Here is a 271,085-nt window from a genome sequence, read left to right as displayed (position 1 = left end):
TCTTGAGATCCAAATTATGTTTCCAAATGTAAAATTACGAGAAAAGAAACTTCTCACTTAATACAGCAATAAATTATCGTCAAAGTCATGAATCCAATAATTTTATGTAGATTGGTTGCATAAATTCATAGCAGCAAGTCAGACAATCAAATGACATTTCCTTGAATTTCGTTATGGCTTTACTTCGAATCCGACAACAACGGCAGGTTTTTGAGATACGTAGGATTTATTAACAAAAATAATGAATTGCATTCAAGGTTCTTCAAAACTTTAAATGATCCAAATGAAGACCCATCATAGGTCCATAACTAAACTAAATAAAATAATTCAAACAGCCAAACGCTTATTCCACCTTTAATTCACGAGTTGACTAAACAAAGGAATAAGAGTTAAACTGTGGGTTTAAATGTTCCATGAATAAACCCAAAATGTTCGTGGAATAGTAAAGTGACGTTTACCAAACATCTTTTAAGAAAATCTACTTCAATATATAAGATTCCTGTTTTGTAACTCGAAATTTCCACCAAGTTCCGCAGACTGGATTTTTTTCGTATTGGTTTTGACAAAAAAATTTCATAATTTGTTAACACGCCTAGGAATTCTCTTGTTTATAGGTGTACCAAAGTTATTATTATTTTTCAATTGATTGTAGTGTCTGTTCTTGCCCCCCCTCTTGTGTTCCCATTTAGGTCACATTTGTAAACATGGAAAAATTTGGTCATCCTTATGTGCTACAATACTTTCATTTGAAAGGTCTCAGTCCAACAAAAAGCTGACCTAGATTCAACTCTGGGGGAGTCCGCTCCTTCGTTTACAAAAGTTCAATATTGGGTGGCAGAGTTTAAAATAAAAGTGCTCGAGTTGGAAGACATAGTAGTGGAATAAAAACAGCGTCATGAGGATGTTTCAATCGAGTATTTGGGGAAGTTTCACAGCAATAAAGCAGAGTTTGTTGGTCGGTTCATAACCATGGGTTAAACATGGGTCCATCACTTAACACCTTAGACGAAGGCAACCAACCAACCATTTTATTTCGACATTGTTTTTGTTTTATATCGATAGCTAAATTCTAATCCAATTATATTTCACATAGAAAAGTGTTGACACCACTGTTCAATGGCTTCGAGAATGTAGACTGCACCAATACATTGGTCTACGAGAAATTACATTATTGGTTTATTTTATATCCTTGAAGATAAATGTCTAGAGCGTACACATCACCATAAACATATCGTTCGAAGAGTATATAATTGTCATTTAAGCCAAATGAATTGAGTCAAATGTACATGATGCTGATGGTGAAATTGACTTGTGTGTGGAAACTGAAAATTAAATTAATCATTGTGGTAGCACCTGCCAGCTTATAATGAGAGGCCATATATTTGATTGCATTTATTATAATTGCAGATTTGTGCAGTTGAGTATCGGAATATTGAAGATAAATCTTACTTGGCATAAAAACTAACATAAAACTAATGCTTGTTGATGTGTAGTTTAAATTATAACCTACAATAAATGAAAAGATTCAAAAGCTCTTTTTTAAAGATTTGAATGCCTCCTTTGCTTTCGATTTTCCTAAAGGTTTTAGATGGATCACCTTTCGAACAGAAAATTCGGTTAGTAATCAAAAAACTTCTTCGAGAAGAGTAATGATACTTTTGTTGATAAATCAAATTTAGTTTGTAAGGTACTGACTTTTTCTAGAAAAATTTGCATCTATGTAGCTATCTTGTATTTTATCTCCCTTTAAAACAGAATTAACATCATAAAAATGCTTTCTTAAATTTAAATTCCCTCAAAACTAGAAAAAGAATAAAATAAAGAAACACATTGAACCAAAAGTTGTAACAATTATGTCAACGAGTATGTAGGTTTTACAACTAAATTATGGAATGCACCTAATGTGAAATATTTTCTATGTGGTATGCAAACCCTTGGGGATAGAAGAAGTTAGATTATTATTATGACAAAAAGGATCTAGTAAATAATCACATCATTTTTCCTTTTGTCCAGCATAGGGGTCCATAAAGGCTTTCACTTAAGGCAAACTTTTTCTGGAAGTAAATATGGAGGAAATGTACTAATAATGCATTGCATAAGAGTAACCAATGTTTTATTTGACAAAATTGAAATTTGTATGCAATGTTCACGAGATACAGTCGGTGCCGAACCTGGGACTTTTGCCACCCCAGGAAAATTGAATTTTGGCAGCGCAAACTTAAAAAAAAAAAAGAGGCTGGGATGCGACCCACACTGATAACTTCCCAACCCGTCTGTCGATTTGTCTTGCTTAAAAGTTTGTCTATATGTACTCGTATCAATTTTTACCAGATTTGCGTACTATTTTTTGTAGATTTTATTTTTTATGAAAAAACGGACCGTTGGATTTTTATATAAAAACTAGCTGCTCGGTACGTGCTTCGCTACGTATAAGGCATAGTATATAAAAAAAAATTGATTATTAAGTTCATTTATTTTATCAAAAAAATATTTTAAATTGCTAGCTATTTAAAAGTCCAAATGACCCAAATGATATATTGTTTACATTATATTTATCAGCAAAGAGTAAAAACTAAAAAATAAAAAAGAATTGGGTATTATATGGGTTAATCTAAAACAGTTGGATAAACAATATTTTTAGTTTTTCCATTTTGAGCATAAATAAATATACAGTTGGGGGCACCGACTCTGGAACAGGCCACATAAATTTGGGCAATGGGCATGTGAAAAACATGATTCCTTCAAATTGACACCACAAACGTGAAGTGTTAGCCCTTGGGCCTTATTTATGAACATCGCAAATGATATAACACAGGATAATCTATTGAATTCAAATGGCATATCAGTTGGAATCATAAGGATACTCTACTCAGTATCAAACACACTTCTCCTTTTGATTTAAAATTTAAGATTTTAACTTCAATCAAATTTGGGAATAACTTTTTCACTGCCAATCTGGTGCCATTACACAGTTTTGGTGGATTAATTTTTCGCAATAATATAATCAAAGCAGCAATTTTCAGATTCAATCAATGTGGTTGTATACCAGCCGGTTCCAATGAATTTAAAAATTCAATTGGATAAATCATTGCCTCATCTTGATTCATAACACAGTCAATTGATCAATATGTCATGACTACACGTGGCGGTTTCGCTTCAATTTGAAAATTGGTGGCATTGATATGAAAGTTGTCGGTGCTTAAATGATGCGTTCTTTCAACCAATTATTATTTCTATAATTTTGAAGAATATTCGGAAAAATACATTCAATCAACTCATTTGCCGGTTGGTATTTTGCCATCACCAATTTCTAACAATTGTTTTGATAACTCATGAGCAGATGCATCATTATGTAGCTGAATACGCATATTAATATTCAGTGTCAATTCTCGTACATATCTACAAAGAACTGAAGACTTCAAACAGGCGTTTTAATTTCATCAATAGGAGTTAATGACAGGCAAAGTTTGCCGAAAGTCCCCTGAGCACCACCAAAACAGCTGTTGATTACCGCGTATATCTTGCATTGTTCGATTAAATGCTTCTATTGATTTTGTATTCGCTATTGTGCACTCATCCCATAAAATAATTGCCATTAATCGCAGAACTTTTTCCATAGCAGAATTTCTCGAAATATTGCAAGTTAGAGTTTCAATCAACCGTTCATTCAATGGCAATTTTAATGTACAGTGTGCGGTCCGACCACCTTCTAATAATGTAGCAGCAATTCCCGAAGATGCAAGTGCCAATTCAATTTTCTGTTCCGTTCGAACAATCGCTAAAATCAATGATACAACGAAAGTTTTGCCTGTACCACCAGGTGCATCCAAGAAATATAATCCACCTGCATTATTGGAAACGGCTTGCATGATTGTGTCATATACATGTTTTTGTTGAATATTCAATTTGGTAATATTCGATTGTACAAATAAACGTAAATCATTAGAATTGAATTCCTGCTTACGTTGCAATTCACGATCAAAAAAAGCATGTATCTCACGATTTGGTGCGGTCATACCCAACAATTGTGCTAATGCTTTATTTACAATTGTTAGACACATATCTTCAATTATTAATACAGTTTCATTGTACATTTCCAAGGTTATCAACAAATCGGGATTTTCTTAAGCATTAGTACAAATTGTTTGTATATGGGAGTATAGAAAGATGTTGATTTAACTCCTTTTCAAGATTTTTTTTAAAATTTTCTCTACGTACCGACCTTCTCTGGACTTCAAAGAATAATTCAACACCAAAATTAGCCAAATCGGTAGAGGCTTTGTTGAGTTATAAAATTACAACGAAAAGTGGCATTGATTTTTATATATATAGATTACTGAATATCGAAAACAATATTTTCTGTGAAATAAAATAAGTTTCAAGATAATATTTTCAAGTTTTGAAAAGCTATTTGAGTCGAAAGTAAATTTTTACGAAGTTATAGAGTTTTATTTTTTGTAAAAAAAACCGTCAATTCGATTTTTTTAAAACTTTACCAAATGTTGAAAACAATATTTCTTATGAGATAAAATTACTTTGAAGCCAATATTTAAAATTTTTAAAGAGATATTTGAGTCGAAAATCAATTTTTACCAACTTTTATACATTTTTTTGTAGGTTTCTATTTTTTGTAAAAAACTGTCAATTCGATTTTTCTCAACATTTTTCAAAATGTTGAACACAATATTTCTTATAAGATAAAATGAGCTTGAAGCCTAAATTTCAAGTTTTTGAAAAGATATTTGAATCGATGTTCAATTTTTACGAACTATGAGTAATGTTTTTTTTAGATTTTTATTTTTTATAAAAAAAACTGTCAATTAGATTTTTCTCAAAATTTTATCAGATGTCAAAAACATTTTTCTTCGTTGCACAAAATTGTTTTAGAGATGAAATCATATTTCAGTCACATTACAATATATTATATAAAATTTAATTCAAGTCTCTAGCGTTTTTGGTTAGTAAGATATTTAGGGTTAACCAAAATGTTCACCTTTTTTTCAAACTGCTATGGTAAAAAAAACCACCCACGCAATTTTCTTGAGAGCCCTTTCTTCATCTTTCTGCCTTATTATCTGTATAACAAAATTTATTTAAAGTCGATATCTCTTCTGGTTCTTGAGCTATGGACGACGAAAAAACGTTGCGACCGTACGGACGTACAAACGTACGTACACACGCACGCACAAACATCTTTCTAAAAATCTTTTATTTCGACTTCAAGGTCCCTCAAACGTCGAGAAATGTCAAAATTTTCAATTTGAGAAATCGTACAAATTAACACTTAAAAGCTTTAACATTATTTTCGATAAAATAATTTTATGAAATATTGATATTGATATTGTGGCAAACACTGATAATCGCTCTTCAGTGATAGTTAGGCGTAAATAATAAAACCATTTTAAGTTCTGAAAAACTAGCTTCCCCTGTACCAACACTTACAGGAAACGTTTAAAGAATTTTACTTTAACACTGTTAATAAATTTGATTACAATTCAAGCATATAGTTTTAAAATTGATAGTGATTTAAGATCAGTAACATTTGTCGTTTGATTCAATATATATCTATTAATTTTGCTCAAGAAATCCCTTGCTACTACATCCTTTTAAACTTCATCGTCAATTCTTCAAGAAATCAACTTTAAATTGAAATTTCGGATCAATTGATATGGATTGTTCAGACTGCTGACAGCGACTACATAAGCCCATCCAATCCGACACAATGAAATCTACATGCATGTTCATCTTGTATGTTAAAAAGTCCATGGATTTTAGCTAAAACATTTTTGAAAGGACGTTTATATTTCCTAAAAACTCATTCAAAATAATCGTTAACAAAACAAATTTAAATTTGTGCATGTACCTACATACATAGTTAAACTGCTTTGAAACTTGAATTTTCATCAAATTCTGAACTTTCTGCGTTTTCGATTTAAGAATCATAATTTTCTAACACATTTCTTAAAACACATAAAATGATGGTTTTTTTGACATATGTTAATACTTACGTTTTTAATATTTCAATAAAATTTGTATATTGAATTTATCTCATTAAATATCTATTATTATTATACAAAATATAATAACTAGCTGAAACGGCCACGCGTTTCTGTGGCTAACGTCTTCTGTCATGTTACATTGTTGTACACTATTTAAGGGGAATGGTAGGAGAGCATCAGACATGGGCAATAATATGTTTTTTTAAAGAGATGCCATTTATAAAAAAATGGATACCTTCACTACCTTCCACTACCTACCCTTAATACAAGGAAATTATTATTTACACCCGGAAACGCTAAAGCTTTTATAACAATTTACTGTTTTGGGATTTGAGGAGGAAGGACTTTGAAACTGATCAAAATGTTCGTACAGTTTATATAAAACAAAAATCAATACAAAAGAATTAAATATGTAAAATGTATTATTATTTTTATCAAGGGCGGATCCAGACTTTTCATCAGGGGGGGGGGGGTGGTCACACACTTACGAGTAGATGAGTTTTTACTCACCGCTTAAAAATGTTTTTTAATGTTTTGTAAAGGAGGCTAACAAAATTTAAATAACATAATGTTTACAAGTATATTAACCTTACCTTTACACATTTCAATTGCTAAAATGACAATTTTAGTTATCAAATTATTTTAGAACACTTTTGTCAATCAAGGTTTGGTCTAACTATTTAATTTGGATGACTCCCTACATATGAAAGCATTCCTAGACTCCAAAAGTTTTCTTAATATGCCATATTTAAGAGCTAAAACACAATAGTTTAGGGGTGTTTTGCTGCAATTCACGCCACGCAGAAATGTAAGAAATTGCTTTGAAACGTAGTTTTTTTTCAAAAATAAAATATACGTTTCTTGTTTCCATTTCTATTTATGCTAAGAACGCTAAAAAATTCAAAAATCCAGAAAGTGAGAGAGGATGTGATATGAAGAAATGTCGGGCTTTTTTGACGAAGTTTTTTCGAACTCTATTTTCGGGTGTCTATTATTACTATCGCTACTAAAGGAGTCAAAAAAACTTAAAAATGTAAGAGAGAAAAATGTTTGGTTCTTGAATTTAAGTAAATAGGTGCTTTTGGGTGCCTACATAGTTTTTATAAAAAATTTAATTAAAACAAATTAAGGTAAACAAATAAGTTGGGAAGAAACGTTTGTGTGGCACTCACGCTTCAGAATGTCTTTCCACTTCAAATCTCAAGGGATTCAAAGCTTGTATATCAATAGATATGACCCGTTTATTATGTTTTTCAATTAGCCATTAGTTTAACAAAAGTGTCACTTTTGATGTTTTTGGGACATTTATGTTATTGAAATTCGTCTTTAAATATTAGTTGTAGAGCATCCAAAGCAAAATAATTTCATAGTACATTCATTAAATTTTTAAGATCTTTCGTATTCAACAGAAACCCAATTTTGAAATAAATAAAATGCACGACTGAGTCGTTAGAACTTGATATTTTTTTTACAAAAAGTCTGTTTGAAAATTTCCTATATTTCAAGATTTAAAAATGTACCTGCAAATAAGTTTTCTCAAAAATTTAAATACCATTTTAGTTGTCAAAAAATCTTAATTAACTTATTTTTTTCGAAAATCATTTTAAATTTGAAATTTTGTCATAAAAATATTTTTGGTAAGCACGAAATAAAGATCTTTTAAATATATGTTCATTTAACATTTAAATTTCGTCAGCAAAATGTTGAGCATTTTCTGAGATATCGAGTTTTGTTAACAAAATTAATATCTTTTAAAAAATCAAAAAAAAAATACATTTTTGAACATAAAAAATCATAATCGATTTGATCATGTAATAGAGCTTGCACAGAAAGAGAAGATTATTGAAATCGGTCCATTAGCTCTTGAGAAAACTAAGAAACAAAATAAAGGTTTTTCAGGGGTACCCTTCTGAAGCAATACCGAAATATGTTTTTCTTGTAGAAAAAAACAAATGAAATTTAGAGAAAGTTTAAGAAAAATCACATGTTTTAACCAACAAATTTGTATGAGGTCCGCTGTTATTTTTCGTATTAATGAAATGAAAAAACCACCTTACGCTAATCGACTGAAAACCTTAATTTCAATCAACCTAATTGTTTGGACTGTAGGAGCCAGGAAAGACAAACAGATGGATGGAATCAAAGTACCCACTTTTTTCGACTTCTCTACCATCGTAAAATCATATTTGATTAATAGCTCGAAATTGTTCATAAAGCAAAACTTGCCATATAGTTCCTATATGTCGCCAAAATCACTTCAATGCTCACTATTAATTATGTGTGTCAAAAAAATTTAATAATTAAATTGAAGGCTAGTTTAAGGAATTTAAAGGCAACTTAATATAAAATTGATGATCTCTCATTCTTCTTAAAAACCTGAATATTTGCTCTTTTTCTTAGAAAAAATTTGTATGAAAATTATTAAAAGCATTACTAACGTTTTTTTTCAAATTCTGAATTGAGTGAAAGCAAAAATTTTAGTTGCAAACCACTTTTTGGTGAATGTCGTTAAATTACTAATAAATCTATAGATGATATCTTTACTCATACAACTTAACTGTATAAGCTTTATGGCTCGTATGACACCCCCCCCCCCCCCTGGATCGTCAGTTGGTCAAAAGTTGATGAATTATGCTGAATTTCCGATTCATATTATGTTCTTGGTAGTCCTCAGTTAAAAGTAGTACTTTTAGCAACAAAGTTTAAAAAAGTAAAATTCAAATATTTGTATATATATAAAAAAAATAAATAATTCAAAATATAAGGGGGTCGTATCCACTAATGCAATACAATTAGTTTTGAATTGAAAGGAATTTCTACGAAAAAGCAAACAAATTATCTTCCAGGGGGGGTCATGACCCCTACGAATCACCCCCCCCCCCCTTGCATCCGCCATTGATTTTTATTCACGTTTGATACAAACAAAATGAAAGTATATTACACAGATTCAATTAAATTACATGTGACAATTAAACGTATAAATCAAGTACGTAAGGCGGATAGTTTAAATGTTCTAACAACTAAATTTAATATTTTGAATTATAAATAATTTTATTTTCAATTTAACTAAGCACTAATCAGTCCACATTATTAACTTCCCATAGGAAGTTATTGTAATGGGTCCGATTTGTCAAATTGAAAATTTTGACATTTCTCCACGTTTCAAGGTCCCTAGAGTCGAAATAAAAGATTTTTAGAAAGATGTCTGTGCGTGCGTGTGTACGTACGTTAGTACGTCCGTACGTTGGCGACGTTTTTACGTCTTCCATAGCTCAAGAACCAGAAGAGATATCGATTTCAAATAAATTTTGTTATACAGATAATAAGGCAGAAAGATGAATAAAGAGCTTTCAAGAAGTTTGCGTGGGTGGTTTTTTTACCATAGCAGTTTGAAAAAAAGGTGAAAATTTTGGTTAACCCTAAATATCTTACGAACCAAAAACGCTAGAGACTTGAATTAAATTTAATATAATATATTGTAACGTGATACCAAACAAGTATATTTTTTGAAAAAAACCAATATAACGGTTTTTTTTATAAATCAATAAAACTGAAAAAAAAAATTTTGTCACCTCTAAAATTTTACGACTGAAATATGATTTCATCTCTAAAACAATTTTGTGCAACGAAGAATAATGTTTTTGATATCCGATAAAATTTTGAGAAAAATCGATTTGACAGTTTTTTTTACAAAAAATAAAAAACCTAAAAAAAAATGTATAAAAGTCGGTAAAAATCGATTTTCAAAACTTTTAAATATTGGCTTTAATTTACTCCTATCTTTCAAAAAGTTTGAAAAAAATCGAACTGACAGTTTTTTTTATAAAAAAATAAAAACCGACAAAAAAAATTAACAAAAGTAGGTAAAAAATGATTTTCGATATAAATATCTTTCAAAAACTTTGAGATAATAGCTTCTAACTAATTTTTTCTTATAAGAAATATTGTTTTCAACATTAGGACAAATTTTGAGAAAAATCGAATTGACAGTTTTTTTACAAAAAATAAAAACCTAAAAAAAATTTATAAAAGTTGGTAAAAATTGATTTTCGACTCAAATATCTCTTCAAAAATTTTAAATATTGGCTTCAAACTAATTTTATATTATAAGAAATATTGTTTTCAACATTTGGTAAAATTTTTAAAAAATTCGAATTGACAGTTTTTTTACAAAATATAAAAATCTAAAAAAAAAAAACAATACTAAAACTTGGTAAAAATTTACTTACGACTCAAATAGCTTTTCAAAAATTAAAATATTGGCTTCAAACTTATTTTATTTTTTTTTTAATTTTTATATAAAAATCCAACAGTCAGTTTTTTCATAAAATATATATATATAAAATCTACAAAAAATATTATGCAAATTTGGGAAAAATTGATACGAGTACATATAGACAAACTTTTAAGCAAGACAAATCGACTGACGGGATGGGAAGTTATCAGTGTGGGTCGTATCCCAGCCTCTTTTTTATTATTATTTTTTTAACCTGTTTTTCGCTAACACAAATGGTCTTGACGGTTTTCTTTAATACAAGGGAACATGCAAAATATAGCTGACCATGAGGCAAAACATATATTTTCCAAATCTAAAACACAAATAGTATCATAAGGAGACTGTGCAACAGGGTAACCTTTCCCTTAAACTTTCTAATTGTTGGTTATTTCAAGAATATTTCTGATGATCTTTTTGATGATCACACGTGGACCGTGGCATAATTGATGTGGTTTGAAATTACGCAGGAAAAACATTCCAGGTATATCTAGTGAATTTAAAAATTCAATTTCAGAATTTCCACTATCATTTTCATTAACACCAGTATCGATTGACTAAAAAAAAAAGATTAACATCAACAATTTTGGCTGCCCGTTAGGATTCACGTTATTACTCTGAAACAATTCATTTTTTTTCCTGAAAAGTAGTGTAGAAATTGTCTAGTAGTTTAATGCGTATTTAGTTGTATTATTATGTACTATAACATGAAATTAATTTATACTTCAATCGGAATAACACTTGGCTATGCTAACACCAAAAATTGAAAAACTTAAATTCACTTTATTTTGTTTACTATTTACTAACTATACTTTAGGCTCAGCAACATGTGGTGGTTATGCTAGTAGTTTATAAAAATTTGGAAGTTTTGCATAGCCACCTCTATTAAACACATATTCAATCCAATCAACAGATGTCGCCATCTCTTAGAATAGTTTGGAGCAAAGAGGAAATTGTGACTATGAAATAATAGACAAATAATTTGCAATAAAATAATATTGCGATAAAAAATTGAGATGTAAGCTATCCTATCTTTCAAGTTGGATCAAACTGCATACGGTGTACAAATTTGAAGAAAATCGATTTAGGATTCCATCGCGGACAAACATCGTGACACGTATTATATATGAAAAAGATAATAAATTAAATCTGAGATTGATGAAATTAACTAAAATCTATTCTTTGAATGTTAACAGACATGGAAGATGCATCATGGTAAGTGTAATTACCAGAAGCTCATCGGAACCCCTTTTTTAAAAAATCTTCTAAAATACCGATTTTTAAAATAACGTCTTTTAAAATCCCTCTTATTCAAAATCCCGATAATTAGAATAGCGCTATTTAAATTCCCTATACAAAACTAAATAACAATAAGAGTCAAAGGTTTGAATGTTAAATTAAGAAGTTAATCGGAATCCCGCTTATTAAAATACCAGTAAAACTGAATTTTGCTTCGTATAGCCTACAGTAAACAGTTGAACTAAAATAATTATGAAAACAGTATACTTTGTTAATTTTTTTAGTTTTGTTTTTGTTTTATTTTAAAAGAATACCACTTTACTTTATATTATTACTAGCGGCTCGGTACGTGCTTCGCTACGTATAAGGCATGGTAATAAAAAAATGATTATTAAGTTCATTTAATCATCATCAAAAAAATATTTTAAATTGCTAGATATTTGAAAGTCTAAATGACCCAAATGATATATTGTTTATATTTTATTTATCAGCAAAGAGTAAAAACTAAAAAATAAAAAAGAATGTGGTACTCTTACTATGGGTCCAAAACAGTTGGATAAACAATATTTTTTGTTTTTCCATTTTGAGAATGTACAAATAAACTCTTGGGGGTACCGACTCTGGAACAGGCAACATAAAGTTAGCCATGTGAAATACATGATTCCTCCTATTTGACACTTGAGACTTGAAGTGTTTGCCCTTGGGCCTTATTTATGGACATCGCAAATGATAGACGCACAGGATATTGTAATCTTGTTAATTCAATTGGCATATCAGTTGGAATCATAGGGATACGCGGTAACAAAAGCCCTTCTCCTTTTGATTTAGCAGTTAAGATTGTAGCTTCAATCAAATTTGGCAACAACTTTTTTACTGCCAATCTGGTGTCATTACACATTTTTGGTGGATTATTTGCTCGCAATAATATAATCAATGAACCAATTTTCAGATTCAAGCAATGCGGTGGTTTACCAGCCGGTTCCAATAAATTTAAAAATTCAATTGGATAATTCATTGCGTCATCTTCATTCATAACACTGTCAATTCATTTATATGTCGTGACCACACCTGACATTTTCGCTTACATTTGAAAATTAATAGCATTGGTATGAAATGTTCTTAGGTGCTAAAATAGCGCGTTCTCTCAACCAATCATGATTTCTGTAGTTCTGTAGAATATTCGGAAAAACTCATTAAATCAACTCTTATATATGTAGATTGCTCAATTTGACAAAAATTGTTCTGTAAAGTGATCAATCCTTTGGTACTGTCGATTGGTATCTTGCCATCACCAATTTCTAACAATTGTTTTGAAAACTCATGGGCAGTTGCATCATTATGTAGGTGAATATGCATATTAATGTGAAGTGTCAATTTTCGTACATGTCTCCAAGGAACTGATGACATCAAACAGGCGTTTATTTCATCACCAGGAGTTGATCGAGGAACGACAGGCAATGTTTGACAAAAGTCCCTGACAGAAATTTCAGAGCACCACCAAAAAGCTGCTGATTACCACCTAAATCTTGCATTGTTCGATTAAATGCTTCTATTGATTTTTATTCGCCATTGTACACTAATCGCATAAAATAATTGGTGTTAAAAGCAAAACCTTTGCATAGCAGATGTGCTCGAAATATCGCAAGTTGGAGTTTTAATCACCTTTACATTCAATGACAATTTTAATGCAGAGTGTGCGGTCCGATCAATGTAGCAGTAATTCCCGAAGATGCAAGTGTAAATGCAATTTTCTGTACAACGCAAGTTTTGCCTAAACACGTTGCAATTGATCATTTCTGCGATGAAGTACAATATCACGGGATTGAAACTGATCATCAAGAATATCAATTGCAATCTAATGAATTGTCGTTGTCTTGAATGTTCTCCAAAATGTGTTCTATCAGCCCTTATTAAAATTTTGTGATTATCAGATGGCATACGATCAAGAGCAATTTTGAACAGTTTAACTAATGCATTATGCTGATGGAAAAACCTTTGTAGCTCACGAATTATTTCTCGTCTTGAAAGAATTGCACAACGTTGATCCAATTCACGATTTTCATCACCAATAAAATAAATTTGCAGGAATTGATGATCAGCGTCGGGGTATGGAAATAACGAATCAGCTTGATGATAAATCTGGCCCTGAATCTGTAACATGTTTGCAATTATAGGTATATGTTGAATCAGAATTGTTAAGACTTTATGATTCAGATTGATATAAACATGGGACAATCCTATTTATCTCTAATAATTTTAGTAGCACCAAAAGAAGTCATTTGAAATGCCGAATTGTATTGTTAAATATTAAACTGCTTCGCCGTTTGAGATGCCCCAAAAATAAATGAATACAATGGTTCGGGTGGAGTTTTAATGTTGGAAATCTCACTTTACCATTAGCACAACACATGCCGGGCGTTTCAATTGAAAAGTTACCCGCATCACAAAGTGGACATATTGCGTCCATCATTTCAATGTATACGTATGTACTGTAATCAATATGACTATTGTAATTAAAAGCAGCACGCAGCATTTCATCTAAAACAGCACGACGTATTCGTGATCGCACTGCAAGATTAAGTACATGTACAGGATCAACAGATCTATTCTGTGCAGTTAGTTCACGCTGCGATGCATTAGATTGTGCGTGTTCATCTGTAGTCTGAGATCGTCTTAATAATGCCACTTGATTTGCATTACGCGTTCGCCTTCACTCAACAATATTTTGGAAAATATATACACAACAAAGCAATAATTATCGTTAATAAAATGGAATGACATATGATCACATTAATTTTTTTTGACAGAACTAACGTTACTTTCTTCGATTGTTTTGCCAAACATTCAAATCGGCTTTTAAGTATTAGTACAAATTGTTTGCAATGTGATTATAGAGAGATGTTAATTTTACACTTTTTCAAGTATTTTTTTTTAATTTTCTCTACGTACAAACCTTCTCTGGACTTCCGCGAATAATTTAAGACCAAATTTAGCCAAATCGGTAAAGACATTCTTAAGTCATAACATTACAACGAAAAGTGGCATTGATTTTTATATATATAGATTTTTGATATCTTACATTAGTTAAAGGTTACAATCAGAAGGTTTTTCAATCAAAACTAGTTGCTTAGTTTTAATACATCGCGCCATAAAAAACGTTATTACAAAAAGCGGGATTATAAAAAATCGGTATTATAAAATGCATGATTTTAAAAGCGGGATTTTAATAAAAGGTAATATAAAAACCGGGATATCGAACCCAACCCGTGATTACCAGCTGCAAATTGTTCAAATAGCCTGAGGGAGCGTTTCCATCTTCATTTTCTTTGTTGTAATACATCGCTTTCACCAATAGGCGAAAAAGGAATTAAATGTAATCGGTCCGGTTTGTCGAATTGAAAATTTTTACATTTCTTGACGTTTCATTGTTTCTAGAATCTAAATAAAAGATTTTAGAGAGATGTCTATGCGTGTGTACTTGCGGAAGCTTTTTTCGTCGTCCACCATCTCAAGAACAAGTAGAGATATCGACTTAAAATAAATTTTGCTATAGGTACAGATAATAGTACAAAAAGATTGCGGAGAGGAATCGTGTGTGGTTTTTTTACCATAGCAATAAAAAAATGTCACGAACTAATAATGCTAGTGGTTTGAATTAAATGTTATATTATATATTGTGACGTAATACGAACCCCATATAATACTGAAAAAAAATCAAATAACGTTTTTTTTTAAATCAAACAAACTGAAAGAAGTCTTTTGAAAAATCTAAAATATTTTATTGTATCTCATAGAATATAGTTTCCGACATTCAATACTATTTTTATAAAGCAACACCAGTCAACTTTTTCATACAAAAAAATAGTACGAAAAATTGACAGAAATTGATATTCAATTATTGATATATCTATACTAATATTATAAATACGAATGTAAGTTTGTTTGTTACGCTTTCACGCAAAAACTACTTAACCGATCATCATGAAACTTTGCACACACACTCTTGAAGGTATTAGAAGTAACATAGGATACTTTTTATTAAAAAAAAATTTAAAAAAGTTAACGAAAAATAAGAAAATTGTTTGTCAAAATATCGTCAAATTTAGCCACTTCAACACCATCTAGCATTATCTAGCATCATAGTAATGAAGTTTCAACCCTGAATACTGTAATACCAAGACACTGTATTACCGACGGTGACGACAATATGTAAATCAATATCTAATTCAATTGAATATAGTTTCAACTGTTTCTATTTTTTCTATATTTATTGTTATTTTCTTCTGTCGTTACATGCAGTATAATACTATTTACATTTTTGAGGTTATCCGTAATTTTTGTGGTTAGCTGTTACTTTATTATTTTAGATCTTACTCGCTGATGTTAATTTTACTCTAACAAACAAACTTACATTCGCATTTATAATATTAGTATAGATGTCCGTCAGAAAAGACCAAAAAATAGCAGTTGGTGTAGCTTCGTCAGGTATTGCCGAAACGCTATTAAAGGGCGGTCGTACGGCACATTCCGTTTTAAAATTACAATTGAATTTGGCACGGGAAGATTCGCCCATCTATAATTTTATTAAAAATAGTTCACGAGATAGGATGCTGCGAAAATGCAAGCTTTTAGTGTGGGATGAAAGTACAATGTCTCACAAGAAGGCTATAGAAACTTTAAACCGGACCCTCCAGGACTTGCGAGATAGTACTGATATAATGGGAGGCATGGTAGTTATATTGGCTGGTGATTTCCGTGAAACCCTCCCAGTGATTCAAAGGGGGACAGCAGCAGATGAAATTCAAGCGTGCATTAAATCATCAAGCTTATGGCCGACAGTTGAAAAACTCCGCCTGAAAACAAGTATGAGAGTGCATCTTCATAATAACGTAGATTCAGGACTTTACGCAGAAATGTTGTTGAAAATTTGTGATGGTTGTTAAGACGTTGACGCTGAAGGCTACATATCACTGTCAAGAGAATTTCGTAGTTTAGTAGAAAGTGATGTGGATCTCATTGCTAATGTTTTTCCGGAATTACAACAAAATTTGTGTAGTGATCAGTGGTTGTGTGCAAGAGCAATATTAGTACCAAGAAATGAAATTGTAAATAGGATCAACACTGACATTTTAAACGAGGTTCAAGGAGAAATGAAGGAATATTTGTCAATGGATACAATTATGGATACGAAACTAAGTACTTGTGGAGTTTTTAAATTCACCTCTACTATCAGGTGTACCGTCACATAAACTTCAATTGAAACTAAATGTACCAGTAATGCTTATGCGAAATCTAGATGCTCCTCGGTTATGTAATGGAACAAAGCTTCGGATAACAAAATTGGGACAGAACATACTTGGTGCTACTATTTTAACAGGTGTCGGTAAGGGAAATAGTGTTATAATACCACGGATACCAATTATTCCCACTGACCTTCCATTCCAATTTAAAAGGGTTCAGTTTCCCGTCAAGCTTAGCTTTGCTGTTACTATAAACAAGGCACAAGGACAAACATTACAGGTAGCAGGAGTGCATTTAGAAAACCCATGCTTCTCTCATGGTCAACTTTATGTAGCCTGTTCATGTGTATCTAATGCCCGGAATTTACACATATTTGCACCCGACGGGAAAACTTATAACATTGTCTATAAAAATATCTTAAATTAATACTTTGTATTTTATTTTTTTAAATTGTTAGAATTCAGAATTATTTATTTATGTTACGGTGAAATATATTTTAACATTTGTTGTTGCATTTCGATAAGCATATATTAAGGTGTTGAAACCTCATTGTCTGTAGCAATTTTTAAAAATTTTTTATCTTAGCCAAGCAATAAAATTTAGTTATTATATTGACTCATTTTTATTATTATACCTTTACCCTTTATCTTTCATACTTATTTAATTTCTCCACTGCGGGCGAAGCCGCGGGTAAAAAGCTAGTCGTAAATAAATGAAGATACTGGACTTCAAAATGATTCTATTCTAATAGGAATTTGTTTATATAAGAAATAAAAACTTTAAATAAATGCTACTAAAATTGGTACAAATTGGGTTTTGACTTAAAATCTCGCTAAAAAAATTGATTTTAAAATCAAACTTTTTCATCATATGCAAAAGTTGTTACTAATTTTTATCTAATTCTAATTAATTCAAGTAAAAACTTATTTTTACAAACCACGAAAACCTACAAAAACAACACAAAACTGACAAGAAGTGGTTTTCTATTTGTTAAAGATTCAAGGAAGACAGCCTGTTTTTTTTTTGTTTAATGTTTGTCGATCTATATTTAAAACTAAGTAATAATTGCTAGTTTTCAATTAAGAGAATTTAAGAGTACATTTTTCAAATTTAATAATTAATATTTTCAATGAAAACTGTTATTTATAAATAGAATCTTACTTCATTCAACATATAAAGAATTATTTAATTATAGCACAAACACTCAATGCAATATGAATAAACTGTTTCATTTTTTCAGAGGACATTGACTTCAAATCTTCAACTCATTAAGAGGCCAGGAAGCAAAATATAACGACCCCAAAACTCTTAGAAGACAATTAAGTGATTTCCCCAGTAATTAAGATAACGTCGTAAAATTAGTACATTGACATTGATATTTTTTCAGTCTTCTGAAGTTTCATTATAGTGGTTCTTAAAAACCTCTCAGTGTCCCCATTTTCCAACTCAAGAGGACTCTTGGTTTTCATTTCTCTTCACCCTCATCAAAGTGCATCGCAACTAAGGAAAATATTCTTTTTTTTTTAATATTTCACATGGAAATTAAATTTTCATTCCATAGTAGGCTCAGAGCAAATCGTTTTAAAGGATTTCCCTTGAGCGATGGAAATGCTTTCCCGGTTCCAAGTAGTATGCAACGTGTTCGTACGAAAGTTTTTCATTATTTATGGATATCCAAGTGCATGCACTGGGCTGTTTAAATAGTGGTGGGAAGTGTGTGTGGAGGTGCCGCGTACATCTTTTCTCGCAATGAGCCCCACGCTAAGTGCAATTTGAAAATGCTTTTAGCAGGGCTTTTCACTGGCAGCATACATTTGTACTGGTACTGGCAATAGATGCAGCCACAGCTCCACGCAGCACCGCGCCCGCCTCACCAAACAGCCCGCTGAGTTTTGCAAATGTGTGAAGGGGATTGTTTTTAAAGCAAATGAAATGAGAAGTGATGCGCTTTTTATGTAAATGAGTAAACTTACGCATTTTGATATATGGTGGAATGAGGATTATGCTTTACCGCATATGGTTAGTTGGTCGTGACTTTGCATTTTATAATTATTATCATTCCTTATTCGAAATTTGTTCATTCCAAAAGTGCAAATAAGATTTTCATACTTGTCATGAGTTAATTTTTGTACCTAATTGAAAAAATTTAGATAACATATGGGAAGATTTATGAAAGCCAAAAGTTCTTAACACGTAGTTCCTTGCAACTTGAAGAAAATAAGAAATATTCGGTATGAAATGATGGTGCAGGTATAATTAAGCTCTTGAGAAGTAGGCTCTTGAAGTAACCCAACAAATGAAGGTATTCTTCGTTCTATTTTCAAAAATAATTTTAAAAAAAAGTAATTTTGATGCGACCCACACTGATATCTTCCCTTCCTGTCTGTAAATTTGTCTTACTTAAAACTTTAAGTAAAATGTTCATAACAATATTTTGTGTGAGATAGATAATTTGAAGTCTCTTAATAATTTCATCGAAAACCATTTCTTTTAATTTTTTGTTGTTTTTGTAGGTTTTCGTGTTTTTTTTGAAGAAGTTGCCAGTTTAATTTTTAATTTTCAAGAAATTAACTATTTTTGTTAACGAGATTTTCAGTCAAAAACTAATTTATACCAATTTTAGTAGCATAAATTTAAAGCTTTTATTTCTTATGTTAACAAAAACAGATTGGATTTTTCTAAGAAAATATATCACGGAATGAAATCAGTGTTGGATTTACGCCTAGGCCCGGGCCTCCCGGCATAATTGAGGGGCGGCAAAATTTTTGAAAAGCCAAAATTTTAGAGGCGAAAAATAGTAGAGACAATCAATTTTAAAAATTGGTTCAGATTAGTTTTTATAAGAAATTGTTAATAGAATATACATATTATAATTCAATTCATTAATTTACTTCTTAACCTGCATGGGCAAGATGTCAATTTTTTAATAGATCAATTATATAGGCTTTATTGAGTAATGTTCTTTACTTTCTGTTCATTTAGTGAGATTAATCTCACGGATATGAAGCATTTTGAAATTACTAAAGCTGAATAACTTCTCAATTTGTGTGTGAAATAAAAATACCGTAGATTTGCATGCATTGAATATCATTTTGATATTTATTCAAAGTGTCAGAACATTTTTTGTTCATAAAAATAATTTTTTATAAAAAATAAATCCCGTCCCTTTTTCATATCGAATTCTTTTAATCATAAAAAAAATTGTTAAAAAAATTAAATTTTTATCTGAAATAGCAAAAATCATTCGATATTCCACATATTTACAAAAACCTTGAATTACATCTACAAATGTCAATAATTTCTGAAAATGCAAGTGCGAGAATTTCGATTTTTTTTTTTAAATATAGTATGTGAACTGATATATGTATATTAAAATCGTCGACTTATGATACAATTACATTTATGTGCTTATTATCGCCGTGAGTGGTTAATTCATTCAGAAACTAAAGGGTCTGTGTTTTGTGTTCCATGCTTATTATTTGGTAGAAGTGGTAAAATGAATGCTTTTACTGGTGAAGGATTTCGTGACTGGAAATTGAAATTGAAATTGATTGAGCACGCATCGAAGGTCATGAAAATTCTGATTTTCACAAAACTAATAATAGTCATTTTAAAGCAAGAGCAGTAGTTCACGGGCGTGTTGATCAAAGTCTAATAAAACAATTTGATGAAGAAATAGCGTATTGAAAAAAAATTTTATACTGAGCAATTGCAATTATTAAATCAATAGGGTTGCCATTTCGAGGAAATTCAGAACGAATAGGAGATCCCCATAATGGGAATTTCTTAGGAACGGTAGAGCTTCTTGCTGAGTTTGATACATTTTTATCTGAACATTTAAAATTGTATGCGCACCCTGGAAGTGAAAATACGTCGTATTTGTCTAAAACAATTTATGAAGAAATTATATTGTTAATTCAGTATAAAGTACTACAACAAATTTCCAGTGAAGTGCAATCTGCTAAGTATTTTGGTATAATTGTAGACTCTACGCCTGATATTGCACGTGTTGATAAGCTTACTATAATTATCAGATATGTACATGATAACGGTGAGATTGTTGAAAGGTTTCTAGGATTTCTACCAAATATCGGTCATAAAGCTAAAGATATTGAGAATGCTCTGTTAAAATCTCTCAAAAATAATGGTTTGGACATAATGAACTGTCGTGGTCAATCTTATGATAATGCAAGCAATATGTCAGGTATATATTCAGGCCTTCAGACAAAAATCAAAACAATTAATCCTTTAGCAGAATACGTTCCTTGTGCCGCTCATTCATTTGGTAGGATCATGTGCAGTTGAATCGGTAACAGAAGCAGTCGACTTCTTTTCTACTTTGCAAGAACTATACAATTTCTTTACTATATCTACACATCGTTGGGAGATTTTAGTGCAGCGCACAAATTTGAGAGTTAAGAGTCTTTCTCAAACTCGTTGGTCTGCTCGACATGATGCGTGTTATGCATTAGAAAAAGAGTGGTCTGCAATAATTGATGCACTGGAATTTATTGCCGAAAGCAGGGATGAGAAATCGACTACGCGAGCTGGAGCTACAGGATTGCAGCGGAAATTACAGAATTTAGAAACAGCAATCCTAGTCATTGTTTGGAATGTAATTTTAGATCGTTTTAATGCTGCTAGTAAGTAGTACCCGTGGCATGATGGTTAGTGCGTTGGACTGTCATGCAACGGGTCTTGGGTTCAATCCCTGCCTGTGCCACCTTAATTTAAAAAAAGAATTTTCGCGGGTACTGCCTCTTGCGAGGAATTGACAAATCCTTCAAGAGTAATTCTTGTCATGAAAAAGTGCTTTCTCAAATTAGCCGTTCGGATTCGGCCTTAAACTGTAGGTTCCTTCCATTCCTGACAACAGTACTCGCACACAGGAATGGTTGAGAGTTGTAAGTCACTATTCCCTGGTTCACAACGGACTGTTGCGCCACCCCATTTGATTTGAGTAAGAAGCTTCAAGAATCTCAAGCTGATTTATCAACCGTTGTTAAGATCTATAATTCTCTGGGTCTATTTCTTCAAGAAATGAGAGACAGACAATTTTCTGATTATGAAGAAAAAGCCAAAACACTATCTGGAGTTCACGATAATTATCGTTATGATACAAATCGCGAAAAAACCAGAAGAATTCAGCCAGATGAGTCACGGGTAAATGAAAGAACACCTTTTTCTGGACAAAAAAAATTCGCACAAATGTTTATTACCCTATTCTAGACACTCTCTAGACATGGACCGGGCGTAAAAGTGCATATGAAAAGCTTTACGAAAATTTTAATTTTTTTGATGATTTATCCGAAATAGATACAAACGAATTGAAAAATCTTGCCAATAAACTAGTCAGTAAGTATCCTGACGATTTGAAAGATGTGCTAAGCAATGAATGTATACATTAACATTTTCAATGAAAGATTCCTTAGCAAATACGAAAGATGTACGCTCTGCACAAAAAATATGCAATGTAATGCATTCACATAGTCTTCGAGATGTTTATCCTAATGTGGACATTGCTCTCCGTATTTTTTTGAGTATTCCGGCTACAAATTGTTTTGGAGAAGGATCTTTTTCCACTCTAAAACACGCAAGCACGGGCCAAGATAGACTTAATGCTCTTGCATTACTGTCAATTGAAGCTCAACTAGTCCAAGAAATTAATTATGACGATATAATCGACGTTTTTGCGCGGAACAAAGCCAGGAAAAAGAATTTTTAAAATTATTATTATATTATATTGAAAAAAAATATTTATGATTTCTTTGTTTAAAGTTTATAACTTATTTATCTGTCATGTTTATTATTTATATTTAAAAAATATATTTCAATAAATAAAGTTATTTTAAAATAAAAATATTGGATCAAAATTAATGAAAATCAATTTGTCAAAAAGGGCGGCGCATCGAACGGGGCCTAGGGCGGCAGCAAGCCTAAATCCGTCACTGAATGACATCATAATGCAAAAAATGTATACAAAAAAAACGTTAGTTGAATTTTTTCCAAAATTTTATTAGTTTGGTATCACGTCACAATATATATTATACAATTTAATTCAAGCTGCTAGCGTTACTGGTTTGTGAGATATTTTGAGCTAACAAAAATTTTCACTTGGACTCTATATGGTAAAAAAAAACAAACCGCCCAAATTTTTCACTGTCTTATTTAATATCTGTATAAAGAAATTTGTTTGAAGTCGATATCTCTACTGGTTTTTGAGATATGGACGACGAAGAAAGCCTCCCGAACGTACGTACACACGCACGCACAAACATCTCCTTAAAATGTTTTATTTAGACCCTAGTGACCTTGAAACGTCGAGAGATGTCAACATTTTCAAAAAGGACCGATTGCAATAACTTCCTATGGAAAGTTTAAAATAACCAAAAAATGTTCGATTGAATATTTCTTGCATATATTAAATTTTGAGACTAAGTTTAATAAAAAATAAAAAAATATGTAGGATGCAGATTTCTCGTCCCATAGTAGAAATAATCGATTTAATTTCGATATAAGTCGATGTACATTGTTTTTTTTTTATATTTATTCGAATGAATGCACATCTTTTTGTTCAGTTTTCATTCTACATAAAAATGATAGTAAATATGTTGCCATACCCATTGTATCACTAAGTGAAAAACTTACATTGTTCACATGTCAATAAAACAATATAACATTCCCAAAAGCAAGTAATGCCTTCATGCTTTAAAGCTCGCAGCTGGCACATCTATAAGCTTTTACCTCTTAACAGAGACTGGTGACTCTAAAATGTGAACCAGCTTTTATATAACAGCCCTAACCATCACTCCACGGATGAAATTTTTTGTAAATTATAACAGACAGAATCTATGACTATATATAATACAAAATATTGTTCATTTTTTAAAATAAATGCAAATAACCAAAACTACTATTCTGGCGGATTGACATAACAAACTTTGTTAAATGATTAGGATTAAAATTGGGCTAAAAATTGCTTCTTGTTTTTGAAAACAAGTGTGCTGTTCGGGAGCCTTTAAAATATTTATCGTTATAAAGATTTTGACATTAATATCCTACACATATTTTCACTCAAAAAGGATGTTCGGTTCAATACCATTCAGCCGCAATCAATATTCCAGTCACTTCTTACCCTTTCCCTTGAATGTCTATCTAAAGAGATAAATATCATCCAACTTACACGCGTCTATTTGAGTTTTGAAAATTCACTGTGAATCGGAAAAAAAAGTTCAAAAAATACTTAGACCACCATGACGGGAAACATAGAGATCTGCGGGCTATGGTTGGATGGACGCATCTGTTTAGGCTTTTAAAAACTTTCTCTTCCCACTCATTTACCTAAAGTTCAGGCAAAACAACTTATTTTTTGTTGCCCTATATAGAATATGGAATAAATCTTCCTACAAATCAATAAGCAGCTGTTTTGGCAGAAATACACAAAAGCATTGAGAGACCTGGAGTTCATTTAACAATAGCAGAATCAGAATAAGCTCAGTCAACTCAAACGAAGACACGAACAAAAATAAAGTTTTCGTAGATCCTTCGCCCCGGAACCCGTATTTTATGTTAATCTGATGAACTAATTACATTGAGTTGCTGAACGTAGGAACGACTATACAGGGAAATGGTGCTATTTTTTGAAAATCCATTTAAGGTTCATAGTGGAAAAGTTTCCGATTAAAAGTTGTGTGCTTGGTTCCGCTACCTATGGGCTGCCACCCTTACAATTCATTCTCTTTTATGTCACCTGTTTGCCAAGAATAGTAGAGTCGGAGTTGAAGTGGCACTCAAGAACCACTATGCCTAACTGATTCCGGAATCCGGAAGAGCAATCTGTCACCGTTTAGTGCCATGGCTTAGAAGTTTTCCTGTTTTTCACCTTTTTTCCCTTTTGTGGGTATTTTAAATTCTCACTTTGAGTGTCGTTCTTGCATATACCCTAATTCATACCACTTATGTACATATGTCAAGTGGTATTCTTTGCCAGAATCAAAAGAAAAATTACCTATATAAACGAAAATGCAATCATTTAATGCGTAAATCTGTATAGTACCCTATATAATTTTTTATTTGCAGTTTTAATTGTTCTCTTACGCCTAACGCTTAATGTTTGTGTTCTTTTTTTAGGTAAAAGGCTTGGGCTACGTAATGAGGTATGCTCAAATAATATTACTACGAGATGCTATTACATTTCCAATCCACAAGAAAGGATCATTATTCGATGCAGAAGGTTTTTCTTTATAAAAGCATCTTGCAAGCTATTTATAACGATGATGCATAAGCGTCTTGTTAGTTGGTTAGAGACCATAAACTTGCTGAGGGAGTTCCATGCTGGATTTAGACCAGGATATTTAGCGATAATATTTTTATATTCTTGGCAGAGAATTTCTTGAAAATAGGTTTTTCATTGATTTTAAAGCAGCTTTTGATACAATGGATGGAGATGCACTATTATATAAGCTGTTTATTCTTGGGTTATCATTGATGTTTGGCCGTTTTCTTGAGCACCTATATAGAGAAACCAGGATTCCCAGTATTCAAAACGTACATTGTCATTCTCAACTTCTCAACTTCTCAACATTCTTAATGGCTACTGCTACTCAAACTTATAATACATTTTAAAAGCGTTAATTAAATATCGCAATCTTATTATAAATTAATTTTCATGACATATGTTTGTAACTTAATCTACTTGCTAAGCTTATATATTTTTTAAGTTTCCTTTTTAACTTGACTTTTTATCGGTAGAACAAGTTATAAGCTTATTGAATGAAATGAATGTTGTCAAACTTTACGAATTTTGAAAAACAGACGGCAACCGTTATGCTATAGTAATTTTTGTAAATATTTTTGTTGAATAATGTAAATCCAAACTTCATTACTAATATTATAAATGTGAAAGTAACTCCGTCTGTCTGTCTGTTACTCAATCACGCCTAAGCTACTGAACTAATTTGCAAGAAATTTGGTATAGAGATATTGTGATACCCTACTTTTTACCCCGGGAAAATATCCCATGGGAAAATTCAAGTGGGCCAATCGCTTTTACACCTAAGCTACTGAACAGATTTAAATGAAATTGGGTAAGGAGATTGTTTGAGACTTAAGAAAAGACATGAGTTAATTTTAACCTCGGGGGAATCTGATCGCTTTTACTCGTAAATTACCAAAGATTTGAATAATATTTGGATACAATTGGTATTACGGAAAAACAACGCATTCCTAACCCTTATGAAATAAGTTGTCGAACATACACGTACATTAACTCGGGTTTCGCGCCCACGCGCCTCAAGCCCTCAACGTTAGACTCAAACTGTGGCTCCCAACAATTTCCACAAATAATAATTGTAAGCCTAAACTTTGCTATGCTCAACTTTTCATCGCCAAACACGAGCCATGTAGGTACAACAAATAATTCACTGGAACTGTCTTCTACTTCCCATAATTCTGTTTCGGCTGTGGCGCTGGGCAAGTGCACGGGCGGGGGTCGCAGACGACGCAGGTGGCGGTGGCATTAGTGCGGCTCGGAGGAAAACAACTGGGTCTACCTAAACGGGCACATGCCGTTGTCCGGCAAATGCAAATTACAGAGAAATCCAAATATTTTATTTGTTGTGTAAATTTACTGGTTTCTTTAATACTTAATGATTTACTCGTATTCTTTGATCATTTAATTTACCAGAAGTAGGTAAGTAGTTTTAAGTTAATTTCTTTAGATCACCTGCGTACATATTTATTTTAATATTAATACTTGTTTACTTTGGTAGTTTTAAAATAATAAACGGTATACAATAACTTCTTTTAGTCTGTAAGTAAAACTAAAATGCAAATAGTTACGACAGTCGTTATAATACTTATACTTAATTTAAATAATCCCCGTTCCGTTTACGTTTCTAATTAATCTTGGTTTCGTTTACACTAATAAACCTGGAAAACGTAAAAATAATCTAGGGCGTGGTTCTAGCAGAGCTCTAACTGCAAAAATAGCTTGAAGCCAAGAGTCCGAAGAACAGACCCAAACCCATTTCGCTTTACATGCTGAGAGCCATAGGGTTCATAAAGGTACTGAGGCTGAAGAGTAGGGACAATGACGAAATCTTTTAGCTGCCGAGCGTCATAGGGCTCAAAGAGCTTCTCAGCCTGTAGATCATCATGCCACTGGTACTACGCGATTTTAGCTTTAGCAAATTGTTAAGAATTAGTTAGATGTTTAAAACGTAAATTATCTTTTAAATTTAGCTATTTGTTAAAAATGGCTTTAACGTTTTACTAAATTGTTTTAAATTTTGAGCCAATACCTCATTTATTCACGAGAAATTGAGAATTGAATATTAATTTTTCACAATTTTGCGTTCTATTTTTTGTAGATTTTATTTTTATGAAAGAGGTGACTGTTGAATTTTTATTAAAAAATTACTGAATCTTGAAAACAATTACAATTATTACAGTTAGGCTATGCACGTCGGGTTTTTTGCAGTTTGGTTACTGTTTTCGGTGTCGTGTTGCGTTATTAGTTCTAAATTTATAATCAAAATTTTATTTTACAACAAGCACAGAACCGTAAGCAAATCGTTGTCTTTTTGTTTTTCTTTTTCTTGTCTAATAAATAAAAAAAGCGTCAAAACCCCGAAGGGGGTTATTTGCACTCCCGGACTTTGAGAGTTTTATTCCCGTTCCCATTTTAACCACAAAGATATTGGAAAAGGTCTTTTTTATCTGACATGTAAAAACATTTAACATTTAAAAAAAATCCTTGATGCGGAAAGAGAGGTATCTGGCGTATTCCTGCAGGCTGTTTGTCCTACAAAAATGTCTTTATTTGCTCCGTAAAGTTTTTTGTATGTCGATTCCGACACAGTAATCTTAGAAAACAAATTTTATGACAAGAACTACTTATAGAAGGGGCTTAAAGTAAAAAAAGTTCATTTTTCCTAGACTGTTGGTATTCTCAAAAACAAACCAATAGAATTTGTTTTTAATTTTTGCTAAAATTGTTTTACTCAACATAGTTTAAGTTTTTTCAAGAACTAGTGAGCCGATTTTAATATTTTTTTTGCTCAAGCTCTTATAATGTCTCCATAATATTTGATGAAATGCAAGTTCGTGCATTTTATTTAATTAAAGCTGCGTTTCACTATCGAAAATGATCCATACGGATTGTTTTTCAACACTTCATACAATTACAATTTTCTTTCTTTGTGTTAGGTTGTTTTTGGTGTTTATTTGCGATTTTCTTGCACTTTTTGAAAAAGAAATTAAAAATGTCACTTAAATTTTTGGTGACAAATCGAAAAAAATCTGTATTAAATTGTCCGTCACGCACTGACTTTTTGTTGCCAAAAATGTGGGAAAAACTTAAAAAGTGGCACCATTTCCATATTCTTTATCATTATTCTTTGACAGTGTGAAAAACCTGTGAAAAATCATTATTCAAGTGTTGGAGTTTGCTGTTATGTGTACTGCCAAAATAGTGTTGCCTTTTGAATTTTGTTTGTATATATAAACTGTGATTTCCAAAGTAAAACAATATTTTGAACAAAATGACCTTGTGTAACATATCTGAAACAATCTAGAACCATTGTTTAAGACCAATGTTTTGAATATAACCACAAAGCTTCTAAAATAGATACATTTCGTTTCTCTAAAAGCTGCAAAAGAACTTTAAAGTCTCTGTATATATGTATATGTATATGTATATTGTATATTAAACACGAACCAAATACGTCCGACACAATGGTGTTTATACCGTCTTTGGATTTGCACATTACATATATAGTTTTCTATTATCATTGAAAAAAATTGTTTCTTTCTATTTGGTCTATCATACGTTCTTTTGTTTATCTAAGTTTGTATGCGTAAGGATTTCTCCTATCCTCCTTGAAAGAAATATAGCAAGGGAAATAAGAAATGATTGAGAAAAATGAATTTAGAGCGACAATCCAAAACGAACCCAGGCAATTTTCCATTTCATCCACTAACATCCTTTTTTAGTGAAATAGCTCTGGCAATCAATCTTAAATAACAAATATAGAAATAGTTTTTTGGTTTGCCTTTCTTTGAATATATATTTTTTTTTATAAATGATTTGTATATTATATAATATTGTGGCCTTATAATTCATAAAAGTTTACTCATTTAACAAAACTACGAAATTCATTTATATTTTATATAAAAAAAATCATAGGGTAGTTTCAATTCAAATTTCTTTATTTTATTTTACGTCATCAATAAATTTAATTTTGTGTTGAAGGTGCCTTTAACAACGTGGACACATCTGCAATCACATCTGCACTGACATCTCTAAATGTAGACAGTTCGCTTCGGGAGTTAATTCATTTAATGCTTACTAGCAGAATAATTAACTCAAAACTGGGCAACTCTTTTAGCAGACGATTCGTTAGTAGAGGGACACCGCAAAGTGGTGTTCTATTCCCTCTCCTCTGGAACCTAGTGGCGAATGAAATCCTAACTAGTCTGGATGCGGAGGGTTTCAGAGTGATAGCCTATGCGGTAGAGGTTATTATAGCAGTTTCAGGAAAGCATCTTAATATTTTTCAAGTGTCACACATTTAATACTTGAAACTGTACTTCACTAACCTCTACCTTCAGTTCATCGCACAAAAACTATCCCTAACTGGAAGCCAATTTTTTGGTAGCTGGCTAATCAGTTTTAAAAAATTTGACATATTTTAAAGTCCTTTATGTCTTCTAAACCTGTCCAATGTTTTTTCATTCAACTGAAAGCTATAAACTTCTTAACTCCAAAGGTTTTGTGTAAAAGTGTTTATTGCCATCTTGGAAAAGGAATAAGGACGTAAATAATAACGTTGTTGGTATAGTCAAGTTAAGTTGCAAGTTTGAACTTAATAACACCTGAAGAATTAACTAGCTGCCTTGGTTTTATTTTCTGGTCAAAGATTGGAGTCGATTGTAAATGAAGTCCCTTTTGTTTTCTGAACCTGTCCATTTTTTACTGCGTTTATTGCGACCATAAACAAAATTTCTCGATAACAAAATACAAAAAATAAGGAACGATTCCCCAAGTTTAAGGTATGGTCCTTACAGTGCTATTTTTCTTTTTCTTAGAAGACCGTTTGTTTGGGTTATCTGCATTTAAAAAAAAAGGAATTTTAAACGTTTAAAATCTAATTAAAAAATATAATATTTAGTATAAAATTTCAGTAAAATAACGGACATCAGCTCTTTAAAAACTGTGCAAAACATGGAGTTTAAAATTTGTATTATCATTGATTTTTTCGAGGTCTGCAGATGAATGAAATTATTGCTTAGTGTGAGTTTCTTGTTACCTTAGCTGTTAACTCAGAAAATACTAGTTGTCTTTCTAGTATTGCTGTTTGCAGAAATGTATTAACAAAACTCTGAGATATGCTCGAGGAAGCATATCCATAGAAACCTGAGTTTGTTTCTAATAGAAACATTTTAGGTACTAAGAAAAATACTTATTTCACACTACAAATTTCAACGGACATATGGTAGTAATTTTATTATATAAGAAAAATTAATAGCTGAACTCCAAACCAAATTTAAAATCTTTGTTCATTACTGCTGTTTAATAAAATTCATATGGCTGAAAATCGTTACTAATAAGTTTTTCTAAGCGCTATACATAAGTATTGTGTTATTCAAATATTACACTATAATACATTTAAAATTGAAACAGATCTGAATAATAGTAAAATCGTTCAAAATTTTAAACTCCAAATAAGTAACATTAAATAAGCACCTCCTAACGACTAAGAAAAAGTGAATCCATAAGACAAATATCTCGACACTATGATAATAAGGAAAAAGAAGGTTCTCAGCTAAAGAAGGAATTAACGCTATACAAAAAGAAAGAAGGTTGTGCTCCGGGTGGTTTAAGTCACTGACCAGTAACACTAGAAAGGCACCAAGAACCACTCAGAAGTCTGTGGTTAAATTGCTGCTATGAATATTCTAATGGAAATGAAAGCATTGAGCATGACGGTGTCGACTGATAGAAATGTAACTTCGAAACAAATTGACCACTCTACGATCAGTCGGCAGACAAAGGAATGGCTTGGGACCAACATCTTATGACTATGGCAAGATTCGTCTTTAAATCTTCCTGTGTTGATCGAACCGTGTTTTGAATATTTATGACTACTTTACCTGTTGTTAGTCAATTCGTTCAAGGTGCTGTTTTCTCTACTCTGTATATTTATGTGCTGAGTAGTGTGAAATGTAATGTGATGTAATGATTTGAAAAGACATTTGACCCTCAATAGTTAATTTATTTGGCTTACTTTGAGCAGAGACGAATTGCTATTATCAAGGCTACATACCATTAATGCAGATTTGACTTTTTTCATAAAAGAAAGTTGTCAGATTAATTTGAAATTCAAAGTATTTTTATTAAATTTTATCCAGTTGATAATAAGTGTTGTGCTGCAAGTAACTTAGTCGATTGGAAATGGACTGCAATCTCAACTCAAACATCTGGACTAAGCGGGACGATTTATGCTTACTCTGTCATAGGATCGTGAATCTCCATCAAGATCAACTCAACAAAAACTAAAGGGATCACGAGAACTGATCAGAAAACCAAAGAATCTATTAAACAAAGACGAAAGTTGCAGTGGAAAAAGCGATGACGCACGGGTGCAATGCGGCCTAAGCGAATAGCGATACTGTGGAAACCGCTCACACATTAGGGCAAGTAATTGAGAAGGTCTATATGAAATCTATATATCGCGTAATATCGCCCAGGAGGACCTGGGCCTCAACCAACATGCGTCTCCAGCCAGCTCGGTCCCTAGAAAGCTGTCTCCTATTTCGCACGCCAAGTTGGTTGAGGTCCTCTCGTACCTGGTTGCGCCACCTGAGTTGCAGTCTTCCTCTACTCCGCCGTCCCTTGGGATTGGATTTGAAGACCTTCCGATCTAGAGCGTTGTTGTCCATTCGCTCTACATGACCAAGCCATCTAAGCCGTTGGACTTTAATTCTGCTAACTAGGCCAGTGTCGTGGTACAACCCGTACAGTTTGTCGTTATATCTTCTCCTCTAGTCTCCATCTAGGCGTACGGTACCGAAAATCACCCGAAGAATTTTTCTTTCAAAGCATCCTAAGACGCTCTCATCTTTCTTTGACATGGTCCAGGCCTCAGCGCCATAAATGAGAACCGGGATAATGAGTGACTTATTGATGGTGATTTTAGATGCTCGAGAGAGGACTTTACTTCTCAATTGCCTTCTAAGTCCAAAGAAGCAGCGATTTGCAAGAGTTATTCTTCGCTTGATTTCAGCGCTGGTGTCGTTGTCTGTGTTAATAACGGTGCCTAGTTAGACAAAGTCCTTAACTACCTCAAAGTTATAGCTGTCCATGGTGACGTTTTGTCCAAGACGTCATTGTTCAGTGTCCTTTTATGATGACGGCACATACTTGGTCTTGTCCTCATTCACCACTAAACCCGGGTAGGCGGAATTATTGATCTGCTTCGCCAATGTTGAGTGGCTCGCCGTTATATAATTTGGAAAAGTCTTTCCATATTCTTAACATAGACTGCGGTTCAACTACAATGTTCCCCTGATCGTCCCTTATAAAATTGTCCCTATCGCCTAAAGGAGAGGAAATAGGTAAACCCTCCCACCATACAAAAATATTCTTGTATTGGTGCCGTCTACCGAAAACCGTCTTTTTTTCTTGACGGCTCGTACTCGTGCCGATCAAGCAAACGAAATTGCAAAAGAAAGTGTATTTATCTCACACAATGTGTAGGTAGGTTTTGGAAATGTAACTGTAAATGTCTAATCTCCATACCTAAGTTGTGAAAATGTGAGATTTGAGATGATTTGGCGCCAAAAGTATTAACCTTAGCTTAATTTGTTAAGTGCTATGATTGCCACAGAATTTAATTTATTGACAAATTCGACCTCCATGCATGTTTTCATAATTCACTGTTGCCCCCGTGTCGTCATTACAACCTATATTGGGCTTCCTCATTTTGATTATGTATTTGAAAATTTACACATACACATCCGTTCTGATGCCAGCGTACCTGCATACGTTGTTGTCAATTTATTTTCTATTTCATTGGTCAATAGGTATGAAGGTATTAAAATAATACGTTTTAGTCTCACTGCCTCAATCGAAGCAACTGCTAATTATTCCTGTAATACGAGTACGTTACATAGGAGGTCGCCACAAGCCTTTCGCCTTTTTTTAATATTTAACGAATTTTCTGGTTTTTCGTTTACAAACATTTTAGGAAATTGAATGGCAATAACAAAAATACTAAACTGACCCATATTTGCAGGCAACACTACCGCATCGAAAAACCACGATACATCCCTCATATTAAAAGACCTACCTTACACCAAATATTCTGTTTGTGGTGCTGATGATTTATGAAAATGAAATTAGAAATTGACAGTTGACAAGTTTCCTGGCCAAAGTCAATTGGAATTTCATTTTATAACTTATGTACATAAATAAAAAATTGCTCAATAGAAAGGGTTTTATTCCAACAAAATTACTTTGGGAATGATGCGAGGGTTTATAGATATTTTGGATTTGTTTTAGCCTTGTCATTGCTAAAAAAGTGTATTGGATATATTTGATTGGTATGAATAAACCCGATCATCGTTTAATGCAAAAAAATACGTCAAAGCCAATGAATTTCAATAACTCAACCGAAAAATTATAGGATATCCTGTTCTCAATACCATTAAACTTTGACTAGTTCAACTATGAAAATAAACTAGCTCTGAAAAAGGTGTTTTAAATTTGTTTCTTCAGAGAATTGAGATGGTGAAAAATGCTTAGCTCAAAAATATAAAAATTTACACTTCTATGATAAAGTTATTATTTGTTAAATGTATAAATCTTAATAGGTACGTTTACATATATCAATTACATGTCACGGCGTTTGTCCGCGATGGATTGCTAAACTACTTTACCGATTTTGTACACAGTGTGCAGTTAAATCCAACTTAAAAGATAAGATAGCTTACATCTCAATGTATGATCGAAGTATTATTTTATTGGAGATTATTTGTCTATTATTTTACAGTGACAGTTCACGAAGGTCGCAAAGGTTTTTTACAAATCACATCTACAAACTAATCCATGTTTACGGTAAGCATTAAAGAAACAAGGTCCTTGGAAGCGTGATGCTAAAATCGAGCTAACAAAAAAAAAAGAGTTGTGTGTTACTTATGGTGATACCACGGTTGCCAGTTTGGTCGTTAACGATCAAATTTGGTCATATGTTTCTTACTGGCTCGCATAGTCATTTCTATTCCATTTGGTCCTTGTTTTAAGAAATTGAAAAAAAAAATTAATTCTATTCTTAAAAATAAAATACAAGCCTAAAGTACTTTTCATTTGTAAACGGTACATAAAGTATTTAATTGAACGCTTCCCATAACAAATGCACACGTTGAATGCATTCATTTTGATACCATTAATAATATAATGCTGGCCAAAGAGCTTCAAGATGAGAAAAATAACCATTAACATTTTTTTTTTCTCCTGGCATAATGTTATCATATTGTGAGGCTGGGATGCGACCCACACTGATAACTGCCCATTCCGTCTGTCGATTTGCCTTGCTTAAATGGTTTGCAGGCTTTCGTGTTTTCTTAAAAAGTTGTCATTTAAATTTTTTAGTCGAAAACCAATTTTAGTATGGTAGGGTGACAAATAAGGCCTAGCTAACAGATTTTTCTAATTTTCTGCCACATTTTTAAAAATATCGGAGTGATCTAAAAAGATTATGAATCTGTATCATTTTATCTACAAGAAAACATTTTTTTTTTTATTTTCTAATTATGTAAAGCCTATGTTTCCGACATTTAAAAAAACCTTAGGCCGGGCCTTATTAAGAACAAGGGTTCTTAATAAGGCCCATTAATTTTTCATAAAATGTTTGCAAAATTCCATCTGAAATAAATCGTGTTTAACTTAAAACACAAAAAAAGACAATATTTTTTCATAAACAATTTAAAAAAAATTAATTTCATTAAAAAATACATAAAAACAGCCTCTTCGACATAGTCTCGTTTCAAGCGGAAAAACATAAAAATATCCTTCTTGTTAAAAAAAAAATTAAGTGTCCTTCTTGGTTAAAATATCACATAATAACTTACAAAAATTAATTAAAGAAAAAAACAGCTACTTAGTTAAGCGTTAATTCAAGTTTAAGTCTTTAAAAGGTGCTCATTCGCATCCACCAGGGCATTCGAATCCTTCATCTGCTGATATCTACCCAACACAGAGTTCAAGGAACTAGGCTTCACAATTCTGGCATTTCCTCATATCCTCCATGCGGTCCTTTGCAGCCATGACAATACCAAGCACTATTTTGCTTTCGCGCGGACTTTGATGTTGAAGGCTGCGGTAATTTATTCTTGTCAATAAACAAACTTTTTGTCACTTGCTGACCCTTAAAATTCAGAGCTTTTTTAACTTCCCATAGGAAGTTATTGTAATGGGTCCGATTTGTCAAATTGAAAATTTTGACATTTCTCGACGTTTCAAGGTCCCTAGAGTCGAAATAAAAGATTTTTAGAAAGATGTCTGTGCGTGCGTGTGTACGTACGTTTGTACGTCCGTACGTCCGTACGTCCGTACGTTCGCGACGTTTTTTTCGTTGTCCATAGCTCAAGAACCAGAAGAGATATCGACTTCAAATAAATTTTGTACAGATAATAAGGCAGAAAGATGCAGAAAGGGCTCTCAAGAAAATTGCGTGGGTGGTTTTTTTACTATAGCAGTTTGAAAAAATGGTGAAAATTTGGGTTAACCCTAAATATCTTACGAACCAAAAACGCTAGAGACTTGAATTAAATTTTATATAATAGATTGTAACGTGATACCAAATAGGTATATTTTTTGAATAAAATCAATATAACGGTTTTTTTTTTAAATCAATAAAACTGAAAAAAAAATTTGTCGTCTCCAAAATTTTACGACTGAAATATGATTTTATCTCTAAAACAATTTTGTGCAACGAAGAATAATGTTTTTGACATCTGATAAAATTTTGAGAAAAATCTAATTGACAGTTTTTTTATAAAAAATAAAAATCTAAAAAAAAACATTACTCAAAGTTCGTAAAAATTGAATATCGATTCAAATATCTTTTCAAAAACTTGAAATTAAGGCTTCAATTTTATTTTATCTTATAAGAAATATTGTTTTCAACATTTTAAAAAATTTTGAGAAAAATTTAATTGACAGTTTTTTTTACAAAAAATAAAAACCTAAAAAAAAAATTTATAAAAGTTGGTAAAAATTGATTTTCGACTCGAATATCTTTTCAAAACTTCGAAATATTGGCTTTAATTTACTTTTATCTTTCAAAAAATTTTGTTGTCAACATACAGTTAAAGTTTGAAAAAAATCGAATTGACAGTTTTTTTACAAAAAATAAAAACCTAAACAAAAAATTTATAAAAGTTTGTAAAAATTGATTTTCGACTCAAATATCTTTTCAAAACTTTGAGATATTGGCTTTTATTTACTTTTATCTTTCAAAAAATCTTGTTGTCAATATTCAGTTAAAGTTTGAAAAAAATCGAATTGACATTTTTTTTACATAAAATAAAAACCTAAAAAAAAAATTTATAAAAGTTGGTAAAAATTGATTTTCGACTCAAATATCTTTTCAAAACTTTGAGATATTGGCTTTTATTTACTTTTATCTTTTAAAAAATCTTGTTGTCAACATTCAGTTAAAGTTTGAAAAAAATCGAATTGACAGTTTTTTTACAAAAAATAAAAACCTAAAAAAAAAATTATAAAAGTTGTTAAAAATTGATTTTCGACTCAAATATCTTTTCAAAACTTTGAGATATTGGCTTTAATTATCTTTTATCTTTCAAAAAATCTTGTTGTCAACATACAATTAAAGTTTGAAAAAAATCGAATTGATAGTTTTTTTACAAAAAATAAAAACCTAAAAAAATAATTTATAAAAGTTGGTAAAAATTGATTTTCGACTCAAATATCTCTTCAAAACTTTGAGATATTGGCTTTAATTTACTTTTATCTTTCAAAAAATCTTGCTGTCAACATTCAATTAAAGTTTGAAAAAAATCGAATTGACAGTTTTTTTACAAAAAATAAAAACCTAAAAAAAATGTATAAAAGTTGGTAAAAATTGATTTTCGACTCAAATATTTCTTTAAAAATTTTAAGCATTGGCTTTAAAGTAATTTTATCTCATAAGAAATATTGTTGGTAAAATTTTTAAAAAATCGAATTGACAGTTTTTTTTACAAAAAATAAAACTCTTAAATAAAAACAATACTAAAACTTGGTAAAAATTTACTTTCGGCTCAAATAGCTTTTCAAAACTTAAAAATATTGGCTTGAAACTTATTTTATTTCACAGAAAATATTGTTTTCGATATTCAGTAATTTTTATATAAAAATCCAACAGTCCGTTTTTTCATATAAAAAATAAAATCTACAAAAAGAGTACGCAAATTTGGTAAAAATTGATACGAGTACATAAAGACAAACTTTTAAGCAAGACAAATCGACAGACGGGATGGGAAGTTATCAGTGTGGGTCGCATCCCAGCCTCTTTTTTCGTAGGGTTTTATTAGCTTTTATTTTAGAAGTTGGTAATAGTTTTTGAAATGGAGATTTTTGTGCTTGGCTACTTTCCTCACTTTTAATTCTCTCCATAGCTTGTAGCATTGCAGCAAGGCCAAATTCTGGTTCTGGATCTGTTACAATAACGGCATTCGCATTTTCAACTAAAGTTGAAAGGGGCATGTCGTCTGATTCACCATCCGAGGCTGGTGTGACCGTAGAGCCGTTTATATTTTCGTTGTCTTCTCAATCTGGACATGGTTTTTCCGAAAGGGCTGATGGAGCAAACGCTAGTTCCGACATTACTTCTGGGTGGAAGGAATACAAACCGGTTGCACGAAATCCTGAAGTGATATTATCTTTCGTCATGCATTTGGACCAAACGTTCGACAAAATGACATTAAAACTTGTTTTGTTCAATTTCCTTTCAGGATACTTTGCAGTGAACCTTAAAAATTCCTGGTCCCAATGGTGCTCAAAAGATCGATATACGGCTTTGTCCAGAGGCTGGAGTTCGTGTGTCGTATTTGATGGAAGCCAATTCAGTGTTATTTGGTGGCGTTTTGAATCTTCTACGATGGAATAGTCTAAGTGACAGGCTGCACCATCAAAAAATAAGCAGACATGGTAATGGAGTCTTAAACTTACCCAAATGGGATATGTACTCTACAAAAGTAGCGTGGTTTATGTATCCTTTAGGAGTCATTTTCACTAAGGAACCAGTTGGAAGATTGTCCATGAATTCAGGCTTTTGTCTCTTTTATTTGAAAAGAATAACTGGTGGAATGGCCGTCCCTATAGCGCTAACACATCCTACAATCGTCACACTTTCGGCATGTTTATTGGAAATTTGATGAACCCGCTTCGATCCTTTTTGAGCCAAGACATTCTGCTGGTTATGGAGGGAAAACCTTTCTCGTCCATATTATATATGCATTCTGGTCTGTTTCGGATATTTTACCTTTCCATAAGGGTCCTTACCTTTTCAAAATGTCGTTTCATAAATAGTCGCAACCACTTTCTTCCAGTGCCATTTTCTGAATTACTAAGGCTGTTAGGGATGTTGTTCGAACTACAAAAAACTGCAGCTTGGTATCGGAGCATCTTTGGAGTAATTGGCATTCCAACCTGAGACAGCCTAACTATTCTTTGGCATAAATCTGTCTCTTGTTCTGCAGCAAACGTAGATAAACGCCCTAGTTTCTTTTTACTTGAACGGCTCTTTTTCTGTAAAATAAATAAGTTTGAAGCCAATATCTAAAATTTTTGAAAAGATATTTGAATCGAAAATCAATTTTTACCAACTTTTGTTAATTTTTTTTAGGTTTTAAATTTTTTGTACAAAAACTATCAATTCGATTTTTTTCAAAATTTTACTGAATGTTAACAACAATATTTTTTGAGAGATAAAAGTAGATAAAAGACAATATCTACAATTTTTAAAAAGATATTTGAGTCGAAAATCAATTATTACCAACATTTATACATTTTTTTAGGTTTTTATTTTTTGTAAAAAACTGTCAATTCGATTTTTCTCAAAATTTTACCGAATGTTGAAAACAATATTTCTTATAAGATAAAATTAGTTTGAAGCCAATATTTCAAAGTTTTGAAAAGATATTTGAGTCGAAAATCAATTTTTACCAACTTTTATTAATTTTTTTTCGGTTTTTAATTTTTTTGTAAAAAAACTGTCAATTCGATTTTATACAAAATTTTACTGAATGTTGACAACAATATTTTTTGAAAGATAAAAGTAAATTAAAGCCAATATCTCAAAGTTTTGAAAAGATATTTGCGTCGAAAATGAATTTTTACCAACTTTTATATATTTTTTTTTAGGTTTTTTATTTTTTGTAAAAAAATAATTTTTTGAAAGATGAAAGTAGACAAAAGACAATATCTACAATTTTTAAAAGATATTTGAGTAGAAAATCAATTTTTACCAACATTTATACATTTTTTTAGGTTTTTATTTTTTGTAAAAAACTGTCAATTCGATTTTTCTCAAAATTTTACCGAATGTTGAAAACAATATTTCTTATAAGATAAATTTAGTTTGAAGCCAATATCTCAAAGTTTTGAAAAGATATTTGCGTCGAAAATCAATTTTTACCAACTTTTATATATTTTTTTTAAGGTTTTTTATTTTTTGTAAAAAAATGTTAACAACAATATTTTTTGAAAGATGAAAGTAGACAAAAGACAATATCTACAATTTTTAAAAAGATATTTGAGTCGAAAATCAATTTTTACCAACATTTATACATTTTTTTAGGTTTTTATTTTTTGTAAAAAACTGTCAATTCGATTTTTCTCAAAATTTTACCGAATGTTGAAAACAATATTTCTTATAAGATAAATTTAGTTTGAAGCCAATATTTCAAAGTTTTGAAAAGATATTTGAGTCGAAAATCAATTTTTACCAACTTTTATTATTTTTTTTTTTTAGGTTTTTATTTTTTGTAAGAAAACTGTCAATTAGATTTTTTTCAAAATTTTATCGAATGTTGAAAACAATATTTGTTATAAGATAAATTAAGTTTAAGGCCTAAATTTCAAGTTTTTGAAAAGATATTTGAATCGATATTCAATTTTTACCAACTTTGAGTAATGTTTTTTTAGATTTTTATTTTTTATAAAAAAAACTGTCCATTCGATTTTTCTCAAAATTTTATCAGATTTCAAAAACATTGTTCTCCGTTGCTCAAAATTATTTTGGAGATGTAATTATATTCTAGTCGTTAAATTTTGGAGGTGACAAATTTTTTTTTTTCATTTTTTTTGATTTATAAAAAAAACCGTTAGATAGATTTTTTTCAAAAAATATACTTCTTTGAGATCACGTTACAATTTATTATATAAAATTTAATTCAAGTCTCTAGCGTTTTTGGTTCGTAAGATATTTAGGGTTAACCAAAATTTTCACCTTTTTTTAAACTGCTATGGTAAAAAAACCACCCACGCAATTTTGTTGAGAGTCCTTTCTGTATCTTTCTGTATTATTATCTGTATAACAAAATTTATTTGAAGTTGATATCTCTTCTGGTTCTTGAGCTATGGACGACGAAAAAACATAGCGAATGTACGGACGTATAAAAGTACTCACACACGCACGCACAGATATTTCATTAAAAATCGTTTATTTAGACTCTAGAAACCTTGAAACGTCGAAACATGTCAAAATTTTCAATTCTACAAATCGGATCGATTACAATAACTTCCTATGGGAAGTTTAAAACCGTTGTGGACAAAAATTAGTTTGGTCCTTTTTTGGTACGATTGGTCATTTTAATTTCAGCTTAGGTCATGCAAATTTGTTTCAAGTGGCAACCGTGGTGAAACATTTGAGGTAAAACGAAGTCCATTAACTGATGTATTGCTATGGGCAAAGCATAGTGCTCTATCAATATGTTTGATTTCACTTGCTAAAAGTTATTAGTAGTTCAAAAAGGTAACACGGTCTAGATCAAGAAATATTGGTGTTCAAAAATTGTCCTCTAGGTGCCGACTTTTATGCTGTGCCACTCGATATTGTACTCTTCTATCCTGGCTTTCCAACGTTTCAGCTTTGAGTTGTAATTTCTATTGCTAATAGTTAATGGTGATAAGTGAATATCCTAATCTTCTTAGCTCTGTACAGATAATAACTCAAATTATCAAGTGCCCAAAAATCGCTCACCGTTCCTCATCATTGGTTGCATAGCCGATTCCTGTTTTATTTAGCGAACGGGACAGTACAGCTCTGAACGCATAGTAGTCGGAGCATTTCCTTAGAAGATAAGGCAAAAGCGTATAAATTACTTTTTAGTTATATGTATGTATTTTTATTTCGTCCTTTCAGATAATTGCCTTCTCTGTGAGATGTTCATTCTCTCCCGTTTGGTATCAAAGGACAATAATGATGATAATAAAATTATCCTTGAGTTTTGCTCTTGCAAGAACCTCACCATCATTGACATTTTCGGAGGCTATGTTCCATAGTGATAAATTTTCAAATTCAATACTCTGTTGTCATCGTAGTCTATCTACTCACGAGCTATTGAATTTATTTTATCTCTTCTGGAAAATCCTTAAAATCACCAAAATGTCTTGAACTCAAATAAAAGCGGATAGGGATAGGGTATGCCCAAGTAATTTTCCAAAGTATTTCCCAGATTTATACAGAACGAAATTGAGTCTGAATGAAGAAGTACAGAGATTGTCTTTTATTCACTGATTCTTATTTATCGTGAAGCTTGATCTCATAGAAATATTTAGGCATATACAAACATATATATGTTAAGAATAAGGACAGAGCTGACAAAAAAGATATCATTGGAATATGAGGCTACAGCTTATTTGCAGTGGATTAAATCAATCAGGAATAAATTGAAATTAGAATTTTATTATTTTAGAATGTGTAATTAAGATTACGATAATAAAATATGCAATGTCATTCGAATGAAGATAAGTCGTTAAAATTGAAATATTGGCATCCTTATAGTTTTGAAACTAAATTATAGAAGAAGTAATATTAAATGGTTTGGTTAGAGTTGTAAGGACTCATTTTCGTCGAAGATAATCCTTGGAAAAGTATTGATTTGGAATATTTTTTGTGTTAGGTTTTTAGTATTGAAATTTTCTAACATTTCCCATTTTTTAAATAAATGGTAAATCTTGATGGTAGATATTTGTTTTTAAATTAAAAAAAAAAGGTAGATAAAATAGTTAGACAGTATGAAACTCGTTCTAGAGGTTACATAAAAATCCTAAGACAGTTATTATGTCCACATTTTTTTAATTGAAAGTTTGGTTTGGAGGTTTAACGGGGCACCGGTATTATATGTCGATGGGGGAGGGGGGGCTTTACAAGGTAGGATATAATATACAATATGTAAATACTTTTGTACTTATTTTTTAAAATCAATTACTCAATTTTTAATATGTTATAGCTCGTATTTTTTTCTATTTAAAACTAAAATGATGGTTGTATTGTGTTTCTGTCACTGAGCTTTAGATTTAGATTTTTATGTACTCCTATTTCAAAAGATTAACAAAATTAGTCGTGTTACCTACGAAGCTTCTGGTTACCTGTAGGTGGATGAAGTTTCATGGTATTTGATATAATGCCATGAAGCTTTAAATAATAAGCTTTAATCCAAAGAAAAAAAAAAAGAGGCTAAGATGCGACCCACACTGATAACTTCCCATCCCGTCTGTCGATTTGTCTTGTTTAAAATTTTTTCTATATGTACTCTCATATCAATTTTTACCAAATTTGCGTATTATTTCTTGTAGACTTTATTTTTTATGAAAGAACGTGCCGTTGGATTTTTATATTAAAATTACTGAATATCGGAAACAATATTTTCTGTGATATAAAATAAGTTTGAAGCCATTTTTTTCAATTTTTGAAAAGATATTTGAGTCGAAAATCAATTTTTACCAACTTTGTTAATTTTTGTTTAGGTTTTTAATTTTTTGTACAAAAACTGTCAATTCGATTTTTTCCAAATTTTACTGAATGTTGACAACAATATTTTTTTGAAAGATTAAAGTAAATTAAAGCCAATATCTCAAAGTTTTGAAAAGATATTTGTGTCGAAAATCAATTTTTACCAAATTTTATTAATTTGTTTTTAGGTTTTTATTTTTTGTAAAAAAACTGTCAATTCGATTTTTCTCAACATTTTTCAGAATGTAAAAAACATTTTTTCTTATAAGATAAACTATGTTTGAATTCAAATTTCAAGTTTTTGAAAAGATATTTGAATCGATATTCAATTTTTACCAACTTTGACTAATGTTTTTTTAGATTTTCATTTTTTATAAAAAAAAAACTGTCAATTCGATTTTTCTCAAAATTGTATGGCATATTCTTCGTTGCACAAAATTGTTTTGGAGATGAAATCATATTTAAGTCGTAAAATTTTGGAGGTAACAAATTATTGTTTTAGTTTTTTTCTCTAGCGTTTTTGCTTCGTAAGTTATTTAGGGTTAACCAATATCTTCACCTTTTTTTCTGATAAGTTGACTTGTCGGACTTGTGTTTCTTGTTGTTAATTTTCTTTTAAAGTTCGAACGAATTTGTCGATGCCGTGGTGAACTTCTGCTATTTTTCCCATCATTCATGTTGTTGGTGATAGCCGGTCTTCTTTGATGAGCACAATGTTATCAATTTTGATGTTTTCTTCTTTTTGTTTCCATTTGTGAAGTTGTTGCAGCTGCGAAAGGTATTCGGATGACCAGATCTTTCAAAAATCTTGAGTAAGTTTTTGTATCAACTGCCATCGAGATCGGAATGTCTATATTATATATTTTCGTCTATAATCGTTTCGGGCACTGCCTTATGAGCAGTTCATATCAAAAAATGTCCAGGGGTTAGAATTGTAGTGTCATCAACATCGTTTTCGGTTGCCGTAAGTGGTCGAGAGTTTAAACAACTTTCTATATGTGTCAGTTCTTTAAATGTAAGCATGTTTTCGCCAATTACTCTTTTAAGATGATAATTGGTCGACTTGACACTTGATTCCCACAGTCCTCCAAAGTGAGGTGATGCGGGTGGTATAAAGTGCCATTTAATTTCGTCTTTCACTCTTGATGATGCATCTTCTTCATGACGCTTGATGACTGTTTGCATTTGTTTTTGGGTTTCCGTGTTGACCTGACCCCAACAAATGTGGTACCATTGTCACTATAGAAATGCGAGCAAAGACCTCTTCTTGAAGTAAATAGTTTTAATGCAGCCATGAATGCTGCTGTGGTAAGGTCACTCACAAGTTCTATGTGGATAGCTTTGGTAGCGAAGCAAACAAATATGGCGATATAACCCTTGATCGATCGGTTTCCTCGCCCCTTGGAGATTAATATTTGAATTGGTACAGCATAATCAACACATGTGTGTGTCTTGATCGTGTTACTCCAGCTGCTGCAAGTAGTCCTATTTGTTGAGTTGTTGGCTGTGCTGTAAAACGGAAGCATTTCATACACTTATGTATGACTTGTCAAATACATCTCTTACCTTGAATGACCCAATGGCACTGCCTTAGTTTTGGAAGTGTAATTCTGATACCATCGTGCAACGTTCGTTAATGGGCATCTTCAACTAGCAGTTTTGTAAACCACTCTTCGTGAGGCAGGATGATTGGATGTTTTTCTGTGCTATTAAGCTCCACGTTTTGTAAGCGGCCGTCAACAACAAGGATATTGTTTTCGTTTAAAAGTGGGTTCAAGGATAGTACTTTACACTTTTTGATGTCTTCAACTGTTATTAAATTCCTTTTTAGCTTATTCCATTGTTTTTAAGTTCTATTGGAAGTGGGTCATCCCAGTTGATTTCAGATTTCCAAATACGCTACATTAGGATATTTTGCGTTTACAGTCACAGGGGCCAACCATCCAAGGGCCAAGGGTGTCAAACAGTTTGGCTATAAAGAATAAGGGTTTTCGTTTTGTGCGCATGGTATCCACGCTTGTGTCCAAGCTGACCTTAAACTGGAAAGTGTCACTTAAACGATTCCAGTGGATTCCCAAAGTTTTTATTGTCTCTTCCTTCATGACGTCTATTTTCTGTTGATTTTGTAATTCGATTGGTATATGCTTAAGCAGTTTTTTGTTGTTAGCAGCCCATTTCGGAGATGAAAATCTGCATCACTTAACCATTTCGTTGCTCTTGAGCTTTGCACTCTGCCATCGTATCCCCTCGGGACATTACATCATCGACATGAAAGTCATGATTGACTATTTCTGCAGCGATAAGGTACTTCTGTTGTTCGTCTTCAGCTAGTTGTTGAAGAGTCTTAATGGCCAGGTATGGAGCAGATGCCGTTCCATAAGTCACAGTAGTGAGCTTATACTCTTTAATAGGTCGATCATTAGAACTCCACCACAAAATTCTCTGATAGTCTTGGTGGTCTTCGTGTAGTTCGATTTGGCGGTACATGATCGAGATATACGACTTCTTTTCGTAGGAATTCGCATTTATCTGGCTGTAACTTAAGATTATTATTTTGAAGTCGAGTAAATACTTCCGTTAGTTTTTCTTCGTGATCTCTGAGAGATGAAGCATAAATTACAATATCATTCAAATATACAAAGCATTTTGCACCTTGTAAGCCACTTAAAACTGAGTTCATAAGCCTCTGAAATGTGGCTGGCGCATTTTTTAGTCCGAATGGCATTGTATTCCATTCGTAATGACTGCTATACCCACGCAAATTTATTTGAAATCGATATCTCTTCTGGTTCTTGAGCTATGGACGACGAAAAAACGTCGGGAACGTACGTACACACGCACGCACAGTCTTTTATTTGGACTCTAGGGACCTTGAAACGTCCAGAAATGTCAAAATTTTCAATCTGACAAATCGGACCCATTACAATAACTTCAAATGGGAAGTTAAAAAGGTACGTTAAACATCTTTAATTTAGTTTTATCAGTGCATGGTGCATAGAATTAAATTTGAATAAAATATTTTTAATTTAGGAATATTTGTAAGGTTAGTAGGAAATTGTTTTGTAATTGATGGTATCTTATAGTTAAGATGTCGTTTTTCATAGTTGTTGTACATCATCAAAATTTCCAGTAGCATTTGTGCTCGTCTTCTAGGATGCCATCTTAAATGGTCTTAGTATTCAAGAACTGCTGTCATCCTAAATATATTTTCCACATCCAAGAACAGATTAAGAAGTTTATCTGTAGGCGTTTTCAAAGCATATCCTCAAACTTATACTAATCTATGACTAATCCAAAATTGTGACACCATCGAATGACTTCATTAAACTCGAGTTGCAAGGCACATGTGTCTTACAACAATTGCTTTTGTTGTCTGCATATATGAAAAAGATGTGCTTTTTTTAACACCCGTAGAAGCGCATCCGTTGAAAATATAAAAAAGACCGGATCCAATTTTGGCCCTTGTGGTACACCATGTGTGCAGCTTCTTTCCTTACTCCATGAGCTTCCAAATTCAACTTTAAATGTTCTTCCTATGGGATAGCTTTTCATCAATTTCGAAAGAGTTTCCCTGATACCAATTCTGTAAAGGACATCCAAAAGTTTATCGTGAATCAACATATTAAATAGCTGCTTATATTATGCAGTTTGTCAAAAATGAAACAAAATTAAAGTACAGGTACCAGAAGGGAAAAAATAATAAATATTTGCATTATAGGATTTATGTATATTATTTTATTATAGGCATTCTGTAGTGGTAGCAAGCTCTGAAAAATTTGACAAGGTTCACCCAATCTGATCCATTTAAAATTTCAATTGTTTCCTGTACTGATAGGGATGGTGTACCAAAGCATACTCTTCTCTGCTGGTTAAAAATTGGACACCCATTGATGAAATGAAAACAATCTTCTTTAGCTCTCAAGTTAAATAAATTGCTAAATTGGTCAAAGCTTCCTTTGTATGGTTTTCGATTTAAAAGTAGAAATTTCTTTATAGGAGAAAGAATCTTAGAAGTAGTTCTTGACACAAGTTATAATTAAGCTGGCTACAGAGTAATCTGCTCTTCATTTGACCAGTACTTTCAATTATCTGATTTCGATTAGATTCTTCAAGTTTTTGGATAATTTCGTAGAACCTCGTTTTCATCTGAACAATATTGTTGAGGTTGATCTGCACAAGTTCTCCACATGAAGCAGCAATGTTTTCCCATGTCCTCATCCACCAGTCCTTATGCCGAATTTCGTTGAGCATCATTTGTTACATAATCGAGTTTCAAAGCACTTTAATTAAATAGCCAGCCTATAACTTTAGACTTAAAGTAAAAAGTTTTGGCAGGCATGTTTCTAAATAAATTGAATAGTTTGGTGCTGTTAAGGGAATATTGAATATTTTCTGTAAGAAATTTCTTTCAAATTTTGTAATTTCTTCGTATTCTTGTATACCCCATATTTGTGCCGAATAACAAAACGAAGATTTCACGACTGCATTGAAAATATTATATTTTGTTGAAAGTTGTATGTGATTGTTAGAGGAAATCTTATTCCAAGTAACATTAATTAAGCTTTGCGAAGTTTTTGCTTTTTATACAAGGTGCTTTCTATAATCCAGGGTTGGATTTAGTAAAACACCCAAATACTTGTATTCTTTCGATATTTCTAAACGATTTCCATTAAGTAGCCAGGTGTCCCGAAATTGTCTCTGATTGGAAATCGAAAAGACCATTTCTTTTGTTTCGTCTGTTTTGATGACTAAACCCCACTTGACACAATAGTCCGTAAGACGATTATCCATTTGCAGCGTTTCTGCTGATTCGGATAACAAAAGAAAGCCATCAGCGTAGAGTAATACATTTATTACGATACCCGCAATTCGGACACCTCCTGGAATGTGCGGAGCTATATTATTAATAAAAAGAGCAAATAGAAGAGCACTGAGAAGACATCCCTGCCTTACTCCAGTAAGTGATTTAAAGGGTTTTGAATATTATGTTTTGTCATCCCAGATTGCAACTTCAGTATCTGTGTAGAAACAACGGATTATATTGCATATATGTTTTTACTTCCCCATATATCTACCATTTATATATGTAGGCTGTCATAGTTTTCGAAGAGAAAGCAAACCACATAAAAACGGTCCAGCTGGTATTATAGGTTATTAAACAATATCAACGCTTTAAAGGCCTCAAGTTGCTATCAACGTAAGAAATTGTTGATTGGATTAAATCTGAAGTCCCGATTATTTTGAATGAAATAAATGTTGGTATATGAATGATATTTCATCAGAAAAATTAATTTTGCAATCGAAATAAGTATGGATCATTTAACTTATGAACTAAAACTTATGCTGTTTTCTTCTAGCTCACGATAATTGTTACTTACATTTTTCTGGATTTATTTAAGAAATATGAATTTATCAAGGTCGTTAACATATTCCAATACCGTCCTATGTTTTTACGTAGATTTTTCTAAGGATGGGATTTTGGATAAACTTTAAAAGTAAATGCAGAAAAGGAGAAAATGATTTAACATAAGTATAAATAGGTAAGGTACCTAGTTTATTTACAAAACTAAACTTAATTACTTTGCTCTAAGCGCAAAACGGATAGTTTGGAGTGTTCTAGGAACACTACCTATTGACAATCATATGGCAATAATCTATTCCATTAACATCATAGTTTTGTTGAGTTGTTATCTAAACTCCACTTGAACAACACTTTATTCTTACATTCCAGGAAAAAGTATCGATAGAAACGAAGGAGTATATAGCTAAGGGAAAATCTCCATAGCTGTGTTGTTATTTGCCGGAAAAGGACGCAGGATATTCTTAAGTTTATTTTGATGGAATCAACTCTAAATCTCCTCAAGAGTGCCTCCTCTGAGCGGATATTGCTGAAATTGATAAAACACGTAGAACATTTCAAACAGCATTACCTGTTGCTCAAATAAGCTTCATATTGCAGAGACCACTTACAATTTCACTAGAATAGATAAATTACACGAAATACATACATTTTTCCTAGAACAATCCTTCTATAACATTGTTCATGGACAAATGCAGGTACACCGCACAGCAATAAGAGTATTCGAAATACTGCAACCCAGTAAGGTATACAGTAGCGGAGTTCAATTTATTTTAATGCATTCATATTTTTTTTAATTTAATAATTTGCACAATAGCTTACAAGTTAAAACATTAATAATGTAATAAGAACTCATGTTATGAACTTGATTTTTGTGCATCACCAACCAATTTATGTGGAACGACCACGTATTTGAACGAGTTCAAATGAAGATTTCGAATACAAAATTTGCAACCATTACGCACCAACGGAAAAGCTTTAATAGACAAATTCTACAAGGATATGGACCAAGCTTTAAGATGATTTTAAATTAGAATTTATGTGTATGATGGGAGTCTTTAACGATAAAGTTAGTTTCAAAAAAACAACGAAGACGCAATACTATGAAATTTTAAATTGGGAAAAAGAAACAAAAGAGGAAAGAGACTTACCTCATGGTTAAAAGAAAGTGATCATAGACTTGTAAGAGGAAAATTCCAAATGAATAATAAAACGGAAAAATGAATGATTAGATGAAGATAGTACCTCGAAGAATTAGATAGTAGATGCCGATGGGATAATTTGCGTCGAATATAGCAACATTTGGCGGCTAAAAAAATGTTGTTCTGAATACTTCTATACTGTTTTAAACAATCCAGCTGTCACTAAGTAAAACCAAGGTTGGCGAAAACACCGACCATACGAAGTAAACCTTCGTGGTTATAGCTTAGCGCCATTATTTTTTTTCTCAGTACGGTCTAGCCGTTTACGAGCAGAATTCTTCTTGGCTGCGATATTCTAGTCAGACAACAGAACAAACACCCGAAGAAAGACATATCGGGATTTTTGATGAGTTAAACTACTGGACCCAGGTAGTTGATTTGCCAACTCGGATTCCTGGATTGCACGTCAATCCGCTAACACTCTAGACTTGTTTCTTACCTTTGGTTCTAATAAATACGCACGGTCAGTGTATTATCGCCTCTGGGCTCATCAGACCATTGTGTCATGTCATTGGCAATATGAAAAAGTTAACTGGGCGCAGATATAGTTACAAATTTAGTTCTTTGGGGAATAAGAAGTTTTATCTCGAATAGGGTAAAATCTATCAAACCCTAAGAAAACTCATGGTTTGATTCGAGCTGTAAAGAGGTTATTAAGATCAAAAATGTAAGTTTCAGGAATTACAAAGCCAACCCGTAAGGTTTCATATTTGTTATTGTTTTATCGCTATTTCAATAAACAATTCTCTATGGCGAAATAACCAGTTACATTTCTCCCCTCAAACAATTTAACCGTAATACCCGTTCTTTTAGGAATGCCCATCAGTTTACCCTTGAGCCTAATTTCGGACGTATTGTAAGGTATAGAGATTTTTTTTTTAGTCGCTTTACACGAATGTGGAATGCTTTACCAGGCTCAATATTTTCCACTCATTACCAATGTGCATCGGTTTCTCCTTTTTAATCCTATCCTCACTTCTTAATTACTCGCATTGTGTTTAATCATTGTAAGGGTATTTGTATCCCCTGGAGTTCCCGCACAATGTAAAACAGTTTACATTATACATGCAACCAACTTCAAGATGAAATTATAAGTTGAGTTATCGTTAAAAGAATTACCAAATGAAAAACCTTGTGGACAAGATGGAATCAGAAGTAAAATGCTGAAAATTAGAAAAGTTAACTCATTTGCAGCCTTACAAACCTGTTTAACTGGATTCTTTAAAGTGAACAGATCCCTAGGCAATGGAAGTAATCAACTATTGTTCTGATACATACACGTCAAATATACACATGATCCAAAAAGTCTCCATACAGAGTCTATCGTTGGTGTTTTTGTAAACAAAAAAGTAAAATGTAAGTCTCGTTCTTATTTTGTATATGATTGTTATGTTACTGTTATGGGCACCTCTTTGAAACAGAATCCTAAACAATTTAAACTCAAAGAAAAATCAAATGGCTTTCGAGTTAACGTCACTTACAAGATTCATTAGATAAAACTGTTGATATCTGTAACGCTTTCGCAACAAATTTCAGTGAATCATTTGTTAATAGCCCTGAAGAAGTACGCTCCTTGATCTTTTATCCGTGTTGAATGACTGTTTCAGAGGGCCCAATGGTATTCCCCCCATAGTATTACAAAAAAGGATAGTAATGCCTTAGTTGAAACCCTTTCGTTCTAATTCAAACTTTCTCTAAAAACAGGCAAATTTCCCAGTATATGGAAGAAGTCATTTCTAACACCAATTTTCAAGAAAGGTAACAAGTCGGATATAAGCAACTACAGGCGCATTGCTAATCTTTCTTGCATTCCTAAAGTGTTTGAACAAGTTGTTTGTGAAAGTGTAGCATTTTTTAGTAAAAAATCTCATTTGCGAATAGCAACATAGTTTTGTGAAAAAAAGATCAACCTTTTCAAAACTCCTCACATCTCAAACATATGTTCAAACGCTTGAGAACAAGGTTATGCAGTTGACTGTGTATACACTGACTTTTCTGAAACTTTTGACCAACGCTCTTGATTTTCCACCATTTTTCTAAGCTTGGATCAAATTATACAGATACTATGAGGTAAAATTTAGAAATTGTCATTCAGAACCTTTTGTTGCTCAATCTGGTGTTCCCCAAAGAAGCCATATTAGCCGTTTTCTGTTCATCATGTCTATTAATGAGCGTGTTGTCTTCGCTCATTTTTGCTGATGACTTTAAGACTTTTAGAATAATAAAGTCAACCCATGATCGAATCCTCTTACAAGCCAACATTGATAGTTTCACATTTTGGTGTGCCCTCAACCCTTTAAAATGAAGACCATAACTTTTAATTAATAACTAATCGGTAGTGTATTTGATTATTGTATGTCACGTCGCGTCTCCACATTTAAAGATTTATGTTTTAATTTCAGTTCCAACTTAAAATTTACACATCAAATTAATTTTATTGTTAATAAAGCAAGTTCTATGCTTATAAATACATTAGAAGATGAGTAACTAGATATGTATGTATATACAATAAATCCTTTAATTCAGTGAAGAGGATTTGATATGCATAGGTGATATCATAAAGTATCCAAATTTTACTACACAGTTTGTCTTCCTACTTTTGCTTCTCCTGATAGAATTCCAAACAAATTTTAATTTTGATATCGACATTTAGGAGTTTAACTTGGTGACTAATTAAATAAGCAACCGAGTTTGCGCAAACTAAATAATTAATCGAATATATAACCGAATAATATCAATTAAATGAACGCTTGTTTAAACAATTTTAATAACAACAAAGAAAAAACAATAAAAGGAAGAATAATATCAATCATCCAGCTATACAGTGAAATCGAATTCAGAGGGAGTGTATTAGTTTCTAGGTTCCCACATTTCTCGTGATTTAAAAAATTCACCAAACCGTTCAAGTCAAACTAATCACCAATGAATTTTTAATCAGTCTTACATGATAATAATTAAATCACACCGATTTAAGTTTGTTCACAAGTTTTCGAGTGAAAGTGCAATGCAAAACCTTTTAAAGTTTTTAGTTACTTTTTTCACTCATTCGGTTCCAAAACCTTTTCCAGTTATCTTTAGCCGTGTTTTATTTTCCTTGTAATCAATGAACAAATCATGCGAAATCTGACTTGGATCTATTTTTGTGTTCCAAAAACTAGTTTTTCATTTCACACCAGGTGACATTTTGCCATGTAAGGTTTGGTTTCACTTCAATAAAAAATAAGTAGTATTTTCATATTGACATTACCATTTTCATTTGTCTGGAAATTAAATATGTTTTAATTACATAACGAGCAGCATAACAGTTATTGTAATTGGTCCGATTTGTCGAATCGACAATTATGAAATTTCTCGACCAAACAGTTGTGGTATTGATAATTTCAGGAACCCTATGCTACTCTCGCTCTATATAACACTTTGATCCGCCCCCATCTTCAGTACACATCCCCTCCTCTCCTTTTTACGAGATCCACAAGAATAATGTTAGAATCTTATCAACGCAACTTCATAAGTTTCGCCTTAAGTAGCGGAAGCTAACCGTGCAATGTGTAACGTGTTTAGAAGCTGTTTTTTGAGGAGTGACGTTTTACATATTGCTAAATACGATGTTTTTCGAGCAACCGCAAATGCAATTCTTTTTTATGCAGTGCAAGTGGATGGGATACCTGTCGTTTGGTGCAGTGAAAGAATTTCTCCGTTTTTTCATCGAAAGCGCCTAAAGGCTCGTTTCACACTATTACACGATTTTGATCGTATGGAAAAAAAACCGGACGGCGACAGTTTGCTAGAGGCACGAAGAAGAGCATATACGCTTTCATATTATACGCTCACTGCAAAATGCCGGCGGCGCACCGTGTAGCAACCGTCTACTACCACTACAGTATACGGCAGCCGGACGGCGAACGCGATAAGCTTAGTGGCGTACGTGACGAAATGCATGTTTTCACATCATACAGCACAGGAACCCTGCATATATCGTGTTTTACCGTACGGTTAAAACCGTATAATGGGTAATTAGCCATTGATCCGGTTTATGCCTTCCAGTTTTTATTCCGTACGGTCAAAACCGTGTAGTGTGAAACGAGCCTTAGGCTGCCGAGTACGACACCCAACTGTATGCCACACCTAGAAACAGGAACAGGCCTCCTTTCCTTGGATACTCGCAAATTACAAATATGTGGCAAGAATTTTGGAGATAATAGAAAAAAGGATTTCGATGCTTGTACTAAGTCACATTATTAGTTCTAGAGGTGCATGTTTAATTGAATGGCATAAAATGGTGAACGATTGCTTAACAACTTTTTTAATATGAACTGAAGATATACTTCCTTCACTTAATTAAAAATTTGAGGAATTATTGATGGAAATCGTAAATTGGATGTACGATCAGTTAACTGAACAAGCGGAAACATCATTATACGTATACAGCTTACTACAATAATTATAACCACTTTTTGGCAAAAAACACCTATTCTTGGCCGGCCAAACCATACGCAAAACCAGTACAATCTTTAAAGTCAGAGGTGAACTCCTCAGACTCACCGTCCAGATCTTCCCTATGGTGTGATCTATGCAATCGAAGAGAACGTAAAGACTATGAAATTGATGTATTCAGTGTAGAGGAAACCTTACAATTGATGAGAGTAGAACGAGGTCTTATACCAACATTATACCAACATTGTTTGAGCGATTTACGATAAAGAACATACATAATCAACGAAAATTTTTAAAGTATACAAAATTATATGCAAAACTGTTAAATTTTATTTTTGAAAATGTTATATTTTTTTAGTATTATTGCTATAAAAATTAAAATGTAAATGTCAGTCTGGTAGACGGTCATCGGCGAAACATTTAAAGATTAATATTTTAATCTTCTAAGAAAATTGTAAGCAGTATTAAAATTTTGAAATCAATAAAACTAAGACTTAAAACTGGAGAGATTAATCAGCTGACTAACCACGTTAGCTATAGAACTGTAAATGCACAAGACTCAGGGGATTTTTTTGATTTTTTTTGTATGTACGCTATGTACATTGCAATTTCTTTCTAAAAAAAAGTCCAAATTAATTCAATTGATCCAATACCAAAACTCTAAAAGGTAGAAAATAAATGTAATATTAACGAAATCAAAATTTGCTTCAAGGTATTCTTTTATTTGATTAATACAGTGTGGCAAAACCAGCATCTTTAAGCTATTAGTTTTTAATTAATAACTAGCCACGTTCCTTCCAATCCTACCATTAGAAAAATAAAATAGTTGGCAAAATCAAAGTAAAACAAAATTTCAACTACAACGCACTTTTAGTTAAAACTTTCTGACAAGCCATAATCATTAATCTTCCCATTTTCCTTAGAACAAAATACCGAAATCCACGTACAAATAAGCAATCAATTATCCGCGCAATACCTCTCATCCCGTTTTCTGCCTCTGTTGAGTTTCAACCATAATATAATGAGAATCACGTTGCTTTATCTGACACGCTTTAATAGAAAAACAATAGATTTCCAAGGTGAAATCCACAAACCAAGAGAACCACATCATGAGAACACAATGACATTACGATATGTCTTGTAACACATCCTTGTTTTTATGGATGAAAGTCTTCCTTTGAGAGAGTAATTCCTTCATGGAATTGTACACAATCTGAGTCGAGTGATTGTTTCCAAATACTATTTACTTTTTGAAACATGGAATTTGCTATGTAGGAGTAGTTAGTATTTATATATGTATATAGTTTATTTAAAATCAACATAATTTTTTAAAATAAGACATTTAATTTCATAACTGTTAAAAATTATACCAAGACATTCCAGCTATCTCTCTTTGCTTTCTCTTACTATCATGATTGCTATTTTAACTTTAGGTTATAAACTTCTATAAATTCAGTCACAATTCAACCCTTGTTTAAAGAAGTATATCCTAATAAATATAGTTATATTATACTCGTGTTTTGGTCTTTCTTTTAATTGTTTCGCCGGGTTCATCAAAATATATACACATTTTTGTACAATAACTTCTTGAACTTCTCCATCTAGCTTGGTCCCTAGCGATTCAAGTTGGATAAGGTAACTTTGCCTGTGGGTCTGGGTTCGAAGACTTTCCGGTCCGGAGCATTGGTTTCCATGCGCTCTACGTGACCCAGTCATTTCAATCGTTGGACTATTATCCTTATGGCTCCATCCATCCACAGCCCCAAATGAGTCATACGACGTGGAGGTTAAAACTATAGTCGACAGTAACTCCGACATGGAGACTGAAGACGCCACCTTAGGCATCACCCGGAGTGAGAAAGACCTGCTCAGACGAGGAAAACGCCGACAAAACAGTGGTGGAGGTTGATCTGACTAATAGTAGCAATGCTGCGATTAGTACAGATTAATCTCCATCACGCCATCATGGCCACAAACAACCTGATACTCTGACTGCATATGAACAAGGAAGACATCGTCTTAATACAAACTCCATCATCAGAGGTCTCAGGACTCCTGGCTATAAAATATTGTATGCATCGGAGAAAGGTGAACCAAGGTCATGCATGTTAGTAAAAAATGACTTAAACATATTTTTACTCCCCAATTACAGCGACAAGGACACCACCACCGCTGTCCTAACAACGGATAAAGCCACCTACTGGCTCATATCCTCCTACTTTGGCCACGACAGCTTAATTCCAAGAAACACCTTGAGGAAGGCAATTGCGGACGCGCAATCGAAAAAAGTTGGTCTCCTAATTGGTTCAGACGCTATCGCCCATCACACGGTATGGGGTAGCTCTGATATAAATGAGAGAGGTGAGTACTTATTTGATTATTTACTAAGAACTAACCTAATCATAAGTAATATTGGTAATGAACCCACTTTTGTAACCAAGAATAGGAAAGAGGTACTTGATATTACACTTACCTATGACTCGATCCACAATATGATTTCAAACTGGCATGTCTCAAAAGAGAATTCCTTCTCTGACCACAAATACATTCAGTTTGAGCTCCCGTAGATGTATTTGATGTAGCAAATACATCTACGGGATTTCGAAATCACTGGAATACTAACTGGGAGCGTTATAGGGAAGTACTAGCACAACTGCTTAATCACAACCTTCTTAAAAGTTCCTCCAGTAAAGATGAACTAGACCTTTCTGTATACCATCTCACCGAAGCCTTAAATGAATCAATGAGATCTTCATGCCCTGTAACCATTGTAAAGGGTAAAAAGAAACCTTATTGGTGGCTTAAAGAACTAGAACCATTCAGAAAGAGCTGTCGCAAACTCTTCAACAAATCTAAGTACACTAGATCTCCATCTGACTGGGACTTATACAAACAAGCTCTAAAGCAATATAAAAAAGAATTAAGAAAGAGTAAGAGGTCTTCTTGGAGAAATTTTTGTGGTAAAATAGAAAATACTTCAGAAGGCTCAAGACTCATTAAAATTCTCTCAAAAAGACCAACAATACCCAGTGCTTTAAAGACAGAAGCAGGCACGTGGACTATCACAGATGAAGAATCTCTTAATCTGTTATTAGACATCCACTTTCCAGGTAGCTCTAGCATAATCAATGACTTAACATCAGAGTCTTTAGCTTATACAAACTATTTAGTTGATCTAATAACGCGGGAAAAACTGCAATGGGCCATAGACAGCTTTGCTCCATATAAATCTCCAGGACCAGACGGAATCATTCCGGCCGAACTACAAAAATTCTCAGACATGATTATTCCACCATGTTGTGTGTAAGGTTGAGATACATATATTCCCAAAGCCTGGAGAATGGCAAAAGTAGTCTTTATTCCCAAAGCAGGGAAACCCTCATACGTTAACTCTAAAGATCTACGACCAATCAGCCTATCATCCTTCCTTCTTAAAACCTTGGAAAGATTGATTGAAATTTATATCAGACATAATTTAAAACCATGACTCATTTCCACAGCTCAACATGCTTACTCTAAGGGAAAATCAGTAGAATCAGCACTTCACTCATTGGTACGTACTATTGAACATTCCCTCGAATACAAAGAATATAACCTGGTAGCGTTCCTAGATATTGAAGGAGCTTTCAACAACGTCAGTTACCAGGCGATCACAACAGCAATTGATAAGCTGAAATTAGAGAAGTCACTCAAAGATCTTATAAGTCTCATGCTCAAAAGCAGGACAATAATTTCTAACATGAGAAGTTTTACTACCACCAGATCGGTGAGTCGAGGCACTCCCCAAGGTGGAGTCCTTTCGCCTCTTTTATGGAACATGGTAGTAAACGACTTACTTACAGCATTGGAAACAGAGGGTTTCAAGGTGATTGACTACGCTGACGACGTTGCGATATCCGTAACTGGGAAGCACCCCCAAGTTCTCTCGGAACTCCTACAAAATGCCCTAAACAGGCTAACTAAATGGGCTAAGCAATGCGGATTGGACGTCAACCCACACAAAACAGAATTAATACTCTTTTCGAGAAGATATAAAATTCCTCAGATTAGCCCACCCAAGATTAGAGGAATACCATTAAGCTTTTCCGATCAAGCTAAATATTTGGGCCTCATTTTAGACAAAAAACTAAATTGGAAGGCAAATATTGATGAAAGAGTCAAAAAGGCTACTGTAGCGCTTTTTACTTGTAAAAAGGCCATAGGATCAAAATGGGGCTTCTCCCCAAAAATAACCCACTGGCTATACACTTCGGTAATCAGGCCGATACTCATTTATGGAGCCGTCGTATGGTGGACCGCACTGGACAAGATGGTAAATCTTAATAAGCTCATCAAAGTCCAGCGGTCAGGAGGTATGTGCATCACAGGAGCACTTCGCACAACACCAACCGCAGCACTGGAAGTGCTTTTAAACCTAACACCACTTGACATCTTCTCTAAAAAGGTGGCTGCCAACTCATGTGTAAGGCTTAGAGCCACCTCTCAATGGACCAGTAACAATACTGGACATACAACTATTCTAGACAATTTCAGATCTAACCCAGATCGCTTAGACTATACCACCCCAAAAATGGTATTTGGTAAAAGATTCCATGTGTACATCCCTTCAAGATCCTCCTGGGAAGAAGAGGGACCCCTGGAAGACGATGCGGTACACTTCTATGCTGACGGTTCAAAGACCGATCACGGAGTTGGAAGTGGTATCTTTTCAGAACAACTGATTCTCAGTCTATCCTATAGACTTCCCAATCAATGTAGTGTATTCCAGGCAGAAGTAATGGCGATTAAAGAAGCACTATCCTGGCTCAAAGAAAACGTTATATCTTGTAAGGATATACGAATCTTCTCAGACAGCCAAGCCGCTCTTAAATCTCTCGCGTCTGTCTCCACAAACTCTCAAACAGTCCACGATTGTCAATCATCTCTGAATGAGATGACGGAACAGTTTAACATACACCTCATTTGGGTGCCGGGCCACAGAGACATTCCGGGACACTGCCTCATAGGAAGACATGCTCTGAGGCTAGGGGTCTACACAAATGACTTCTGTAGAAGCTGCATGGACGAGGAGGAAGAGGAAACAGTCCAACACCTTCTATGTACATGTCCAGCACTCTCCATTAGAAGGAATTACTTTCTCGGTAATCCCTTCTTCGATAACACCAGTGAACTGGCAACGATTGACACAAAACGTCTCTCTAACTTTATTAAAAGTACAAAATGGTTTGTTTAAAATCATTACTCCCATGAGTAACCTCATTAGTGGTATCACAATGGACCCTTGAGGTCTACGTGTGTCAATGACATCTGGACAGCCACTCCAACCTAACCTAACCATCCTTATGGCTAGTCTACATTGCTGTACAGCCCGCACAGCTCGTCGTTCCATCTTCTGCTTCATTCACCTTCTATGCATGCGGGAACGTAAATCACTCAAAGAACTTTTCTCTCGAAACGACATAAGATGCTTTCATCCGCTCAGAAAGAGCTTAATTGTGACTCGGTCGGAGAAGGATTTGGTAATCTCTTATTGTAGCCGTTTGACGTTGTATCTTCTAACAGCATCTCCCTGGTTTGCAGCAAAATCGATAACCCTTAATCCGTTATTGGAAATGTTGTCGTGCAGGCTGTTTTCCCAATTATTCCACCAAAGATGTCTTACCTTCTTAGCTCATATGTATTGTCCAATAGCTCGAAGAATATAACCTTGGTGTTGTCATCCTCCTCTTTTGCGGTTGCCGAATGTAGCCTAGATGCGGATGGTCATGAGGCGCTCGAAGACGCGCCTGCAGCTCAAGACTTGTTGCATAAGTCAAGCTCCAATGACAAAGACACATCCGAATAAGCGTAATTGGTTTTCTTGGTAGCTGTCACTATATCTATCCTGTTTTTAAAGCCCAACCCATTTCTTTAGACGTATAAAATACCAATGATTAAAAGGACCCGTAGTGTAGATACGAAAATATTTGTTCAGGTAAAACAAAATTTAAAAAAAAAAAAAACGATAATTAATGACTTTTTCGTCACCGCATTTCAATATCTTCAAGGAAAACGAAACAAGAAACAACTAAAGAATTTCAATTAAATCAATCCCATCGCCTGGTTGTCTGCACAAGAGAGGTTCCCCATCTTGAGCTGAAATCTTTGCTTGCTGCCTGCCATTTTCCATTAGATTTATACCATTCTTCAGCCTTGATTTTCTTTAAATAACGCGCGGAATAAAAAAAACACTGTTTTTGTGGTTTTCATTTTAATTGCTTCGGCTCTTCGGTGAGGTTATATTGTGGCGTTGGTCAGCTCAGCTCAGCTTTCTTTCCATTTTGCAATTACTTTGATTAATCTCGGTTTTGGTCTAGGAAAAACACCCCTCTTCAGTTTTCTAGTTTGGTTAGCTTGAAAACCGCGAATTGAAATGAAAGTTTTCTTGTTTGAGTATGATAGGCAAGATTTGGTTAGTTTAATTGAATTATAGATGAAGGATACCCCACTATCCAGTTCACCAAACAAAAAACTTTCGGAGAGAGTGAAGAAAGAAACGAAACAAACTTAAGGATCTACGCGCAGGAAAACGAGGTCACTTTATTGTGAAATCCAGATGACTGAAAAAAATCTTCCATCGCATCGTTGTCGTCGTCGTTAATATCGTCCTTGTGGTTCGCCTTTTATTAAATTTCAAGAGAGATAACAAAATCGCTAAGCGAAAACATTGCAGAAGGACTTTCGTTATGGAAAGGAATTTCTCTATTATTCGCGCTGTTCAAAATAGGATTTGAGAGGATTTTTTTTTGTATAAGTTGGAAGTTGGACCTTCACTTTACTAAGGAGATGAATGGGTGTTCAATGGAGATTTTGACAGAAATGCGTTCTACAAAAAGAAACTCAACTAATTCAATGTTTCACTATACTTATGACATTGGGTATTAGGAATAAGTCCTACGAGTTAAGATTTATTCGAATTTATTTCAACACAGGCTTCCTTCGGGAATCGGTACTGCCAGATAAAAACAATATTGGGCAGGTTCAGAGGGACAAAAGGTATAAAAGAAAAGAATAAAATTGTCTACCATGTTTTGGCCAGCTGAATTCATTATTGTGAAATTTTACCTGTCATTTGAGACTTAAAGTAATTTCAATACATTTTTGTATCTTTATTTTTGTTTTGTAAAAAATATGTCCATATCTTTCAGTTTTCAATCCATAGAAAAGTTTTTTTTTATGTATAATGGTTATACAGAAAATAGAAGCTTCAAATATGCTTGTTACCCTGCTCCCTCACATGTTGATGCGATATCATATCTGTCGGTATACTCGGTACACATTCGGTACCGAAATCGAACTGAAAACATACATACATATGTAGATACATAATGTAATTTGATGAATTCCTCAAAAATGTATACGACGTTATTCCGGATTGTAGCACTGTATTTGTGTAAACAACCCCTGCATAAAAACATTTTTTTTTTCATTTGGTTTTGAATTTTGAGTTTGCATGCAAATTAAAAAAAAAAAGAGGCTGGGATGGGATCCGTCAGTCGATTTTTCTGGCTTAAAAGATTTGTAGGTTTTCGTGTTCGTGTTCGTGATAAAAAAGTTATCAGTTAAATTATTCTTCAAAATTTAAAAATAACCAACAAAATTTTGCATATTATAATGAAATAGTTTGATTTCAAAACCTATTTTTGGTAACGAGATTTTCATTTTCGTACGAAGACCAATTTTTACCAATTTTAGTAGCATTTCTTAAAAGTTTTTGTTTTTTACATAAACAAATACAAATTGGATAAATGAATTTAATTTTAAGTCAATGTTTTTATTATTCACGAGATATCGTAACGAACATTAATTTTTAACAATTTTGCGTACTATTTTTTGTAGATTTTAATTTTTTATGCAAAAACAGATGCAAACGGAATGTTAAAAACAATATTTCTCATAAGACAAAATTATTTTAAACCCAACATCTCAAAGTTTTGAAAACGTATTTGAGTCGGAAATCAATTTTTACCAACTTTTGTTATTTTTTGTTAGGATTTTATTTCTTGGAAGAAAACTGTCAATTCGATTCTTCTCAAAATATTACTGAGTGTTAAAAACAATATTTTTTAAAAGATAAAATTAGTTTCAAACCAATGTCTCAAAGTCTTGAAAAGTTATTTGAGTCGCTACTTTTACCAACTCTTATTAATTTTGTTTAAGGTGTTTGTTTTTTGTAAAAAAAATGTCAATTCGATTTTTCTCAAAATATTACTGAATGTTGAAAAAAAAATATTTTTTTAAAGATAAAATTAGTTTCAAACCAATGTCTCAAAGTTTAGAAAAGATATTTAAGTCAAAATTAAATTTTTACCAACTTTGAGTTATGTTTTTTTATGTTTTTATTTTTTATAGAAAAAATGTCAATTCGTTTTTTTTTTAACTTTTTTTTGAAAACGTTAGTTTGCGTTGCACAAAATTGCCTTAGAGGTAAAATAATCTTTTAATCGTAAAACTTTCGAGCTGACAAAAATTTTTTTTTAGTTTAGTAGATTTATATAAAAAAACGGTAGTTGGAATTTTTTTACAAAAATATATTTGTTTGAATATAACGATAGAATATATTATATAAAATTTAATTCAAGTCTCTAGCGTTATTGGTTCGTGAGATATATTTGGTTACATAAGATATTGTTCTTAAACAAATCTAATTTGTAATTGTTTATATAATAAATAAAAAAAATCCAAGGAATGGTACTAAAATTAGTAAGAATTGGTTTTCGACTAAGAATTCTTTAACAAGAATAGATTTTGAAATCAAACTATTTTATCATATGTAAAATATTGTTGGTGATTTTAAGATAATTTCTTAGAAAAATATAAATGAAAACTTTTTTAACAAAATACGAAATCCTACAAAAACAACAAAAAATTTATGAGAAATGGTTTTCGACTCAAGCATTAGGAGAACAAAGAGAGATATCGACTTCAAATTATTTATCTAAAACAAAATATCTGTATGTTTTTTTTTAAAGTACTAAGCAAGACCAATAGACAGTCGGGATGTGAAGTTATTAGTGTGGGTCCCATCCCAGCATCTTTTTCTCAATTTAAGTAAACTTTTCTAGAACTGCCACCCCTAACCTGAGGGAGATAGGCCCCCCCTTTTAGAATAAATTAAAATTAAAAATTTACAAAAAATACTACACAAAATCGGTAAACACTGATGTTAAATTTTCTTAGAAAAATCCAAGTGTCATTTTTTTTATGAGAAATAAAAACTTTCAAAAAATGCTAATAAATTAATTTTCAATAAAAAAAACAGGAAGAGTTGAATTCAAACTTATTTTATCATATGCAAAGTATTGTTGTTAGCTTTTAGTTATTTAAAAAAAAAAAAAAAAAACCCATCGACAATTTTTGTATGCAGAAATGGAAAACTCAAAACAGTGGCACGAATAAAGATTAATTCTTGTGATTTGTATTCCAACTTCTTTGTTTATTTATATGTTGTAAGAAAAATTACGAGAAAATTGACATTTTCATTCAAATTTAGTAATAGTAGTCAGAAATCAGTTTCGTTTGATGACTTCGTGCTTTACAATACAAATACAACTTTGAATAATTCTGTGAAAACCGTTTACCGATGAGTTAAACTTTAGATTGGTTATCATTCTGTAAGGGGGGTAACTACCAATTGCAGGTAATGAAATGACAAATGAAGGAGTGTCCTTAAAATGGCAAATACGTATTTTTTACCTTATTTCCCCCGCTATCAGATTATTATTCTCATTTTTTCCAAATTTACAGAAAAAATTTGAGACAAATAATTTTTGAATTTAATTTATTTTTCTCAAAAGTAGAAAGTTGTAACATTTTTTAATTGAACAACAACATTGATATAATACGTGTTTTAAGAGTGATATGCTTATTTTTATGTAGAACACCTTAGTTTTGAACGTACATGAGACGGAGTAGAGTAAAAAACTTGTATGAAAGTTGTCCGATCTGTAATAAAAACAAAAAATAAATTTGAATTATTTGGGTTCAAGTTATTTTTCTAATAAAATAAATGTGTCCTTAGTAAAATAAATACACCACATTAGAAAAGCCTATTATTATGAGTAACATCGATGTGTTGATATTGACTAATCATTGACAAAAACTTGAACCTTATACTGCAAAATAAAATTACTTACATTCACAAATAAACTTTAAGGCAGTTTTAGCGATAGCTAAAATTCAAGCTATATAACCATTATTTTATATGAATTATAAATTTAGACACTGTTTTTATTCGTATTTAAAAACATAAAACGAGTCAAAATACGTATGTTTTTCAACAGAATGTGCAAGATTACCAAACAATATTACTATCAAAAGGTGAACGTTTAACCCACCCATTCGAACATGGTGCACCTTGATCGGTGAAATAGAAAATAAAAACAGGAGTTGAAATCCAAAGAATTGTCTCCATATATCATCACACTGAAATCGTTATTACTGAAATCCAAACCATGTATCTTAAAAATGAAACCGTAATAACGGGCAATTTCAATGTTCACAACTCTTCGTGGCTTCTCTATTCGGGCCGGACTCAAGGAATGTGAGCTGAGTTTACTCACCTTACTTAGCTCGTCAACGAGTATACTCGTTGTCTTGATGCCGTTAGGCACAACGTCACTCATAGATCTTATAAGTCTCAAGCTCAAAAGCAGGATTTCTAACATGAGAAGTTTTACTACCACCAGATCGGTGAATCGAGGCACTCCCCAAGGTGGAGTCCTTTCGCCTCTTTTATGGAACATGGTAGTAAACGACTTACTTACAGCATTGGAAGCAGAGGGTTTTAAGGTGATTGCCTATGCTGACGACGTTGCGATATCCGTATCTGGGAAGCACCCCCAAGTTCTCTCGGAACTCCTACAAAATGCCCTAAACAGGCTAAGCAATGTGGATTGGACGTCAACCCACGCAAAACAGAATTAATACTCTTTTCGAGAAGATATAAAATTCGTCAGATTAGCCCACCCAAGATTAGAGGAATACCATTAAGCTTTTCCGATCAAGCTAAATATTTGGGCCTCATTTTAGACAAAAACTAAATTTGAAGGCAAATATTGATGAAAGAGTCAAAAAGGCTACTGTAGCGCTTTTAACTTGTAAAAAGGCCATAGGATCAAAATGGGGCTTCTCCCAAAAATAACCCACTGGCTAATGGCTATACACTTCGGTAATCAGGCCGATACTCATTTATGGAGCCGTCGTATGGTGGACCGCACTAGACAAGATGATAAATCTAAATAAGCTCATCAAAGTCCAGTGGTCAGGAGGTATGTGCATCACAGGAGCACTTCGCACAACACCAACCGCAGCACTGGAAGTGCTTTTAAACCTAACACCACTTGACATCTTCTCTAAAAAGTTGGCTGCCAACTCATGTGTAAGGCTTAGAGCCACCTCTCAATGGACCAGTAACAATACTGGACATACTACTATTCTAGACTATTTCAGATCTATCCCAGATCACTTAGACTATACCACCCCAAAAATGGTATTTGGGAAGAAGAGGGACCCCTGGAAGACGATGCGGTATACACTTCTATACAGACGGTTGAAAGACCGATCACGGAGTTGGAAGTGGTATCTTTTCAGAACAACTGAATCTCAGTCTATCCTATAGACTTCCCAATAAATATAGTGTATTCCAGGCAGAAGTAATGGTGATTAAAGAAGCACTATCCTGGCTCAAAGAAAACGTTATATCTTGTAAGGATATACGAATCTTCTCAGACAGCCAAGCAGCTCTTAAATCTCTCGCGTCTGTCTCCACAAACTCTCAAACAGTCCACGATTGTCAATCATCTCTGAATGAGATGACGGAACAGTTTCACATTCACCTCATTTGGGTGCCGGGACACAGAGACATTCCGGGAAATTGCAAAGCCGATGAGCTCGCCAAAAACGGAACACTTCTGCCTTATGTTAGACAAGAACATAACATAGGAACACCACTTGCTACATGCAAATATCTTCTCAAGCAATATGCTCTAGAAACAACAAATGCTAGGTGGTCACAAAGTACCCCCTGCCTGGCAACCAAGCAAATATGGCCAAGTATTGACTAAAAACGGTCAAAAAGCTTGATATCACTGAGCAGTCAAAGTATAAGCTCTACAATTGGAGTAATAACGGGACACTGCCTCATAGGAAGGCATGCTCTGAGGCTAGGGGTCTACACAAATGACTTCTGTAGAAGCTGCATGGACGAGGAGGAAGAGGAAACAGTCCAACACCTTCTATGTACAAGTCCAGCACTCTCCATTAGAAGGAATTACTTTCTCGGTAATCCCTTCTTCGATAATACCAGTGAACTGGCAACGATTGACACAAAACGTCTCTCTAACTTTATTAAAAGTACAAAATGGTTTGTTTAAATTCATTACTCTCCCATGAGTAACCTCATTAGTGGTATCACAATGGACCCTTGAGGTCTACGTGTGTCAATGACATCTGGACAGCTACTCCAACCTAACCTAACCTAGGCACATCGGACAATAATGTCAAATCTTCAAATTTCTCATGTAAAACAAATCCAGTTAGAGAAAAAGTTCCTATCAGGACCGTTTGGCAGTACGATAAACCCAACTAGAACGATCTCAATAATTTTTTCAAGATTTTCAACTTAACTGTAGAAAACCAGAAAAAGTTTAAGCAAGGATCAAATTACGAGAAAACATACTGCAATAGGCAGACAGAATTGTCACTTATTCTTAAAAGACATGAGGAATTCTTTTTCTTCTTTTGTTCCTGTATTTTTTGTATTGAGAAAGCATGGCAGTTCTCTGGAAAAAAAACGATACCAGAAGGGTAAAATAGTTTTAAAAACACTTCTTTAGAAGATTTTCTAAAAGATCTCAACATACCTCCGCTTTTATTCTTAATAATTAGTTTTAAAGCTATCTTACCCTTATTCAGGTCTCGTTCCGAGTAGTTTAAAAAATGCACTTGTTCAGCCAATCCCTAAAAAAAAGACTCTTCTTCCTCAAATTATCGATCAATATCTCTAACGTTCCTTCTTTTCAATGTCATGGAAACGCTGATTAATCATCAGCTCAAGAAATATCTTAAGGAACAAAAGCTTTTTAAAACCTAATCTCACTTAACTCTGGAACAAATCTTTACATATTTGTTGATAGAGTAAGATTATTGCATTTTTAGGGCATTTGATAAAGAATGGTACCTTGGTCTCTTATCAAAAAGGTGTGTTTTCGCAATTTTCTTTCGAACCGTCATTTCAAGTTGTTTTGTGACGAATTCAAATTTGAAACCCACAATAAAAATTGTGGTGTGCCCTAGAGCTTGGTTTTGTCTTGGACTCCTAGCCTTATTTTTATCATTAATCCAATTAATTGTTTGGCTAACGATGCCTCTCTTTGCTTCATTTCCAGACACAAATTCCACTACTTCGAAATATGATAAGCTCATTAAATTCCTACCAACACAACATTGTACAATTAGGAATAAGAAACCGAGTTGAATTTAATTCTTCGAAAACCCAATGCTGTCTTGTAAGGAGATATTTTTCTTGTCCATTGCCACTGTCTTGAGTATAACTCGCATTTCCAAGCAAATGCTCCACAAACTTATTTAAGCTTCTTGGACAGTTTTCAAAGAAAAACTTTGAAATGATTGGTGACAGTAACACCATTAACTCAATCAAGCCGCTCAAACATCGTCGTAAAGTTTCTTGCCTCACCCATTTTATCCGTCACTATAACTGGCTATGCTTTAATGGAATAGCAGTTCCATTTATGCTTTTAAACAGTTTATTCGTTCTTTAGCCCTACAACTCGTATATGGAATCCCTTACCACGCTTTATCTTTTCCTGTCAACTCATTGTTCAAGAATTCAAACCAATATACATTGTACACCGACCCTCCTTTGCAAACCACTCGCTTTTTTCCTTGTTTGAATACATATTAAGCGTATACATAAAACCCTTTCGTTTCAGTGAGCGCTAATTATATAAAAAATGTAAACTTGATTTTAAAATTATAAACAAATTATACTTAACATATTTTTTTTTAATTCAGACAGTCGATTTAATTAATAATATAGCTGACATAAATATTCTACATGCGAAGTTTGAGGACACAAAATTTGAAAACTCTAGATTTTTAAATGTATTTTTTGAAAACAAGAAACTAAAAAATAAGAAAACTTACCTCTGTAAAAGTTCGCAGTGAAATAGGCAAAGCTACAGTTGCCTTTAGCTGTACAGGTTTCTGCGCCCTACTCATCATGAAAATCATCGTCTTCTTATAGGAAGTACTCGCATTTTCGTACCATATCTGATTGTACAACCCCACAGCAATATTTTCACTCTAAAAAATGGAAATTGTTCCTAATGCTCATCATCAGCATCAACAACACTTACCGATAAAGTTATCTTTTGACCATAATAGCAAATAAGGTAAACTTGAAACAACGAGGATATTAGAAAAATCGTGAATTTTAATGACACTAAATTGAAGACTCCTGATGTTATTTGAACTCCAACAAAACAAATAATGAACGACGATGTAGCAAAATTAAAAAGCAACGACACGCCAAAAGCTGAATTCACTCCATTGGTAAGATGAAGGACTTTTTGGTGATATTCCACCATTCGATTAAGATATAATAAATCATCTTTTCCCCCCTTCGGTGAGTATTCAGCAACCTTTCTATTTATATAATCGAAATGCATACAAATTTGTGAAACAATTGCACAAAGCAATAGATCAGAAGCAATAAATCCAGAGGCTGCTGTATAGCCGGCCAATATTTCGGTAGCATTAAGAACATAGTACCAAGGAGTATTATGCCATTCCCAAGGTAAGTAAACGTGATATGGTAAGAATTGCTCGATTGGCCTACCCACCGCCATTGCAATAGCATATTGAAGTACAGCGAAAAGATTAAAACTCCATATGAGAAGCATATACATAAACACGAAAAGATGCATAACAAATTTAACCTTGCTCAAATAGTTGGCCAATTGATAATCCCTTTGGTGTTCTTTTGTAGTTGGATAGATTTCTTTGAGGGCTTCAATAAGATTTGTAAGAGTTTTCTTTTTGTACCAAACCGATACCAATTTACAATCGGTTGTTATAATGAAACCGGAATAAGATGCTGTTTGGATGGCCTCTGTTAAATTGGTTCCAGTGGAAAGAGCAACATAAATAAATACCAATTCAAATACAAAATAGAAATTCAAATTAATTGACGTGAGATAGAATACAAGTGCAAGAATATAAGACTTTGTGGTTGTTTGACTTGAGTTTTTGTAGGGCTGAATGCCAACACAAATATAAAAAAAATTGGCCATTTTAATAAATTCTTCGAACGGTTTAGGCATTTCAAAGACAAAGAAAATGTTGTTTACAAGTAAGATTAATTCTTTAAACTGAATTGAGAATGTGTACCTATTTCGGATATCATGTTACTGATGTTTAATTTTTGTTTGCATTGATTACATGTTTACGTCGAATTTGATTTATTATTTAAGAGACCTAAGCTCATAATTATAGCCAATGTGATGAATGTATTGACATGAATAAGCTTTAAACAACTTTGAATACTTATTTGAACTGATTTAATTTTAAAGTATGGTTTTGAAGCATTCAATTACTCGATTGCTTTGATAATATACATATGTCCTTATAGATATGCTATATACAATTATTTTACATCTATCGGTAGAGACGTATCGTATTAAAATTACACAATGTTAAATACGAAATTCCATGTAAGTAAAAGTTCATAACTAAAACAAATTGTCCCAGGAAACACGTTTTCATAACTGTTTCAGATGCCTTAAGTTAGGTACCCATGGCGTGATGGTTAGTGCGTAGGACTGTGGTGCCAAGGTCTTGGGTTCAATCCCTGCCTGTGCCATCTAAAGCTTTTTCACGGGTACTGCTTCTTGCGAGGAATTGCCAAATTCTCTAAGAGTAAATTGTTGTTATAAAAAGTGCAAGTCTACATTTTCTAAGGTTCAAATGTGTTTTTAAGAACGACTTTCCATTATCTCAATACGCAAATACTTTAATTTGCAGCTTCGTGTCTCAATAGAACTTGATTGAAATATTAAGATGGGAAAACACAGCTAAATCCCATAGGAATTTATTGTAATCGGTCTGAATTCTCGAATTGAAAATGTTTGTATTTTTCGACGTTCCAAGGTCTTTAGAGTCTAAATTTTTAGAGAGATGTCGCACGATTCCTGAAAGTACGTACACAAGCACGCACAGACATATCTCTAAAAACCAGGTATTTAACTGGATTGTCCAGTACAATACCGAGTATATGCTCGACCTGTTCGCTACTGATAGACCATCATTCCTAAGGAGTGGAGCCTATCTGGATCTTTTGCTAATGGACTCAAGACTGACAATAACTGACACTGTGGGTCAAAGACCAAGAAACTGTTTACGCACGATCGAGTACGATAAGGCTTCCAAACGAGCTTGTGGAGTTGGAGGAGTACATGCCGGTGCACTCATACAATTATGGTAAGACTCACTGGCCGCGCTTCACAAACGCTTTAAAGAGAAAACTTCGGTCTAGACACATATCCCCACCAATCGACAGAAATTTGACACATACAGAGATTGACGGATATTTACAACAAATGGACGAGACAGTCCAACGAACCATGGAAAGAGAAAGAGCCATACCGAAATTCAAGCAACGAGACACTACGAACTTGTACCGTAACGCGGCCACAGATACACTGCACGTTAAACGTTTGTACCGGAGATTTATTGACCCAAACAATCTGGAGGTTAGGACATTGAAGTCCAGTGACGGTGCGTCAATAAGACGTTTTAGACAGTGTCTACCCTTCAGATTTGAAACAATACTTTACTCTCTACAGTACCTAAATACATAACTTTAAAAATGATATGCATGGAAAAAAAACAAAAATTTGTACCTAATTATACTAATTCCTATTTTGATTTCATTAAGAATAATATTTCCTATCCCATAGTACCTACTTCTTGTCATTTTTTGTCTAACCCATTTATATGTGTATCTACAATCTACATTCACACCTATTTCTACTATTTTATTTATATCACTACCTCACATATACCAACATCATGCTATGCTATGATTGGCTCTACATATATGACTGACTTCTATTAACGAACCTCCCGAACGAACACCGAATACCGAAAGTACGAATGGCACGACACGAGTAAAGACGAAGACAGTGTCTTTGTTTCCCTTTAAGGTTATATGAAGGGAAAAAGGTTAGCTTATCATTCCCAAAAACTAATTTTGTATGGAAGCTAGTAGACATAATTGAATCTGTCTAATCGCTTGTTTGTTTTGAAAGTAAATTCTTAATTCGAATTTTTCATGAAGAGAACGAGTGTCAGTCAGGAGGAGCAGCACAGTGAATGTGATCAACGCAGCACGCAGCGGCAGCAGGCAAGTGTTACCACTTCTCAAAAAAAAAGTGGAAGTAGATTTTAGGAAAAAAGTGAAGTAGATTGAGAAAAATGGAAGTAGATTTCAAAAATTAACTTTTTCTTAATTATTCTACATATTTTTAAATTATATTATTTCAATAAAAAATAGAAAAAAAAATTAATTATTTAAGGCTTCATATCATATACTTCAAGATGTTAATGTAACATTTCTTAAATTAAATCTTGCTTGTTAGCAACGAAAAAGCAAAGATTGGGATAGTGTTGGTAATATCAAATGACTTTAGGATGTTTTTATTGCAAAGGACGAGTTCTTCAAGAAATAGTTATTGGAATCGTAATACAATAAATAAATCTATCGGTTTGTTTTTGAAAAAAAATCGAATTATCGATATTGAGCTCTGTCGGAAGACGTTGCGTCTTACATGTGAATTAAATTATTTTCATTTCATTCTGATATTGAACTCTGACAGGACAAGTTAAGGTTGTAAATTTTTGAGATTGCCAACCTGTATTGCGTAAATCAATACATATTTGTAAAATGGATTTTTCAGGAAATGATGATATTTTTGAGTATTTCTTAAATGATACAAATGTAAAGTTTTCAATGCTACCTATAGAAGATAAGATAACTATTAATTCATTATTACAATGCGAAATAAAAAAAAATCAAATCGAGCCTAGTGACTTACAACTCTCAACCATTCCTGTGTGCGAGTACTGTTGTCAGGAATGGAAGGGACCTACAATTTAAGGCCGAATCCGAACGGCTAGTTTGAGAAAGCACTTTTTCATGACAAGAATTACTCTTGGAGAATTTGTCAATTCCTCGCAAGAGGCAGTACCCGTGAAAAGACTTTGGATGGCACAGGCAGGGATCGAACCCAAGACCTCTGGCATGACAGTCCAACGCACTAACCATCATGCCACTGGTACTACACAATGCGAAATAATGAATCAAAATTTGTGTCTACCCAGTCAAATGGACTGCCGCACGTCACTGTTGAAGTCGTCAAAAAAACGTAAACAAATTGAGCAAAGAAACCTATCGATTAAACATTAATTTGTACTGGATCAAGAAAATTCGAGCAGTTAATTCTAGTGACCCGAGTATGTTTCCGCAAATTAACAAGATCTTTAAGAGGAATGATCAGAACGACCTTCCTTGTATTAAGCTTCAGAGGACTACAGATAACAGAGAATTACTTCTGACAGCAGGAATAGATCCAGTAGACGCCGTCTTGGACGATGACTTCTTTGTTGTCGAAGATCCGCAGGAAAAAGAAGAGGCCGTAGGGGCTGCTTTCCAGCAAGTGTAAAAGGTGAATCCTAGCATTAGCCCTAATCAGGTCCTGAAGAATAGAGCCCTGCAGCACCACTTCCACCTGCGTAACGACATAACGCAGTGGCGATCCGAGAACCTCGATTTTATTAAGTTCAATGACGAAAACTTGGCAAATGCCATCATCGCCGAGCAAAACGGGACTAATACCTTATTAGTCACGTAGATAGAGCTCCAGCTCATCTTCGATTCATTAAAAAAAAAGAAGTCAGCCAGCAGGGATCGATGGTATATCCAACATTGTACAACGACATTTACCTCAGGAAGCTGTGGACATTTATACCACTCTGTTCAGCAACGTTCTGAATAATGCATATTATCCGTCCCGTTGGAAAACAGCTGTGCTACATCCTCTCCCGAAAAAGGGAAAGGACAACTCCAATCCGGCGAATCTCCGGTTGATAAGTCTTCTGCCAAATATCAGTAAGATATTCGAGAAGGTCATAAATAGAGCTCTGTCCAAGTGGGCTGAGAACAACAAAATAATTCCGGATAATCAGGTCAGCTTTAGGGCGGGACACGATACTATTCATGCTGCGTCTAAGCTTGTTCTGATATCCAGAGAACAAAATCTAAAAGGCAATGTATGGGTGCTAGTCTGGTTGACTTGGAGAAGGCCTTCGACACCGTATGGTTAGAGGGTCAGTATGTAAAGTTAAACAGACTCGGCATAAGTAAACCACTGTTATATATGCTTTATTCATGCTTAATGGCAGACGGTTTACTGTCAAAATTAGCAATATAACATCTATCAAAATCTTTGATATTAAAAATGGTCTTCAACAGGGAGCGGTTAACTAGCCGATCTTATTCAGCATTTACACCAGTGATCTAATAGCAAGTCTTACTCAGTCAATAGCATACGCCGACAACCTAATTGCTTACAAAACGGCCCCAAAAATTAAGGTTATCAGGGCATTTTTTCAGGATTTCGACAAGATTCAACAATATTGCGATGACTGGAAGTTAAAATCAACTTTCAGAAATGCGAAATTATTCTGTTCAGAGCTAGGGGAGCCTTTGCTTGACAAAACGGTTGTTCTTTAGCAGGCGTTTTGACAGCAGGGCGAAGGTGATTTGCTACATGGCCCTTATCCGGCCGATGATTGATGGTTCAACGTTGCCCCATCTCAAATGGAAAAGATTCGGGTGTTTGAGAAACAATGTCTCGACGTTGCCTTGGACTACGCAGAACACCAGAGTCGGAGTACAAACATTACTATTCCAACCAGGTTCTATAAAACAAAGCCAACATAAAAAGAGTATATAGTTTCTTGCTGAAGCTTGGTAGGGGTCACATTGCGGGAGCCATTTCGTCGACTAACAGCTTAATTTTTGGGGCTTACTACCCCAACAATGAGTACTAGGAAAGTGCACGTTTAAGTGGCAACATTCCACCCGAAGCTTTTCTCTATTTAGAGAATCGACGGCTGATACAGGATAGGGAGGCGGGTCCGCTAATCTACCACGTCAGCCGTAAAACTGTAAATAGGTGACTCCGTTACAATCGAGACGTCTTCGCACTGGACGGAGCCGAGTGCCTTCGGTTAGGGTGGCGCCAAAAAAAAAATCTAAAAAAAAACACAAACACAAAAAAAGTCTTACTGTGGTTGTTCTAGTTTTTAAGTAGTTTTAAGTAATTTTAAGTAGTATTATTGGTTTTGGTTAGCTTTACGTATCTTAAGTATTTTAATTCAATTTAATTTATTATAATTTATGTATAATGGGTTGCGGTTTTCTTTTTTTATTTAGTTTAAAAAAATAAAAAACAATGATGCAGATACCAAGTTTTTTAACTTCCCATAGGAAGTTATTGTAATGGGTCCGATTTGTCAAATTGAAAATTTTGACATTTCTCGACGTTTCAAGGTCCCTAGAGTCGAAATAAAAGATTTTTAGAAAGATGTCTGTGCGTGTGTGTGTACGTACGTTCGTACGTCCGTACGTTCGCGAAGTTTTTTTCGTCCTCCATAGCTCAAAAACCAGAAGAGATATTGACTTCAAATAAATTTTGTTATACAGATAATAAGGCAGAAAGATGCACAAAGGGCTCTCAAGAAAATTGCGTGGGTGGTTATTTTACCATTGCAGTTTGAAAAAAAGGTGAAAATTTTGGTTAACCCTAAATATCTTACGAACCAAAAATGCTAGAGACTTGAATTAAATTTTATATAATATATTGTAACGTGATACCAAACAGGTATATTTTTTGAAAAAAATCAATATAACGGTTTTTTTTTATAAATCAATATAACTGAAAAAAAAATTGTCACCTCCAAAATTTTACGACTGAAATATGATTTCATCTCTAAAACAATTTTGTGCAACGAAAAATAATGTTTCTGACATCTGATAAAATTATGAGAATAATCGAATTGACAGTTTTTTTTATAAAAAATAAAAATCTAAAAAAAAACATTATTCAAAGTTGGTAAAAATTGAATATCGATTCAAATATCTTTTCAAAAACTTGAAATTTATGCTTCAATCTTATTTTATCTTATAAGGAATATTGTTTTCAACATTTGGTAAAATTTTTAAAAAATTCGAATTGACAGTTTTTTTACAAAATATAAAACTCTAAAAAAGAACAATACTAAAACTTGGTAAAAATTTACTTACGACTCAAATAGCTTTTCAAAAATTAAAAATATTGTCTTTAAACTTTTTTTATTTCACAGAAAATATTGTTTTCGATATTCAGTAATTTTGATATAAAAATCCAACAGTCCGGTTTTTCATAAAAAATAAAATCTACAAAAAATAGTAGGCAAATTTGGTAAAAATTGATACGAGTACATATAGACAAACTTTTAAGCAAGACAAATCGACAGACGGGAAGATAATTTATCAGTGTGGGTCGCATCCCAGCCTAAATTTATAAATTTTCTTGGTTTTAAATTAAGTTCTCATTATTTAGCAATAAAATTGTTCTTAGGCCGAAAGGCAGTAGTTATAAGATAATTGATTAACTTAGAGCAACTGCATAGGACCAGTAAGATATTTTTTAAGTTTTTTGAAATGCACTCTAGTTTTTTAACAATTTTCGTCTACCTTTAAGATTTTGATAAAATAAAATTTAAAAACAAATTAAAAACAAAAATCTTTCTAAAAATCTTTTTTTTAAACTCATGGGACATTTAAAAGTCGAGAAATGTTGACATTTTCAATTTGACAAATCGGACCGATTACAAAAACGTCCTATGGGAAGTTAACAATGGTCACCTCGAATATTTTACGCACAAAAAGCGATTTTGACTCCAAAATGTATGTATTCAACAAATAATAACGTTACCCATTGTACTTGTATTGTCTTCGTACTGATTTCATTTCATAAAAAAGAGGCTGGGATGCGAACCACACTAATAACTTCCCATCCCGTCTGTCGATTTGTCTTGCTTAAAAGTTTGTCTATATGTACTCGTATCAATTTTTACTAAATTTGCGTACTTTATTTTGTAGATTTTATTTTTTATGAAAAAACGGACTGTTAGACTTTTATATAAAAATTACTGAATATCGAAAACAATATTTTCTGTGAAATAAAATAAGTTTCAAGCCAATATGATTAAGTTTTGAAAAGCTATTTGAGTCGAAAGTAAATTTTTACGAAGTTTTAGTATTGTTTTTTTTTAGAGTTTTATTTTCTGTAAAAAAAACTGTCAATTCGATTTTTTAAAAATTTTACAAAATGTTGAAAACAATATTTCTTACGAGATAAAAATTACTTTGAAGCCAATATTTAAAATTTTTGAAAAGATATTTGAGTCGAAAATCAATTTTTACCAACTTTTATACATTTATTTAGGTTTTTATTTTTTGTAAAAAAAACTGTCAACGATTTTTCTTCAAACTTTAACTGAATGTTGACAACAAGATTTTTTGAAAGATAAAAGTTAATTTAAGCCAGTATCTCAAAGTTTTGAAAAGATATTTGAGTCGAAAATCAATTTTTACCAACTTTTATAAATTTTTTTTTAGGTTTTTATTTTTTGTAAAAAAACTGTCAATTCGATTTTTCTCAACATTTTTCAAAATGTTGAAAACAATATTTCTTATAAGATAAAATAAGCTTGAAGCCTAAATTTCAAGTTGTTGAAAAGATATTTGAATCGATATTCAATTTTTACGAATTTACGATTTTTATTTTTTATAAAAAAACTGTCAATTAGATTTTTCTCAAAATTTTATCAGATGTCAAAAACATTATTCTTCGTTGCACAAAATTGTTTTAGAGATGAAATCATATTTCAGTCGTAAAATTTTGGAGGTGACAAATTTTTTTTTTCAGTTTTATTGATTTAAAAAAAAAAACCTTTTCATTGATTTTTTCAAAAAATATACTTGTTTGGTATCACGTTACAATATATTATATACAATTTAATTCAAGTCTCTAGCGTTTTTGGTTCGTAAGATATTTAGGGTTAACCAAAATGTTTAACTTTTTTTCAAACTGCTATGGTAAAAAAACCACCCACGCAATTTTCTTGAGAGCCCTTTCTGCATCTTTCTGCCTTATTATCGGTATAACAAAATTTATTTGAAGTCGATACCTCTTCTGGTTCTTGAGCTACGGACGACGATCGCGAACGTACGGACGTGCAAACGTACGTACACACGCACGCACAGACATCTTTCCAAAAATCTTATATTTCGACTCTAGGGACCTTGAAACGTCGAGAAATGTCAAAATTTTCAATTTGACAAATCGGACCCATTACAATAACTTCCTATGGGAAGTTAAAAATATTGTTTTCAACATTCAGATAAATTTTGAAAAAAATATAATTAAAAGTTTTCTTAGAAAAAATAACAACCTAAACATAAAACCATTACTAAAAGTTGGTAAAAATTGATTTTCGATTCAAATTTCTTATCAAAAATTAAAAATGTTGGCTTCAAACTAATTTAACTAATACTAACTATGGGAAGAATGAAGCTTTAAGTCGAATGAGCACTTTATATAACCTAAACTGTTTATCGATAGATTTAAATTTAAATAAGGTGGGGTTAAAATCATTGTTAAGAACCAGTGCTCCACTATCGTAAACGTCTTTATAAGCTTGCTATAAGCTACCTACTTTCTGAAATTCTGAAGTGTAAAATGCTCTTTAATCTATTGAATGTAAGCTTTGAATAAGGCATAGCTAGAAAACTGTTGGATTCTTGGGACACCATGCTTTGCTGGACAACAGTGTTTAAAGACAATCAAGCGCCTGAAACATGTTAATGTAATGACATATACAGTACACATTATTTTATTTTAAATTTTGTCAACCTCCTTTACAGAACAAAAAGTCGTCTTTTTGATAAGTTTACCATACCACCCCACCTTATTTAAAGGGCAGATCCACCGTTGGAAATAGGTAAGAAGTGGTCTCACTAGAATGAAGGCACATACATTATGTACTTTTCGTACATGAAATAAAATCTCCGGTTCTGTACACTTACCTTTCTTTCTTCTTGAACAAAAATACAGTCCTAGTAAAAAAAAGGACAGACCAAGCTTGAATTATCAGCAACTGTGGTATCAAACACCCATAGAGAGTTTTCGACATGCATTAGAAAACTGCATGTTAACAAAGAATGGCTGCACAAGAACAGTGAGCACAAACGAAATGGGTGCTCCTTTTGCTCCTGGATTCTCTCCACCTCATTCTCATTTGAAAAACTAATGTATAGTGTCACGTATTTAGCATTATTTTTGGAAAACGTGACAACTATTCCGGTTTCGCTCGACTTACAATATACCTGTAGGCGACAATAATGAGGAACATTATGTGTGATGGTGGTAGTGTTACAAAATACCCTAGATAAAAGGATGTGCTTCCATTCTCCGGAAGCAAACACTGTCTGCAACTTCGTTTTTGTGCTACTTCCTCCATTTGCACATAAAATTGTTGTTTGAAATTGCCCTCGCGATCTTAAACTAGGTATTCTTCTACGTGCAGGTAAAATGAACATTACATTCCTACAAATTAATTCCTTTTTTTTCAGTATCTGAATACTGCAAATATTTGCTACGTTAAATTTGTTTACCCTAATTGTTATTGTTTTTTTTTTATAGCAGGCTTAATGGACAAAATATATCAACCATATAACCGTGGGTAGTAAAAAATAACTGCTTCGGTTGTAATAATGCCATTATTTATTTTTAATTTCATCAACCAATGTTTAAGGACAATTTGCATTGTTCTATTTTGGGTATTTATCTAGCTTAACTTTGCTTAATCTTGCACTATATTTCCTTTTTATTAAAGAGTTATAGACAATTTTATTTTTACAAATTAATATTTTGAGGTAGTCCTAAACGTGCCGTCAGCCAGATAATAACGTTTGTTCGGCTTACAAGTTTCTTTAAATATAAACATGCAAAGATACTATATAAGTGCATTCTCTGCATTTAAAAATATTCTTTTATTATATTTTTTCTTTTGTTTGTTAATAAAACTGCCAAATTTGTCTACGAGCTTCGACTGATTCGAGGCATTGAACAATAAAGTTTCGAACATTCACTCTTTCACTAATGTAACACAAAGCAATTTAGTTCAAGGGTGCTTTCTCAACATTAAAGTTATCTCTGATATCATTTACTTTTCAAGATTGACCTCATAGCCTGCTCGATGTTGTCATGTCTAAGTTTTATATTAAGTTTTTCTAAAGGATCTTCTAGGTATAGCTTCGAGGATGGTACACAACTGAGGCAGTGATTCTTCGAGCGATTTTTCCGGTGTAATTATTTTTTTTATAACTATCGTAATGCTAGTCAAAAATAAACCTATCTCTCCGGTCCCTATCGGACACAGTCCTACTGAAGGCGCTCACCTCCTTCCAGAGCGAGGACGTCTAGACTTCAAAGGAGTCACCTACATGCACTTTCACGGCTGACGTGGTAGATTAGCGGAACCGCCTCTCTATCCTGTATCGATTGTCTAAATAGAAAAAAGCATCGGGCGGGATAAAACCGCGCATTTTCTTAGTATTCAAAAATTAAGCTGTTGGTCGAGGACATTGCTTTTCCAAAGTGCCCCATTCATGCTTCACTAAAAAATCATCTATTCTGTTTATGTTGGCTCTATTGCATAAAATCTGGTTGAAATAGCAATGTTTGTCTTCCGATTCTGGTGTAGTTGAGCAACGTTGAACCATACCGAGCACCCATAGGCAATTATCGGCCGGATGAGGGCCATGTAGCAAATCAGCTTCACCCTGCTGTCACGACGCGACCGCTACTAAAAAACAACCGTTTTGTCAGGGTGAAAACTCCCCAAGCTCTGGCCAGAGCAGCACTTAATCTTTAGGGCCGTTCTGTACGCAACTAGGACGTTCGGCGTACCCAATTTCCTGAGTTAAGCAGCCTACCAGATCGCTAGTGTAAATACTGAACAAGATCGGTGAGTTAACTGCTCCCTGATAAAGACCATTTTTAATATCAAACATTTTGGTAGAAGTTACATTGCCACTATTGACAACAAACTGCCTGCATTGCCATTAAACATGTCATAAAGCATATATGACATGGCTTACGCCAAGCCTATTCCAAGTCTACCAAACAAGCAGTCGTAAATTATAGATATCAGAAACAAGCTAAGACGGCATGAATAGTGTCATGCCCCGCTCTTAAGCCAAACTAAGAAGGGAGAAGACTTATCGACCGGAGATTCGCCGGATTGGAGTTGTCCTTTCACTTTTTTCGGGAAGGGATGTATTACTGACGTCCTCCAACTCACCAGATATATGCATTAATCAGCGCGTTGTTAAACATAAATGGTCACAGCGTTCTAAGGTAAATGTCTATATGGCGTGACTATATAATGCAATCTCTGACAAAAGAACCGTTTAATGTGATTCCTTTGAAGATCTTCAATATATACAGCAAAAGCTGATGGCCTTAAGTTACATCCTTGTTTTAATCCTACTTTATAAGGAAACTAGTCCGATAAACTTTCCCCATACCATACTGCGTTCAGAGATTGGCTGTAAATGCCTTCAATATTTTACCAAACCAAACCTCTATACAGTTTATACATTAGGGCTCTTCTGTGAATTGAATCAAATTCTGTTCGGAAATCCCACAATCTTAAATCAAAACTTAACATTCGATCCAGGAAATGATGTATTACTTATCTCATCAGTTTTTGTTAAAATTCGTTCGTTATTTATTTTGCAGTGTCCGGTTATGACCAGTGTTGGCCAGATGTTTTTTGTGACTTGACACGTGGTGATGTTGTTCCACCTGGTAGGATGGGCTGTACTATACCGTTCCTGGCGAGTTCATCTGCCTTACAGTTACCTGGAATGTCTCTATGGCCCGGCACCCAGCAAAGGTGAATATTAAACTGTTGCGCCATCTCCATTCGAGATGATCGACAGTTATGGACTGTTATAGAGTTTGTAGAGACTGAGTCCAGAGATTTGATAGCGGCCTGGCTGTCGGAGAAAATACGGATATCAGATGTTGATATCACGTTTTCTTTGAGCCAAGACAAGACTTCCTTAATCGCCAAAAGTTCCGCCTGGAACACGCTACAATGATTGGGAAGGCGGAATGAGAGACTTAATTTCAGTCGTTCAGAGTACACACCACCACCAACCCCTTCCTTGGTCTTTGAGCCATCTGTGTAAAAGTGGATTGACTCATCCTCTAAGAATGTCCTATCCTCCCAAAAAGATCTGATAGGTATAGAAATCTGGAAATTCCTATCGAATTGTAGTTGGGGGATGGTGTAGTCTGTGCTTTGGAATTGATTCTAAGTACCTTAGAATTACGGAGTGGCCAATGTTGTTGTTAGTCCACTGCGACGAAGCATTAGGCGGATAGCAGAGCTTGCAGCTATTTGTTTGCTAAATATGTCAAAAGGGTGTAAGGTAGAGCAAGGTGTCAAGTGCCGCAGACGGGGTCGTGCGAAGCGATCCGCTTATACATAGGCAGGCTGAACGTTGAACTTTATTCAACTTATCCCTGTTTATACCTTTCTCTAAAGCAGTCCACCATACTGCCACACCGTACGTTAAAATCGGTCTGATTACCGATGTGTATAGCCAATGCGTGATTCTGGGTTGTAAACCCCATTTATTACTATCACTCTGAAAGGTCTTGAAAGGCCAAGTGTCTTGAAAGGTCAAGGGTCAAAAGGTCTTGAAATGTCAAGCTCTAGAAAGGTCACGGTCTTGAAAGGTCAAAGTTCAAGAGGTCTTAAAAGGTCAAGGCTCAAGAGGTCTTGAAAGGACAAGGCCTTATAAGGTTAAGGTCTTGAAGGTCAAGAGGTCTTGAAAGGTCAAAAGTCTTGAAAGGTCACGGTCTTGAAATGTCAAGGTCTAGAAAGGTCAAGGGTTAAGAGGTCGTCAAAGGTCACGGTCTTGAATGGTCAAAGGTCAAGAGGTCTTAAAAAATCAAGGGTCAAGAGGTCTTGAAAGGTCAATCTCTTGAAAGGTTAAGGTCTTGAAAGGTCAAAGGTCAAGAAGTCTTGAAAGAAAAAGGGTCTTGAAAGGGTCAAAAGGTCTTGTTAGGTCACGATCTTGAAAGGTCACGGTCTTGAAAGGTCAAGGTTCTGAAAGGTCAAGGGTCAAGGTGTTGAAAGGTCAAAGGTGAAGAGGTCTTGAAAGGTCACGGTCTTGAAAGTTCAAGAGTCAAGCAGTCTTAAAAGCTCAAGGGTCAAGAGGTCTTAAAAGGTCACGGTCTTGAAAGGTAAAGAGTCAAGAGTCAAGCAGTCTTAAAAGTTCAATTGTCAAGAGGTCTTAAAACGTCAAGGTGTTGAAAGGTCAAAGGTGAAGAGGTCTTGAAAGGTCAAGGTCTTGAAAGGTCACGGCCTTGAAAGGTCAAGGGTTAAGAGGTCTTATAAGGTCAAGGTCTTGAAAGGTCAAGAGGTCTTGAAAGATCAAGGGTCAAAAGGTCTTGAAAGGTCACTGTCTTGAAATGTCAAGGTCTTGAAAGGTCAAGGTCTAGAAAGGTCACGATCTTGAAAGGTCAAAGGTCAAGAGGTCTTGAAAGGTCAAGGGTGAAGAGGTCGTAAAAGGTCACGGTCTTGAATGGTCAAAGGTCAAGAGGTCTAAAAAGGTCAATGGTCAAGGGGTCTTGAAAGGTCAATGTCTTGAAAGGTTAAGGTCTTGAAAGGTCAAAGGTCAAGAGGTCTTGAAATAACAAGGGTCAAGGTCTTGAAAGGTGAAGGGTTGACAGGTCTTGAAAGGGTCAAAAGGTCTTGTAAGGTCACGGTCTTGAAAGGTCACGGTTTTGAAAGGTCAAGGTCCTTAAACGTCAAGGGTCAAGAGATCTTGAAAGGTCACGGTCTTGAAAGGTCAAGAGTCAAGCAGTCTTAAAAGTTTAATTGTCAAGAGGTCTTAAAAGGTCAAGGTGTTGAAAGGTCAAAGGTGAAGAGGTCTTGAAAGGTCAATGTCCTGAAAGGTCACTGTCTTAAAAGGTCAAGGGTCAAGAGGTCTTGAAAGGTCACGGTCTTGAAAGGTCAAGGGTCAAGAGGTCTTGAAAGGTCACGGTCTTGAAAGGTCACGGTCTTGAAAGGTCAAGGGTCAAGAGGTCTTGAAAGGTCAAGGATCAAGAGGTTTTAAAAGGTCAGAGTCTTGAAAGGTCAAGGGTCAAGAGGTCTAGAAAGGTCAAGGTCTAGAAAGGTCACAGTCTTGAAACACCACGAACTTGAAGGGTCAAGAGGGTCATGGTCTTGAAAGGTCAAGGTCTAGAAAGGTCAAGGGTCAAGAGGTTTTGAAAGGTCAAGGTTTTGAAAGGTCACGGTCTTGAAAGGTCAAGGGTCAATAGGTCTTGACAGGTCAAGGTCTTGAAAGATCAAGGTCTTTTAAGGTCAAGGGTCAAAAGGTCTTGAAAGGTCAAGGGTCACGAGGTCTTGATAGGTCAAGGGTCAAAATGTCTTGAAAGGTCAAAGTCTTGAAAGGTCAAGGGTCAAAAGGTCTTGAAAAGTCTTGAAAGGTGTAGGGTCTTGAAGGTTCAAGGGTCAAAAGGTCTTGAAAGGTCAAGGGTCAAGAGGTCTTGAAAGGTCAAGGTCTTGAAAGGTCAAGGGTCAAGAGGTCTCGAAAAGTCAATGGTCTAGGTTCAAGAGGTTTTGAAAGGTCAATTTATTGAAAGGTTAAGGGTCATGAAGTCTTTGAAGGTCAAGGTCTTGAAAGGTCAAGGTCTTGAAGGGTCAAGGTCTTGAAAGGTCAAGGGTAAAGAGGTCTTAAAAGGTCACGGTCTTGAAAGGTCAGGGGTTTTGAAAGTTCAAGGTCTTGAAAGATCAAGTGTCAAGAGGTCTTGAAAGGTCACGGTCTTGAAAGGTCAAGGATCAAGCAGTCTTAAAGGGTCAAGTGTCAAGAGGTCTTAAAAGGTCAAGGTCTTGAAAGGTCAAAGGTCAAGAGGTCTTGAAAGGTCAATGTCCTGAAAGGTCACGGTCTTGAAAGGTCAAGGGTCAAGAGGTCTTGAAAGATCGAGGTCTTGAAAGGTCACGATCTTGAAAGGTCAAGGGTCAAGATGTCTTGAAAGGTCAAGAGTCAAGAGTACCTGAAAGGTCAATTTCTTGAAAGGTCACGGTCTTGAAAGGTCAAGGGTCAAGGGTCTTGAAAGGTCAAGGGTCAAAAGGTCTTGAAAGGTCACCGTCTTGAAATGTTAAGAGGTCTTGCAAGGTCAAGGTCTGTAAAGGTCAAGGGTCAAGACGTCTTGAAAGGTCAAGGGTCAAAATGTCTTAAATGGTCACGGTCTTGAAGGGTCAAAGGTCAAGAGTGTTAAAAGGTCAAGGTCTTGAAAGGTCAAGGGTCAACATTTCTTGAAAAGTCAAGGTCTTGAAAGGTCAAGGGTCAAGACGTCTTGAAAGGTCAAGGGTCAAAATGTCTTAAATGGTCACGGTCTTGAAAGGTCAAGGTCTTGCAAGATCAATGGTCAAAAGGTCTTGAAAGGTCTTGAAAGGTCAAGATCAAGGGTCAAGAGGTCTTGAAAGGTCACGGTTTTGAAAGGTCAAGGGTCAAGAGGTCTCGAAAGGTCAAGGTCTTGAAAGGTCACTGTTTTGAAAGGTCAAGGGTCAAGAGGTCTTGAATTTTCAAGATCAAAAGGTCTTAAAAGGTCAATTTCTTGAAATGTCATGGTTTTGAAATGTCAATGTCTTGAAAGGTCAAGGGTCAAGAGGTCTTGAAAGGTCAAGGTCTTATAAGGTCATGGTTTTGAAATGTCAAGGTCTTGAAAGGTCAAGGTCTTGAAAGGTCACGTTCTTGAAAGGTCAAGTTTCAAATGGTCGTAAAAGGTCACGTTCTTGAAAGCTCAAAGGTCACGGTATTGAAAGGTCAAGGGTCTAGAGGTCGTAAAAGGTCACGGTCTTGAAAGGTCAAAGGTAAGGAGGTATTGAAAGATCAATGTCTTAAAAGGTCAAGGTCTTGAAAGGTAACGGCCTTGAAAGGTCAAGGGTCAAGAGGTCGTGAAAGGTCAAGGGTCAAGAGGTCGTGAAAGGTCAAGGTCTTGAAAGGTCACGGTCTTGAAATATCATGGTTTTGAAATGTCAAGGTCTTGAAAGGTCAAGGGTCAAGAGGTCTTGAAAGGTCAAGGTCTTGAAAGGTCATGGTTTTGAAATGTCAAGGTGTTGAAAGGTCAAGGGTCAAGAGGTCTTGAAAGGTCAAGGTCTTGAAAGGTCACGGTCTTGAAAGGTCAAGGGTCAAATGGTTGTAAAAGGTCACGTTCTTGAAAGGTCAAAGGTCACGGTCTTGAAAGGTCAAGGGTCAAGAGGTCGTAAAAGGTCACGGTCTTGAAAGGTCAAAGGTCATGAGGTATTGAAAGATCAATGTCTTGAAAGGTCAAGGTCTTGAAAGTTCAAGGTCTTGAAAGATCAAGGTCTTGAAAGGTCAAGGGTCAAGAGTTCTTGAAAGGTCAGGGGTCAAGAGGTCTTGAAAGGTCAAGGTCTTGAAAGGTCAAGGTCTTGAAAGGTTAAAGGTCACGGTCCTGAAAGGTCAAGGGTCAAGAGGTCTTGAAAGGTCACGGTCTTGAAAGGTCAAAGGTCATGAGGTATTGAAAGATCAATGTCTTGAAAGGTCAAGGTCTTGAAAGGTCAAGGTCTTGAAAGGTCAATTTCTTGAAAGGTCGAGGTCTGGAAAGGTCAAGGTCTTTAAAGGTCAAGGGTCAAGAGTTCTTGAAAGGTCAAGGGTCAAGAGGTCTTGAAAGGTCAAGGTCTTGAAAGGTCAAAGGTCATGAGGTATTGAAAGATCAATGTCTTGAAAGGTCAAGGTCTAAAAAGGTCATGGTCTTGAAAGGTCACGGTCTTCAAAAGTCAAGGTCTTGAAAGGTCAAGTGTCAAAATTTCTTAAAAGGTCAATTTATTGAAAGGTCAAGGGTCAAGAAATCTTGAAAGATCAAGGGTCAAGAGGTCTTGAAAGGTCAAGGGTCACGAGGTCTTGATAGGTCAAGAGTCAAAATGTCCTGAAAGGTCACGTCTTGAAAGGTCAAGGGTCAAAAGGTCTTTAAAAGTCTTGAAAGGTGAAGGGTCTTGAAGGTTCAAGGATCAAAAGTTCTTGAAAGGTCAAGTTCTTGAAAGGTCAAGGTTTTGAAAGGTCAAGGGTCAAGAGGTCTTGAAAGATCAAGTTCTTGAAAGGTCAAGGGTCAAGAGGTCTCGAAAAGTCAATGGTCAAGGGTCAAGAGGTTTTGAAAGGTCAATTTATTGAAAGGTCAAGGGTCATGAGGTCTTTAAAGGTCAAGGTCTTGAAAGGTCAAGGTCTTGAAAGTTCAATGTCTTGAAAGGTCAAGGTCTTGAAAGGTCAAGGTCTTGAAAGGTCAAAGGTGTTGAAAGGGATTGGAGGTCCTGAAAGGTCAATTGTGTGGAGGTCTTGAAAGGTCAAGGTCTTGAAAGGTCAAGGGTAAAGAGGTCTTAAAAGGTCACGGTCTGGAAAGGTCAGGGGTTTTGAAAGTTCAAGGTCTTGAAAGATCAAGTGTCAAGAGGTCTTGAAAGTCAAGGTCTCTGAAGGTTACGGTCTTGAAAGGTCAAGGGTCAAGAGGTCTTGAAAGGTCAAGGGTCAAGAGGTCTTGAGAGGTCAAGAGGTATTTAAAGGTCAAGGTTTTGAAAGGTCACGGTCTTGAAAGATCAAGGTCTTGAAAGTGCAAGGGTCTAGAGGTCTTAAAAGGGCAAGGTCTTGAAAGGTCAAGGATCTAGAGGTCTTTTAAAGTCAAGGTCTTGAAAGGTCAAGGGTCAAGAGGTCTTGAAAGGTCAAGGCTTGAAAGGTCAAGGTTCTTGAAAGGTCACGGTCTTGAAAGGTCAAGGTCTTGAAAGGTCAAGGGTCTAGAGGTCTTGAAAGGGCAAGGTCTTGAAAGGTCAAGGGTCTAGAGGTCTTGAAAAGTCAAGGTCTTGAAAGGTCAAATGTCAAGAATTCTTGAAAGGTCAAGGTCTTGAAAGGTCAAGGTCTTTAAAGGTTACGGTCTTGAAAACTCAAGGTTCAAGAGGTCTTGAAAGGTCACGGTCTTGAAAGGTCAAGGCTTGAAAGGTCAAGGTTCTTGAAAGGTCACGGTCTTGAAAGGTCAAGGTCTTGAAAGGTCAAGGGTCTAGAGGTCTTGAAAGGGCAAGGTCTTGAAAGGTCAAGGGTCTAGAGGTCTTGAAAAGTCAAGGTCTTGAAAGGTCAAATGTCAAGAGGTCTTGAAAGGTCAAGGTCTTGAAAGGTCAAGGTCTTTAAAGGTTACGGTCTTGAAAACTCAAGGTTCAAGAGGTCTTGAAAGGTCACGGTCTTGAAAGGTCAAGGTCTTGAAAGGTCAAGGGTCTTGAAAGTTGAAAGGTCACGGTCTTGAAAGGTCAAGGGTCAAGGGGTTTTGAAATGTCACGGTCTTGAAAGGTCACGGTCAAGGGTCAAGAGGTCTTTAATGGTCAAGGTCTTGAAAGGTCACGGTCTTGAAAGGTCAAGGTCTTGAAAGGTCAAGAATCTAGAGGTCTTGAAAGGGCAAGGTCTTGAAAGGTCAAGGGTGTAGAGGTCTTGAAAAGTCAAGGTCTTGAAAGGTCAAATGTCAAGAGGTCCTTAAAGGTCAAGGTCTTGAAAGTTCGCGGTCTTAAAAGGTCAAGGTGTTGAAAGGTCAAGGGCCTTCTTAATATTGTTTTCAGCTGTTAAATCGGTATTTGCTGTATTTCTGGGTTTGTCTCTAGCAGATGTATTTTTGGCACCTGGGCAGCCTCTATAGCTTGCCGGGTGATTACCTTGGCAGTTCACACATTTTGCTTTCTGATCTTTGCTTATAGGACAATTTTTAGTTGCATGTTTTACTTCGCACTTCACACAAGCAAACTTTCGGTTGCAGTATTTTTGCGTATGACTAAAAGCTTGGCAACGTTTGCACTGCGAAACAACTTTACAGTTTCGGAGTGGTTCAATGTTAACAGCTATGCCCAAGATTGATCTGACTTTATAAATCTTCTCGAGACTTTGTTTGTTGTCAAAAGTAAGCATGAATAAAGGTAGTAACCTCTTACTTGTCATCGATTATCCAGGGGAGTTTTTAATTGTATCATTCTTAAATAGATTGACTGCATCAAGGGCTTGGAAGCCTTTTTGTACAAGATCTTTTACTACTTCCTCGGGAGAGCACGAGGAATGAAGACCTCTGGCTACTACTTTTATTGACCTTGTGGCTTTGTTCTCATATGAGTGCCATTGTATTTGGTGTTTGCTCAGTTCTTCAGTGACAGATCTATACTCGTCAGCTTCTTCGACTGTGACTTTCCAGTTGTCTTTGTTGTACGATGTGTATTTACAAGCTTTTTTATTGCATTTTTCTATTATTTTCTTAAGATCTCCAGAAATGGCAAATCATGAGATCATAATTGGTGGTGGTGTAATTTTGTTGCTACCTTTAGCGTGAGGTATTGATTTAGCAACAGCTACCACATTATTCGCTTCTTCCTGTAATCAACTCTTTGTTATTTTCGGTTTTAGAGCTTTTCTGATTTCTTGAACGAGTCTCGGGACTACGTTTACGTTTCTTTGTGGTATGCTTATTTTTCTTTTTCTCAGTTTCAAACAAGAGCTCTTCTTCATCAGTTTGATATTCAGGTTCAATATATTTTGGACTTAACTGAAGCGTGGACTCTGAATTTTTCTTGTCAAGCAAGTAAACTTTCTCTTCAAGTTTTTTCACTTGAAGCTGAAGACTTTGAACTAGAACTTCAAGTTGTTTTATTACCGCTATTTCAATTTGCCATTCTTCAAAGTAGTTCTTTGATTTTTATTGGTCTCTCTCATTGACTTTGTTGGAACTCTTTTGATCTGTGATGTCGATCTCTTCATTATTCTTGGTTCCTTTTTCGCTGATGTTTTTAACATCTATAGTATTGTTTGAGGTTGTCGATGATGTAACCTATGAAGTAAATTTGTTTGGGGGAGTTCTTTGCATATTTGAAGCAATAATTGGTCCTCCCGAGAATCCATAGGACCGACCTAGAAAGAGAGTGGATTTACCTGTTTCACTGGAGTGCCACCTGGGGTATTTAATCTAGTCGTTTTGTTCATTGCCATATTTTTTTTAACTTAGTGTTCGTACCATAAATAGGTCAGTTACTTCTATCCATAGTTTATATTCAGCCGCCCCAGACGGTACAGACGCTGACCAGTGTGCCGCACAATATGTGTCAGACGCTCTTGGATTTAATCGTGAGCTTGTGCATTCAGAGCGATATTTCTGTTCTTTTGCTATTAGTTCCGGAAAAGATAACTCAGGTGACTCAGCTCATCGATCCAATGGATCCAACGCTCGTCCATTGTACAGTTTGTTGTTGTTAGTTTTCCATCCAAATAAAATTAACAAAAATATTCCGTTATCTTCCTCGCCCATAACAAAATGTAAGTAAATTTCCCATAAAATTTAAATCTGTAAAATTGGGTGTTGTTTTTGATAGACCGATAAAAATTTTCAATAACTCGCCGTGCGATACTAGACTTAAGAGCATTTAGTGTCGCCATCTAGAGCAGGATTTGCCCGGTGTCCCTTCTATTTGTATTTATTCAATGATAGAACGTACAATTGGTGTGCTGAAAAATAGATTCAGATGTTTGCTGAGGGCAAGACAGTTGCATTATTCTCCAAAGAAAGCAACACAGATTACGAACGTGTTTGCAGCTTTGCATAATATTTGTATTTTCCATAATACTCCCATATTGGAAGAATTCATAGATGAACCTCAAGGTGACGATTCGGCAAACTTGGAAAATATGATTGAAAACGTTCGAAACGAAGAAGCTGTTTCAATACGAAACCAAATTACAATGTCAATGTTTGAAACTTAAATTAAAAAAAAAACACAAGCTTTTTTGTTTTTAAACAGGCACAAAAATAACACAGAAAGAAACATAAATACTTCAAAGTTCAACAAAAAACAAAATACTTAATTCAACAAAATACAAAAATACTTCAGTTCAACAGAGAAGGAACACTTACAAACCAAAAACCATAATAAAAAAAAAGAGGATTTAGATCTTTGAAAACTTCAAATCGATTTTAGATCTTTTTAGTTCCAATTTTTGTTGCAACAGTTTTAGCTTCGCTGCCCTATTTTTTTGTTTGCAATTCAATTCATCTTTATAAAGTTGGAGTTTTTCCCTCTTGATGGCCAGTAATCCTTATGTTTATCTTTTTGTTGATAATAAATCTTCTTGGAATACTCTTTGAAGCTTCATGCTGTCTGGAATTCTTAGTCCAATCTCCAGGCCAGGTGGATCAATGGAGAAAATAATCCCATTACACTTTCCTCCAAATTACTGAACTGGTGCAAATGGTTGGGCCCACCACCAGTCGCCTGGATCTGGGTTTTATTTTCAGTCTTTTTTTATTTTAAATTTTAGATCTGCCCAAACCTATCGAAAAAAGCTTTAATATTTGTTTGGTTTTCAAATGATGCAAAAACTACCTTAATCCATTTATTACAGGTGAACATAGGAGGCCCCAGACTGTTTAGCACAATAAACTTTTCCCACCTTTTTTTGCTAGGGCTTTTCCGGAAATTCCTTTCACGACGTCCGGATTCGCTTCCATTAATGAAACCAGCTTGTCTAATTGTTTTTACTGCTCAAAACTTTTGCCCTGTGATTAAAACAATATTATTTTGGAAATAAAGTCAACAAATTAAAAAAAAACATTAAATTTGTGTCCAAAAAATGATGTGCGTTGTACGCAGTCGAACAGAAATGTTCATTCACAATAGAGTTGCGCAATACCAAAATGTATTTTCGATGTTCGACTATCGATAAAAGTCGTTTATCGATAGAAAAACGACACTCGCAATAAAGTAGTATTCACATGAGCGCGACCAACGAACGACGAATGAATTACAAAATGTGAGTTTATATACGTTTTAAGACATATTTCCACACAAATTCTTAACAAAACGATAGCTATATAGTTTCTATTTGATATATGATACATAATTTTACTTTTCAATATAATATATTAATAAATTTAAGAAAACAAATTTATTCGTCGCGAAAAAAATTATAGTTGATACGAACTTTCAAACTTTATTCGCGTTCCACATAATCCACACTCGCAACGAATAAAATAATCGCGCGTACTTAACCTAAAAAATCATTCTTATTTTGGTTTCGGTGGTGAATGGTGTTCGGCTGTGGCTTCATTCGCGACGAATTAAAAACTCTCATGTGAAAGAAACGTCAAAATCGACGAATATTCGTTCATTCGTTGGTCGTTGGTCGTGCTCATGTGAATAGTACTTAAGGGCCAATAATCAATACATATAAATGTCAAGAACACAGAAACTTAAATAAAATTTAAATGAAGTAAAATAGATCTTAGGGCCGAAAGGCATTAGTTTAAAGTGTTATAGTTTAACTTAGAGTGTCCGTATGGGACCATTAACTTAGTTGTAAGTTATGGATAATTAGGCTAGTTTTATGAATTTTTGTCTAGCTTTAAGAATGAATTAATAAAAATGAATAAAAAAAAAAAAAAAACAGAAACTATTTGAATAATCTTTTATCGAAGGAAAAAAAAAAGTTAATGGCAACACTAAATACGTCAAGTTTTTGTTTTCTCACTTTGGCTAGCTTGTGTCATCACATCCATCAATCCATGTGTGTTTTTAACAAATAACAAAATGTTCTGTTAAATTTGCAAGATTGCTGTAAACATTGGTTCGATTTTGGTTAAAAACAAATTGAAATTGATGCAGAATACACATATTCATAAGGAAAATGTCTCTTGAGATTTCTTCAGAAAATAGTATTTTTGTTGAAAAAACATGCAGGGCATGTTGTCGGTTTGATCCAGATAATTCTATGACTTTTCATCCGATTTTTGATTATGGCGAAAACGGGGAGCCAGAAGCTAATTGTGAATTTATAGATATTTTTAATGATTTTTTTCTTTGGAATCTTGAGGTACGATGTATGTCTCTTAAGACTCATATTACTCCTAACATTGTTTTGAATTTTACATGAAACACATAGATCAAACCCAACGATGGACTGCCCCAACAAATGTGCACTGAGTGCTTGGACAAGTTTTGCAAGGTTAATACCTTTCGCAAACAAGTGTTTGATTCACAAAATATTCTCTTGTCGTATATTAGTCGTGACATTAGTGAAATTGAAAATACCTATACACAAAATATTACCGAAGAAGATCAACTTAGTAATATTGATAAAATAGGATACATCTCTCCTAGTAAATTAATCGAATATGTTGGCTACGAAGAGGAAGAAGAGTTCTTCAACACTGAATCTCAAAACCATTGTGTACAAGCAGACAATTGCGAAGAAAATGAAAGTGACTATTTGTTCAATCATCCAAACCAAATTGACGCCCGCAAAAATATTCATAATACTATTGTTGTTGTCAATACGAATGAAATCAATAATAAAACTAATTCCGAAGGTTTTGAAGATAAAAGTGCTATCCCTTTAGTTACCAAAGACCTTCCGAACCGCAATGAATTAGAAACTGAAAACAACGCTACATTCCAGTGTGATGTGTGTATGAAATTTATACCATCACTTTCGAAGCTAAAACTTCATACACGTCAGTTTCATGTGCGAAAAGATTATGTTTGTTCGATTTGTAATACAAAACTTGAACAAATCACTCAGAGAAAGTATTATAATCACATGAATACTCATCGGTCAAAAGAACACAAGTGTTCATATTGCGATAAAGCTTTTATCCAGAAGATTCACTTAATAAATCATGAAAGAATCCACACTAAAGAGCAGCCATTCGAATGTGATGAATGTGGAAAAAGTAAGTTTAAAATTTGTGTCAACTACTTGCAACTGCTAAGCGAATTTGTGAAGCTCGCGTCTTACACACAAGCAGTCATAATGATTTGTTTCTTTTTTTTTAATTTGTACACCAAAATTTATGAAACTGAAGATAGGTATTAGCCAAACAAAATGTTAACGTAGGACAAACAAGACCATCATTTTAGACAATTTGCTGTTAATGCCTCCGATAACTACAAATCCCAATGCATGAAATTTGTTTCAAACACTGATATCTGTATTGTTATCAATCAGTGTTTTTTTTTTTATTTTTGGCCCTGTCGTACTCTCAAGCTTCGTCTAATATATTGCGCATAAAATTATATCTTTTCTATTGATATCTATGTGTATATGACAGTGTGTTATTATTAATGGTTTCTTTTTTAGAGTATCGTCAAGAGATAACCCTTCAAGAACACAAGCTAACACATAAAGATCCCTTCCCTTGGAAATGCGAAATTTGTGGAAAAGGTGAGTTAGTTTCTCATTATCAGTTTCATATAACTTCTTGCATGCCTCGCTTTGACAGTATTGCATTTAAGTATTCAGCCAATAATATTATTTAAAAACTTCTATTTATTAGGTCTGAAGGGCCGATCCTGTCTAATGGCCCATATGCGTGGCCACAGTGATGGTTATCAATGTGAAGTTTGCGGAGTTAAATACACCAACAAGCAATGCTTAAAAAACCACATGTTGAAACATACCGAGCACGGTGAAAAAATCTACCAATGTAAATTCTGCTTCAAATCTTTCCGTAGACCTTTCCAGCTAGGAAATCATTTTCATACACACCACTTGGATAATTCAATTGTTCAAGGCTTCTATAGATGTACGGAATGTAATTTACAATTTGAAACTGCATCGAATCTTATTGAACATCGTAGATCACACGAACCAGTGGATCGTATATTTACTTGTGAAAGTTGCGGAAAATGCTTTACAAAAAAGACTGACTTAAAGGTTCACGTTGAGAAAGTGCATCTAAAAAATAACTCCTTCTCATGTATACATTGCCATAAAAGTTTCTTTGACTTATCCGATATGAACGCTCATTTAAAGGTTCATAACAATCAAGGTTAGTTTTCTAACAAATATTTTTATATTTGAAATACGTGTGAATATTTGTTAATTTTTTTGTTCTTATAACCCTTAGACTGTGCCCAATACAAATGCAATGAATGTGAAAAAGTTTTTCCTTCGATGAAAAGTCTGCACTCGCATCAGATTTCTCACTCCAATGATAACCGGTTTAAGTGCACTTTTTGCGAGGAATCGTTTAGATACAGGAACGATCTCGGAGGTGAGTAGTTAATTTTGAATTAAGTTACGTCTAATATTTAAAAAAAAATATTTTTATTTTGATATATATAGAACATGTCCTAAGTCATTTCCTTGATGAAAAAGAGGATTCTATTGTTAAGGAAGTTCAGAAATATAAACATTTTGAAACTTATAATGAGGAAGAGATGGAACTTGAAAGTGATTACCAACTGCTGGATTCAATTCTAGAAGAATATTAATTTGATCTCGTTGAATATAATAATAATTATCTTTAATAATTGATTTAATGGATTACATAAATATAAAGTGATACAAACAATCTACTTGTCAATATTTAATTGTAGACTCGAAGAAGTATTTGTTGAATTTTTTCCAACCGGATCGTCTTTTAGGGTCCTTGGTACTCCAAGCTGGCGTTAGGTTTGGCATAAGACCAGCTTTTTGTGCCATTGTTACGAGTATTCCCATTTTCTTCTGTTGACGGCGGCACAGACCAGTTATACGACGCGGAAGCATGCAGCCATCAGAACGAACGTACTGGCTGAGAATAAGAACATCCGTGTGTTTAACATTAAGCCCTAGTGTGCATTCCGGACAGAACTTTGGTTGGCATGCTGCGTTGAGCATTTTATCAGCTCGTGGAGAGACAACATCGACCCCTTGCAAAACCAGGATGTCATTTTCTTGCTTTGGTTGGACTTAATAAAAAGAAAACATAGGTTAAGACTGGGATTCTAATTTAATTTGGTGAACTTACTCTCTTTTAGCAATAATGATGGTGTGGAAGAAACATTTCTGATAATTATATTAGAGTTAAAATATAATTGTCGTCCTGTGCGAAGAAAGGATATCATTTTTACAAGTCTTATTTTCCAAAAAATTCTTGATATTCAACCTTTCAGTTTCGGTTTTTTAATATGGTTCAAGTAATCATCTGTCACCTCAGAAAGATCTTATATGTCTGTTTGAATACCGATTATAAAATTGACCAGTTTATATTTCTGAGAAATTTCTCGGACGGATTGACAAGCAGGAAAATGATAAATAAACAATATTCACATCTTTTAATCAAATTAGCTTTGCACACTTTTTCATCCTTTTTGAATTTAGCTATAGATCGTTCTTGAGACATCGAATCATAAAAATTCTTTTCTGAAAATACAACACCGAGCCTTTAAATACTTTCTGTTACTTTTAAATGACAATAGAGTCTTTTCATTTAGCAATGAATTAAATGTAGTCAATATATTAGATCCAAATACAAAAAGGACACCAAAAATGTTTGAAACCCGATATATCCCCATGAATAATCTACTTCAAAATGTAATAGAATTTTGTACTAGATTTGAAGGCTCTTTAACGTAAAGTGACGTAAAGTGAGTCGAGCTCGTTCATTGTTGAACATTCAAACGGGTCTACAACTTCTTTTGTTCTGTCGTGTATGGCTAGCTTTAACAGATAAGTTTTTAGCCGAATGCAAACTAAATTGAGAAACAGGAATTTCATGACACGAATTACTCTTGGAGGATTTGTAATTCCTCGAAAGAGTCAGTAATCGTAAAAAAAGCTTTAGATGTTGCAGGCAGATATTAAACCCAAGACCTCCGGCGTGACAGTCCAACGCACTAACCATCACATGAGGTACTACAAAACCTCATTATTTGATTGAATTATTAATAGAACATGAAAGGAAATGGTCCATATTCATAATTCTTCGATAAGTTCTAACTTTGTTTTTGCTAAACTAAACTCTTGTTTATTTTATTGATAGATAATTTAAACCCATTTTGAAATGATAGCATGGAGTCTTAAAAACACGATGTACAGAACCTATGTTAAAGCTGTTAAACTATAAAATATCAAAAACAAACAAACTAATTGACAAAATTGCGCTGCGAGATAGTTTATTGGAAAATATAAAAACAAAAATTAAAATGTCAATGGACTTAAGCATCGATTAAGATTTTGGTATTTTGCTGGATATTTAAGACGAAAATTCTACTTAGCCAGAATCGACCCTATAATTAGCATACCTTTGATAAAAAAAACTGCCAAGTTTATGATTTATCTTCTAAATATTTATTTAAAATCGAAATTCAATCAGAGGTTTGCCAATTTCTATGTGTTTCTAAAGCATTATTCACATGAGCACGACCAACGAATGAACGAATATTCGTCGATTTTGGCATTTCTTTCACATGAGAGTTTTTAATTCGTCGCGAATAAAGTTTGACTTTGACCACCGAAACCAAAACAAGATTGATTTTTGTAGGTTAAGTACGCGTGATTATTTTATTCGTTGGAAGTGTGGATAATGTAGAACGCGAATAAGGTTTGACAGTTCGTATCAACTTCAATTTTTTCAGCGACGAATAAATTTGTTTTCTTAAATTTATTAATATATCATATTGAAAAGTAAAAGTATGCATCATAAATCAAATTGAAACTATATTGCTATCGTTTTGTTAAGGATTTGTGTGAAAATATGTCTTCAAACGTATATAAACTCACATTGTGTAAGTCATTCGTCGTTCGTTGGTCGTGCTCATGTGAATGCTGCTTAAGTCTTAATAGCGCCAATGATTAGATTTTTTACATAATAAATGTGATATTTGCTTAAATAAGCAAATATTTTGACTTATGTATATGAAATTTCTCAACAAACAGTAGGTGTAGACTAAAGTTCGAATTCACTCGTGTTTAAAATACGACTATGAATATAAAACAATCAATTTAACTAGTGAACTCGTTTTATAAATAATAAATAAATGAACGCCTAGTGTGCGGTTGCCTTAAGACAAAACAAATCACCCGGGAACTATTTACCGAACGCGGAGAAACAGTTCTCTCCATCTGCGTAAATACTCTCCAATTTTCTCCACGTGTGTGTTTACGTTTTGTATATTCAGAAAATAGAAAAATCATTTGTAGTAAAGTAATACATTTTAATTAAAAAAAGAATGATAAATCGAGCCCATCTCTTTTCCCTGTTCAAGGCAGGTGAATTTTTTTATTAATTAAAAACAAGAATATCCTAAATGTGTACTTAGCCTTAAGTAATTAACCAAACCATACAAGCTTACCTGCCTCTAGTGGGTTGTTTCACCTTAATTGTGCAAAATCTTTGAATTTGTGTGAAAGCAACTATCTTGCAATTGCCAATGTTAAACATTTTTAAACTATATAAAATATAACAGGGATATACTGCTATTCGCCTCAACCTCTATAAATTACGTTTTTATCAAACATACATGCCAGGTTCTACTTACACCTAATAAACGTTTACACCTTCAATCTACAATAAAGAAAGGAATTTTTTTTTCTTTTAATCCGACTGACTAAAAACATTAGAAGCCTTGTTCAAGGATTAGTGGCATCCTTACATAAAGGGCAGACCATTAAGTAGTGCAGACTGTGAGACTCAAGTTTATGGGAACGTATTAGATACCTGTATCAGAAAACTAAAGGTCTAAAAGCCTTAACAAAATAACTTACCTTACAATACATGCCATCATTTTAGAATAATTTCTTTTAATAAAGTGTTCACCTAATTTCTGATTTCCACTTAAGTTTTATAATACGCGGGAAAGTGATGCTAAGACTACATAACTATCTCATAGTAGCAGAAAATTAGACTATAATCTTCCTTAAAAAAATAATAATCATAATGTTACTAATTTGTGAAGCGAAATAAAGTAAGTACCTATACCAAAAATTGTTGCAATGTATGCTATAAATAATTTGCATAGGTAAGGTGTATTCGAAATCTATCAGCAAGGTTCTACATTTCACATTCACTCAAAATGAAATTGAATAGTTTGAAAATATAAATTCGCACTCATAACAATGTCTACTTCCCTGTTCTACATTTTGATTTTTGCAATATTCAAGTGATTTGAATTCCACTTGTTTGATTTGGTATGATTAAAATTCGAATCATCTAACACCAGTAGTACTGTCACTTAAAAGAAATAAACCTTAACTACTTCGTGTATGAGTTAACCCACTTCACTTCTTTCCGATCTCGAATAATACGTCTTCATGTTTGAAGTTCCTTTCAGAAAGCGCAACACTCTTTGTACGGCCTAAGTAATTAACCGCATAGCTGATGTCCGAACGTGAAACTTGTCTAGTGAATAAAGACTGCTTATTAATTTTTAATATGTTATGTTGTACATTTCCTTTCGTTCGGATTCAATGTCTTTTTCTCATTTGTTTAATTTAGTTAATCCAAATTTATCGATCACTTTAAAAATATATTATCTTAACCGTTTTCCTTATCTCTTGGTTCAAAAACAAATGAACGGGTTGGTGGAGGTGTGTAATCTGAACGACTGAAATTAAGTCTCTCATTCCGCCTTCCCAATCATTGTAGCGTGTTTCAGGCGGAACTATTGGCGATAAAAGAAGTCTTGTCCTGGCTTAAAGAAAATGTGATATCAACATCTGATACTCGTATCTTTTCTATTAGTCAGGCCGCTATCAAATCTCGGGTCTCTGTCTCTACAAACTCTATAACATTCCATAACTGTCGATCATTTCTAATGGAAATGGCACAGCAGTTTAATATTCACCTTTGCTGGGTGCCGGGACATAGAGACATTCCAGGTAACTGTAGGGCAAATGAACTCGCCAGGAACGGTACAGTGCAGCCCATCCTTCCACGTTTGGAAAGTCTCAAATGAATTCTGCACAAGCTGTATGGACGAGGAAGAGGAGAAAACAATTCTTCACCTTCTCTGTACATGCCCTCATGCCTCATGGACAGCCACTTTAACCAACTTAGGGTTCCATATTCGAAAAGATTCCTTCAGTCCATGAATTGATTTTTTTAATCGAAGCACCTTCTCGAAACCTTCTGGCTGTTTTATATGTATTTCGTCCGTTAAGTTGCACTGTAAGAATGCAGTTTTCGCAACCATCTGTTCTATTATTCCAATTCTTTACGCGCCGCTAAAGCCAGTAAGAATTGAATGGACTCATATCTTACAACAGGAGAAAATGTTTCTTCATAATCTACGCCGTACCGTTGATTACAACCTCTTGTCAAAAGTCGAGCTTTGTACCGAATGACTTTTTCATTGACATGTGATTTCTTTTTGAAGATACAATTGGGAATCAGTATCTTTTTGGCCGCAAGTAAATTAGCTAACTCCTATGTTTCGTTAGCCAGTAAAGAACCATATTTACTATTGACTGCTTCTTTCCAAGTTTCATCTTCTTTGCTTGAAGTAGGATCTTTGTAGGTTAAAGAATCGGTTTTGTTTTCATCATAATCATGTTCAAGGTTGCATTCCAAATATTCCTCTTCATTTTGGTCAAGTCTAGTTTGATAATCTTGATTTTTGTTGTTTTCTTTAAAATTTGGATTTTGATTTTCTTCAATTGCTCCCACAAAACAATTTTCGATTTGTTTTTACAAATTACTTGTTCAAATGATTAGTCCTCCCAAAAAATTACATCACAACATTTAAAGAGCTTCTTCTTTGGATCATAAACTTGATAAGCTTTCCAATTTACACAGTAACCAGTCAAAAAACTTTTCATCGATTAACCTGTTTATCCAAATACTTGCAAATGAGATACATCTCGTATTTTGCCCAAGGTGTTTTGAAATCTCAGGTGTTTGGAAATCTTCAAGCACTCTACTTGGTACTAAAAAATCGCCTCTCCTCAAACATTTTTTGCAACACCAGCATCAGACATCAAGCAGGGTTTTTTTTTCAATTACAGCACGATTCATTCTTTCGGCTTTGCTTTTTTGCTGAAGCGTAAAAGCAACTGTTGTTTGATTTCTTACCCCATATTTGATTAAAAAACTTTTAAACGTGTTATTAAAAAATTCACCGCCATTGTCAGTTCGAAATATTTTGATGTTGTTAGTTTGGTTTTAACCAAACTCTTGAATGAAAAAACGTTTTTATTACATCAGACTTGGATCCCAAAATATACCCAAAACATTATGCGAAACAACATTCAAAAATGTCAGAAGGTAATAAGTTCCACCAAGTGATTTCTGTTCATTGGTCCTAATAGACTAACATACCATAACTCATACAGAGTTTTCTTCTCCGCAAGCATGTTTACTGCATTTTCCACCTGTTTTGGAATATCGAGTTTGAATAGTTAATTCTATTACCAGTTGCAGCCATGATTCTTTGGTTAAAGATTCTATATTTATCTCCTTGAAATTCAACGATTATACCAACTTGTGTCATTTGGCTCATGGATAAAAGATTTGCACATAATGTTGGTATGTATAGAACGCCTTTAACGGCAACAGCCTTCAACTTGCCTTTGACCACAATTTCCAATCGATGTGTCCTTTTGGTTCTGCGTCCAAGTTATAAGCATCCGCAACCGTCACTTCTTCGTCTTTCTTGACTATGGTAACATTTTTTAACCAATCTGTTCAGAGCTTGCCTTTCGTGGATGTCTTTTGTGTAACCTTTACTTGGACAATATTTTGCTTAATATCCTTTTTGTTTACATTTGAAACATTTAAAGCTAGTCAGCTCGACGTTGATTATTCTAATGAAACGGTTTTCTTCTTAATTCAATCCCAAAGAAATTGTCACAACCAAGTTCACAAGCATCATCTTTTATATCTTGTAGAACTTTTTTGTTTTAATTTAATCTCCAGTAATTTGGACTCCAAAGCCTTCCAAGCCAAGCTTTCCAATTATCGATGAAATCATTTCTGAATTGAATGTATGTACTGTAGTAATGACTTTATTTACATACGAATCTTCGGAACCACAAGATTACAACTTCGTACTTAATAAAGCGTACAACAATCCAATTCTTCGTGTAAGACCTTTATAAGCAAAAGTAGCTTCTAACCGATACCACAACTTTTTCGCATTTGTTGCGGCCTTGACATGAACGAAAAAGAACTATTTTCGTTTTCGCTTTTATAATCATGTAGTGTAAGAAAGAGTACCATTTTACTGTTAAGCCTTATTAAAATTCCGTGTTATATTTTACCAATATAAAACATACCTTAACATAATGTATGGATACAGGAACAAATACTTATTAAAATGATAAACACTACCTATACCCTTTAATTTGTAATTATGTCTACCAATTTTTACGTTCTAGAACGCATAACACGATACACAAGCAATTTTTCAGCTGCAATGTCTGAAGCAATCGATGCTTTCAATCAGAAAAAAGAGGAGCTAAAACAACAGAAACTTGAACACAAGACACGTTGTATAAAAAAAAGGCAATGGGTTGAAACTAAGCTCACTGATGAAGAAATTGCTGCTAAGCGCGCCAATTTCGATCCAGCGGATAGAATCAAGAGAAAGAAATGTGCCCTTTTGATGGGTTACTCTGGTGCAGAGTACTATGGCATGCAGAGAAATCCGGGAATGCTTACCATCGAAGAGGACCTGTTTGCTGCCATGTTAAAGCATAAATGGATCACAGAAGAAGGATTTAATCAAGCTCAGCAAGCACAGTTTCAGCGAGCTGCTCGAACTGATAAGGGCGTATCGGCAGCTCGACAAATATGTTCTATAAAACTGCGTAAGTAATAAGGATTTTTAAAGTTATTTATAAAATACTATGTACAATAAAAAAAATATATATGTATATAAATAGCCGATGATATTGACGTGGCAGCCTTGAACGCAGATCTTCCTGAAGTAATTCGTGTTTTTGCAGTAAAACGTGTTACGAAAGGCTTTAATGCAAAAGACAAGTGCAACGCAAGGACCTATACCTACACGCTTCCTTCGGTAGCCTTTGAACATCATTCCAAGGAACTTAACATGGAAACATATCGAATATCGAATGAAGTTTTGGAGAAGATTAATTCAGTTCTTAAACTCTATGAAGGAACCAAAAACTACCACAATTTTACAAGTAAAAAGTAAGTTTTAAATATGGATTTATGAATAAATGGTTGATTATCTTTTTTTTCCAGAAATTTTCTAGACCCTTCTTCCAAACGTTTTATGATTTCATTCACATGCAGCGATCCATTTATCAGCCCTCAGGGTGTTGAATTCCTCACATTAAAGGTAAAAGGCCAGAGTTTTATGTTGCACCAAATTAGAAAAATGGTTGGAGTCGCTATATCTGTGGTAAGAGGAAATACCACCCAATCAACAATCATTCGAGCATTTACAGAGGAAAGATTGGATCTTCCAATGGCTCCTGGTCTAGGCTTAGTACTTGACCAGGTGCATTATGACCGGTACAATGATCGTTATGGTGAAGATGGAATACACCAGCCTTTAAAGTGGGACGAACTGGAACCGGAAATAGAGAAATTTGTTGAGAAATATATTTACGCAAATATTTACGAAACTGAATACAAAGAAAAGTCCATGCTTGAGTGGTTGGAGACTCTGAAACTACATTCATATGATGTTAGAGACAATAAACATGATGTGAATGGGTCCGTGGAGAAGAATGACGCTGCAGAGCTGGTGGCACAATAATAAACATGTATCTCTTTAAGGATGGAAATTGTGTTTTTTATCAACTGATTTATTAATATAAATTTCAAGGTCTTAATTGAAAGCGATAGAAACAGCTTCTTTTTTTGTAGGATAGAGTAAGTCATAACATCGGCATAAAACCCTCTTCATTGCAGATATATGAATGTGAAAATTAATATTCTGTTTTATACAATTTTCGTTCCTCTTTGAGGTGGGTGGCAGATATGTGGCCAATTTGGAAGTGAAGTTGTTGTTGTTTGTGGGGTATAGGTCTTGATTTTGTTGGATTAAGTCTTATATAGTGGTGACTGTGTATTCTTCATTCGTTTTCTTGGGAGCTGATCAGTTTTTTTGTGAGGTTCTTCACAAGATCGTTCTTGGTATAAGTATTATAAAGGTAGATTGGTGACTTGCTTGCAAAGCTGGCAGCTTTATCCGCGAGCTCATTGCCACTGATACGAACGTGTACAGGGCTCTACATCAGTTTTATGTGCTGGTTTGATTTTACCAATAAGGAGCGGATGTTGTTGATGAGATTGGTGATGTTGTTCTTGGTATTTATAACAGCTTAAATCGTAGATAGACTTTCTGTTCAGATAACTTGCTTGTTTCCTTCTTTTATAGCGTCTTAAATGGTAGTATAAATGGCAAAGATGGATACTGTTGGTGGAAGTAATCCAAAAAGTACCGTGCTACCATCTTCTTTTGTGATTGCAAAAAGAATGCAGATTAAATCCTTAGGAAAATCTTGCGATATATATCAATGTTTGAATGGGTTTTTCGTTGAGATGCGTGGTCCATTACAAAGGAATTGGAGTCAAAGAAGATTCCAGAAGAGTAGCATTTTTTGTTTTTAACAACTCTTCTCTTATTTAGGAAATTCACAGTTACCAGATTTAGGGATGGTGAAGATGGCTGATTGTGTCTTATAATTCCGATTCAGCGTTAGGTTGACTTCTTTGCTGATTATAAAGTTCGACCAAAATATCAGTTAAGCATGTAGTTTATATGTGATTTGTTCTCTGTCATCTTGCCGATTGGTTGTACATTGGTTTTATGATCCCGAGTGTGGCTTTTGGAGCGTTGAAATAAATAAAAATAGCACAATCTATTTTACTTAATATAAGTTGTTTGGTTTATTACAAAAAGTGTTTACGTGTACGCTACTTTTTCTACTTGATAAATACTTAATAATATAAGACCTTGCAACCAGAGATTTCTTGAGATCTAAACAATGATAGCGTCAATTGTATTCAATATTGAATATGAGTCCTTAAATTTGTAAATTCGTTACATTTTCAATCTACAATATCTACATTATTTATATTAATTGACAGAGGTGTACAAAAAGGTTTTTGTTATATATTCAAGACTGCATTTTGGTAACGAAAGTTTAGAGAGAATATATAAATGTCGCTTATACATATATTGAAATGCAATAGAGAACAGAACAACAGATAAAAGGATTCCGTTGTGTAGTGTGTACGCAGCAGAATTAGAATTATTAGTTTATAAAGCCTTCATTTATAACAGAACATTTTAAATTGCTCAAAACCTACGCAATTTGTCATGCCGCAGCACTCGCTCTTCCAGGGATGCTCATCAGCTTGCCACTGAGTTTAAATTCAATCGTATTCTCGAGTGCCTATAGAGATTTTTTTGAACCACACATTAAGAATGTGAAATAATTTACAAAACTCTATTTTTTTCCTTCCATTTTGGTATTCAAAACTTTGAGACCAATGTTCAGCGGTATCCCCTGTCAAAAAAAAAACACTATGATTGCGTTTTACGTACATATATAGAAGTATGGTTAATCTAGCAACATACATTGCTAATAGGTCTTGTTTTGTTTTTTAATGTTGAGCGCGCACTCGAGGGGATATGAAAACCCTTACAATGATTAAACACAGTGCGAGCAATTAGGAAGGGAGGATGTGATTAGAAAGGAGATGCACATTTGTTTTTATTGCCAGAAGATTGTAATGAATGGGAAATATTGAGTCTCATAAAATTGGGCTCGAGGATAAACTGATGAGCATTCTTAAGAGATCGAGTATAATGGTTGAATGCAAATGGCTATTTCACTAGACAATTGTTTTTGAAAGTATCGATAAAATAATGACAGACATGAAACCTTTCAACGGTGCTCAAAAAATACAAAAGTTTCAGTTAGACAACGCTCACCTATCATTTTTAGAGCACTCTTTTGAATTTTGTCTACGAGACTCAAGTGGGTTATTGAAGCATCTGCTCAGATATGGGTATTGTATTAGACGAATATAGACTTTATAAATTATAGCCAGATCGTATGGGCCAAACAACGTTTTGCATAGTCGGAGAAAACCTAAACACTTAGCAGCATTTTTGGCTATTTCGAATATGTGATCAATCTACTACAAGCTGTTTGTAATGCAAATACCTAGAACTAAAAGCTTTTTGCGAGTACCACCCATTGATAGTGGCATTGTGGGAGGTTGACGTTTTTGATACAGTAAACAGCATTGAGAATTTATTGAGCTTATCAATACCGCTGCTGTTGGTAGTCTACATCCAAAAAACAAGGATGAGAATCTAAAAACGTACATAAAAAGCTGAGGATACTGTCATTAGCAAATCAATTAATTGGATTAAAAGGTTCTGACGAAAGATCATTTATAAGTAAGAGTGATGGAGACAAAACGGAGCCCTGGGGCACACCAGCGATTATTTTGCGGATATCAGATTTCAACCCGTCCAATACTACTTGAATTCAACGATCTGAAAGGTAAATTCCAACCCAACAAAGAAGTTATTCATCAATACCAATACCATTTTCGATAAGAGAGCTTGATGCCAAAAATATCAAGTGCAATAAACTCAATTTTTGCAAACCGATGTAAAGATTTGTTCTACTGTTCTGTGAGATAAACCATGAGATCACCAGTGTAGCCATACTGCCAATTATACTGTGTGACAGTATGGCTGGAAGTTATAAATTCCTCTTGTGACTGTACGTATTACAAAAGGAATTTATAACATCACTCTGCCAGTACGATGTTCTTGGTGTCTTGGTTGTTTCCGTCTTTGTTGAAACGGTTCACTGACATTTGAATTGATCGAAGTCATTTTTGTTCGCTAACGATGCGTAGGTAACCAAATCATCATTGGGCAGGTTGAGACAATATAAGGGACTTCATTTGCAGTCAACTGCATTCCTTGAACGTACATTTTGAAAAAGGCAACAAGTTAGTTTTTCAAGTGTTATAAACTTCAAACTGAGAACTTTACTTTCCTAACTTCTACCATCAGTTTACCGAACAAAACCTACCAAAAACATTATTGTCTACAAAACAGTCCTCAGGCAAACTACAAGTCCATCCCAATTTGCATTTTGTATTGTATTTTTACACAAAATAATAAATGAAATTGGGCGAAAAATAAATAAATCGTAGAGGAATAAAGTTAACCTTTCAGTTAATTAAAACAACATGATCGATTGTCATTCTGACATAAGTTGACTTGACTCTTGATAGTTAGGGAGATTTTTCTTGACTAACTTTCCAGTCAAGTTTCCAATAAAGTTGCCTTGATTGGAAGACAATTTTTTGGCAGCTGGCCAATCAGATTCTAGAAACTTGCTTTACTTTCAAGTCCCTTATGTTGCCTGAACTTGCCCATTCTTCCGTTGGAAGACAGCTGCAACGAACATTAAAAAGAGTACCTTTACTAGGAAACATACTTTTAAATTTTAGGAATATCTCAGATTCTTAACTCTTTCGCTAGAATCAAGTTGGTATATTTCTCAAGATCATTGCTAATGTATCCATTATGAACTCGTGATCTCGGCGTTCTTCATTTTCTTTGGTGATTGATTGCATTGCGAAAAGTTCTTGAATCTTCGGCGATGGAGAACCAAAAACCGTGTAGAATTATATGCTTGAAAAAAAACAACTCTGTCTACTTTCACTAAAATTTAAGACTCATCTACGCCAATTTTTCTAACGTTGGCAACATGTTTAATCTTTGAACATAATAAGGTAGTACCAATGGCGTGTTGGTAACTGCGTATGACTGTCATGCCAGAGGTCTTAGTTTCAAGCCCTGCCTTTGCCAACTTTACAGAAACTTGTATTCAATCTTGTGTTTGTCTAACTATGTATATATATATAAATTTAGTCCTATCATTATTGGCTGAAAATAGCGACATGATTCTCGCTTTAGTCTGCTGTGCATGCAAGTACAGAAATATAAATATTCACTCTCAGGGCACAAGGCTTTAGAGTGGCTTGCAAAATAATTATTAAAGAAACAAAATATGTATATATGTAAGTAAGCAGAAATACAAATATGCCTGAATATTTTATTAAAGTTCTTTAAAAAAAAGAGATAAATGCATTTAATGAGTTTAATGTCTGCCCTTCTTTTTCTTGTTGTGTCCACCACCTTTACGATGTTGTTGGCGTGGTCCAGGAGTGGTTTCTTGATACACCGGAGTCACTGGCGAATTTTTACTCAAATTTTGAGTTTTTGACATATCACTAAAAAAAAGAGTATAATTTATATATATCAAAGTACAATATTCGATTATTTTCACTCACTATTGATCTGCAGCTCCAGTTGACATACCCTGTGAGCCCTTTATTATATCCTTGGCTCTACGATCCCTCTTTTTACGGAAACCAGTCCGTTCATATTTAGGAAGCCATCTCTCTGGGTCTGGTCCAACTTCAGAATTGTAGTTCTTTGGCAACTTCCCAACTCTCTTGCGATTGGTTTTCTTTTTCTTTTGAACATCTCCGGGGGTACTGGGTGATTGTTCGATTTTTGCATTAGCTGACTTTTTGGCGGCTTTGGTACTCATGACCCAGTTTGCCGCTTCAAGAGCGTCAATTTCGGATGCCGTAGTCAATGTTTCGAGGGCAGGAAGTTTTTTACTGACATCGAGAGCCTTCTTCGGATTGATTTGAGCATAGGCTATAACAAGCTGAGCAATGACCTTCATGTCATTTGGCTTCAACTTAAGAAGTTCCTCAAGGGAACTTGCAGCCGTCTCAGTTGCACCACCACGAAGGTGAAACTCGGCTGCTTGGCGCCACATGTCGGACAAATCCGCACTACTTACCTGTAGTTTGGGTTAGCAACAATTTTGAAAGAAAAATATAAGTGTTATACTTACGTTGTTCTTTTTATACCAATCAACGGCAGACTTCAAAAGAGCCGACGCTGCTTGTTTGTTGTCAGTTCCCAGATAAAGGGTTACCAAAGCTGAAACAATTCCAGGTTTGTATTTAGATTCTCCGAGAGAAAGAAGAACCTCAATGGCTTCTTTGCGATTGCCTTGCAACAACAAAAGCTGAATGATTGCAAATTTACTAGCAAATGAATTCTTTTCATTGGCGGTGGCATATTTAGTTAAAACATCGACAGCTTCCTTGTACTTCTTATCCTTAGCTAGCTGACTGCATTTGATTAAGACCGCTTCAAATTCTATATCGGGATTAGATTGTATTAACTTGTTGCAAAGATTTTGACAATCGTTGGCATTAGTAAATAATGCAAGCAGGCAATTATTCAAAGCAATGATTTTCTTTTGACGCGAAGTCAATTTGTGGTCACAAGAATCGGCCATTGCCAAGCGAATCTTTTTCTTTGAGTCGAAGACATTTTGATCCTTGTTGATGACGACTGAATTATTGCTGGCCACAGCAACAAGTGCTGGGTCTTTGGGCTTATTTTTAAGACAATCAGCGTATACAACACCAGATTCCTTAATTTTGCCTTGCATTTGGAGACAATATGCTATTTGAACCCTGAAACACATTTGCAAATTAAAAAAGTTAGCATAGCTATAATCAGTTAATATGTTGAAATAGGATTAACAAAATCTTGTATTCAATTTCGAACACTAGTATTTTGTCAAGTTAGTTCAAAAATAAGCACTGAAATAATATTGTAAGTTAACAAAAGAAAAACATTATTTCAATTCTTACCGAATCACATCGATTTCCTCTCTAATTTCATCTTCTGAAGCTCCGTCTTCCTCGAGTGTCTCGCGACAAAGTTTTTCTGCAGCCCTTAGTTTTTTTTCTGCTTCGAGAAATTTACCGCGATTCGCAAGAGCACAAGCTCCGTTGAAGCACATTTCGTAAGTGTCTTCCGGAAGATTAGGGATTTCTCTTTTCTTATGAAATAAAAACACAATTATAAATTAGGTTATAATTATTCCATTTTTCAGACTTACCTCATCCAATGCTAAATTTGCAGCCACCGCGCTCAAATTAGTCCTCCTCTCGTCCTCGTAATCGTCGGTTGTATTTTTAATAATGTCCTTATAGGATTCATAACATTCTTCGAAACGTTCCAATCTATACAGAACCTGAGTACGAAGTTCCTTAAGATTGGTAGGAAGTGGGCTTATTTCGCTGCCATCAATTGTCTTCAAAGCCTTTTCAGGTTGATTCAAACGATATTCACAATAGGCTCGCTCAAAGACTAAGGAAGTCAGTTTATTTTTTTCAATAAATTTATAAGCTTCTTCAAGTTTGGAAACTTGAATCAAGCATATAACCTTGCAATGTAGCGCCGTTTGGTCATCCGGTGCAATACCAAGAACTAGAAGAACATTAAAAATTAATATAAGACCAACAATTGACTAATTTAAATTCTTGACTTCTGTTGACTGCTTTTACTGCCTTTTCGAACTCTCCATTTTGTCCGAATTTATTAACATCGGCATAGGCTGATTTAATAATCAATTCTTTTTGGTTCCCACTGTCTTTCGACATGTTTTTAGCAACAAATTTATTTTATTTTTATGATTTTCAGAAATTTTTTAGCATTTCCAGTCCACACGTCGTGGCAAAAAAAATTATGGGAATAAGGAGAATATTAACTTTTTTGACACTTCTTTAAATTGGACAACTCACCAATATGCTGCGTTTACACATAAAACTAAAGGTGGAACTTGAATTATATAAGACACAATGTTTGTTGAACACACTGGCAATGTTGCCGAAAACTGACTGCGGCACCATTAGCTATTGCAGTTTTTTTTTACTTAACTATTGTATATAAAACTTTCAACGCCACCTTCAGGCTATGGCGAACGTAATAAAATACAGCTTCATGATAATCTTCTTTTTATTATTGTAAATAATTATAGAATTGAATGTTATTTTCAAAATTAAATTTAACAAAACAAACACATTCAGCCAGAATGAATGAATCGACAACCCCGATTGTTATTCTATTCCCATTACCATAGAAAACCCCTCTTGAAAGTGATTCCAGCTCTTTAGCTATGTTTGACCTCCTATAGGTTTGGTGGAAAAAATATAATTCATTTTTAAACAGCGGGAATATGGAGAAACTTGATTTTTGTATTTTGGTTATTTTGTCAAAAAGATCTAAACAAAGTCCAAGCATAAGCTCTTGGAATTAATTTTAAAACACACCTGAACATTTATTTTTGCACTTTTTGATAATTGTCAATTTACTTGTCATGTTTGGCACAACTACAAGAAATTCAATTCAAAACTCTAATTAAAATGGAAAAACTACATGCAATATTCAATTCCCATTTTGTCCACTTTCACCTGTCAAATGCTGGTTGGCTTTCAATTCGGTCAGCTCAGTTATTTTGTTTTGATCCCATCAACACGCTCTACACAAAACTGCAATTAGAATATCTACTTTAAACTATTTTTACATGGCTTCTTGAAATTTTCAGTTTCTTATTTTGAATATTTTAAATAATACTAATATGCATTTTAAATGCTGTGCTAAAACAAAAGTCGAACAATCGACAAACAACACCACAGCTGAAAACACAGCCATCTTATTGTGCTATGACTTCGACTTGGAGCATATTTTTGAGTATCGGTATTTCGATCTAAGAACCCGTTTGTCTAGTTCTTAAAACGCATTGATTTGTGCTTTAAAATTGTTTTTTTTTTTTTTTAAATGTAAATTAAGAAATGAGTAGAATCCGCAAAACCAAATATTCATATTACCTAAATTTGATGTCAAATATTTTGGAATGAAAGTACTCAAAAATCCGTAAAATAAGTTATCCGTTTGTTAACAAATGTCATTTAATACTACCCCCTTATTATTAGAAATTCAGATTTAAGATACGTGTTAAGCTAGCCATACACGACAGAGCCGAAGATCCAAATGGAACCTAACTGATCTAAAATCGACCGTGTGTGGGAAACTGGTAGCTTGGGTTGGCTCTGCGATCCATATGGATTTTCAACTTATCCGAATAGTTTTGGATTGATCCCCGAATGCCACCATTGGTTTGGTTTGACAGTTCACTCTCTGCTCTAAACATAGAGGAAATATATTATCTCTAATACATTTAGAGGAAATATATTACCTCTAATACATTTCCTCTATGGCTCTAAACTTAAAGAGAAAAACACCTTAAGCCGATACAAAATAACTTAATCAAATGTGCGTTCAACCTTAAGTTTAAATATATGGCAATACCCCTAACACCATTTATGTCAACAAAACTGTCAACCATTATTAAGTGTCAATATTTTTTTTGTTAATTTTCATACAAAATTTATCAAAAAGTATCCGAATTTCAAGTTCTTAAAAATATTTAATTTGATCTCATACTTGATCATCAGCACTATGCTAGAAAAACAGATATCTACCCTATTTTTCCTTATAATATCAGTTATATCAGGTAAATAGTTAATAACAAAACAGAAAGTTGATTGTTACAACATCCGCCTACTTTTTTCTTTCCATCTACCTACAAAAAATGTTTTTGTTCGCAAAAATGAAAATTTCATGTAAAAAATCATGGAAAATAAATAATCCAGTGAAAGCATTTGAAGTTGATATCAAATTTACGGGGTCATTGGTATCAGGGGCCTACGTTAATTTCACAGCAACTCTGTACCAAGATGGGAGAATTGCTAGAGATGGAAACTACGAATACAATTGGAATGATAACGCCAATCCACCACACTCAGCGGTGAGTAATCCTTTGTTTTTAAAATTATTAACAAAATAAGTAATGCTTAGTAAAACATCAACCGAGAAAAAAAACGCAAACATCTTGTGTTGTTTAGTAGTCGAGCATTGTTGATGCTGTTATAGGGAAACAAAAACAAAAGTTGAGGAAATAATACTGACATGATTGCGTTTTATAAAATGCATAAATTATAATCCACAATTTTAATCAGAAATTGTGTCAGTAGGTAAAACTTAGGAATTATTGATAACAAGAACGTAGCTCACTCTCAATTGTCAAGGGAAAAGAAAGAACGTTCGATTGAACTTGAAATAATTTTATTTTTCTTATTTATTTCTATAAATAAATCAAAACATGAATAGCTAGTCTTGTCAGTGCAAAAATAAATAGATTACTGTTTACTTCACGTCTTCATTTTCATTTTTTCTCGTATGAGATATTATACGTACATTATTAACTTAATAAAACAAACAATGTGTCCAATTATTCGCTCGTTGACTTCAATTCACTTGTGTATAGAGTTTAGATGTACTTACTTTAACTAGGATAGAAAACGCAATGAATTGCATATTTAAAGCAACAGCAAAAGATTGCCAAACAATTAGGATAAAAGATAAAATGTGCATATTTGTTGTAAAAGTAAGTAGGTTCATTGAATGTCAAAAAATCAAATATCAACAACTGTTTGACTTCCACACTATTCATAAAATTGAATCCAATTTTTCTTTATATGCAGTTTTGTACTTATTTGTTAAAATTAGATGAATTATTTGACTATTAGGTTAGGTTTAACTGGCTGCTCTTGATGGAGTAGGACACACCTAGTCCAGTTTAATAGCTGATTTTGATATCACATACATCTTCAGACTTTCTTCTAAGCTCATTTAAACCAGTTTGAGTCTCTAAGAATACGTGAAAGACTGATTATGTTAATAAAATTGAGATCGTTTAGATTATTGTAGAAGAATTATTTTAGGTAATTCTTGCGTTTTTGAGCAGGGCACCGCGGAGGTGAAGAACTGTCTCTTCTTCCTCATCTATACAGGTTTGAGAATACGCCTAGCCTCTTTGCGTGTATTCCTATTAGACAGTACGCGGTTATGACACCGATTATCAATCAAAGCAAGCATCTTGAGCGCTTTAAATCTATCGTAGGCCATTGGTCTGTTCACCAACTTACAAATTGTAAATAACAAGTGCTTTTTTTAACAAATTTTATAGAAAAATTGATTTTTTTCTGTTTCACGTGATAATTGTTTTACAAAATTGTAGTTGTAGATTACAAACGGACATTTGTAGAAATTTCATTATTTGCGTTTCACCAAAACGTTTTTTTGTTTGTAGTTTACAAATACAAATTTGTGAAATAAATTTTGTTTGTAAGTTTATGTTCCACCAACTCAAATATATTTAGAATTTTGTTCAGTTTATGAAAATTTCTTAAGAATGTCGTTACGTCGTCTCTCAATGGAAATTACAATTTCCCCTATTTTGAGTATCTTGTCTAACAAATTTGTTGGATTGAATTTTGTAGTTTGTGAAACATAAAATCAGTTAACAAATTTGTAATTGAAGTTTACAATTACAAATTTGGGATTGTAATTGTAATTTGGTGAAATAAACCACAGATGTTTGTTATGACCTGACACGTTGTGATGTTATTCGACCTGTGCCCTATTGCACCAATTTACAAATTACAACCACAAATTCGTACTTGTAATCTACAATCACAAGTTTTGTAATTGTAATTTGCTTTGGACCAACTATAAATAAGTGGGATCACATATTTGTGATGAGAGTTACAAATTGTATAGTAAACCTACAATTAACTGCTGCACTATTTATGCTTAGAAGTTGTAGGTTGAAAATTTAAATCACAAATTTTTTCAACGTTTTTTTATGCAATGCTATTGCTATGCTATTTGTTTACTAAAAATTGCTTAAGGCATATTTTATATTAGCATGTCCTTCATTTTCGTCGTTTGTTGATTGTTGTAGTTATTTTCATTTTCTCTGGTTTCTGGTATTTCGATGGTGTCATCATTTGAAGTTTTTGAAATATTGGTTAAAGCTACACAACATTTGATTATATTTACAGCTTTTCGAGATTGTAATCAGTGGCGAGGTGTCATATTGTTCAAGTCGTGCATGAACGACTAGCTTACAGGCGACATTATTTTAATTTCTATCTAATTAACCCACACCTCATAATCATACTGTTCCTTCATTCCTTATAGTTATATCTAATGTATACGTACATATTTTCCATTTTCCAACTCGCGCGTTCCTTCTGTGAACTACCCAAATAAAAAAAACGAACTAGCTACCTGCTACTGTTTTGTTTTACTCAACCGATCTGTACAGTGTATCTACCCAAGTCGTTCATACGATTTGGCAACGAAATGAGCCCATAGAAAGCATAAAAGAAAAAAAAAAAAACAATTCACTCGTTATAAGGAGCATTTCGTTCAAATCTGTTTTGAACGAGTAGAGCTTTTTTTAATATATAGAATGATGGAAATAAGGAAAACGGATAGCTAGGGCGTAGGTAAGTAGTTTATTTATTTATTTGGGTACATATCCAACATTTTTTTTTTTATTTTTTCGAATATGAGAAATGAGACGCACGTCGTTCCTAGGGAAGATTTCATTCAGATCAGTTTTGAACGAGGAAAGCTTCTTTTTACTGTGGAATGAAGGAAATGAGGAAAACGGCTAGCTGGGGCATAGATGATCTGGTTTCAGTTTTCCCTGAGATATACAAATTATGTGAACTTGTCCTTACATTCCCTTTAACAACCTCGTCTGTTGAATGGTCGTTGTCAACCCTTAAAAGAATAAAAACCTATTCTGCAACAACTATGGGCCAAAATAGATTATCAAATCTTTTAATGCTTACAATTGAACAATAAACAGCTAAAAGTACTAACGTAAAATGTCTATTGTTATTAACCTTAACAATATACTAAACATTCAAATATATTTAATCATCACATACCTATTTATTATTCACATAAAAATTAAACCACATTATAATGTACTTTTATATAAAAAAAGACTTGTTTGACTTCTTGGCATCGCAAATAAGAATTTTGAAACTGAACGACTACATTTTTTAGGCACGCGTCGCCGCTGATTGTAATCCCATATGTTTTAAACATGGGACTTCTTTCAATATATCAGTCGAATTTTCAATTATTTTTCGAGTGAGTTAGTGTGATCGATTATAACGTTCAACTACAGGAGAAGTTTTTTGTGAAATCGGTGTAAGTTACCAGTCTTTGCAAGGGTACCCCGTATCTCCAAGTAAAACGGCATTGGAAAAAGCCCGAAAACCATTTCCAAATCGACCCTAGAATCGTGCAACCTTCCAATTTATATAGGCATAATAGAACGTATAATCAGGTCCACATACTAACATACAATTTATTGAATGACTTCCATGTCTATCCACATAAGCAGCTTCAAAATTGTTTGGTGCACCAATGTTAACTAACGTTCTATCAATGCATCCACAAATACGTGGCATACCTAAATAATTTTGATTTTAGAGAAAATTTTAACAAGAAGATGCTTACTAACCCGCAAGTAACTTAACTTTTCCTCAAGGTCTTGTTACAAAAGAAAAATTGACAGTTTAGAATCTTATAAATTTCCAGGTCCAGATCAAATCGTACCAGCTGAGCTACAACTTACCATTGATATAACTTTGCTCATCATTGATCTAGATCTGGTCTATATACCTCAGCGATCTAGAGAAGTAAAGGTTGTTTTCATTCCCAAGTCAGGCAAATGCTCGCATGTCAACCCTAAATATCTAAGACCTTTAGCCTATCATCATTCATTTTCGAAACTCTGAAACGATTGATTGATATCCATGTACGTAATAGCATTGATAAAAGGCTATCGATGTCTCAGCATGCTTACTGCAAAGGGAAATCGGTAGAAACAGAATTGTACACTCTGTTAAGGACTATCGAATACTCCCTAGAGCAAAAGAAATATAGTATGGTGGCCTTCCTGGATATTGAGGGCGTTTTCGCCAACGTTGACACATCCGCTTTCACTCTTGCTATGACGACCCTAAATGTTATCTCAAAGCAGACTTCATATTAGCTCCCTAATAGGTGTCCTTACGGGATACTGTCTTATAGGCAGATACGCAATACGACTTGGTGTAGTCTCATATGACTTCTGCACGATCTGTATGGACGAGGAAGAAGAAGAAACAATCTCTCACCTTCTCACCCTGCTCTTTCACTAAGACGCAAACTACATCTTTTGATAATCGAAGCTGAGCAGACATGGTAATATCTTGTATCACACATAATTATAACAAATACAACATACATATATTTAACAAATTAATTGCCCATAAACTCTTTAATTTTGTTGCTTATTTCAAAATAGAGTTAATCAAGAATAAATATAAAACATTTATACATACAGTCCATTGATTCGTTCGCAATCGAACGAGATTCAGGACATGGGTACACCAATCGTTTTTACAGTTGCAACTCGTACTCGACCATCTGTATCTTAAATTATTGTTGCTGTGATTTTGCCAAGTAGCTACTTTGTTGTGGGGGAAGATTTGGTTCCTTCATAATAACAAGGTCCCCTGGTTTTAGATTTGGACTCTGGTGCTTCCACTTTAGCCGTTCTTGAAGAGTGGTGATATACTCCATGTGCCACCGTTTCCAAAGACCTTGGACCATATTTTGTAGGTGATTCCAATGTGGAAGTCGATTTAGTGGCGTGTTTAAGGTGGTAAAATGAGCGGGGGTTAGAGGGTTTAAATCTTGATCGGATATAACACAAAGAGGACGAGAATTCAGAACAGCTTCGATTTGATTGAGAACGGTTTACATTTCTTCAAATGTAAGAATCGTTGCTCCGACTACTCGTCGAAGGTGAAACTTGACGGACTTGACACCTGCCTCCCAAAGACCGCCAAATTGGGGTGAAGATGGGGGAATGAAGTGCCATACGATGCTGTCCTTAGCAAGTGACGTTGCAACATCTTCGTTATACGCTTCTGATAACACCGAGAAGGTACTACTTTGCGAGATCCTTTGTGATGGCAAATCCATTAGTTGCGAAGTAGTACTTTTCCGCAGTTTGAAGCATCTTTTGCAGTTGAAAACAATCTTGCGGATTGAATTTCGACATCCCACTGATTATATGATCAATGACATCAAACTTTTTCACTGAAGTTTGGAGGACTTGATGCGGAGATAGTCTTTGTTCGTGTAATATATCGTTATCTTCTTGTTGTAAAGTCACGAATTTGGGTTCAGGCCATGCATTCTCCTCGAGACACAACCATGATGGACCAGTCCACCAAAGGTGATGGTTCGAGAGATTCTGCTGGATTTGACTCTGATTATATATGATGCCAGCAACTCCTTGGCGTAACTTCCAGTATAGCAGCGGTTCTGTTGGCGACGAAGGTAACCCAGCGACGAGGAGGTGAAGAGAGCCAGTGCAACACAATTTCAGAGTCGCACCAAGCCATAGTTTTTGGAAATTTGTACGAAATTGTTGATTTGATTAGGTTGATCAGGCGAACTCTTCTCTATACCTTGCCCATCGGTCAGCTAATCCCAGAGGCAGCTGGTCCTCCCATCCTAGTTTAAATTCTTTAGACCAGAATTCCTGAAAGAGGATTTTGAAAAGCACGACTGAAGGCGCTAACAGTCCTAATGGGTCAAATATCCGCGACACTTCTGACAACAATGAACGCCTCGTCAGTGAAATGGTTGGAAGTACTTTTGACATACGAAAAGCATATTCATCACTTCCAATGCGTACCAAGCACCTTAACAAACGATTTTGAGCGTTCTGTATCAAAGAAAGTGTACTCACAATCTTCCTTTGGAAGAGAAGCAAGAAGTAACCAGCAGTTAGAACTCCATTTTCGCAGCTGAAGTTTGGCCATTGATAGAAGAACAACTAATCCCGACTGCAATTCGATGAGTTCCTTGGTAGAGTTTGCCCCTGTCATCACGTCGTCAACATAAAGATCTTCCAAAAGAACACGGGCTGTATTTGGATACTCGGATTGGTAATCTTCTGCAAGCTGTTTTAATATGCGAACGGACAAAAACGGAGCAGGTGCTGTACCGTATGTAACGGTACGTAATCGATAGTGTTCTATTTCTTTGGAAAGAGAATCGAGCCAAACAACCGGCTAGTAGTCAGCGTGGGGATCCTCTATCCAAATTTGGCGAAACATTTTAACTACGTCCGCCGTGAACACGAAAGGATGTATGTCGTCGAAAGCGTAAACACACACCTATCAGATCACGTTGAATCGGAGTGCCTACTAACAGTTTACTGTTCAAGGATTTTCCCGTTGAATCTTAAGCTGAGCCATCGAAAACGGCACACAATTTTGTGGACGAGCTGTCCGGTTTCCAGACTGCATGATGAGGAAATAAAAACACTTGCCACTAGAGACCTTAATTTCATCGTTAGGAATTCGAGTCATATGACCTAAGCCAATGTATAAAATTAGAATACAACTCTCGCAATTTTGGATTTTGATTAAAACGACGTTCCATTGCATGAAGACGAGAATCATCGAGTGAAAGAGTATTTTTGAACGACGGATTTGGTGTTTTAAATGGAAGCTGAACTACAAACTTCAAATCTGGAGAACGAGAAAATGTCTGGCGAAAGTGTTCTTCTGCTTGGTCGACCACAATTGAATGCTTTGCTGGAGCAACTTCCTCGAAACCCAGGGCCGTTGCAACGAGTTATCTATGTCGATACTCCGAGTTCAAGCTTTGAAATATAAGACCAAGATGAAACGTCAATGGATTTAAATGGTAAATTGGAAGTCAATTTGTCGAGAATAACGGCATCAACGAACAGATATGACGAGTTGCAACGAGAATGAATATTTAAGGATATGCGACCCTTGGTATATCCTATCTCTGTTGATGATAAACCGAGGATATGAATTTTCGCATGAGTACGTTGAACACCGATTCTTTGAACAAAGGATTCAACAATAAATGAAGACTGTGACCCGGAATCAAGGAGCACACGACAGTCTATAGAATTTCCAGATGGTTGGTAGAAGAGTTTTCTTTCGATAGCTAAGATCAAGCGAATTATTATTAATGACCAGTATATTAGATGTAGCGAGATTTGATAACGGTAATTGAATTGAATTGATTAGAGCCAGAAGATGATTTTGAATTATTGATTTCAACTGGGTGCACCAGCAAATGATGGCGTGATTTGCACACCCGACAACGAAACGATGAATGGTAATTTTTCAACAACTACCCAGCAAGAAGAAAAAGAAGAAAGAAGAAGAAAAATAAACGATTTGTCTTTGCAAAGTTTCGGCGAGATTAAACGTCTAACCCGACAAATTTGGAGCACTGAGGAAGGATATGACTGTCTTGACACATTGGGCATTTAGGTGTTGGAGCTGAAACTGAAGGCCCAGCTAAATGTACCCGAATGCTATTCAATAGCTTTGTACGCGATGTTACCGAAAGATTGTTAAGAGATTGGAATGCTTCAAGAGCATCGCAGCGCTCTTTAAAGAATTCGAACAATTCTATTATTGTGCAATCTTCCCGAGAGCCGATATGTTCTACCCAAGATTCTTTTGAATCGGAATCAAGTTTGTTCAATAACAAATAAATAAGCCATGGGTCGCGGCCCGATTTGTTCAAAGCACTTAGCCCACGCACAACTTCATCGGCACCGTCAGATATTTTTCTTAATGTTTGTACATTAGAGACACTGGCAGAAGGAAGCGAAAAAAAGGTTTCTATAAATGATTGTACGATTAATTGACACTGATCATAACGTTTTTCTAAGCGGTCCCATGCTTCGGGATAGTTTTTATCACTAATCGAAGCTGCATCATAGCGCAAATAGGATTTTAAATAATGAAATTTATGAGTTGGACTAAGATTTTTGCTCGTATCAACTGATCCCAAGAAAAGATCCCTAAAGGAAGGCCAGTTCTTATAGCTGCCGCTAAATGGTGGCACAATTATCGAGGGAAGTTTTGTAGTATTCAAATCATTGGCAGACGACGGAGCCGAACCTAGTTTTTTTTAGAAATATCGATTGCTGATCAGCTAAACGATCTATAGCGTCAGATGTTTTAGCAGAAATTCCATCGGAATTTACTTTTTAGCGAATAGCTTTGACAATTTGAGAATTCTTTACAAAATATTTTGTTTCGTATGCCGAAAACTCATTTTCGATTTTATCGACTTCTGAAAGCAGAAAATTCTGTGCACGCGGTTTCTAGTTTACCTAACCAAATTTATAGCATTTCTATTGGTGTAGATTCATCAATTGTCCCTACGAATGCTGCCACCCGAGTTAAACGCCCTTTAGCATTACCAAATTTAACTTTTAATGCACTCACCATCGCACAAGTTAATGTTCAATATATATATATATATATATATATGTTCTCAGCAAAAAGAAAAACTATGTTCAATTTTAGCGAACAATGAGCGGATAAATTATTATTAATTATAATAAAAGCACTCAATGTTCACTGCTTTAAAGTTCAAATTAATTTTACAAATACTCGTATAATTTGAAAGCCTAATAAAGTTCACGAAACATTGCAAGTGGAGTAACTACATACATACATATGTACATACATATATAGATTCATGCAATCAATATGAAACATTATTTTCATACCACTTTTGATTTTTGATCTAATTCAATAAATTATAATCCGGCTCGAAGGACCACAATGTTTGCGAACGAATATATTTATTCTTGATTAACTCGATTTTGAAATAACCAACAAAACGAAGAGTTTATGGGCACATATTAATATGTTAAATATACAGTGCCCCACAAAAGTTTGCGTACAGCGATGAAAAATTGAAAAAAATCGTTATTTACAAACGATGAGAGATACAATTTTTTGAAAGGTATATTTTAATTAAACAATATTCAAGGTTTTGATTTTTTATAACATAAATAAAAAAAAAATTGTCTTTATTCAGAAATAAACAAATTGAAACAAAAAAAGTTTAAAAATTATTCACAAAAGTTTGCGTACTGCTGTAAAAGATATGAAAAAAACGTTAGAAAAAAAACAAAAATAATTATTCTTCTTTATTACTTTTGGTGTCAGTATTTCGTCGGATATCCTTTCAGCCTACAAGTTTTTCTGTATAAGAACTGGTTATGTTATTCCATTCAGATAATAATGCTTCTTTTAATTGAGGTTTATTTTGTATATCGTTTATGCGGATCTACCTTTCTAAAGCATCTCATAGGTGTTCAATAGGGTTTATGTCTGGACTCTGTGGTGGGGTTTGTAGCAAATGGGGAGTGTTGTATGCCAGCCACATACGTGTATTATGTGCGGTGTGTTTGGGGTCGTTGTCTTGCTGGAAATAGTAATCGTTTGCAATACCCAAAATGTCGGCACTTGTTTTTAAGTTTCGTTTGAAGATGTCAATATAAACATATTGATCCATGATCCCTTCGATTATTTCCAGCTTTCCGACTCCTGAAGACGCCTTACAGCCCCATACCATAACACTTCCACCACCGTGCTTTACTGTCTTGATAGTGCACTTAGGATTAAGGGCATAGTTTGGTTTTCGCCACACCCTCAAACGACCTTCAGACCCAAAAATGTTATATTTCGACTCCGGAGACTTGTTTACATACTCCTTTGCGAATGAGAGTCGTTTGTGTCTGTTGATCTTATTGACAAATGGTTTTTTTCTTGGTGTGCATGACTTCAACCCCCCTTGAACTATTACTCTTCTTACCGTTTCTGATGGGTGCACTTTGATGTTGTTATGTTTTTCAAGTTGTACGTTTACCGAGTTAGCCGTTGTGAGGGGATCCTGGTCCACCATCCGCTTTATAATACGCTTATCTCTTATAGAGAGCTTCGATGGTCGGCCAGATCTTAGTTTTGATTCAACTTTTCCCGTGTTTTTGTAGCGATTTATGGTCGTTTGGATCGTTGACCGGCTTCTTGAAGTTTTATTTGAAATTTCTGAGTAGGACTTTTTTTCTTTTAAATTCAAATCAATAATTAACTGCCGCTCACTTAAACTCAACTCTTTATTAGCCATTTTATAGTTTTTTGCGAAAAAAAATTACAAACAACTATTTTCCACACGTGATAAGCGCAAACAAAGCCCGAAGAAACAAACCTGTTTTGCTAAAAAAAATGAACCGTTACTTAAATAGAATGTAATGCAAGTATAAAACATTCTGTACGCAAACTTTTGTGGAAGATTTTCACAGCTTTTTCGTTGTTTGTTTTGTTGTATTTTAATAGAGAATATTTAGTTTATTTATATTAGTATATATCAAAACCTTGAATATTGTTTAATTGAAATATACCTTTCAAAAATTTGTATCACTCATCGTTTGTGAATAACAGCAGTTTTTTTCAATAATTCATCGTACGCAGACTTTTGTGGAGCACTGTATGTATGTTGTATTTGTTATAATTATGTGTTTTGTAATACAAGATATTACCATGTCTGCACAGCTTGACGATTGAATTCCAAGAGGTCGATGCTCGCATAAATTCTTGATTGCAAGGTGCAAAGAAATTTTACCACAAAAGAGAATGCGAGATTAAAATTGAGTGAAACTAAATAACTGTGCAGCTGATAAAAAGTTTGTGCATGAATTTTACCGTTAGATTTAAGTAGGCAATACATTAACTGGACAATTTCGTCATACATCATAGGTAGGTCTCAAAAAGTTGTCATTGATAACTTCCTATCGAGGTCTATAGGATGAACTTCTGGTGTCCCGCAGGGCAGTCATTTGGGTCCTCTTCTTTTTAATATTTTTATCAATGACATTACGTCAGCCATAAATCACTCCCAGTGTCTCCTATATGCCGATTATTATATTATTAAATTATTTCTTGATATAAAAAGTGTTGATGACTGCTATCGTGTTCAGTCCGATATAAATCGGGTGGTTGAATGGTGTTATTCAAATAGTTTAAAGTTAAATATAATAAAATGTAATGTTATCTCTTTTTTTAAATCAAACACTCATATTGACTTTAAATACTTGATCGAGTCTAACACACTCTCCCGTGTAGAAAATATCAAAGATCTTGGTATAATTCTTGATTCAACTTTTTTTTTAAATGTCATGTTGACTATATAGAGCGAATTCACTTGTTGGTTTTATTAAACGAAATTGCGTTGATTTTTGTGACCCCTACTCGTTATTATCACTTTATACATCCCTTGTTCTTGTTTAAGTTCTTCGAGAGATTCCTTTAAGGCTAGTCTTTTATTTATATTTTTAATAATGTTATATACATATATTAATATCTATTTTTACCATAATCTGTTAGCTGTAAGACTGCTTGTAGATGTTACAGAAATAAATAAATAATATTTACTAAATCTTAAATTCTTAGAAATAACATAGTGTATGGTTTGAATGTTTGGCAAAATGTGTAAATGATATAACTTTTATGAACTTAAGTATGAATGATTTTAAAGTAAATTTGAATGAATTGAATGATTTGAATGATTGAAATAAACGAAATAATTTAAAAAAGTTTGAATCGATGATAAATATATTGAATGTTGTTCAATCCTGAACAAGTAAGAAGTAAGTCTCTAGATTCATGTGGTATCACAATGGACCTTTTCTTTTGGCCTAAGTGCGTGGATTCTGAATCCGCAGCCACTTTAACCTAACCTATGTACCATATATAAGAGAATATAACCCTCTTTAAAATTTAGTTGTTTTTATTTTAAATCCATTACTGTTAAGTTGAAAAAGTTCTATACAAAGCTCGGCATTTTTTTTGTATGTGGCTATTTTTGGGTAGAGATTGAGTATACTTATTTTAAGAATTAAAGGAAAGGTAAAGGGGCATGAAAGTGTGCGAATTGTGGCATGCCTTGAAAATCACTATTTGTTTGTTTTAAAACTTTTATCTATGATGCTTTTTTTTAATCTGCAGGTTTTCAAAACAGATCAGCCTTATAGTAATTGGAGTATTAATTACCCAAAAGGAACTAAACCCAGTTTATACGAAGTTAATTTAAACGTCCAACGATTTAACATGATTTTTTGGTTTTCGATAGCACAAAAAAGCGTTCACTTCAAAGTTACTGAACTTTTAAATGGAAATATGTCATTGACACAAAATGGCACTGTCAGAGAAGAAGAGTACGTCGCCTATAATGAGCCGGTCAATCATACAATCGCCCTTAAAGAAAGTGACATGGAATTCCTGAAAAAAAATGCAACTTATATTCAAACATTTTGGTTTGAAAATTGCACATACATTGGAGTAACTGATGGATTCACTTATTTAAACCGATATTCAAACATCGGTTCTACATATGATATTGAGGCTCTTGTTGTTGCTTCATTTGATAAATTACCAAATCCCACACCAAGTACAACCACAACAACCACTACAACCACAACAACAACATCGACAACAACAACTACAACCACCACTACGACTCCAAAGACTACAACAACTCCAAGCACAACAACATCCTCATCCACAATTCCTCCGAATAATACAACTAGTACATCAACAACGCCAAAACCTAGAGCTAAACGTGATACTGCAGCATTGATAGCAAATTTCAATAATCTTACTGCATCAGCGAATGCGAAACTTTTGGGAATCGATATGGCTTCATTAAATGAACACTCTGCCTCTGATGAATATTTGACACCTACAACTGCTAACCCTTTGAATTCTCAATTGCCTTATATTTGTTTTAATAAATCAATGGTCGCGGCTGATCCAAAGAAAACATATGGATATTTTAATAGAAGAGTTATATCCCTACGTGAGTTAATTTTATTTGTATAAACTACTTTCGAAAATCTGAAGTACATTATTAATTTCCAGTTCCTGTTGGAGAATTTTCATCAAACGGTAAAAACTGGTTGCAACATGGTGATGTTTTAAATTTAGATTTATCCTGCAAAGGCTCATCTCCCCTTGAGTATTGCTACAGAGTCTATGATGGTAACAAGAATTGTTTTGATTTTAACAGTTATTTAACGTTTAAGTTTTTGATTACAGCTCCGTATAATTTGACCGGGAACGAAACCTGCTCTATTTGGATTCCAATTAGTAGTTGTTCATTCCAACTGCGACGATGGTTTGCCGAAAGCAAGACTATTCTATTTTTTGTCAGGAATCCAATTACTACCTCAGTCAATCAAGTCACCATTAACTTTTATGAAGGTAAGTACAAATCAAAATAATACATCAACAATGCAAGCAACCCTATGTTATGTCAACAACTTTTTTTTCCAATCTTGAGTTAAGTAGGGCCTCACCCAAGAAACTTCTCCATCTAGCTCGGTCCCTAGCTAAATTTCTCCAGTTCGCACTAAAAGTCTTCCACTCCGACTTTCCGGGCCGGAGCATTGGTTTCCATGCGCTCTACATGACCATGCCATCTCAGTCGTTGGACTGTTATCCTTTTGGCTAGGGCTTCGTCGCTGTACAGCTCGTACATCTCGTCGTTCCAACTTCTCCTCCACTGACCTTCTGTACATAAGGGACCTTAGATCACGCGAAGCACTTTTCTCTCGAAAAGACCCAAGGTGCTTTTTTCCCATTTTGTCTGACTATGCTTCTGCTGGATGAATATGGTCATATATAGCGACGCAACACTTTGATTGCTCGAGAAAGGGTTTTACTACTCACTTCACTTGCTTTCTGAGCCCAAAGAAACAACGGTTAGCAAGAGTTATTCTTCGTTTGTTCTCAGCCCTGGTGTTGTTCTCTGTGTTCATAGCGGAGCCTAGTTAGACAAAGTACTTAGCTAAAGTTACGTCTGTCGATGGTGATTTTTTGACCTAGACTTCGGTGTTGTACGACCTTTCTTGATGACAGCATCTGCTTTGTTGCCCTCATTAAACGCTAAACCAAATAGCTGGCTCTTCCTCAATACTCGCAAAATACCCATTGACATTACGCTAAGTTCTTCTAATTATGTCAATGTCATTAGCATATCCCACTTATTGTACAGATTTTTGAAAGATAGTGACTCTAGTGTTGACATGGGAGTTCTGCACTATTCTTTCAAGGACAATGTTAAAGAAATCGTATGACAGCGCATCACTTTGTTTAAGACCTTGATGGTTCTGTAAGGTTGTTTCCTACCTTTATGGAGCAGCGTGAATTCTCCATGGCCATGGTTTGTGCAGGGTGCACAAACAAACTAGTTTTACAAAACTAGACATGGATCTATGCAGCTCGTCCCTGTAGATGCGGCCTTGAAATCGATGAAGAGATGGTTGATGTGATTTTCAGGTTCTTGAGCTTTTTCCAAGATCTGATAAGGTTGTTGACGATGGGTTTTAGACGTTCACATATTACGGCAGAGAAGATTTTGTAAGCGATGCTAAGAAGACTGATGCCTCTATAGTTGGTGCAGTTTAGAGGGTCTCTTCTACAGAAAAATAGCTGTAAAGACGTCGACATTCAAGCCTTCAGCTTGTTTCCAGCGGTTTTGTTAGAACTTAATTTCGTTTCACCAGCTCATAAAACTTTCGAACTTCATTCCTGATTTTGAACCTATCAACATGTTCGACCGCACGCTTCTCATGCTTTCTCTTTTTCCTTCTGAAAAGTCGGTGTTCATCTCTCCTCTTATGCTAATAGAGCTCGTGAGCAGATCTCGTCCTTCTATGCAGCGCCGCTTTATGTACCTGTTTATTGGCTGCATTTTCCTGCCGACATTCCTTAACAAACCAGAGGCTTCCTTGTTAGTGGCTGCTTGAAACACAGCATGTAGAGGCGGCTTCTCTGATTGCATCTTGGCAATGTTGCCACTGGTTTTCGATACATTGTGTTACCAGCAGAGAACTTCGAAGTTCGACGTTGTATCTGTTTTGCTTAGGGTCTGGAAATCCAAATTGTTACCTTCGCTACAACTAGGTAGTGGCCCAAGCTGATGTTAGCTTCTCGGAAAGTTTGGACATCCATGATGCTGGAAGCGTATCTGGCGTTGATCGCGATATGGTCAATATGATTGATGGTAGTTTGTTGTGAAGAACTCCAAGTTAATTTGTGGATGTTGAGTTATAAAAAACGCTTAATGGCTACCATGCCGTTTCCCCCTGCAGCAAAATCGGTGAGTCTGAATCTGTTATCGGAAGTGTTGTCGTGCAGGCTGTTTTTCCTAAATATTCCACCAAAGATGTCTTCCCTTCATAGCTTGGCATTAAAATCGTCCAGGACAATTTTAATATCGTACCTAGGACACTACTCATATGTTTCGTCCAACAGCTTCAAAAATCTATCCTTGGTGCTGTCATCCTTCTCTTCTGTGGAGGCGTGTGCGCATATTATTATAATGTTGCTGAATTTAGACTTGATGGGGATGGCCATGAGGCCCTCGTTGATGCACATATAGCTCAAGACTTGTTGTCTAAGCCAATGACAAAGCAGCATCCAAATAGGCGTTGTTGTTTTTCTGGGTAGCAGTCACTATAGCGGATTTTTTCATTCTATTTTTGCCTAGCCCATCCCAGCGTATTTCCTGGATTTCGGTGACGTCTGCTTTATAGCATAGCCTCCGCTAATTCTTCGACTGCACGTGGGCTATTGGTAGACCTAACATTCCACTTGTATATCCGAAGATTGTTGTCCTTACTTCGTTTGCGTGGGTTGTAAATTCGTCTGTATCCGATTCTTGTTGGTTTTTGAAGGTAGGTTTTCTTTATGTGGTCACGAAGTCACCCTGACGCACGTTCTTTAACCATAAAGACCAAGTCCTTAATTTAAATCCAAGGGCAAGAGTCGGCATAACCGCTCCTTACAGGCCTGAGCTTCGAATATATCGTAGTAACCCTATATGGTGTTCACTTAGTAGTTCAACCTAACTGGAACTGACGCCACTGTTGATTCCATCTTGGAAAATTCTCCACTGCTGTCTGGATGAAGGAAAGGAAACACCTCTCCCCCTCTCTCGGTTGCTACCCTAAACACTGCACTGGCGTTGGAACCCAATCTCCAGTTGAGGTACTAGAATTCTCTCTTGAATTCATATGACTACAATTTAAATATCCTCTTTACAGCCCTGCGCTACTAAAATTCCCTCTTCTATTAGATAGATATTTGAACGCCCTATCATTTAAAATAAGAACAGGCTAAATAGCACATAAGAACAATTTTCTACACTTAACAATGATTATACACTTCAAACGCAGGCAATCCTGATCAGTTGTCATGGTCTTTCATTATACACCCGATTTGTGTAAATAAAAATAAAATAATATATTGGTTACTATCTAATTATAGATAAGGGTAGATATTCCTTCTACTTATCTTAGACTTTAAGCACCCATTCTTTTTTTAAATAATTTAAACTTATTTCAGTTGTTAGTTACTCGGCTAGAGGTTATAATAAATAATTCCATCATGCAAAAATTAATTCCGTTTTTAAAAGCTTAAAATCCAATCACCGAATTCACACACTCTATTTGTTTTTTTACTCCCAAACAAAACAAACTATTAATGACAGATGCTCATGAGTGTCTTCTAAGACCATTTGTTCGTTAATCAAAAAAATTATTATTCTCTAGATAATTTTGAAATTGATAACAACGAAGTTTTCCAATATTTCCTTACACCTAGGCAATATAAATATTTTTACATACAGTGGACAAGAATTAAGCACACTTGTTAAAGAAAATAAAACCATTTAATTTTCAATTTGTTTTCTTATTATGAAATTAGTTATATTTTATTTACATTACATATACATAGCACTATGTTTTCAAAGTACTTCATCAAATATGTTAACATCTATAAGAAGAAAAAAGTATGGAATGTAGAAACATCAATTTTTTACCTGGACATGAATTAAGCACATTCAACAGTTTCTTGATAAAATTTTACTTTCCGTAATCAATTCTAAGTTTTTCTTAGTATTCTTTATTTTGCAGTACAGAAGCAATTCTTTTTGGCAAGTTTGCCACATCGTTACTTTGAACTTGCATACAAAGTTTTTTGAATCTCCTGCCACAATTGTGTTAAATTGTTTTTTTTTCTCAATGTGATGTTCAACATTATTCCACAAATTCTTGATCGGGTTAAGATCAGGTGATTGTGCTGGCTACTTCAAAACATCTAGTTTATTCAACTCTAAGGCACACTTCACTAACTTTGAAGTGTGTTTAGGGTCGTTGTCTTTCTTGAAGCGTTATAATAACGGCAAATTGTCTTCTGCGAAGGGTATCATATGATCCCACAGGATATCTCTGTACACGTTCTCGTCCATTTTGGTGTCAACCGATCCGAACCGGCAGAATTTGGATTCATTTCTCCAAAACACGTTTTTCCAAAAACTAATTGTTTTTTTATACAAGCGGTTTTCTCTGAGCAACGCACCCACGTAGATTATTTTCATTTAATCGGCGCCTTATGGTCCTTAAGGAAACATTCGTAGTTGTCTTTCTGGCTCGGGGGGTTTGTTTAACGTTTTCAATCACTCCAAACTTCTTTAAATAACAGAAATGTCTGTTACCGTCCGCTCTTTTGACTTCATTTCCTTTTTCCTTTGAGCAACATTTTCCTTTTGCCATGACTAACTAATTTTTTTAATATACACAGATCATTAAAGGAATATTTAATTACCTTCAAAAATTATTATTTTCTTTTTAAAAAAACAAACAAAATTAAAAATACACTCTTTGATTGCAAAACGGGCTAAATTTATGTCCAGCTAAAAACAACGAAAATTACAAACAATCTTAATTTTTCGCAAAACGGTATTTTACTTTTCAATCATTTACACATTTGTATTACCATATAAGGTAGTCATAGTAACAACATAAAAATGAACCGTTACTTTCAAGTAATAAAGAATTAAAATCAAAAAAATACTTGTACTCTTTTCAATGTGCTATATTCGTGTCCAAAAAAAGAGAAACATCCTTTATTCATATTGGAAGGAGCATAGTATACTTGACTGGCATATAATTAACATTATTAAAATTATTATTTATTTTAAAATTTAAATGATGTTTTTACTTACAGCGAAAAAGCAGTCACAACTTTCGGTTATTGTTGTTCCTGTATCATTCAGTTTGATCGCAGTAATTTTAATTGTTTTTGGTGTATCCTACTACATTCAAAGTAGGAATCGGTAAGTTCTAAATTTAAATTTTAAAAATGATCATTTTTAGAAAGTAATATTTTTGTACGTCATTAAACAGCTTTAATGTAGAAGTGGCTGATTTTAATTTTGGGGAAACACAATCCGTCGATATGGAATACAAAACATTCCAACAGCGTCTGATTGAGAGTATTTGTGATGCCATTCCACATAGAAGGCGCAGTGATAGCAGTGAGTTCCTTCCTGACTCTAGTCCAACAGGAAGCGAGGGTGGGAGTCCAATGCGATATAATACGATGACATAAGTGAAGAGGTGTACGTTTTTTTATTAGTGTTTATATATATATATACGTATTTAAGATAAGATAATCTTCCCATTAACTCATTATTATTATTATTTCGAGTAGAAGACATGCACATAAAATTGTTTTTATATTTGCATTAATATTGGCAGTGTTTTAAACTTTAAAAATAATTTCTGGGTTGACATATACAATATCCAAATGAGGTAAAAAGTTTTCTTTTCATTGATCTTAAACTATTATTAAGCTGACTAAAATTTATTCCAAAGACTGGGTTTTGTTGAAGAAAATTTAATTTAAAAAAAAAAAAAAAACAAATATCAAAAAAACTATTTAAGCTAAAATAGCAAATCACAAAAATAAAAACAAAATAAATGAAATGTTTTTGTTTTCTAGAATAGTAAACAAATTTTAGTAAAACCATTATAACAGTAAAACAAAGTTTTACTGGCAATAATTAAAAAATGAAAAATATTTAAGAATGTAATTTTGTTGGTTCCCTAAAAACTATAATTCTCTAAAGAGAATTGCAAACGCAACTTAACTAGTAGTTTTCGAATTTTTCCATTCTTTTCTAAACGTTGTTCGAATTTATTTTAGTTGTTTTTTGTTTTGGTTACATGAAAAGTCTCGTATTCATGAGAAAACTAAAGTTAAATTGTAATTTACAGTGCCGCGTTTAATTATTAGCTCACATTGAAACTTTAAACCCCTGTAGTTTTGTTCTTTTTCTTCAATGGTTGGATTTATTTACTATCAAATGCATTTCATATCTTCAACTATTATTTGTGTATATCCAAAAAAATAAAATCATTAACAAAAAACCAATTATTGCACATCTTGAGTATTATGTGAAAAAAGGAACAATTTAAGTTACAAATATCATTTCAAACAAAAATGTTTAAAAATAAAAATGCATAAAAGGGACCCAATCGAAAAGTAATTCTTAATATACATAACCCTCGCAAATTATATGCCGAGAGAGAGGAAAAATAATTGAAAGAAACCGATGTGAAGATTGTATAGCTTTTAAACTGGCAATTCGTCCATGAATCTTTTATGCTCGTTCATCCCATGACATTAACGGGATTGTTTGACGAGACTGGTCACAACAATTGAGTTACAAGATGAAAGCCCATGTTTCAAAAGTGCACCAAGTGATCGAGAAAAAAAGCAGGTCAACATTTTTTTGGGGTGGCGGTGTCTTTTCCAATGATGGCATATTCATTTGTTTTCAACCGTGTGGAGAACGTTTACCACAACGCTACAAAATATTACCCTGGCACCTGCAACGAAACATGGTGCCAGAGAAGTTATAGTGTGAGACTAAATGACTGCTGCAGGAGTGGAAGAGTTGGTTTTATGTCATTATCGTCATGATAACATTTTACACAGGCTTCAGCATCACTTAAACAGATGATAAAGGAAGAACGCCTAACTATTGGACGCGAAGTCACTAACAAAATAATACAATCTATGCCCAATAGACCAACCCCTGGTAGGAGAAGGGATTTCTAACTTTTATACAAATTTTCTAACCATTTTTTGAGAAAAAATGAATCTTTTTTAGTTAATTATTTTTTTTTACTTGAATCAATTCAAACATTTTTTGGTACAATAGAAGAAAACACAACTTAAAAAATAGAGGCATTTGTTCAGAAATAAATGCAACCACCTCTGAAAAAAAGATTAAGTTTAGATATTTTTGTCTACCAATAATTAAGTGCGGCACTGCAAAAAGTGAAATCACAAATATTTCCGAAGTACCGTTGAGTTTTTCATTTCCACAAATAACCTTAACTAGAAAAATAAATATTCAGATTGATGTTTTTGTTTTTGGGAAAAGATTGAAGACAAGATAAGATAAAAGAATATATTTCAAGCCGTGAGAATAAATTGATCAGCAAAAAATTGTATACATTTTTTAATTGGCATATCTTGATCACCATCCATCTAATACGACGTACGCTTTATTGTTTCGTTTTGTGATAAGCTTCTGAAATTCTCTATTTTTTTACAATCTCATTTAATCATTTTTTTTTTAATATTTCATTCGCACACTATGGTAAATAATTTTATGTAAGTTTTTAATAATAACATATTTCTTTGCAATTATTCGATTTCTAAAATAATATAAATATTTGCTTGTGATAAAAAGATATAGAGGAATGTATTTGTGTTACTTCGTATATTTTTGTTGCACTAATGATACTCGTTGAAGCTGTATCAGTTTGGTCCAGGTTTTTCTTAAAACTACAACAGTAACAATAAAAAACTACGAAGTGACTAGCATTTTAACGAAAGTATAAACATAAAACAAAACTTTTTTTCTAAAACTAAAAACATCTTGAAAAAAATATATTTTTATTAATTAATATTAAGTTTCCTACTTGTTTGATAGTATTTAAACATTCATCTCAAATATAGAAGGGTGATTGGAACCTTAGGCTTATGAACTTTGGCAAGCTCTAACACAAATTATTTAAATTAAATATTGATCCGATGCATTATATTATAAATATATTTAAACAAAAAACTTGTGAGAAATAAAAATTAATATTCATTACTGTGTACATACAAATAAAAACATGAAATACTTTTAATATACTGCCTTTTATTTAGTTTTAAATTGTTAACAATAAATTTGGCCAATAAACAGATTTTAAAATAGGAATAAATTTACCTTCTTAGTAATTTATATTTAAAGAGACCTATTATAAGTTTATTTTTTAGTTTTTTCCATTGTTGGGAATCACCAAAATAAATTGACTCAGAAGTTATGTGAGATTTTGCCTTTTCAATTAATTTAATGTCTAATTCCAACCTCGAAGTCTTATTCGTTTTAATTTAGTTTAATTTGATTTAGTGACCGCGATTTGAGTTTAATGTTATGTAGCTCCAAAGACAAACGAGACAAGGCTTGTAAAACTAAAATTCAAGTTCTCTCAACCAGACAACCGGGATTAACTAAAGAAAAGTGAATGTTTTCGTAAAGACCGGTTTCCAGTGCATATAGCTTAAAAATTCAATTTGAAATGCCGCAAATAAAAAATACAATTATTTACATACAGTTGCTCCCAAAATTGAGCGTACACTCAATTGAGAAGTACTTTTCCTATTAAAGATGCAATATTTTTGGAAAATTCTTTTTAATTTCTATTTTTTATTATTTTTTTCTTGGGAATACATAAAAAACATTACTTAAACAATAAGAAAGAGGTAGTAATACAAAACAACTTCACTATCTCAACATTTCATCGCATAGAATTAAGCGTAGGAGAGGGGGGCAGTTTAGGACGAGGGCAGTTTAGGACAACTTCAAAAAAAGTACTAAAACAAAAACTTTTTAGTATCCAAAACATTGTATTAAAGTGGCAGCACCGTTACAAACAACCATCTGCTTAATATTGTAACGGTACCAGCACACAAAAAATTTCATAGCAAAAGTGTGTTTCTGGAAGGCAGTTGTATTTTTGTTTGCTCCACGATGTAAGTACTTAATTTATAAATTTCGTTCAAGTTTCAAGTGAAAAGTTCTTTGAAGTTATGTTTATTTATTTTGTGATGTGATTCGACAAAGAAAATTAACAATTTATAATGTCTCTATAACATTTCAAGCTTTTTAGTTTTTTCTCTCTCTCGGGGCACATTTGGACAATGCACAGGGGGCAGTTTTAGACATGTCCTAATCTGCTCCCTAATTATTTTTTTGAATACTGTTATACATTTTTTTATTACTCTTTTTTGTTTTATATTATTAGATATGTCTCTGAAAAATGGTCAGAAATTATCAGAAAAAAAGGAATCCGCTCCAAATGAGTCTGATTTGTGTAAGGCCATGGAACTTGTGTTGGAAAAAACAATGTCACTGAGGAAAGCTGCACAAGTTTTTGGGATATCAAAAAGCACTTTGGGGTATAGACTAAGTTTGAAAAAACGGAATCAGGCTCTAAAAAGTGAAGAGTACTCATCCAAAGATACTGTTGCCCAAGTATTCAACAAGACCGAAGAAGGTATGTTAGAAGCTTACCTTTTAAAGTCTTCTAAAATGAATTATGGCCTGACGTATCCACAAGCAAGACGTCTAGCTTTTCAATATGCAAATGCATTGAATAAGTGCCCACTGTTGTGGGAACAGAACCAAATTGCAGGCATAGAGTGGATGAAGTCTTTTATGAAAAGACACCGAAATCTTTCACTTCGAAAGCCCGAAAATACTAGTTTGTCTAGAGCAACTAGCTTTAACAAACATAACGTTGAAGCACTTCAAAAAAAATTAGAAACAGCACTTTCAAAAGCTCCTTTCACACCAGACCGCATCTTTAACTTGGACGAAACCGGTGTGACGACAGTTGTACAAGCTCCTAAAGTCATTACTCAGTGTGGACAAAAGCAAGTTGGGCAAAATGTCTCGGCAGAACGAATGCAGCTGGAAACTCTGTACCGCCGGTATTTGTATTTCCAAGAGCAAGATTCCACGATCATATGCTTAAGGGAGCACCAAACGGTTCGATAGGACTAGCAAATAGTCCCACAAGCGGATGGATGACAAGCCAGTTATTTGTGAAAGTCCTTGACCACCTTCAAAAATATTCATGGTCTACAACGAATGATCCAATTCTTCTACTTCTCGATAACCATGAAAGCCATTGTTCTATAGATGCTATAAAGTTCTGCCGGGAAAATGGCATTGTTTTGCTCACTTTTCCACCCCACTGCACCCACAAGTTACAGCCGTTAGATGTTTCAGTCATGGGACCGTTTAAAAAGAAACTATCACTTTCACAAAATGATTGGCTACTCAACAATCCAGGGAAGACCATTACCATTCATGACCTACCTTCAATAGTGACACCGGCATACAACAATTCATTCACACCAAACAACATATTGTGAGGTTTCAGAGCAACAGGGATCTTTCCCTTTTCACGAAATGTTTTTAGTGATGAAGACTTCGATTGTAGTGAAGTTACTAACAGGATCTTTAATTACTCAGAAGTGTCTCAACCATCAATACCAGGAAACACTGTAATAACTAGTGAACAGGTGCAGACACCAACATCAAGTCAAGTTGCAGAAATGTTGTCTCCAGAAATGGTGAAGCCTTTTCCAAAAGCTGCTCCGCGAAAATAAGGCTCGCGAGGAAGGAAAAAAGGAAGGTCACGCATCCTAACTGAAACTCCAGAAAAAAATGAAATAGAAGCGGCCTTCCTGGAAAGACAAAAAAGGTTAACAAAATCGGCATTAAAAATAAACCGGATGCAAAATACCAAACCAAAACGAACAACGAAGAGGACCAACGATTCCAGTTCAGAAAACACGGATGAAGAAGTCATCTATACGCTGAATCTGATTCTGATTTCGGAAACGAAGAGGACGAAGAATATGAGGAAGAAAATTTGGACGGTTTGGGATCATCTTCTCTAAATTCAGGAGATTTTTGTTTGGTTCAATGTTCTTCGGAAAACAAAAACTTCACTTCCCATTTTGTCGCAAAAATTCTTGATAAAAATGAAAACCATTTTAACGTTTCATTCTTAAAAAAGAAGGCCGGATGTAACAAATTTTATTTCCCCGCGAGAGTAGATAAGTGGTCAGTTGCAGTGCTTGATATCATATCCAAACTTCCAATGCCAAATGATGCAGGAAGTACTTCGCGCACAGCTGGTATGTTCATGTTCAATTATGACTTTTCTGCATTCAAACTTGGGTGATGATAATTGATTTTATTTAGTTCAGTTAATTATGAATTACATTGACTTTTTTCTGTTTTTTTTTCTGTGATATAGTTTTGAGACTTATAAGTTAACATTAAAAACTCAGAGTTCTTTGTAGAATTATTTTTGTATTTGTTCAATAAAAACAACTTAAAAGCCTTTTTTTAAGACAAGTCCAAAACTGCCCCATGCCTGTCCAAAAGTGCCTCCCCAGAGGGGTAGATTGGGACACTTGGAGCCATTTTTTAAAATATTTATATATATACAAATATGAATCAAACAAAATGCATACCGTATCATAATGATAGGTAAAACCATAAACAACGATAATTTTCAGGATTCGAAAAAATACACCGTGTTTTAAGAAAATTAGAGCGCTTTTAGCAAAAACTGTCCTAAGGTGCCCCCCTCTCCCATACACTTTGTATTTATGGCTTATTAAATCAAGTATTCAAAAAATATACTGCTATATTTACTTGTCTTTTAAATTGAATTTGAATTCAATGTTTTCTCGTTTCAATATTCATTTCCTCATTTTTTGTGGAAATTTAAAAATCTTTACGTGAAATTGGCGAAATCGTCGGCCGAACACATTCAACGGTAAAAAAAATCGTTTCTGGAACGATGTTTTGTTCCCGGCGAGACCAAAATTAACTTATTTGGGTTATTAAAATTTAAATTTAAATATGACCACTAATTAACGTTTTTGTTTGCTTTGAATTCCAAGTATACGCTTAATTTTGTGCCATGCATTTGATGATTTTTTAGTTTTTTTAATTTTTTTTTGTTTTTCCTCTTGTTTATTTAACATAAAATATTAAATAAAAAAATTGATAGTAATATACCAAAAACATTTTAATAATTTAAAACAGCAAAACAGTTTTTTTTGCTGGTGTACGCTCAATTTTGAGGGTAACATACATAAAAACATGTAGAGAACGAATATACTAAAGACTTAATTTTCAAGCCTTGTTCTCGAGTTTTGCATATAAGTGAGTTATCTGTTAATAATTGAAGCTTTTCGTCAATATTAATTTAAATCCTATCAAACTCTTCCTTTTAACATTGCAGACCTAACCCATATCGTCATAAAGTTCCTTTTAATCTCAATCCAACTTTCTATCTTCTCCACCCGCCTCCACTTATATGAACTTCAAATACATCCTCCTAATGTATTCGTGAAAAGGTACATACTTCAACATTAAAAATTTATAAAATGAAAAGTCAAAAAATAAATTACTTAAAAAGGGTATACAAAAATACAAATACGTCACTTTTCAGAAAAAAAAATTTGATATTTACATTTCATGGTTGAACAACATTTATTTATAACGTTGTTTTACATAAATAGCGACTATGTCCGCTGCATTTCCATTCACTGCTTCAAGTAAGATGCTTTCTTGAAAAATACATCTGATTATCCTTGTGCCTCAAAACAGAATTATTTTTTAGTTTTCTTTTCTGGATAGTATCACTTTTTTGGATTATTTGGCTGATACTCAGTTTTTGACCCTTAATTTAGTCGCTGGTAGAGGGGAATTAACCGCTTTTCGCATGGCAACTGCTGTTTTTCCTGAGGTTTTGCAAAATCCACCTTTGGTCATGTTCATTTTCATTTTTTCATTTTTTGACCTCCGGATGATATTTCCAACAGTGCTCTTTGGAATTTTCAACAAATCGGCGATTTCTCTTTGCGTCTTCCCTTTAGCATCTTGAAAAATAACAAGTTGCCTCTTGTCGAAAGAAGTATTTTTGCCTTTTCGTCCCATACTGCAGAAAATACGTGTTAAAAAATACAAACAAATCAATTTAAAAAGTGCAAAATTGTTTTTTTTCCCGCGCTCAATTTGTTATCCTTACTTGATGCTGTCAAATACACGAATGAATACTTGACCCAATAATTGTGTGATGTTATAGTGAAGTTCATTTAGTAGGTTACGTTAGGTTATAGTGGCTGTCCAAGATGGAAACGGACACACTTAGGCCAGTTTAATGGCCCATTGTGATACCACATGAATCTTGAGGCTTCCTCCTAAGCTCAATGGAACCAGCTTGAGTCCCTTACGAAACGTGAGAGGCTGATTATACCGATATGATTTAGATCATTTAGATCGTTAAAGAAGAATTCTCCTAGGTAATTTTTGCGTTTTCGAGCTAGAGCAGGGCATGTGCAGAGAAGATGAAGAACCGCTTCTTCCTCGCCCATACAGCGTCTGCAAATGTCATTTGAGAATACGCCTAGTCTCGTGGCGTGCTTTCCTATTAGAAAGTGTCCGGTTATGACACCTATTATCGAGCTTATATGCGATCTGCTTAGAGAGAGCAAGCACCTTGAACGTTTTAAATCCAATGTTGGCCAGATGTTTTTTGTGGCTTGACACGTGGTGATGTTGTTCCACATGGTGCCTGCCCTCCTCGCAGCGTCTTGCATTAGCAACAGTTTACAAGTAGCGATTGGTATGCCAGTACTTGAAAAACGTGGTAGGATGGGCTGTACTGTACCGTTCCTGGCGAGTTCATCTGCCTTACTTTTAAACCCAGCACCCAGCAAAGGTGAATATTAAACTGTTGCGCCATCTCCATTAAAGATGATCGACAGTTATGGACTGTTATAGAGTTTGTAGAGACAGAGTCCAGAGATTTGATAGCGGACTGGCTGTCAGAGAAAATAGGGATATGAGATGTTGGTATACGTTTTCTTTGAGCCAAGACAAGACTTCCTTAATCACCAAAAGTTCCGCCTGGAACACGCTACAATGATTGGGAAGGCGGAATGAGAGACTTAATTTCAGTCGTTCAGAGTACACACCTCCACTAACCCCTTTTTTGGTTTTTGAGCCACCTGTGTAAAAGTGGATTGACTCATCCTCCAAGAATGTCCTATCCTCCCAAAAAGATGTGGTAGGTATAGAAATCTGGAAGTTTCTGTCGAATTGTGGTTGGGGGATGGTGTAGTCTGTGTGCTTTGGAATTGATTCTAAGTACCTTAGAATTACGGAGTGGCCAATGTTGTTGTTAGTCCACTGCGACGAAGCATTGAGGCGAATAGCAGAGCTTGCACTATTTGTTTATTATCTGCCTGGTGAAAACACAGCGTCGCTGTCAAAAAAGAGAGATATGAGCCCTTGCCATTCCAAAAGAAGTTCATCGTCTTCGAGTTCTTCATCCTCACAGAGTGAGATGATTGCCTCACCACTACCAAACAAACGATCTCGCGAGCCGACATCAATTGATCAGCGGCTGGGTGAACTAGCAGATCAAGTTAATTATTTGTCCCAATGTATGGGCATGTTTGTTCCACAGGATGAGGAGGCGAGCATCGGACTGCACATGCCAACATCAGATGATTTTCTGAGTCATCCAGAAGGTTCCAATAGATCACTAGATCTGGGTCAGTTGCAGACTGAGAGCGATGCAAGAGTAGTCCAGCCAGCGAAGAAAGAACATCTTGAAACGCTTGTCAGGTTGCAACATTTTGGACTACCAACATGGAAGAATGTGAGATATTCCAAAGCAATGAAGATGTTGGCGGCTTCTCCAGGTTTCGTTGCACTTCAGGTAAATGATGAGCTCTGTTTGCTCAGTAAGACAAAAGATTATTTAGTTTCCACGGAGCAAGTAATGGCAGCCCTTTCTATTTCCTTGTTGGAACAAAAGTCTTTGTTGAAATCAGGACTTCAGTCAATTATTGACTGGGCTTTCAACTCACCGAATGACTTGATCCCAAACTCTTTGTTTGACAAATTTACAAATTTGTTTGGATCACCCTATGATTCCTATAAAAACACAGAACTAGCATTGCAGGTGATATGTGGTAAGAGAGCTGAGTGCATTGAGGTGAGGCGTGAGAGATTAATTTCTGAGATATCTAATAAGAACTTTCAGTCTGCGCTTAGAAACGTTAATCCAAGTGCAGAGCATCTTTTTGACAAACAGGCGCTACAGGCCTTAATGCAATCGCTTGGTGGATCTCAGTCTTGGCTAAGCACGCCTTCTTTTTCTAGGGAGAGAAGGCCTTTTCATAATCAACGGTCGTCTTACAGCGACAGAAAAAAGAGAAGTGAGACCAGGTATAATTATAAGAGATCTGAACACAGAAGGGGCAGGCAGGACAGAAGGGGAGCGAATTCCTTTCGCTCCAAAGAGAATACCAAGGCCAATAAATGACTCACAAACACCTTTCAGGAGAGGGCAGCTAAGGTTTTTCAGAGACAAGTGGCAGAACCTTGGCGCAAATTCTTTCATCCTACAAAGCATTTCTGGAGCAAGGATACCGTTTTGTTCCAAACCCCGTTTAGTTTTTCCAACAGAAGATATTTTACAAAATTTTTTGACAAATCCATCTCAAGAGATGGATCTTCAAGTACAAGAGATGAAAGAATCAGGTGTGTTAGAGCCCTCCCCTCAAGTCAGCCCAAGTTTTATTTCAAAGATGTTCCTAATAAAAAAATCCAGCGGGGGAGTTCGTCCCATTTTCGATCTGAGAGCGCTGAACAACTATGTAACAGAAAAGACTTTCAGCTGATCTCTCACGCCTCCGTCCCAGATTTTATACAGGCAAAAGATTGGATGGCAAAGATAGACTTATCACATGCATACTTTTATGTGCCAATAGCAGAAAGCCATCGACCCTTTCTGAGAGTAGTTTACAGAGGCGAACTCTTACAACTTACCTGCCTCCCGTTTGGCCTGTCGTCAGCTCCCAGGCTGTTTTCAGCCCTAACTTGTTGGATCGCGGAGATTCTTCGAAGCAGAGGTATCCGAGTTTTAGTTTACCTGGACGACTTCCTTTTGGTAGGTCAAGATTTGCCCAAGCTTACAGTTCAGGTCGCGGAGACTGTAGAACTTTTAGAGACGTTTGAGACATACAATCCCCATCCCTCGGAGGGCCATGAAGGAGATAACTTGGTGGCTCGGAGCCACAGACAAGTTCTCACCAATTCACAAACCGGCAATAACAAACTTTTTGGTAACAGATGCGGCAGCCTCAGGTTGGGGTGCTCAATTGGACGACACTGCCATGTCAAGTCGATGGTCAAGAAAACAGGTAAGGTGGCACTCCAATATGAAAGAGATGTATGCGGTGTACAGAGCTATAAGTGCCCGAGCGGATCGGCTGTGGGGCTCGCACATCTTGCTTCAGACAGACAATCGTTCTCTCGTGGCTTACATTCGCAAGGAGGGGGAACCAGGTCTATTGGCCTATTAGATCTAACTTATCAGATTCTTCACCTCGTAGATCAGTTCAATATAACCATATCTGCTTTCTACCTTCCGGGAAGGTAGAATGGCATAGCAGACAGACTTTCAAGGGGTCGATCTATCCCCGAATGGCATCTTCTACCCGCAGCAAGGAAACTTATCTTCGAGAGATGGGGGGTACCCGACATAGATCTGTTTGCTTCAAGGGACACGGCTGTTGTCGAAAGATATGTGTCGATAGATTCAAGAGATCGTGCGGCAGAGTTTCTCGACGCATTCAGTCGCCATTGGAAGTTTCAACTAGGGTAGATATTTCCTCCACCAAATCTGATGCCGAAGGTGTTAGCTCACCTAAACCAGTCACAGGGAACCTACCTCATTGTAGCCCCGAGTGGAAGCAAGTGTTTTGGATGCCCGACCTGAAGGCTCGGGCGCTAGAGCCACCACTAGCAATCAACAACCTGCGGAGGGTATTGATAGATATGACCACCAGACGTCCACCTCCACAGGTCGAACTTTTGAGCCTGAACGTATGGAGAGTTGGGGGTAATCAGGTAGAAGCTTGGTCGAATGAAGAAAAAGAATTACTTAAGAGATTAAGAGAGGATGGAGAGTTTCGACTTTAAGGACATACTTACCAGCTATAAGAGCTTGGATAGCTTGGTCCAAAGTAAATCATTTTAATGCGAATTCTCCATTTTTGGCCTGGTTATTTTTAAAAGAAAACTATGCACCAAGTACTATTCTTGTCTATAAATCTGCAATTTCAACATTTTGTGGCCCAAATGCAGTTGAAAATCTGTCTTCACATTTCTTAGTGAAACAGATTTTAAAAGCAGTATCATTAGCAAGACCTGCTACGAGAAAGTTACAGACTTGGGATCCCCGGACTGTAGTAGATTGGCTGGCCTCAACAAAAAGCAAGGAGACCCTTTTTGACGCATCAAGGAGGGCGGCTATCATCTTGCTACTTGCATCTGGACGAAGAGTTCATGATCTTACATTGCTTAGAGTTTCCCCCGATAGTTTTATAGAGGGTAAAAACGAGATTATATTACATCCGTCTTTTGGTTCGAAGACTGACTCAGCCACACATAGACAGTCCAGTTGGCAGTTACTCGAGCATTCAAACAAAAACATCTGTCCAGTATATTGGTTAAGGCGTTTAATCAGATTAGCCGAGGAGAGAAGAGCAAGTGTGGATAATCTTGATAGTCTTTTTATAAGCGTAAAGGGACCAGTCAGACCAGCATCAAGAACATTGATCGGCGGTTGGGTGCGTTCAGTTTTACGAGAGGCCGGAATAAGTGGTACACCTGGTAGTGTGCGAGCCGCGGTTGCTTCACTAGGTTGGCTCCAGAACCACCCTGTTGATGAAATTCTTTCAAGAGGAAATTGGAGGGCGGAGAATACTTTCAGACGACACTACTGCAAGAATATAAATCAATCTAATCAATCCGTGAAGGAAAACCAACTTTTTCAGAATTTTAAAGCAAAGTAAAGACGAACTAAATTTTTATTTTTTTTGTAACCATACTATTTATGAATTAAATTTTTGTTTTGTTTAACAATAACTTATTATACAAGAAGAACAACATAGTCTGTCAAATCAATAGTATATCTCGGAGATATGATGTTAAATGGACTAAATTGATTAGAATATATTTTGTTTTAGGGGAATTAGGTTCATAACTATTTTTTATTAGAACTATTTCTAGTTTTCATCATCATAGCGTTGTGCTCAAACACCAGCAGATAACTTTAACTTATCCCTGTTTATACCTTTCTCTAAAGCAGTCCACCATACTGCCACACCGTACGTTAAAATCGGTCTGATTACCGATGTGTATAGCCAATGCGTGATTCTGGATTGTAAACCCCATTTATTACCAATAGTTTTTTTGCAAGAAAAGAGAGCTACAGTAGCTTTTTTGACTCTTTCCTGAACGTTGCGTTTCCAATTTAGTTTTTTGTCTAAGACAAGACCCAGGTATTTAGCCTCGTCTGAGAATTTTAATTGGATACCTTTAATATAGGGAGGGTTGACAAATGGAATTTTGTATCTCCTCGAAAATAAGACCAGATCGGTTTTGTGTGGGTTAACACCCAGTCCACACCAATCAGCCCAAAGTATTAGTCTGTCCAAGGCATTTTGTAAGAGTTCTTTCAGGATATAATGAGATGCTTTCCTGAAACTGCTATTGCAACGACGCGTCGTCCGCATAGGCTATCACTCTGAAACCCTCCGCATCCAGACTAGTTAGGATTTCATTCACCACTAGGTTCCAGATGAGAGGGGATAGAACACCACGGTGTCCCTCTACTAACAAATCCTCTACTAGAAGAGTTGCCAAGTTTTGAGTTAATTATTCTGCTTGTAAGCATTAAATGAATTAACTCCCGAAGCGAACTCTACATTTAGAGATGTCAGTGCAGATGTGTCCACGTTGTTAAAGGCACCTTCGATGTCAAGGAAAGCAACCATAGTGAACTCTTTACGATGGAGGGAATATTCGATGGTGCGTACTAAAGTGTGTAACGCTGTTTCCACCGATTTACCTTTAAGTTTATTTAGTAAGGCAACGGTAAATTAAATAACGAGAAGAACTATTTTCACCACTATTAATATCATAATGGTGCAAGCAACGAAATCAAATTCAAACCGGTTGCACTTAATTCTGTGTGTATATTTTGTATGGACTATTGTTTTAAAATATAAGTATTGACCCAATAACTGTATATATAAAAGTTTAATTGCAACAAATAAATCGGTGACATTACATCTGCACAAATTTGGAAAAATGTGGTAATGAATACAGATATAAAGCATTCCCTTTTTCCTGCTGCTGGACAATAGAGGATAACATGGTTAAACTGAAATAGTTTAACGTCTTTACAGCCTTAGACATCATTACACATTTATTTGAAAACGATTCTATTGATAATGATTGAATTTTTAATCCGATGATAAACCATTTTGTTTTTATAAAATACAATTTTGAAATTTCATTCAATTTGTAAGTGATTTTTTTATTCAGTGGTTAAGGCTAAAATTAAAGATGCATTCATAAATTAAAAAACGCAGATGCAGACTTGTGAGCTGCTTTTCTGAGGATGATGTTGGCCCTACACTTTTGTTTACTATGAAACCAATGTAAAGTTCTAATTATCCATTCCGCAGTTTCAAAAGTAAATTGTAATAAACAGATGTAACATTTTTTAAATACGTATTTCCGTATTTCTTTTTTACTGTACAGTTTGAACTGGCCACCAGGCGAATTGTTGCAAGCATAGATTCTTTGAGGTAATTTTCGACCACTTTTTGAAACATATTGGGCGGTATATCAGCCATAACTTGACGAATGTTGGTTTCTAAGTATTCAAGTGTTAAAGGTTTATCTGCATAATAACGGTCCCCAAAAAATACTAGCGGTGTCAAATCACATGATATTGGTGTCCAGTTGATATCGCCACGATACGAAATTACGCGGCCAGGAAATGTCTCTTGCAATAAAACCAAATTCGCTTGAGTTGTGGTGCAGGCGAAAAAAGTCGGTTATCATGTGACCATAACGCTCCAAATTTAAGGTGACAGTCGTTCCATCGTCGGTTTTGAAGATGTAAGGTCTAATCACACCTTCAGACCAAAGAGTGCTACAAACAGTGGATGTAATGGCCTCCCTTCAATTACTTGAGGGTTCTCAGAACCCCAAACACGACAATTCTTTATTAACATACCCACCGGGTGAGAAATTTGCTTCGTCATTGAAGAACCGCGCCTGTTGTTGAAGCACCCATTCGACATATCTACGACGCGACGTTGTGAATGGTTGTGGATGTAGATTCAAATGCAAATTACGCCATATAGTATATTATGTAAAATCTGAATTTTGTAATTACAAAACCGCGATATCTCACGAATGGTGAGTCTTATGAGAAAAAGTTTCTGGACCAATTTTGTAGAGAATTGTGTGATCTACAAGTTTTGTCTGATTTATTTTCACGATAAAATTTACCGTTTCCAAGAAAAATGGAAAAACCATAAAAACAAGGACGATCGAAGGGGATTTTTGACATTTCAATTGTAATGAGATATTTAACTTCTCTGCCAATTTCCAGCTCTATGATTTATTTTTGTCTATTTTGACTGGACTAATAATTTGAGTTTAAAAATGCAACTACTTTCACAATCCTTGCCGAAAAAATTCATGCAATGCATTTATGCACAGAAAAACTACTGCAAGAATGCGGCATACATATATACAATATCAAAAAGTAGTTAATAAATGTCATCAAAGTAGGTGTATTAGAAAAGAATGAAATAAATAACAAAGTTCTTTCAAAATGTCCAAATATACGTTCTATTAGAACTTATTTTAAATGTTTTGAACGGAACAAATTTGTTCATTGATTCATTTCTATGAAGTATTACATTATATTTTAACTTATTAATACCAAATCATTTTATTTTTTGCCAAAAATTTAATAAATATTCAATTATTTTACCTACTCATGTTGTTCTGACATTTTCCTTCAGAGCGGCAACGGCAACGGCAACAAAAATAAAATGGGCACATCCACAAAGCTAGTAACTACTTAGTCAAAATTCAACTAAACGGTGATTTTTTAAGAGCTTGAGAACTTAAAAAAAAAAAACGCATACAATTTGCAAAATCTCATCGATTCTTTATTTGAAACGTTAGATTGGTCCATGACATTTACTTTTTGAAGATAATTTCATTTAAATGTTGACCGCGGCTGCGTCTTAGGTGGTCCATTCGGAAAGTAAAATTTTGGGTAACTTTTTCGAGCATTTCGGCCGGAATAGCCCGAATTTCTTCGGAAATGTTGTCTTCCAAAGCTGGAATAGTTGCTGGCGTATTTGTGTAGACTTCAGACTTGACGTAACCCCACAAAAATAGTCTAAAGGCGTCAAATCGCATGATCTTGGTGGCCAACTTACCGGTCCATTCCTTGAGATGAATTGTTCTCCGAAGTTTTCCTTAAAATGGCCATAGAATCGCGAGCTGTGTGGCATGTAGCGCCATCTTGTTGAAACCACATGTCAACCAAGTTCAGTTCTTCCATTTTTGGCAACAAAAAGTTTGTTAGCATTGAACGATAGCGATCGCCATTCACCGTAACGTTGCGTCCAACAGCAGCTTTGAAAAAATACGGTCCAATGATTCCACCAGCGTACAAACCACACCAAAGAGAGCATTTTTCGGGATGCATGGGCAGTTCTTGAACGGCTTCTGGTTGCTCTTCACTCCAAATGCGGCAATTTTGCTTATTTACGTAGCCATTCAACCAGAAATGAGCCTCGATTATGTAGACCATAAATCGGACGTAAAGCGCGAAACACATTTCGAACCGAACACTGATTTTGGTAATAAAATTCAATGATTTGCAAGCGTTGCTCGTTAGTAAGTCTATTCATGATGAAATGTCAAAGCATACTGAGCATCTTTCTCTTTGACATCATGTCTGAAATCCCGCGTGATCTGTCAAATACTAATGCATGAAAATCCTTACCTCAAAAAAATCACCCTTTAGCTAGTAGCTTTGTGAATGCAGAATTGCGCTACAAAGCTAATCATTCGAAACTGAAATATTATAGACAAAATACAAATATATAAAATAAGAAACATTTGTGTGTGTAACTTTGTAACCGAAATTTGTACCAGGGTTGTTGCGGATGTACAAATTTTGACATCCGCGGAAGCGGATGCGGATGCGGATTTTTTTAGAATTATATCCGCGGATGCGGACTTTAGAATTTATTAAATAAAAACAATTTTAAGTCCGTAAATAAAGGAAAATTTTATTGATTATCTTTTCGTTTAATAATTAAATTTAAAAATAGGTGAGTTATATTTAATAAAAAGCAAGATTGCAGCCTTCTCAGACTGCAATCTGTTTCTTAGTGGATCGTATATTAATCCAGCTCCACTTAATAGTTGTTCGCTGGGAACACTGGCTGGTGGAGGTGATAAATACCTCAGTGCAACTTTGGAGAGCCTTTTAAAGTCTGTTTGATAGACTTTCCACCAATCAAGTTGATTATTATCCAATTCTAGTCATTTTTTATTTCGGTAACACGCTAACACCCTTCGGAGAAGTGCTTCTGGACTAGCGTTATCAGATTCTCCTTCACCTTCATCTTCAGTTGATGAATCAAGCATTATTTCCATATCGCTTCTGAAGCAAGCCTTGTAACTTAAACCGGACGTTCCTGGTTCCGAATGTAAAGTCTCATCCATTTTCTTCTTTTTTGTGTTGTTTGCTTTTGGTGACAACGTAGGAGAACTGGTTCTTAATGGATCATTTATCATCTTTAGACTTACATTTTTTATTCTTTCCTCGGTGAAGGGTTTGAAAAATGTATGCTTATAGCGAGGGTCTAAGTATGTTGAAATCGCATACTAATCTTTATCTTGCAAAGATGAAAATTTTGTTAAAAAATTAGTTTTCAGATTTAAGGCTGCCAGCCGAATGGCATCAGTGTCCGATGGTTTTGATAAGTATTCAGCAAGTTTTTTCTTAAGCATTTGAATTATAGAAATCACAGAAGATATAAGTGCCTGAGAGCTGCTCATTTCACGAGTAGCTTCTTCAAAAGTTTTGAGTAGTTGAAGGCAGCTTTCAATTATTTTCTACTCTTCTGGAAAAATTGGTTCAATATTGTTGTCATTGGCATAAAGACTTAATGCATCTTTTATCTTGCCACACAATCCTGGAGTACTTTGTTGTTTTTTTCGAATTTGAAAAAAAGCGTTAAAAACATCTGCATCCGCAACAAACTCCGTATCAGTTTATGCGTATACGGATGCGGATATTGGAATCATTGCGGATAATCCGCGATTGCGAATGCAACATCCCTAATTTGTACACCACGTAGGAGGGGAAATTTCAACTACTTTACCTTTGTGAATGCGACCAATGACTGCAGGTTTGATCGCATTTCAGCTGTCCAACAGTTTTCTTTTTAACAGTCACCGACTGCAGTAATGCAGAGTATTTACGCAAATCTTGCTGCTTTTTTCCATCAATGAATTTACCCGAAAGACAGTCTTAATTCATGAGAACGATGAGAAATCGTTCTTCGACAACTTTTTCACTAACAGCAGCGATCTTTTAAGCGGAACGAGCGAAACGATGATGCACAGGCCTGTCTATCTGTAACCAATCAGTCTCTTCAAGTTGGACGATTATGTAAACCATACAGCCTTATTATGAGTATCAATTTGATAGTCGATAATTTCTATCAATTATTTGATAAGTATAAACTGGTAATTATAGACCGATTGTGAATATTTATCAAAAGTTAATTGCGAATGAGTTTTATTTATTTTGTTTGACGTTTCACATGTGAAGTGTTTGTTGTTTTTTGGGCCACTAAAGGAAAAATTCTTTGTGCGAAAATGTAGTTGCTCTTATAAAAAATTCGTTTGTTTCTTTATTTGGAATTTTTGTATTTAAGAGCAGAATAGTAAGGAACGTTTCCTACGCTCAATTGGTAACTTTCTTGGGCAAAGAATTTTAAAACCGTTTCTAGTTTTAGTACTGAAGTTTTAAATGAATCTGCAATGAAGTTTCATCAGCCAATGCAAGAATTGAAGAAAAGTATCTTATTACATGTGTTCGTCCAAATTCATTAGGTTGGAAGAATCACGTAATACTCTGCGTATTTTGAGTTGCTGACTTGCGTTAACTTCATCATAACTCTCTTCAAAAAACAATTTCATCGAAGCCTTAATTCCTTAAATTTTTTTTTGCATTTGAGAATCCTGAAATACAAGTTTTTTGTTTGCATGCAAAAATATACCTATAGCAACCTAATTAAACATCGTCAATAAAAAGTAATTTTAAAAATAAAATTCAAACAAATCACTGTTTCTTTATATTTATACTTTATTCTAGGCATGAAGAGAATGAAGAAACGTACTTTTTATAATTATTTTTCTTAATTAAAAAGTATTTAAGACGCATCATTATCAACCAAGAATTTGTGGTTGATATAGAAATTGATATGTATCTATTTTGTTGATATCCGTAATACCAACTATGTCAAAAAATCATTCAAAATAATGATAAAATTCACAGTTCATCAACAAAGTTGATAGTAGGTAGATAGACATAATACCAATGCATCAAAAATAATGTTATGCATCAAGTATCTATGTACTTGATAGCTAATAGCGCTTATAATCTCCTCTTAAAACACGATGTGCTAGATTCGCCAATTTTTACAAAACAAAATTGGTTTAACAACTTAGTTTGACAGGTGTCGAATTCTAGCGCTAAACTTTTGAAACCGCTAAAAAAAAAACATTTAAAATTGCATGTACTTGAAAAGTCACTGCAGCTGTAAATACGTATTTTGGCTATAAGTTTATACCCAAAAATTGGTTTCTACTCTTGTTCTATGATTTCAGCTCCCAGAAATGGTCTCAAGGTAATATCAAAAACTCAAAAAATTATTGTTAACACTAAGTTTTTTTCTATTGCTTCGTGGCATGAGTCTTACCTTATTAAACAGATATCAATATTTTTTCTCTATATCATCTTTGTCCGACCCCTCCTCACAAACGTGAACATATGTAAGAATTATGTCACAATCTTCTGATCCATCGTTCATATCAAGAATATCTTTAATTAATAAACCTGAAATCTTAATAACAGACTTAATCTTTTCAACTCCATCATCATTAACAGAACAATATTTTGAGAAATATTTATCTTTTATCTTCTCAATTTTTCTCTGGTTCTCGATTGCTACTTAATGTCAATTTGAGCGAAAATATTTTTTATTTTAAAGTAAACACTTTTTGATTTTCCTGTAACCAGCTTCATCTTTAGCTACATATGTATGTACATATATGTAAGGTAGAATAAATTAAAAATATTGCTAAATTGCAACAATAAACTTTGAGAAAGCGGGTACACACTATAAATCCATATATATGTAGGTAACGATTCATTTTTACACAATTACTTTAATTTATTTTATTTTAAGGAATTATTTCGTTTTTAAAATTAAATCTTTGGTTAATTAAATAAAACATTACTCAATCAGTATAAATGTCGTTGTTGTTTTTTTGTTTTTGTTTTCATAATAACATAAATTACAACTAAAAACTTTTTCTCTATCGAAATGCATACAATTTCACACGAAAATTTAGTTCTAAGATTTTATTAAAGAAAAATAAATGCTTCCTGAGCCAAGTTATTAAAAAAACGAATGTCGAAAACGAATGAAGCCTTGAAATACGTATGAATCTATTTAGTTGATAACTAACTTTGTTTCCACTTCTTTCTCTTCAATAAGTTAAAATTGCCGTAGGTGGTGTGATTATCGGTCAAGAATGGAATATAGAACGCTCGAAGTAGTCTATGAGATTTCTCTTGAATAAGAAATGGTAAACTTTTCACAACTGTCCATTCCCGAAGTCTGGCTGCGTAGTTCGGTTGAAGTTCGGTGTATTTTCCTTCGTCTAAATCGATCAGAAAGTGACATTTGTTGTAGTCAAAGTACATGTGATCATTTTCCTGGTTCATGTCATTAAAGTAGGGTTGTGCAATAGTGGTAGCATTTTCGGCTCCTTCATAGTATGCGGGTAGAATTCCTTTAAATTCCGATTGTAAGAATCGAATGCGGAAATTTGTGGATGGGAGAAAGAAACTACCCGGAAATCTATACCAATCTTTACCCACACAGACATTGTAGATTTTATCGGCACTGTAGTCTGGAGCTGATTTAACTTGGTTCAATTCAATAAGCAAATCCATTGGGGCGTGGTAATTACGGTAGAGTGAAAAAACTCTAGACATACCCAAAAGTGTGCTTACGAGCATAAAGACTACAGGTATTAACATGGTATGGTCGAGATAGTGTGCGCCAACTGTAAGTTTTGTAAACATTGTTTTTAGCCGGAATAGGATTCGTTGAAAAATGTCAACGGTAATAGCACCGCAGAGACTGATCATAGGATAGATGGGGAAAAGGAAACGTTCTTCTTTATGTGGCTGAAGGAGGAATACTGTCAACCAAAGGAAGAACGGAGCCAAACTTAGGTAGTGAGGCAGATGTAAGGTACTCTTTGATCTAGCTGGGATGGTAAAGTAGTCGATGAGCAGCATTAAGGGAGTTATAATTGCCGCTATCTAAAAGAAAGAGAGAAATTACAACAAAAAAAAAACTACTTTAAACAACTGTACTCACCCAGATGACGTTAAAGTTTAAAAACCCATTGATTAGATAATAACTAAATGGCTCAGTTCCATAGAGATTGGGTCCATGAGTGGTGAAGACATTATATATAACAATATTCAGCGGAGCAAAGACTACTCGTCCAAAATAACTAGAATCGATGACAATCATTGGAATGCCAATGGTGGCACCAGAAATCAGCGTCCATATAAGAAACGCTTTGAACATTCTCTGCCTGATAAGCATGTCAAATGCAATTGGAATTCCAATAAGAGCAGCGAATGGCCAACCTAAAAGAGTTGATATGGCTGTGAGAAAAACAGCTAAATTGTAGCTCTGTTGCCACCAGGCCGCCAAGGCAGCACAGCCAAAATACATAGAGAATGAGCTTGGCAGCAAAGCTGTGCTTGAAACGAACATTCCAACACTGAATAACTGGAATATAAGCCACAATCTACCAATGTGTATACCGAATTCCCGACAAATTGCCCTATTAAATTTGAATATGGTAATTAATCCCATATTAGAAGATAGTTTACTGTACTTACTTGTACATATATCGTTCCATTACCGCACAACCAAAACCAAGAATGCACCGGATCATATAGAATATCAAGACTGGTGATGGCTGAAATAACTTTTGATAGATCCAACCGGGCACACCCTGAAGGAGCAGGTATGTATACGAGCGTAGAGCAAACTGCGGACTGTACTCCCATGTCTGTAGGCCATGACCATTGATGATGTAGTGCAGAGGTTCCCAATAGTTAAATGTTTCATCACAGTCCGAAATGTATGACCAAATTGCACTGCAAAGTCTAGCGCTCACAAATGTTTTGAAAGCTGTGTCAACACCGGGGACAACTGTGTTTGCTTTTGTGGACGATACGGGTGCCTGACTGGATTTATGCTTGTAACTTGTAATAAAAACATCATACTTGATCGATAAGTGGCAATACTTACGATTTGTCTTTGTTTTTCGATTCCTTAGGTTCCTTTACTATTTTTCGTAAAGCTTTTTTCGAAAAGGACGTATGATTATCGGATTTATTTACATTATACCGATGTCTAGCGGCCGGCGGCGCCATTATTGATATTTATGCGATAGAAAATCCACGGAATATATTCAAGGGACGTGGGACATTACAGGTGTATTTTGACAGCTTATTGCATAGTTGGTATGGTTTGTGCATTGAATAAACGTACAGGGTGCTTAAAAACTTCTTTCATAGTTATTAAGGCACTCAACACAATGTACAGGGAAGAAATGTCAAAATCAACCATTTTATCAACTACAAACTACACTATTATCTTAAGTAACTCGCTTTTTATCACCACTACAAAAAAAACGTGTTTTGGTTTCTCTTTTTCATTATATAGTTAAGCAAGACCAAGTCTAAGTCAGCTTAATTTTTAATTTTTTTTTCTTCTTAGTCTTAAGTTTACAAATGTATTTAATGTAAAAAAAAAGCCTTGATAAATATAATTGAATTCCGTGTGTATTATGTGAAAAAGTAAGCATTGAAAATTAATTTAAAATAGAAATATGTAAATGTTTTTTCGCTATAAAATGCGATAATTATTAGGGATATTTACGATCCGGTGCAACCAAAAAGTGCAAAATTGCGAAACTTTATTTTTGGTTGTAAATCATGAACACATTTTTTTAGTCTATTACAAAACAAGAGTAACTATGTTGAGCCAAGAAATTAAGCAAAAATGTTTGATTCTGTAACACTTTTCGTATTATTTAATTCGTTTGTCGATGATTGACTTTCTTGATATGGACTTCAAATAGCCAACTTCACGTTGATGTCATCTATCCTTTAATACTACTAGACCTCCTGTAGGTGCAGTGGAAATATGAAGAAACTTTTGTATTTTGTTGATGTTGTCGAACTTAGTAATAAAATAATAGACGTCTTAAGTTTCTTTGATGACAAAATTGTTGTAGTGCAGTGGAAATATGAAGAAACTTTGAAGCTTGATTTTGTATTTTGTTGATGTTGTCGAACTTAGTAATAATAGACGTCTTGAGTTTCTTTGATGAAAAAATTGTTGAGGTCTTAAAACTAGAAATGACGTTTTAAAATAAACTATTATTTTTTCACTAACCCTAAGAAAGAGGCATATTTTCGAGCATGTAAATGGTTGGTTGACTATTCAGCAATTGACTTGAATTGATGTGAATTGTGTTTTTTTTTTCAAATTTCAAAGCATTTAACTATAAAATATCTTAATTTTTGAAATTTCTCTTCACACACAAAAAGATATTTGGTGAAGAAATCTACAGTAAAACTTAAATAAAGAACTACGAAATTATACTCTAACAGTCTAATTAATAAAAAACGCTTATTCTACGTTATCTAATAATTGGCAATGGTTTAAAAACTCGAAAAACCTGGCATACATTATTATAACAAAATTTAATTAGCAATCTTCACGTTTTTTTTTGTATTTCAGAATAACTATGGCACATTTGGATCTTATTATTTCGCTAAACCACCTTCTTTAGTCTCATAATAGAAATTTTGTTTTATTCATAACATTTTGAATTAAGTCTGTGGAATAAGACCTAACCCTTCGTTATTCCAGGTTTATTAATTTGGCTGTAAAGGACTATTAACATAAGATCTACCAATGACCGAGGAATGAATAGATAAATGTGTTTTTTAATAATAATCTATACAACATTTTTGATCAGTTATCAACCAAAATATTATTTTGTTCATGCTGTGTATGTGGACCCTTAAAATCTCCACTATTTCTTGACATGCTCAACTTCAAATTAATTTGACAGTTCGGTTTATGTCACTTGTCATTATATCAAACAAATAAAAGTGGTACACTACACAGCCAGACGGCCGGTAATTAAGATAGAAGCAACAAGCATTTGAAAATATATAAAAAGAGAAACACAATTATTCGAAAGAAATCTGATTTTTTAAGTTAAAATATACAAACAGTATAATACTTTAGTTCTCAATAGAAAAAATTATGTCTAAAGACGACAAGGATAAGCCCCAAGTGGACAAAGAGCTCGACCTTTCAAATGCAGGTCGTGGCGTTTGGCTAGTGAAAGTGCCTAAGTACATTGCCAACAAATGGGAAAAGGCCCCCTCGAACATGGATGTGGGCAAATTAAGAATCAGCAAAACTCCCGGACAAAAAGCACAAGTTTCCCTTTCACTTACTCAAGCTGTTGTGAACCTAGATCCTGAAGAAAAAATTCCAACCGAACACATCCTCGATGTGTCGGTGGTGACAAAACAGACACTTGGTGTGTTCTCCCATGCGGTGCCCAAAGAATCGTCTAAAGATGATGTTATACCCGAAGCTGAAAAATTGTATATGGAAGGAAGAATTGTTCAGAAGCTCGAATGCCGCCCAATTGCTGATAATTGTTACATGAAACTGAAACTTGAATCGATTCGAAAGGCTTCCGTGCCACAGCGTCGAGTTCAAGCAATTGATAAGATTGTTCAGAACTTTAAGCCAGTCAAGGACCACAAGCACAATGTATGAACACAAGATTAACCTCTTTATTATATGCCACATAATTGATTTCTTTTTCCGTTTCTTACAGATCGAGTATAGAGAAAGAAAGAAAGCAGAAGGTAAAAAGGCTCGTGACGATAAAAATGCAGTTCTTGACATGCTGTTTAATGCATTTGAAAAGCATCAATACTATAATATCAAGGATTTGGTGAAGATAACAAAGCAACCTATTGGTTATCTTAAAGAAATACTTAAAGAAGTCTGTGATTACAATATGAAAAATCCTCACAAAAACATGTGGGAATTAAAGAAGGAATATCGCCATTACAAAACGGATGAGGAGAAAAAAGACGAGAAATCACCTTCAGATAGTGACTCAGACTAGCCATAACATTAAATTTCGTGTTGATGTCCAGTCAAGACCCCGTAGGTTTCTTGTAAATATAGACAAATTAGAATATTGATGTTTTTAAATGCGAGAAATATTTAATCTATTTTAATTTTACAAAAAAAATACACAAGAATTGAAAAGAAAAACCAATTTAAACCCCAATACATTGTTGATGCTTTTCTATTCTATTAGCTATTTGGATTCGGCATACAATCGTAGGTCTTCCCGGTTCTTCTCTAAAACCACACATAAGATGAAAGTCTTCTTAATTATGGTTCTCTACGAAATTTGAAAGAAAAATGTGGCTAAAAAACATTTCAAAGTTTTTAGGAAACAAATAAATATTTTTGTTGTAGTAGGTATAGCAGAAGAATTGATTAACTTATAATTGTGTTATGAAAACCACTGATACTATTACTTTCCAAATTTATAAAAATCACTGTGATAGTTTTTGAGAAAATAGTGCCACAAATTGCGCTTCGCCTATTTATGTATGCAAAGGAAAGAACATTTTGGATGAAATGCTGTCTTACATCTATATAATATGTTTTGTCCTAGCATGATAAACTTTATATGATGATAGCTCTCCGATTGTAGCAAAAAAGAATATACTTAGATATTACTTATCATGTGGGAGATGTTAGAGAAGTTCACTCTCAGCATCCGTAAAGCTACTGTCGGCTGCTAACGAATACAATTAGACCTTCGTTTGTCGAAACCTTCCGTTTGTCTTATGTAGAATAATCATATACATTTTTTCGTTGTCTTACTCTATCTGATTTTCTAACGGACTTAATAAAGTTGAAGGTACAGACAAATCTTGAAGATTTAGTTCAAAATATTCTTCTTCACTTTGGTTAGGTCTTTTTTGATAATCTTAAATGTAGTTGTTGTTTTTAAAATTGGATCTTGATTTTCTTCACTTGCCCCCACTTCGAAATTACCTATCCAAATAGTTGTTCTTCCAAAAAAAAGGCCATCACAAGATTTCATAAGTTTCCTCTTCTTTGGATCTTACAGTCGGTAAGCTTTCAAATCCTATTTTGCGAGGACATTCAGGACTCTTAAGGGGCATTCACCATCATTTGTGATCCAAACACTGCAAATGAGACATATCTGTTTTTTTTCGTCACCAAATCACCTGAGATGTTTTGTTCTACTTTGTACTGAAATTTTCTTAAGCTATTCTTATGATTTAAACTTGCTATAGCAGATGTAAAAAACACTTACTTTCCGAGGTTTTCCTTGGTTTTACGTTTATTTGAGCAATTTTGTGTGTAATTTCTTTTCTGTTTACTTTGGAATTTTGTCGCTCATGGCATGCAAAGGTTGTGTTTCTAAACCCATGATAATTAGCTCCACTCATCATTTAGCCTTCAAAAATTCATGATCCTATAATTTCTCTGATACAATCATTTGAAGTGAATTCAAATTAGTCCACAGAACCACTAGATTTCAAATTCGTATTCAATGACGTCTTTAACAAACCAATTTTTCGTGTAAGACCTTTATCAGCAAGAGAAGCTTCTAAGCGACCCCACTCCTCTTTCGTATTAGTTGTGTTCTTGCCATGAACGAAATGTATTAGTTCGAGTAACATAATTATCTTTTCGCTTTTATAATTTGCTTAGCATCTTTTTTTAATCCGCGAACGCTTTCTTACAGATCTTCATGCTCCAAAAAATCTGAACTATGAAAGGCATTTTAACTTTTCAAATGCTGGAATAGGCAACAAATTGATTTCTTTTCTTCAATTGTATGTTGACCAGCAATTTTGGGCTCATTACCTTTTGGAGAGCTATCTGACGAAAATAGTTTGCTTCAGATTCTAGTTTGTTGAAGGTTCTAACAAGAATAACAAACCAAGTTAAATTAGTGTTATCATTGATTATAATTTTCAACCATCTGGAAATATAATCAATTTCTCTTCCTTTCTCTGGAAGAAATTAAATTGAAGAAAGTCCAAAACAAGACCAACATTATAGTATGTATTTAAATTTAATGAAGATTTTTATTATTTTTAGTGTAAAAAAATTGTTTTTATTTCGGAAGCAATTTTGTTATGTCCTTAAGCTCTATCAATTTTCCAAGAATAAATTAAACGTAACAAAAAACGATCACGCTAGCTTCATAAATCTAGCCACATGCAATACTTTTTACAAAAAATAAATGAGATCCTATACGAAGGAGAGTATTTTACAGGTTATAAAAATGGTACATGCACTTCTATTGATTTTTTAAAAATAAACTGTTAAATTATTCTCCGATGAACCCATGTCTTCTGTAGCTGATAATAAATTCGACTTGTGCGGCTCCCACGCTGCCTTCTTGCTGCTATTCTCGGATAAATTATGTTCTACAGTCTCGTGGATTGCGATCGAATGTCGCTCCATTTCGCCATCGTAGAGTTGGCCGTTAGCGGACGCCCTAGATACAATACCTTAATGAAAATTTTTGGACGAAAATAATTACAGGAGAGTTTTAAAAATTTCAATATTTAAAATCTAACTTCTCACTGTTGCCGCATAATTATCACGTTCGCGCTGCCGTTCCCGTTCACGTTGAGCTTCTCGTTCAAGACTAGCAGCTAGAATTGTTGAAGCTCCTGCGCTGAGGCTGCTTCCCGATCCGCCATGTCCGTTAGTGGTGGGGTTTGTAAGAGTAACATTGCCACCGGCAGTAGTTTTTACCCTAGGAAGACCATTGTGAGAAGGTACTTTTGGTCGAGTCATTAGATTTGCTGACGATACAGCTCCTTGACTGTGGACTCTGTTTCGAGATTTTGGGGATTTGGTCTTTGTTTTTGAACGGATAATGTAGCATGTGAGGACCAGTATTATTAAAACAAAGATGCCAACGAGAACTCCAAACATTCCAAGAATACTAGAAGCCCACGACGTTTGAGCTAAAGCTACACCTTTCATTGTCACCGTTATTGGCACTGATGTACTTCGCGGCGGAACGCCAGAGTCTGTGGCAATGGCAACAATATGAATTGTCGATTCATTCAAAACCATCTCTGGACGAATGAAGAGATTACCGGATGAATCAATTTCAAAAAGCCCTGCGTGTTGACCTCGTAGAGAAAGTTCAATTTTGTCATTTCTATCTCCATCCGCGGCTTCGATTTTCCCAATCATTATTCCGTCAAAACTTTCCGCTCGTGATCTAAGGCTCTGTAAAAAATAAAGAAATAGTTTAAAATATTTTTGAATACAACAATACACTTACACTTTTGGGAACAACAAACTCATAATGGGTCTCTCTAAATCTAGGTTCCCAATCATTAACGTCAATCACTTCCAAGCTTACTTCTGCAGTTGCATTAGCTACGCCATCTGTTGCAACCACTGTAAAGTCATGGTGTGTAGCTTGTTCGTAGTCCAACGGTTTCTGTAGAATTACCTCTCCCAGTGTTCCTACATTGAAGTGTTGCGATTGCATTGCATCTGGAATGTAATATCTTAAATGCTTGCCGGGCTTATTTGTCGGCAAAGCTAGAATTCTATTGCCTACAAGCATATCCTCTCGAATTCGCATGAAAAATCGTTTCTGAACAAATGCCAACGTTGTCATGTCACTGTGTGTGCCTGGTCGTGACAAAGTCACAGTTGTCAAAGCATATTTATCCGGATTATCTATTTGGGTTGCTTTTACAACTAAAGTGGCACCGTTAACAAGATCGGAGTAGCCAATATTAGCTAGCAGTGTGATAGCACCAGTATTGGGATGGATTCGAAAGTACTTAGTGTCCTGAGACTGAACAATAGAATATTGTATTGGAGCACAAATGCCCTCATCTTGGTCAACAGCCTTGATTGCCTCGGGACGAATTTTCAGCTCTCCTGGACGACCATCAGTCGGGAGTTCGCCTTGGTATGATTCTTGCAGAAACTTTGGATTTTGATCATCAGCATCAGTAATGACAAGTCGCAGCATGGTATCAGTAAATTTAGGAGGAGTTCCCTGATCCTGTGCTCTTAACTTGAGAGTCAAATTATGCATAACTTCGTAGTCCAAAGGCTTCCTTAGCACCAGGGTCCCTTCGAGTGGATTTAAAAATTGTACATAATCCGAAAATGGCCCTGGAAGCACCTGATATTCAACTGTTGAAAACGGACCTTGCTGATCAATGTCTGCTGCCCGAGCACCCTGTAGAATTCGTGTACCCGGAACTGTTACCTCGGACAGCGTTAACGTGTACGGTGTACCAATCCATTGGGGTGCATTATCATTGACGTCTATAACTCGAACATTAACCGGTATAACGAAACTCTGAAAAGAAGAAAAAAATATCATACAGGGTTTCACTTTATTGAGTATCTACATACATATGTAAGTTGCATGAAAATGGAGTAAGGGACAAAAACAAAGGTTGAAAATGAAACAAAAATCTGTTTAACCAAACCAACTGAGTCAATGGCCTTTAATTTGTTGCACATCAATAGAAAAAACTTTGTGTTTTACTTTTATGTATCAACTTCCACAGCTTTTAAAATGGGGAAGAACTATGAATGCATATTTTTTTCCGGTAAAGGGTCGAAAGTGAGTCAACTGTCAATTCACAAGAAGAAATAAAATTGGAGTAACAGGTTTTTCAATTTTCTTTATACATAGGTTTGAGGAAATACATAAGTCTGCTAGTTTTGAGCTTGTTTTGTGTAATAGAGATTATGGGATTGTTTTGTATGGAGCGATTTATATATTGATGGAAGAATTACGTACAATTCTCTTAAATAATTGTGTTCGTGTACCTGTATGTAACCCCATTCTTTTATACAGTTTTATTATTTGAAGTAATAAACATGCTGTATTTTAAAATACTGTGTAGTCAAAATTCTGTAGGTATGATACTATAGATTCATAATATTGTATGGTTAATATTCTGTATTTCAAAATACTGTACATTTAAAATACAGAACATTGGAACATTATCCTAATTAAAAAAATATTATGATATATTCTTTCAAAAGTATTTTGTTTTCAAAATTCTGTATTTATGATAATTTCAGCAGTTTGATGTATAGAATTTATAAATACAGAATTTTGAGTAACAGTATTTTGTACATCAAAATGGGGTGGCGCAACAGTGAACCAGGGCCTAGTGACTTACAACTCTCAACCATTCCTGTGTGCTGCGAGTACTGTTGTCAGGAATGGAAGGGACCTACAATTTTATGCCGAATCCGAACGGCTAGTTTTGAGAAAGCACTTTTTCATGACAAGAACTACTCTTGAAGGATTTGTCAATTCCTCGCAAGAGGCAGTACCCGCGAAAATTATTTTTTTTTTTAAATTAAGGTGGCACAGGCAGGGATTGAACCCAAGACCCCTTGCATGACAGTCCAAATGACAGTATTTTGTACATACAGTATTTTAAATAAAGTATTATGATGTTCAAATAGTAGAAATGTGTATTCAAGAGGACTGAAGCGTCTATAGATTTTTATCAAAACCCAGCTTTTTCTATCAACTCCTACTTTTACCTCCCCGTGGGAAAAATCGGGTGTCTAGTACCTCAACTGGAGATTAGGTTCCAACCCCAGTGAAAAGTTGTTGGAAATAGAAAATGAGAGAGGCAGACGGCAGTGGAAGAATTTGCAAGATGGAATCAACGGCGGCGTCTACAGTTCCAGTTAGGTTGAACTACTTAGTGAACATATAATTGAAGCAGAGGCCTGTAAGGAGTGGTTATGCCGGCAGACATCATCGCCATCCAGGAAAAACGATGGGATGGGCCAGGCAAAAAGAGATTGAATGCTACCCAGTAAAATAACAACGCTTATTTGGATGCGGCTTTGTCATTGGAGCCAGACTTAGGAAACAAGTCTTGAGCTATAGGTGCATCAACGAGCGCCTCATGACCATCCCCATCAAGTCCAAATTCGGCAACATTAGAATAATATGCGCACACGCCTCGAAGAGAAGGATGACAGCACCAAGGATATATTTTTCAAGCTCCTGGACAAAGCATATGAGTAGTGTCCTAGGTACGATATTAAAACTGTCCTGGGCGATTTCAATGCCAAGCTACGAGGGTAGGCATCTTTAGTGGAATATTTGGGAAAAACAGCCTGCGCGACAACACTTCCGATAACGGATTCAGGCTCACCGCTTTTGCTGCAGGGCGAAACGGCATGGTAGCCATAAGCGTTTTTTTATAACTTAACATCCACAAATTAACTTGGAGTTCTTCACATCAAACTACCATCAATCAGATTGACCATATTGCGATCGACGCTATATACGTGTCCAGCATCAGAGATGTCCGAACTTTTCAAGAAGTTTACATCAACTCGGACCACTACCTCGTTGGTAACAATTTAAGTTTCCAGACCCAAGGCGAAAACAGGGAGATGCTGGGAGAAAATACAACGTCGAAATTTCAAAGTTCTCTGCTGATAACACAATGTATCGAGAACCAGTTGTAACCAAAAACACTCTATATAAAGATATAAATCCCCGGTAGACATCTTGGTTTGCCTACAAGCTAAACCGGAAATCAGCCTCATAAACTTTTTCATAGTATGCGTGTAATTTCTCCTCTAATTTATTAAATTTCCCCAAAAACCTCAGTAAGTGTGTCTATGTATGCGTGAAAACACGTCAATTTTTCTCGTTGAATTCGTCCACATTACAAATACAACAATGTAAACAAATGGGTTTTGGAGGGTGATACGTACGAAGGATTTATATCTTTACTAGAGTGTTTTTGGTTGTAACGTTGCCAAGATGCAATCAGAGAAGCCTCATATGGCATGCTGGGTTTCAAGCAGCCATTAACAAGGAACCCCTGGTTTGATGAGGAATGTAGGCAGGAAAATGCAACCAATCAACAGGCACGTAAAGTGACCGGCGCTGCATAGAAAGACAAGAGCTGCTCACAAGAGCTATGAGCAAAAGAGGGGAGATGAACACCGACTTCTCAGAAGGCAAAAAAAGAGCATGAGAAGCCTGGGGTCGAACATGTTGACAGGTTAAAAATCAGGAATGAAGTTCGAAAGTTTTATGAGCAGGTGAAACGAAATTATAACAAAGCTGCTGGAGCAAACAAGCTAAAGGCTTGAATGTCGACGTTAAAGCAACTTTTCTGTAAGATGGTCGGAAGAAAGCATGCATAATGAATGGAACCTCAGTATTGTTTTCTCGATTCTGAAAAAAGCAGACCCTCTAAACTGCACCAACTATAGAGGCATCAGTCTTCTTAGCATCGCTAACAAAATCTTCTCTGCCGTAATGTGAACGTCTAAAACCCATCGTCAACAACCTTATCAGTGTGGTTTTAGACCAGGAAAGTCCACCGTCAATCAAATATTCAGATTACGGCAGACCTTGCAGAAAACTCACGGACATGAAATTCACATCCACGATCCACCATCTCTTCATCGATTTTAAGGCTGCATATGACAGCATCTACAGAGACGAGCTGTATAGAGCCATGCTAGTTTTGGCATGACCATGGAGAATTCGCGCTGCTCCATAAAGGTTGGAAACAACTTAACCTTTCGATGTCAAAAAAGGCTTTAGACAAGGCTTTTGTGAGTATTGTGGCAGAGGGGGCTTAACGGTTTAACCGTTAATGAGGGCAAAACAAAGGAGACATCTAGCTAGGGACCGAGCTAGATGGAGAAGTTCGTTGTGTGGGGCCCTAGTTCACATAGGACTGTAATACCACCTTATGTAAGTAAGAAATTAAGTCTTATGAGCCAAACAGTATTTTGAGCCCAACCCAATATACATACATACATATTAATATTATTATAAAATGAGGAAGTTTTTTTTTCTTTGTAGTACTGATTGTTTATAAATCTATCCTTTTTAATAACAACATTGCATACAACTAACTAACTAACAATTAATGAATTTTTAGGGCCGGTTAGATCTATCAGTAACATCTATGTATTAAAAACACTTTTATTGAATAGAATTTTTGAACATGAAGACACTTAACATTATACAAATGACCAAGCTTTTTATCATTGGAAAACAAATTCGCGTAACAGAAGTTTAGTTCCAATTTTTTAGTAAATGTTATTTTTTGTAAAGTAACTTCAAATTTTGGGATTAATCAAAAGAGTTGTTATGTGCTTTTAAATTAAAAATTGAAAGAATTCTGTAGATACTTCAATATAAAACACATAAATAGCTATGATGGTGTTGAAAAGCGTCTTCTTTTTCAGCGTATTTTTAAAATATTAAAAAACCGCATTTTGAAGTGAAATATTTTCTATTGTGAATTTTGTAATACTAATTTGACATACTATTTTTTAATAAAATAATGAGTTAACAAATTAAGTATTCAAAATTATAGGAAGAACAAACAATTGAAATGTTTCGAAAGTTCTTTAAAATATACATGGAGATTTAAGCTTTAAGCTAAACCAAGTCAAAATGCAATGATCGGGATTAGTTAGTTTTTAGTTTCTTTAAATATGTTTACTTTGTTGTTTGCAATTTTCCTTCAACAATAAAATTATCTGGTCTTGATAAATTTGTTCAGTATTTGTTGGAAAAAATACGAAAAATTGGTTTTCTTAAACTTTGAGTCTTAAAACAATTTTAACTTAAAAACACACCATTTTGGTTTCTAATTAGTAATTACTAACAACCTTAGCCTACTTTTTATCTTTATTTTAGCAGATCAAATAATTCAATTTTTCAAAATCATAATAAAATAATTCAATTAAGTTTTCAACAAAAAAAACTGTTATGGAAACGTACCGGGTCTGTTGAGTGCCTTCTCACACAAATAACGTTGACATATATTGATGATGGCCCTTTTACTCCTTCTTTATCCAGCTCGACAGCAAGTACTACATTTTTTGATCCTGGTACTATTTCAACAGGTGCATCGCGTTCTCTAAGTGTCAAATTTATGTCACCCAAATCCTCGTCTGGATTTCCATTTATGCGAAGCTTTCCAATCAAAGCCCCAACTTCGAGATCTTCGCTGGCTAAAAAACTCTCTGCCGATCCACCACCTTCCAAATAACATCTTGAGTCCAGTATAGCGCTTTCAACTGCTGCTAGGGTAAATAAAAAAAAAATTGAAATTTCATGCTTCTATTTAATTTTTAAAATTTCGGACTATCTTTACACTGGTAAGCCAATATCATGGTAGATAGTATACTTTTTGCTAATTTAACACACTTAATCGCGGTCATCAAATCTATTAAATAAAAGTTTGTGTATATAGATACACGAAAGATAGCCAGTTAAATGTGGCAGCATGGTTGTTGGTCATTAAATACTTTTTTTTCGGATATGCTCTACTAAGCTGCATGATTTCTTTTTGCAACTAGGTACCTAATTCTATCGATGGAAAAATAGACAAATGCATTTATTCTTTTATTTTTAAATTTGAGATGCACATATGTATTTAATATAGGCATTTGTTCGCAAAAAGTTTAACACAACAAGTTTCAAGACAAATGCTTTTTGCATTATTCAATGTACCATATACATGTTACATGGGTGTATCTTGTCAAAAAAAAAAAAAAACAGATTTATCAATAGTCTAACGCTTGATAAAATCTATTTTTTTTACAATTTGCGTACACCATAAAGTCGGGTGAATATCCATGAGCGTGTTATCTCAAGAAATAGCCCAATCGATTGGCCGCCTCATTCTTTGGAACCTGTAGACTATTTTCTTGTATGCTACTAATATCATCATGAAATAACTCCCCAAATTATGTACTTACTTAAGGTGGCGCTGCAGTCATGTGTGAACTAGGGCCTCACCTAACAAATTTCTCCATCTAGCTGGGTCCCTAGATAGATGTCGCCTTTTTCGTGCTCCAAGTTGGGAGAGGTCACTTTCCATTTGTACGTTGCACCTGATCCGCGGTCTTCCTCTACTGCGCTGTCTTGTAGGTGTGGGGTCCAAGATTTTCCGAGCAGAATCATTGGTTTCCATGCGCTCTACGTGACCCAGCCATCTTAGTCGTTAGACTTTTACTCTTCTGTACAGCCCGTACAGCTCGTCCTTCCATCTTCTTCTTCACTCACCTTCAATGCATACGGGACCGTAGATTACGCGTTCTACTCTCGTTTTTCTCAAATCGACCGAAAGTGCTTTCATCCGCTTTTGTCATAGCCCATGCTTCTGCACCGTATAGAAGGACGGGGATGAAAAAACGGACGAGTTTGGCAGGGATGTCAAAACTAGGCATGGCTCTATACAGCTGGTCCCTGTAGATGCTGTGATATGCAGCCTGGAAATCGATGAAGAAATGGTAGGTGTGAATTTCATGTTCTTGAGTTTTTTCCAGGGTCTACCGTAATGTGAATATTTGATCGACGGTGGACTTTCCTGGTCTAAAACCACACAGATAAGGACCTATCCGGTTATTGACGACGGGCTTTAGACGTTCATATATTACGGCAGAGAAGATTTTGTAAGCGATGTCAAGCAGACTGATGCCTCTATAAATAGTTGGTGCAGTTTAGTGGGACTCCTTTTTAAGAATCGGGCAAACAGAACTAAGGTTCTATTTATCGGGCATGCTTTCTTTCGACCATATCATACAGATAAGTTGGTGAATGCTTCTAACTAAATTATCTCCAGCTGCTTTAAAGAGCTCAACAGTCAAGCCATCTGCTTTAGCGGCTTTGTTAGACTTCAGCTTAGTTATGGCAATTTTTACTTCGTCTAAGTCGAGAAGACGGGTTTGTTGGCTTTCTTTGTCTATGTTGAATGGATCATCCTGTCTAAGAGCTGAATTCGGTTCGTTGTTGCCATTATACAGTCTGCAGCGGTGGTCCTTCCATATCCTCAGCATTGAATGCGGTTCCACTATGATATTTTTACCTTCCACTTTGCAGCCTTCCGTTTATGTACTTGTGAATTTCGTTTCACCTGCTCATAGAACTTTCGAACTTCATTCCTGATTTTAAACCTCTCAACATCTTCGACCCCACGCTTCTCATGGTCTTGTTTTCTTTCTGAGAAGTCAGTGTTTCTTTCGTCTCTTCTGCTCATAGAGCTCGTCAGCAGCTCTCGCCCTTCTATGCAAATCCCCAAATTAATAAAACCAAAAAAACATGAAATAAATCCCCATTTCCATAAAACTTTTGAGGGTAATTTCATATTTGTTTGAATTGTTATTTCTTGGAGAGCTATTTCACGTACCTAACGTAAAGTCGTCGGTTAATGCCAACCCAGGCGATGACGTTTGAAGAGCTCAGATCTAAAGCAAATACACGATTGGAAGGCCTGCCAATATTGGCAGATTTTTCGCAAAACATTTTAACCAATTTTCTATCAACCATGTATGCGCTCAATTTTATCTGGCAAAAGTAACAGAAAAAAAGTAGTAGTGGGCAGATTCAGATAACATAAGGGACTTGAACGTACATTTTGACTAGTTGGTTTTTCAAGTGTCATACATTTCAAAGTTGAAACTGTACTTTACCAACTGTCAGTTTGGTACAAAAACTATGAACAACTTTATTGTCTGCAAAGCACTTCACAGGCGAACTACAAGTCAATCACATTTGTACTATAAAGAAATATTTATTTCTTTTCCAATTTGACAAGGAACCCTCTTACACAAAAAAAAATTGGATCGAAATGTGCAGAAAATAAATAAATAAATCATAGAGTAATAAAGCTTTCAATTGAAAAGAAAAAAAAAACATCTAACTTTCTAGTCAACTTTCCAATAAAGTTGCCTTAATGGAAAGTTGATTTTTTGGCAGCTTGATAATAGATCAGATACTAGAAGTTGTTTTACTTTCAAGTCCCATATGTTGCCTGAACTTGCCCGTTGTCCACTAATTGAATATTGGATGCTCTTCTTTCCAAACAACATTCGCAGAAAGTCTTAGAGCAGGAGTCAACAACAAAAGCTAACAGGATTTTTCAGGAAAATTTTGACATTTCTCGACTTTTCAAGGTCCCTAGAATCTTAATAAAAGACTTTTAGAGAGGTATCGTCGTTCATATCTCCAGAACCAGTAGATATATCAGCTTCAAATACATTTTGTTTCAATATCACTAGAATCTAAAAAAAGGATTTTTAGAGAGATGTCGTCGTCCATATCTCAAGAAACAGTAAAGATATCAAAAATTAAATAAATTTTTGTATACACATAATGATGCAGAAAGATGCAGAAAGGACTCTCAAAGAAATTGAGTGGGTATGGTTTTTTTACCTTAGCAATTTAAAAACATAAAATTTTGGAAAACCCAAAATATCTCACGAACCAATAACACTAGCGACTTGAATTAATTTTTTTTATTATATATTGTGACATGATACATAATAAGTGTTATTTTGAAAAAAAATCAAATAACGGTTTTTTTTATAAAAGTTGGAAAACAACGCCCTTCCGCTTTTTTGCTCTTTTTTAATGCTTTAAAAAAAGTTTTACAGTGATCGGATTTAGTGCAAATTTGCGCCGTTTTGTTCGATAATATGTTTCCATCTAGACGTCAACTTCATAACCTCGTAGAAGCCACCTCCTTATTTGTGAAGAACTGGAACAGCCACTTCTCACAAGCTTCTTTTAAGTTCACCTTTACACCACCAAGGGCGTTCGCCATGGACAGGGACATCTGAGCTCCCGTAGCTTCTGACGAGTGATAAACGAAGTATGTGAACCGGCGTTGTCCTAGTGGAACACCACACCCTTCCTGTTACCCGAATCTGGACGCCTGTGGTCGATCACCAGCTTCAAGTGGTCCAGTTGTTCGCAGTAGATGGTAGAAATAAGCGTCTGGAAATAAGGGAGCAGCTCATAGTGGATGATTCCCTTCCAATCCCACCAATCATACAGCAAAACCTTCCTGCCTGTCAATCCCGGCTCGGGCACTGTTTAGGATGATTCATTGGCCTTCGACTACTACCATATTCGCTTGGTATTGTCGTATGTGATCAATTTTTCGTCGCCAATCACCTTTCACTTCAAAAATGGGTCTAGTTCGTTCCGTTTCAGCGTTTTAACTATTCTAATTTTTTTTAAAATAGTTCAACTGACAACTTTTTTAACAAAACTCGATAACCTACAAACCTTTAAAGCAAGACAAACTGTGTCAGTGTGTGTCGTTACCGAGCCTTTTTTTTAATGTGTTGGACACGATTGCAGCATGAGGACGAACGCACAAAGTATAAGATTACATAATCATCTGCCTGCAACATTTATTAACTGTTAACTTATTTAGCTGTGAACAAACCTAATTCTTTTTAGAATTTATTTGGATTGAAAATAGATGTAACTTAAATATACCTCAATTTGATCTAAAGCTCATTTTCTTCATCTTATTCTTTCTTTTTAGTTTATAATTGACATTATGTACCTCATGGAATATTCTTCAACAAATTGAAACAATAAACCGTGTCAAACCTATAATTTTGTACGGAATAGTTAGGTAAGCAGTGACTATAAGCCAGGTATTGTTCCAAATCACTCATATGTGACATAACTGCATTAGCCGTAACTCTATGATGACAATAATTTACATGTAATAAGTCGAAGCCACTTTGTTCCTGCATTTAAGTTTTATGGAAAATGTGAAAAAGTTTTTCAAGATGCATTCAATAAGAACGATACGATAACCAAGAATCACTTCCTTGCCGTTCTGAGGCACATTGAATGAAGATAATTACACCGATACTCGCAGCCATGGTAGCATATGGCCTGTAGTTGGTTGTGCCCATAAGTAGATACGTATGTACACTTACATTATAAAGTAATAGACACAAAAATGTCAAAATTTCCACATCATTAGGATATAAAAAGGAAGGGGACTTGAACAAATCAAAACGCACAACACGTCACTGGAGCGGATCAGAAGGTGAAGCTATATGATGAAGCAATGGTCACAGAGGAACACATCCATAATTTATGCAATCGTGATATACTATATGCATGTGTACATATGTATATTTTGCTACCGGATTTCTAAGGGCTATACAGCTTTTTGTAATGTCGATAAATTTAAGATTTAACATCATCAAGTCAAACCATCATGAGAAGAAAGAACTTATGAGGCACATATATACATACATACGGTATACCAGTAACAATACCTTAGTGAATCATCCAACTGTACAATCAAATGAAAGTAAAAATTATGCCAAAAAACAAATTTCACTTTCATTAAAAATATAATACTGCTGTGTTTGTTATTGTTGGGCGTTAATGAGGTTCAACCATTTCGAAGACGAAGAAAGTGACTGTTTTTCTGCAATTTGTCTGCGGTCGGTTGGGTGTTTGTATTTGTTCAGCAACACACTGCCATAGGCATTGTAGAGTGAATTTATGGTTGAAGGACTTTTATATACCTACCAAACTTATTATTAAAACAGCAGAAATGACGCTCTGGAAATACATTTTAATAAAAGTGGATCAGGTAATTTATTTGATCACAACAATATTCCGAGAAAAAAAGGAGACTAACAAGATATAACATCGAATAAGAACGAAGAAAATTCTTGGACTAAAATTTAAAACTGAACTTATTTTGTAGCCAACGGTTTTTTCACACGCAGGTTAAAGTGTCTCCGTGGATGGTATCTCTGTATACCTCTACCCTATCAGATACTTAGGTACAGGTATTCTGCAAAAAAATATATACAAAAGTTTGGAGAGTATAATCCGACAGCTCATCGATAGAATTCCAAAGCGATCACATTGGGAAGGTTCATACAACTTAACTGACTTCATTTGCAGTGAAGAGGGTTCTTTGGACGTACATTTTGACCAAGGCAAAAAGTATTTCAAGTGCCTTAAACTTAAAACTCGGAACCTTACTTCGCTAACCTCTACATTCACTTCATCATGCAAAAACTATCAAAAAAAAGAGGCTGGGATGCGACCCACGCTGATAACTTCCCATCCCGTCTGTCGATTTGTCTTGCTTAAAAGTTTGTCTATATGTATTTTTACCAAATTTGCGCACTATTTTTTGTAGATTTTATTTTTTATGAAAAAAACGGACTGTTGGATTTTTATATAAAAATTACTGAATATTGAAAACAATATTTTCTCTAAAATAAAATAAGTTTGAAGCCAATATTTTTAATTTTTGAAAAGCTATTTGAGCCGAAAGTAAATTTTTCCAAGTTTTAGTAGGTATTGTTTTTTTTTTAGAGTTTTATTTTTTGTAAAAAAACTGTCAATTCGAATTTTTTAAAAATTTTACCAAATGTTGAAAACAATATTTCTTATAAGATAAAATTAGTTTGAAGCTAATATTTTAAATTTTTGAAGAGGTATTTGCGTCGAAAATCAATTTTTACCAACTTTTATACATTTTTTTTCAGGTTTTTATTTTTTGTAAAAAACTGTAAATTCGATTTTTCTCAAAATTTGTTCTAATGTTAAAAACAATATTTCTTATAAGAAAAAATTAGTTATAACCTATTATCTCAAAGTTTTGAAAAGATATTAGAGTCGAAAATCAATTTTTATCAACTTTTATACATTTTTTTAGGTTTTTATTTTTTGTAAAAAAAACTGTCAATTAGATTTTTCTCAAAATTTTATCAGATGTCAAAAACATTATTCTCCGTTGCACAAAATTGTTTTAGAGATCAAATCATATTTCAGTCGTAAAATTTGGAGGTGACAAATTTTTTTTTCAGTTTTATTTATTTATAAAAAGACCGCTATATTGATTTTTTTTCAAAAATATACCTGTTTGGTATCACTTTACAATAATATTTATAATTCAAGTCTCTAGCGTTTTTGGTTCGTAAGATATTTAGGGTTAACCAAAATTTTCACCTTTTTTTTCAAACTGCTATGGTAAAAAAAACACCCACGCAATTTTGTTGAGAGCCCTTTCTGCATCTTTCTGCCTTATTATCTGTATAACAAAATTTATTTGAAGTCGATATCTTCTCTGGTTCTTGAGCTATGGAGGACGAAAAAAACGTCGCGAGCGTACGGACGTACAAACGTACGTACACACGCACGCACAGACATCTTTCTAAAAATCTTTTATTTCGACTCTAGGGACCTTGAAACGTCGAGAAATGTCAAAATTTTCAATTTGAAAAATCGGACTAAGAAACACTCCTCAGGCAAGCTACAATTCCATCTCGAATTTTATTTTGAAATTAAAAAAAAATATTACTTATATTCCTTTTCCAATTTGACAAGGAACCCTAACTAAGTTCAGCTTGATTATCTGTCATTTGAAATACATGGAATTTACTTGATAGTTATTTCTAGTTAAGCTTGATTATCTGTCATTTGGGCATAAATGAAATTGACTTGATAGTTAGGATGGCTGCGTTCAATCTCAGACAGATAGGGTATCCGGACACCTTTTTGTGAGTGTTTTACGTGTAAATTAACAGCTGATCAAAAACAGCTGAGATGTCAAAAAAAGGAATCCAAAGGTATCCAATAATTTCTGGGGTATGTAGGTATCTGACAGAACAGCTGATTCAACACATGGTTGAATTTCAAGAAACTTAAAAATTGATTTCAGCTATTTGTTTTGTTGGTAAACAAAAAGATAGAAAATGTTAGTTGAAGTTGTATTTGAGGATGTTTTGTACATAATAGACGATGAAGAAGCTATTTGCCTACGAATTTTAGAAACATAGATTACGGTTATCTCTTATTTATTAAATTGTTACGCACCTATCAATTCATCATCGTCCGACGAATCAGTTGAATTATCCATTAAATGTTTTACCTTATAACAATTTTGACATGGAAGCTTAAATGTTTCTCTGCTTTTTGTGAGCAGCTGAACGTTGTTTTTATTTTTTGACAGTTATCTCAATACATCGAACTCGTTCAAAAAGTTATCTAAAAAACCACCTATCCAAGATATCCTATCCAACACGAGATTGAACACAGCCGATGATTTTTCTTCATTAACTTTCCAGTCAACTTTCCAATAAAGTTACCTTAATTATAAGGGAATTTTTTGGCAGTTGGTCAAACAGATGCTAGAAACTTGACTTACTTTCAAGTCCCTTATAATGTCGTCTGAACCTACCTATTACCTTTGAGATAAAGCAAATATATACTTTTGTGAAGTTCGCAAGTCTTTGCTTTAAGTTATCGTGATCGTTTTTTTTTTTGTTAGTGCTGTCATCAAATTGCACTTCAGAATTTTATAAAGTAGTTAGCATATGTATATGCAAAGGCAAATCCAGACTTTGAATTAGGGAGAACATAAAGATGAGTTTTTGAGCACCTCTTACTAATGTTTTTTAATGTGCAGTAAATGAGGCTGACATCTTAACTTTTTATTCACTATTTCAAGGGCTTAAGTCAAAATTAAGTTACAAGATTTAGTGAGAACACTGCTGTCAATCCAGGCATGGTACTAACTAATTTGGACGACTCTCTACACATGAAAGCATTTTAAGATTTCAACAGTTTTCTTAATATGTCCTATTTAAGATCAAAAACACAAAGAAAGCGTCACTTTCAATAAAATGTAATTGAAGACGAGTTTCACGAATTTAAAGGCAACTAAATATTAAATTGGTGATCTCTTATTCAAGGTTTGTTCTTTAGAACCTATATTTGCTCTTTCTTTCGGAAAAAACGTTATGAAAATAATTTAAAGTACTATTAAAGTTTTTCCAAATTCTAAATTGTGTGAAAACAAAGATTTTAGTTGCTTTTGACAGCAAACCTTTTTGGGTGAATATCGTTAAATTACTAACAAATCTTTAGATGGAATTTTGACTCATACAATTTCAGTGTATATAGGCCTTATGGCTCATATGACTCCCCCTGGATCGTCCATTGGTCAAAACTTGAAGAATTTGTGCTGCGTGGTTTGAATACGACTGAATTTCCGATTCATACTATGTTCTTGGTCCAATCTTTAATTCATAGTTGTACTTTTAGCAAAAAAGTTTAAAGCAGTAAAATACACATGTTTATATAAAAAATGAATAATTTAAAATATAAGCGGGGATCTATTAACGCAATACGATGAGTTTTGAACTGAAAATATTTAAAATTTAATTACAAAAAATTTGAAAATTATCTCCTACACCCCTAGATTCGCCATTGCTCGTAGGAATCATATTGGTTGTTAGGAAGTAAAATAATGAAATTATAGTATAATACACGCAAAAAATGAAAACAAAATATTGTTAACTATTTAGTTTCAATCTTTTTATTAACTTTCATCTTATTAGTTTTAAAATCATAAATTTAATTTCTACTTGTTCGAAAAATACTTGCTCTTTACTAAAATCCCTTTTCTTAGATTTTTGTATTCTTATTTTTCTAACATTTCTCAAAAGAATATTTACAATATTTAAAATATTTTAAATAATTTTCAGTTTTTATTTATCACTGTTATTATTCGAATTTGTAAGTTTCTTGTTGTTAAAATTTCAAAGAATGTTGTTTGCACCCAACCCTAGGTTAGTACAACTTTTGGTTAGGTAACCCTATGCTATTAGGTGAATAGCATACCACATTTCGAGTAGTTATTCAAAAACTTCAGCTTTAAGAGAGGACATTTTGAAAGATTATTGAGATACAGAGAGTTTTCGGCAACCTTGGAAGTATTAGTAAGTAATTAAGCATATTTCAAAATAGCAAAAAAACTTAATAACGTGCTACATTGTGAGATTCTCAGAAGTCTATACAAGTTTATAGTAGGTCAAAAGGAAGGAAATAAGCTTTGAATAAAGGACAACGTGTATAAAGCATATTTGACATATCCTTATGGGATTTCCAAGCGTAAATTCAGATTTCCTTCAAAAATTGATTTTTTTTGTTGCCCATGGATCACGATTAGAATTGTTTTCGTATTTGTCATCGTGTTAGTGTAACTTCGTGTACGTGTTAACGCGTGTGGTAAAGCTGTTAAATTCTTGCACAAACATTTAAAAGAAAATTATATTAGTAGTTATACAAAGAAGGGTAAATTTGTCGAAAAAACCTAGACCTACGGATTTAATCGTAAATCAATTTAGTTCGATTAAGTGGGAATCAGTAAGAAATAATCGTAGTCATTGCTACACTATTAAAGATTTATAAACGTACATATATTGTGTTTAGCAACCGTATTGTGTGAAAGACCTAAACTGTTTCCACAGCACAGGAAATATAGTTAATGCCAACTCCCCCATATACCTAACCGAATGGCATCTCGTCACTAAATTTCTAAGAAGCCCTCAAACAATTTTCAAAACGTGAATATCTTTTTGGTTTATTTGACCTTAACCTGCAATAATCTTTTCTGTCATCAACTAGATTAACGACACAAAGACTATCAAGCACAATAAAAAGCGAACTACTCGTATAATAATATTTTATTACGACACAACAATTAAGCAACCTCTATTCATTTGATCTTCTTTCAAGCCAAAACTAGCAAAACAGTCACATAAAAAGAAGTTCAAACATGCAGTTTAAATAACAAGAAAGATTTAGGTAATGTAAATAAAAGCCCAGAAAATATAAAAATTTTACTTCTCGACTCGTGTTTGTTTTTTTTTGTTTTATGTTTACTCTGTGCCTTAATGGTATTATGATTTCAAACTTTTGTTTTGAATTTGATATATTTTAGGCAAGGGCGGATCCAGACGTTTAAAAGGTGGGGGTCACACACTTATTATATAGACGAGTTTTTACTAACAGCTTAGATTCTTTAATGTTCTGTTAAGGGGCTAACAAAATTTAAATAACACGATGTGTTATCAAAATTAACCTTAATTTCGCACATTTCAAAGTGACAACTTTAATTATTAAAGTATTTTAGAACACTGTAATCCAGCAAGGTATAGCCTAACTAATCAATTTGGACGACTCCTTACCATTGTTACCACTTTACTTCAATTGAAGTAGATCTTCTTCTTTTTCAAATAAATCTTAAATCTACTTCCTACTTCGCACGATCATCAGAATATTGAAATCTACTTAATTTTTAAGGTCTGTGTTTCTACCTATTTCAATTTTAATAAAAATAGACTGAATCTACTTTTTTTTCTCCTTATCACTCTTGTACGTAATCTCAAAATTTTCTGGAGAATTAAACATCGCTTGAGTGTATGTATTTGTAGCGAGGTTCCGTTTTATCTATGTGTTCTAGTTTTACCCTTTTATTAGTTAGTTTTGCATTCTTAAACAAATTAAAACTCGAGATTTTAATCAAACATGACATTACGTTGGTAGGGAAGTCGAAAAAAGTGGGCCCCCCGATTTCGGCGGCTTGTCTGTATGTCTTTCCTTTTTACTAAACTAAAAATAACAGAAGTCCTAATACAAATTCATACGGTCAAAAATCGATAGTTCGAATTTTCTCAAAAACAAAACGATAGTTTTTTTTAATTTTTGCTCAAATTTTTGTTCTTAGTTTGGCTTCTTTCAATATAAAAAAAATTGTATTGCTCCATAAAACCGTTATTTTGTTTTTATTCTCAAGAACTAAACTACTTTTTTCTGCAAAAGCTCTTATAATGTCTCAAAAAAGATTTTTGAAAACAAACTTTTTATGCAGGTACATACATTTTAAATCATAAAATACAGGAAATAGTGTTTTAAACAGCTTTTTTTGGATGTTCTGAAACCGTATAATGAATACAAAAACTATTTCATCTAACGCGTTATTTGCAATTAAAACAATTTAAAGTCATTTCATTTGACCAACACGAGCCCAATCTTTGCATTTGCGATGCCATCAACCAAGATATTATTGAATTAATATTCTATTAATCATATGATATGAATTCTTAAACAATTCTAGTTTTTTTTTTTAATTTTTCCATGGAATTAATGTAATTTAAAAATGTTTAATGAATAAGTTCATTTTTGAAATCTACTTCGGTTTTTTCCTAAAATCTACTTCCACTTGTGACGTGGTAAGGCTGCTCCCTACATATGAAAACGATCCAACGATTTCCTAAATATGCAATAGTTTAGAGCTAAAACACAATAGTTTAGAGTGTTGTTGTTGCTTTTATGCTGAAATATGAAATTATTTTGATACGTACATAGCTTTTTTCCAAAAATAATATATTCTTTTTTGTTGTCATTTCTTTTAATGCGAAAAACATTACACAAATTCAAAAACCCAAAAAATGAGAAAGAATTGTCTGGTTTTTTTTTGACGTATGTAGTTTTTTCGAACTCAATTTTCGGGAGATAGATATTACTATCGTTAATTAGTCTGCTTACTCGTAGATTGGGGCTGATCTTAAACTTAAGGAAATAGGTGCATTTAAGTACATAATTTCTCTAAAAAGCTTTTATATTGATAAATATGAAACGTTCATTGTGTTTTTTAATTAGCCATTGGTTTAACAAAAGTGTCACTTTTGCTGTTTTAGGACATTTATATTTTTAAATTTCGTGTAAAAATTTGAGTTCTAGAGAATCCAAAGCAAATTCACTTCAAAAAAAATAGATTCCTTTAATTTTTTAGGACCTTAAAATTTTTTGTATTCAACAGAAAATCAATTTAGAAATAAATAATATGCTAGATTTTGCTTATTTTTTCCGAAAAGTCTATTTAATAATATTTTACAAAAATATTCACCCCTTTCTGAAGTATCGCGTTTAAAAAAAAACAATATTTTTTAAAAATCAAAAAAATATTTACATTTTTGATCATCAAAAATCATCAATTTGATCATTGAAAAAAGCTTTAAAAGAAAGAAAAATGATTGAAATCGGTCCATTAATTCTTGAGAAAACTTAAAACCAAAATAACGGTTTTATGAGGGATACCATTCTGGAGCAACACCAAAATATTTTTTTCTAGGAGAAAAAGCGAAATTAAGACCAAGAAACTTAGAGAAAGTTTGTAAAACAATCTATCAAAGCAATTTTGAAAAATATCGAATTTTCGATTTTTAATCAACAAAATTTTATGGAGACTGCTTTAATTTTTCGTACACAAAAAATGAAAATAAAACGCCTTACGCTAATCGGTTGAAATCTAAACTTTAATTGACGCAATGGTTTTTCTATCATCGTAATGTCATGTTTAATTAAAAGCTTGAGTTCGAAATTTTGTACGAATGGTTTCTTCTTCAGAACCTGAATATTTGCTCTTTTTCTTAGGAACAAATTTTATGAAAATAATTTAAAGCATTTCTAAAGTTTTTTCAAATTCTAAATAGCGTGAAAATAAAGATTCAGTTCTTTTTGACCACAAACGGCTTTTTTGTGAATATCGTTAAATTACTAACAAACCTTTAGATGAACTAGTTACAACTTACAACTTAACTTTATAGGTTTAATGGATTATATGACCGCCACGATCGTCTTTTGGTTAATTTGTGGTGCGTTTTTGGAATGGGTCTGAATTATTGATTAATATTATGTTCTTGGTCCTCACTTAAAAGTAGTGCTTTTAGCAACAAAGCTTAAGGAAGTTAAATAAACATTTTCACATACAAAAAATAAATAATTCAAAATATAATGGGGGTCATATCCATTAAATTTAATATTCATTATAAATAAATAAAAACGGCGAGTACTGTCTTCTTTTTAAAAGAATAAAATTAATTAAATCATAGATTTACTAAGCGGCTAACATAAACCATGTAACGATGTTGGGATCGTTTTTAATGAAAATACTTTTGAGTTGGGTACTTTTAACATATTTAAATAAAAACGTCATGCACATTATTTCGTAAGCTATTGTTTCTCAATAATATGAGAATATTGTATATTTTTTTTAATAATATGCATCTAGGTTCTACACTCCACTTTCACTCCAAATGAAATTAAAATCGATTCAAAATATAAATTGAAGTTCTGAAATCTACTTTTATCGACATTGGTCGCATTCACAAAGCTAGTGGCCACGTAGTCAAAATTCAACTAGCTTTGTGAATGCAAACCTACACTACAAAGCTAGTCAATCTGGAACTGTCATATTATTGACAAATGCAAATATATAAAATAAGAAACATTTTTGATTTGATAACTTTAACTTATCTTTTGTGTTTTTAAATTCAATAAAATCAAATTTAAGGCACAATTTGAATGATTTATATTTGTATTTAAATATTGAACGATTTATTTCAATTTGAATTCGTGTGGTTTACCGAGCAACTCATCGTGAAACGTCAAAATCATTCTCCACTAACTTTGTAGCTGAATTTTGTACACTACGTCGGAGGGGAAATTTCAATTACTTTTGTAGTAAGATTTAGCCAATCAGAATCCCTTGACAACGTAGCCACTAGCTTTGTGAATGCGACCAATTTCCGATCGAATGGTAGAACCCTGCAAAACAATTTCGCTCGATTTTCAATTTAAGATTTATATTTCATTTCATTCGATTTTGCTGATATTCTTTGTTCTGATTAATTAAACGTGCAAGAGAACTGATTCGAAGTTGATTTTTTTAGCAAAGGAGAACCGAATAAATATGGTAAAATTAAAATCAAATAATGAAAAATAGGGATTGATTGATTTGTTAATCATTTAGGAGAAAAACAAAAATATATTTATCAGAAGGGAGGTAAAAACAATAACAATTTGTGTTATAAAGGGCGCATTAGCCCGCTGTAAATAAGAAGCACATAATCTACAAAAAGCACTCGAAACATTCGCGTATCACATTATCTTAACACATTAACATAATGCAGTTTGTTTTCTTTTACAAATCGATATTTTTGACGAAGCGCTAAGATCAACATTTTAATAAACTTATTTCAGTTTAAAATTTTGGAGATTTGGAAACTTAACAAATCGCCAAATCGTACATACGAACTGTTGAATTTGCATTTAATCTACTTTTGATGATCGGACGCACAGACGAAGAAAATGCCACATTTCTATTTCTTCACAATAAGTTTATGATTTATTTATTATTAAATTTTACCCTGTACACAATAAAAACAATTTAAAACTTTATCCAAAAGATTTGTTTTCAAACGGGGCGGAAGAAGCTCTAAATTTACTGAGGTGTCACTATCATCTGAATTATTGTCTTCTGACTCAATTGCTATTTCTTGTATGCTAAATGTATCTGACAACTCTTGTTTCTTTGTACTCTTCAGCTTTAATGGGAAGAAAGATATTTCTTCTTGGTCATCACTAGAAAAGGTAAATAAGCTATAGAATAGAATATTTTAAATTTCTTCAATCTGTACCTTTCAGATTTGTAATCAACTAACGGCTGGTTTTCGACATAACCAGGTATTTGTAGGCGACTAATTGGAATTAGGCTTGAAGATTGTGATTTTTTTGACTACAAACAACAACAAAAAAAAGAAGGAATGAGATGATTGTCTGCATGTTTTGATTTTTTTAAACTCACACAAGTATCCTGATATTGGTTGTAACTGCGTTTTGCTTTTTCAACTTTTAGCTCTAATTTTCTTTGAAGAATACGACATGTATTTGTCTGTTTATAATATTCGGAATTTCCATTTTCTTCTACATTTGTATTTGGTCGCCCACTAAAAGAGACTTCCAGATGGTTTGTTGCGTTTTCATTAGCCTTAAATAAAAATTTGTGGAACAATATTATAATAACATGGTCAATTTAAATTTCTTACATTTTCAGTCTTTTCTAAATAACCATTGTTTGGTTCGAAATAATTTACTATTTTGGTAGTCGTGTCTTCCATACTTTTGGTATTATATTGGTTTTGAAATTTATTCTATAAAGTAATTCACTTCTCTTCGATAAAATGCAGTTGACGAAATTATACGCTATCTACGTCAACTATTCGTTGAAATGTTTTCATTTTGACTACAGCTAAAATGTCAGATTGATTAGTGCCTGGGATGTATTTCATGAATGTTATTGATTTTTTTATTTCATATTATCGTCATGCGCATTTTAAAGGAGTTTGCTTATTTCTGGCCAAGAATGTACATGACCAAAATTGGCTACACATGAAAGGTGACGTTTAGTTAGTTATAAATGGTTGAAATATTTTGAAATATAAATTTGAAGACACTAACAAAACTGAGGTTTTAAAGTTTTAATCTTGAAGTAAGCAAGCCACAGCTATTAAAAGAAAGTCGTTTCAGCATCTTTTTATCAATTGTAACATGGATTTGCAACCATTATTTGTTTTAAATGACAATGAGAGTGGCCCAAAAACTTTGTTTTGATAAATCTTGAAAACCGATAGACCAGTTTCACTATATCTAAGACCTTAAAATTGACATCCACAAATTTGGTTTAAAAACTCTTCATACGTATGTTAAGTGTATGATGACTTTAGTTTAGTTTATTTTCAAGAGGTTCTATTTAGATAACTTATTATAAATATATAAAAAAAAGTCAAATAATATCTTTAATTTCCTAGTATCAATTTTTTTCTAACAAAGCATCTCATCTCTAATTAAACGCTTATTAGAATGTAAAAATTTAAAGTTTATAAATGTTGTTTACTTAATTTAGTTTTCAACATTCAATGTTAATATTTTTTCGAGTAAACAAATATGTATATTTGTATCTAATAAACATAAACCAACTTTGCCTACCTTCTAATTGAAGTATTAAACAAATTCCCACTGCAACAGTAGTAATCCAATTTTGTGAAACGATCCACATTTTTCGGTCAAAGATAATATGGCTGTATTTTTACAAACATATCGAATCACATTATGCATTTATTAGCCAGCGCGTACGTATTCACTTTATCCTTAACAAAAATCACTATTAAGCACTCATCTACATATTCAAACAACCATTTTCTTTTTATCAACTGTTTGAACACTTCTTTTTATGGACACAGCTATAGTTTTTCCAGTGAAAATGTCGGTGGACCTTGCTTTTAAACAAAAGTTCTTATTCGAAAAATACACTTGTTTCTAAAACCGGAAGTTATAACCCGGAATAAGTATCGCACTTCTATCTTTTGAAGGAAAATAGTTCACACACTATGAATCCATTTAGAATGCTTCACTTTTGTTTTTGTTTCGAGAACATAACTATTTATTGTCCTAGATAATAATTAAAGAGTAGGTAAGTCCCGGTCTAGTAATGTAATTTAGTAGACGAGATAAGAAGATCAACTCAATTACATTACAAGGAAATCTAGAGCTGCTTTGTATTAACAAAGATACAAACGTTTAGAAGACTATATGTAGCATATTTTATTTCGATTCATATGCAATTGTTGGGACTGGGGTGAACGTTATGTCTACTCGTGTGGCAATAATCAACATAAATCTGAGCTAGCACAGAAATTCATGCAAGTGGAACACACATATCAAACTTGGGGCCTACATAAATGTATCATTGCCCATACCGCACCGCACCGCACCTCACCACACCACCCCGAATATTAAATCGAAATTACAAATCTCAGTCAAACATTAGCTTTCTTTTTTTCGTGACAAATTTTTAAGAAACATTCGAAATTATTTATATACACAGGTATGTATGTTAACACTTCAATAATACTCCCACAATCTTTATAGTTTCAGCCCACTTAGAAGGAAGTTTTGAAAAACTTGACCGGAACTATGAACTAAAATTGCCGCTGCTAACACTGAAGTAGAAGTCATTCACCTGTTAGGTGATTTGCTCCCCTTGCTCTAAAATCCACCCAAAGGATTGCTACTTTTACAACCCTTACCACACCGTCAGAACGGGCACAGAAAATGCACTTTCCCTGTGGTGTTTTTGTTATTATTTTTGTTGCACGCAATGTCCAGTGCACTTAGCTTCCTGAGTAACACTTTCCTTCTAGAAACAAGTATTTATTTAGGAGTTTAACGAATAGAAAATATAGGAGAGTTAAAGGAGGTATAGGTTGCGTTTGTTTCATCAACCGGAAATGTTGATTTGAATGGATAATATCAAAACTAAAAAATACGTTTTTATCGCACACGTTTTTCTTTTTTCAGAAACTCGGAGTTTCTTCGCTAACGGCTAAATGGTTACTGAATTGGAAGTTTTGAGGAAAAGAGCTTGATGGCCACGACTCTAATAGCTAATGTGCTGATTCTTTCCACATCACCCATCAAGCGTTGCAAAGAAGAACAGACTGTTTATACTGCAAGAAGTCATATATTGTTTTGTTTTGGTAGTATACTCATATCTACCCTCTTTTTCAACGGAGTGTACTGTTTAAACAAAAGTGAGCCAAAAGAATTGTTTGCATTTGGTATACGAGTAAGAAATGAAGACGGATTTAGGGTTTGTAACGAAATGCCCAAAAGTGAAGTAGAAATTTGTTTACTTTTAAAATAGTGAAACTAATTTTTAATAGTGTCATGGCAGAGGCCTTGGGCTCAATCCCTGTCAGGTATTGCCTCTTGTGAGGAATTGACAAATCTTCCAAGAGTAATTCTTGTCACGAAAAGTGCTTTCTCAAATTAGTCGTTCGTCCCTGACAACATTACTCGCACAAAGATATAGGTGAGAGTTATAAGTTCTAGGCCCTAGCTCTGAACGGCCTGTTGCTCTATCTTATTTATTTTTTATTTTTTATGTATATTATTAGTAATTTCCGATCAAAATTGACATAAACAACTTTAGGGCTTATTTGTTTAATTTGGTTAAAATTAACAAAATCAATAATCAGAAGTTCTTATTACCCTTTATTCCAAAAAATGAGGTGAATATCAATTAAGGGCTTACTTACTTACTTAAATTTAAAAGAATCGCAATGTTTTGGACAGTTAAATTATGTTAATACGGAATTCCTTAGTCCGTTCATTTGTAGTTTTTGTAACAGATTTTGAGGAGAAACAAAAATGTTTCGCTCTGTTGCCACCACCAACTTATTGGTATTGCATACTCTTTATTGTAGTAGGTATCGCTCTTTTAACGTTCATAACAAACAAATATTCCTGGAGAGACTTAGGGTAAGTTGCTCTTAGTAGTATTGCTCATTATAATCATCGGTTGCCTTTGTTTCGATTTAGTAACTGGAATGCCGCCACAAGTTAGCAGGAAGATTTCGTAGGTATATAGTTTGTGCTTATAGTCTTTCAGGAGTCATACGAATTTGCGCACGAGTGCGCGCAATGACACTTGATACATAAACAACGAAGCGTGTAATTTGACACTTGATCCTGTTGCATTAAAATTTCAGAAATTGTTTTTGTTTTATATTAATTAGTACGTATACATACCTATGTGTACATAATTAAACATGGGTCATGTACTTTACATGTTATAGTACAAAGTATCTTATAATGAAATAACTTTAACTACACAGATCAATTGAAAATGGAAAATATGTGAGCCTCTTTTTTTCGTATTTTTCCTGGATTGTGACTATGTGTAATTATTTCTATCTGTTAGACATCTTAAAATCTTCCAACCTTGCAAGCAATCCTAAAGCAGCCAATAGACACCGCACTTGTGTGTAGATGCAGGCACCGATTTTCGGTGTAAACCACGGAGCGAGTAAAACCAAACGTTTTTGATTGTTCTGTGTCGGTGTCTCGATCGGTGTGATTTGTATGGGGATGCGCGCTCACATTTACTATTGAGTTGCATTTGAATCGTTGTTGAGTGCGGAGCTTCGAAAGTTGTTTCAATAAAAGCTTCATACTTTAACGTTACTCATTCAAATCTTTCTTCTTTGAGATATCTTTCACTTCACAACTAATCTGTGTACGATTTAGTGTGTTGTTGTTTTTGGCGAAATGCTACACCATGAATCAATACGCAGCGGTGTGCACACAAGTGTGGTTTCTATTGTCCGCTTAACTAAACTTTCAATATGATGTAGGTAATATTTTACCCTACATGTACCATGACAAACCAAAATCACAAGAAAGTCAAACTATCTCAGTTTGTACACTATCAGAAATATTGAAAGAAAGCAGTGGGACGGGTGAAGGATTTAGAAACATGAATGGAAAGTGGTAGAGTTTAGAGCGAAATTCCACATTAGCAGTTTTTTGGATGAAATTCTCACTTTTGCTACCACTGCTAGTTAACTTCCCATAGGAAGTTATTGTAATGGGTCCGATTTGTCAAATTGAAAATTTTGATATTTCTCGACGTTTCAAGGTCCCTAGAGTCGAAATAAAAGATTTTTAGAAAGATGTCTGTGTGTACGTACGTTTGTACGTCCGTACGTTCGCGACGTTTTTTTCGTCGTCCATAGCTCAAGAACCAGAAGAGATATCGACTCCAAATAAATTTTGTTATACAGATAGGGCTCTCAACAAAATTGCGTGGGTGGTTTTTTTACCATAGCAGTTTGAAAAAAAGGTGAAAATTTTGGTTAACCTTAAATATCTTACGAACCAAAAGCGCTAGAGACTTGAATTAGATTTTATATAATATATTGTAAGGTGATACACAACAGGTATATTTTTTGAAAAAAAATCAATTTTTTATAAATCAATAAAACTGAAAAAAAATTGTAACCTCCAAAATTTTATGACTGAAATATGATTTCATCTCTAAGACAATTTTGTGCAACGAAGAATAATGTTTTTGACATCTGATAAAATTTTGAGAAAAATCTAATTGACAGTTTTTTTTACAAAAAAATAAAAACCAAAAAAAAAAATGTATAAAAGTTAGTAAAAATTGATTTTCGACTCAAATATCTTTTCAAAACTTTGAGATATTGGCTTTAATTTACTTTTATCTTTCAAAACATCTTGTTGTCAACATTCATTTAAATTTAAAAAAAAATCGATTTCACAGTTTTTGTACAAAAAATTAAAAACCGAAAAAAAAATTAACAAAAGTTCGTAAAAAATGATTTTCGACTCAAATATCTTTTAAAAACTTTGAGATAATAGGTTCTAACTAATTTTTTCTTATAAGAAATATTGTTTTCAACATTAGGACAAATCTTGAGAAAAATCGAATTGACAGTTTTCTTACAAAAAATAAAAACCTGAAAAAAAATGTATAAAAGTTGGTAAAAATTGATTTTCGACTCAAATATCTCTTCAAAAATTTTAAATATTGGCTTCAAACTAATTTTATCTTATAAGAAATATTGTTTTCAACATTTGGTAAAATTTTTAAAAAAATCGAATTGACAGTTTTTTTTACAAAAAATAAAATTAAAAAAAAACAATACCTACTAAAACTTGGTAAAAATTTACTTTCGGCTCAAATAGCTTTTCAAAAATTAAAAATATTGTCTTCAAACTTATTTTATTTCAGAGAAAATATTGTTTTCAATATTCAGTAATTTTTATATAAAAATCCAACAGTCCGTTTTTTTTTTCATAAAAAATAAAATCTACAAAAAATAGTGCGCAAATTTGGTAAAAATACATATAGACAAACTTTTAAGCAAGACACATCGACAGACGAGATGGGAAGTTATCAGTGTGGGTCGCATCCCAGCCTCTTTTTCTATTGTGTGGTGTGTTTCAAGTGTTATGGATAGCTAAAATTTGTATCACAAACATTTGTGGGTTTGGTAATATTGAACTTTTTTGGTTCTCATTTGGTTTCTTAATTACATTAAAAAGAAGACATAAATACATAAAAATTCAATAATACTCATGAAAAACGTTTTTGGGATTGAACCCTTTTAGAGCATAATTTTTAGCCAAACCCACTAAACTTTTTTAGATTAAACACACACAAAAAAAGAGACTGGGATGCGACCCACACTGATAACTACCCATTATGTGGATTTGTCTTGCTTTAAAGTTTACAGGTTTTCGTGTTTTGTTAAAAAGGCCGTCGGTTTAATTATTCTTGAAAAATTAAAAATTACCAACAATATTTGCATATAATGAAATTGTTTAAGTTCGAAATCAAATAGAAATTGAATGAATGAAATTAATTTGAAGTGAATATCTTATGTTGTTCATGAGATATGGAGAACCGAAAATCAATTTTTACAAAATTTGAGTACTATTTTTTGTTGATTTTTTAATGAAAAAACGGACTGTTCGATTGACAGAAAGTCGAAAACAATACTTTCTGTGAGAAGTAAATTGTTTTTTATTTTTGTAAAGATATTTAAGTCAAAAGTAAATTTGTATCCAATTATATTTCTTATACTATGAAATTAGTTTTAAACCAATATTTTTAATTTTTGGAAAGATATTTGAGTAGAAAATCAATTTTTACCGTCTTTTATATTTTTTTATTTTTTGTAAGTACTGTCAATTTCTATTTCTATAAAATTTTTATTGAATGTTGACAACAGTATTTTTTGAAAGATAAAATTAGTTGAAATGAAATAACTAAAAGTTTTTAATAGATATTTGAGTCGAAAATCAATTTTTACTTACTTTTATTAATGTTTTTTAACTTCCCATAGGAAGTTATTGTAATGGGTCCGATTTGTCAAATGGAAAATTTTGACATTTCTCGACGTTTCAAGGTCCCTAGAGTCGAAATAAAAGATTTTTAGAAAGATGCCTGTGCGTGCGTGTGAACGTACGTTCGTACGTCCGAACGTTCGCGACGTTTCTTTCGTCCTCCATAGCTCAAGAACCAGAAGAGATATCAACTTCAAATAAATGTTGTTACACAGATAATAAGGCATAAAGATGCAGAAAGGGCTCTCAAGAAAATTGCGTGGGTGGTTTATCGATTCAAATATCTTTTCAAAAACTTGAAATTTAGGCTTCAAACTTATTTTATCTTAAAAGGAATATTGTTTTCAACATTTTGAAAAATGTTGAGAAAAATCGAATTGACAGTTTTTTTACAAAAAATAAAAACCTAAAAAAAATGTATAAAAGTTGGTAAAATTGATTTTCGACTCAAATATCTTTTCAAAACTTTGAGATATTGGCTTTAATTTACATTTATCTTTCAAAAAATCTTGTTGTCAACATTCAGTTAAAGTTTGAAAAAATCGAATTGACAGTTTTTGTAGAAAAAATTAAAAACCGAAAAAAATATTAACAAAAGTTGGTAAAAAATGATTTTCGACTCAAATATCTTTTAAAACCTTTGAGATAATAGCTTTTTTTTAATTTTTTCTTATAAGACAAATTTTTTCTTATATTAGGACAAATTTTGAGAAAAATCGAATTTGACAGTTTTTTTACAAAAAATAAAAACCTACAAAAAATGTATAAAAGTTGGTAAAAGTTGATTTTCGACTCAAATATCTCTTAAAAAATTTTAAATATTGGCTTCAACCTAATTTTATCTTATAAGAAATATTGTTTTCAACATTTGGTAAAATTTAAAAAAAAAATCGAATTGACAGTTCTTTTTTTTAGTACGCAAATTTGGTAAAAATTGATACGAGTACATATAGACAAACTTTTAAGCAAGACAAATTGACAGACGGGATGGGAAGTTATCTGTGTGGGTCGCATCCCAGCCTCTTTTTTTATGTTTTTATTAGAAAAAAAACTGTAAATGTCAAAAACGTTATTTTTCGTTGTATACAATTGTTTTGGAGATAAGATCATTTTTTGTTCGTAAAATGTTCGAGTTGACAGATATATTTTATTCAGTTTTTTTTATTTATAAAGAAACCGTTTTTCTAAAAAAAAGTGCTTGTTTGGTATCACGTTGCAATACATATTTACCTAATATAAAACTTAATTCAACTCGCTAGCATTATTGGTTCGTGAGATATTTGGGTTTTTTTTTATTTCCATTGGAAGTTTTTTTTTATATTGCTATGGTAAAAAAACCACAAACTCAATTTTCTTGAGTGTCCTTTTTGCATATTTCTGCATTATTATCTGTACAACAAAATTTATTTGAAGTCGATGTCGCTACTGGTTTTTGAGCTGTGGAGGACGAAAAATCTTCCCAAACTTACGAAAGTATGGACGTACGAACATATGTACTCTAGCACGCACAGATATCTCTCTAAAAATCTTTTATTTCGACTCTAGGGACCTTGAAACGTTGAGAAATGTCAAAATTTTCATTTTTACATTTACAAAACTATAATTACTAATAGTTAATACGAGTAAGTACAAAAAAAATTTCAATTGGATTTTCGCACATCATAAAATAGACGAGCTGACCAAATTGTAGTAAAGGCGCCTACAGCAAGCAACATAGGTATATCAGGTACCTAAATATAAACTACATTTGTATGTTGTTTATGTCCTCTTAGGTGTATGGTTCAAATTTATTTATTAAAAATTAAACAACAAAAGTAAGTAAAAGTGTACGGATATTATCACTGTCCGGATACTAGTAGGAATTACCTATGAAATTTCATGAAATACCTGGACAGTCATTCCGTAATTTCCGAATTGATAATCGTCAAAACGATTATCATTACCCGTGTTTTGTTGGGAAATCTATTAATAGTAAAGTAGGATTTTACACGAATAACAAAAACAATATCCATAGTGAGAATAACACCGATAAAAGTTAGAGTAGAATCTCACTATGGATAGGTTTTTGACATTTAATCGAGCCTCGAATGGATCTTATGTGATTTTGTTCTCAAATGTTGGTACGATTGATATTGCATTTGTATCTCGATGGCTGTTTTCGTTGAGTAGTTCTGCATTTGGAATCATGTGTGTTTTCCATTGCGGAAAAAACGAATCTATTACTGTTGATATTATTTAGTTTTGATAGTGAAAATGGACTAACTGGGCTTATTTTGCTTCCAGCTCGCTTCAACACTACATGTTAATGTAGTAGTCTACGAACAAACCCCCTTTTTGAAGTTTTATTTTATGTCAAATTTGTTTGGTTAAACTTAAAACTTTGAAATCGACTGCAAAGTCAAGTGTGAAATGGATGTTTTTTACCATTTTTTCTTGAAAATTATTCATTTTATTAGTTTTTCTTGTTAAGTAAATTTTTTGACTTTTGATTTTCACAAAACTTTCTTCTTATTTGTGTTTTTTTTAAATTATTTTTTGACAGATCTTCTTTCAGTTGTACCAATTTTTAAATACAAAAATCTGGACACTGCGGATCGTTTTATTGGGAATTTCTTACTTTACTGTATATGAAATACGAACAAAACGCACGTATTAACGATATCGTCAATAATTTGTTTCACGTAACTTTATCACTATGGTCTCGTCAATCGTTTTCAGCATAAGTTCGTTGAGTATATTAAAAATTCTCTTATCCTATGACTGAAATGTCAAAATGAACTCGACGAAATATAATTCTTGTTCAATTACGTGAACGTGTTATTAAACTTGGTTTTTCTGTGGGAAATTTTGAAAATTTGCAAAGAATGTATTGTCAATAAACCTGTCAACTATTTTGTGATGTTAATTGTCATTGTTACTTTTTGTGTTTTCATTTGTTGCCGCCTTAACTTGGCTTCAAAAATAATTTTTGTTTCCAAAACTACTTTGAATTAGTGCTTTGTGCAAAAGCGATACTAAAATCGTTGCCTGTCGATTATACCAATGTTCCTTCGCCCCCAAAGTTTCAATTGTTACAGGAAATTTTAATATTGAAGGTATAGATATATGTAGCACGACAACCTTCTGGCAAATTTATTGTTTCCAATATCATTATAAAGTCCTCTTTTGCAATTCCAAAACTAAAATTGTTTTATTTATTAACAATTATGAGAGATTGCTAATGTTTTGTATATATTAATAAATGCTAACATATGGGTAAGAATAGAAAGTTCCGATTCATCTCTAAATTTTCTTTGTAACCGAATTAATTGTATTTTTTTTTTATTTGTATTTTAACAAAACTTATTTAGAATCTTTTTTACTTCAATTTGCGTAGGTAGTTATCAATGGAAATTAATAGCAGACGATACCTTCTTAGCTATCGTTTTGACGATATTACTTTGACGATTATCGTCTTACGTGAAATAAGACTATCTTCGAAACGCTTTCGTCTAACGATTATCGTTTTATGGAATAACCCCCCTGGCTTCCTACAGATACCTTTTTTATCTAAAATTTGAATTTAAAATCAAACCCACATTCTGAAAAAAAGGAATATCAATTGATATCTTTCTACAAAAAATAACTTTAAAGTTCAAACAAATCTAATCTTCAAATATTGCAGAAATTCTTAAAGCCAAATAAAAGCAAAATACCCACTCCCCAAAATATATGTACTTAACTATAACCAAACGTATAACTACCCCCATGTTTTTCAACTTCACAAAGATCTGAACTACAAACATCGCATCGTAGTTTTGCATCATACATAATACCTTCGAACCTTTTTCATATATCGGACACAAGGAGAAATAAAGACAAAAATCGGTACAAGATCCTTAACAGCTAAAGTAAGAATACAACAATTTTTGTTATCCCCAATATTAAGCCATTTTTGTTTTAAAAGTGCATTGATTTAAAAGAACAAAAACAAATTCATCGTGGTATGAAAGATCTTATTATATGAAAACATATACAAGGATAGGCTCAAATAGAATGAAGGAAATTGTGTTGACTTTTTGGCAGGTAAATTAATTAACTCCCTTATTCTGCTAGCTGCTGATGAGATTGAAAATAATATTTTTCACTCGCTCTCATGAATTTCTCCATTTGCGACACCAACGCCAACGACCCGGTATGTGGTGGTGGTCGCCCTAAAAGTTTCTGCTCAGAAGAGCGAAATCAAACGGGAAATTATTTGTATCCCTTTTTTTAAGGTTCAAGAATATAATAAAGATAGCACAGGCGACAACCATTTACTTAGAACAAAGATTATTTTCAATAGGTTACAGTGACACCTTGCAGTCAAAGCATGCAACACACTGCCTAATGACAACATTATAATTTAAATATCTATTCATGAAAACTTTGTATTCAAAATCAAAGATGCAACGAGATTATTTTTCGCTTTGTATATGAAATGGAGTTTTTATATACAAATATTTTTCGTTTTGAAGAAAGTAATAATTTTCAGCTAAACGATTCCTTTAGGGAGTAATTGCAGAAATGTAAGGTTGGGTACAAGAAAAAGCCAACTAGTTAATTTTTGATTAGCAAATTGAGAAAAGTGTACAATTTTCGGTAAGTTTTGAACATTTGCAGAAAATTGACAACGTTATATTTTATTTTATGACTCAAATTCTTAAGATTAAAACATGAAATAGACTTCAGTTTAATCTAACAACACAGTAGTTAAGCAGTGCCCAGTCAAATTCTTGGAAAAGAGAGGAGTGTGGTAGAAGCTGCTCCAACATAACCAAATTAAATTTGCAATTTTTTCTAAGCTTGTTCATGTCACTCATTTGGCAAATTTTTGTTTTATAGACGAAGTTAAAAAATTCCAACTGACGGATCATCTAAATTATGAAAAACTTCCTGAAATCATTGAAGCTTGAAATTTTGCACACAAGTTGGACTTGTGGTGCAAAGAAATTAAATAATTGGAAAATTACAACATTAAAATGTTGTAGTACAATAAAATTTACTAGAGAGGTTGTTTGGGGGATTTTTTGTTAACAAAGCCAAACATCGAAAGCCTGAGATTATACCATTGGGGGCGAGTTACTTACCCAATTTTGATTGATTTATTTGATTATATCTATATAATTAGAGTTGAAACTCGATTATCCAGGATTCGATTAACCGGGACGCTCTATTAACCGTGATGAAAATATTTAACATACAAAACTCTTATATCCGTAAAAGAAACAAAAACATTTTCTTTTCCGATAACAAAGTTAAGTTTTTTTATTTAAACTCTATCATCCGTAATAAACTCTACTATCCGTAACATGAAAACAAGACCTAAAAAGTTTTTTCACATCTAAAAACCAACGGAATTTGGCTTCTTCTTCATAAAGTGAAAAGAAAAGATCGCCTAAAGTTTTGTCCAAAAAGTTGATTTGATTAATGAACATCGTAAAAGTATTGTGCCTGTAAAAATGTAAGCCAAAAGATATTAAATCGGCACCCAAACAGTGTATGATATTCTAAAGAATAAAGACAAGATTTTCATATTTTTCGCAGACAGCTTCACTATAAATCCCAAAGTGGACTCAGCAACGTATGAATGGTTTCGACAGGAACGATTTTGAGGAGTTCCAATTTCAAGGCCAAATGATAATGGAGGAAGAAAAATTTGCTCGTGCAAATCTAAACATAGCCTCCGACTGTGTATACTCTGAAGGATGGCTCAGAAAATTCAAAAACCGTCAAGGAATTAATGGATTGAAAGCGCTATTGAAAAAAGAATCTGCTGACTACGAAGCTGCTACGCTTTTTGTAAAGGAATTGTCTGAACACATTTAAACAGAGAATTTAAGCAATGAGCAAATTTACAATGCCGATGAAACCAATGTTAGCCCCAAAACACTTTGGCATGCAACGACGAGCGTACAGTTGGAGGACATAAGGAATGACTCTTTGTACTGGTTTGTTCTAATGCTTCATGACCTCATAAATGCAAGTTGATGGTTGTTGGCAAAAACGGTCATCCAAGAGCTTTAACAAATGCTGGAGAGCTTCCAGTTATCTACAAAGCCAACAAGCGGGCTTGGGTAACCCAAAAATTGTTAATTGATGGGTTTAATAAAAACTTTGTCCCAGAAGTTGAAGAGCACCGGGAAAAAAACAATCTTGACAAGGACTAAAAAGTTTTATTATTGTAGGATAATTGCCCAGCCCACATAGACGTTATTGATTTTAAAGCCGCAAATATACTTGTGAGGTACTTTCCACCAAACTACACTTCTCTGATTCAGCCAATGGACCAAGGCGTGATTCGAAACCTAAAGTGCCATTATCGCAAAGAGATTATACGAAGTCTAGTGAGCTCAGAAAACAGGATACATTTTTCCAAATCATTTAACATCAAGAATGGTTGATGGGGTGTTTCTAAGTCCTATAATTTCGTTACTACCGATGTTCTGAAAAATGTTTGGCACAATTTTCTCTTTTTCGAAAATGAGGAAGAAAGTAAGTTTTGTCAAAATCAAAAAATTTTAGTTTTTTCATCATCGACATTTCTAAACTTCCTCAGAACAAGATGCCATTGACGAGATTTCAACAATTATGGAAGTCGCAGGAGACTTTGATTTCAATACAATAAGAAATTGGGTGGACTCAGGTGCGAATGCTTCACCATTTACTGTTTTATCAGAAAACGAAACTATTGAGCAGGAAGTCCTTTCTGATGAATCCGATGATGTAGACATTTCATTAATTACAATAGTTGATGCGATTAAGGCAAGTTCTACACTTTTGAATTATTTAGAAGAATCGAATTATTCTGGAATAACACAACAGGATAATAATGCAAGTTCACCGTATTAACTTTAATTTACTCAAAGAAAAACAACCAATGGCAAACAACAATACAAACATTTTGATTACTTTTTTAAAAAAGTTTTTCTTGAAGTTCCTAATAATGATAAAATAATGTGATTTTTTAATATATGTACAGACAAAAATATGTATTGAATGAATTGTTAAGTTTTATGAATTAATTTTATATTTGCTTTGGTTTTTTTTAAATAAAAATACAAAATTTAAATATAAAATATTTTATTTTATCTCAGAAAAAAAGTTCTATTCCCGACCATCCCGTTTAATCGAATTTCGATTGTATACAACTTCAGGTATCAAAAATGAAATCTGTAGAAATTATCGACTTAAAATAGGCCTTAGGGAGTTATTGTAATAGGTTCGATTTTTCGAATTTAAAATGTTGCTTACGCTAATTTCGAAAATTGTTGTAAACTGTTTAAGTGGAACGGTAGGAGAATATCAGTTTAGGGAATCACCATGCTCTTTAACATAGATGCCACTTGTAAAAAAACATGGCTACCTTCATGACTAATTTTCTACTACCGTAACACGTAAACATGCAACATATGCCCATGAGAAAAACATAGATTTTCCAATCTAAACCAAAAATGGATATTGGTTGGCCTTAACATTTATAGACATGGTAAAAGCTAAACGTATTGGAAACTGTAAATTCTTTAAGGGTATGGAAGAATCTGAAATTATCAATACGCATTAAGAAAACTTATCCTTTTAACTTTCGAGTTAAAATGGTGGCTTCAAGAATATATCTGATGATCTTTTTGATGACCAAACGGGTACCATTGCATAATTGAGGTAATTACGCAGAAGAATAATATGCGAACCAATCTTTAATCGAAGATTATGTGGTGGCATCATCAACATTTTTGTCTGCAAAAATAGACCGATGACTGAGTCAGTTATTATTTAAGCAATTATTCTGTATATCCGGAAAAAAACCATGAATGAATTAATTTTTTTTACTGAAGGACAGTGCAGAAATTTTCTGACAGTTTAGCATTGCGTATTTGGTTGTATTATATTTACTATTTCTTCTTCAGTCTAAGTTACTCGTGGCCGGGTATGCTAACACCAACAAATTGAAAAAGTAAAATTCGCTGTATTTCGTTTACTACTTGAAATGTAGCCTAAACTTCAGTCTCAGCAACATGTGGTAGTTATGCTATTAAATTGTAAATTATATGAAACGTTTGGAAGTTGGACATAGCGCCATCTATTGAATACTTACTCAATCCGGTCAACAAATATTGCCATATGTTAGAATCGTTTGAAGCAATCACATAATTGTGTCCAGTGTCCAATAATAGACAAATAACTTGCAATCAAATAAAATTGCGATCATAAACTCAGGTGTATGTATGTATCAAGTTGGATCAAACTTCACACAGTGCGTGTACAGATTTGATAAAAAATAATTAGTTTAGGTGCCCATTGGGGACAAACATCGTGCCAAGTAATTAATTTATATAAAAATATAATTTATTTAGAAGAGCTGTATAGAGGAACACAGGCTGCAGTGTGGAACGGAGCTGAGCTTTCTGATTGGTTCACAAGCACCTCGAGAGTAATTTTTTCAAGAAACCTGAATTTGGAGAACTATTTTAGCGAGAAACTACAAAAGACAAAAACTGCAATTAATATGTCATTTAAAAGATGCTTTATGAACGGAATCATAGCTCATAGTCGTAAATATAAGGTATTTGAAGCAGTTGCCAGACCCCTCTTTCCCACTGGTCAACAACAAATTAGGAATTAGCTATTCTATTATGATTTAGGAATTTCTAATGATACACCAATTTATAATGTTAGTTTGTTTGGAAATTGAGAACAGAGCTGGTCTTAATAAAACAAAGCAACGTATAGTTACGATCTCTTCATTTTTACTTATTCATTGTTTATTTTTAAAATTCAGTTTTACACAGAAATTTCAATGCGCTTTGATGCCTAGTGTCCAAACTTAGCTTCGTTCGTAAAAAGAAATTAAAAATGTTCAAACACACATTTTTATTTCATTGGTCAGTTTCTTTAGAAATATTTATACATTTATTTTTATTTAAAAAAGTCGAGCTGCATGACAAAAAGTCGTCATCTTCCCAAGTTGAAGAAATTTCGTCTGCCACATCTTCTAAAAATTCCTGCAACAACTCGGATTGTAGCTGTTGTAAGGTTTTTAGCTCCGAGAGGGCTTCCATTTCGCGCTGATAATGAATTAATTCATCTCATGGGAAGACAGGTTTTGAAAATTATTGTAAAAGAATAAATATTTTTCAATTAGCGTTAATGTTGATCAACTAACATTTATTATTCGCTACGTAAAACGAGCCTGTTGGTTTTTGGACTTTATTGCAATTAACGAACATAGATCTGATTATTTAGCGGAAACCATACTGAAGTTTTTTGAGGATCATGACATTTTGATAACAGATTTCAGACGCAAAAGCTACAGTAAAATGTAAATTTGCCACTTTTGTAGCATATGCAGGGCACTCATTAAACTTGGTAGGAGTGCATGCGGCTGGGTGTGTCTTAGAAGCAACCAAATTCTTTGACATTATTCAAAAATTGTAAAACTTCTTTTCTGTATCTTCTCATCGATGGAGTGTGTTGACTGCTCATTTAGGTCCAAAAAAAGTTTTAAAAAGTCTTTCTCAAACAAGATGGTCGGTGCGAGCTGATGCACTAAGTGCCTTATACAAAGGTCATCAAGAAATTGAAGAAGCTTTGATGTCTATAGCGAACGATTTAGGACAAGCACGAGAGGCCAGAGAGGAATCATTTAATCTTTGCATAAAAATGTGCAAGCTTGAATTTATCATACTTACAGAACTTTGGAACTCTGTATCTATTGCAAAGAATTAATAAAACAAGTACTTTACTTTAAAACCAAAATATTACCCTGGATGTTGCAATAAATTTGCTGAGTGCAATAGATGGATCTATAATTTGGCTCAGGGACAATTTTGATAACTTTGATTCAGCCACACAAAAAAACCCAAATTCCGAATATAAGGACCTTTCTGAAAGGATGAGGTGCAGAAGCTCACGCCATACTTTTTTTGACGGCTCTGGACCCTCAGCAATTCTGACTGGGAAAGAAAGATTTAAAATTGAAACCTCTCTTCCCATTGTCGACACACTAAACGTTCATTTGAAACAGACGATGATTGGCCAACGTTTTGACTTTTTTTTCGATTAAAAAAATCTTAATTCAGAAGACTTAAAGAGAACTTCAAATCATTTGCTAAATTTTACACCGAAGATGTGAACGGAGATGAACTACATGCTGAATGCCTGTATTTAAAAGACTACTTGAAAATTAGTTGGCACGAAAATGAAAAAATTGACAACATTGTAGAGCTTTATAATTTTTTAAAAACTAATGAAATTGAATATGAATTTTCAAATGTTGATATTACACTAAGAATTTTCTTCAGTATGATGTTGACCAATGGCAGTGTGGTACGTTCCTTCTCTAAATTAAACAGAATCAAAAACGAACTCAGAGCTACAATGATTCAAGAAAGATTGACATGTTTGTCGCTGATGTCAAGAAAGCGACATCCTCAGAGGCATAGATTTTAAAGATTTAATCAATGATTTTGCTATTCTCAAATCAAGAAAAAGACCCCTTCATTAAATTTTGTTTATTTTATTTTGAATTTTTAAATGAAATATTTATTTTTTGTTTTTATTTTTACTTTGTTCATGTTTATGTTTTAAATGCTGCAATGACTAATTATCTTTTTAATGAATTAAAAAAATGTATTTATTTCAAAAACAAAAAGAATAAATATCAATTCAAAGCTATGTGATTTTTTCTGTATAACTTTATTACATAACATAACATTTTTATATAATCATAAAGGGGCCCCATTTTCGAAAAGTGCCCAGGGCCCAGAAAAGGGTAAAGAAGGCCCTGGCAGTTGCAGAAAGTATCCATTCGAATACCGACTTGTTAGAAAACTGGTACTAAAAGCTGTAAAAGACCAAAATCACTGGTACAATTGGTGGTCGAGTCTCGCAGAAGGATGCAATTTAGATAAATATTAATTTAAATGTGAAAGGTGTATCGCACAGTAAAGGTCTTATGTACAAGGTTATAGCAGCGGTAGATAAGGAGTGTAGAGCAGAATATGCAGCTGAAGCAGTTGGGTCCTTGTTCAGAACAACTTTCACTAGGCTCAACCATAAGCTCGCAGAAAGGAACTACTTCCATGATGCAAATAATGTAAACGTCATTGCTATAATGGTCAAGTTAAGAAGCGTACTACTCAACCTGAACTTCATTCAATGGCGGATTCAGGGGGGGGGGTCGTAGGGGTCATGACCTTACTTGTGACATACAGGAACTATATGGTATGTTTTGCATTAGTAAACAATTTCGAACTAGAGCTTTTATTCAAATATGATATATGACATTACGACGAAAAAAGTAGGTACCCCGATTCCGTCCGTCTGTCTGTCTTTCCTACAGTCCAAACAATTATGTTGTTCCTTCTCTTCTGTCCTTCTGTCTTGTATTAATGTCTTGTGTTGTTATCACCTTCCATAGCCTAGTTGCTCAAGGTGCTGTGTTCTCTACTCTGTACATTTATGTGCAGAGTAGTGTGAAATGTAATGTAATGTAATGTTGCTTTAAATTAAGGTTTCAGCCGATTAGCGTAAGGCGTTTTTTTTTTCATTTTATTAATACGAAAAAAACAGCAGTTCCCATACATTTTTTTTGATTAAAACATGTGATTTTTCTAAAACTTTATTTAAATTTTTTTAATTGGCTTCTTTCTACAAGAAAAACATATTTTGGTATTGCTCAAAAACCTTTATTTTGTTTTTAAGTTTTCTCAAGAACTAATGGGCCGATTTCAATAATCTTCTCTTTCTGTGCAAGCTCTTTTTGATGATCAAATGATCAAATTGATGATAATTTTTTATGATCAAAAATGTATTTTTTTTATTTTTAAGAAATATTAATTTTGTGTGCCAAAATTTAAATGTAAAATATACATGTATTTATAAGCTCTTTATTTAGTGCTTACCAAAAATATTATTAAGACAAAATTTAAAATTTAAAATGATTTTCGAAAAAAATAAGTAATCTAGATTTTTTGAAAAATAAAATGGCATTTAAATTTTTGAGCAAAACTTATTTTGCAGTTACATTTTTTAATCTTAAAATATAGGAAATATTTTTAAACAGACTTTTTGGAAGAAATATGCAAGTTCTTGCGACCCAGTCGTGCATTTTATTTATTTCAAAATTGGTTTTCTGTTGAATACAAAAGATCTTAAAAGATTTTAACAAATTAAATAACTCAACTTTTGAAGTGAATTTGCTTTGGAACTAATATTTAAATACGAATTTCAATTGTATAAATGACCCAAAAACAGCAAAAGTGACACTAATGGCTAATTATAAACGGGTCATATCTATTGATATACAAGTATTGAATCTCTTGAGATTTGAAGTAAAAAGAGATTCTGAAACGTGTAATTTGTTAATTTGTGAGTGACGCACAAACGTTTCTTTCCCAACTTATTTGTTTACCTTAATTTGTTTTAATTTTTGTTATGTACTCAAAAGCACCTATTTACTTAAATTCAAACCAAACATTTTTCTCTCTAAAATTCTTAAGTTTTGTTGAATACTTTAAGATCAAAATACGAGTAAGCAGACTGATAGCGATAGTAATAATAGACTCCTGAAAATAGAGTTCGAAAAAACTACGTCAAAAAAGCCTGACATTTCTTCATATCAGATCTTCTCTCATTTTCTGGATTTTTGAATTTTTTAGCGTTCTTAGAACAAATAGAAATGGATACAAGAAACACATATTTTATTGTTGGAAAAAAGCTACGTTTCAAAACAATTTCTTACTGAAATTTCTGAGTGAAATGCAGCAAAAGCCCTCTAAACTATTGTGTTTTAACTCATAAATATGGCATATTTAGAAAACTTTTGGATTCTGGGAATGCTTTCATATGTAGGGACTGGGAGGCATGCAAAGTAGGTAGTTAGACCATACTTTGCTGGACAACAATGTTCGAAAATAATTTGATAACTAAAGTTATCATTTTAGCAATTCAAATGTGTTAAAGTTAGGTTAATAATTAGCCTCCTTTACAAAACATTAAAGAACATTTTTAAGCGGAGAGTAAAAACTCATCTAAGTGTGTGACCCCCCCCTGATGAAAAGTCTGGATCCACCCTTGACTTCATACCGCACATACCCGATCTACCACTGGAGTGTACTATTTGTAATTTAGCAGAAATAGAGAACGTCATACATTTCGTCGGAACGTATCCAACTTTAAGGAAACTAGAAGAAATATTCTTGGAAGTGACTTTTTAGCAGAGGAACAAGTTCTGAGTATGCTGAATGATGTGGATGTCTCCAAGCTTTATAACTATTGCAAAGTTGCGTTACGATATAGATCCAGAATTATGAATGAAGACTTCTGACGCTTTAAATTTGCTAGTCTTTTGTTTTCTCTGTTTTTTAAATTGGTCTCTTGAAACATTTTTTGTTTTGTTTTTTGTTGTTAAGTACAGTAATTTAATTTATTGAAGTTGTCAATCTGGCAGACGGTTAATGACATGCTATTATGATTTTTTTAATATAATATTTATGTTATATATTGTAAGATAATCTTTTAATCAATTAAAATCAATTATCTAAAAAAAATTTAAATCTTTCTGAACCTAAGTAAAATTTTGAAATAAATTCAATTAACGGTTTTTTATATAAATCAGAAAAAGCTAAAAAATAATATTTGTCACCTCAAATATTTTACGAACAAAAAATGATTTCAATCTCCAAAATATTTGTATGCAATGAAGAATAATGTTTTTGACATCTGGTAAAATGTTGAGAAAATCGAACTGACCATTTTTTTCAATTAAATAAAAACCTAAACAAAAACAATACTGAAGTTGGTAGAAAATTGATTTTCGACTCAAACATATTTTCAAAAATTAAAAACATTGCCTTCAAACTAATTTCATCTTATAGAAAATATAGTTTTCGACATTCATTAAAAGTTATTTCATTAATTAAAATTTAAATTTAAAGAAAATTGGTGAAAATTAAAAATGAAGGTATTGTCTTCAAAATGATTTCATTCTATAATAAATTTTGTTTCTAGCTTAAGATTTTTCCAGAAATTGGTAAAAATTGGTTTTCGACTAAACATCTCTTTAACAAAAATAGATTTTGAAATCAGGAATATCATAATATGTAAAATATTTATTGTAATTTTAAGATAATCTTTTAGAAAAAAATCAACTAAAAACTTTTAAAAAAAAAACAAGAAAACCTTCAAAAACAACGAAAAACTGATAAATAATTATTTTCGACTCAAGTACTAAAAGAACAAAGAAAGATATTGACTTCAAATATTGTATCTCACACAAAATATACATTAGTATTGATATTTTGTTAAAGACAAATCGACTGACCAGCCTTTTATTTAAATGATGATTATAGTCCTTAAATGGACATTATGTATCCTACTTCTCAAAAGTTTTTGATTTTTTTAATGCCATTTCTTACTATCCCCGAGAACCTATTTGGGGCTTTTGTGTTTGTTTCTTGTGCTGATTTCATTAGTCAATTACTTTCACACAACATCCATATTATGTGTATGTATGTACATATGCAATTAAGTTAAAAATGTTTCCCTATAAACAAAAATGTCCTTAGCTCACACTTAACTTACAACTTTGACAAAAGGTAGAGTAGATTCGTATCTCTGCTTTTTGTCCATTGTAAGCAAAAACTTAGTTTCTCCATTAGATTCACAGAAAAACATCGCAGATACAAGTAAACGAAAAAACAAAAAAAAACAACGAAACTCCAAACACAAAAAAAATCTTTATTCTTACTCATGTTATTACCCATTTCAAATCCAACAACACATAAAAATCGTACTCTTCATTTCCGTGTCCTTTATTTTCCTTTGTATTTCCTCTTTCTTCTCGATGTTAGCAATAAAATTTACGAATTCCTGTGTCATCCGCAAAACAAAACAAAAAAAACTATACAGTATGTATGTATGCATGCATAATATATACACCCACGAAAAAAAGGCCCCTCCTGGCAGGCATTAAAGCCCAGTTCCCTATACCAACCCAATCCTGTGAAGAGAAAGAAGCACAGAAAACAGCTTTAAGGATTTTTCCATAAAAAAAACAAAAGGGAAGGTTTGGTAGGCTGCAAATAAAACCTACGGCCTACCATTATGATAATACGTGTATAAACCCTAAGCAAAGTGAACGCACTGGAAGAACCCAGTGAATATCTTCCCCAATTCTAAGCTGTCACCAAACTCCATATCGTCCTATCCGCCAAGTAATGGAAACGAATAATAAAATATTGTTTTTGGTTTTACTTTTTTATATGTAAGTTCGTTTTTTTTTTGTATTTTTTCGGAGGGACAGAGTTGAATTAGATTTGAATGAGAGTGATTTTGGGCGCATTTGACTAGAGCAGTTGCGTCTACCCTTTAAAATTAGTTTAAATGGTTGCATATAAATCAACATTAAATAATAATAGCAGAAATTGAACTTTAAACTGATGCGGGCGATTTCGATGTTCACAATTCTTCTTGGCTTCGCAATTCTGGCCAGATAACACCCTGAGGAAGGTATGTTGAGGTATTTGTTGAGTTAATCCCAGTAACTTGTCAATGAGCCAACTCGACCAACAACCTTGCATTGTTTCTCAACTCCAACCCTAATAAATACGTAATCAGTATATTAATGCCTCTAGGTACATCAGACCATTGCATCATATCTGCAAATTTCTTATGTTATAAAAATACAGTTAAAGACAAAACTCGTATAGGAACCGTTTAGCAATATGAGAAAGCCAACTGGGAAGGTCACTATATGCTTCCTCGATATTGACGTGGAAAACTCATGGTTTGAATCGAGCTGTAAAGAGGTTATTAGGATCAAAAATGGAAGTTTCTCTGTTTCCGGATTTATTAAGCCAACCCCACTGAGGAAAACCGAAATAAGTTCAAACAAGCTAGAAAAACATGTGACGGTCATATTCGACGAACTAAATTTTTGTATGGCCAGAAATGTAGGCAAAAAATACTACAATGTCCCAAGGGTAGTCAAAATTTCTGGTCATTTGAAAAACCGTACGAAACAACACGTCTGCCTAGTTTCCAACGCTCATCCACAATGACATTCCTTATAAAAGCTCGCTTGATAAAGCCAATTTGCTTGCAGCACAGTTTGCTGTTAATTCGAAGCTGACAGAGAGTATCATTAGCCCCTCGTTCTTGAGAGCGTAAACGATTTTATGGGACAAATCTTCTCTTCTTTCGCACTCGTGCAGTCGTTAAATTAAATGCTGCTGTCCCCCAGGGCTCCGTTTTGTCTCTGCCTCTCTTCCTCATAATCGTACATATCTCTTGTCTGCAAATTTTAATCCATTAAACTGTTTCGCTCATATTCGTTCCTAGATTCAAATCCTTGCCTTTCGGATGTGGAACTTTAACGTCAGCGTATGATAAGAAAATTAAATTCCGATCTCGAAAGCATTGTCCAATTTGGAACTGAATTTAATGCTTCAAAAACTCAATGAAGTCTCCTGTCGCTAAATCATAACCCTCCCCCGATGCCACTATCTATGAGTCGACCTTGAATCTAGGAAACTAATCAACTTTCAGTGCTCGGTATGTGTATCACAGACGAATTCTTATGGCATGATCGCATATTCGGTATCGCCAAAGACGCTACAAGGTGCTTAGAATTTCTCCGACGACGCGAAGGTACAAGACATTTATCACCCCTTTTGATCTGGCTGTAATTTACAAAGCCTTTATTCGTCCAAAATTTGAATAAAATTCAATTATTTAGCAGATGCCCTGAAAACAACTTTAAGTCCTTAGATATAATCCAAAACAGAACTTTGAAAATTATAAGCGATAGAACTATAACCGAAACATTTAAATCACTCGAACACTGCCGCAATGTTTCATCCCGTTCGTTTTTTAGAAAAAATGTTCTGTCGAATTAGTAATAGTTGCCCATCAAACAATTCAAGATTGTTTTTTAACCACATAAACATGTTGAAGGTATTAAAAACCCATTGAGTGCCTGTACATTATAAAAAAGGCTTTTAATTAATGACATCCAATTATTTACTAGTTTTTGTACTACGGGCCCTTTGCATACCAAATATGTATGTTTAAAATCCGGGCTTAAAAGAAAAATAAAACACCTTATAAGCCGTAGTATCTATAGCTTTTTTTTGTTTTTTATTGTTGTTGATTTTGTGTGTATTTCAAGAGCCAAACATGAAAACATTTCCTATGTTTGTGTGTATGTGTGTTACTTTGAAGGTACAAAGATGGTGAAATCTTTCTTTTTATTCCCCAGTTGTTTATTCTGAGTTTTCTGTTCTCAAAAAAATTACTTTTTTTTACCCTCGGTGATAAACGAATACCTACCTACCCTAAAACTAAACTCTGAACTCTCCTGTCGCTTCCCAAATACAATCCACTTTGGCCCAGCATTGATAATAATAATTCTAATTCCGATTTAGATTCAAGTATTTTTGCGAAAAAGTAGATATATACATTTATCCCATCTATAATTTTGTTGGTGTATGTGTACTTTTTCACATAAATAAAGGCAAAAAAGAAGCATTTATGGAAAAAATCGACCCTTATGTGACTATGGTGAGTGTGGAGTTTAGTGCTTTTTTGTGCGATTCAGCCATATTTTTATTTTTCTTACTACACACTTTGTACGGCGTTGTGGGGGTGGGATGCTTTTTATGAAATAAGGGATGATTCCTCTCTCCATGCCATAATATAAACATTGAGATGGTTTTGTAAGTATTGCCATACTCAAACAAAAAAATTAATAGTGTATACTTCTTTAAAAACTATAAAATGATGTTAATTTTGTATTGACAATAGTCGTACTTTGAATTCATGGATTATTTGGAGTCATAAGTACCTCATTACTTCAAGATTCCGCCCAAAATTTAAGTTCAATGCTACATGAAAAAATCAGAGTTCGTCCGACTTCGGGTATTGTTCTCATATCACGCTCCGCTCGTCCGTTTTGCTGGGAATATGGAGCCCTGCGCTGGAAACAAATGCCTTTTTTGTTCAGTATCTCTGATTTGTGGAGGATATAATAAACAGTGCGAGAATGAGAAAAATCATCCTTGAAGGGAAGAAATTACATCGAACCACCCAAGGACGGTTATTGCATGCACAAGCAGTTCACACTCCGTTGCTTTGCTATTGCTTCGAGGAAAAACTTCTCAATGCTTACCAAAATGCAGCCTTCGTAGAGGAAATTATCTTCGTCCTCATATTTAATCTTCGCAACTTCCAGAAAAATCCTCACATGATCCACAGACTATTATGTCCCAGTCATTGGTGCTATAACCTCAACGATTGACGAGGTGCAACATTAAATTTAGTTTTTCTCTGGTACCAATAAATCAACTTTTAGTTGATTTTCATTCCATTGATCTCCATCAAAAGCTCGATAATGCCTTCACCATGTTCATCAATTATGCTACCATTTCAAACTCTATCAGGAATAGTATCATCCAAAGCTTCATAATGACTAAACCAACATCTTTTGTTGGTCATATGGTCATTAGCTCCTGAGTCGAGAAACCACGCGTTCTTGTCGATACATTTATATAACAGACCTCACTGAAAAAAACGTCACTGGTGTTCTTGTAAAATTTTGAGAAACCTACTTGTATTACCCTGTTGTTTTGGGCAATGTTCTTCCAATGGCCCTCTCGTATCTCGTTGCAAAGAAAGCATTTTCCTGGTTTAGTGGAAGATTTGTTTTTGCTGCTTCCCCGCTTGTTATTTGCAATTAGGATTCACTGGTTCCTCCTGGGATATTATTCGAGGTTATCTAATGTGAGCTGACTTTTGTCTGTAGACTCCCATGCGCTATGGAAAAAATTAAAACTTGTAGGAAGAGTCATTAATACTTTTGTTATAACCATAGATTCTGAAATAGGTTCACCTTAATCCTTTAGCTGCTGCACAATCTTTTTCAATTTTGAAATGTGACACCCCTATTATCTCCAGTATTCTTCGAGAAATTGTAGAATCGGTGCTATAGCAGACTCCGATTTTCGTTCTTACACGCTGTGGAGCTTAGGGCATATAGCATTACAAGTCTCACAATTATTAATGATATGCAACATGGGCTGCTGTCAAATCGTCGTCGGTCGGAACTATTTGCTTTTGTACCAATACATCAGACTTCCTCCTAGCTACAACTTTTGCTTCATCGGAGTAGAGTAAAAAGAAGACATGAAGTTGAATTTGAATGTATTAAGTTTGATAATAAAGAGATAATTACAATAGGTAATGAATTCAAGAAAGCAATCTAAAAGTTAATGCAACAAAAATGTACCCAAGTGTAGACTAAAAATCTAATTCATAAGGTATTGCTGAATAAAATGTTCCCAACAAACTTCATCACTAACTTTGTAGGGCAGCTTTGATTAACTTCGTTCCTGCGATCGTTTTTTCAGTAGCAGGTGCTCTTCAATTCTGAAGTTTCCTAGACATCTTTGTATTGTAAAATCATCAGCACCAGCACCATAAGCAATCCCGTCAAAGAACTAACATTTCATTTTCCATTAAAGTATATTCCTTGTGGGCGCAGAATTTTTAGGAACTTGGGGTGTCCTTTATCTTTATAAATACCCCCATATGTTTAACAAAGAATGAAAATGTTTGCTAACAGTGTCTATCATTTTACAAGGTCCTGACAACTTCAAATAATAGAAATAATATAATAGAATCTGGCAACTCTTGTTGGGTAAGCAGTAAGCGCGGGATGGAGGTGGATGTTGAGACCAGCTTATACTGAAATGGTCCAAAGTGTGTAGTAAATATGAAAGAATTCCATAGTCATAAAAACTGAATCTTTTTTTGTTGGCAGTATAAAAGACGAAAGAACGGCAACGACTAAGGGTGGTTGTTGTTGAAGATTCAGCGGCAAATGCTGAAAATTCGGAGATAACATTTGGTGTAAGGTGCAGGAAAGCAATAAGACGACAATAACGACACAAGAACGTTGAGGACGCTATTTTCTTTAATATTCCAATTTATGTTGTGGGGTTGATTTCTTTGTATTTTCTTCCATTTTCTTTTAGCTTTGTTTTATTTTTAAAAAAAGAAAAAAAATACCCTAGGCTTTTTTTATTAATGTTTTTCTTTTCGCGGGATATATAATCCTTATGGCTGAGTATTGAATTTTTGTGGGTGGAATATATATGTTTACACTACTTGTGCACACGGTTAATAATTGCGGGGTATTTTCAAATACAAGGATTTGTATTATAATTGTTTGAAATATTAAAATATAAAAGAAAATCAAATTTAATTCCCAAAAATGGACAATAATTGGGTTCGACTTATAAGAGTCTAGCAGATATTTGTAATGCATTTGCTGAGTTTTCTCGATTGGTCAATTTGTAAACAGTGTGAACATAGGTCACTTAAGTTTTTTAATATCGGAAGTAGAAGCGGAGCTTTCTGGTCTAAATGAAGATACGAATGCTGGTATTGACGGAACTCCACCTATTCTGCTTAAAATATGTTTGACAAATTCTCTAAAGGCTTGTTTGTTGTTTTTAATATTTGGCTAACATATGGTGAATTATTTGAATAAAATAGTTTGTGATAAACTAAATTTTTTACTAAAAGAAACCATAGTACCCGCGGGATGGTTAGGGCGTTAGACTTGAGATATTGAAATTAGTTTTATTTTTTTTAATTTTCTAATAAATAAAAAAATGAATTACAGTAACATAGATCTTAGGGCCAAAAGGCATTAGAATTAAGTATTATTGTTTAACTTAGAGTGTCCGTATGGGACCAGCAAGGTAGTTGTAAGTTATGGTTAGTCAGGCTAGTTTTATGAATGGTCGAGAGTTGTTAATCACTAGGCCCCAGTTCTCAATGGACTGTTGCGCCACCTAGTTCATTTAATTATTAAGTATATTATATATACGCTTTCCAGCATGGTTTTATATCAGGCCCTCCATTCCAGGGAAAGAGTATATAAAAACACCAAAATACCTATTAAGAAAAGAATATTATAAAATATCTTAACAGTAATTTTTAAACTGTAGTTATACAATCTTAGCTATATTATGGCTTAAGAGGTAGAGGGTTATAGTATCTCGCCCAATGAGGATATTTTCTCAGAATGAAATATTCTACCAAGGTTTCAGTTGCTGCTTATCTTTAATTCTAAACATTATTCTTTTATAGAATTCTTGTAATCGGCCGTTAAAGGACTACAGAAGAAATAAAAGCGAACATTTAAAAGGAATCAATTGTTTACACAAAAAAAAAGAACGACTAAGATTGATATTTGTCAAGATTTAAATCGTTAAATTCTTTAAACAAAAATATATCGTTATCTTCAAAAAGTAGTGTGTTGCAAAAACGTAAACTTATTCCACAAAAAATATATATTTAATAGAATTTGTTGGTTATAAATTCAAGAAAGATTTAAAAGAATTGTTTTAAACAGCCCCCTCCACTTTATTTCAATTATGTATATTAACTTTTGTTCTTTATCAATAAAACAAAAAAGAGTTTACATTTAATTAACAAACTACAAGCCCATCGCAAAGCTTTCTTGCATTCCTAAATTGGTTGAACAAGTTGTTTGTAAAATTGAAACATTTTTTAGTAATAATCTCGTTTGCGAAAAGCAACATGGTTTTGTGAGAAAAAGATCAACCGTTATAAATCTTCTCACATTCTTAAACATATGTTCAAACGCTTTAGAAGAAGGTTATGAAGTTGACTGTGCATACACTGACTTTTCTAAAGCTTTTATCTTCTAAGCCACGGAATTATTTAATTTAAACTTAAAGCTCTTGGTTTCCCACCATTCAAGCTAAGCTAAGCTTGATCAAATTATACCTTGAAAACAGATCTTATGAGGTAAAATTTTGAAATTGTCATTCAGAACTTGTTGCTCAATCTGGTGTTCCCCAAGGAAGCCATCTTAGCCCTTTTCTGTTCACCCTGTCTATTAACGAAATTAATTAACGTGTCGTCAAGTCTATGCTCAAGTGAAGTCCTTATTTTTGCTAATGACATGAAAATTTCAAATTTTGGTGTGGTAAAAATAGCCTTACCTTAAACCCTTTAATGTGTAGTATGGTAGTGTATTTGATTATTGTATATCACTTTGTATCTTTCTTTGTACAATTGTCATGTTCGTCCTCATCTTGAATATGCTTCCCAGGTTTGGACTCCTTTTTACGAAATTCATAGAAAACGCATTGAATCAATGCAACATAGTTTCATTCGCTTTGCCCTAAAGGGTGTACTTTGGAATATCGTATTCTGCTTCTTCAAATGCAATCTCTCCATCGAAGGCGTCTTAATAATGACTTAATATTTTTTCATCAACTCATTAATGGTGAACTTGATTAACCTTATTTCTTATCTTGTGTCATTTTAATTCCCGAGGTGGAACTCATCAGCTGCTATATTTGATTCTTAACATATATGTATTGATTTCCATAGAACTAACTATGAGAAGCCTTAAATCGAATGAGCATTTCATATTACTTAAACTGTTCATCGATAGATTTAAAACTAAATAAGGTGGGATTGAAATCTTTGATTAGAACCAGTGCTATCGTTAACGTCTTTATCTTATTTTTTGTTCTGTAATAGTTCATGTTAAATGCTTATTATGTTTTGTATTTTGTGCATGTGTTAAGGTATAATTTTGAGGTTATGTTTCGCGCGAATAATTAATTCTTTGGAGTCTGGATGATATTTGGAAAGCGAATAGAGTTTGACAGTTCGTAGCAACCACACTGCAATTCGTTACTACCAAATTTAGAGAGTAAAATGCAAATTTTATTATCCTACAGTAAATATAAGAAAAAAGCGCAGTACATTGCAGTTTACCGCAGTAGAAAATAAAACGAAAAAAAAAATTAGATTTAATAAAGTTGACTAGCGAACAATTTTTTTCAGAAGCTGCGCTGCTATGCGTCAACGGACATAACAAAATCATACATTTTGCTAGCTCTACCAATGCAAATTCACCTACCGAGTTTTTAAATGTTCTGGCTTTTGACCAAAACTTTGTAATGTCTGGTATGGTATGGTCATGGTATTTTTTGGCAAAATCATTATTGCCTAACAAGAAACTCCATTTCATATTGAGTATTTCCACATTTTCAGATGAGTGTGGAAATTCTCACAAAATTGGTAAAAGTGACATCAAACTACCATATACTATCTGGCTTACATCTAAATACTTTAGCAGATGTAATTTTCTGTTATTGAAATCAAATCGTTTTTTAATTTGGTTGCATAGGCGACACGTTGAACATATTATGTCCTATTCTTATGGATCTCGTAAAAAGGAGTCCATACCTGGGATGCGTACCTAAGAATGGGCGGACTCGTATAAAGCGAGAGTAACATAGGGATCCTAAAACTCGTTAGACCAAAACGTTTAACAAATCCTAACATATAGTTGGCTTTACTAACGACCTAATTAATATGCTCCGTAAAATTGAGATTAGAACTAAAAAGAACAACTAGATCCTTAAAAGACGAAGATGAGATGAAATCCATGTGATAAACTGAAGAGGGAATTGCATTAGCTTAAATGCCTTAAACTTAAATGTGATGATATCATGAGAAAGTTAGTCAAAAGCTTTAGAATTAACGGTGTAAATACCGTTGAGTTCTTGACTGAGTTTAAGGGAATTTGAGCAATTGTGCAAAAATGCAAGTGGATTTGTTTTTTTCTAACAGTTTTGCACTAAACCATGTTGTTGGTTACATATAATATTCTTGCAGTTAAAAATTTAAAGTTTCACAAATAACTTGTTGAAAAAGTTTGGAAATACAGAAATCTCAGACTAATTTGGTGAAAAATATTTACTCCAATATTTGAAACCTTTCAAATTATTATTTCTAAAAGGAATACAGAGTTTTTATCATTATTTGATAAGTTGAAAAGTGTAAAGTAAGTGCATTTACCAATATAATAACAAGGCAAGACTTTTCAGCATATTTATTTCATATTATAATGTAAAAGTTTTTTTCGTTTGCTCAGTTTATGACAAAACTATATTTTTCCATTTTGTTATTTAATTATTATTATTCTATATTCTATTCTATTTTATAGGTATAAAACCTGTTTATAATTTAGAAGGAAGAAAATTTGAGACTAAACCCTTTCTTTTTTTCCTTTCATATAATTTACAACTCTTGTTTCCTCAATAAAAAAAATCTTAATATTATTATTGTAAGTACGAGTATCCTTGCATACCTTATGTCTAAGAAAACCACCTCTTTTAATTACATATTTTTAAAGCGAACAGAAAAATACGAAATTCTTTTAAATATAACCCTTTCAAAAAAATAAGAAAGATCTTACCATTCATGTTTGGATTAATTTAAAACGTTTTATTGGTATTATCTTTATCTTTTGTATGTGAACGGGTTAAAGTGTTCAAAAATGAATATAATTATTTTTATTATCTGTTATAAAAGTAGAGGTCTCAATTATGATTGGTAGTACTTGTTTTGCTGACAATAAAATATTTTCAAAAATAAATACATTTTTTTAAATCTTAAACAAAATACGAAAGGGTTGAAGGTTTTCGTCATAAAAAAATTAAACCATTCGTTGTTTTCATATTTCCACACAACAGTAACAATTCTATATACATTAACAAGAAGCCTATACATTTCTCGGAAGTCCTTTTTCCGGAGGTAGTCCTTAGTGTGCTCAAAACATAGAACCAAATATACCTATGAAACTTTTAAAATTAAAAATGAAAAAAAAACTGTAGCATCTTTTTCCATTAAGTAACATATAATCCTGTGTAAATAAATCCTAAGTATTACCGCTATTTCGATCGTAAAAAGAACAAAAACATCAAGAAAAATAAAAGAAAAAAGGTGAACAAAAATAAGAAACTTTTTTCGGTTTCCGAGATCATTTTATTGAGGGATCATAAAATTGTGAAGCCATAAAAAGGGACGCTTATTGAACTGGAGAAAAACACACAATAACTGACCTCAAGAAGGACACACCGTCTTCATATATATTTCAAAGCGGTTGGTACTGGTCATCTAAAGGGATCGGGATATACCAGCGAAAGACTTTAATCCTTCCTTGTTTAGAAAAACGAAGGTACCTACGCTTTCATACGGATAATAATTATGTCAGCATCTTTTATTATACCTACCTATAAAGTAGACTTTATTTTTTTATTTAAAAATATGTTGTTCAAATATAAAATTTGCATTTGTAGTAATCGTCGCGCAAGACATTCATTGTTAATTTTTAATGATTAGGATATCACCGTTTAGTTCATTTTACATATGTATATTTATGCCAGGGGGAGATAGTTATAGTTATACCTGTGGTGATGGCAAATAGGGATACTTTTTGTTAATTAAGAGCGAATGTGAAGTCATAATTATTTATGAGCCAAACCATGAATCCTTGAACAACATCAGTAAAGTAAGACAATGAAAACTAGAGCACGCATTTTTTTGATTTTCACAAAACCTTTGTTCAAAATAGTATTTTAAATATGTTTTTGGAAAAACCTTGAAACCCATTGGGTAATGCGAGCAAGAGTTTTGTTATTTTTTCAAATTAAAGTGAGTACCCACTAGGAAGTGTTATTGGTTCTTGAGAATAACACAATCGGTGTTAAAAGTTGAAAGTAACTTTTAAATTTTAACAGAAATATTTTGACAACTTATCATTCAAATTTCGAGTATTAGCTTAAGAATCTTGAGAATTAGAATTAAGAATCAAATAATATATATGAATAATAATAACTAAAAAATAAAACGCAGAAATGTTATCAAATAATGTTAAAAATTGTGTGGTATTTTAAATGTCGTCTCAGTATCACAGATGTATGAAATATAAGAAAAAGGGTTTGTGATATTTTGAATATTATAATTAAACTTTTTTGTAGTTGTTTTGAATTTTTATCTCAAGTGATTGAAAAGGAGTATTTTAGATCTACAAAATAACTTCTTTCTCACTAATACTATGCTTCAGCAAAGAACTTGCAAAACAATTATAACGAGCGAATTTTTGAGAGATATCCAAAAAAATGCATGCAATTCGGAAAAATGCATAAAATCGATTTTTTTATGTTTGATGATTATTTCATGCTTTCATTTGCCGCGGCTATGCTTCAAATAGACCATCCGCTTAGTCCAATCTTAAGCCAACTTGAATTCTTGTAGCTGTATTTTGAAAGGCATCTACATTTTTCGGTAAAATTTTCCAAAGTGGTATTGTATAACAATGTAGATTTGCTGGTAAACTTAGTGGCAATTGTAGCCAGATAAAATGGAAGAAGTCCATCATGAACTTTCTTTCCAAGACAAACATTTTGATATTCAATAATTTGCAAGCGTTGTACGTTTGTAAGACAAGTCATGGCAAGATTATAGACTAAACTGAAGAACTGGCAAAAACACGAAACATCCATACGTGAGTTGTTAAAAATTTTGTACATATACAATTTTTTAATCTAAGTTTAAAAACAATTTTAGTGCGCAGTTTTTTGCAACTTACTAATATGAGTTTTACGCTTAATTTTCGTTAAAAAATATTGATTAGTTTTTGAGATGATATTATTAAAATTGTGCCCAAAAAACTTAACGTAAAAACCGGTTGCATTACAAAAATATTTTTTGAAAGAAGAAGGTAAGAAAAAGGTTTTAGAGAAAATTTAATAAAAATCTATCAATCCGTTTTTGAGATAAATTTGTTTAAATTATATTAGGACCTCTACGTCCAAGTTTCAACTCAACCAAGCTACTGGTTAGGGCTGTAGGGGCGTGGACAAACAGACAGACGGACGGAATAACAAATTTGGTTTCTACTTCCGGGGTAAGGGCTAAAGAAACCAATCTGAAGCTTTACGAACTTATACTTAAGATGCAATGTTTTTGGAAAATTCTTTTTATTTTTCATTATTTTGTTTCTTACGAATACGTAAAAAGACATTACTTAAACAATAAACCAAAGGTAATATTAAAAAAAACTTCATTATCGTACAATTTGTATTTATGGCTTCTTAAATCAAGTTTTTAAAAAATACACTGCTATATTTTCTTGTTTCTTAAATTGAATTTGAAACCAATGTTCGTCACAGAAATAATTTTTGTTTCAATATTCACTTCCACATTTTTTGTGGAAATGGCATAAAAAAAATCTTTTCTCAGCAAGACGAACGAATAATTTTAAGAAAATTCGAGGTAGACCTCAAAACGAGTGTACCAAACTTGGCAGCCGAAATGGCGACACTTATTGAAAGGCCGAAATTGTTCGTTGCGTTCTTCGAAAGAATGATTTTAACGGCAAAGTTCCTCAGAAAAACCTCTTATTTCCAAAATTAATAAGCGAAAACATCTTGAGTTCGCTAAAAAGCACCTCAACAAATCCCAAAGTTTCTGGAACGATGTTTTGTTCTCGGACGAGACCAAAATTAACTTATTGGGGTCTGACGGAAAGCAAATTGTTTGTAGAAAGCCCAATACTCAGTTCAAGACAGAGAATTTGTTTGCCACTGTTAAGCATGGGAGAGGAAATGTTATGTTATGGGGTCAATGGTGGAAAATGGGACTGGGAACTTTGAATTTATTGACGCAATCATGGACAAGTGGACATTTTTGGACGTTCTTAAAAGAAATATGCGTCAGTCTGCAGAAAAACTGAATTTATCTGCAACCTTTTACGTGCAACAAGATAACGATCCAAAACACACATTGTTTTTTGTGAAGGAATGGTTGCTGTATAATGCCAGAAACCAGCACAAGATCCCACCTCTGTCATCGGACCTCAATCCCATCAATCATTTGTGGGGAAATATAAAGCGAAGGCTGCAGAATTGCAACCCAACCAACAAATGTCAATTGAAAGTGAAGGTGAAATTCACGGAATTTTGGGAAATATACCCTCGTCTTTTACTACAAAAATGTGGCACTACAAAATATTAAAATATTAATTTGACCACTCATTAACATTTTTGTATGGTTTGAATTCCAAGTGTACGCTTAATTTTGTGCCATGCATTTGATGAATTTTTTATTTTTTTAATTTGTATTATTTTGTGTTAATTGTTTTTTAACAAAAAATATTAAATAAAAGAAAATTGAAAACAAAATTCTAAAAACACAACATTTTAATAGTTTAAAACAGCAAACGTTTTTTTTGCTGTTGTACGCTCAATTTTGAGAGTAACTGTACATATGTACATGAACCATTAGAACTTCGAAATTCCATTGTGGTGTTTTAAACTTGACGGACCCAAAATAGTACATATGTACACCTATAATTTACAAATCTTGTGTAGTTACATTTAGGTATGTATAAGAAAACTGGCATTTATTTAAATTTAGAGTTATGTATGGAAGGTTCATAATATTGATAATATTTTTTAAATATTACTAAATAGTTTTTAATAATTTCGATAGTTAAAAACCCAAGATTTTGAAGAAAAGTACATTATTAAAATTCCTATTGAGTAATTTTTGCTTTAAATTTAAAAATAGAACATGAATTATTTACGATAAGTCTATTGAACTTTATGGACATGGTTCCGACATAAAATCTTAACCTATTTATTAAAAGCATTGTTGATTATACTGAGCATTAGAAGAATTTATGTATGCATATAAAAATTCCAGTTGATTACCCTAATACGTTACCTCAAACCTTTAGCACTGAATTGAAAGCCGCTTACTCTCTTTATTCGACAATTTGAAAAAAAACTGGATCAACCATAGCGCGCCAAATGGATTGAACAACTCCCAGCTTGCAGTTCCTTTTGTATCCTTAGTTTCAAGAACAGTTATTGCCAAAGTTTGGACTTGTAGGCATTGTTAATGGAAAGATACATATATTTTATTGAAAATGAAAAATTCCTTCAAATCAACATAATAAAAGGGACACTGAAAAATCCAATTAAGTAACGGTTACTACGTTTGATGATTGTCGTGCTGGCTGGCTGGATGGCTGTTCGCTGTATTCATTCTCTACACATATATATGTACTTATTATACATAATACCATGTAATCCTGCTTATCGTCCTGTCCAAGAGGACCACGAATATATTGCCATAACCCGATTTATATTGGGGTCACCTAGAAGCCTCTAAGAACAGATGCGGGTCAAATAAAAATGTATATAAATCGTGAAACAAAGGAATGGCGCTCTATTTACTTCACACGTTTAAATATAGGTGTCAATAAATGTCCTCAATTCTAAATCCTTCTCTCTCTTTTTTTCTAGGGACATTATAGATTATGTTGAGTTAAGAATTTATCGATCATCAAAAACCGAAAATATAAATGCGGAACAGAATTTTATAGAATTGCATCACAACTCTAGGATGCGAGGGTCAATTTAGTGACCATAGCTGTCACCCAGGTCAGAGGGGTTCGGATTTATAATCGAGGGTCACGCATAAGGAATTTGCGAAGACGCAGAAAGGTCACGCACACACCATAGAAAGCAATAGAAAAAAGGGATTTTTTTGCATTACATTTGTCTGGGGAGAAATTTTAAAATTTTCAACAATTTTTCACTGATGAACAAACGAAAAGAACAATGTCCTGGATTGTGTGTTTCTGGCAATGGGCTCGTTAATTTATGACTTTTTTTTCAATTGCAAAAAAGGATGCAAGCTATATATGTATATAAATGTGAATTTGTGTATGGACCGTTATGAAACATAGGTATAAGTTTTGGATTACAGAAGTTCTTTATTGCTATAGTTTTTGACCCTATGTCAGAATACTGGCATTTTCGCGACCATTATATCTGACCTTTTTTCATATAATTTATTAGATGAAAATTGTTTTTATTTGAATTTTCTTTTGAAAAATGTCAGTATATACAAATCCTTTAGCTTGCATCTGAACTTCCCGCCAATGAATTATTTTTCCGTTACAAAAACCTTTGGACACAGCAAAGTTAATATAGTTCAAATAATTATTTTATTTGCTGTTTTAATGAACGGTAATATGAAATCTGCGTTTCATGCTTTTCAAAAAGATGATACACAAAACTAATGAAAATTAATGTAGTTTCTGTGCTCTAAGCGCAATGATTATGTATAGTTGTCTTTACTTAAAAACTTTACTTTACAAAAGTAATAAAATTTACAATTACTTTTGAAATTTTGTTTTAGAACAGCTCAGTATTTGTGTTTTTGTGTAAAAAACTGACAAGGCAAATAAGCATCATTATTCAAAGTTTTGTATTGTTTTATTTTTAATATTTTTATATGTGTTTTTACATATTTACCCCACATTGTAGAACCATGCAAAATAATTGCTTCAAACATAAATTTATATACTTACTAGCTGACCCAGCCAAGCGTTGCTGTTTTTTGTTATATTACATTGTTGAAAACTATTTAAGGGGAACGGTATGAAAACATCAGACACCATGATTTTTTTACATAGACGCCATTTGTTAAAAAACATGTCGACCTTCATTACTGATTTCTATTATTATTACAATAAAATTATTATTAATTATTAATAAAATTTACTGGTTTGGGATTTGAAGAGGAAGGGTATTGAGCACAATTAATCAAAATGTTTGTACAGTTGATGTAAAGCAAAAATTAGTACAAACGAATTAAATTTAAAATGTACTATTGTTTTTATTTGAGTTTGTAACAAATGAGTAGGTATATTACAAAGTTCTTACCATAATATGTTATAGAATAACTTGTGACAGTTATTCTTATAAGTGAGGTGGATAGTTCAAAACGGCAAGAGTACGATAACTCAGGCGATAAAATATTATAATGAATTTTTTTAGAACAGTTAAAAACAAGCATTTGGCCAGAGGAGCAACAAAAAATAGTTAAAAATAACGGTATTACTTACAACTAAGTATTTTACATTTTCTGAAAGCAAAGAACATACAATCATCTAGTTTACAATTATTGATCAAAAACAAATAAGCAATGAATTCTAAAAAAACAATAGTAGACAATCTTTAAAAAATACACCTTAAACGTTTTCGTTAAACTTTTTTGCACACATTTTGAGTTTAAAATAATTTTTTCGAAAATTATGCATAGTTTTGACTTGATTTAAAAACAAGCTAATGGAGAAAATAGTATTGGCTTTAAAAAAAATGTATAAATCTTATTGTTGTAAATATTACCAATATTTTTTAATTATTTTTTTTTCAATTCAACGTACATATAATTTTACTCTACGTCCTAAACGGGGTGATAGACCCCTCTCCCATAGTAAAAATGCTGTTCTATACAAATTCGTCATTAAACTTTGTCGCCTGAGTTATCGTACTGTACTCTCCACTTTAAAACCTTCTATTTTGAAGTAGACATTCTTTTAGTTTCAATTTAATTAAGCACAATATTTTTTATTAACCTGTTTTTCGTTAACACCATTTTCCTATACGTAAACATGCAAAATAAAGCTGCCCATAAAAAAAACATGGATTTTCCAAAAGCTATTTATAGACATGGCAAAAGCTAAACGAATCGGAAACTGTGACCTTCTTCCCAATTCGGAATACGAGACAACAGTACTACTTTTCCTTTAAACATTCCAGTTAAAATGGTTGCTTTATCGTTCCCAATATTTAGTAATTGCTCTGAAAATATTTGTGCTGATGGATCATTTTATAATCGTAAGAGCATATCTATGGTAAATCAAAGTGTTAAACACTATGCCATAAAAATGATTGTTTTAAACGCGCATTAATAATAGTAATCCGCTCTTTAAACACGCATTAATTATAATAATCCGCTCATATAAAACGTTTGACATAGCGCCATCTATTGAATACTTATTCAATCCATTCAACAGATTTGTCCATCTATCTTTTGAAGGTATGTAATAGATAATTATGACTGTCAAATAATAGACAAAAAATAAGTTGCAATAAATAATATTGAGATCATAAATCGAGATGTTATTTATCCTATCTTTCAAGGCATGATCAATAAAATTGTAAAGGTCCTTCCAACCTCACCCTCCATTTAAAATTTGTTTCGCTTCCTGGTGATTGAGAAAGCTTTTTGAAAAAAAAATCTTCGGAATTCTTGTAGAACGGCGATAAATTCCTTCGGAATGGGAAATCCACCATTTGCTTATGAAGATTTTCATTTGAGCTTTGGATAGCTTTTACTCGGCATTAAATTTAAAATTTTTTAGAAAAATCGGAGGGATCCCTGATTCCACATGTATAGCGTAAGTTGGTGTATAGTTTGGAAGTTTAAATATTCATTTAAAAAAGAAGCGTTGCACTATTTCAAATTCATCGAGATCTTGGTAACCACAAACTTGACTGGCATAGCATAAGCATGAGTTAATAGTAGCTTCAAAAATTCTAAATTTTGCTGAGATGCCTCTGTACTTATTGCAGAAGATTTTGTTCCATATAAGGTTTATTGCAGTTTTTGCCGATAAGCATTTTTCCTTAACATGGGGCCGGAAATCTAGATTGCTACAAAATAGAACACCTAAATATTTAAGTTGGTTAACCACCTCTATAGGTTCACGATCTAATGACCATGTTTCTAGCGGGTTTCTCCTTCGACGGGAGAAATAATTTTTGATTTCGAGGTGTTTATATTGAGGTCCCATTTATAACAAAAGTTTTTAAGTCTATTAATTTGTAACGGTAATGTGGTGGGGTTGTCCGACAAAACAACAAGGTCGTCCGCATAAAGTAGTACCTTAATAAGTAGATTTCCAAACCTAACACCCCCAGAAAAATTACGGGTGACATCGTCAATGAAAATGGCAAACATAATCGGGCTTAAGGGGCAACCTTGGTGCACACCGCAATCAGCGTTAAAGAAGCTGGATATGGAACTCCCATTTGAGGTTTATTGTGTCGTTAATTTTATTTACAAATGTTAGTTTTGAGTCAAAGAATACCCCAAGGTACTTAGCGGGACTACCCCATTGTACTATTTTAGTATTGCATATTAGCAGCAGTAACGGAACAAAATGAATCTGATATTTAAATACAAGTATCATCGGAAAAAATACCCTTTTCACAGTATCTAAAATGCGGTAAATCAGATAAATAAATTATGTATAAAATACGCCTGAGAACAGTTCCCTGAGGTACACCTGCATTATTTTTGTATATGTAAATAGAAAAGATCATAGTTCAAAGACAATTGAAACTGTAAAGGAAAATATAAAAGCATTAAATACAAAAAATGTTTTGGAAAGATTTTTTGTAAGTCTCATCCTTGATATGCAAACCTTAAATTTAATCTTTAAAAAAAAAGTAGACACGATAAGAATTTCTCTTTAATCTCACACCATTAATCCATTGCAAACAATATTTTTTTCAAATAAAGAATTCTTCACTAAAGATTGTTTGCATTACTTAAAAACAATTATTAGAATATCATTATTATAGATTCTAAAACAACATTGTATGGAAAAAAACCAACGAAGACGACGGTCGGCAATTATCGTTTAAAAACGATTACATATAAATGCTTTTTATCAATTTTTAAATTACTAGTTGTTCGAATTGCTAATCATCAAACGGCTTTGTTTTATATTGTTGGCTTCAGACAAATACTATGAGTATTTTTGTATTACTGACGATTGATGGTTTTATGAAAAGGCATCTTTAACTTCATAATAACGAAGATTGAAAAATAGAAAAAATAGAAAAATACTTGTCTTGTACGATTAAAAAAAGTAGACAATTAAATAACATGACATGTATATGTATGTATGTATATGGATAAACATATAGCACTAGCCGGGATGGAAAGCTTTTTTTATTCGCATTTTAATTCCTTCAGAAACTCCCAAACATTAATAACCTGGTTCGCAAAAAGAATTAACTGCTTTGCATAATAGTTTAATTAAATTATTATTATATAGAGTCATTCCCTTGTAAAGTCGATAACGCTTACACTTCATGCCTCTCAAATTCAGGGGAAGAGTACGATAATTTTGGTGCCAAGATATAATAAAAGTTTAGGGGCTCAATAGAAGCATTTTATCTCTACTTCCCTTTGACTTTCAAAACAATTGATTGAAAAAAAACCTTATTTAAAATGTATTATTAGAGGTAGGTATAAAAGATATATAACATATTTTTGTTCTCAATGCTTCTTTTTTATTATAGGGTTTGAACGTTGGCATTTCCGGTTGACGATTGGGCGGTATCTCAGCCATTATCTGACGAATGTTGGTTTTTAAGTGCTCAAGAGTTAAAGGTCCAGTGGTGTCAAATCGCATCTTGTTGTCCAGTTGATATCGCCATGACGAGAAATTACGCGGGCAGAAAATGTCTCTTGCATAAAGCCATATTTGCTTGAGTTGTGTGGCACGTGGCACCGTCTTGTTGAAACCACATATACTTTAAAAGTAGCCAAAAAAGTTAGTTATCATTTGACTATAAAGCACCGAATTGACGGTGGAAGTCGTCCCATCGTCGTTTTGAAAGAAGTAAGGTCCAATCACACCTCCGGGCCAAGAGCTCACCAAACAGTGACTTTTTGTGATGAGATGGGCGCTCTTCAATTATTGGAGGAGTCTCAGAATTCCAAATATGACAATTTTGTTTTTTTTTTACCATACCCACCGAGTGAGAAATGTCCTTCGTCGCTGAAGAAAATTTTTGTTAGAAAAATCATTGTCCACCCCCTCGCCTGTTGTTCAAGCACCCATTCGACATATCTACGACTTTGTGAATGGTCAGCTTGCCCTAGCTTCACTTCAGTTGCTCTGTGCACACGACTAGACTATATATAGATGTATGTATAGATCCAAATGCAAAATACGCCATAATGTGCCCTTAGACAGTCCTAATTGCTGAGAACGACGAGGAATAGATACTTGGGTCTTCGGCCACACTTTCACTTGCAACAGCTATATTTTCAGTGGTACGAGCGAAACGATTAAGGCTCTTCAAATTTCTTCACAATTTTGCCGATTGCTTGCGTAGTTGGACGATTATGTAAACTACAATCTCCTCTTTAAGCACGATAAGGCAAAATCACCATTTTTGTAGTAGGTTTTTACAATTTTTATGCGTTGTCGTGTAATACTTAAGCGATTCATTTTCGTAAGTGTCAGACTTTCAACTGACAAACAAAATTAGTTTAAAAACTAAGTTTGACCGATGTCGAATTCCGGCTCTATACTTTTGAAGCCACAAAATGTACACTGCCCATCAATCAAATATAGACTCAAGGCTTTTAAAAAGAATATTGATTTTTTTTTATTAAAGCACTAACAAAGTTTATAAAAATATATTTTTTTTTATTATTCAGTATTCAATTCTAAATTAAATAAACAATAATTACCATTCTAGGTGAAAGGGTTTATTAGACAAAAAAAAGTTTGTAGATTCTTATTGATCAATCAAATTCTTCAAACAATTAGTACTAAATTGCACTTTTGAGTTTTGAGCTTAGCTAGTAATGGGTGTAGCCACCTTTATTTGAAATCAATTTATAAATTCGATTAGGCATTGAATCGTAAATTGACTTTAAAAGATGCAATGATAATTCGTTCCAGGCGCTCTTTATGGCATTTTTTAATGATTCGATACCTTTTAACTGTTTGCCAGATTGATACACCTTATACTTGAAAGCCGTCCACACACGTTCTCAATGATGTTGAGGTCAAGAGAGTATGGAGCCCTCTCCATTAAAGACACATTTTGGTCACTAATCCATTTTTGTACCACTCAAGCAGTATGTATTTGGTCATTATCGTGTTGAAATGTCCATTGAGATGACCCAAAAGTGTTAGTAAAGAAGGGAAATCCCTTTTGAAGCAGTTCCTTGTAGTGTACGGCATTCATCTTATTTAAAACAAACTGGAGTTCGAATGCACCACAGTAGGATATGGCACCACACACCATTATTCCCCTCTTACGGCTATGGTGACGGGTTAAATAGTACTCTTCCTTTCTTATGTCATGAAAATAGTATTTGAAACAATCTGGTCCATCCAGATCAGAAAAAAACGATTTGATACCACTCCCTATTCCATTACATGTGACTCCCACCAAAAAGACAGAGAGCATGCTTACGAGACTCGGAAGCGGTGTTTTTTTTTTAATTTCAATCTTTTTAGATGTTTTGATTTCCTTAGCTATAATCGCATATAATCCTAAATTTAATCGAATTTTGGCTGCAGAACACATTGAGTTTGAGGCTTCTCGGAGAATTCTTCGGTCTTCGTATGCCGTTGATGGACTTTTAAGAAAATGGCAGACAACATTCTGACTCCTGGAAATGTGTCTGCTATTTGACTCGTTGTAAGGTTGCTGTCGCGATATGCTAATATTTTACCCTTTTCCTCCGAAGTTAAAGCTGCACCATGACCCATTTTTGTTCACTTAATCGATAATTAGGTATACGAAAACAAAACTAAAATTACAATTTCTGACTCTCTGAGTCTATTCTAGTGATCGCCCAAAATGACCATTTTGCTGGCAAAAACAAATGCAAATAAGAATAGAACATAACTGCAAAATTTCTGCAGCAAACTCTTAAATTTGTCTAACTGTTTGCTATAAAAAAACAACAAAAGTTGGGGCTATAGTTTTATGCAATAAAGAGAAAATCAAAGTGTAAAAGACAAGGCTTGTATAATCTGTTAAAGTGTAGAATTTTGGTTCTTGAAAAAGGTATAATTTATAACTGTAAGTGTTGCCGATTTAAGTACATTTTTATTGCCTCTCTCGCCTAAACGAAGAGAGATATAAACCCCCTCCTCTAGTAAAAAATTTCCCTCTACCAAAAACATAATTTTTCCTTGACGCCAAAGTTATCGTACTTGCGCCAAATTCAGTTGTCATTTAAATTGCCATAATATTAATATAATGTTTGCCGTTCTTCTTTAAGGTTCGCTTAGCAATCCAAAAATACATAAAACTATTAAAAACTTACTACAAAACTGATGGTGATTCAAAAGCAACCGCTTTTCTCGTTTTCGCGTATTATACAAATTATGGTCGTTATAAAATTTGTGAAGAAATTCGAAGAGAGTGTTTTAGGTTTCGCAAGGCTTGCTCATCATCATTATGGAGCTTCAATCAAAAATGCGGCTGTTAATCTAAGTTCAAGTTATACTGACTATTTCAATGCATTGATTTCCTGGCGGTCTCAGCCATTAATTTTGTCGTACTCACCCAAGTACCTCACTTTGACGAATTTGCATTTGGATTTACGTCATCATTCTCTCAAAGTTCAATACATGAAACAATTGTTGTTTGATTCTTACCATTGATAACGCAAGTTGTACAGTAACGTTTTTACTTAGATAGATACCTACTTTATTTTTTCATAGGTTAAGGCTTTACAAAAATTTGCGTAGTACACAGTTAGCACAGAGATTTGATATTTCAAATACAAACTTAAAAAAACTAAAGGAACTGCCAAGTTGGTATATAGGTATTTTATAATTAAATGATACAATAATAATATTTAGAAAAATGGTCAAACAAAAACAAGTTAATTGATATTAATTTAATAAATAAACAAATATTTAAATAAATAAATGAATAAATAAATAAATAAGTAAATAAATAAATTAATAAATAAATAATTAAATAAATAAATAAATAATTTAATAAATAAACAAATAAATAAAAGAATAAGTACATATATATACACCAAGATATTTAACAGAATCAACCCACCAGATATCACAGTTATTTATCTTTAGCTGATTAAGGGGTAAAGCACAGGCTTTTCTTTTCCTGGTGAAAAAGATTGCCTGTGTTTTTTCAGCATTTACATTTACTTTCCATGTTATGAAATAATCATGAATTTTATTTAGAGCATGTTGCAAGTCATTTTCAATTTATCATCGGCAAACATTGCTATTTCACAGTTCTATATTTCTGGAACATCAGCAACATACGTAATGTATAATGATGGACCTTATACGGAACCTTGAGGTACCCCCGATGTTATATTTTTAACGGAAGAGTGTTTTTGTCACAACATTGGAAGAATCGAGAAAATCAAGAAGTTTAATTTTAATAATTTTTTTCTAGTATTTTGCTAAATCTCCTAAAACTACTAACTATTAAGTATGTTTGGTGGTTTTCCTGCCTTGATAATGGGTATGATTTTTGCAGTCTTCCATTTGCTTGGAAAGTATTTTATCTTTAGACAAGCGTTAACAATAAAACATATAAAAGATACACCAATTATTGGTAGCTCCTTAAAGTAGAAATTTTTCAGAGTATCTACTCCTGGTGCTTTATTGTTCCGCATACCATGTCTTGTTCCTTTAATATCATCGTTTGTGACAAAGGTTCATCATTACTGCCAATAAAGTTAACTGACTCACTTACTAGACCGTTAACTGAGCTGGTTTCATTTATTAACGGATTGTTAGTAACATTTTTTTGAGTGTTGAAACAGCAGACAATAAAAATCGATTTGTTTGGTGCGTTGGAGATATATATAGCGATGTAAGATCATGACTTGACGACTTGTAGTGAAAACAAAACGGAGCAAAAAGTCAATTTGATCAATTGTTTCGAGATTATTAGATTTGTTTTCATCAACGAGTTCTAGACATAACACAAAAGTACAGCATCACTTAATTTAAAGCCGAGATACCACTCGAAGTGCTCGAAAAAAATAATTTGAACAAACTGTAAGATTTTCTCAAGGCCCCTATGTAAACCATATTGATTTTTCGCACTTAATGAAAGTGTCCAAACCTTAGAATAGAATAAAATGTTAGCTTTGCTTTCAAAGAGTGGCCATAATGGATTGTGGCTTATTCAACTATATTGTTTGACCCTGTCTTTTTCTCTACATTTATTGTAGAGAACTTGCAAAAACAGTAGTGAGTACCCTAGGTTCCAAATTTAAGATCGTATAAGGTGGGCATATTTTTTAAGTTTATATTTTAATCCCAAACACTCTTAAAAACGTTCCCATTTTATAAGAATAGAGCGTTTATTTTAATTTAAATACTTTTATGGTTGAGAGGGTAGCTGCATAATGCAAAAAAAGCTCATTTTAGGCCAACATTCTACAAGACCATGTTTATCATCGAAATTAGTATTATTATTATTTTATTTTAATTTTATTTTTCCTCATCATTGTAGCTTGGTGGTAAGCCGAGTTTTTCTTTGTGTGGCAACCCAACATGTAAATGTGACCTGTTACGAGTAATATGCTCACAAGCAATCGTTCAAGTTCACAGGACGGGGTGTTTATACGTGAGTGAATATGGGTTTGGACCAGAGTTGTACCTTTCCTCGCTATCTTATCAGCTATCTCGTTTCCAGGCACATCAATGTGATCTGGTACCCAGCAGAGTGTAATGTTATGCTATGAGTTAAGAAGAAGAATGAGATGGTTATTGTTAGAATGTTTTCAAAACAATTAAAATACACAGTGAATAACATATAAAGAAAGTAAATATAAGAATTCAAAACTGTCAAATAACTCAACGTCAATGCGGTAAAGTAAAATTGCCAATACTAACTCAATGTTCATCTAGAGTATCATGATTTATTAGAGCCTTGTAACAAAGATATAAAGTAATACTACGATTTCTACAAGTCAGTAAAAACTTTTCATTTAAATGACGAAAGCGATAAACTAAATTAACATGTCTTATTTTCTAATATAACAAAAAAAATAATAAAATTAAATAAATGTGAAAGATTTTTTGAAACAACAGTAAAAAGAGCCTGGGGTGCGACCCACTCTGATAATTTTCCACCCCGTCTGCCGATTTATCTTGCTCAAGACTTTACTTGATACTTGAGTCGAAAAATATTTCTTATCCATTTTGTGTTAGTGTTAGTCCTGAAAAAAGGAGACCTTCTAAACTGCACCAACTATAGAGGAATCGCCTATAAAATCTTCTCTGCAGTAATATGTGAACGTCTAAAGCCCATCGTCAACAACCTGATAGGTCCTTATCAGTGTGGTTTTAGACCAGGAAAGTCCAAGTTGATCAAATATTCACATTACGGCAGATCCTGGAAAAAACCCAAGAACACCAAATCGACACCCACCATCTTTTCATCGATTTCAAGGCCGCATATGACAGCATCTGCAGGGACGAGCTGTATAGAGCCATGCCTAGTTTTGGCATCCCTGCCAAACTCGTCCGTTTGTGCAGGATGACCATGGAGAATTCACGCTGCTCCATAAAGGTTGGAAACAACTTAACAGAACCTTTCGATGTCAAAAACGGTTTTAGACAAGGTGATGCGCTGTCATGTGAATTTTTTAACATCGTGCTTGAAAGAATAGTGCAGAGCTCACACGTCAACACTAAAGACACTGTCTTTCAAAAGTCTATCCAATTACTGGCATTGCTGATGACATTGACATAATCGGAAGAACTCAGCGTGATGTCAATGGGGCTTTTGTGAGTATTGAGGCAGAGGCGGCAAAAATGGGTTTAACGGTTAATGAGGGCAAAACAAAGTACATGCTGTCGCCTAGAAAGGACATACAACACCGACGGACGTCTTGGTCAAAACGTCACAATCGACAGACGTAACTTTGAGGTAGTCAAGGACTTCGTCTACCTAGGCTCCCTTGAAAACGCAGAAAACAACACCAGCGCTGAGATCAAACACAGAATAACTCTTGCTAACCACTGTTTCTTTGGACTAAGAAGGCAATGATGGTAAAGTCCTCTCTCGAGGGACCAAAGTGTTGCTATATAAGACCCTTATCATCCCCGTCCTGCTATACGGTGCAGAAGCATGGACCATGCTAAAAGCGGATGCACCTTGGGTCGCTTCGAGAGAAAAGTTCTTTGTGTGATCTACGGTCCCGTATGCATCGAAGGAGAGTGGAGGAGAAGATGGAACGACGAGCTATACGGGCTGTACAGCGACGTAGACTTAGCCAGAAGGGTAAAAGTCCAACGACTAAGATGGCTGGGTCACGTAGGAAACCAATGCTCCGCCCGGAAAGTCTTCGAATCCGCACCCACAGGACAGCGCAGTAGAGGAAGACCGCGGATCAGGTGGCGAAGGTGATCTCATCCAACTTGGAGCGTGAAACTGGAGACATCTAGCTAGGGACCGAGCTAGATGGAGAAGTTTGTTGGGTGAGGCCCTAGTTCACACAGGGCTGTAGCGCCATCTTAAGTAAGGAAATAAGTAAGTTAGTGTTAGTTATTGGTTATTTTTTTTTTTAATTAACTAAAAATTACCAACAATGTTTTGCATGTGACCCAATAGTTTAAATCTATTTTTATAGAAATCTTTAGTCGTAAACCAATTTTAAGCAATCTTAGTAGCATTTCTTGAAAATTTGTATTTCTTATATAAACAAATACAGAGCAGATTTTTGGAGAATGAAATCATTTTGAAGACAATTATTCACGAAATATCGAGAATAGAATGATAATGTTTACCCATTTTGAGAACTATTTTTTGTAGATTTAAATTTTTATGAAAAAACTTACTTTGGTATTCTTATACAAATTTTACAAAATGTCGAAAACTATTTTTTCTATAATATGAAATTAGTTTGAAGGGAATGTCTTAAATTTTCAAAAAATATATTTTTGTCGAAAATAGGTTTTTAAAAAATGAAAAAATTACAAAATCGTTTCTTCTGAAATTTTGTTAATTTCAACATATATTTTTTTGTCACTAGCTTGCACAGACTTTTTTTGTGAACAAATTATCATCTTTTCAAGGATCTTAAATCGGTGTTGGCTAATATTAGATTTAATGATTAATAACGATTTCAAATCAAGTAAACATGTTTTTATAGTAGGGCCGACAATTCATATTTATGAAAAACAGAGATTCAAATTTAAGAAAAACGGAGATCTCCCATTATGAACAACATTTTGGAAACACATTTTTTTTCAAGAAGCATTGCATTCGGACAGACAACTTAAACTTTCCAACCGGGTCCAGATTTGCATACAAAATTCCCAAGCAAATATGCATACAAATATTTGTAGTTCCGGGAAAAAATAAGGTTTAGATTGTTAAAAATATTTGTGCTCCTTTTTATTTATTATCTTGTTATTCTTTTATTAATTTTAGTTTTATATTTAGCTTGTTTGTTTTTCTATCTTTTAAACAAAAGACTATTTTAGGATCTTACCTTATATTACATTACTTCCTATTATCATTTTATAGTTTATTTTTTCAGGAAATTTTATGATATTAGTTCAAGTTATTTTATTGCCCCTAGGTAGAATAACCAAAGAATACTTTAAATTCAGTAAGGCCATTCTCCAGATATGTGTTTAAATCACCTGTAATATAAGGACTTTATCGAGGATGTTTAGTATTATATTCAAGTTTACGTAAAGTGACCTAGAAATGAGGCCGACACGAAGATTGTTGAACGTGTTCATAAATAACAAGGAATTTTATGAATTTGTAACGTTCTGATCATGTGTAGATAAAGTTATTGCCTGCAATTATTAAAAAACGACACAAAAATCAAGTATAATTTGAAAGTTTTTCATATTACCCATCTAATAAAATTATGAGTGTTGAGGTTATCCGACTCAACGCCTGTTAAAATTTAACTTTATTGACATGACCCACATGCAGACCTTAATTATAACTATTCAATTTTCTTGGTCAACAATAATGTCTTCAGATCAAAATTGCATACACGAGCGTGAAAATAAAATACCTTTCATCAGTTTTCATTTATTGTTGATACTACGATTATTTCTATCTAATTACGATTCATCGGTCAGAGCTGAAAATCTTATTGGATGGATAACCTTTGCTCATTGGGTTGAAAATCATCTTAAGACTTTAAGATACACAAATAAAAGAAGGCATCAAGAACGCATTGTTGGCACCTTTTGACCACAAACATTGAATATGGGTGAATGAATTTGCATATGTTGTTGAATCATTTTCAAGATCATGGTCATTGTCTAATATAAGATGAGGGTATCCTTAAGTAGCAACCAATTGAACTTTGAGCCCTTAAATATATTTTTGAACAAAACCCATATCCTTCGTGTTGGGTATTCTTATACTGAAAAGAAAAAAATGAGGTCAGGTCAGGGTAATCCTTACTATTTATAAGAAAGAAGATACTCGGCAATTATTGAACTTCTGTATGTTTTCGTGATGTAGATAATTTGGGAAAAAAAGTTCGGTTCATCATCATGCCAAAACTGCATATACCTAATACCTCCTTTTTTGACATGCTCCAAAACTGAAATGAATAGATTAACGTTATTGAAAGATTTTCAGATCTTATTTTTAGGTAGTCCGAAATTGAATAAAAAGTAGATTAAGATACTGGTTACCCAGTTCGTTCTTCAATATCAGTAAATGATAAACGACCCAATCAACGAATATTTCGATGTCTTATCTTACAAGGACGAAAAAAGTTTATGAAACGAGAGCATGCGCTGGAATAAATATAAAATATGCCTCACATTACATTACGAAAATAGTACCCAATTATTATTTTTTAGATTTGTTCAAACAATTTTGTTTGTATTTAATTTTTATTAAACCAACAATATTTCACAAAATGTAAAGATATTATTTTTTAATTGGTTGCAAACATTTGTTGGGCAATCTACTCTTTGATAAAAAGAAGAAGTGTCACAAAAAATACTTGTTAAGCACCAATTAATAAAGTTCTTTAATGTTCTCTAAGGAGGCTGACAAAATGTAAAAAAAACATATTTTGTATCTTAACCTAATATTTATATATTTGAAAAGCTAAAGTGACAACTTTAGTTATTAGATTATTTTAGAACACTGTTGTCCAGCAAGATATGGTCTAACTATTTTAATTGAGCGACTCTCTACATATGAAAGCAATCCGCGATTTCAACAGTTTTCTTAAAATGTCATATTAAAAAAGCTGGAATACAATATTTTAGAGGGTTTTAAGTGCATTTCACGCAGAAATGTTAAAAATTGTGTCAAAGCGAAGCTTTTTTTCAAAAAAAATATATATTCTGTTCTGAAAATACTAAACCCCAGAAATGAGAAAGTTTTCCACACAAATGTGTTTTTTTTGTAGGAAAATAAAACAAAATCTGATATAAAGAATTTGTTGGCTGTTTTTTACGTATTTTTTTCGGGCTCAATTTACGTGAGTAGATATCTATCTATCTACTCACGTAAATTTTCTTCTTAAAGTCTTTATTTTTTCTTATTAAAGTTTACCAATAATTCTTAGTTAAGAATAAGGACTTTGCACTGCCGTCCGCCTGATTTGACATTTCATAATACTAGAACAATATAAAAGTAAAATAATTAAACTAAATAATTAATTTATAATTTAAAAAATGTTAAAAATTAACAAAAAAACAATAATAATAATACAATAATTTGTACTAAAATAAATTAGCTACGCCAAAGAAAAAAGTTGATAAGCATTCATTAACAATTTTTATATGATTTTAAACACAAAAAAGATGTCAATTTTGATATGATTTGAAACATAAAAAGTGTACAATTTTAAAGTGATTTGAAACACAAAATTAAAATATTTTAAATAATGGTAGCCTAATAAGTAAACATTAACAATTTTGGTATGATTTGAAACACAAAAAAAATAATTTTAATATGATTTGAAACATAAAAAAGATCAATTTTAAAGTGATTTAAAACACAAAATTAAAAAGTTTTATATAATTGTAACTGGCCGAATGATTAGCCGTTACGTTGGGAAACTATTACGGAAATGTAGGGCGTGCTTACAGAAATTATATGGGATGGACCATCCTAGCGAACCATTTAATATCTCGTGAAGTCTGTTTACAGTGAGATGGCTTTCATTTAAATGTAATCGACGAATTTCCTGTAATATCGGGCAAACCGCAATCAAATGATGTATATCTTCTATTTCTCTTCTGTAACATAAATTAAAAATCTGTGCACATAGTTAAGATTTAAAATTTCAACTCGTGCTCTAAAGATATAACTTAAAGCTTCGGTCTATAACTCATTATTGACATAGTTAGCTTCTGATGGTAATTGGCGATTGAGGTTCTTATAGGTGTTCCTAGAGGATATTGACGAAGCTTTAGAGAGATGCTGATTGTAATTTCTTTCATCAATTTTAGCAGTAACATTTGCAAACATAGAGCTCCATTCATCTACATTTAACTCCAATAAAGTTAAGTTAGCTTCATGTGAGATAGCTAGCTGGCTCCATTCTTTAAAAGTGGTGTCATTAGATTGCAGTAGTCTTAGCAAGAGATTCAATTTACGGGAGTTTACTCGCATATAAATAAAAACAAATTAAAGTAAACAAAAAAGTTGGGAAGAAACTTTAGTTTCTTTACCTTCAGATCTCGAGAGGTTCAAAGCTTTTATATTAAATGAATAGATATAAAACATTCATTATGTTTTGCAATTAGCCATAAGTTTAACGAAAGTTTTGTTTTTAGATATTTATAATCTTGAAATTTATGTTTAAATATCAGTTCTAGATGGAATTCAAGACGTGTTTCAGGAATTTAGAGGCAACTTAATATCAAATTGGCGATCAAAGGTTTCTTCCTAAGAACCTAAATATTTGCTCTTTTCCTCAGAAAAAAATCTTATAAAAATAATTAAAAGCATTACTAGAGTTTTTCTAATACGTCTGAAAACAAAGATTTTAGTTGTTTTTGATAGCAAACTGCTTTTTAGTAAATATCGTTAAATAACTAACAAATCCTTAGATGAAATCTTTACTTATGCCATTTAACTGTATAAGGTTTATAGTTCATATTGTTGGTAATTTTTTAATTTTGTAGAATAATTCATTTATAATTCATTTAACAACTTTTTTAACAAAACTCGAAAACCTACAAACTTTTTAACCAAGACATGTCGAGAGACAGGGTGGGAAGTTATCAGTGTGGGTCACATCCCAGCCTCTTTTCAGATTTGTTTATAGTGTTAAAATTATGTGTTTTGAATTTTTCATATGCATCAAAACATTTCTAAAGAACACTTAAACTTATTCAATCCTTGGGAAAACATAGCTGCTCACATAATGTACTATGAACATAGGTAGGTAGGTACCAAATTCAAAGTTGATTACAAGATTATCTCAGGAAAAGAAATTACAAAACAAATACTAACAATTCTAAAACCTATCTTTTTATAATCATCCTATTCTAATACAAATCTACAGTATTCTCATAAAGTCCAATTTCACTCAATGGACCACTCTTAATGTCTTGAGTTATTCTTAATATCCCTGCGCTACCTGCGTAAATATTTTCCTAGACTGCATTTTTCCATTATTGTTGTTGGTGAAAAATACACTCACCACAATGAATTTCATGTTCATTCTGATGATTTTCGTAGTAAAAATTCATTTTGGACATAGAATTGAATCGAGTGTAAATAATAGTTTCTTATGTTCATTGGCCGACTCAATTTTTCTAGGAGGGTGCGCTGCGCTTTCACTTTGGCTCGGATTTTGAACACTGAAAAAAAGGAAACAAATTTCGATTTCCTTTGATGGAAAACTCAGTGGAATTTCAGTCGTGTTCGAGACATCACAACGTAAAGGATGCGTGCGATCACGGTTTAGATATTTGTATATTTTTTTTAATAACAAATGCAACTTTTCGTATTTTATAAACAAACAATAACAATCATTATTATCTTACGTTTGTCAAATCTAGTAAGTGAATTATTAAAACAGCATTCAAAAACGAATTAAGTAACTGGATACTAATAATCATACAATTTTGTCATTAAATTTTGCGTTACACATTATGCGGACTTATAAACAATTAAGTGTGAAATCAATTTTGCTACACTAAGAGCAAAAGTTTTATAAATTATTAAATATTAAATAAATATCAAATAGTGAAAAAAGAGAAGAGCATACAATTGAAACAAGAAAACTGAATTTTCGGTAATGCTGGCGAGTGTTCGAATATAACGGATATTTAAGCAGACAATAAAGCGAGAAGGAATAAGTTAATTACACATTGGGTTATTTAATTGACGAAAACGGGTTAAATAAATTTGCAAGGAGGTGTTGAAAGCAGTTAAAGCCGAAAGTAAGAGAGAGAAAGAGAGAGAGAGAGAGAGAGGAAGCAAAACGTCTGGAGACGAAATTGTTTAAGGTAAGTTTTGGATTTATTAAAAAGCTTATTTTGCTAATTTTACTAAGCAAATCTTTTAGCTATCTTCTTTTCACAACATACATAATAAGCTTCCAATAATTGGTATTGATTTTTAGTGATTTTAATAAATTTAGCTCTGTACCAAAAGTTTTTGTTTAAATTTTGTAAAATCGATGAGTTTCTCAAAAGACATGTCCAGTTACTTCAAAATTGTTAAAAATTACTATATACTATTCAGCTACTTGTTTTAAATGATGTTTTGATGATGAAAGAAGACTTGGAAAATTATTTGTGGTCTGTTGATTTGCGTTTCTTAAACAAATGAACTAATGTATGGAGTTAACATTTTAAACTTAAATGAATAACTTATGATTATTGCAGGTAACTGCTTAACCACTTTTGGATGAACCTTTTGTTTAACTTACGAGGTAAAGTGTATTGTTTAAAGGATTTTTGCTTAAGATCTGTAGGTATAGATTTGTATATTATAGGTTTTGTTTTATATTAAAATTCAAGCTTTTAAATACATTGCTTACCTAATACTTAATAACAACAACAACTTAAATCTCTTTTGTTGCTTAACTAATGATAATTATGGCCGTATTTTGACATTGCAAGAACTACTCAAGCTGTTTCAAAAGTGCCAATCAATTCCTTGTCAATGAAAGTGATAACAGAGATTAAAGCCAAAGATTTAAAGGTCCCATATTCATTTTCTATTCTTACAAAATAAAATAAAAATAATACTTCTACCTTACCTACTGAGAAAATTGTTTCAAATATCGGGCATATTAATAAGGCATAGATGCCCCTATAGTGTGAAATAATATTTAATATTTTTTATAAAAAAAAACAATGATCTAATCTGCTTCTAAAGATTCGCTGAAAATATGTATGATGCTCAGACATGCATGCATATGTATATTGAAAACAATTTTGTTTTACTTAATGTTAAAATAAACCCGAAAAGCAATAAAAAAAAGATTGTGAAGTAAAAATCTCTGTTCTTGCGGTTAAAAAAATTTAAGAAAATGCATTATGTGTTTTGCTTAAATTTATTTTAAAATCATTACTCACAGACTTAATGCAGCGTGTGCATTATGCCCCTACTTATATCTACCTTCCATGTCTCTGCCTTTGTGCACAAAAAAGTACGCGGAATACAATTTTTGTCTTACAACAAAATTAGAAACAACCATAATTCAAAGTCACTAAAAAACTTGGCGCAAAAAATACTGATTTCTACAGGGGCCATCATCATTCCCATCATCTTCGTCAAGATTGTGTTGTGTTTTATTAGATTAAAATAATAAAAAAAAATTAACATCATGTCTCTTCAAATCGTTGCATTCAATTGCACCGACGGCAAAAGTGTGCATCATCAAAACTAAAAAAAATCTGACTTTAATTTATTTTTTTTGTTTTGTCTATAAAACAAAGATTTTCAAAAATACGCAGATACAATTTTGCAGTGCCTGTATTTTCAGCCGTTTTTTTTTTCGCCTCCTCGCCCACCGAGAACTTGACCGGAACACAACCAAACTATAGAAAAAAAGATGAAAGAGAAAAAGATTTTTGCACTAAAATAGTTTAAAAATATATAAAATATACAAAAAGAAAACTGAAATGTTTCACCTACAGGAAAACTTTTCATATACATATAACTAAAAGAATGTTTATTAGATTTTTTAAACTCATTTTTTTGTTTATGCATGGCTTGAAGCATTTTTAGTCTATCGATGCAGTGCAGTATCGGTGGATCAACGAAGACGAGAAACGAAGATTCAACTAGCCAATTTAGATGCAAGCAGATTGTCTGATAGATACGTTTTTCGAAAATTGCTTCATTAATTTTTATTTAAAAAAAAAGAGATATTAGAAAAAGATATAAAATCTACACTTGGCCTTTGGGATTAGATGCGCACATGTGGGCGTCGTCGTCGATTTTTTTATTTTTCAAAAAAAAAATATTTTTCTTTCCGTATGTCAACACAAAGAATAGGTTTATTCATTTATTGTTATTAAGTTAAAGCTAATCTTATTTAAACAATCTTTCTTTTTCTAGAACCAATGGTTAGGTTCAGACAAGACAAACGGGACTTCACTTGCAGTCAACTTCATTCTTTGAACGTACATTTTGACCAAGAAAACTAGTTAGTTTTTCAAGTGTCCTGAATTTCAAATGCAGAACTTTATTTCACAGACCTTTACTATAAGTTCATGGTACACAAACTACCAAAACACTCCCCAGGCAATTTTCAAGGCCATCATGATTTGTATATTTTAATGAAATTGACAAATTGACAAGAAACCCTTTTACAGCAGCATGAAATAAAGTTGTGCAAAAATAACTAAATAATAATTAATAAAGTACAGCTTTCAATTAAATGAAAAAACATGATCAATTGCCATTTTGACAGAAGTAGACTTCACGAAATAGGTAGGAAGATTTTTCTTGGCTAACTATCCAGTCAACTTTCAACATTAAAGTTGCCTTGATTGGAAGGTAATTTTTTGTCAGCTGGCCAATCAGATAGGTACTAGAAATTTGAATAACTTTCAAGTCTCACATGTCGTCTGAACCTGCCCAATGGTAGGTACAAATGTTAAGTGGGTTAAGAACTGTGTGCTTGAAAAGTAAAGTAGTAAAGATTTTTCGATATTTTTAGCACTGTCTTAAATTTTAACTTTTTAATATTAGTAGACTTCATTAAATAGTAGCCGTTAACATTTTGTTTTCATTATTCTGCCGAAATATCAAAACTTATATTTCAATATAAAAAGTTGCGTTATTAAGCTATCAATTTTTCTAATTTCGGAAAACTTATTAAAATTTGTATTTTATTTATGAATGTGCAATATTAATTTAAAATGTCTTAAGCCCGTCTTTCCTTTTATTTGAGGTAGTCAAAAATGACGCACTTATTTTATGATATCTTCGATTCGATATGCCTTATGTATAATTTCCAATTTTTACCTGTATTGCAAAAAATACATACAATTTGCATTTCTTTGAAATAATCCTTCTATATTTACTTAAGGTCAAAAATGGACAGAAAACAAATAACCGTAACGGCGTAAAAATAGGATGTTCTTTTTCGTGTACTTAACTATATTTCCCATTTCTACCTCATATATGTAAATTTACTTTAAATCCTTGACTTTGTTTTAATTTTGGTTACACAAGCATGTACCTAGTACACACACACACACGCGAAAACAATAGAAGCGTCGTCGTCGCTGACTTTTGAAAACCGATTTGTGTTGTAAGATTTCTGACTTTTACTTTTATGATGTATAATTTTTGTTTTTTTTTTTGCCTTTGCTTATTTTTGTTTTTGATCCTGCAAAAGAATTTGAGACTGGTCATTCGGTTTTTATGAGAACCTATTTGCATTAAGGGATATAGATATTGTTTTTAGAGATATTGAAATTTAATTCTAAGAAACAACTAACAAAAGATGGCAAGTCATAAAGGTTTAAAGCAAATATAAAGAAGATGAGTATTGTTGTTTTTATTGGTTGGCCATCCAGTTTTTGTATAATGAGACAGGAATATATCTATCTACCTATCTAATCTAGATTTGGACATCAAGAATTATTTCAATTCTTCAATTTTTTAGAAAGAAATACTAAGACGGATGATTTTAAAGAATAAAGACCTGACCAATTTAATCACATGCTCAATTCAATAAGTCATATATTTTTAACTTTTCTGGTGTCAAAATCCACTTTATTCATTTTGGGTTAAGAAGGTAAAATTCCATCGAATATACTAGCTTAAGTGAATTAGGCTTGTAGACTTTTAGCGAGAAGCTGACTTTTTTTAGTTTTTTAATTCGCATTCAAATAATTATGTTCATAACAAAACTTCACTTATTAATTTAAAAACACTTAAGTGTTTGTAAATTTTCAATTAACTCCATATATTCATATTTTTCTACAATTTATTTTTTCAACGTGATCCCACCTACTAATTTTTAAATTAAGATTTCATGCAATCTTTTTGAAGCTGACTGATCAGTATATTTAAAATATGCATATATTGATTCTCAGAAGTCAATCCTGGTTATAATATTCCGATCCTATAGATCGCGAAGATTACCTGTGACTAAAGAGCAATATAATATATAGACAGGCTTTACTGATTTCACCCGTACCCACTCTGGCTTATAAAATTGAGTGAATTTCTATTATAAAATTTAGTTTGTGATCGTCTGTCGGACTGTGGAAACACTCTTTTACCTATGTCCTCTTAGACAAGAAAAAACAGAGCAGCATAATCTTGATGCCTTGCGATGTGTACCTAGGTATCTATATATTCTGCCAAGAAACTTACAACATTGCAAGGTAATACAAATTAACTTAATCGTTTTTTATTGTTCTAAAACCTTATTCCATTGTTATTCCCGAAAAATCCGACCAAAAAACACTCAGCTTGAATACCATATAAAACCTCAAGTGGATTATTCGTTCACTTCCCATATCCCATCAAAAAATTTGCTGAGCGCGTGGATATATAAAATACTTTTATTCATCATACTTTATTTCAGAAGGGAGAAGAAAATACAATAAAAATATCTCCCTTCCTTCCAAAAATATAAAAAAAAAACATAAAATGAAAAAAGGACGAACGACATCGACACAAAAAAAAATACCATTTCCAAAGCAGTTTTCTATATATAGTCTCAGCTTCGGTGTCGGTACTTCTTGTTATATATTTAAACCCACCCTAGGCCAGGCATTACATAAATGGGGAGAGAGTTCCCTTAAAACCACCCTTATGTACATCAGCTACTTTATAGATTAACGTTTTCGGAGGGGTGAGGTTTAATCACAGGCACGCGCAGAAAGTAAGCCAACAAAAAAAACATAAAAAGAGGGATATAGATAGTGATAAAAAATGGCGTAGCTTTTACAATAGTAGCAAACAAAATGGCGCTGATTTATTAATATTATACTTTTTCTTTTTTATTACAGTTTTTTTTCTCTTCAATACCTAAACTCAACACAACACAAAAATGCAGAACTGGGACACAATGCAGCCAGCAGCCAATTATGAGCAGAATTGGTATAGCAACATGTTCCATCAGACGATAAAACAGGAGCCGACGCAATCAACCAGCTCTACGAATAACCAGCTTGAGCATTATCTCAACATGAAACAGCAGGAACTGTCATCAGTGATGACTCCTTCTCCACGAGCTACCGAATCGAATGTCAATGCGACGATGACGAATGGAGATGTAAACAATACACAACATTATTTTGACAGTACAACAGGAATGTTGCATCAACATCATCCGCTTGGATTTAATCCACTTACGCCGCCAGGGCTACCAAACGCTATCTTGCCTTCTATGTCGCATTTTTATCAACAGAATAGCCATCAACCTGTCAGCACAGCGATTCCTGTTGAATCAGTGACAAAAATGGAACAACATTCATCAAACAATAGCTCACTCACACCCAGAAATACTCCACCGATGGACGTGACGCCACCTAAGTCTCCAAAACTATCTTTAATGATGGCCACGTCGAGTGAGCTTGACCAAGATGTTATGTCATCGAATTCTAGTGAAGACATGAAATATTTAGAGAGTGAGGATGACGAAAGTATCAGAATGCCTATCTATAACTCGCACGGTAAAATGAAAAACTACAAGTGCAAGACATGTGGATTTCTGGCAATAACTAAAGTAGCTTTTTGGGAGCATGCACGTTGTCATATGAAGCCCGAAAAAACACTTCAGTGTTCAAAGTGTCCCTTTGTCACTGAGTTAAAGCACCATCTGGAATACCACATCAGAAAGCACAAGAACATAAAACCATTCCAATGCGATAAGTGTAACTATAGTTGCGTTAACAAATCTATGTTGAATTCTCACCGGAAGTCGCATTCGTCAGTGTATCAGTATAGGTGCTCAGACTGTGATTATGCCACTAAATACTGCCATTCATTCAAATTGCATCTAAGAAAATATGACCACAAGCCGGGTATGGTTTTAGATGAAGATGGTGCACCAAACCCCTCTGTTGTGATTGATGTTTACGGAACACGACGTGGACCAAAAATGAAGTCTGGCCGCAAAGAACCATCCGGAGCATCTAAAATGCCACAATTAAGTGCTGCTTTGCAGGGATTCGCTCTGAATCAGCACACCAATCACCATAACATGCCTGCTTCTCCAGCAAAAAGTACTACTTCATCGTCTTCAGAAATAGTTGCAAATGCACAGTCTAATAACAGTCAGCATAACCATAAGCAATCCCAGCAATCACATTCTGCTCAACAAGAGCAAATAGAACATAATCATCAGCAGCATCAGCAGCAAATATCAAATCTCATTCCTTCGTCATTATCAGCTATTCTTCAGCAGCAAAGAAACATACCATTTTTCCCTTACTGGAATCTCAATCTTCAAATGCTGGCTGCCCAACAACAAGCTGCTGTTCTAGCCCAATTATCTCCACAGCTTCGAGAAACAGCTTTACAAAATCTTCAAAACAAACGAGAAAATGAAGACGATGACAATGACGAACGTGATGAAAGTTGTGACGGGACGGCTATGGATCTTACATCTGCCACGCCCACTAAAAATAACGAAGATATTAACATGTCTATTGTGAATCTCAAACTAAAAGAGGAAGACCAACAGGAGACACCTCTTATAAGCTCCTCCAATCAATTCCGCCGCAAGGGTCGAGCATTGAAGCTCGATACAGCTCTCCAGGCCAAAGAAATCTCACTTAGCCCAGAAGAGAGACCCCGATTAAGTCCGAATCCAACTGAGGTACCATCGTCTTCTTCGTTCGATGATCCTTCCAAAGAAAGTGAGAATGGAGACTCATCGACACCATCAAACAGTACATCTAATCCCACAACTTCAACGCCCACCACCACCACAAATGTATCACCTCCCTCAGGTACCATTTTTGAATGCAAATACTGTGATATCTATTTCCGTGATGCAGTCCTCTACACTATTCATATGGGCTATCACAGTTGTGATGATGTATTCAAGTGTAACATGTGCGGCGAAAAATGTGATGGACCCGTCGGACTGTTCGTTCACATGGCGCGCAATGCGCACTCTTAAAAAGCGATTCCACTCAAAAATCCTTTTTATTTTTTTTTGTTATATCATGGCCCGTTTTGGAAGTATCCTAAAATGGGTTTCGTTGTCAAAGATTGTAAATAGAAACCAAAATAATAAAATTTATATTTTGTTATGAAAAAATAACTTTAAGTAAAAACACTGTTGTCAAAGATTGTATATAATATATGATAAAAATAAAATCAAACTATGTTAAATTTATAAGTTTTTTTTAGGTATTTACATACAAAATAAATAAATGTTCTTTTTTTCTTTTAAAACAAAACAAACAAACAAAATAAATTTAAAAAAAAAAACCAAATCTATTTTCAAAAAATATATATATATATTTTATTACCAAAAACATACAATATGACAAAAATATATAAAAATAAGATGTCTAGGACTTAATGAAAAATTATACATTGTTTAGATCGTAATGTTTCTAAAAAACAAATAAAACAATCTAATAATTATTGCATACCAATTAAAAAATGTTTTCAATTCTAATTTTAAAACTAAAAGGAAAAGTTGAATTTCAACTAATTATTTATTTTAATTAAGGTTTTTCTAATTCTTCTTCTCTAACAAAAAATCAAATAATTTTCTAGTCAATCAGGGAAGCGTTTTATTATTTAAATACATAGTTTAAAATACCAAAATTCAAAGAAGAAACAAAATCTTTAAAACCGTTGACAATACTAAGGTACAAATAAAAATCAAACAAGTAACAAAAACAAACAAAAATAATATATAAAGTAAACTTTTCAGTGTACATAATTTATTTATTGTTTTTTAAGTTAACGTATGCCAAAAAGAGCTCGAAATTATTTAAGACTAGAAAATAATACAAAATAAATATACATTTTAAGATTTGTATATGAACAATTATATGTACAAAAAAAAACAAGCAAATATTGTTTTTAAGTTAAAAAAATAAAAGTATTTCCTAATTAAATAAAATTATGAAGGTTTTTTTTGTTAAGTTTTTAAATACGAACTCATGCAAATATATTCTCCGGTTTTGTTGGTAGGAAAAATTAAAAAATCAACAACATGTAACGAGATAAATTTTAACTTTCCATAGGAAGTTATTGTAATCGATCGATCAAATCTTTAAAATTTAAATAGGGTTTTAGAGAGAATTCTGTACTTGTCCTTACGTTCGAGATACTTTTTTTCGTCGGCCATATCTCAACCGTCAAAGATATCGACTTAAAATACATATAGTTTTACAGAAAGGTTATGTTCGAATGGCTGTCCGTGATGGAGTAGGGCACACTTAGGACAGTTGTTGACCCATTGTGATAATACCTTTTTCTCAGCTTAATCAAACTAATTGAAGTAACTTATTAAACGCGAAAAACTAAAATTGAAAGGGTGTTTCAGACCGTTGAGATAGTTATAGAAGAAATCTCTTTAAACAAATTAAATTTAAACAAATGTACAATTCATTGAATAAAACTTAAGTTTAATATGCATGGTTAAAATATAAACATAATACGAAAAACTAAATTTTATTCTAATTTTTAACCATAAACATAAACAAATATATATTTTTTTTTATAATACTACCCTTATTATGTAGACACAGTGTGAGCACTAGAAAAGGGAGAGAGGGGTTGCAAGGAGGTGTCGGTGCACATTGGTTTTGAATTCCTGAATATTGCAATGGCTGGTAAAGACAGAGTGTGGAAGGCATTTCACGTTCGCATATTACGGCTAAAGAATGAATCTTTGTAATTGACAGTACGACCGAAGTTGAGCTCGAGGGTATATTGATGAACATTCCTAGAAGCGCGAGAATTACTGTTGAACTGTTCAAGGAGAGGAATGCAACTGGCTATTTCGTAACGGGAAAACAGGTCGAGGCAAGAAACATTTCCACGATGTTCACGCGATGTAAATGATCTTATGATGGTAATATCACCAATCAATCTAAATGCTCTAAGTTCAATACTGCCCAAGAGGCTTTAGTAAGTTGCAGGAGCACCAGCTCAGATATGGGAGCTAAAGCTTTTGACGTATATACATAAGTCTTGTAGATAACAGCCAGATCAGAGAAGGAGAGAAACTTCTTGCATCGCCTTAGAAACCCAAAACATCTTGCCGATATCGCGTTTGTGATCGTTCCACAAAAGGTGATTGGTGATACACATACCGAGAATATCGAGGTGTTCAGTGTCCTCGATGCAAGTGCCATTGCCATCTATGTATAATGGCAAGGGGGGTATATCTCGCTTTAACGATACAAGACAGCATTGGGTTTTCGAACCATTAAATTCCACGCGGTTTTTTATTCTCCATTGTACAGAGCAGTTCCACAAAAGAAAAGGTATGTGAATCTGATATCGAATATGAAAAGCTAAGAGTACTATCATCAACGAAACAATGTATTGGATTAGAAGTTACAGGCCGAAGATCATTAATAAAACTGAGAAAGAGTGTTGGAGATAGAAGAGAGCCCTGGGGCACGCCAGCATCCATTTTGTGGTTTTCAGACTTGAATCCATCCAGTTTTGGTGTGCCACACAAATTTTTGAATGATGAGCCTTATACATTTTTTTGGACCAAGTCTTAGCCAAAGATGATTTTAGAAAAGTTGCGATAAAAAAAAATTATTGACATTTAGCGTAATTTTTTATAATAGGTTTTTCGTGCATCATTGAGAGTGGGATAGTTTCGAAATATCGTCTTGTCTTGATGACAGCCATTAATAGATTTTTAGATCGAAAAAATCATCTGCGAAAAGAAGTTGACTAGAATTGACGAAAATGCATATAAAATCATTTGTTAATATTAGTAAAATAAGGGGCTTAAGATGTCTATCTTGAATAGAACTACGTCAATGCAAACAAAGTGAACTCGACCCTTAAGATAGGATTCCAACCATATCAAAAACATAGAATGGAAACCAAAGTTTTTATTTAATTTTTTCTATTAAAACAGAGTGACTTACTCTATCAAATACCTTTGAAAAATCGGTACAAATTGAATCAATTTTATGTCATTCTTCGAGATTATTTAAGGGGGTATTCTGGTCTAGAAATTAAAAAAATCGATTTTTTTTTCTTTTCATATTTTCATAGTATAACTATTTTAGAATATGTCTACGAGAGGATTTTCCCAAATTAAAATTATTTTCGGAGAAATAAGTATTTTGCTGAGCAGCCATCCAAATCGGTTGGGCTGCAACTAATAGAACAAAAGACATAATGGGTTACTTTAAACGCGTTTTTCTCAGAACTGTCTTTTTGAATCTGATACCCACGATTTCTCAGGTTCTGCCGAACCGATTTACTTGAAATTTTAAGAGATTCTTCTTTAGGGACTTGTCTACGTCCGGAACTACGGCCATCCCCAAATTTTCATTTTTAATATTTTTAACAAATCGAAGAATGTTCAAAAAAATGGTAATTTTTTTATATTTTTCTTTAGACAGCCGCCATTTTGTAAAAAGAAATGTTTGTAACTTTTCCGTAGTTCCAGACATTGCGACATTATTGTAGATTAATAATCTTTTTTAGTTTTTGATTTCAGATTTCTAGGAGAGTTAAAATCGTGGGTATGGTCACGCACCAAATTTTTGAGACGCACCACTCCATGAACTGATAACTAACGGAATTTTGATTTTTTTTTTTACTTTTTTATTTTTTTTGTATGCTTCTAATGTGAATAAATAATGTATAAAAAAATGTATGGTAAAATTGTTGCTTGCTTTTTTCTACAGCACTTCAAAAATTACCTAAAATTCATGTCTCTAGACCAGAATACCCCCTTAAAATAAAATTGGTAAAAATAGAAAGATTAGTCGTTGTTGATCTTCTTGCAACTCAACCACGTTGGAGCAGTGAAATGTATTCCTTAATTAAACATTTTAGTTTTTCATATATCAATTTTTCGAAGAGTTTTGGTATAGATGACATTTTACAAATCGGACGGTAGTTGGATATCTGCTAATTAGACCCTGATTTGTGAATAGGGTTTAATAATGATTTCTTCCATACTGAAAGAAATTCGCCGTTCTCTAAAGAGCTATTAAAAATAGGAAAAGCCGTTCAGCAAGAAAAGCACACATACAGAGTTGGTGAAGAACTGTTTCTTCCTCTTTCTTATCCAAGCTTCTGCAAAAGTCATTTGAGAATACGACTAGACATATTTAGTCCTTTCCTATTAGGTATTGCCCAGTTATGAAGGTAATAACATCAAAAGATGCAGGACCAACAACGCTAGCGACTTCAATGAAATATTAATATGTAACGTTTTTTTTATAACTTAATAAAACTGAACAAAAATATTTGTCGCCTCGAATATCTTGCGCAAAAAAATGATCCTGCCAGTTATGCATCAGAGAACAGTTTTTGAGATATGGAAAAATTTAAAAATAATGGCATTGACAGTTTTTCACTAAAAATAACAACCTAAACCAAATACTATTCAAAGTTGGTAACATTTTTTTTTTTTTAAATTAACATATGTACATACATCGTTGCTAACATAAAACAATATGCATTTTTTGTAAGAAATACAAATTTTTGAGAAATGTCAGTGTCAAGAAAAGATATTAAATCTTACTTATTTTATGATATACTAAATATTGTTGTTAACTTTTAGTTAATTTCTAATAATAGAACTAAATAATTTGACAACCTTTTTACAAAACACGACTAGATTACGAGAACAAATAAGGCTATTGACAGTAAACTTTTGTTTCATCTTACACAAAATATTGTTATTAATATATTATTAAACTTTTAGAAATATCGACAGATGGGCACGAACAGGAAGTTAACAGTGTGGGTGGGTCGCATCCCAGTTTCTTTTTTGTTAAGACATCAGTTGTTATTGATCATCTCAAACAATACCAAACGTTATTGTCTTAAGGATATTTGATACCGAAATACTTTAATTATATGAAGATTTTTAGCTAAAAAATCGATATTTTTCAGATTTTTTGCATGCAACTGCTATCTTAAATATCTCTTAATCTTCAAAAACAATTTTGTTAATATTTGGCATTTAAATTCAGCTCAGTATTAGCTGATACTTCCATTGACTCCTCCAATGGTCTCCTTTTTTTCATATGACAAATTTTCATGATTAAATTGCAAATCAAGATATCTCTCACAAATTTATAAGATATCTGTTATCTTACTGTGTAAGCTTTATAAATAAATAAACTGAAACTGAATTAAGTGTAGTGTGTTTTTTTTTAATTCAATGCTCTTATTAATTTCTAATAATAAAAAAAAAAAACAGAACACCGGATGCTTTAACGTCCATTAGTTTTTTAGAAATAAATACAAATTAAAAGTACTTTTTCCAATTTTATCTATCTATCTACAATGGTGAACAATTTAATTAGCGGATTATCCCCTTATTAATTTTTATTTCATAACATTTGGTTTTTAGCTAATAATAAAAAAAAACATGCTATATTAACTATATTTATCTGCATGTCAACCTCTTACCTACATATAGAAAAAGAATTAAGTACCTTCATCAAAAAAATAAAAATATGTTTTACCTATGCCCACGTAAATATGAAAGGACATTCTGTTTAAGACTTCTATCTAAATTGTAGTAATAATTATAAATAGCCAAAACAAAAAGATGGCACTACAGCTACGAATTAGTGAATGGTTCCAGTCAGGAAGCACAAAGATTATACTCTGAAAAGTTCCCCAATAGGAGATGTCCCCACTATTCATTTTGTACAAAACTTCACAATCGTGGAAGTTTTTGGAGTTCTTCAGAGAAAAGTCATCTGTTAAATTAAACACATGCCTCAATACGATCCTACCATAAGATTTTTTTTTTGACTTAACTCAATTTACTTGGCCCTAGAGACGCATTTAGCATAATGCCGCTAGTCAATCGTTTTTGATTTTTATACAAATCGTGATATTATAGTTATTCGATTCTAGCATTCAAATTTTTCAATGACTTCAATACAGTTTTTAGGTGGCTTCAGCAGCCCTTTTTTAATAATCTATTTAATAATATTTTCGACGAATTTTGTACTCCAACCTTGCAATAATTTGTGAAAAAATATTAATTCCGTCTGGATATTTATATATAGTTGCTTGCTATATTCCTCCTTTTTCCACCTGTGATGTCTAAAACAAACTTATCAATTGTTTAGAATCTATAAATGTCAAAATTGAACCTTCTAAAAAACTTTTAGTTATTGGTGACTTTAATCTGCCAAATCTTTAATTGGCAAAATCACCGGAATTTGAATTTTACCATGCCGTTAATGTGAAACCACAACGGAGACATTTTTTATCGGTGGAATGCCTTTATTTGGACTTAATTAATCAAGCAATTCAAAAATGTATATGTAGTAAAAACGTAGACCTAGTGTACTTTTCTGATTTCAATATTTCTGATGGAACTACATTACTCGCTGGTAAAAAACGCATTTTGACGAAAATAGACATTAAACTGCATTACCTATTTTGTTCAACTTAAATATTAAATATGAGTTATCAATTCAACTTTTAAATATGTAGTTTTTCCGCCCTCTACCGTTTATTGGAAGATATTAATTGGAATAGCTAAATTTTGTATTGTTTTTTTAGCAACCACTCCGTAACGTAAAATAAGACGTTTAAGTAGCACTCCACCGCGGTTTGATATTAAAACTCTTAAAAAAAGAGTCTGGGATGCGACCCATACTGATACTGTCGATTTGTCTTGCTTCAAAGTTTGTGATTTTCGTGTTGGGTTAAAAAAGTCGTCAGTTGAATTATTTTTAAAAATTTTAAAATAACCAACAATATTTTTTATAGAAATATATTTTTTGAGCCGAAAACAAATGTTTACCAATTTAAGTATCATTTCTTAAAGTTTTATAAATTGGATGAATGAAATTAATTTGAGAGATATCAAGAACCGAATATCAATTTTTAAAAAAATGTGCGTTATTATTTTTGTAGATTTTACTTTCTTACGAAAAACGGAAGGTTGGATTTTTATAAAAAACCACTGAATATCGAAAAAAAATATTTGAAGGCAATATTTTAAATTTTTGAAAAGCTATTTGATCCGAAAGTAATTTTTTACTAATTCTTAGTATTGTTTTTTTTGTTAAGTTTTTATTTTTTGTAAAAAACTGTCAATTCGATTTTTCTCAAAATGTTGAAAACAATATTTTTTAATTGATAAAAGTAGATTATAGCCAATATCTCAAAGTTTTGAAAAGATATTTGAGTCGAAAATTAATTTTTACCAACTTTTGTTAAATTTTCTTCTTTATAAAAAAAAACTGTGAATTAGATTTTTCATAAAATGTTACTGAATGTTGAAAATAATATTTTTAAAAGATCAAAGTAGTTTAAAGCCAATATCTTAAAGTTTTGAAACGATTTTTGAGTCCAAAATCAATTCTTACCAACTGTTATTAATTTTTTTGTTTTAGTTTTTATTTTTTTTTTGTAAGAAAAACTGTCAATTCGAAATTCCTCATAATTTTACCAGTAGATGCACTAACCATCATGCCACGGGTACTACAGGTTTTTATTTTTTATAAAAAACTGTCAATTCGATTTTCCGCATAATTTTACCAGATGTTAAAAACTTTATTTTTCGTTGCACAAAATTGATTTGGAGATAAAATCATTTTGTATTCGTACAATTTTCGAGGTGACGATTTTTTTCCAGTTTTTTTTATTATATAAAAATTGTTAATTGGATTTTTTCAAAAAATATACATTCTTTGGTATCACGTTACAATATATTATATACAATTTAATTCAAGTCTCTAGCGTTTTTGGTTCATGAGATATTAAGGGTTAACCAACATTTTCACCTTTTTTTAAAAACTGCTATAGTAAAAAAACCCGCACAGCATTTTTCTTGGGAGACCTTTCTGCCTTCTTATCTGTATAACAAAATTTATTTGAAGTCGATATCTCTTCTGGTTCTTGAGCTATGGAAAACGAACAAAATGTCGCGAACGTAAAGTTTCTGGGAACGGTTCAAATTTAATGGTTTAGTTTTAAATATTGACAATAATTTTACACGCAAAAAAAAAAGATTAAACTACGATGCTTACAGTCCTTTAAACCTTTTAACTAATATTTATAAAAGCATTCAAGTATAATTAATAGGATACAAAAATGAGAAAACTATATTTTATTCTTAATAATCCATAATTAACATTAGGTGTAAGTTTTTGTTTTTGTTTTCTTTTTTGTTTTGTTATAATTTAAAGAAAAGTGCACCTTGAGTATTTTAAATAAATAGACATACAAATCTCAACCATTCCTGTGTGTGATTCATGTCAGGGACGGAGGGGACCTACAGTTTTATGCCGAAAGCGCATTAACTTTTCTATTTAAAATGCCTAAAAATAAGAATTCTAATACCGTAAAATTTCACTAATATGAATACCCCCATTCTGCATATAAAGTTTGAAAAAAAAGTTATGTAACTTCGTACGTTGTAATTGTTTCAATAAGTATATACTTATCTTTTAAATTTTTTTGGTCAGTAATAAGGTAATATGTGCAAAAATAATGTTATTTCAGGAATGAAATATACAAGTTAGTTTTCAAAATCAAATGGGGTGGCGCAACAGTCCGTTGTGAACCAGGGCCTAGTGACTTACAACTCTCAACCATTCCAATGTGCGAGTACTGTTGTCAGGAATGGAAGGGACCTACAATTTTAGGCCGAATCCGAACGGCTAGTTTGAGGAAGCACTTTGTCATGACAAGAATTACTTTTGAACGATTTGTTAATTCCTCGCAAGAGGCAGTACCCGCGAAAATTATTTTATTTTAAATTAAGTACCAAGTTACTTTTAGTCTTATGAAATATTTCTATTTCGAATTTTAGATTTAAATTGTCGCTACGCAATAAATATCAATTGAGTAGGTAAGGTTGAACATCAATTTGCGATGTTTAATATTACAAAACCCATCACTTTTTACTTTACACACTATTAGCTAAATTCTTAGGTCATATACGTGAAAGGATCTGAAGTTAAAGAAATTAGACAAGAAAAAAAATGTGCTTGCTGCCTTATGTCACCAAGGCACAAATGAATTATGATTTATTGATTTTCGAATATAAAGAATAGAAAACTGCTCCATCATATTCCAATAATAATTATGTACTCGTATTTGTAAAAAAGACCTCCTCAAAGAAAAACACAAACAAACATAAGATAGAAAAGTGTGCTTAAACCAAAAGAAAAACAACAATTGATATGCTGGCGACCCAAACAAATGCTCAAACAAATATTTTCCAATTTCCACCATTTTTACGGTACCAATATAATGTACATACATATACATAGGCATAGCGCAACCAACAGTGGCATCACCCTCATCATTAAGAACTCTTGGTCAATCATAGGCAACGCAACGGTAGGAAACGTGTGCTGATGAAAACAAACTTCCTATTTGATTGAATAGAAATATCGAATGCCATCCAAGATTATTCAAAAGTACCGCCTTCAGTATCCCAGAGGAGATAGGGAACCCATGAGGCATACGAGCAAATGTAACAATCCCAAGCCACATCCGTATCCCTGTGTGTCGCTCGTGCACCGTATCAAGCGCTCGCGCTCAAACGAAAAAAAGTATTCGATTACCTCAAAGACGTTATAAGGGAGAATATCCATACATATAATGTAACCGCGCTTGTGTGAGCGCAGAGCACACCTTAAATTTTGAAAGATCGTTCTGTAGAATGCACGTTTCCTTGACGCCTACTTGAAAATTCGTTCAGTGAGGAACCGCGTGCTAATATGATCACCGAAAAATGATAATACAAGAGGAGTTTCTTCATTCAAGTAATTTTCGACATAACATTTTCCAAAATAACTTTAGTATATATTGAAATGAAGAACCTAATCCCTAATCCAATGAAAAGAATGTAAATGTGGATATTGTATTTTTAACAGAAATACTATATACATGTAAAAGAGCCTACTTCAATTTTGTATATTTTTGACGAAAATGGAGAATTGTATTTCTAGTGTCTGTGGTTAGGGTGATGATTTAAATATACACTACGAAAAGTTGAGAAAAATCGTTGTACAAATATTTCTAAAAACTCATTTCTGTGGATAATGTGTTAAACACAAAGCAATTTAGCGTTTGGGGTTGGACCTATTCCATTTTTAGAAGAATTTATTACGTTTGAGAGTTGATACTTATTTTATTTTATAAAATTTAACCGTTAAATAAGGGGACCCTTTTGTTTTGGGTGAGCTGCGTTTTTTTTTTTAAATCAGCATGCGATGTATTTATTTTATAGTTGTAGATTATTAAATTGAGTTAAGTCAGAAGACTTTGTAATCGTTAAAGACATAAATATCCACAAAAACGTTTCTTTCTTATTTTTCAGCTTAAGTTCAACCAGTTTCAACTCCACGGTTTTCAATAGTTTTCCAACTTATTTGCAACAAAACTTTAAAAAAATTCAAAAAAAGAATAATTATTAAGAATACCTTCATATATTCACAATTCTCAAGCCTAGGAGAAAATTATGACGACTGGGCTTCTATTTACAGTCCCTGGCCATATTATTAGACGCGCTTTAGATTTTATCCAAAATCCTAATTTCCAGCTTTTTTAATCAGGTTTTCGAATTTTGTAGTGCAATTAAAGTATTTTGTATACAGAATATAAACAGCTTCCAAGAAATAAGCAAAAGATTTTAAGATGTTTTTTTAAATTACTATTTTCAGTTCTTTGTTGTTATTTTTATAATTTGTTTTCAATATTTTGTTGAACCTCCTTTTGCTTTAATAAGAGCCTCAATTCTGCGCGGCATACTGTCAATGAATGATTTGACTGTTTCCTGCATTTTTGGGTGGTGATTCGACACGTGAATAACTGTTTCAATAAGTGACCGCATCTTTAGCTACTTCCCTCTTCATCAGCTCCAATACGTTTTCAATTGGGTTCACATCAGGCCTGTTTCCCGGCCAGTCCAATAAAGGGGTGTTTTCTTCCCTAAAATAAGTGTTTTTTTGGACCGGGCTGTGTGGCATGAAGTTCCATCTTGCATGAAAATGTAACCATACATCAATTCTTGAACGTTAAAAATATTGCGTATAATCTAATAATTATAAAAATTCTGCAGTGCGTCTAATAATATGGCCAGGAATTGTATGTTTAACAAGCTGAAGAGATAGATCGCGAAAATAATAAAGAAAGAAACTAATTTCGAACCATCAGTTTGGGTTCAGAAATAATCATTCCATTTTAAATAAGGTACATCGAACTACGTATGTAAATTCAAGCCGGTTTAGATTTTATATTATACAAATGATAATCCAGTGGGCATGAACGCTACCATGACCACCTTTACTGATGATACTGGAATATTGGTCCAAAGACCACACAAAAAATGCATTTATAAAAGTTTTGTTTGACGCAATAATGGCGTATCAAATTAAATGAAACAAAATCGAAGTATATATGTACATTTTAGAAACAAAACATAAACAATGTTCCAATTTCTATAGACATAACAGAAGGACCTTAGTCCATTAGTGCCAAAAACCTTGGAATGACTTTGAATGCAAAACTTGAAGGAAAAGATCACTTTAAAAAAAAAGAATAGTTATGTTTGAAATACAAAGAATGTAATGTCAATAGAAACAAACTATAAACTATTTATCGAGAACAAACTTATGTTATAAAAGCAAGTACTAAAATCCGTTTATACATATGTCATCCATCTATTGGCCAGTGCAAAAAAAAACAACATACGTAAAAACCTTTAAAATTGAAATGCTTGCCAAAAGCTACGGAGCCATACCAATTTAAAAATAGAGACAGTTTGAATGTACGACACAATGTTCGAAGATTAAGAAGAATTAAGCTTCGTGAGCTTGTGGCCTGAAAGCTATGTATGGTAGAGTATTGTAACTATAAACTTTTTCTAGAGTGAAACAGAAACTAAGCTTGAAAAATCATCTGTTGATCTTTCATAGGCTTTACTGCTGAAAGAGTCCCACTTCTCACGCTACTCGGGACCGATTCTTACTGAGTGCATTTTGCAATGTACTTGGTACTAAACAATACATAGCTCGTAAGACAACTTTCATGTTTGATAGCAAGCTTCTGCTTTTTCAGGGGTTTCTTAATATTCGAACAGCTCGAGAATAAAATAAAAAAAGAGTCTACGATGTGATATTTTGTGTGAGATAAGGAAATTTGAAGTCAATATCTTTCTTTGATCTCATTATACTTGAGTCCGAAAATATATCTTATCAGTTTTTGTAAGTTTTCGTGTTTTTTAAAAAAGTTAACAATTGATTTTTCTTAAAACCTAACTAAAAGCTAGCCAAAATATTTTTCATATAAATTTGATTTTAAGATCTGATTGGGTTCCCGACATTTTTAGTTAAGAAACAATTTTTATGAACTTTATTTCTTCTAAAAAAAACCGATTGAATTTTTCTTACACATTATCTCAAGTTAATGAAGTCAATACCTTCATCTATGTATTCTCGAGATATTCGAATCGAACATCAGGTTATACCAATTCTATGCGTAGTGTAATTTGTGGATTCTAATTTTGTATAAAATTATTTCTACAAATTAAAACAAAAAATTATTAAAATGTTAAAAACAATATTTTGTAAAAGATAAAATAGTTTGAAGGTAATTTCTTTAATTTTTATCAGTAGGTATATTCTTAACGAAAGTAAATGCTTACCAACTTTTAGCAGTGTAATTTCAGGTTTTTAGTTTTTGTAAAAAAATCGTTATTTGAACCACACCTAAACGTCAAGTTTTGTTCTGAATTTCATTTGACATTTTTCAATTGCAGACTAACTAAATTTGATCCGTGTAAAGGTACAAAATTGGGAAACGCGTTACGCGTATTGCAGACAATATTGGTGCTATTCGCGATGGTGTGACTGAAGAGCCGTCCACCTCAACTCATCGTCGTTCCCAACAAGAGCCCCTCTCACGATCGTTTGATAAACATTATGCATAAAGACTTGTTGCTTTTTTTTAAACGCTTGCAAGGTGAAATTGATTCAAAAATTATTCGTGGATTTGAATATAAGAATGAAACAACAACAACTTGTGTGTGCTACCACCAAGTTCATAGGCTGGAGTTATAGCTATTTCACGGGGGCCAACCCGATCATCAGACTCCTTTAGTGGTGCTTAATCGCTTTTTGTTCAATTTAATTTTTGAAGAACTTTTGCCCGAGCTGGGCTTGAACAAGCGATCTAGCGTGTGAGGAGCTAGTGCACTACGCACTACGCCACCGCACCCACATGAAAGTTGTAAGCCAATTACAGGTTTTTTCGTTCTATCGAACTATACTGAACCGATTAGCATTTTTCTAAGTACACATAAGTAATTGTTGTTGTTTTATTCAGTTTCTTTCTATTATCTCCTCTCTTTTTCATAAGCCAACGATTTCGTGGATTTGTCAATAAGCAGAATTGCTTAATAGGATTCCAAGAGTGGTTGTCGAAAAATCAATGTACCCACAACAAGTTTTTTGCGGTTTATGGGCTTGCGGCATGATTTGGCCGTATTTTTTTCAAATGGGGTCGGTAAGGCAGTTACTGTTAATGGTGTTCACTTTCGATCGTGAGATGATAACGGACTTTGTATTTCCCGAATTGGAATATATGGCTGTGGGCGATATGTGGTGCCACACAGCTAACGAATTAATGGTTCTTTTGAGCACCAAATTCAATGACTGTTTTATATTACTTTGTGGGAGTGTATATTGACCAAAAAAATTATGTGATTTGATTTTGCCGATATTTTGTTCCATACATAATTGAACCATACCAGAATTATAATAATAAAAATAAATGACAATCATTTCCCAAATAATTTGTGTTTTATTCAAAATCAGCATGGTCACTTAAAATTTACCCACCCTTATAAAATCATCATTGACTTACAAAAACCTACCTTTTGAATAAGACGTCTCGGAAAAGATTTTTTTTGTCCAAGACAATGTGTAAGACAAATTAGCTTATCACTTAATTTGCAAACACATATATTCAATGCCTCTTAACACTAAAAGTTATATGCTGATACGAAAAAAACGGTGAAAAACAACATGGATTGTAGATTACTGTTTTGATTGTCAGGGTCCGGACCAATTCAACGTCACTACTAAAGGCATAACACTAGTAGTGAGGTTGTATTGTAAAGATCTTTAAATAATCTTATACAGTAATATACTTAGAAGTTTGTTTGTTTTGATTTTAAGATTTTTTTTATATTTCAATGACTGGTAATTTTAGAGTAGATTATAGTAATGTTCGTGGGCTAAGATCGAATATTCTGTCTTTATACATCCATATTTATTCTAACAGACCAGCTGTTTTGGCAAGTAGGTGAAGATTCCGATCATGCTGAATTTTTTATTCATGAGTATTGCTTAGTGCCATTATTCTTCTCGCACCATGGTCTCGCTATATATATTAGGAATGATGTTGCATATCAACTTTTACCACTATACGGTCATTGTACCAACTCCCTTTTTAATTTCATGTGGTTAAAACTTTCCGTGAATAAGCACATCATTCACTATTGTTTCTATTGTTTTCTCTATCGGAGCCCAAATCTGGACAGAGTTTCAACTTCTCAGGAATTTGATGCTCTGTCTGACTCCATACAAAGAATTGTCTCCCTGCATCCTCACACAGAAATCGTTATTACGGGTGATTTCAATGTTCACAATTCTTCGTGGCTTCGCCATTCGGGCCAGACAACGCCCGAAGGAATGTGTGCTGAGATTTTTGCTGAGTTTAACCATCTTACTCAGCTTGTCAATGAGCCTACTCGTATATCAGACGTTAACGGCCGAGCAGAAAATACACTTTACTTGTTTCTCACTTCTGATCCTGATAAGTATACAATCAGTTTATTGACGCCTCTAGGCACATCGGACATATCTACTAATTCCTCGTGTCAAACAAATCCAGTTAAAGAAAGAGCTCCAAAGAGAATCGTTAGGCAGTACGAGAAAGCCAACTGGGACGGTCTCAATAATTTCTTCAGGATCTTTAACTGGTCGCTATGCTTCCTTGGTAGCGACGTAGACTCCAGTGCAGATATTATTTCTAGTATGATTCATCTAGGAATGGAAACGTTTATCCCGAATAGGGTTAAAAGTATTAAACCCAAGCTTAAATGATGGTTCCATTCGAACTGCAAAGAGCTTATCAAAGAGAAAGAGGTGAGCTTCCGGTGTTTTAAAGCCAACCCAACTGAGGAAAACCGGAAAAAGTTTAAGCAAGCCAGGAAGGCCTGCAACGCCTATATTTGAAAGACCCAATTTTTACATGACCAAAAATTACAGCGAAAAATAATGCAATGTCCCAAAGGCATTAAGAATTTTTGGTCATTTGTAAAAAACATGAGGAATCCTTCCTCTTCCTCGGTTCCTACGCTTGTTGTCAATGACACTCCTTTAGTTAGCTCTGTTGATAAAGCCAACATATTTGCAAGGCAGTTCGCCGAAAATTCCATCCTAACCAGATAGTGTCATGACTCCCCCAGTTCTTGAACGGGTAAATGATTCTATGGGGCCAATCTTTTTTCGTACTCGAACTGTGGCGATAGTTCTTAAAGATCTCAACATTCATAAATCCGCTGGCCCAGATGGTATCCCCGCTATTATTCTGAAGAGGTGTTCTTCCACGCTAGCAAAACCACTGCGTAAGCTTTTCCATCTATCCTATTCTTCTGGGCTTGTTCCGAGTAGTTGGAAAACTGCATTTGTTCAGCCAATCCCAAAAAAGGCGAATCTTCTTCTCCCACAAATTACCGACCGATAGCACTAACGTCCCTTCTCTCTAAGGTCATGGAAACACAGAAATTATCAGCCTAAGAAATATCTTGAGGAACGGAAGCTTCTTAATGACCGGCAATACGGCTTTTGTAGGAATAGGTCCACTGGTGATCTCATGGTTCATCTCAACGAACAGTGGAACAGATCTTTACATCGTTTTGGAGAAAGTAAGATTATTGCACTTGATATTTCAAAGGCATTTGATAAAGTCTGCTTTATCAAATGCCTTTATTTATATTATGCGTGCTTTTGGTATCGACGAATCTCTTCTTCGTTTGATTAGAAATTTTCTTTCGAACCGTTCAATGCAAGTTTTTTTGGACGGATTCAAGTCTGAAACTCATAAAATAAACGCTGTTGTGCCCCAGGGCTCCGTTTTGTCTCCGACCCTCTTCCTCATTTTTATAAATGATCTCCTGTCTGCTACTTCTAATCCAATACATTGTTGCGCTGACGATAGAACTTTTAGCTTTTCATATTCGTTTCCAGACTAACAACCCTCCTCTTCGGATGTGGAACTGCAACGGAAAAATATGATTAGCTCATTAAATTCCGACCTTCACAGCATTGTACAATGGGGAATAAAAAATCGTGCGGAATTTAATGCTTCGAAAACGCAATTCTGCCTTGCATTGTAAAGGCGAGATAAACCCTCTTTGCCACTATCTATAAGTGGCACTCGCATAAACGAAAGGGAAAATCTTGACATCCTCGGAATGTGCATCAGCAAAAATCTTTTTGTGGAGCGATCACATACGCGATGTTGCCAAAAATGCCGCAAGATCTCTGATCTGGCTACAATCCACAAAACCTATATATACGTCCGAAACTTGAATATAACTCTCATCTCTGGGCTTGTGCTCCAGTAACTTATTTAAGCCTCTTGAACAGTAATCAAAATAGAACTTTTAAAATGATTGATGACAACGCAAGGTTTCTTGCCTCACCCTTTTTTACCGTTATTTTAACGGACTATGCCTTAGTGAAATAGCCAGTTGCATTTTTCCCCTTAAACAATTTAACCGTAATACCCGCGCTTTTAGGAATGCCCATCAGTTTACCCTTGAGCGCAACTTCGGCCGTACTATGAAGTACAGAGATTCTTTTTTTTACCCGGACGACGCGAATGTGGAACGCCTTGCCACGCTCTATCTTTCCCTGTCATTGCAATGTTCAGAAATTTAAAACCAATGTACATTGACACCTCCTATCCAACCCTTCCCTCTTTTCCTAATGCTCACACTGTGTCTTTGGCATATTAAAGGTATAAAAAACCCTTTTAGTGCTTGTTAATTAAAAAAAAAATATTAAGCTATTAATGCAACATTTAAAATTAAACCAAGGGCTTATATTATATTATATATAAAGTAATATACAGAGGTATAATAATGCAACATTGGGATTATTTATTTTTTAGAAACGCGTCTTAAGGTTACTTAGCGTTTTAAATTTGGACTTACGCAACGTAGAAAAGAACCTTAATAAAAGTGCGCAACTACGTACTTTTTGAAAGTTAGGGTGCTCGCGCTAGCTTCGTTTTTAAATTAGATATATTCTTCATTAAATTAACACCACAAGACATAATCGTTTCTAAGAATTTGGTTTTCAATAGTTATTGTTGCTATCAAAAAATAACAAACATTAATCTACCAAAAACAATCCACAATAGCCATTTGTTCTCCATGATCCTTTTTGTTTCCATTTTTAACTGTTCAACCTTCACCCACATCAGGCACATGCCAATTATTTCATATAAATCACTCTCTAAAAATATATACACATACATATAAAGGTATAGGTGCTTCCAGTGTCCGATCGAATAGACACAACATTTTAGTCCTTTTTCAGCAAAGAACAAGATCTACTCCGCCACTAAACAGCTTCCCGTAAAATCTGAAAAATATTTACAAGATAAACTCAAATAGAAAACTAAGGGATCTTTACACAAGCAACTGTTCATACGCATCAGTTTTACGAGTATTTATCCTTTAAATAAAACCGGCTTCGATTTTTCAATGGACATCAATATGAAAAAATCGTGAAGTAAAAAAAGTATCTGACCCTTGATCACGCATCACAAAAGTATTCATAGATATGTATTTCAAATACATGTGCCTATTTTCATGTGGATGACAGCCACAGTGTTAGTATTGTTTCCAGAACAGGACATTATATATACCTTGAAATAGTGTGGTGGACTGCGGAGCGAGGGCGCTAGGAAAGTGAAAATGTGTGTCCAGTCCTAAATCAAGGACAGATGTTTTTTGCGATTTGTTTCAGCACGCATCCTCTTTATGTATGTATCTAAACAAGGGAATAGCATTCCGAATTAACTGTTATATAGCGTTGCGTTTTTCGGACTCTTTACAGTAAAGTTCTAGTGAATCTTTTCTTTATCAAAACTTTTAACTTTTAAAATCCTAATTGATATTTTTAAAAATAGAGATATGAGATGCGACCCTTACTGATAGCTTCCGATTCCGTCTGCTTGCTTAAAACTTTAACAAAATATTCATACAAATGTTTTGTTCAAGATGAATAATTTAAGACAATATTTTGCTTTGTTCTCTTAATACTTGAATAGAAAAGAAATTCTTATCATTCTTTTGTTGTTTTTGTAGGTTTCGTGTTTTGTTAAAAAAGCTATCAGTTGAAAAAATTAATTAAAAATTACCAAGAGTTTTTTATATGTGATGAAATAGTTTGATTTCAAAATCTATTTTTGTTAACGAAATTTTAGCCGAAAAGTAATTTCTACTAATTTTATAAGCATTTGTTGAAATTTGTATTTTTGTATAAAAAAGAATGAAATCATTTAAAAATCAATACCTTCATTTATTCGAGATAACGAGAAATGTACACCAATTTCGGTAATATTTTTGGATGATTTTAATTTTTATGAAAAAAAACTGACTGTTGGATTTTTATACAAAATTTACTGACAATGAAATTAGTTTAAAGCCAATATCTTAAATTTTTGAAAAGATATTTAGGTCGAAAATCAATTTTTACCAACTTTTAGTTATTTTTTTTTTATACAACAACAGCACAACAGTCCTTAGGGAACCAAAGCATAGTGACTTATAACTCTCAAACATTCCTGTGTGCGAGTAATGTTGTCGGGGATGTAGGGGACCTACAGTTTTAAGCTGAATCCAAACGGCTTATTTGAAAAAGTACTTTTCATGACAAGAGTTACTCTTGGAATGTTTGTCAATTCCTCGCAATAGGCAGTATCCCCACCCTTGGCATGACAGTCTAACGCACTATCCATCACGCCATGGGTACTACAATGTTTTTTTTTGTTTTTATTTTTTGTTAACAAAACTGTCTATTCAATCTTTCTCAACATTTTACCAGATGTCAAAAAAGTTGTTCTACATTGCATACAGTTATTTTGGAGATAAAATCGTTTCTTTTTCGTAAAATATTCGAGGTGACAAATTTTTTTGTAAGTTTATTTTTTGTTTGAGTTATACAAATAAAAATAAAAATGTTCAATTCGACAAATCGGACCGATTACAATAAAAAACATGGGAAGATAAAAATTGGTTTTCGACTATAAATCTCGTTACCAAAAATAGATTTTAAAATAAAACTGTTTTATCATTTGCAAAATATTGTTGGTGATTTTAAATTTCTTAAGAATAATTCAACCAATAACTTTTTAACGAAACTAAGTTGCTAGCGTTATTCTTAATAATTGCTATTGTAAGAAAAAAACACCCATTTAATTTTTTGGAGGGTCCTTTCTTTTTGTATATCTGTAAAACAAAGCGTACATACGTACACAAGTTTCAAAGCTGCCTGTGAATCACATCACGGAGTCACTACTCACTCTTAACTAAATTCACCATGTGTTGATAAAAAGTTGGGAAAGCATACTTATTCTACAAAAAAACCGCTTCACACCTAGAAAAAAATATTTTCTTAAATCAATTAGTCAGCAAATTCAACAAATGTTATATCCTCAGTGTCTCAAATGATAATAGCTATAAGTAGTTAAAATTATGTTAGCAGGCTGTATCTATTCTCATCAAGGATCGATTTTCGGCCCAATTCCATTCTTACTGTACATTAATGAATTGACATCCACGCTTAACTACCCACTTAAATGTACGTACCCAGATGATGGCCAATTGCATTTTAGTAGTCGACTTGGTCTTATTGAAAACTGTGTCCATAATATTAATCAGGATCTTCGAAGCGTCTACATTTGGTCCCAGAATAAATAAACTTATCATCACGCGACATACCAGCTTAACATCAAAACGCCATACGCCTATGGAACTCCTTACCAAATGATATAAGGAGGCTTCTTGATGCTCACATTTTTAAAACAAGTTAAAACTCTACCAAACTGTATCAAAGAACTAAAGAAAAATGTAAATTTTACACTCTTTATCAATTATAAGTAAGCTACTCAGTTTTCCATTTCTAAATTCCGATTTCGATTTTATGTTTATTTATTTAAAATATTATACTTATTTTTTTGTAGTACCCCTGGCATGATGGTTTCTCCATTGACTATAAAGTCTTGGGCTCAAACCCAGCCTGTGTCATCTAAAGTTTTTTTTTCACGGGTTCTGCCTTTCACAAGGAATTGACAAATCTTTGGAGAGTAATTCTTTTCTCAAATTAGCCGATCCGAGTCGGCTTAACACTATAGGTCCCCTCCATCCCCGACAGGATTACTCGCAAACAGGTATGGTTGAGAGTTGTAAGTCACTAGGCCTTAGTTCTCAACGGACTAAACAAATTGTCATTCAAGTTCCATCAGTTACTTAATATGAAACTTTATCACTTTTGTATTTCCTTCAAGTTTTTTGTTTTTGTGTATGTTTTAGATATTCAGTGCAGTTTTACCTTCAGTAGCTATTTGAAAATATTTAATAGGTAAGAACATGTTTTATAAATTTAGTAGGCACAAATAATTTTAATATGCATCATAAGGCAAAGAAAAACATTTGCTTATGCTTTTCTTTCAATTTTCTCACCAAATTCTATAAATTCGAAATAATAACAAATGTAATCTTTATTCATGAATAAAGCCATTACGCAGGTGCTATCACACATCCTTTTCATTTATGAAAGATACCTACAATTGAAAAGGTACGAAAAGCAACATCCAACATATAAAAACTAAGAATCTTGAAAATTGAATTTTAAAGGGTAATTTAAATGGAAAAATGCATATGTCCTGTCACATTTCATTTTAAGCAGAAGTGCGATTCCTTTTATCCCTATTGTTGATTACTCCTTTCTATTTTCATTCAAGAGTGCGCCTTGGTATTTTTTTTTTGCATGCAATTGAAATACATATAGTTTTATTGATTGAAACTGCTGAAATTCAAACGGATGTGCATCTGTTTCGTCAAAAGGGTATGAATGTGTACAGAACATTATTGTTAAATAAATAATAATGGTGGACACTTTTTTCCAACAACTGCAACATAATATTCTCCCTCGATATAAAAAATTCACACATTTCATCCCAAAAAAAAGGGACCGTCTTTCATCTTTCTGTTTATTTGCTTAAAATATAGGGTTGCAACTTGGCAAAACATGAAACAAAAAACAAACTACAGAAAAACTAAAAGTAAAATGGAGTTTTAATGGAAATTTTTGAATATATTTTTGGCTTTTGTAAAGGACTACTCCATTTGTTCGAGAGCTCTCTTAACTCTCTCCATGTGAAAAGATTTTAATTGAATCCCACCACGACTCTAATGTGCTGCTAACGATATGGCATTATGGCTGGATAAGTTATAACTACAACTACAACAACTAGAAAGTAGAAAGTATCCCTTTTGCTTTTTGTTTCTAAGATACATTTTTTTTGCAAATGAAAGTGAGGGTGGCTTTTAAATGAGAAACTTGTACAGTGGGGTATTTACACATTAATAAATAGTTGGGATATCTATAAATCTAAAAAAATTTGAATCACATTTTACGCTACGAGCTCATGCAATTTTTTAACTGAGGCTTTCAGGTGATACGACATAAACATTGATGCAAGATGGAGAAAGAATAAACAACAGAAAACACATTACAATGACAACAGCCCAGTACATTTCAGATCGACCTCAAGCTATCTGATAATTCTTGATTTCGGGGATCGAGGGGAATCAATGCGGTTTTAATTAAGTATCTATTGATATAGATTTATAAATACCATTTTTATTTTAATATTTCTGTGGTATACAAATCTTTCCAAATTCAACTTAAAAAACAAGATTTTTCCGCAAATAATAATCTGCTTCTTAATATATATAAATTACGTGTAACGTTGTTTGTCTGTAATGAACTCCTAAACTACTTAACCAATTTTAGTCAAATTTATACAACATGTGCATGTGCAGTTTGATTCAACTTGAAAGATAGGGTAGCTTACATCTCAATTTACGCAATATTATTTAGTGCAAATTATTTGTCTATTATCTGAGAGTCACAATTATCTATTAGCTCCAAACGATTCTAATAGATGGAATCTGGCTACTTATTCTTTAGCGTAATTTGAATCTACCTCAATTATACAGCGGTACACTTTAGGTCATCAAAAAATCACCAAAAATTCTTGAAGAAATTATTTTAACTGGAAAATTTGAAGTAAAAGTGGTCCTGTTGCCAATTATTCTATTGATATCATCAGATTCTACCACACGCTTTAGAAGTTTGCAGTTTAAAATTCTATTAGCTTGTGCCATGTCGATAAATAAGTTTCATGACCAAACAATGTCCATTTGTGGTTTACTTCGGAAAATAAATATTTTTGTCATGGACAGCTAAATGTTGCAACTGCACGTGTAGCGAAAGACAAATTGACTTAAAATATTGTGCACCGATTAGAGCTAAATTAAATTGAAATTAAAAGTACTTATAATTCAAAATAATAAATATTATTGTTAGGAGATTTTAAACTTTCCATATTGTTTACAAAGAGCTTTGTAATATACTCAACGAACATCTTCGTTCGGAAATAATAATTTCGTTGTAATAAGGGGTAAGGGTATAAAATGCGGCATGAAGGTAGCCATATTTTTTACAAGTGGCATCTATGTTAAATAGCCTGGTGGCTTGTTATATAACAAAAAACGTTAGCCACAGCAACGCTTGGCCTGGTCAGGTAGTAAATTATAAAATTAAAAATTCTGACATCAAAATTTTTAACATATAGAAAAATTGATAATTTTGAAACTTTCTGAGTTTTGAGAATTATATAGTATTAATTATGTGCATAAATATCTACCTATGCAAAGGCATTACATTTTTTAATTAAAAAAAGAGCACAATAATTGCAAAACTGCCAGTTTTGATTCGCAAATAACCCCACTGTGTACTGTGTAAGAACTAACTTTCATCATGATTGTTTTTCATGTTGGAATAAATTATAATCAAACTGCGTTCGGATGGTAATTTTTTGAAATATACCTATGTTAGTACTTATTTGAACATCGTAACCATTTTAATTTACTAAGGGGTGTTTTTTTTATTTCTCGTAACTGTTCAAAGCAAAATTTAGACATTTACTTGGAATTTTCATCGAACTTTCTCTCCCTGTGTTTTAATTAAAAAAAAAAAAAATAAAAAATGAGGGTCAGTTTATCCGTCACGCACATTTAGATGCTGCAGGTTTTCGAATTCTATGATGAAAACCCGCGTAAATGCTTGGTTTTTCTATTTGAAAAATTCACTTCAGGCTTTTGAATTTGACATCATATGGCTGGCGCTTATGATTTGTTGTGTAAATGCTCAGTAATTTAAATGACGTATGGGCGTGCAACCGCAGTAAATTGTTAAATGGATACAAAAACTATAAATTCTAAGCGATTAAATGGTTTCTGACAGATCTTTCGACAACAAATTTTGAGTATACAAGTTTGGGATAATCGATCGTCATAGAATTCAATTCTTTTCAAAAATGAAAATACTATGGTTTGTCTGCACAATCTTTACTGAAAACAACACTGTATGTAATATATTTTCTTAAATTGTAGTAATTTCTTTGTTATACATTTGAATTTATAACTTTTAATTTTTTATACGATCTGTCGAGCTTATGGAAAAAAGAAAAGAGATTATCCAAAAAACTAGTTGAAGTCAAACAAAATTTGTTAATTTACTGAAAATGTCGGTAGACATTTTATTGCAATCGTTTAATCGATATCGCCGTCTTAATTAATTAATTTCAATATTTTTTTTCATTTAGGCTTGTCAACTCAATGGGTCAAAGAGATATGATAGCTTTTAAAGGTTCTAAGATAACTCAGAAAGTTAATAAGAGATTAATCAAAGATAACCAAATTAAAAATATATAGTACGTTTGAACAGTTTAAAAAATTTCAAAAATATAAATAAAAAGGAGGTTGGGATGCGACCCATACTGATAACTTCCCATCCTTTCTGTCAATTTGTCTTGCTTAAGACTTTAACAAAATATTCATAATAATATTGTTTGTTAGATAAATAACTTGAACTCGATATTTTTCTTTGTTCTCTTAATACTTGAGTAACCATTTCTTATCAGTTTGTTTTTTTTGTAGGTTTTCGTGTTTCGTTAAAAAGTTGTCAGTTGTATTTTTCTAAAAATTCACAAGATAGCATGAATTACTTTTAGTAATGTTTTGTTTTTTTATTTCTTAGAAGAAAACTGTCAATTCGATCTGTCTCAAAATTTTACCCGATGTCAAAAACGTTATTCTTCGCATAAAATCTCTTTGTAGATAAAATCATTTTTTGGTCGTAAAATATTTGGGGTGACAATTATTGTCCTTCATGATTATGATTTATGTAGTACCCGTGGCATGATGGTTAGTGCGTTGGACGGTCATGCAAGGGGTCTTGGGTTCAATCCCTGCCTGTGCCACCTGAATTTAAAAAAAAAAATTTCGCGGGTACTGCCTCTTGCGAGGAATTGACAAATCCTTCAAGAGTAACTCTTGTCATGAAAAAGTGCTTTCTCATACTAGCCGTTCGGATTCGGCCCAAAATTGTAGGTCCCTTCCATTCCTGACAACAGTACTCGCGCACAGGAATGGTTGAGAGTTGTAAGTCACTAGGCCCTGGTTCACAACGGACTGTTGCGCCACCCCATTTGATTTTTTGATTATGATTTATAAGAAAAACCTCTGGTTGATTTTTTTTAAATTTTATAAGTTTGGTATCACGTCACAGTATATGATATAAAATTAAATTCTAGTCGCGAGCGTTACTGGTTCGTGAGATAGTTTGGTTTAACCAAATTTCTATGATAAGAAAACAACCCACTCAATTTTTTTTCAGAGTACTTTAAGCACCTTTCTGCATTATTTTCTGTGTAACAACATTTATTTAAAGCCGGTGGCTCCACTGGTTCTTGAGATATGGGCGAAGATTAAAGCTTCCCAAAAGTAAGGACGTACGTTCATATGCACGCACCGACATCTCTCTTTTATTTAGACTCTAGGGACCTTGAAACGTAAAGAAATGTCGAAATTCTGAGCGATTATAATAACTTACTATAGAAAGTTAATAAATCAGCAAACAATCACATTGATAAGTATAAAATAATTAATAAAAAAGTAATTAGATATGTGATTGAAATTTGTATGTTTCAGAATTTTTAATTTATAAATTTGGTGAATTGTTGTGAACCAGGGCCTTACAACTCTCAACCATTCCTGTGTGCGAGTACTGTTGTCAGGAATGGATGGAATGTATTTTATAGAGTAGAGTGAAAAGATATGTTTGATTTTTTTAACAACAATATTAACATTATATGGTTAAAAATAGATATAAATAGAAATATCCTTACAATTTTTAAAAATTAATCTACATACTTTGGTTTTTGTCTAGTGATACAAAATGTCTTTTTTCAAACCCAAGTATGCCTTTTTCTTGAATTAACTTACATAGACTGTTTGTCCGTTAAACATCACTACATATTTTTATACAAAATAAAAAATACCAATAAATCTCATTGATCTTATCCTTAAAAAAAGCAATCCTTTGCCAACAACAACTCTACCTTATGATTGAAGTGGTGAAAAGCTTCAGTAAAGACATGCAGATGGAATTCGGCTTGGAAAAGTGTAAAATGTAAAACTTAATCCTAACGAAGAGGGTTTCCCCGTCGACCAATGAAAGATCATTGAAGATCTGCAACTCGGAAAGTCATACAAATACCTTGGATTTCTCCAACTCAAAGGCATTAACCACACCACAAGCCTTACTACCCAATTCAAAACAAGGCTCAACACCATCTCGAAATCAGAGCTATCTGGGGGAAACAAGTGAAAAGCCATAAACACCTGGGCTATTCCGTTATTAATATATTCTTCTGGGATTATAAAATGGTCATCAACCGACCGACCTTACAAACCTCGATATGATGATACGAACATATCTACTAAGCAATACATCCCCATTAATAAGGACAATCTGTCTAGCGGATCAAAATTTAACGCCTCTTAAACTAAGCTTGTCCAACTTCACACTCTCCGACAATGTTAAAAGCATCGATGAACCAATCCTTTCCTGGAAATCAAAATCACTACATGGAAGTCACCCAAATGAAATAAGCCAAGATAACATTAACCAAGAGGCATCTTACTTGTGGCTAATGCAAGGAAATCTTTTCCTGAAACCGAAGGATTTGTGATGGCCATTCAAGATAACGTTATAGCGACGAGAAACTACAGGAAATTTATTCTAAGATAAGAAGTAGAGGATAAATGCAGACGTTGTGGAGAAATCGGAGAAACAATCGAACACATTATCTCAGGATGCAGCTCCTTGGCTTCACAGGACTACATACGCAGACACAATAATGTGGCTAAGCTAATACACCAACAATTAGCAATTCACTGTTGTTTTAAGATCAACTTTGGAAATAAAGTAGCGGTACATATACAGTTAAATGCACCCACTTTTTAGAAATCAATGAATACATTCTAAATGAAGCTAAGCAATCAGCATACATCCTGTAACCGAATATCAATAGCCAACCCTCGATCAAAATATGTAACAACCTCCTTATATAAAAAAATCAACTTAAATTCACCGTAAGACCTCAAAACGACACATGACAATTTTTCATGAAAGACCCGAAATGATCCTCAACATAATAGTGGATATAACTTGAATATTTTTTGATGTATACACAAAATTCATCACCTGTTTGCAATTGTTTTTTAAACTCAAATTACAAAAACCCCATATCCATCATAGATCACAGAAACACAGATCATGTTAAACACAAATTCTTCTTCCATTGTTCTCTGACCATCCCACCTGAACCATGAAATCTAATCTGTTTATATGATCCCGAATCGGCACCAAAAAACTTCCCTCACATAAAAAAAGAATAAAACACATTTTATTGTGGGAATCAGAAGAGGCATCGATCATTCAACTGGTAATTTTTTTTGGCAACCTCAGATTAGCTATTTTTTTATTCGAATTCCTTCTAAATTCAAAATGCAAGTCATATGTGGCAAAAAACATACCCTCGTTAGCATTTTTATTGGTGTTGACGGTGAATAGAATGGTTATTCTGGGGGAAGAATGATTCGGCAATTGATATTGCACAATAAGGGCGCGATTACGCGTAATTGATTTCAAATCGAAAGTTTTTTGTATTTTCATTTTCACTTTTTAGGGGATGGTTTTTTATGTTTAAATTAAGGTAAAAAAAATGTAATGAGGGGTTCTAAAAAGATCAACAAGTATGTACAAAGGATCAAGTGGGGTTAATCATGTTACCAGGGGTTGTTGTGTGTGTTTTTTATGAGGGTCGTTTTTTTAAGTAGCTGACACCCAATAAGTTATTCATTTTTTTCTCATCCCCTCAAGGGTTGGCGTAAACATGCATGATATCTTATAGCCCTAACCTAATTGACTTGTTGCATCCTATTTTCTACACATTCTTTTTTTGTAACATGAAATGAATGCAGGATCCCTTTTTTTAATTTCTCATTAGATAAGTTGACAAGGGTTGTTGATAGGATTACGAATGTGGTAAAGAAAGATCTGTATAAATAGAAACACAATAAGGGATTGGCTGAAGTGTTGAAAGGTTTAAATTACATAACACATTTGAAGAATTTTAAACTGAGAAGGGGTGAACCCCTTTAAGATGATTTTTTTAGCCTAGATGTACGCACGTACATATATGTATAAGAACGTGCGTAACCAATCAAAGCAGTTTGTTTTTGAAGTTAAAAACGAAATGAATAATGGAATCCGTTTGGCAGCGTTAAGTGTTTTTTGTTCAAAAACAAACTGAAGTTAAGGGGCGGTAGGTGTATTTCTTTATATGTATATTATAATATGTACCTTGTCACGAGACCCTAATAAAATTGTTATTAAGTATTTGAAAGTGTTGAGTTTTGAAGTGGTTATTAGTGTTGATAAGTGATTCTATTCAAAGGGATCGGTTTATTTATAGAGTTTCCATGCTCTAAAAATTTTGGAAGGCAAGCCAAGTCACTCAAAAATATCAACACAATTTTGTATATCTGTACCATTTTGTATTATTTAAAGAAAGATAGAAAATAAAAAGGGGAGGGACACATAAAATAGTTGCTTCTTATACTGTCGTAAGTTATACTATATGAAAAGTTAAAAGGTCAGGAAAGTCCAATAATATGAGCAAAGGTTGTCAAAGCTGTCAAACATACACTTTGCTAAAATTATCGTCTGAAACATTTTTTCACACGCTCGCACGTCTCAGAGATAGACGGTATTGCAGCTCAGAGAAGCAGAGATAGCCGGCATTGTAGCCCAGAGGAGAAAGCAATGACCAATAGTTCGACCAGGTACTAAAGAATAGAGTTTAATGTTCACATCACTAAAAGGACAGAATTGTAATGGAGTACCCATTGCTAAAGTTTAACGAAGATAAGTGAACAAGTAAAAAAGTCCATATTTGGCAAGAATAGAGTGTGGAATAGTTAATAAACCTTAACCATCACTCCTAGCTGAATACTACGCATCATTGGCAAACATCACTCAGTTATATCAATATTTGTTTGAACTCATTTCCAGGTCGCATTTTCCAATATAACTCATAATAATAATAAAACAGTGATAAACGTATTTTCCATGATTATTTAACTACATACGTTTCAATCTACTTGTAACATTTACAATTTTTTTTCAAGCCGTTTGTTAACATATTAAAAAGTGCATCGGCTTTTCTGCCCTTGACTCAATATTAAGTAAGATATTTGTTCTGCTTTTATTAATTTCTTTCTTTTCTTAAATCAAAATAAGCCTTTTAAATATGTATACTTAAAAAGCGCGTTGCTGTGGCTCTGGATTAATAATTTTTTTGTCCTGAAGAACAAATTTACTGACAGAAAATTTCTGCACTATTCTTCAGGAAAAAAATTAAGTAGCTCAGAGTATATTTCGCGATATATAGAGTAATAATTTGAATCATAGCTGTCTCAGTCACTGGGATATTTGGCAGCCAAAAATGTTGATGTTGACGAAATTAACTTCCAGATACAACAGTTGCTACCAGGCGATCTAATGTCTTTTAAATCAATCGATACTATTGTTAATGAAAATAAAAGTATACATTTTCCGATTGAATTTTGAAATTCATTAGATATACCTGGAATGCCACCACCGCACCACTTCGATTTAAGATTGGTGCAACTATTATATTCCTGCGTAATTTGAATCTACTTTAAATATTTAACGGTTCGCATTTGGTCAAAAAAAAACATCAGAAATATTCTTGAAGCAATAATTTTAACTAAAAAGTTTAAAGGAAAGGGGCGATGTTGCCACGTACTCCAACGATATCGTCAAATTCTACCATACCCTTCAGAAGGTTACAGTTTTCAATTCGTGTATTTTTGCCATGTCTATAAATAAGTCTCAAGGCCAAACAATGTTCATTTGTGGTTAAGATTTGTAAAATCCATGTTTTTCTCATGGACAGCTAAATGTTCCAAGTTCACGAGTAGGAAAACCGACGAACGTTTTTGTTTTAGCGAAAGACAAATTTACCAAAAATATTGTGCAACGATTAGTGCTAAATTAAATCGAAATTAAAAGTATTTATAATTCAAAATAGTAAATATTATTGTTAGGAGATCTTAAACTTTTCAGGTTCTTTACTAAGAGCCTTATTGTAATATACTCAATTTTAAATTGAATCCTTTTGTATTGATTTTTTGTTTTAAATCAACTGTTTGAAAATTTTGATCAATTGTGTTCAAAGTCCTTCCCCCTTAAATCCCAAACCAGTACATTTTAATACTAGTTTTAACGTTTCCGTCTTCGTTAGTAAATAATAATTTAATTATAATAAGTATAAAATTAGAAATGATGGTCGATCTATGAAAAAAAGTATGGTGGTGCTCATGTCTGATGTTCTCCTATAGCGTTCCTTTCAAATAGTTTATAACAACGTTACATTCCCTATAGCCATATTATTAGACGCCCTGCAGAATTTTCATAATTATTAGATTATACGCAATATTTTTAACGTTCAAGAATTCAGGTATGCTTAAATTTTTTATTCAAGATGAAGCTCCATACCACACACCCCGGTCCATAAAAACTTACTTGATGGACGAAAACATCCCTCTGTTAAACTGGCCGAGAAACAGCCCTGATATGAACCCAATTGAAAACATGTGAGAGCTGATGAAGAGGGAAGTAGATATAGATGCGTTCACTTATTGGAGGAGTAATTCACTTGTGGAATCACCACCCATAAATGCAGGAAATAGTAAAATCACGCATTGACAGAGGCTCAACAAAATATGAACAAAATTACAAAAATAACAAGAAAAAAACTAAAAATATTAATTTAAAAAAAAATTCTTTAAATCTGTTTGCTTTATTTCTAGGAAGAAGTTTATATTCTGCATACAAAATAATTTAAATGCACTACAATATTCAAAAACCTGATTAAAATTGTTGGAAAATAAGATTTTGCATAAAATCTAAAGCGCGTCTAATAATACGGCCAGGGAATGTATATGACAAAAATCGTAAGCCGCAGCAACGCGTGAAAGGGTCAGCTGGTGTATTATAAATTGTAGGATTATAGTTTTTGAGAATGGTATAATTTATAAAATTATAAAATT

At 33.4% G+C, this 271,085-nt stretch overlaps 11 protein-coding genes and 1 long non-coding RNA gene across 16 annotated transcripts; 6 read left to right on the top strand and 6 right to left on the bottom strand.

The window, feature by feature from the left end:
• Window positions 1-63,695: 63,695 nt before the first annotated feature.
• On the bottom strand, window positions 63,696-80,016 carry LOC129946836 (odorant receptor 85c-like). Its single transcript, XM_056057194.1, has 5 exons — window positions 79,913-80,016; window positions 72,305-72,419; window positions 68,189-68,866; window positions 67,977-68,135; window positions 63,696-63,755 (listed from the first exon to the last, which is right to left on the bottom strand). The coding sequence occupies exons 1-5, from the start codon at window positions 80,014-80,016 to the stop codon at window positions 63,696-63,698; spliced, it is 1,116 nt and encodes a 371-aa protein (XP_055913169.1).
• An 11,576-nt stretch (window positions 80,017-91,592) lies between these two features.
• Window positions 91,593-94,403, top strand: LOC129941682 (zinc finger protein ZFP2-like). Its single transcript, XM_056050376.1, has 6 exons — window positions 91,593-91,917; window positions 91,987-92,776; window positions 93,184-93,267; window positions 93,380-93,874; window positions 93,953-94,099; window positions 94,171-94,403. The coding sequence occupies exons 1-6, from the start codon at window positions 91,732-91,734 to the stop codon at window positions 94,317-94,319; spliced, it is 1,851 nt and encodes a 616-aa protein (XP_055906351.1). The 5' UTR covers window positions 91,593-91,731; the 3' UTR covers window positions 94,320-94,403.
• LOC129941684 (28S ribosomal protein S18a, mitochondrial) lies at window positions 94,335-95,031 on the bottom strand. Its single transcript, XM_056050377.1, has 2 exons — window positions 94,838-95,031; window positions 94,335-94,778 (listed from the first exon to the last, which is right to left on the bottom strand). The coding sequence occupies exons 1-2, from the start codon at window positions 94,932-94,934 to the stop codon at window positions 94,408-94,410; spliced, it is 468 nt and encodes a 155-aa protein (XP_055906352.1). The 5' UTR covers window positions 94,935-95,031; the 3' UTR covers window positions 94,335-94,407.
• A 1,888-nt stretch (window positions 95,032-96,919) lies between these two features.
• LOC129941566 (pseudouridylate synthase 1 homolog) lies at window positions 96,920-102,564 on the top strand. Of its 3 annotated transcripts, none has more exons than XM_056050241.1 (4): window positions 96,920-97,076; window positions 101,185-101,616; window positions 101,692-101,962; window positions 102,017-102,564. In XM_056050241.1, the coding sequence occupies exons 2-4, from the start codon at window positions 101,223-101,225 to the stop codon at window positions 102,534-102,536; spliced, it is 1,185 nt and encodes a 394-aa protein (XP_055906216.1). In that variant the 5' UTR covers window positions 96,920-97,076; window positions 101,185-101,222; the 3' UTR covers window positions 102,537-102,564. The 3 variants fall into 3 exon arrangements, with proteins under 3 accessions (XP_055906216.1, XP_055906215.1, XP_055906217.1); XM_056050240.1 differs by having other exon boundaries at window positions 96,926-97,080; XM_056050242.1 differs by lacking the exon at window positions 96,920-97,076 and adding an exon at window positions 97,241-97,775.
• Window positions 102,565-106,836: 4,272 nt separating this feature from the next.
• LOC129940799 (signal recognition particle subunit SRP72) lies at window positions 106,837-109,411 on the bottom strand. The gene is made up of 6 exons (XM_056049281.1): window positions 109,189-109,411; window positions 108,760-109,130; window positions 108,509-108,699; window positions 107,695-108,328; window positions 107,117-107,640; window positions 106,837-107,056 (listed from the first exon to the last, which is right to left on the bottom strand). Exons 1-6 carry the CDS (start codon window positions 109,301-109,303, stop codon window positions 106,924-106,926), a joined length of 1,968 nt encoding a protein of 655 aa, XP_055905256.1. The 5' UTR covers window positions 109,304-109,411; the 3' UTR covers window positions 106,837-106,923.
• A 1,641-nt stretch (window positions 109,412-111,052) lies between these two features.
• Window positions 111,053-130,249, top strand: LOC129938494 (uncharacterized). Its single transcript, XM_056046099.1, has 7 exons — window positions 111,053-111,216; window positions 111,356-111,510; window positions 123,488-124,337; window positions 124,400-124,519; window positions 124,577-124,741; window positions 129,551-129,659; window positions 129,730-130,249. Exons 1-7 carry the CDS (start codon window positions 111,162-111,164, stop codon window positions 129,932-129,934), a joined length of 1,659 nt encoding a protein of 552 aa, XP_055902074.1. The 5' UTR covers window positions 111,053-111,161; the 3' UTR covers window positions 129,935-130,249.
• Window positions 130,250-149,829: 19,580 nt separating this feature from the next.
• Window positions 149,830-152,208, bottom strand: LOC129941205 (alpha-1,2-mannosyltransferase ALG9). Its single transcript, XM_056049777.1, has 4 exons — window positions 152,027-152,208; window positions 151,612-151,962; window positions 151,076-151,553; window positions 149,830-151,017 (listed from the first exon to the last, which is right to left on the bottom strand). The coding sequence occupies exons 1-4, from the start codon at window positions 152,149-152,151 to the stop codon at window positions 150,148-150,150; spliced, it is 1,824 nt and encodes a 607-aa protein (XP_055905752.1). The 5' UTR covers window positions 152,152-152,208; the 3' UTR covers window positions 149,830-150,147.
• Window positions 152,209-153,918: 1,710 nt separating this feature from the next.
• On the top strand, window positions 153,919-155,133 carry LOC129939457 (general transcription factor IIF subunit 2). Its single transcript, XM_056047477.1, has 2 exons — window positions 153,919-154,582; window positions 154,650-155,133. Exons 1-2 carry the CDS (start codon window positions 154,061-154,063, stop codon window positions 154,944-154,946), a joined length of 819 nt encoding a protein of 272 aa, XP_055903452.1. The 5' UTR covers window positions 153,919-154,060; the 3' UTR covers window positions 154,947-155,133.
• Window positions 155,134-156,953: 1,820 nt separating this feature from the next.
• On the bottom strand, window positions 156,954-181,816 carry LOC129942055 (protocadherin alpha-8). Of its 2 annotated transcripts, none has more exons than XM_056050851.1 (5): window positions 180,354-181,815; window positions 163,674-163,978; window positions 158,184-159,227; window positions 157,462-158,128; window positions 156,954-157,392 (listed from the first exon to the last, which is right to left on the bottom strand). In XM_056050851.1, exons 1-5 carry the CDS (start codon window positions 180,421-180,423, stop codon window positions 157,190-157,192), a joined length of 2,289 nt encoding a protein of 762 aa, XP_055906826.1. In that variant the 5' UTR covers window positions 180,424-181,815; the 3' UTR covers window positions 156,954-157,189. The 2 variants fall into 2 exon arrangements, with proteins under 2 accessions (XP_055906826.1, XP_055906827.1); XM_056050852.1 differs by having other exon boundaries at window positions 157,174-157,392; window positions 157,469-158,128; window positions 180,354-181,816.
• On the top strand, window positions 168,002-169,027 carry LOC129942057 (uncharacterized). Of its 2 annotated transcripts, XR_008780967.1 has the most exons (4): window positions 168,002-168,170; window positions 168,235-168,327; window positions 168,391-168,630; window positions 168,688-169,027. It is a non-coding gene; the product is annotated as an uncharacterized LOC129942057 (long non-coding RNA). The 2 variants fall into 2 exon arrangements; XR_008780966.1 differs by having other exon boundaries at window positions 168,235-168,630.
• Window positions 178,685-179,629, bottom strand: LOC129942056 (uncharacterized). The gene is made up of 4 exons (XM_056050853.1): window positions 179,414-179,629; window positions 179,173-179,355; window positions 179,006-179,103; window positions 178,685-178,949 (listed from the first exon to the last, which is right to left on the bottom strand). Exons 1-4 carry the CDS (start codon window positions 179,483-179,485, stop codon window positions 178,724-178,726), a joined length of 579 nt encoding a protein of 192 aa, XP_055906828.1. The 5' UTR covers window positions 179,486-179,629; the 3' UTR covers window positions 178,685-178,723.
• Window positions 181,817-185,550: 3,734 nt separating the features above from the next.
• Window positions 185,551-241,120, top strand: LOC129942459 (protein hunchback). The gene is made up of 2 exons (XM_056051388.1): window positions 185,551-185,562; window positions 238,072-241,120. Exon 2 carries the CDS (start codon window positions 238,113-238,115, stop codon window positions 240,189-240,191), a length of 2,079 nt encoding a protein of 692 aa, XP_055907363.1. The 5' UTR covers window positions 185,551-185,562; window positions 238,072-238,112; the 3' UTR covers window positions 240,192-241,120.
• The last annotated feature ends 29,965 nt before the right edge of the window (window positions 241,121-271,085 follow it).

Source organism: Eupeodes corollae, chromosome 1 (genome assembly GCF_945859685.1).
Source record: "Eupeodes corollae chromosome 1, idEupCoro1.1, whole genome shotgun sequence".
Lineage (NCBI taxonomy): Eukaryota > Metazoa > Arthropoda > Insecta > Diptera > Syrphidae > Eupeodes > Eupeodes corollae.
This window is presented reverse-complemented; position numbering and strand designations above follow the sequence as displayed.

Excerpts from the sequence above, each read along its gene's own strand:
- LOC129946836 (XM_056057194.1), bottom strand. The coding sequence starts at position 80,016 with ATGTTTGATATTAAAAATGGTCTTTATCAGGGAGCAGTTAACTCACCG. Across the intron at positions 68,867-72,304 it reads GCTCGAATTTTCTTGATCCA|AAAACTCTTACAAATCTTAT; the intron begins GTACAAATTAAT and ends TGGTACAAAAAG. Across the intron at positions 68,136-68,188 it reads GTCAAAAGATAACTTTATCG|AGTGAAAATATTGCTGTGGG; the intron begins GTAAGTGTTGTT and ends TCCATTTTTTAG.
- LOC129941682 (XM_056050376.1), top strand. The coding sequence starts at position 91,732 with ATGTCTCTTGAGATTTCTTCAGAAAATAGTATTTTTGTTGAAAAAACA. Across the intron at positions 91,918-91,986 it reads TTTTTCTTTGGAATCTTGAG|ATCAAACCCAACGATGGACT; the intron begins GTACGATGTATG and ends TGAAACACATAG. Across the intron at positions 93,268-93,379 it reads ATGCGAAATTTGTGGAAAAG|GTCTGAAGGGCCGATCCTGT; the intron begins GTGAGTTAGTTT and ends TCTATTTATTAG.
- LOC129941684 (XM_056050377.1), bottom strand. The coding sequence starts at position 94,934 with ATGATATCCTTTCTTCGCACAGGACGACAATTATATTTTAACTCTAAT. Across the intron at positions 94,779-94,837 it reads ATCATTATTGCTAAAAGAGA|TCCAACCAAAGCAAGAAAAT; the intron begins GTAAGTTCACCA and ends CTTTTTATTAAG.
- LOC129941566 (XM_056050240.1), top strand. The coding sequence starts at position 97,041 with ATGATAAATCGAGCCCATCTCTTTTCCCTGTTCAAGGCAG. Across the intron at positions 101,617-101,691 it reads AATATGTTCTATAAAACTGC|CCGATGATATTGACGTGGCA; the intron begins GTAAGTAATAAG and ends GTATATAAATAG. Across the intron at positions 101,963-102,016 it reads CACAATTTTACAAGTAAAAA|AAATTTTCTAGACCCTTCTT; the intron begins GTAAGTTTTAAA and ends TTTTTTTTCCAG.
- LOC129940799 (XM_056049281.1), bottom strand. The coding sequence starts at position 109,303 with ATGTCGAAAGACAGTGGGAACCAAAAAGAATTGATTATTAAATCAGCC. Across the intron at positions 107,641-107,694 it reads ATTGGTATAAAAAGAACAAC|GTAAGTAGTGCGGATTTGTC; the intron begins GTAAGTATAACA and ends CCCAAACTACAG. Across the intron at positions 107,057-107,116 it reads ACTGGAGCTGCAGATCAATA|TGATATGTCAAAAACTCAAA; the intron begins GTGAGTGAAAAT and ends TCTTTTTTTTAG.
- LOC129938494 (XM_056046099.1), top strand. The coding sequence starts at position 111,162 with ATGCTAGAAAAACAGATATCTACCCTATTTTTCCTTATAATATCAGTT. Across the intron at positions 111,511-123,487 it reads CCAATCCACCACACTCAGCG|GTTTTCAAAACAGATCAGCC; the intron begins GTGAGTAATCCT and ends TTTAATCTGCAG. Across the intron at positions 124,338-124,399 it reads TAGAAGAGTTATATCCCTAC|TTCCTGTTGGAGAATTTTCA; the intron begins GTGAGTTAATTT and ends ATTAATTTCCAG.
- LOC129941205 (XM_056049777.1), bottom strand. The coding sequence starts at position 152,151 with ATGGCGCCGCCGGCCGCTAGACATCGGTATAATGTAAATAAATCCGAT. Across the intron at positions 151,963-152,026 it reads TCGAAAAACAAAGACAAATC|TCAGGCACCCGTATCGTCCA; the intron begins GTAAGTATTGCC and ends GCATAAATCCAG. Across the intron at positions 151,554-151,611 it reads ATGGAACGATATATGTACAA|GGCAATTTGTCGGGAATTCG; the intron begins GTAAGTACAGTA and ends CAAATTTAATAG.
- LOC129939457 (XM_056047477.1), top strand. The coding sequence starts at position 154,061 with ATGTCTAAAGACGACAAGGATAAGCCCCAAGTGGACAAAGAGCTCGAC. Across the intron at positions 154,583-154,649 it reads TCAAGGACCACAAGCACAAT|ATCGAGTATAGAGAAAGAAA; the intron begins GTATGAACACAA and ends CGTTTCTTACAG.
- LOC129942056 (XM_056050853.1), bottom strand. The coding sequence starts at position 179,485 with ATGGAAGACACGACTACCAAAATAGTAAATTATTTCGAACCAAACAAT. Across the intron at positions 179,356-179,413 it reads ATTTAGAAAAGACTGAAAAT|GCTAATGAAAACGCAACAAA; the intron begins GTAAGAAATTTA and ends TTTTTATTTAAG. Across the intron at positions 178,950-179,005 it reads GTTGATTACAAATCTGAAAG|TGATGACCAAGAAGAAATAT; the intron begins GTACAGATTGAA and ends TACCTTTTCTAG.
- LOC129942055 (XM_056050851.1), bottom strand. The coding sequence starts at position 180,423 with ATGTGGATCGTTTCACAAAATTGGATTACTACTGTTGCAGTGGGAATT. Across the intron at positions 163,979-180,353 it reads TTTAATACTTCAATTAGAAG|CAGCAGTTGAAAGCGCTATA; the intron begins GTAGGCAAAGTT and ends TATTTACCCTAG. Across the intron at positions 158,129-158,183 it reads AGTTTGTTGTTCCCAAAAGT|AGCCTTAGATCACGAGCGGA; the intron begins GTAAGTGTATTG and ends TATTTTTTACAG.
- LOC129942459 (XM_056051388.1), top strand. The coding sequence starts at position 238,113 with ATGCAGAACTGGGACACAATGCAGCCAGCAGCCAATTATGAGCAGAAT.